This window comes from Clytia hemisphaerica, unplaced genomic scaffold (genome assembly GCF_902728285.1).
Source record: "Clytia hemisphaerica strain Z4C2 unplaced genomic scaffold, Clytia hemisphaerica genome assembly, whole genome shotgun sequence".
In the NCBI taxonomy this organism is placed as follows: Eukaryota; Metazoa; Cnidaria; class Hydrozoa; order Leptothecata; family Clytiidae; genus Clytia; species Clytia hemisphaerica.
Window position 1 is genome coordinate 1,451,228 of NW_027103359.1, and position 212,590 is coordinate 1,663,817.

The window sequence follows — 212,590 nt, forward strand, 5'->3', positions numbered from 1 at the left end:
GAGGCCATAGAATAACAATCGACATCCAATAACACTTTTCTTCTTCAAACGAACATCCAGTTGCCAACAACTCATTTTATGATTCGATTGCGAGTATTTCTTTTCAAAATTAGATTGAAATATTTCATTTCCACAATCGAAGAAGAATAATTGTAAAGAACGTAAGTCATGAAATGTCAATGGCAAACGACGATAACAAAATTTAAAGAAATTCAACTTAAAGATGTCATTCTAATTGCGAAGCTTCGGTGGGCTGGTCAATCGTGATTACCCTCTTTAATCAAACAATCTGATTGGCTATCGATGTATCGATCTCCAATATGATTGGTTGATGAAAAACATTAAGCCATCTGATTGGCTGAATGTTATGAATCATTAATTAGCAGATGGCGCAAACATATCATTAAACAAGATTGACCATACTTACTCCAGATCTTAATTAGCAAACATCTTAAAGAAAATCTGCAGAAAAAGTACATTTAAATGTTTTTTAATGATTGACGAGGAAAACGAAAAAACATCTGATTTGAATTGTAGTATCATGGAAGATCATATCAATCTACTTCTTAACAATTGTCTTCAAAAATACGTGATGATGTCCCCATAAAATTTATTCTTCGTTAAACAAAAGGAATTTATTGTTCATATCTATTTTGGGGCTTTTTTATGCGACAGCCTGTAGAGAAAACATAAAACCATTTGGCAGCCTATAACAAACAGGTTGTTTGACACGGAGACTATTACCAGGCGATACGCGACATTTTCTAACGCCCATCCCACGCCAGTAAAGTCTATCTAACGTTAGATAGACTAACGCCCATTTCCAGGATGACTCGATAGCAGTACTCTACATAAAAAAACTATTTTTACAAATCAAAAAGTTTGTTTTAAATTCGTCCTCTCCTCTTATCATACTTAAAATTCTAATAATAAGTTGGATATCTGAAATTGCCCATAATTACCCAAAACCAAAAGTGGATTGAAGAAAAAATCATTGGTCACATGAAAAAGGGTACTTGTACTTGTAGATGAAATTTTAGCAAGATGAAGTGGCTTTGTAAACTATGAAACTAAAATTTGTTTTAAGGCTCCAAAAAAGCCTTAATATGAGACTTATGAAACATAATTTTCTGTTCCCCGAAAAAATTACACAACGACAACTTTTCCTGAAAACGTTATTTTACTAAAATATCTTCACGTTATATAGATGATATCAGTTCTGCTCTCTCGCGTAAGAAAAAGTTTTTAAAGAATTACAAAGAGATAGATTACTCTAGAAGGGAAGGATATATCGAAAAATATTTTGATCATAAAATAATTTCAACACAGATATAAAATTTGATGAAATAGAAAATTAGAACATTTTGTTATCCTTTAAGAGTAATCGCTCCTAAGTAATAAAATAGAGAGAAGATTTCAAGGAGTCGATTTTATTGGTTAGAAAATCTTAAACACATGCAAAAGATTTTAATGGTTTTCTTTCTTATTTTTTCATAAAATTCCGCCCCCTCCTTGAACCTCTCATCTTATTCGTTGAGTAAACCCTTCATTTTCTCAAAGATCCTCAAATCAAGAACACGGATAAAAGTCAGATTTTTTTGGGTGTCGGCATATTCTGCTGTTCTTTGATCTGCGTACTTTAAAAAAACTACGTGTACCTTTTTCCTTGTAAAAATCAAATTTATCGTAACCATGGTTAAGCATTCTCTAAAGTTCTTCGCCACATGTTGTTTTCTTAAAGGCCAACAAATCAGTCCGGGTTCCAAGAAAACCTTGAACATTACTTCAATATAACTTATTTGTCACTGCATTTTTTGATTGCAATATAATTGGTACATAGCCCATCATATCAAACCTTTCATTGTGACTAACACACAAACCTCTTCGGCAAACCCTATTGACATCGTTTTCAACCTGTGCATCGTCATAAAGTAACCAGATCCAGTAAAAAATCTATTTCACTCACAGAATAAGATTGCATCTTTAAGGAGCCTTTAATTAAGTGTAATATGTCAACCGAGTCGAACTTTTAAAGCTTCTAATTGCAACTACAGAACTGCAGGTTATATAAGGAACACGAATTCACCAGTCTTCGATTAAGCCCGTCAGTTAGTTTGTTAGAATCAAGATTTTACGTGGGTAGCCCAGTTATTATATGATCATTTTACAGCTTCTTCCCTCTAGTTCCAGTTGCTGACGCCTTGAACACCCGGCACACATCCTTGCATCAGATTATTGTAACACAAATCGATTTCTACGTAAGTCTAATTTGAAATCTAGCTTCTTAAATCAGATCAGACAAAATGTTATCGAATTTGATGACGTCATTGACGTTGATCTGGGATTGAAGAGAAAAAAGAAATCAAATTTAAATTTTTAACTATGATTTTAATTTTGATTCGATTACCGATGACTGACTGACCATATGGTACATAATACGATTACTCCTTCCGCAAAAAAAAGTAGCAAAATAAACACACCTTTGTCAACTGCTTGGCTACTGAATGATTAATGAGGTGGCAACGGTGGTTATTACAATCGACATTTGAAATTATCGAGATAAGAAAAGTTGAACTCTTACATTTGAATCGAAGGACTTGGTGACTTTAGGAGGTTGAAAATTATGACGGAGACTTATTGCCTCAATGTAAAAACTTCCCCAAATATTTAGTACAATCGCCCTACATTGACAGCTTTATGCAACAAAACCAATATCCATCTCTAGTCCTATCATTCAAGCAAAGAAATATACAATAATGCGTGATAAAGTGATTCTACAATCATACTGCAGTAAAACAAAGCAAAAGTCTAATTTAAAAAGTCTATGGAGCATCTTACGTGAAGTAATAAACAAGACATTTCACAACCCGTCTGATATAACATCATCACTTTAAGCTCCTCATAATATAAAATCTATATCGTTCAGAAATTAACATTTGAGCAGAAAATCCTGTTTTAAGAGTCATCTTGTTCCGAAATATCTGTGCCCGAACCACCAAACGTTTTTTCGTACAAACACCTTATAAAGATTTACACTATAGTCACTACAGCCAACGACTTTTCACTAGAATGTAATTCACGCTTAATTTGATCAATTTTAAGTGAAACAAACTCACAAGATACAGTAAACTATGCAATAGTCTGAGACAAATAACTATCTAAGAAAATTCACAAACGAGCTTTTTGCCGAAAAGAGTTTACATCGGGTAGAGTTTGCCAGTCTTCTTCTAGTCTAGCAAGCTAGACGACTTATTTATACATAGTAGAAATAAAGCAAAAAGTAATGAATGAAACAATTTTAGTCGTCTAGAAACCTTTGTGCACTAACTCCGAACAAAAGAAAAGTGTCAATATTGCAATTATAATTTTTTCCTGATCAAAATAATTCTTGAGAAAAAAGAATATGTGTGGATTTGTGTATTGAAAGTTTTTCATTTGAGTTGATTTCGTTTTGAGAGTTTGTTGTTGCTTGATAAATTGTTTTCTCGCTACGCAAGTTTCTGCGTAGCTAGCCCCTGTATCTATAAGGCTGGAACACCGGATTCTTCCAGTCGTTTATACAAACTAAATCCCGTATTATTATTAGTATTGGTATTATTAGTATTACACGCATTATAAACGACTCCAGTCTAGTCTTCTTCAAAACTCTCCCACCGATTTTTTTCCGTATACCGCCATAACGCCATACCGCCATATCTTCCCGCCTTTACTATCACTGTAACAGACGATAACATCGTCTATAGATACAGCAACTCAAACCTCAAACACAGACGAAAATCGACTAACTTTGAAAGTGATACCAAAGTTCTTTGCTTTATCGGTGAAATAACTATTTTCAGCATTGGCAATCAAAATATCTCTTATTTATTTATAAACTCAAAATGCATACTGATTCGTTGAATTCTGCCTAGTCGAAACGATCGACATCAATTGATAAGAGTGTCTGCGCCTTTGAGAGAAATCAATTTTTTAGTTAGTCAAAAGATTCAGTCTGTCAACAGCCATAAATCAAGACAAGAGTCTAGAATCTGTTTTGGTTTAGCATAGATGAATTTTACCCTTAGAAATATTGGATTGACCTATATTGAACATCTAGTTGACCTTTATTGAAGTGTGGTCATAGTGGTTTCAGCTTGAAAAGATTTTTCAGTTAGGAGAATTAGTACCCAACTAATCATGGGAAAATGAATTAAAGTCTCGTCGAAGCAGATTATCTGGTAAGTGATCATTTTTATTGGAAAAGTCTGGATTGAAGATGTAAACAAAATTTTGACGCGATTTCAAAGATGATTAAGATCATTGACAAATTAGCGGTCGGAATGTTCACCTCAGCAGGGTTCAGCAGACGAAATAGATTTCAAAATAGAGATAGACAGACAGGCAGAATGATAGACGCTACCACAAGTAAAAAAATCTAAAAAAACCTAGTATAAATTACGACAATTGCTAGCCTGTTTTAAAAAGACTTAATAAAGATAGACTTAAACTAAATTCGCAACCAAAAAAACAAAATTCATAAATCATGACTTTCAACTTGTGGCCTCTACTCGCCTATCATACAATTTCCAATACAAGGCTACTGGGTCAAATAGTGAACTTTATAATTTTTCAAAACATAACATAGCTATAACGAACATGGTACTTTTATTAAGAAAAAACTTTATCATCAAAATTCTGATTATACTTTAACAAGCTTTCAAAGAATGGTGTGAAATTTCCACAACAAAACGAAAGTGCAAATATTGAAGCACGGAGACTTAAAATAACGAAAGTGAAAGAAACAAGAAAATGGCTCTAACTTTTAAAACCGTTAAAATGAATCTAGCATCTTGAAAATTATGTAAAAAATTATGGACTATAAACAATCTGGATAAAGCCGGCAAAACCCGATGATCGACGATTGTTAGGTGAAAGTACCGATCCCAATTCTAAAAACTGTAGCAACTGAGAAACAAACTGGCACAGGATTAGCTCTCCAATGGTACTAAAATGCGTAGTGAGTCCTTTTAGGTTAGTTCGAAGTTTGAAATTTACGTGAAACAATTGTTAAGAAATCAACTTTGAAAGTCAAAGTGTGATACGATTTCAATCTAACTACGTTTTACGGAGCTACAATAAAAGTACAATGGCACACAAATCCGTACATTCAACATTATAACTTCAGAACTTAAACAAATTTGAAGTACCCATCAAGTCCATGAATTGACATTATCAGCAATGGAAGTCAAGTGGAGAGATAAAAGTTTCAGGATGTGATATACCAACATAAAGAGAAAGCGTCGAAAACTTTTTGAAAGAAAAGGAGCGAGAAATCACTTCCGTATGCTGTCAGTACTTAAAACACTTCAAACCGTTACTATTATGCAGACGTAAACATATATTGCTTAACAAGTGACAAATTCTATGGTGCTAAGCCAGTGTAGCAACTCACTCTCCCAACTTTCTGCCGGTACACGTTTCTTTATAAGAATGTTCTTATAAGAATGTTTTTATAAGGATGTTCTTAACTTTTTAAGTTTTAAGCCATCGAAGCCTTATGATGTTCTTATATAGTTTGTTTTTATACTAAAAAAACGTGTAATTGCAATTGCAATCTCACATATTTTAGTGACGCTGAATCTAGCGAAGAAACACTTAATAGCGTCATCAAAAAAATCTGAAGTAGCATCATCGCTAACTGAGTACACGAGTATATCAACCTCGTTCCCTGCGTATTATCAGCTTTTTGATGTTTACTGAAAGTGGAAGATGATATTCCCTGGCGTCTACCAGTAACGTAAATAAAGCCTGGAATACACGGGGACAAGGGTGCGAGTATACTTTTCTTCTTGGAGAAAGGGCGGTCAAGCCCGGCGCGAAACTTCAAAACGGTGTCCATCTAATGTTCGTGGCCTCCATTTAAAGAAAAATTTGTGAGCACGCTGTCTTAAACCAAGCCTTAGACATTGGTCTAACTAACTAATAACTATACCTTATTAACAACCTTTCTTAGCTCAAAAATAATAGAAAATCCTAAACTTCAAGATTAATAAGCAGAAGCAGAGCGTGGCATAAAACGCTGAAAATTTCAATACCACTGCCAGCATGGAAATGAGACAAGCAATATTTTTGATAAAGTATAATTGAAATAATAACATCAGGGGATTGATGTTGTAATTTTCTACATTCATTTCCAGTTGACATAAAAAAGGATTTGACAAATAACATATAATCAAAAATTTCATCAGATCTTTTTTCATTTATTCGTCTTGGTAACTTATTGGCAGTTTGGAAAAAAAATTTAATTTGGAGTCCAACAAAAAGGTTAACATCGGCTATTCACATCATATTGATAATTGAAAAACCACCCCCACCAAAGATCAATTAAACTCACTATAATACACGTTTTTGATAAGAACAAACTATATAAGAACATAAGCTTCGATAGTCGAAAAGTTAAGAACAATTTAAGAACATTTTAAGGCTTTGCCGAATCTAAAACAGCCGCATTCTTAGATAAATGGGCAAAAAAGCTAAAAAAATGGTGAAAATAAGAACATGTTTAGAACATTCAAATGGAGGCGGACGAGGGTCGCTAACACCAAAATATCGACACTTTTTTCTTCCAAACACCGCAAAACCGATTTAGAAAGGGCTAATACCGACAAATTATAATAACCCTTACGCTCCCATTCAAAACTGATACTCCTAGCCAAGTATATAATGGAAGCATTTCTAAGGGGGCGCGAAGTCATAAGTTATAAACCAACCTGATCATACGCAACTCTACTCTGTACCAGAATTTATGTCAAGTACACTGTAGCGTACACGTTTTTTATAAGAACAAACTATATAAGAACATAAGGATTCGATGGCCAACATGTTAAGAACAAGTCAAGAACATTTTAAGGCTTTCTGGACTCAAAAATATCATATATCTTAGGAAAATGGTCAAAATAAAAAGGCGTATGCAACTCTACTTTGTACCAGAATTTATGTCGAGAACAACAGAGCGTAGTACCTCAAAAGAAGCGAATTTCAAAATTTTAAAATTAACATAGATATCGGATCTGTTTACTGACAAAAACAACTCCATGCTTAACACAGACCTCTAAACTTTAAATGTTGGCATGATCACAAACAGTTTATTCAAACTTATTTAACGTAATTTTCTCGTCCATCGCAGCGAAGTAAAATGCTTAGACATAAGGACATCCTGTCAGTTGTAATCAATCAAGTTAAAATCCGGAACCAATAACACTTAATTTCATAGTTACTCAAAAATCCCTCCCGAGTAACATTATTAGCGAAAATAAAGCGAAACCCGCAAAAATTGCTAAAATCTATTAACCGTAAATGCTCCCAAACGTATGTTCGAAAGTTGCTGCAATATGGAAAAAGCTTTGAGTTTATTTAAATAGAAGTTGCTGTGTGCAGAAAAAAATTTACTTTACGAAAGTATAAAAAAAGTAAGAAAATCTCAAGTATTTCATGTCAATAGGAAACACTGTCAGCGCTACTGTTTCCTTTAGTTTAGGTCGAATGTCGTATCAGAAAAGATCAATTAAAACTTTATTCATGCCAACCCAGTGCAAACCCTGGACTAGCTGTGCAAAGTATGCGTACTTTAGTCACAGCTGAACGTAAAGAAGACTTTAGACCGATCATTTTTTTGACCAATTTTACTTAAATGATCAGTAAGAAAAAAGTAATCTTAGGTTCCAAATAAACGGGGGGGGGGGGTTCGAATAAACGGAGGGGGTCGGAAAATTTTCAAGATTTTAATAAACGGGGGGGGGGGGTGGCCTATTGCCAGGGGTTGGAAATTGTACTTCTGAAAACCCAAAAATAAAGGGCCTTCTCTTTGACAACTGAAAATATTCTTAAAAATTAATAAACGAGGGGGGGGTCCTAATAAGGTCCGGGGGTTGGAAATTTTTCAGAAAATTAACAGGAGGGAGGGCCTTCTCTTTGACAACTGAAAATATTCTTAAAAATTGATAAACGAGGGGGGTCCTAATAAGGTCCGGGGGTTGGAAATTTTTCAGAAAATTAACAAGAGGGGGACCGTTTATTTGGAACCTAAGAGTAGTGAGTTGACACCTTAATGAGTCCACAAACTTTAATCAGATCGCCAAATCAAGAGATTAAAGTGAAGTGATCAAAGCCGATGGAAAAAGAATACCTGAAAATTGAAAAATTGTTTATATATGGAAATAAATATGTTATCATCTGATTCTAGCGAAATTTTAACTTAACAAACTACGGAAGGAAACTCTTGCGAAGGAAAAAGATCTGCCCATAAGATCACTGTTGAAAAATTTTCTTCTTCTTCATTTTCCCCATGGTTTTGATATCATTTTATCATCAAATCATTCCCTAATCAACCCTTAGTACTATAGAATTGTTGTACAGTATATAATTATATATCTTTCTTACTCAAGAGGTCAGTGGGATGCGAGTTAAAAAACAAATTCAGAGAGAATTCTAAAATAGACTCTCCCCAAGTTCTACTGGGTGTATCTTAATAGAAAAGTTAGCCCTATAAAAATGTATAAAACACAAACTCTGCAGGTTGGTTAAGTAAATTTATAAAGCCTTTCATGGCAAACTGTTTGACCTTACTTTAAAGTATTGTTGAAGAATTATTAAAAAACTGTTTCGGCTTATTGTAAAGGGATCATACAATAATTTTTAAACATTTTTAAAACAAATATTATTTAACTCGCATCGTGGGTACCTCTAAATGGGATACACAGTAGAGAGCTTACTAAATTTTCAATGACATTAAATTTTTCGGTATATAATTACTCAGTATGTGTCGTGTAAAACCCGCTTTTAATTTCAGGTACAACTAAACTTCTATGAAAATTTCGAGATTTTATTCGATATAATAGTATATTATTTATAAGTTTAAGCAAGAAAAATGAAAAATCAAACATCAATTTCCAAGTTTAAAATGTATGGAATTATTTTACAAAACCCCTGTGTCTTTTCGTGTACCACTCTGTAGCTATCCACAATTAGTTAAGTGATAAGTAACAAGAGCTCCAAAGATGTGGATAACCATTTCTTATGTTGGAAGTGACCAATGAAATATAATGTACGGTTGACGCTCTCTAATTCGACCTTCTATTCGATACACTTCCATTATTCGATAATATTGAAAGTCGCCATCAATTTATTAGAAACTCTCATAAATAACGCTCTACTATTTGATACGCTCCCTTATTCGATGAAAAATCAATTCCCCTTAAAAATCGAATTAGAAAGCGTCAACTGTATCACCCTCAAAAATTCCTTGTACAAAAAAGTTGAGAAAAAAATATTGAATGAACGAAAAAATTTTATAATTTCATTTTCATTGAAAAAATACTGAGGACAGTAAAAATAATCAAAATTTGATAAATCTTGATTTGGGATGATGTCAAAATGTTTACAAAATGATTTCGTTAAAAGCATCAATCATTAATTTTTTGAAAACAATTCAATGATCGCCAAATAGAGTAGGATATCTCAATAACAATGTATTATTCACGAAATCGCACCTCCTGCTAAGCATGACTATTAAAAATGAAGCGCCAATTTTGTACAAATTGTAAACATGAAATCACAAAAATAAAATGAGTAACGAATTAAAAATACTTTCAATCTGGCACCCGTATGTATATGAGGATTGTATCAAGGAATCAGATGGCTTAATTTTTATATAACGATGAAAATCACAGGTGCCATTTCAAAATAGATGCAATTCCCGCTGTGACAAAATGAGGAAGAAGCATCACCTATTTCTTATTGCAAAATCAACGAAAACATTTGTCTAGCAGGAATTCAGATACATTTATTACAACCACAGCCTGTGGTTAAAATTGTCCATACCGTTTAGCTAAGAAAACCTTAAATCGTTTTTCCATAGCTAATAAGATTCCATCATATAAAGCCAATTGCTAAGCAGTGGCAATACCACACCTCAATTAGAAAGAGAGAGCATTCGTCAAACGCAAATTCATAAAAAATAATCCATATTAAGAAAGAAACTATTATAATTGACCCAATGATTAATTGGCCTGTGAAAACTCACAATTAAATTAGTCGTGGTACAAACGAAAATGATCAATCATAATTAAATGCTACCGCACAACGAAGAAAAAGGATCATTGATACTCATCTAACCTAATTATAGTTGCATATATAATTTACTGATGTAGTACCGGTGATAGAAATCATATACCTTATCGGCAAAAACTTCGTCGGCCTTAATTCTAGTCGGCCTTGATTATTAGTCGGCCCTAATTTTAGTCACCTCGTCAAAATTTAGTCACTAAGGGCTGACTAATAATTAAGACCGACTAAAAATTTGGGCTATTACTAAATTTACAAGCAGATGGAAAATAGGAGAAAGCTTAAATACTGGAAAATAAGGAAAGCTTAATTATAAACTTTTAATTTGGCCCAAATTTTTAGTCGGCCCAAATTTTAGTCGGCCCAAATTTTAGTCGGCCCAAATTTTTAGTCGGCCCTAAAAATTTTAGTCACCAAACCAAAATTTATTCACTAAGGGTATGTCTTTTAAAGCACCTGCACGTAGAAATCAGACATTTGTAAAATGCTAGCCAGATGCTACGTGCAACATGTTTATATATGAACTAGTTTTCAGTTGTTCCGGTCAAGGAAGAAATAATTTCCATAATTCAAAATCTCTCACTATAATTCATTGTCGGCCTCGAGGTCCACAAGTATTTATTCTATATCGGTAGTGTGTACACGTTTTTTTTTATAAGAACAAACTATATAAGAATTTAAGGCTTCGATGGCCAAAATGTTAAGAACAAAGTAAGAACATTTTAAGGCTTCACCCAATTTCTTAGTAAAATGGTCAAAAACATTCACAAAATGGTCAAAATAACCCTTTAACTGCCGTGCGTATTTTTTAAGGTTCGACCTATTTGCCACGGGAAAAAAAGAAGGTTCGACCTATTTGCCAGATGTCGGCATATGCCGACATGGGCAAAAGGTAGCGATTTTGACTTCATTTTCTGAATAATATATGAAGTATCAGCCAAGGACTATAATTTTGAGTTGAACATTGTTGAATAGTTATTTTTGAACATAGAAAAGCTTCAAAAATTTTGGATGTTCTTATAAAAGAACGTGCATTAGCGAAAGTCGACTGTATCACTAAAGGAGGTGTCACCAATAGATATACTATAACTGTTTCAAGAATCAATCGTTATTACCATACCAACGCCCTGTAGCGGTCAAGTACACAAAAAAAATCTCTAGACATGCTACGAACAATTTAGCGAGTATAACAACCACAACAGACAAAGTAAAAATTTGAAAATCTTGGTAAATCGAGTAAGATCAGGAACATGAAATCATTATACCAATTATTTAGAATGATATCCTGAATTATCAAGATTTACGATCCAGAAGCGGAGACAAGAGGGGCGCAAAATTTGTGTAGGAGAGCAGATTTTTATGACAATGTTATTATCTATTCATGGTATTCATGGTTACTGTGTCATTAGAATCTACTCTCCAACACAAATTTTGCGCCCCCTTGTCTACGTTACTGGATGACCCTATTGTATCTACTCCATGTACAAGCAATGAACACACTCATTTTGAAATGTCCAGATATGGAAGGTAAGAGGTCATAATCTGCATCAATCTTTCTACCAATCAAAGCAAGCAAAGGTCTTGTTACGACTACATCAGTAGACAAATATATAATAAATATATAATAACAGTTAATAACCGTACATCCTGTGCCCAAGTTCAGGAGTTGCCATAAAGCCATTATGGTAATAACCGGGAGGGCACATTGCTATACATTGTAATAACAGTTATACAAAGTTTGATTGGTGACTTATCAAAAAAGTAGATTATAAATCAAGCATGAAGAGACTTGAACGATTAATGCCTTATAAACCAAGGGAAAGATTAAATACAAAATAAAAGATAACACAAATAAATAAACATGTAAAAAATAGAACTATACACGTTTTTCTTTTATAAGAAAAAACTTTATAAGAACATAAGGCTTCGATTGCCGAAATGTTAAGAACATGTTAAGAACATTTTAAGGCTTTTGGGGACTGAAAAACACCCGATTTCTTAGAAAAAATGGACAAAAATACTCACAAAATGGGGAAAATAAGAACATGTTAAGAACATTTTTAAGCTTAAAACCCAAAAAATAAGGACATCCGAAGGCTTCGAAAATTTTGGATGTTCTTATAAAAAACAACGTGTATTCGAAAGAGGGGCAACCATGGTATCTTTTGAATCAGCAGATCAATAATAACAAAAAGGATTAGCTGGGATTTAACATGTCAGGATTAACATTTGAAGAAACAAACAAGCGAGGCAAACGACCAAACCCTGATGTTCGCATAGTTACATTTGACTTGATAGTGGTAACGAAGCTTTATTACAAGTCAACAGTGAGAAAAGAGGCTACTTGACAGTTAAGAAATATGACATGACCTGCCGGAGGTCTTTTATTGTCTCGAGTATCGTCTGAGAGAAAACGTTAGCTTATCGATTTGAGAAACTTGAGAAATGAACGCGCACATAAAGTGGATACTTATACCTTTGTAGCAACTATCAGACAATTACCACGCAAAAAAGGATAAACACGTTTTTCTCTTTTTCTACTTATCCACAAACAAAATTGAACAACACCCCTGTCACAATTGAACAACAAACCCTGTCTCAGTGCCCAGGTGGGACTCTTTCACTTAACGAGGATGAAAAATCCCATCAACTGTCAAGAGCAACCATGATTTGCCTGATGTACCATTCTGAGTTTAACAAACAGATATTCAGAACAGTTGTTTTTTATGGATAGCCAAAAATAGATGAACTGATATCCACAAAACTCATCATTATCTAAGCAATCAATAAACTACTGATAAGTAGTTTACCTTATTTCAACATTTCATTAATTATTGCACTGCATGCGACCTAGTAGTCAAAGTCACCGTATTTTATTGATAAAAATCTCAAGCATCCCTTTTTGATGAACTTTCCGGCTAATTGATTTCACATGATCACATAAACACAACGGCATCTCTGTTTCGCAACTCTACTTGAGATAGAACCCAACAAGGGAAAAAATTCCTCGTTTTTCATCAAATATATCATAACTTAAACGAGGGTAAAAATGTTAGCTAGTAACATCTTTCACTAGTGCTAAACCTTCAATCAATTGTTGAGTTGATGCAGAAGTAGCGTTGAAGTTTTCAGTTGCCAGAAAAGGATCAACTTGAATTAATTCTTTTCACCAGGCTAAAGTAGGACCTACCCATCAGGTTGATTCCGACAAGTGTACTTGCTTTCTCCAACGAAAACCGTGATGAAATTTTACAAGAATTTTTATCATTTTATTGATCTTTTTGACAAAACTATTATTTGATTAAAATTAACTATCCAAAGTTATGAGAACCGTAGATGAATAAAAATAGATTGAGAAATGCAAAATAACGAACTATGGAGGGGCTCAGTGTAGTAAATTGATGCAAAACCTCCTTCGAGCTCAAGTTTGGAATCTTCTATTTTCATAGTTAAAGGTGGCGAGTGAAAAAATCTTAGATATCAATACCTTAAATAGCCTTCTGTTCAACAGTGAAAGAACGAAACGGTAAAAGTGATGACCCAAGTGGGCTTCAACTTTCGATCAAACCGATACTCAATGAAAAACATTTGAGCCTGATTCAATATCGTACCTTACCGCTTGATAATAGGGAGTTTATGTAGGTGTGTTTTTCTGTGACAGAGACGATAAGGTTCTAATTCGTCTACATGCTGACTGACTCAGGATGACGAAAAATCAGCACGTTTACGATTTTGCAGGTCAAAACTGCGGTTCAGTAACTTTACCGTCCTCAAAAGTGCAAATACATAAACTCGCTAATATAGGAAATATAGAATGGTTGTTTTATTTTGACTTGCGAGCCAAATTCCTAGTCATCCGTGTCTGGTTGAACTCTCTGTGATACCAAAACAAAAGACATTCCGAAAGCCCCATGCCGTGCACACTATTCTGTATAACACAAAGGCTTATTTGTGAAACTGCTGTTTCTTTCATGGTTTTTAAATGTCCATTTCAACGTCCAATATGTCCAATATAAATGCTCTTAAGATCTGATGCAGTGGCAAAAGTCATGTAAATATTTCTTGTGGGCATGAAAAAATATATAAAAATTAATCCAACAATTTGATGCCAGATCGATATGTACTAATCAACCATAGAGTCTGTCTCAAAAAAAATGCGCGCTTTCCTTTTTTTTAACAATTTATCAATACCTATTCAAGCTAAATTAAAATTTTGTACACGCCGTTGGAAAGATATTTTGAGAAGAATTAATTAAAGGGAGAAAAAGATAGTAGTTTGAGACGTACATTACTAGTATTTCTTCAACCTTTTTTCAACCAAAATATCACAATATCACTGACACTAAACATACAACCATTCAAACGAACGCATCAACATATAAAGCTATGAATGACATATCTAAAAAACAGATCCTCATTGTTCATCTCAGAAAATGCAAACAAAAGTTAAACAGAATCCAGGAAATAGTCATTAAATCAAAAGAATAAAACAGTTATCCATGTGGATCTCTAAAAACACTTTCTTCTAAACTGTCATTTCTAACTTTGGTTGCGAAGTGCAACGGATCTTCTTAATTAAATCTGAAAACCCCGGCAACGGCAATTTTCAAAAAAGATCTCTACGACTTATAAAGCACGTTACTCTAAATAATATTCAGCTTATTCTTAAAAAGTCTCCGCCGAGAAGAAGTACCTCTCTGCCATCTGAACTGAATCCATCAGAGGCTCATGTCCTGGTCGTTGGGGTAAAAAAATGGAATGATATAAGTGATATCACTTTTGACGTGAACGTTGCTTGTTTGAATGTGCGGAAAAAGACTCAGTACAAAGGTTAAAATTATTCTTGACATATTAAAATTTTCTTCAATTAGTAGTTCCTTATCAATCTAATCAATATCCAGTTAATACCATACTATAGCCACTAAAGTCAGTCAGTTCACTTATTCCAACCAACAAACTAACAACTCCCCCTTTTAAATTCTCAACTCAAACAAAATACACACACAAACGCAGGCACAGAAAAGAAAATCCAACCACTGCTAATCTACCTCGTTGAAACAAAAAAATAATCAAGGTTAACATCCAATTAACGTCCATACGAGATCCATAAGACATCCATATTGTTAATCGTGATAATCGTACCTTTTGATAGTAATACTGTCAAATAAAAATTTTAAGTCGATTATAATCAGTATCTTTATAATGTGCTTTTTTTTGACGAAATAGAAATTGTCAGAAATGTATAAAAAAGGAAAAAAAGATGCACGCAGTATGCGCCACCATTTTGAACTGTGACTTTTCAGTGACTAAAATACCAGACACGGAAGGACACAGTATTTAAAAAATCTACAAAAGAGAGCATCTTTTCTCCACTTGATTCCGTATTAGGAAGGACAACGTTTCCTCCAAAAGTATTGAGAATGCTCCAAGTCCGCATTTGTAATACACATTGATGGGGTATACGCAAAAATCTAAAATGTTGTTGTTTGAATCATTGAAAGTGAAAAGAAATATCATTCATGTGGTGTGCATGATTCAAAGCTTATAGGACATCATGTCGGGTTGTACACCAAAAAGTGATTGGATTTAGATCCCCAAAAACAATGATCTGGATTATGACATCATTGTCATTATCATTACGTCATCTAAACAAACCACAAAAGTGATGTAATTTTGCCGCGTTGAAATATGATGTCACTCTTTTTAACACTATGACACTAATCACTGCTCGTCATAAAGCTTTGCTAAGGGAGTGTATTATAATGTCTATTAAAGTATAATTTTAATATAAAATTTAGTTACCGGGATACCGATGATATATATTGAAAAAAGAGAAATAAATATTGTGGTTGATCTAGGCAATCCCAATACACTATTTAAGGAATTAATTTTATGATGACTTTTCCAATTTTTTTAAATTTCAATCTCGACCTAATCACCCTATCCCAATCTTTCATTTATTTATTTGTGACCTGAAGATGGCTCTTAGAAAGGTTCCACTCAAACCCATATCCCCATTGGATTTTTTATCTTAACCTTTGAACAATAGAATTTCTATCCCTACTGGGATTTCAATGGGAATTTTTATCCCCATTTGGAAAAAAATGTTCAACTGGGGCTGTGAGACAGGTTTCATATCAGACACATATTTCATATCAGGACAGTTTCTGCCTATTGTTATATTGTGCTGACATAAGCAAAAAAGGTTTAATTCCTTTCCTTTTTCTGACCAATCTTGCTCCACATCCGTGTCAATCCAATGTGAAAAAGCTTATGAATTAAAATTGATGAGTAAGCAAACAATATCACTCTTATTTAAAAAAAAAAACCTTTAACTCTTCTCCAATTATTGCTTGAAAGACAGACCAATATTTGATACTTTCCAAGCTTGAAATGCCATAGCATAGGTTATCATGAAGTTCAAAAAACTAAACTTCAACAAATGGAAACCTAACCACGAATGACAACTATCTGATACCCCTTCCCCCGAATTCGTTACGTCATTGGTTATATTTTCCATATTATTCACACGTGTTTTGAGTGAAGCCTTCCCCTTTTGATGAAATCGTCTTTCCTTCGATTTCTAGAAGAAAAATACTAACGGAAAAATAAGTACATCGTCGTCAGCCTTCAAATATATCAAAATGAAAAAAGAGAAAACATGAAAAATTCAGCATGCTAGCTATTTTAATCAGATGCAATAATATAATCTTGACAAGACATCGAATATTAAAATTAATCAAAAAGAACGGATTCCCAAATATATAAATTTGGGATTTTTTCAGGAAAACAAGATTCATTCGAAACCACACGTCTGTTTCATGTAACACTATGTATTCAAACTTACTATGAAATTATTCATTCATATGGAACGTACAAATACCGACTTTTAAAATTTTCTATAAGAAAATTCTAAAGCTTGAAGAAGAACTGAATTTGGAAATCTAAGTTGTTCTAATATGAAAAGAACAATCGAAGACTTTTTCAGGTAGCTTTTCCTTACAATAAAGAACTCTACGATACAGGATGGGAACGGTAAATATTGAAGATACGAAGACCTGAGGCGATAATCTTCTCCTTAAAGGGTTGAAGTAAGCCCTTCCAGTCACCTACGAAAATAATTGCATCCCTATCTCATATTTTTCTCGGACAAAAATCGCAAGTTTTCAAGAAAGACGGAAATCGGTTTAACAGAAAATTAAAAGTGCGGAAGGCCACGGTAGCATTGGAGTAGTCAAATCTCCCAAAAAATCTTCTTTTAAAAAATTTGATAGTGTCTGTAAATTTTGTGACCTTTTTTCCAAGGCTACCTTTAACCTTTCTCTAACACTTCGATTATCTAGCTGTTCGAGTTGTCAGAATCCTTCTATTCTCACTCTTTACCAAAGATTCGTAGTAACGCTTTTGTGACTCCTCGAATGATTCCACAGACGGCATAGACATTGATATCCAAAACCAAATTCTTATAAAAAAATCCAAAAATAAGGATACATTTTGAATTTATTATTTAAATATGGTCAAAACATTTGTTTATATGTAGATGTTGAAATATTATGTAAAAATAGTAAATGAGCATTCGAATAATTGATGAAAAGGATAACAAAGCCAAAGATTTTCAAATTTTAATGTCCACTAACATGAATCATTCAAACTCATACCTATATCTAGGTGTCTAACGTATCGAGGGTGAATTTAGCAAAAAATCTAAGGGAAAACTATCAAAAATTCATTAATGCTGGGAATTCTTAAATCCCCTCCTTTTCCAAAAATTTTACAATATACTTTTTTTTAAAACTATTTAAATTATCGTTCAAACATTTCTTTTTATCCCATACTATACTGAAATCACCCAATACAACAATAGTTTAGAACTTGATCCCCTTGAATGACTTTATTCCCTAAAGAGCTAGTCAGAAATCATGTTGCCAAAGGCCATATTCAAACAGAGATTGAAGGATCTACCCAAAGTTGCACCACCAAACTCTAAATTAGATGGAATGGACATTTTATAGCAATTTTTCTTTCGAAATTGAGGGTAGCCTGTTACTCAAAGTTTTGAATAGATCAAAATCGTGGCTGTGGAGACATTGCTGACTTTAGAAAGTAATGATATTGAAGATACCAGAGCCATTCCAGTTTTGAACTTATGAGTTCAGTGGGCATATCACGTGGTTTCAATCGAACCAGATTCTATTCAATATAACAACTCTGTACCAAAATGAACATTGCGCTTTTATAACACTAAAGCATACCAAACAAAAAAAAACATTTGTTGAAAAAATGTACTATGTACAATCCTGTCATTTATTCATTATCAATATCATTATCACTTATCCGAAAAAAAAGGACAAAGAATGGAAAATGTCCCTTATTTCAGATTTTAGACAAATGAAATGAAAAAAAAGTAAAGAGTGATGAAAATAAGAGTCATGAACAAATTCATGAAAAGGAAAAATATAATATTTTAATAATTGATCAACAATAAAATAGTAACATTTTGTTTCTACTCAACCCGACATCAACCAACCGAAATTGTTTCTTTTTTTCCACAAGGGGAAAAAAGTGAGAAAAAACAAAACCCCTAGTTGAATTTATTCTAAAAAATGGTGCTGAAATCAAATTAAGAGTTTATATATTCCATTAAAACCAGGACTTAAAAACGTTATGATCCGAATTGATTCACCACACCAAACAAGAATCCAAAAATTTGCCAAAACTCGGCTGAAGTCAGACAAAAGACAAATGATTGGTTCATTTTATAAAATTAATTATGCATGACGTCACCAATATTAACATAAATAATTCAGGCAGGATCGAATCAAATGTCAGTCAACTTGTCGTTTATTATTTAAGAATAAAAAAGTTCAAAATCGATACCGTAATTTTTCTAAATTTAAAATCTTTGAAAAAAGAAGCTGTATTTTTAGAAAAATGAGATATTGTCGTTTTTTTAAGAATCTAATAATTAACGAGGAGATGATGGCAAGTACACGTTTTTTATAAGAACATCCAAAAAATTTGAAGCCTTCAGATGTTCTTAACTTTTCGGATTTCAAACCTAAAAATGTTCTCAACATGTTCTTATTTTCAACAATTTTTGAGTATTTTCCAAAGAAATCAGGTGTTTTAGAGTCCACAAAGCCCTGAAAAAATGTTCCTAACTTGTTCTTAAGATTTTCGCCACCACAAAAGCCTTATAGTGCTCTTATATAGTTTGTTCTTATAAAAAACGTGTATCTTATCAAATGGGACTTTTCCATTTCTCTCCTTGTATAATTTCCACACCAGGAAAAGTAGACTTACCATATTCCTGATCGATTGGAAAACGGATTCTTTCCATTGATGTCGAAAATGTTCAATGTTCTCATTCATCCAATAAGTCATCGCTTTGCTTTCCTGTTAGAAAAAAAAGTTGTAATGAAATTATTGGACAAGAAAAAACGGGATAAGACAACAAAGATGGGCTTCCTAATTACTTTATTGTAATTTACTTTACTTATGCCTTATGTCACAAAACTGTAATGGCGTGCCACTTTGACAAAATCCGTTTAAAATCGCGAAAAATCCCAAGAAAGGAATATGCAAATTACAGGTTTTGTAAATGTTAGCGGAGACGATGTTATCGTCCGTTACAGCGATAGTAAAGGCGGGAGAATATTATACGCGCGGAGTTTACAGCTGTTATGGCGGTATACGGAATAAATCGACGGGAGAGTTTCGAAGAAGACTGGCAAACTCTACCGCCTGTAAGCTCTTTTCGGCAAAAAAAACCTGTTCGCGGATTTTCTTCGGCTTTTAGCTTATTTCTTAGAAAGTGTCTAAGATGTAGCATAGTCTAATGTCAGCAAACCTGTAATCGACCTACAACTTTGCTGAAATCCATTCAATATAGAAGAATATAGCAAAGGATTTGCTAGACTATGCTATAGTCTAAGACGAGTTTCATCTAAGAGGAACAAACGTGAAGACGGGAATTTTTTTCGGGGTAGCCGTTGTCTTAAACACAGACTCTACCCGCCGGGAAACATATTACGTTTTATAATATACAAACTATGTTATATCATAATAATATATTATACGGACGATAGCATCGTCTAAGGATTTGCTAAAGGCCAAACGTTGAAGATTAAGCTCCAACGAGACAATTCAAGAAGGTCCCTGGATCAACACAGGTTAATTTCAGTATTGGCGACTTTAAACGTGAATGTTGCTGAATCTGTAATTTACCTACAGATTTGCCAGTAACGATCGAGTATTGACCAAAATGGGCAAAAATTTGAAGAATAAAGTCAAAGGAAACAATTCAAGAAAGTCCCAATATCATCAAAGGTGATTTATAAATTTTCCGACTTTCAGCGGAATTTTTTAATTGCCTAAAGTTGATTATTTCCCGCCGAAGAGGCAACACAAGTAGAACCTAACATCAGCACAGGTCAATTTCAGGTTTCGTGACTTTATGTGGAAATGTCACCAAATCTGTTAGTGCCCTTCAGCTTTGCTGGATTTGATTTAATTTTGAGCAAAATGCAAAATCATTTTTCAATGGCTTAAAAATAATGATTTCCCTCAAAAGGACAACAAAAGTAGGTCATAACATCAGCAGATGTCAAAAACAGGTTTTGTGACTTCATGGGAAAGGTTGCCGAATCTGTAATTGGCCTAAACATTTGCAAAAATCAATTGAATCTTCAACCTCGTTCCCTGAGCATTATCAGTTTTATGCTTTAACTATATTGCGTCCATCAGTAGTGTAAATAAAGCCTGGTTTACACGGGCACGAGGTTGTTGAATCTTGACCAAATAAAGCAAATGAATCGCGGTTCAACGTTGAAGATACAACTCCAACATGACAATTTAAGAAGATTAGCACAGGTCAAATCAAGGTTTGGTGACTTTATGAGGAAACGTCGCCAAGTCTGTGATTACTATAAAGCTTTGTCCAGAATCAATCGAATTTTGACCGAAAGAATTATTTCAAATTAGAAAGAGATAATTCAGGAAGGTCCGGATATCAAATTTGGCAACTTAAAAAGGAGATGTCACCGAATCTGTAATTGGCCTACAGCTTTGTTGGAATATTGAAGTATATAAGTTTGAATATTGACATATAAAGAAGTCACGGGAGGGAGGGGACTTAGGCAAAATTGAGTACGAGGACGTGTCGTTTGTCAGGGTCCCTTTTTTAGGCTCTGAAAATATCCAACAGGGTCCCAAATTTACTGACTTTCAAGATTTATATATAAAAGCTGGGTCGACTTTTGGGTTATCTCGGACAATTTTCAGGACGGAAATTAGAAAATGTTACAATTTTTCGTCTACTTTTAGTCGTATTTTCAAAATTTTTCAATTTCGTTCTGACGGGGTCCCAAATCATATCTCACCCTTCCCCGGACGAAAGTATTTGGTAAGGTCCAAAAAATAACTCCAAAGAGAATATTAAAGCGAGTACCAAGATTAGCAAAGGCCAAATAAAGGTTAGGCGTTTTATAGAGCAAATTACGAAACTTTTTTCAGAAATCCATTGAAAGTTCACCAAAAAATTACAGGTTTTGCGAGTTTTAAAGCAAATATCAGCGAGCCGCAAGGTAAAGAGAGAGAAACTTGAAAAGGTGGTAACTAAACTTGAAGATGACTTTCAGAAAAAGAACTCCCACAGTCTTCTCAAAAGATGATATTTCGAATGCTATCGGCCAGTTTCAATGATCTGTGCATTGATGTTCGCTATGATGACGGTATGGCATGAAAAAAGATGCTTGAAAATGTAAGGCTGTAACGCCAAGCCCCAATACCATTTCAATTGACAACAATAATGTCGATACTGTTCAAGATTTCATCTACCTCGGCTCAAATGTCCCCAAAACGTCACTGGATATCAAAAGAAGAATATCACTGACAAATATTGCCTTTGGAAGACTAAAACAGAATATCTGGTCGAGGAGAGATATTTTCAACATCGATTGTTCAAGTCATCAAGAAAAGACGCTTGTCTTGGTTTGGCCATCTTGCGAGGGGAGCCTTGTAAAAAAATGTATGAAAATCGAGTTCCAAGGCACAAGGACGAGAGCAAGAACGGCGAAAAGATGGCAAGATTTCACCAGAGAAGACAGTGGTCCGCCAATTGCAACGGCAGAACGGTAGGGACGTGAAAGAGTCAGATGGCGCGAGAAGGTCAACAAGTGGACGAAGCCTCAACCATGAGGTATGCAGATAAGTCAAGTAAGTCAAGTGTCACCTGAAATCCATTCAATATTGAACATAATATAGCAAAGTATTAGCTAAAGACCATAAATTGAAAATTAAGCTCCAACGAGACAATTCAAAAAGGTCGACGCAGGCCAAATACATGTCGGTCGCCTTTTTTCATAGTCCGTTTACAAAAATCTCGGTCTGGAAGCCTTTTGTTTCTTTCCATTGTTCCTTACTTGGTAGCGTGATCAAAAACTGAGTAAATCAATTTTTATCTTTTGATATTAAGAAAGGAAAAAGCGGGTATGAGTGTCGGGTATGTGTGAGCCATAAGGGCCCTTTTTGCACTCTTAAAATACTCTCACAGGGGTACAAAAACATTACAATACCAATTGAGTCTCTGACAAAGGTGGTCCCAAAATCGGGAAATATTCAAAAAGTGAATTTCCATCGCCCGGAAAGAAAAAAAACTTTTGATAATATTTTATTAAATTAGTCAAAAAACCCTGAAAATCTTGAAACTGGTGAAAAGAAATCCGTAAACACTCTGAGCAAATCGGTCTCGATGAAGAAGATATATTAGTGAAACTGTCCAACGTGCTAACCGCGCTGGCTCAATTTCAGTATATTTTAAATTACACGTAGACATAAAAAATAAACATTAAAAAAAAATAATAATAAAATTTTTGATAAAAGAGAAGTTTTAGCCTCGTTTTTGGCTAAACCTTATGACAACGCCCTTAAATGAAGATTTTGAAAAAGATAATAAGCAGATATTCGACAAGAAAAATCGGATATCGAAAATTATTCAGTCGAGCTTGATGATATTCGACGAAGCGAAGCTGAGTCGAATACCATTAAAGCGAGACTGAATAATTTCGATATCCGATTTTCACGTTGAATATATGGTTTATCGTTCACCAATTAGCAGGAAAGCATTTCAATTTTTGCCATTTGGAGAAGTGGGACGTGGGACGGTGGGACGCTCAGGTGGGACGCTCGAGTGGGACGCTCAGGTGGGACGCTAAGGTGGGACGGTAGTGGGACGTTAAGGTGGGACGGTAGTGGGACGCTAAGGTGGGACGGTAGTGGGACGCTAAGGTGGGACGGTAGTGGGACGCTAAGGTGGGACGGTAGTGGGACGCTCAGGTGGGACGGTAGTGGGACGGTAGTGGGACGCTCAGGTGGGACTGTAGTGGGACGCTCTCTCGTAAGGCTTTTGTATTTTTGCTTCTCTGATAATTATGTACGAGTAAAAAAGAACTCAATATGAGTAAATGAATACTTTCACAAAACACATATACATGATCTGTTCTTCAGTTTTCAACCTACACAGGATTTCGGCCAAAATATATATATTGATCTTTTTTATCATATAGTGGATGATAAACGAATAATAATAATATTCAAATTGGATGTTTGATCGAAAAGCTACCAAGCAATATGCGTGCGAGTCAGAAATAAACAACGGAAAATGTGTAATCAATTTCTGGCTCCTTATCTTCCGGCTCATATTGTCTAATTTATAGAACAATTTTATTATTTTCCAACACTTTCAATCCTTTGCAACTTTGTCTAGGCTAAATCTGGGAAAACCTAATGGCCAGTAAAACTTTTTTACCCCCTTTAATCATATATAACAGGTTTCAATAGGTTTTAGATTCTTCACACTAAGGTTTTTACAAAAGTGGTCCAGCAGCAGCAGCCTGACTATATTTCGAAGAGTTTATATTTATTGAGAATAACAAAGTAATCATTCGAATCAGAGGGGTTTTCCCAGAAACACGATTTTGAATTCGAATGAAAAGAAAACATTCTAATTGTAATAAAGGGCTTTCCCCTCAGCATGAGTGGGACGGTAGTGGGACGTTCAAGTGGGACGCTCTTTTATTAGAATATTGTCTTTTTGTCTTTATAATTATTTAATGAAAAATGTGAAATCAATTTCTGGCTCCTTTTCTTTTGGTTTGGCTAGTAATTTATAGAACACTACTGTAAGTCTGCGATAACGTATTTCGAAAAAAAATGACCTTCACTAGGACTTTGCTAATTTTAAAAGGTAAGGAAACCACATCTATCAGTATTCATTATTTATTGAACATCAAAGTAAAAGACAAATGACAAATTAGGCCTTTTATAATTCTATAACCCTTTTAACCCAATAATCTTATAACAACCAATGTGGGTACTTTTATTATTCATGCTGATGGTGTAACCCTTTGTTGTCGATTCGAATGTTTTCCTTTCATTCGAATTTTGAATTCGAAAAGTAAACATCTTGTCTCTGGGGAAATCCCTGTGATTGGAATGTTCATTTTTTATATGATACTCTTTAAAATCAGTTCTCGCAGATTTAGACATTTAGCCTCTAGGCTAAAAAGAGCGCTAGAAGTGTTGAAATTGCTCTGTAAATTACACAATTGAATTACACAAAAAGAGCCAAGAGGAGGAGCCAGAAATTGATTTATCTGACTGACTAGCTTCTTGTGTCTTTGTAGCTTCGATCAAATTGATTATGTTATTATTTTATAAACCATTCACTATGAAAAAAGTCAAAAACATTTCGATCGATCTGTGTATTGTTTATAAGTACTTGACCTGTCCCTCTTCACTGTATTATAAAAAGAAAAAGACAAAATACATATAAAAGAGCGTCCCACTACCGTCCCACTTGAGCGTCCCACCTTAGCGTCCCACTACCGTCCCACCTTAGCGTCCCACTACCGTCCCTAGCGTCCAACTACCGTCCCACCTTAGCGTCCCACTACCGTCCCACTTGAGCGTCCCACCTGAGCGTCCCACTACCGTCCCACCTGAGCGTCCCACCGTCCCACGTCCCACTTCTCCAGTATGCCTTCAATTTTCCCTATTGCGTATTGCATTCAGTCTTTTTTCTCTCTTTTTATGACATTTTCGAACGTTTTTACATCTTATTTAAGGATGTCAATTTCATTGTTTTTTTCTCTTTAATAATTACAAAACGTTCGAATTTCCTTTCTCTTTTGTTAAAAAGAACTTTCTTTTTATCTGTATTTATAATAATTATTTGATCAAAAAACTATTTTCTTTATGCTCGCTGCTACAGAAGAGATATTTTGCTATCGGATATCTAAAAATATTCGACAGTGCGTTTTGCTTAAAGGTGGACGATAACCCCAGATATTCACCCAAGGAACAAGTGTGCAAAGTTTCCAGCCTGCCAAAAAGCTTTAGCATCGTTTTTTGAAAAACTCGTGACCACACCCCTAAAAATCAAAATTTTCAAAAAATAGAAAAAAGTCCCCCAGATATTCAGCCAATATACAAGTATGCAAAATTTCAGCCAAATCGAACAATTTTTGAAGTCTCATATTCTAGCTCAACTGAAGTTGAGAAAGTACTATTAGAACCTGATTATAATCGTCGTAAAAATAACAAAATTGTTTTATTACAGAATGCCAAATACAATTGCAGAACGTTTACCAAAATAAAAATCCTCTGTAACATTACCAACGTCCCAACATTCATAATCTTCACCAGAATCTTTAGCAGATTTATCGAATTTTAATCGTTTTGCAAACTTATTTGGATGAAGAAGGAAGAAGGAAACTTTCTCCTTTTGCCATCTTTCTCTGCTCAAAAACCCTTCTAGCATGAAATCCGATATTTCTTCCTTTGCCTGGCTACCTTTTCTTTTCGAAAAAATACTCAAAGCCCAAAAGCAAGAGTGTCCAATGAATTCCTTTCTCACAAACAGATATTTGTTCGTCATATAAACTTTTTTATTTTCCATCATTCCAGAAATAGATTTGTACCATTCTTGATAAGAAGGATACAATGAAAAAGACTTATTTTCTTCGTGAAAATATTCTGCTCCCCAAACCAAACGATCAATTATTGTCAATGTTTTGGCAGGTGTTTTCGTAAATTGGTCAGGCTTCAAATTGTCAACACCAGCCGCACTTGTCGAAATTTTGGTAGGTATCCTATCAGCTGGATTTCTTGACTTTGTCTCCTTTAGTAACTTCATCTCATATGCTTTTTCCATCTGTAAAATTTTGATTTTGTGTTCATTTTCTAAGTCCTTCATTTTCAATTCCGATTCATATTCTTTTGCAGCAATTTCTTTTTCTTGTTCTTTCTTATATAAAGTTATTTCGTTCTCTTTGGCTGCTAATTGTTTCTCCATTTGAGCCAGTTTCTGATGAGATTCTTTTTGCTGCTTAAGCATTTCGTCTCTCAATGTCTGGTCCTTAGCTGCTAATTGGAGCTTGAACTCGACATCCTTTTCAACAAGCTTATTTTGTAAGTCGTCTTTCTCTTTCTGTAGCAGTCGATCAGCTTGAACTTGTTTGGTTTCAATTTCATGAGAGTTTTTCAGCTGCATAACCTCAAGTTCGTGAGTTAAATTGACAATTTTCATTTGTGACTCCATCAATTCAATCTTGGATTCATAAGCCAATTTTTGAATTTCTTTCCGATGTTCTTCTTTGAGTTTCGTGATTTCATGATTATTATCTGTATTTCTACCATGTGCGCTATGCGCTAAATTTCTCAAATCGTCTTGGTTGGAATCCATTTTTTCTTAACTTGAACACAAGAAAATCACACATACAGCAGTAAATAAAAATTGAACACTCCCTAAGATATAACATACTTGATGCTTTAAGATTGTATCATATTATTCCTTTTGAATGCGTTGTTGGAAAGACAAAAGAGAGTTGTTAATCTTACACGTTTTTTATAAGAACATCCAAAAAATTTGAAGCCTTCAGATGTTTTCGGATTTCAAACCTAAAAATGTTCTCAACATGTTCTTATTTTCAACAATTTTTGAGTATTTTCCAAAGAAATCAGGTGTTTTAGAGTCCACAAAGCCCTGAAAAAATGTTCCTAACTTGTTCTTAAGATTTTCGCCACCACAAAAGCCTTATAGTGCTCTTATATAGTTTGTTCTTATAAAAAACGTGTATCTTATCAAATGGGACTTTTCCATTTCTCTCCTTGTATAATTTCCACACCAGGAAAAGTAGACTTACCATATTCCAGATCGATTGGAAAACGGATTCTTTCCATTGATGTCGAAAATGTTCAATGTTCTCATTCATCCAATAAGTCATCGCTTTGCTTTCCTGTTAGAAAAAAAAGTTGTAATGAAATTATTGGACAAGAAAAAACGGGATAAGACAACAAAGATGGGCTTCCTAATTACTTTATTGTAATTTACTTTACTTATGCCTTATGTCACAAAACTGTAATGGCGTGCCACTTTGCCAAAATCCGTTTAAAATCGCGAAAAATCCCAAGAAAGGAATATGCAAATTACAGGTTTTGTAAATGCCAGCGAAGACGATGTTATCGTCCGTTACAGCGATAGAAAAGGCGGGAGAATATTATACGCGCGGAGTTTACAGCCGTTATGGCGGTATACGGAAATAAATCGACAGGAGAGTTTCGAAGAAGACTGGCAAACTCTACCACCTGTAAGCTCTTTTCGGCAAAAAAAAACTGTTCGCGGATTTTCTTCGACTTTTGGCTTATTTCTTAGAAAGTGTCTAAGATGTAGCATAGTTTAATGTCAGCGAGCCTGTATTCGACCTAAAGATTTGCTGAAATCCATTCAATATTGAACAAAGTATTTGCTAAAGACCTAACATTGAAGATTAACCTCCAACAAGATAATTCAAGAAGGTCCATGGATCAACACAGGTTAATTTCAGGTTTGGCGACTTTAAAAACATGAATGTTGCTGAATCTGTAATTCAACTACAGATTTGCAAGTAACGATCGAGTATTGACCAAAATGGGCAAAAATTTGAAGAATAAAGTCAAAGGAGACAATTCAAGAAAGTCCCAAAATCATCAAAGGTGAATTATAGGTATTGCAACTTTCAGCGGAATTTTTTAATTGCCTAAAGTTGAAGATTTCCCGCAGAAGAGACAACACAAGTAGAACCTAACATCAGCACAGGTCAATTTCAGGTTTCGTGACTTTATGTGGAAATGTCACCAAATCTGTTAGTGCCCTACAGCTTTGCTAGATTTGATTTAATTTTGAGCAAAATGCGAAATCATTTTTCAATGGCCTAAAAATAATGATTTCCCTCAAAAGGACAACAAAAGTAGGTCATAACATCAGCAGATGTCAATAACAGGTTTTGTGACTTCATGGGAAAGGTTGCCGAATCTGTAATTGGCCTAAACATTTGCAAAAATCAATTGAATTTCAACCTCGTTCCATGAGCATTATCAGTTTTATGCTTTAATTATGTGGCGTCCATCAGTAGTGTAAATAAAGCCTGGGATACATGGGCACGAGGTTGTTGACCAAAATAAAGCAAATGAATCGCGGTTCAACGTTGAAGATACAACTCCAACATGACAATTCAAGAAGATTAGCACAGGTCAAATCAAGGTTTGGCGACTTTATGAGGAAACGTCGCCAAGTCTGTGATTACTATACAGCTCTGCCCAGAATCGATCGAATTTTTTGGAATATTGAAATATATAAGTTTGAGTATTGACATAGAAAGAGGCCAAAGTCACGGGAGGGAGGGGTTCTTAGGCAAAATTGAGTGCGGGGACGGGAAGATATCCAACAGGGTCCCAAATTTACTGATTTTCAAGATTTATATATAAAAGCAGGGTCGACTTTTGGGTTATCTTGGACAATTTTCAGGGTAGAATTAGAAAATGTTACAATTTTTCGTCTACTTTTAGTCGTATTTTCAAAAATTTTTAATTTCGTTCTGACAGGGTCAAATTTACCAAACATTCACATCTCACCCTTCCCCGAATCAAAGTATTTGGTAAGGTCCAAAAAATAACTCCAAAGAGACAATTAAAGCGAGTACCAAGATTAGCACAAGCCCAATAAAGGTTAGGCGTTTTATAGAGCAAATGACGAAACTTTTTTCAGAAATCCATTGAAATTTCACCTAAAGTCTATTCACGATAAGTGTGCACTCTTTTTTCATTTACCTATAACTTTTGAAGGAATTCTTCAATCTTTATAAATTTGGTATCATTGGAAAGATATTAGTGAGTGGAACAATTTGGAATAAAAAAATCGATAAAAAAATTCTAAAAATGAAGATGAAAATGAAGAAGAAAAAAATAAAGATCTTGTAGAGAAGTGCTATAACTTTCATTTTCATTGGAGAGATTCTTTGATCCTAGGAGGTCATCACTGTGAAAAAATTTCACTAAAATATTTATTCAAGATAAAGTTATGATACAAATTTTATAAGTGATTGACCCCAAAAAACAGCAGAAAACAGGAGAAAACAGCGTTTTTAGACGTCAATCAGCTTATAACTTTGTTTGATATCTTTTGACTGAATGATTATTTTTGAGAAATTCTTTCACAGTGATGACGTTCGATAATCAAGGATTCGCTTCAGTGAAAATGATAGTTATAGCACTTTTCTACAAGATCTTCATTTTTTTCTTCTTCATTTTCATCTTTATTTTTAATTTCGCCTTAGCGAAAGACCAAAAGCAAGCCAGCACCACATTCGAACACCACATTCAACACCACTTTCGCAGCACCACATTCGGCACTTTCGTTTTCGCTCCAGCACCACATTCGCACTTTCGTTTTCGCTCCAGCACCACATTCGGCAATTCCAGCACCACATTCAACTTTCTGCCCAATTTTCATACTGAAGGAGAGTATTCCTATTCTGGAAATTATGATTCCTATTAAGCCTTATCTATTAGCTTCCATTTAAAGCAAAAATGAAGTCTCTAACATCATTTCCCTTTCCAGCCTCACGTTTTAAAGACACCTCGGTAGAGTACCGAAAATCTTAATTTTGTGTTTTGGACTAAAAATTGTACTGAAGGAGAGTATTCCTATTCTGGAAATTATGATTCCTATCAAGCCTTATCTATTAGCTTCCATTTCAAGCAAAAATGAAGTCTCTAACATCTTTTCCCTTCACAGCCTCACGTTTTAAAGACACCTCGGTAGAGTACCGAAAATCTTAATTTTGTGTTTTGGACTAAAAATTGTACTGAAGGAGAGTATTCCTATTCTGGAAATTATGATTCCTATCAAGCCTTATCTATTATTTTCCATTTCAAGCAAAAATGAAGTCTCTAACATCATTTCCCTTCACAGCCTCACGTTTTAAAGACACCTTGGTAGAGTACCGAAAATCTTAATTTTGTGTTTTGGACTAAAAATTGTACTGAAGGAGAGTATTCCTATTCTGGAAATTATGATTCCTATCAAGCCTTATCTATTAGCTTCCATTTCAAGCAAAAATGAAGTCTCTAACATCTTTTCCCTTCACAGCCTCACGTTTTAAAGACACCTTGATAGAGTACCGAAAATCTTAATTTTGTGTTTTGGACTAAAAATTGTACTGAAGGAGAGTATTCCTATTCTGGAAATTATGATTCCTATCAAGCCTTATCTAATAGCTTCCATTTCAAGCAAAAATGAAGTCTCTAACATCATTTCCCTTCACAGCCTCACGTTTTAAAGACACCTTGGTAGAGTACCGAAAATCTTAATTTTGTGTTTTGGACTAAAAATTGTACTGAAGGAGAGTATTCCTATTCTTGAAATTATGATTCCTATCAAGCCTCATCTATTACCTTCCATTTAAAGCAAAAATAAAGTCTCTAGAATTATTTTCCTTCTCAGCCTCACGTTTTAAAGTCACCTCTGTAGAGTACGGAAAATCTTAATTTTAGTGTTTTGGACTTAAAATCATGCTGAAGGCAAGTTCCAAACATATTTAGCGTGACGCGCACCGCTTCCCATTGTTCCTTAACTTTCGTATATAGCTCAAAAGAAGCGTATTAAGGAGAGGATTTCGGAAAGTGCTGGGCCAAAAATTTAAATTAAGCCAATTTCAAGATATCGGCCAAAAACTGATTTTTACGTTAGGAAATACGTCGAAAAAACACGTCAAAAAGACAAGTTAAATGACGTCATATTTAAAAACAGCGATAACTTCGATTACATTACTACAATTTACACCAAATTTTTGATGACGTCAGCATTATTTGACGTACTTTAATTTTTACCGACAGTAAATGACGTCATCTAAAATTTTTGAAAATTTCTCTACAAATACTTTAGAATCGTTAATCTGAGTCTCCAGTCAAAATTAGGTGTTATTTGTAGCAATGTAATCGAAGTTATCGCTGTTTTTAAATATGACGTCATTTAACTTGTCTTTTTGACGTGTTTTTTCGACGTATTTCCTAACGTAAAAATCAGTTTTTGGCCGATATCTTAAGATTGGCTTAATTTAAATTTTCGGCCCAGCACTTTCCGAAATCCTCTCCTTAATACGCTTCTTTTGAGCTATATACGAAAGTTAAGGAACAATGGGAAGCGGTGCGCGTCACGCAAAATATGTTTTTAACTCACCTGAGATCCTGGGTTTTATGATTCCTAGCAAGCCTTATATACTACCTTCTATTTAAAGCAAAAATGAAGTCTCTATTATCATTTCCCTTTCTAGCGTCACGTTTTAAAGGCACCTCGGCATCCCGATTTGTTCAATGTATTGTTGGTCCCATCGTTCCCACCTCCCACCGGGTCTGTGAGATAGGGATGTACTATATGGACATGGCCAGAGCTCTTTTAAAAAAAGTAAAGCAAAAAAAATAAGTTCAAATTTAGTATTCACATGCTTAAAACGCTCAAAAAGATATACAAACAAGCCCTGATTCTGATACAAATTATGGACGACTCAGTTTTCAGTTTACTCTAAAGAAAATACCTTTGCTCTCGCAGCAGTGGAGGGGGAGGGTTAAGAAAATGGGGGTACGAAATGCCGGTAATTTTTTCTTGAAATTCCTTAATCTTGGTCAAAAAATCCTCAAAAACAGGTTCTGGCAAAAAGTCAATTAAATCTGACAATACTGGCAATATCGAAACGAATCGCTGGAAACTTTTTTGTGCAAGCTAAATGGCCAGAGGTTGTAGAGTATGACTAGTGAGATTTTAATAAGTACCTGCCTAGAAATAACCGATGTTGTTTGATGACTCCAATTGATGCCCCTGTTTTGCTCCCAAAAATGGAATGACAAAAAACATAAGTGACTATGGACCATGATTGGCGCCGAAGAGAAAACTATCTAATTTTGACCCTCTTTTATTTCCTTCAATACGACCATAATTTGGAATGATTTTGCCAATAACAGAGGTTCTTGAAAGTCCGTTAGGGATTAAAAATTTCCTTTTGTTTTTATAAACGTGGGGAGACCAAGGTCCTCCGCCTGCAATGACTCTGGGCCCAGCATCACGCACTATGTATAACCAGGCTTTTATCATAAGGAACGCTTCGAGAGAGAGGGTTAAACTAGTGTGATTCAAAGATGTTTATCTCCTATTACTATTAGAAACATAGCTGATTGCTTCGTACACCTGCACTTCGCTCCCCCTTCAAATATGGGATTGGTGTGTACCTCAGTTGTAGAACTGAACTGAATAGGGGTGCCTATCTCAACAGCTCCAGAGGAACCTTTTCCTGCTTTTCTAACAGTGGGGATAAAAATTCCTATCGAAACCAGCGGGTAGGGGCCAGTAGGAGGTCCCAGCGGGTCTGTGACACAGGGGTGTCACACAGGGTGATTGCCTCTGTTGAACAAGGGATTATCTACACGTTCACTTGACTCTTAGCGATTGCTGCACCCGAGAATTCGAGCAATATGCCGTGTGCTGCGTGTTTAAACAGTCCTAATAATGTTAGGAGTTCAAATCTGTTTTTCTTAGAGACTCTTTATCAATGGGAAAAAATCGGGAAGATTGGACGGCGGTTAATAATTTCGGGTCAAAAGATAAAGAGGTTAGGAGGTTAGTTTGTACAATATGTCTCATAAAATAAAAAAATTTGAAATAACAAAGTAAAAACATTTTCTTTATGAAGTCATTGATGAAGGCATCAATTATAATGTATGTCATCTTTATGAGTTATCAGTGGCTGTTTTTAAGCCCCTTTTTTCGCAACAACAATACCGAATTACTGTACCGGTCTGTTTGAAAATATACCGGTAGATTACTGTGTAAAGATCAATACCGGAAGACGTCTCAAATAGCAGAATAACGGTAATTTTTCTTTCGAATACCAAAGATGAAAAAGGTCATATAACGGAATACTGGCCTCTTGGAAGCCCACCTATGTGCACCACACACCAACCATGCTATTGCTCTTATAATTGCTTTTTTTATTATTTCTTTAAAAGAAACGTCAACATACAGAAGCAGCCACCGACCTAAAATTTGCAAATATCTGTTCTGATTTGCCAGCTGGAAGGATTTCCACGAAATTAAAAACAGTTCCTCGTTTTGCAGGGGAGAAATTTTTGCTTCAGAACAGTTATATTTTTCCAGCTAGGAGGTAAAAAAAAACTTTCGGAACAGGTACGAAATTACCAGGCGATTGATTTTATGCGAGTTAGCTGTTATTATCTACCAGGGCTGACATAATCTTATAAGAACAGATCGCTAAATTCCAGCTCGACATTGAAGGACTTCTAAGAACACAAACTTAATTTCCAGCTAACAGTTCGAACAGATCGACAATTACCAAAAGTTTTGTAGAACATTCAGAAGGAAAAGAACACATCTCAAAGACTTTTTGACTTTTTTGAAATTCCCTCAGAACAGATAGGAAATTCTTAGACACCTTACTTTTTGGATATCAAACTATTTTATCATATTTTTCCAGCTGGTCCCAATCTTCAGTAGAACAGATCATATTTTTCCAGCTGGTCCCAATCCTCAGTAGAACAGACCATATTTTTCCAGCTGGTCCCAATCTTCAGTAGAACAGACCACTTTTTTGCAGCAGACTTTTTTCTTTAGTTTGCTAAGAACAGACCGCCATATCCAGCTGGAACGTGCATTCAGAACAGATATTTTCCCCTTTGGGGGATGCTTTCGAACATACTTTTTGACTTGATTTGCTAGCGATGCTACTTATTTAGTCATATAAAAGGTCACGTGACCTGTGAAATTAGTTTTGAATTAATTCATAAACCATAAAGTATATCATAAAACTAGCGGTCCCAAACGTTGTCACAGACGACTCACAATCCAAAATATGCGCATAACCATAAAGGAAGGCGGCTTTGAAATTTTAACACTACCACGTAACATTAAAATGAAGTTTTTAGACAAAAAATACGGCAAATTCTCAAACCATTTCTTATGAATATTATGAATATTCATTCGACTATGTATTTCATAATCTTGAAAGCAAAACATTTTCGGTACTCTACCGAGGTGTCTTTAAAACGCGAGGCTGTGAAGGGAAATGGTGATAGAGACTTCATTTTTGCTTTAAATGGAAGGTAATATATTAAGCTTGATAGGAATTAAAATTTCCAGGATAGGAATACTCTCCTTCAGTACAATTTTTAGTTCGGAACACCAAAATTAAGATATTCGGTACTCTACCGAGGTGTCTTTAAAACGTGAGGCTGAGTAGGGAAATGGTGATAGAGACTTCATTTTTGCTTTAAATGGAAACTAATAGATAAACCTTGATAGGAATCATAATTTTCAGGATAGGAATACTCTCCTTCAGTACAATTTCTAGTCCAAAACACTAAAATTAAGATTTTCGGTACTCTACCGAGGTGTCTTTATAACGCAAGGCTATGAAGAGAAATGGTGATAGAGACTTCATTTTTGCTTTAAATGGAAACTAATAGATAAAGCTTGATAGGAATCATAATTTTCAGGATAGGAATACTCTCCTTCAGTACAATTTTTAGTTCGGAACACCAAAATTAAGATATTCGGTACTCTACCGAGGTGTCTTTAAAACGTGAGGCTGAGTAGGGAAATGGTGATAGAGACTTCATTTTTGCTTTAAATGGAAACTAATAGATAAACCTTGATAGGAATCATAATTTTCAGGATAGGAATACTCTCCTTCAGTACAATTTCTAGTCCAAAACACTAAAATTAAGATTTTCGGTACTCTACCGAGGTGTCTTTATAACGCAAGGCTATGAAGAGAAATGGTGATAGAGACTTCATTTTTGCTTTAAATGGAAACTAATAGATAAAGCTTGATAGGAATCATAATTTCCAGGATAGGAATACTCTCCTTCAGTACAATTTTAGTTCAGAACACCAAAATTAAGATATTCGGTACTCTACCGAGGTGTCTTTAAAACGTGAGGCTGAGTAGGGAAATGGTGATAGAGACTTCATTTTTGCTTTAAATGGAAACTAATAGATAAAGCTTGATAGGAATCATAATTTTCAGGATAGGAATACTCTCCTTCAGTACAATTTCTAGTCCAAAACACCAAAATTAAGATTTTCGGTACTCTACCGAGGTGTCTTTATAACGCGAAGCTATGAAGAGAAATGGTGATAGAGACTTCATTTTGGCTTTAAATGGAAGCTAATAGATAAGGCTTGATAGGAATCATAATTTCCAGGATAGGAATACTCTCCTTCAGTATGAAAATTGGGCAGAAAGTTGAATGTGGTGCTGGAATTTCCGAATGTGGTGCTGGAGCGAAAACGAAAGTGCGAATGTGGTGCTGGAGCGAAAACGAAAGTGCCGAATGTGGTGCTGCGAAAGTGGTGTTGAATGTGGTGTTACAAATGTGGTGCTGGCTTGCTTTTGGTTAGCGAAAGTATTGTGATAGACTTTCTGTGGTGAAGTTGGAGAAAAATGTAGAAAACGAAAGTAGTCGGGTGGATAGACTCACTAAATTTAACTATCAGTTATGTATAACAAATTTTTACAAGCTAGTTTAACCACGGAATCTTTTCGCGCGTTTTCTAAAAATTACGTCATGAATACTTTACTGGCCTAGTACTGTGGAGAATGAATGCCAACGGCTGTGAACTGCCTAATTAGCTCCACAGTTTAGAGCGTACGGCTGTCCTCCAAAGTAATTCAAGCTTGAACATTGAAACATTTTTGGAAATTTTCTGGAACTCAAAATATTACAAATCAGGAAGAAATAGTAAGTATAAACTTTCAATTTGCTTTTCCAGTTCCATATAGAGTTATTTATCTGGTGGATCTGTTTCAAGCACCTTTTTTGCCCTTTCACATAGTGAGGCTGAGGCACTTTTTTTTGCCCTTCAGATTTATCTGCACCGCTTCCGGGCTGCTGAATTTGATTGAGGTATTTTTTTTTTGTCCTTCAGATTTAAGCATTGTATTGGCCACTGAATCTGACTGAGGCACCCCGTGGCCAGGGCAAGTTATATCTTGTGCCTGCGACCGAACAAGCTGTACGATATCAACAGCTCTAAATAAATATATAACAACAACAACTAACATAGTATAGATATACTTAAATTGTCGGTTCACTTTTCACAGTTCACAGCTGTTTTTTTATAAATCTTTATTATTATAGATTGAATTTTTTAAGAGATACTTTACACCATCAGACTTGTAAAAAATATTTTAGTCAGAGAAGAGACAAAGGTTTTATTTTTATTTTGCAGCGTTTCTGTGTGATATAAAAAATGATATCAATTGTATTGTACCGTGCACGTATAGGAAGCTTTGCTTTCACAGCTCAAAGAAACATGAAATGTATCACTAAATCTATTGTTCTTGGTTCTGAACTTTCCAATGATGCTCTCTCAAAACTATTGAGACCTGTTCGTTTCGTAGCACTTTTAACCCTCCTATGTTTTGCGATCCCAAAATCATTTGAACCAACAGAGGTTTTCACACCTTTAGATTTTAATTGGTTTTCAAGAAATGGAATTTTTGTTGAGTATCCCAATGCAAATCAGGAGATGAAAGCCTTATTTTTCTCAAAGTGAATAACACACTTCTACTATCAGGTGATGTAGAACTTAACCCTGGTCCTAGTGTTCAAGGTTCTTTTCATCAGGGTAACCGTAAATTCGGTGAGACAGCAGGTATTCAATGCTCGTCAAATTGTTTTTTTGCTATTTGCTATGCCCAATTTAGAAAATTATCATTGTGGAAGACTCATGATTTGGATTACGTTTTAGACCAAGGCGATCTGAATTTCAAAAAGCTGGGTATCGTTGGTAACTCCCCATATATTGAAGAGTTTTCAAGATCTATTGATATAGGAGGAAGTATGTGTGCACTAAATTTCAATATTTTAAGAGAGAAAGATGCATTTAAAAGATGTTATAAGGTCAAACTCGACTTTGAATATTTGTTTGCTGAATACAAGATCCTTGAGACTGCATACCATTGATATTCAGAAAGATAAGTTTTTGTACAAAAATGATCTGCTTTGTTTGACTGAAACACAAATGAGTTATGAGAATTCTGACGAAGATACCCAAAATATAAGAGAACAGCTCTCAAATTATATTCTTAGTCACAATATTGATCAGCATAAGTTCAACAGCATTACAGTTTGTCATCCTCCCCTTTTTCTTGACATAACTGAATATGATCATTCTTCATGTTTTTCTCTTGTAAAATTTAGAAAAAAGGAGTTTTCTGACAAGGAATTTTCTGTTTTAGTTCTTTACAATAGCTCAAAAATTCACCGGGAGGTTTTTGCTTATACTCTTGCTCAATTTATTGAAAGACACGTTATTGATATCATTTTAGGTGACTTCAACACGGATGGATTTGAATTGGACAAACGTGAACAATTACTGGTTGAAGTTTTGTCGAATTACACTTTGATGACACGCTTCCCGACACACGTGGATGGGAAAATGCTGGATCATGTATGGGTACAAAAGGAGTTGTCAATCCATTATGATATTCAAGTGATACGAAAATGTGTGAATTTGTCGGACCATGATGCTGTGAAGATATCTTTATCGAAAAAATAATTTGTAAGAATGCCAGGCGAGAACACTGCTGGTTAGAATACCCGCCAGAGAGAACACTGCTGGTAAGAATACCCGCCAGAGGCAAGGCCCGGCGGGGATTTGGGGGGTTTAGTGTAGGGGGATTTAGTGTAGGAGTGGGATGACCTTATTAACTACTCTGTGCTTAATTTTAGAGGAAGCTGATAAGCTAACATAGTTCGAACTCCCCCCTTATTTTTCTAAATGGGGGGGGGGTAGAGACCTTTCAAAATTTGCAAAAAGGGAGGGACAGTAAAAAAGGAAAAAGGGAGGGGTTGGATAGATGTTTTTAAATATTTTACCAACTAATTCAAAGGTTTTACAAGATTAGCAAGATATTCAAAAAGTATTTTTGAAAGTCCACCACTTAATATGAACTTTTTTCTACCACACACAGGTTAGGAACTTTAAATTTAATTATTCACTGTCCTGTACTGTCTATTAAAAACCCTTAGAAAAAAATTGCCCAAAGGCTGGTGGTAAGTAGGGGTATTTTTCAAAAAGGAAGATCTTCAATGAGGGAGGGGTACAGACCCATCTGCGAACTATGAGCTATTAAGTAGATGCTTATAATAGAGGTAAGCTCTCTAAATATCGCAAAAATATGCGTCGAAGATATTTCATAAAGAAAGGGAAAAATTTTCAGATAGATAGGAATACAAGAAGGAAATCTCATATATTTTGACAAATAATTAGATCCTTGCCAGTCTAACAAATTTCTTGGACCGATAATTTTCTGTTTCTAAGGTCAACAGGCAAAATTCTTAGATACTCACGACACCCTTTTGAAAATAGAAAGTGTATAATGTATTAAATTTAGGCTACTCATGGACGGTGATTTAAAAGTCATTTTATAAAGAAGTAAAGGGACAAAAGCAATGCAAATTAAAAAAAAATTGGACTTGTGGGAGGGTTGGTGGAGGCTGAAAGATGCCTTTAAAGGATGTAAAATTTGATAACTTCCAGACTAAAATTAAGCACACTCGAGTATTATGATAAATTTAGTCTATTTTTGATCATTTCAAACATGTTGTTTTACCTTAAATATTCTTTTTTGACAAAAATTCTATCTATCAGGACCACATTTCACCAATAGCTTGTATTAAAGACGTAAGAGCTTGTAAAGAGGAAAGAAAATGTGAAAATGTTTTCTCTAAGGAATTTGAATTTCTACTTAAAGGTCATCCCTTCCGATCACGTTTTCTATTTACTTTTTGCTGATATCTTTTGTTTGCAATTGTTAATTATTTTGTTCATGATTTTTCTAGTTTTTTTTTTTTAAGTCATATAGTTTGTTTATATTTATTTTCTTGTTATGTTATTTATTATCTTATGTCAATGTTCGATTCCGTACTATAAATACATCACCACCAAAATTAATTTAAACTCTCTAACATCAATATGAATTTATCTGGTACAGAACATTTGTGGGAATTGAAGCATTGTGCATCAAACTTCCAGTCGATTACAACGTTACAATTACAGATGTACTTTGATGTTATTTACGATTACTACCATACAGTTACATACCATACTGATTTATACCCGATTTTAAGCCACCAAAAGAAAGTGTCAGAAAATGGCTCTCTATTTGTATTCATCATTATCTCAACCTGCATTCATTCAAATATTTTTAACCAACAATGGAATCGTCATTGGTAATATTAATTAAAAAAACTCTTTCGTATAATCTGTATTCGTTGATTATCGACTCATGTCATTGATATTTATTTACTGTTTACTGCTTCATCTACTTGGTTATCCTTCGACCGTTTATTTGATCTCGCAATGCATCCTTCTCTCTTGAAATTTCAATATTTTAAGAGAGAAATATAACCCGTGTCACTTTTTCCATCGTTTAAGTGAAGTATTGAGTACTAGTACTGAGTAGAATATTTTGAAAATTTTAGGAAGACTCTCTACTGGTGCATATAATCATTAAACGTTTATCACTTTACGAATAAAATCATCACCTTTTATATTGTATAAAAAAACTGATGAACGTCTTGAAATATATTGAGTTTCCTTTTCAGATTTGTTTGTTTAAAGCGTTTAAAGGCCCCGATACACTTGTCAATAATAAATCAATATTCAAAATCTGTTACTAAATATAGCAACAAAAATATTATTGACTCAATATTGATCGAGTCCTGACACTTATCAATTTTAAAAATATATTAGTTAATAATATAGAATTATTTATTTTTACACTGGAGGGTACTAGGGTTGGGGATGCTGGGTATGTGCGAACCACGACCTACGAACCCTGACCCTAGAGAAACTGAATTTTGTTAAAAAGGTGACCCTTAGAGATTTCATCGATTTTCAAGAAAATATGTGCAATTTAAAAAAATTTTCTTAAAAATATTTGAAACATTTCTATGATTTTTAAAAATACTTTTGACTTTTCGCCATGTTTTGACTCGTATTGTGAAAAACCCGACCTTAGAGAGTAGAGAGACTATTTACACAAATGTTAAGTTTGTGACTTTTGCCTGGATGTTTCGTGAAATATTAGCAGTAGCAGCAGTACCTATAATATCATAATTTTCTCTCTTTTTTACGAATCGATTTTCTTATATTTCTCTGATAAGGAAGGTTATCAATTGGTCTTGTTTATCATTTCGTACAATTTCATTTTATGGCGAAATTTTTCGATCTTTGATCGTCTTGTTAGAATTTTTTTATCGATTTTTTATTCCTAATTGTTCCACTCACTAATATCTTTCCAATGATACCAAATTTATAAAGATTGAAGAATTCCTTCAAAAGTTATAGGTAAATGAAAAAAGAGTGCACACTTATCGTGAATAGACTTTAAAACCTACAGGTTTTTCGAGTTTTAAAGCAAATGTCAGCGAACCGCAGGGTAAAGAGAGAGAAACTCGAAAAGGTGTTACCACCTTAACTTGAAGATGACTTTCAGAAAAAGAACTCCCACAGTCTTCTCAAACGATTATATTTCGAATGCTTTCAGCTAGTTTCAATATTCCACTGTGCATGTGCATGTTCGCTATGATGACGGTATAGCATGAAGAAAAAAATGCTGGAAAATGTAAGACTGTAACGCCCAGCCTCAATCCCATTTCAATTGACTAATGTCGATACTGTTCAAGATTTCATCTACCTCGGCTCAAATGTCCCCAAAACGTCACTGGATATCAAAAGAAGAATATCACTGGCAAATATCGCCTTTGGGAGACTAAAACAGAATATCTGGTCGAGGAGAGATATTTTCAACATCGATTGCTCAAGTCATCAAGAAAAGACGCTTGTCTTCGTCCTCGATTTTCATACATTTTTTTACAAGGCTCCCCTTCTGGTAATCTCGCAACATGGTACGTACTAACCGGACTGGCTCAACTTCAGTATCTTTTAAATTACTCATAACATAAAAACATAAAAAATAAACATAAAAAATTAAAAAATAAAGTTTTTGATAAAAGAAAAGTTCCAGCCTCGTTTTTGGCTAAACCTTATGACCACGCCCTTAAGTTAAATGAATATTTTGAAAAAAAAACACCCCCAGTAATTCACCCAAGAAACGAGTGTGCAAAATTCCAGCCAAATCGGACCATTTTTAAAGTTTCCAGCCTGCTCAAACTGAAGTTGAGAAAAGTAGCTATTTACTATTAGAACCTGATTATAATTGTCGTAAAAATAACAAAATTGTTTTATTACAAAATGCCAAAAACAATTGCAGAACGTTTACCAAAATAAAAATCCTCTGTGACATTACCAACGTCCCAACATTCATAATCTTCACCAGAATCTTTAGCAGATTTATCGAATCTTAATCGTTTTGCAAACTTATTTGGATGAAGAAGGAAGAAGGAAACTTTCTCCTTTTGCCATCTTTCTCTGCTCAAAAACCCTTCTAGCATGAAATCCGATAGTTCTTCCTTTGCCTGGCTACTATTTCTTTTCGAAAAAATACTCAAAGCCCAAAAGCAAGAGTGCCCAATGAATTCCTTTCTCACAAACAGATATTTGTTCGTCATATAAACTTTTTTATTTTCCATCATTCCAGAAATAGATTTGTACCATTCTTGATAAGAAGAATACAATGCGAAAGACTTATTTTCTTCGTGAAAATATTCTGCCCCCAAACGATCAACTATTGTCAATGTTTTCGCAGGTATTTTCGTAAATTGGTCAGGCTTCAAATTGTCAACACCAGCCGCACTTGTCGAAATTTCAGTAGGTATTCTATCAGCTGGATTTCTTGACTTTGTCTCCTTTATTAACTTCATCTCATATGCTTTTTCCATCTGTAAAATTTCGATTCTGTGTTCATTTTCTAAGTCCTTCATTTTCAATTTCCATTCATATTCTTTTGCAGCAATTTCTTTTTCTTGTTCTTTCTTATAAAAAGTTATTTCGTTCTCTTTGGCTGCTAATTGTTTCTCCATTTGAGCCAGTTTCTCATGAGATTCTTTTTGCTGCTTAAGCATTTCGTCTCTCAATGTCTGGTCCTTAGCTGCTAATTGGAGCTTAAACTCGACATCCTTTTCAGCAAGCTTATTTTGTAAGTCATCTTTCTCTTTCTGTAGCAGTCGATCAGCTTGAACTTGTTTGGTTTCAATTTCATGAGAGTTTTTCAGCTTCATAACCTCAAGTTCGTGAGTTAAATTGACTATTTTCATTCGTGACTCCATCAATTCAATCTTGGATTCATAAGCCAATTTTTGAATTTCTTTCCGATGTTCTTCTTTGAGTTTCGTGATTTCATGATTATTATCTGTATTTCTACCATGTGCGCTATGCGCTAAATTTCTCAAATCGTCTTGGTTGGAATCCATTTTTTCTTAACTTGAACACAAGAAAATCACACATACGGCAGTAAATAAAAATTGAACACTCCCTGAGATATAACATACTTGATGCTTTAAGATTGTATCATATTATTCGTTTTGAATGCGTCGTTGGAAAGACAAAAGAGAGTTGTTTATCTTATCCTATTCTATTTGTTATGTCAACTGAGGGGGTAAGAAAAACCGATTTATTTATGTTTAGCTCAAATTACTTTCAAAAAAACACGACTTTACAAAATTGTACTTTCCAATACTTTCTAATAAGTAAGTAAGCCTCAATGTGCGCTCGCACTTACTAGGATATACTTTTTTAAATTTTATGTTAGATATATTAAGAAAGGCTGACCCATGACAATTACCGGAGTTTGTAGCCGTCATTACGGCTGTCTTATTCAACTTTAAAGTCTATTTCAAATTGACAGTGTTTTTTTCAAACCTCAATAACTTTTGATAAAATTTGAATTAAGTAGCGATTTTGTGCTCGTTGAAAAGACAAACAGGAGTGGGATATTGTCATAAAGACTTAAAAAACTCGGAAAATGAAGATTGAAAATGAAGAAAAAGAAAATCAACTTCTTCAATAATTGTGCTATAATTATCATTTTTACACGAATGATTCTTTGATTTTAGAACATCATTAATGTGAAAAGATTTTCCAAAAGAATTTGTTCCATCGAAAGATTTAGTCCAAAGTTTATGAATGATTGACTTCAAAAATCATCAAAAAACAACATGGTTTCTGCCCCCCCCCCTTAAAATAAGGGGGGAGCAAAAAAATTGCTTTTTAAAAAAGGGGGGATTTTTGTAATTTTTTTAAAATAAGGGGGATTCTTTATCAAGGGCTGCAAGAATCTATTAAAACAAGAAAAAAGGGGGGACTAAAATTTGAAAATTGTTGATTGAATTTCAGATTTTCTTTAAGCGTAGAAACTTTCGCGAGCAGAAACTTTCGCGATTTTCGCGAATTTTGGCCCTTTTCGCGAAAGTAAATGTCTTTAAAAATTCTAGGAAGGGCCATTCGCGAAAGTTTATGCTCGCGAAAAATTCTTGACAAAATAGAAAATCTGTAAAATTTCAAACTTTGAATAAAATGTAACTTTTATGGCACTTTTTAGCCTGCTAAAAGACTAATAAGTCAAAGGACAAATGTTTCAAGCCAACCCAAGAAGTATTTGTGGGGGGGGGGGGATTTCAGGGGGTACCCGATTCCGCAATTCCGCCAATTTTTTCTCCAATTTCCGTCAAACCGTCCAAATTTTCGCCAAGTTCCGCCACTCCGTCCGAAAAAAAGGCCGATTCCGCTCCTCCGCCAACCGTGAAACCCCCCCTTTGTGTCTCTAAGCTATTTTTTCATGTGGAAATTCTCAATTTTACGTCTTGATTCGCGAAAGTTTATGCTCGCGAAAAATATTTTTCCGTTAAATTCGCGAAAGTAAATGTTGTGAATTTCGCGATTTTTCGTTCTCGCGAAAGTTTCTGCTCGCGAAAGTTTGTACGCCTAAAGTATGTCTTTGGTTTTATTAATAATAATTTTCTTTATCTAATATTAATAATATCTTCTTTCCTGTTTTCGTGCTCACAATTTCATGCCCACTATTTTGCAGACCATGCTATATTGAAACTCATGTACATTAGAACAACTTTTAACAGGCATACCGGATAAGTGGGATGGGGGAACCTGGGAACCTAAAGTGGGAACCTAAATGAACACCTGAAAAGTGGGATGGGGGAACCTAAGTGGGAACCTAAATGAACACCTGAAAAGTGGGATGGGGGAACCTAAGTGGGAACCTAAATGAACACCGGAAAAGTGGGATGGGGGAACCTAAGTGGGAACCTAAGTTGTTTAATTATTAATAGAATTGAAATATTTTTCTTTAAAAACAAATACATAAAGATAAGAAGGCATACCGGATAAGTGGGATGGGGGAACCTGGGAACCTAAAGTGGGAACCTAAATGAACACCTGAAAAGTGGGATGGGGGAACCTAAGTGGGAACCTAAATGAACACCGGAAAAGTGGGATGGGGGAACCTAAGTGGGAACCTAAATGAACACCGGAAAAGTGGGATGGGGGAACCTAAGTGGGAACCTAAATGAACACCGGAAAAGTGGGATGGGGGAACCTAAGTGGGAACCTAAATGAACACTGGAAAAGTGGGATGGGGGAACCTAAGTGGGAACCTAAGTTGTTTAATTATTAATAGAATTGAAATATTTTTCTTTAAAAACAAATACATAAGCGAAAAATAAGACTTGCTCGATAGCAAGTCTTATCGTAGTTTAAGAAGAATTCCTTTATGTTTAAATAAATAGGTCTATTGAAAATGGCGATTTGTGTTTACTTTTCAAATTTTGAAAATTTTGAAAAGATGTGCACATATTTTTTACAACCCGGGAACCTAAAGTGGGAACCTAATTTGTTATTATTATTATTTTTCTTTAAAAACAAATACATAAAGATAAGAAAGATATTATATGCAAGGAAAGAAAAAACCTTTTATCATAATAAGAAGTAGTGCATCTTTTTGAAAGGTTCTTTTTAGTAAATTGACTTAATTGACTTTAAACTTTAAACTTTAAACCGTCATATCTTCAAATGCTTCAAATCTAGAAGGAATTAGAAGTTCGTTCATAGCTCGATGGATAACTTAGAGCCTCTTCTTTCTTTTGCACGGATCTAATTTGCTTGAATACAGAATCTAGTAAAACATTATTTACGATCTAGTTTTTGTTCACTCTTGATGCAATACACATTGTTTTTTATTAGCAGCTCCAATTTTCGGGTCAGGGCTGGGGTCGCTTAGCATTTAACGGATTCTAGCTCGTTTTTCTTTCTGTACCAACCAAACAGTACAGCGTGTGAATACACTTCATTAATTAAAAATGTTTGATAGTAAAATAGAACATATTGCACGGCTTGCCACGTTTCAATACACATAAGCATAGATCCACGGGGGGGGGGCACTCAAGGTAAACGACCTACCGTACGTGCGGCTCTTTTTTCCAAGCTTCCCAAAGTACACTGTAAGGGTGGAAATTAGCTAAAATGAGAATAAGTGCACTCTAAAGGGTTTAAAATTTGGTCAAAGCCAGTCCGGCTTTTAGAATTTCATCCGAACAAGTGTCATGTTTTAACACTAAATTTTGGAACATCAAATATGTCCATCCCTATCAGGATCTGTCCTAGAACATGTTGACCAAGAAAAAGATCTAGGAGTGATAATCGATAGTGACCTGACCTTTGAAGCCCATATATTCAGTAAAATCAAGAAAGCTAACTCTATCGTTGACTTGATTAGCAGGAGCTTCGAATTTCTCTCACCAGATATGTTTCGAACGCTTTTCATTGCATTTGTCAGACCCCATTTGGAATATGCACATGTAGTATGGTCTCCAAGGCTAATCAAACATATCAATGCAATCGAGGGCGTCCAACGAAGAGCTACAAGGCTAGTTAGTTGCTATAGAAACTACTCATACGAAGATCGGCTACGACTCATCAATCTACCTAGCCTAAAGACCAGGCGGCAAGTTGGTGATATGGTGGAAGTTTTCAAGAACCTCCACATTTATGACGAGTCTATAAGATCAGAGAAATTTACTCCTCGAACACGACCACGACGTCAGCATGATTACGAGCTTCAAAGGAACTTTGCTAATGACGGTATGAGAGGCTACCAAAGCAACTCTCTTTTTTACAGAAGTGTGAAACCTTGGAGTCTTGGAATGATCTAGAAGAAGATATTGTTGAAGCACCATCCTTACAAGTCTCCAAAGAGCGTTTGATAAAAGAAAGGGAGAAAAAACTTTATAAAATGTAAAATCAAAAGTTCTGTTTTATAGGAGGTCAATAGACGTGCGAAATATATTGCTATAAAAAAAAAAAATAAAAAAAAAAAATAAAAAAAATAAAAAATTAGGTTCCCACTTTAGGTTCCCCCATCCCACTTTTCCGGTGTACATTTAGGTTCCCACCTAGGCTCCCCCATCCCACTTTTCAGGTGTTCATTTAGGTTCCCACTTAGGTTCACCCATCCCACTTTTCAGGTGTTCATTTAGGTTCCCACTTAGGTTCCCCCATCCCACTTTTCAGGTGTTCATTTAGGTTCCCACTTTAGGTTCCCAGGTTCCCCCATCCCACTTATCCGGTATGCCAGATAAGAAAGATATTATATGCAAGGAAAGAAAAAACCTTTTATCATAATAAGAACACCAGTTATTTACTTTTTACATTATGTTCGCAAACAATAATGTTGAAAATAAAACAAAGGGAATTTATTTATTCAATTACCTCAAAAAAGCATGTTCATTTATCAGCAGTTTTATAGTGCATCTTTTTGAAAGGTTCTTTTTAGTAAATTGACTTAATTGACTTTAAACTTTAAACTTTAAACCGTCATATCTTCAAATCTAGAAGGAATTAGAAGTTCGTTCATAGCTCGATGGATAACTTAGAGCCTCTTCTTTCTTTTGCACGGATCTAATTTGCTTGAATACAGAATCTAGTAAAACATTATTTACGATCTAGTTTTTGTTCACTCTTGATGCAATACACATTGTTTTTTATTAGCAGCTCCAATTTTCGGGTCAGGGCTGGGGTCGCTTAGCATTTAACGGATTCTAGCTCGTTTTTCTTTCTGTACCAACCAAACAGTACAGCGTGTGAATACACTTCATTAATTAAAAATGTTTGATAGTAAAATAGAACATATTGCACGGCTTGCCACGTTTCAATACACATACACGTTTTTTTTTATAAGAATACACTTTATAAGAATGTCCATGATGAAAATGGCCAAAAAATTAAGAATATCCTAAGAATATCACCATCATGGAATTTTGCTATTCAAGCAAAGAATGTCATTTTTAGAGCATTCTAAATTATAAATTGCCAATGACCCCCAAGTAATAAGAATGCTGTAAGAATATTTTAGGATGATTTTCCCAAAAAAGTTAAGAATATCCATGATGAAATGGATTTACACCATCCTTATATAAAAAAAAAGCGCGTAAGCATAGATCCACGGGGGGGTGGGGGCACTCAAGGTAAACAACCTACCGTACGTGCGGCCCTTTTTCCAAGCTTCCCAAAGTACACTGTAAGGGTGGAAATGAGCAAAAATGAGAATAAGTGCACTCTAAGGGTTTAAAATTTGGTCAAAGGCTTTTAGAATTTCATCCGAACAAGTGTCATGTTTTAACACTGGGTAAATTTTGGAACATCAAATATGTCCATCCCTAGCAGGATCTGTTCTAGAACATGTTGACCAAGAAAAAGATCTAGGAGTGATAATCGATAGTGACCTGACCTTTGAAGCCCATATATTCAGTAAAAATCAAGAAAGCTAACTCTATCGTTGGCTTGATTAGCAGAAGCTTCGAATTTCTCTCACCAGATATGTTTCGAACGCTTTTCATTGCATTTGTCAGACCCCATTTGGAATATGCACATGTAGTATGGTCTCCAAGGCTAATCAAACATATCAATACAATCGAGGGCGTCCAACGAAGAGCTACAAGGCTAGTTAGTTGCTATAGAAACTACTCATTCGAAGATCGGCTACGACTCATCAATCTACCTAGCCTAAAGACCAGGCGGCAAGTTGGTGATATGGAAGTTTTCAAGAACCTCCACATTTATGACGAGTCTATAAGATCAGAGAAATTTACTCCTCGAACACGACCACGACGTCAGCAGGATTACGAGCTTCAAAGGAACTTTGCTAATGACGGTATGAGAGGCTACCAAAGCAACTCTCTTTTTTACAGAAGTGTGAAACCTTGGAATGATCTAGAAGAAGATATTGTTGAAGCACCATCCTTACAAGTCTTCAAAGAGCGTTTGATAAAAGAAAGGGAGAAAAAACTTTATAAAATGTAAAATCAAAAGTTCTGTTTCATAGGAGGTCAATAGACCGAAAGCATCCACCGAAGGAGGACTTCAAAATATCTGTTCTGAAGGCACGTTCCAACTGGATATGGCGGTCTGTTCTTACCGAACTAAAGAAAAAAGTCTGCTGGAAAAAAGTGGTCTGTTCTACTGAAGATTGGGACCAGCTGGAAAAATATGGTCTGTTCTACTGAAGATTGGGACCAGCTGGAAAAATATGGTCTGTTCTACTGAAGATTGGGACCAGCTGGAAAAATATGATCTGTTCTACTGAAGATTGGGACCAGCTGGAAAAATATGATCTTTTCTTATGAAAAAATAGTCTGATATCTTATATTTATAAATAACGTGTCTAAGAATTTCCTATCTGTTCTGAGGGAATTTAAAAAAAGTCTTGAATGTGGTTGCCTGGAGTGGCAGCTGAAAATTCTCCATCTGTTCTAAAAACATCTGAAAATTGTGGATCTGTTCGAACTGTTAGCTGGAAATTAAGTTTCTGTTCTTAAAAGTCCTTCAATGTCAAGCTGGAATTTAACGATCTGTTCTTATAAGATTTTGTCAGCCCTGGTAGATAAGAACAGTTAACTCGCGTAAAATCAATCGCCTGGTAATTTCGTATCTGTTCTGAAAGTTTTTTTACCTCCTAGCTGGAAAAATATAACTGTTCTGAAGTAAAAATTTCTCGCCTGGAAAACGAGGAACTGTTCTTAATTTCGTGGAAATCCTTCCAGCTGGCAAATCAGAACAGATATTTGCAAATTTTAGGTCGGTGGCTGCTTCTGATAGACGTGCGAAATATATTGCTATAAAAAAAAATAAATAAAAAAAAAAATAAAAAAAATAAAAAATTAGGTTCCCACTTAGGTTCCCCCATCCCACTTTTCCGGTGTTCATTTAGGTTCCCACTTAGGTTCCCACATCCCACTTTTCAGGTAGTCATTTAGGTTCCCACTTTAGGTTCCCGGGTTCCCCCATCCCACTTATCCGGTATGCCCTTTTAACAGACCAAATCAAACCATAACAAGCAACATGCTGAATGGACCTACCTGTTGATCAAAATCAGATAAAAGTAGGCGTTCTAAATTTTACTATTGGTATTGAGCAAACACAATAAGTTTTAGAACAATGCAAAAACGTCTGATTTATTTTCTTTTATCATTGTGTAACTTGGTCGTCTTTTTTGAAAATTTTATGACGAAAAAAATTTTCCGAGAAAAATTACTTCAGCCACATTTTAAGGTACCTTGCACTCTATCTTTCTGACAAAAATCAGGAAAAACTAATGAAGCAATTTTGCACCAAGTCCAAAAAAACTTATTTTTAGGTAGTTTTTGGCCCAAATTTACCCCAAATTTTTTTTCAAAATCGGGCTCCGTCACTTTTTAGGCATTACTATTTTGTATCATTGTGCAAAAAATGAAAAAAAATAATAAGCCGATCCCGAGAAAAGCTGCTAACAGGAAAATGGTAAAACAGAATTACCCCCAAAAAAGAAAATTCGTATTTTACGACGAAAAAAAATTTTCCGAGAAAAATTACTTCAGCCACATTTTAGGGTGCCTTGCACTCCATCTTTCTGCCAAAAATCAGGAAAAACTAATGAAGCAATTTTGCACCAAGTCCAAAAAACCTTATTTTTAGGTAGTTTTTTGGCCCAAATTTGCGAAAATCCGTATTTGACGACGAAAAAAAATTTTCCGAGAAAAATTACTTCAGCCACATTTTAGGGTACCTTACACTCTATCTTTCTGCCAAAAATCAGGAAAAACTAATGAGGAAATTTTGCACAAAGTCCAAAAAACCTTATTTTTAGGTAGTTTTTTGGCCTAAATTTGCGAAAATCCGTATTTGACGACGAAAAAAAATTTTCCGAGAAAAATTACTTCAGCCACATTTTAGGGTGCCTTGCACTCCATCTTTCTGCCAAAAATCAGGAAAAACTAATGAAGCAATTTTGCACCAAGTCCAAAAAACCTTATTTTTAGGTAGTTTTTTGGCCCAAATTTGCGAAAATCCGTATTTGACGACGAAAAAAAATTTTCCGAGAAAAATTACTTCAGCCACATTTTAGGGTACCTTGCACTCTATCTTTCTGCCAAAAATCAGGAAAAACTAATGAAGCAATTTTGCACAAAGTCCAAAAAACCTTTTTTTTAGGTAGTTTTTGGCCCAAATTTGCCCCCCAAATTTTTTTTTCAAAAATCGGGCTCCGTCACTTTTTAGGCATTGTTATTTTGTATCATTGTGCAAAAAATTAAAAAAAACTAATGAGCCAATCCCGAGAAAAGCTGCTAACAGGAAAATGGTAAAAGGGAATTTCCCCAAAAAAACGAAAATCCGTATTTTACGGCGAAAAAAAATTTTCCGAGAAAAATTACTTCAGCCACATTTTAGGGTACCTTGCACTCTATCTTTTTGCCAAAAATCAGGAAAAACTAATGAAGCAATTTTGCACCAAGTCCAAAAAACCTTATTTTTAGGTAGTTTTTGGCCCAAATTTGCGAAAATCCGTATTTGACGACAAAAAAAAATTTTCCGAGAAAAATTACTTCAGCCACATTTTAGGGTACCTTGCACTCTATCTTTCTGCCAAAAATCAGGAAAAACTAATGAAGCAATTTTGCACAAAGTCCAAAAAACCTTATTTTTAGGTAGTTTTTGGCCCAAATTTGCCCCCCCAAAATTTTTTTCAAAAATCGGGCTCCGTCACTTTTCAGGCATTGCCATTTTGTATCATTGTGCAAAAAATTTAAAAAAACTAATGAGCCAATCCCGAGAAAAGCTTGTAACAGACGAACGGACAACGGTCAAATTAAAGGACCTCCCGGTAGGTCCAAAAACTATTATTCCCCCTAATTAGATAACGTTTTCAGGTGTTTTGAGGGTGTAAAAAGTGAAAAATTTTCTTCGTCGCCCAACCATGGTGGGCAACATTTTTTCTAAAATCTTGCCCCCCCCACTCAAAATGGCTCGTAGGGGCCCATGAATCTGCATCCTTTCTTCTCTCTCTATCTATTATAAAGAATGTTTGCTGAAGGGTACAAAGATTTTCTTTAAAAATTAGTTGGTCGACATCAATGATCTTTGACATTTGCAGCAGAGACTTATTTTTACAAGTTCTGTCACATCCAAAATCAATGTCATAAGCATGAAATCTTATGTGTTTTACTGCCTAAATTTTCTACTTGGGAAGACCTCTTGCTTGACCTAACTTAAACTAGGACTACAATCAGAAGACATTCCCAATTCAAATTTAATAATAAAGATAATTTGCAAGGCCTAAGATATTAGCAAAACACAACTGTTATACCAGATACTGCATCTTTTGATTAGTTTTATTCATAAAAAGTTTTATTTGTATCATTTGATTATAGGATCCAGCTTATTTCCAATTTATGATTTATTTTTATTTATTGAGTTTTATTTAGTTGGATATCATTAGGTATAATGTTGATGGCATTGATATCAAACCAATTGTTGTACTTCGCTATTGTCAAACTCTAAAGAGAAAAATCTGAGGGGGGACTCCTTTTTTTTATTTTAAGGGGGGACATTCTAACAATGGGTACTGGTAATTTTTTTTTCGATTTAAGGGGGGAGTTTTCTTTAAGGGCAAAATTGCATTTTAAGGGGGGACTGAAAAAGTAGGCAGAAACCATGAACAACAAAGAGCCCTTTTCAACCAGGGCAAGTTTTAAGCTGAGATTTTTTGATTGAATGAATATTTTCAAAACCTTTCTTCGCATTTATGACGTTCTAAGATTGAAGAGTTTTTGATACAAAAATGAAGATCATAGCATTGTTCTACAAGAATAATGATTGATTTTCTTCTTCTTCATTTTTCATCTTCGTTTTTCCATTTTTTAATTTTTTTTTCCTTCCTTCTAATATTACACTCCGGATTATCTTTTTAAAACGAGCACAAAACCGCTACTTAATTCAAATTCTATCAAAAGTTATTGAGGTTTGAAAAAACACTGCCAGCTAATTTGAAATAGACTTTAAGTTTAAAAGTCCATCACATGACCGCTCTCCTTCGTATACAGGAAAAATTATTGATTCCCTAGCCTAGGGATTGTTCATTTTCAGATGTGGTTTTTTATTCGATCACATTAGTCTAGAATTTTAAGTTCAGGAAAGTAAAGAAACTAGGGAAATCTATTTTCCCATGCTGGAAATGTGTTAGTGAAAACGGATTTCCACACGTGGAAAACTACATTTTTAACTTTCTAGTTGCCCATTCAGAATTGCATCGGGACATAAAAATTCCCAAGTTTTTCTAAACTGATTATGGATGAATCGGGAAAAGAGAGATCACGAGTTTTTAAAATGATTACTCTCTACAAACTAGGGAAAAGAAATATCATGAACTGTGACCTCCTCCTACGTAGGAGCTTATTTGCTAATCAGCTGATTTTCAAAAAAGTCAGAGTACTACTTATTCTTACCAGAATCCAAAACCTTTAGTTTTCTGTACGGCTCCCACGAATTTGAGTCAAAATCAAAGCCGGGGCAAACCGATCCAACATTTCATCCGACATGACTTGGAAAAAAATGAAAATTCAAGAAATAAATAAAAAAGTACCACCAAACCAATCCAACACGAAAAATTACACAATTCAATGAAAGAACTTCTTTGATCTCGCCGCAAATGTTGGATGAATTGTTTGATGGCGATCAAACTTCATCCAACACCGTCCAACACGATTTTTTTCTTCTTTTTTTTTGAATTTTCATTTTTTTCCAAAATTTTAATTGACGCAAACCAGTCCAGCATTTCATCCAACATCAGAAAAAAGGCATGTTGGATGAAATGTTGGATCGGTTTGCCCTGGCCGACACCTCCATTTAGCGGACAAAATTTCTTGCACGGAATGGTCAAAAGCCTGTTTTTTCCCTCCAATTAGCGGACACCGAGGAAAACATAGTTTCAGACATTAAGATACAAGTAATAAATGATTTTAAACCATTTATTTCAAGGCATTTTTTTTCTTCCAAATTTTGTTTACATGTAACAAATATTTTGAGATTAAGAACATTGGCGTTTTTTCATTCCTTTTCTTAATATTGAAATTTTTAGAGGATTCTAGGAAATTTCTGGGGGCAACGTTCCAGCTGGCATTTTTCCTTTGTCACCGTTTTTGTAGCCCGGGGTCACTTATAGCTTTTTGATAGACTAGATGGCGCTGATAAGTGGTCCTGTGTAATTTGGCAGGCTCCACTTTTGGCTTATCTTGAGGTGGTAGCAAATCCGTACCACTAGATCCAGTCTCTTTTTGAAGAAAAACAAACAGAAAACCATAACCAGTAGACCAACTTTTTTTTAATTTTTGAGGTATTTTTTTGTTTTTATTATAGTTTCATAAACTTTGATGGAATTTTAGAAAACATTTTATTGTTTTGATGTTTTCTTATAATTTTTGAAAACGAAAGTGAAAAAATTCAAGATGTAGACTGGAGTCGTTTATAATGCATGTAATACTAATAATAAACACAAATAATGATACGGGATTTAGTTTGTATAAACGACTGGAAGAATCCGGTGTTCCAGCCTTATAGATACCGGGCCTAGCTACGCAGAAACTTGCGTAGCGAGAAAACAATTTATTAAGCAACAACAAACTCTCAAAATAAAATCAACTCAAATGAAACATTTTTAACACACAAATCCACACACATTTTATTTTCAAGAATTTTTTTTGAGCAGGAAAAAATTTTAATTGCGATATTGACACTTTTTTTTTGTTTGGAGTTAGTGCACAAAGGTTTCTAGACGACTAAAATTTACTTTTTTGCTTTATTTCTAATATGTCTGACTTAGTCGTCTAGCTTGCTAGACTATTCAAGATGGGGAAATCCTCTAATCTACTTCACTGGACTCGCGCCATCAAAATCATCAGAAAGCAAAGTTCAGTCAGAAGTAGTAGACTCTAGTCTACCGTTTTTGATGACCCACAAATAATAATCAAAACAAGATGGCGGACAGCCAGCGTTACAAAAACTGAAAACATTATCAGGGAATTGCAGAGAACCAGGTTCCATGCTCTGTATTCAACTATAACTTGCAAACCCTTTATCGTACATCGAGGCAGGACCCTAACAAACGATAGCATTCACAAAAAAAGTTGAAAATCTGAAAAAGCTAATTTTGAAGCTTCAGCAAAATTCGATGCAAACTAAATTAACTCAAGCAAGAGATATCTAACCAAGATCGGAGCAAACCCGAACCAGTGATCTAATCGCAACAGTTCGCAAGTTTCAAAACACCACCCGACCTTCATCTCCAGACTGCAATTTACTAGAACCAATTAACTATCTAACACCCAGGGACAAACGCACATGGAATTCAAAAACGTACTCCTAGTACCTCAGGACGCATATTCTTTAGGTGTAAACTTTTTCGTATATTTTAAAGTTAAAATTTGCTACAAAACGTTTTAAAAATTGGTTAACAGGTTACTCTCGGATATCTAATAGTCGCCCCCCCCCCCGCTAATTAATTTTTCAGAAATTTTCCACCCAGGACATTCTTATTCCAACCCCCCAGCTATAGGTACCCGAGAGTATATGCTTTTATAGTTAGTTGCTTTTAAAGCTTTACTCGAGCAACCCCCTTTAACCACTACACGCTTCTTTTTTAAAAGAATATCTTCTATAAGAATATCAGGGTGAAAATTGGCCAAATTATAAGAATACCCTACGAATACCCTCTAGGGTGAGTTTCACGGATTTTGTTAAGAATACAGTCATTTTGTATTTGGCTAACGGAAAAACTTATTTTTTGTTAGACTTGAATTGAAACTTTGAGGCAGAAATATAGTTTTAGCTCCTAATGTGCACTTGCCCGGGGGGTTGGTACTAGGGTTGCGAGCTGACGAGGGGGGGGGGATGCCGCCCGACTTTCGACCCTCGGACCCTTAACAGGACTAAAAAGGAGAAAACAAAGGAAAATTTTGTGAATTTTACGACCCTTACTAGGACAAATTTGACCAATTTTGACCAAATTTCGATCTTTGTGGGGATAAAAAGTTGAAATTTTCCTATTTCTCCTACACTTAGTGGGACTGAAATTTTATTTTCTGATTTTCCCGACCCTTAGCGGGACTTTGGAAATCCAAAAAAGTTACCCTTGGACATTATCTCCCACAGTTTGCTCTTGGAAATACAGTTAACTCTCTCTAATTCGAACTGGAAAGAGGAATCTCATCATTTCGAATTACAGAGAGATTCGAATTATAGAAAGTATTTGAAGAGGATATTTCCCTTGACAGGAACAGGGAATAAGTTCGAATTATAGAAAAATTCAAATAATAGATATGGCTCTCACTCCGCCCCGCCTGAACGTGTGGGGGGGGGCCTGCATTAGTTTATGTAACTCTGGGGGCTAAATAACACTTCCTAAGTATTTTTCTTTACTGCTGGTTTTTAATTTCTCTAAACCTTTATGTTTTCATGCAAAGTGTGATCTGATCCTTAAAATGCAAAAATGAAGACATTCTATGGCATTCTCTAAAAGTGCACACACATGTAAATAGAGCTTTGTGAATGCCATAAAATTTTCCCCTATACTGGGACCTAAAATTTTATCAGGCTGGGGGACCTTGTTCTCAGGGGGGACCTAAATTTGGCGGGGGGGCTAGAACCCCAGTCGGAGCAATGATAGAAGTTCGAATAAGCGAGAATCTACTGTATAAAGATTGAAATAGGGGAAGTTCAAATTGGTATGAGCATGGATTTATTATAGAGACTCTGGATGAAAATCGAATGAAACGGTGGAGAGCGAAGTATTGTCTTTGTCCGCAAAGGACAACCGTCATGGCGGCTCGAAAGACTCTGATTTTGAAAAATGATTAATAATCTTATTTCTAAAAAGCTCTCTAACTTTTTCTATTTGTACTTTTGCTTGCCAAAAGTTTGAAAATAAATGCTAGTATACCAAAGCGAATACATTTATAAAATCTGATATGAGAAAAACATCATCAGACGAGTAAAATCAAGCATAATGCTTATAATGACACGAAATTTTGAATTGGGAATATCTTTCCAATATTTCCCCGAGCAGAGCTAAGATTGACATATATTAAGCGTGAGTCTCATAGCTCCACTGTGATATGAAAATCTTTTAGTGGCACGTGGGGGTACGGTGAGTTTTTTGAGGTTGAAGTTCGAAAATTCCTGGTGTCAATATTCAATTTCTTATACATAGCATGTTTTTGCATCTTTCTCGCAATTTAAAACGTCATAACGATGTATAATTAGTAATTAACTAGATGAGCTGGAATCTCGGTGGAAATTGGATAAGTCTATTTTGATGAGAAATTCGATTAAAATGCTATGAAGAATCATTTTAATGGTGGAAGGAGGGTGAACAATAATGTCATTACTGCGGACAAGGCTTGTACATGAGAAATTGGCAAAAATCAGCCAGTTGTTATTCCAGTCTCTATAATAATTCCATGGTATTAGTGCACTGTATGATCCTGTTTTTTATGTACCTCCTTTTTCCTATTATTCCACAAGAAATACAAAAAATTGACTAAAATCCGTGAATAAATGTTAAATGTGAAAAGAAAGGTTTCACTAAAGACATTTGTTTTTTTTTTACATATTATTGACATCATTTTGTCATACAAATTTGTACCAGAATTTGTACTTGTATATAAATCCACATCCTTTGAAAGTTGACTCGTTACATGTGGAAAATTGGGGAGGGGTGTTAGACGCCACAGAATATCTTCGATTTATTTTTTGGATAAAAAAGTATAAGCCGAATATAATTTTTACAATCGGGATACTTCAAAGTATCTTTGTACCAAAAGAAGTTGTTCACTAGCCTAGAAATCTAAGCTAGTTTGATTCAGTCACTAGGATAAATATGATGGTAAGTTGTGACTGAATAAATAGTACAGTATTCCAAGGCAAACTTAAAATCCGTAAATATAAAAAATCTTTAAAGCGCCGAAAACGCTATATTGTCATTAGCCGTGTGTCCTAGCCTTGTGAATACGGGCTTAGTTGACTAGGCTAGATGTTAACAGTGAAGAATAAGAATTTTGTTGTTTTATTCTTTATTCTTTATTCCAGTTAAAATTGATTCTTCTCAAAATTTATAGTGCTCTATCTGAATAAAAGAACAATGTTAATCAATTTCATGACTGGATGCGAAAGTAAAACTTCCAATTCCGAATCGAATTGAACTGACTAGTGATTATTTCACATTGTGCAGCAAGTGTTTTGTTTTTTCTTATAAACAAAATAATTAATAAGATAAACCTTCACATCAATCGATCTGAGTTTCCAGGAATGGTCAGGTTTTTTATACACGCCGATCTGATACATCAGCTGTAGGTCTTCCACACATCTCAATTTGATTTTAGTTTTGATTGTTTTGATTTGTAGTTTTAACTTGTTCTTAATATTTTGTCCGTCGAGGCCTTATGTTCTTATATAGTTTGTTCTTATAAAAGGACGTGTAACTTAAAAGATTCACGTTTTTGTTAGGATTTAAAACAGCACGTCATGTGTTTATAATCAAAATAAAGCCGTTTTATAATTGATGAAAATTACCTGAGCGGTTTATTTATATTACACCAGATTACACGCTTTTTTATAAGAATGGTGTAAATCCATTTCATCATGGATATTCTTAACTTTTTTGGGAAAATCATCCTAAAATATGCTTACAGCATTCCTAGGTTAGGATTCAGACTAGATTTAACATTTAGTACATACGTCTCAAGCATAAAATGACATTTTTGTGAAAAGCGTGAGCCTTGGTGTAATTGACAATTTATGATTAAAAACTGGCAATTTACAGTTAAAATTGTTCTGTAAATGGCATTCTTAGCTTAAATAGCAAAATTCCACGATTCCATGATATTCTTAGCATTTTGGCCATTTTCATCATGGATATTTTTATAAAGTGTATTCTTATAAAAAAAGCGTGTACACCAATGAAAGGAAAGAGAAATCTATTATATCATGAAAACACCTTTCCCGAATTGTTATTTAGGCTTTTTGACTTTTTTGTTTTAATGTTTGAATGTTTCTATTTAGTTTCATAAAATTGTATGTCGCAAAACTAAACAAATAAAAAAAGAATTATGAAAAAAGCACTTCCGGTTCTTGAGTTATTTTGATTTGAAATTTCTTTATAAACAATAGAATTACATGGAAACGAGGCCGGGCTGTATGTTTTAGTTTTTATAAGGGATTTCACCTTGAACAAAAACAGTCATAAAAATTGATAGAAAAAAGCTTTTGAGCTCAAATTTTCAGCATGCACTTGTCTTTATAGGAGGAATACAAATATATAGTTTTCAATATGGTTTGAAGACCTTCGAAAAAAACCAAACAATTCGGGAAAGGTGTATTATATCATGAAAACGAGAGAAAGTTTAAATAAGAGATAATATGATGTTATGTAGAGGAACTTATATTATGGTTCGAATGAGTTGGTTTGATTTGAAATGATCAAAAGTTACAGAGAGCACACCAATCACACGACAAACTAAAGGGATTCAACAAACTGAAGAGGTTCAATTTCAAAAGACATTAATTTACTAGGAAACCTTGCAACCAACATGGCCTCTGGTAAAGTGAAGGTGTCCGTTTATCATGGTTTTCATTTTAATCAAGAGCCATTTTTTAACTCAAATAAATTTGAATTGAATGACAAAATATCATTTTTAATGAGAAAGATTGCAGATTTTCTTGTGCATGTACCAGTTGATCTGATGCTTATGTTTCACGGAAACAATACTGAAACACCGCTTCGTGGTCATACGAACATTTCAGAACTTACTTTTGGTTTAAATGAAATCAAACTTTATTTTGGATTGATAAGATGCAGACAATCTCTACAGCTTCTCGAACGGAAAAAGACAAAAGACTTGAAAATTTTACGGAGATTAACCGTTAGAGGATTTGGAATATCTAATCAAATAATTACAACAAAATATACTGATCGCAATATGGCTGAAATTTATGAACATATCGGGGCCATTACAGGATTGCCAGCTGATCATTTGATAATATTCTCTAAAGATAAAGAAGTTTTCCCATACACTAGAGAGTCCGTTTTCGATGGACAAGAAGACTTTCGTGAAAGTATGATCATGTTTGTTGTTGCTTATTTTCAAGAAAACGAAAAGATGGACGATATATGTATTGAGTATGGAATCAAACATCTGAAATCACTTAAGTTGAGATTCTTAACAAAAGAAGAAGAATTGAATCCAAGAGAAATGGAATCTATCCAAGACATTAAAAATTATGTTCATAAAACACATAATATACCTCTCCATCAACAAAGTATACTTTTCCAACATCAAGAGATAGAAGACGATTCGACCAAAATATTCGATCTTTTGCTACAAAATGGAGTTTTGGTATGGTTGTTCATTTGTAGCAAAAGTCAATATTTTTCATTTAGAAGTTTTTTTTCATATTTAGTGGAAACTTTTTCATATTTAGTGGAAACTTTTTCATATTTAGTGGAAACTTTTTCATATTTAGTGGAAACTTTTTTATATTTAGTGGAAACTTTTTCATATTTAGTGGAAACTTTTTTGTATTTAGTGAAATCTTTTTTTATTCAATGAACTTTTTTTGATTCAGTGAAATCTTTTTTTATTTAGTGAATTTATATTTTTTATTCAGTGAAATACTTTTTTTTGATTTAATAAATTTTTTAATGAGTTATTTATTTACTTACTTTAGTGAATTTTGCAGTTTTTGAATTTGGGGTCGGCTCATTCTGGTCTGCTGATTAAACCTTCTCATATCCCGTATGAGCAGCCCTGTATTTTCCGTGGTCGTTTTGACTAACTTTTACGGAACTCCTAGATAATCCAATTTGGTATATGAGGCCATGACTATTTATGCTGATGCCAGCAAAATAATAACATAAACAAATCAGATCAGGAAAGCAAGATGGCAGACCTGGATGAGGCTTATCAAGAGTTTTTTAGCAGCCTGGCAACATTGGTCGAGAGGGCAAGGACTTGTACCGAAGAAGGCCAGGCTGATATAATGTTTAATCTTTTGAAGGATTATCAAAATGCCTTGAGAAGTATTCACATGTTTTAACCCGCATTTTCGACCTGTATTTCTTGGCAGGAGGATAAAATACTGACCATACTTACCAATCTGCGCGTTCTGTCACGTGATCACTAAATATGAATTTTTTTTCACTGAACATATATTTTCTCCACTAAATAAAAATATTCTGCGGAAAACAGAACGTGATTTTTTTTCACTAAATACAAAAATTTTTCACTGAATGTAAAAATGTTTCCACTGAATGAAATTATTTTTCATTGAATGTAAAAACATTCCTACTAAACACAAAAATATTTCACTGAATGTAAAAATATTTCACTGAATGTAAAAATATTTCACTGAATGAAAAAGATTGACTTTTGCTACAAATGAACAACCATAATGTGTAACCCGACATTAAAACTTAAAGACATTCTTTTAAGCGATGATTTAACCAACGATGTAAAAATAATAGATAACCAACTTGCCTTGATTCTCAAAAAACATCCGTGTTACGGTTGTAAAAATATTAATGACATTTTGCATCGTAAAAAGTGCAATTAAATAAAAACTTGCTTCATTTGCAACCTTCTATTGGACAAAATCGATCACGTGATGTATATTTTTCCAAAATTTGGGTTAGAAAAAGTGTATTTTCCTATAGGCAGCCTCACAGAAGGAATTTTTTAATTAGATATTATTCTATAAACATTCATCTGTTTATTTTGTACCATGTAACCTTCATGCACTTTTCATACGTGAGATATCGCATTTCAAATCACACATATATTTTTCAGATAACAGCATTTTATGAGCGTTTATTTATCCAGATGAAGATTAAGTGGTATCAGGCCGATCCGTAGTCAATTTGTCTAAAGATTGGTACCTTTATCTTTTGAAAAAAATTCAAAAATTTGCAGTAAATAACAGTTCAAATTTTCTATCAATTCAGTGGATGTCAAAAAGTGTGTCAAAATCTAGCTAAAAGCATAACACGCACTGCACACAGAGCTTTCTTTAATAGAGTGCTCATTTCAATAGGAAAACAATGGTTGTTCTCTTGGGAGAAGTGCCTTCTAGAGGTAGTTGGTTATCTATTATTTTTACATCGTTGATTTAACGTATCTTCATGGCATATTTTGGCCAAATTTCCAAGCATGTGCTTATAAAAAAGCTGAAAAAAATCCATAACTAAATTTAGAATTTGGCCCAGTTCTTATAAAAAAACATTCTAGCAACTCAAAATTTCAAACCTAAACCCTGATCTTTCGTACAGGTAGAATTTCAATAGCAAAAAACATCCAGGCAGAAAATGAGTGATTTTATGTAAAAACATTGATCTACTGTATGCTTATAAAATAGTGATTCTTATAGCTAAAAAGTCATTTTCTGAGCCAAAAAGTCTTTTCCCTATGCTCTGTTTTTGTGCAAAAAATCAGAAACATTCATAGCCTAGAAATCTAAGCTAGTTTGATTCAGTCACTTGGATAAATCTGATGGTTAAGTTGTGACCGAATAACTAGCTTAGGGACAGTAAACTCGGTAGCTTATCAACTGACAACAACGACAATTCAAATTTCGCGGCGAGGGATAACATAAACTCGCATAATTTGCATAGTTATTCGTCGTTGACTAGTCTACACAATAGACAGATCCAGGCTTTTAGGCCTTACTCTTGGTCTATAGGCTATAGGCGGCCACTAGTGACCCCCACCGGGAATTGCTTATTAATAGGTTTAAACATAATAGACAACATTCACAAAAGATGTTTATCAATAGAGATTTTAAATAAAAGAATGTTTAAAACACAGCTGATTGGCTTAGGTCTCGAAACTCTCTATTGTTTCATTAAAACCTCAGTGCGCATGCGATTTATCCGGAGAATTTCAATATTCAAAACAAGAGCTGTGCTCATATCCCGAAGAGTAGGAGTTTTACGCTCGAAACGAAGGAAGATATGACGTAGCCTATCGTTGACTTAATTCGTTTATATCAAAAATATGAAATCACACCATACACAGAACATAATATCAAAACATTATTTAGAATTTTTTTTATTTTGTCTTTTTTTCTATCTTCTGATTGGCTCTTATTGTAAGATTAGATAAACAAACTCTCCGTCTTACAGTTTATGCGCTCCTTTTGTAAAATATAAAATGAAATTCTATTGTAAAGTGTGCTGATGGAGAGTGAAGGAAAAATTTGGTCATCTTTTTCAAAAAGTTATGTTCGTGTGTTTTATGGAAAAGTCAACAAGAGACAAATTCGTTTCTTGAGTGATAATTTTGTGATTTGACATAAAAGTATTTTGTATGATTTTTACAAAGCTCATCATAAAAATAACCTTCAACATAATGAATAAAGATTTCTTTAGACTAGCAGGCTAAAATACCGTATACAAAACAATGTAATCAATCCCCCCCCCAAAAAAAACATTTTCTTGAGTCTTGAATTCGTATTTCGTCACTGAAAATAAGCACCGATAATTTTATGTTCTTCGAAAACGAAAGATGTCATTGTCTGTAAAATCGAGCATAAAGTCTCAAATTCATAAAACAACAAGAAACCACAAACAGTCAAAAACCAAGAACTGTCTATCATCTATCCATTACAGTATAATACAATATCATGTCATGCAATCCAATCAGAATACAGAACTACAGCATAGGATCTGTACAAGTACTCTCTCTTATATGCCACATACGATAGTCAATGTTCAATCACAAATCTTTACTTTATTATTTGCCATTCTGGAAACAAGCAACTTTTGCTGTCTTTACGACGAATAGCATTCTTTTTTCTTCATCAGTTCAATAACTCCCAAAAACAAGAGAAGCACTATCAGGTCTTGAAAACTTTTTCTGATACAGTATTCCAAATATATCTCTCGGCTCTCATGGTAATTTTAGTCTCACATCATAATAAAGATAATATAATCGAAGAAAGATCTTGCATTCAATGAGTCCCATCCCCGGGGGGGGGGGGCACTCGATCTGAAAACGACCATACGTTCGGCCCAATTTTGGCTTCTAAAATCGGACCCTTACAGTGCAGTGAATTTCCATGAAAAATCATACCCTTACAGTGCACTTTTTCAAAATTTGTTGCCCGTAAGGGCGAAAATCTTTGCAATTTTCCAAGAAAATGTGGAATTTTTCCTCCAAAATTGACCAATTTTGTGCCAGTTCAGTGCAGTTTTGTAATTTCCTACCCTTACAGTGCACTAGCTGAACTATGAAAAACCTACCCTTAAGGGCCGAACGTCTGGTAGGTCATTTACCTTGAGTGCCCCCCCCCCGGGGTCCCATCCTCTTCTACTCGTTTTCTGATAAAATAATTATAAACTTCTATCGCTCACGAAAACTCCCGATTTTTTACCACGTGACCCACTCTGACCAATCAAAAGCTCACCGAATCCTGCATATTATGAACGCGCCCTTTCCCTAAGCCAGTATTCCAAGGCAAACTTAAAATCCGTAAATATAAAAAAATATATATATATAATATAAATATAAAAAATTATTGTCATAAGCCGTGTGTCCTAGCCTTGTGAATACGGGCTTAGTTAACTAGGCTAAAACATTCAATGACTCAAACTCGAGCAAATCTCCAAAAAGCCTCATTTCTAGGCATATTTTAGCTCAAATTGACCCAATTTTTTTTTCTCGAAAATCGGGCTCCGTCACCTTCGAGGGTTTACTATTTTGATTCTTTGTGCAAAATGTCAGAAAAGTTGAAAGACCCAATCTGGAGAAAAGTACAACCCCCCCCCCCGAATTGGATTGCAGCCTTTTTACAACAACCTTATTTTCGCTAACTTTGACCTTTCTAAGGCTTCTTTTAAGCTAGTTGAGCTTATTTAAAGCAAAATTTTACACCTGTGGCGCTTAAGTTACGAAAAAAGTCAAAATCTTTCCAATCTCACCCCCTCCCAAACTGAAAACTCGCGGCTGGTAGTGTCAAAATTCGTTAGCCCTCTACGGAATAAGTTTTAAAATTTCCACTGATTTTCATAGATATAAAGTCTCTTATAGTCTTATAGACAAATAAGATTTGATTGATTAAAAAGAGATTCAGAAAATTTGAATTAAATAATATTAACTAGCAATTCACAAATTTCACATAATCACACATTTTCGCTGTGGCCTTTTTATGACCATGTAATCAATAACGAAAACATTGGTTTCGATTCTTGTTCTCGAGAACTGATCTTTAGAAACACCCTCTTGGCCAGGTAAAAGACGCAACTCCTTACGATGTACTTTGTATTGCTTACGAAAAGCTTTCAACACTTCGTCAAGTTGGAGATGATAATAATCTTTGGTAATTGTATATTCCACAATGTTTTTCTCTGTAGAATCTAAACGAATTTGACGAATTCTAATCAAGACAAATTCTCTTAATTCGTATTTTACATTTGGCGATATTCCGCATTCTTCTACGGTTTTGAAATTTTCATAAATATTAGAATAAGTTCCAAATTGAAAAAAATCTGAAGGAGACTCCCAACCAGTTGATGAAACAGCAGAACTCTCATCGTCAAGTTGATTTTGGATATTTTCTAATTTCCAGCTGTAATGATTTTCAAGAATTTTCATTTTAACCTCTGCAATTGTGTCTGAATAAGAGACATGTACGACCGTCATCATCGAACTTCCAAATCCTAAATGGTAGACCGCAGTTTCGATTTCGAACGGCTTCTTATTAATGACAACGTTAAAACAAATCACTCCTCCTTCCAAACGTTCTTTTTGCATCAAAAGATCAAATATCTTGGTCGAATCGTTTTCAATCTCTTGATGTTGGAAAAGTATACTTTGTTGATGGAGAGGAATATCATGTGTTTTATAAACATAATTTTTAATGTCTTGGATAGATTCCATTTCTCTTGGATTCAACTCTTCTTCTTTTGTTAAGAATTTCAACTTGAGTGATTTCAGATGTTTGATTCCATATTGAATACATATATCGTCCATCTTTTCGTTTTCTTGAAAATAAGCAACAACAAACATGATCATACTTTCACGAAAATCTTTTTGTCCATCGAAAACGGACTCTCTAGTGTATGGGAAAACTTCTTTATCTTTAGAGAACATTATCAAATGATCAGCTGGCAATCCTGTAATGGCCCCGATATGTTCATAAATTTCAGCCATATTGCGATCAGTATATGTTGTTGTAATTATTTGATTAGATATTCCAAATCCTCTAACGGTTAATCTCCATAACATTTTCAAGTCTTTTGTCTGTTTCCGTTCGAGAAGCTGTAGAGATTGTCTGCATCTTTTCAATCCAAAATAAAGTTTGATTTCATTTAAACCAAAAGTAAGTTCTGAAATGTTCGTATCACCACGAAGCGGTGTTTCAGTATTGTTTCCTTGAAACATAAGCATCAGATCAACTGGTACATGTACAAGAAAATCTGCAATCTTTCTCATTACAAATGATATTTTGTCATTCAATTCAAATTTATTTGAGTTAAAAAATGGCTCTTGATTAAAATGAAAACCATGATAAACGGACACCTTCACTTTACCAAAGGCCATGTTGGTTGCGAGGTTTCCTAGTAAATTAATGTCTTTTGAAATTGAACCCCTTTAGTTTGTTGAATCCCCGATTGAACCCCTTTAGTTTGTTGAATCCCTTTAGTTTGTCGTATGATTGTTGTGCTCTCTGTAACTTTTGATAAGCAATCATTTCAAATCAAACCAACTCATTCGAACCATAATATAAGTTCTCTCTACATAACATCATATTATCTCTTATTTAAATTTTCTCTTCGTTTTCATGATATAATAGATTTCTCTTTCCTTTCATTGATGTACACGCTTTTTTTTTATAAGAATACACTTTATAAAAATGTCCATGATGAAAAAATTAAGAATAATGGTAAGAATATCACCATCATGGAATTTTTGCTACTCAAGCTAAGAATATGCCATTTACAGAACAATTTTAACTGTAAATTGCCAGTTTTTAATCATAAATTGTCAATTACACCAAGGCTCACGCCTTTCACAAAAATGTCATTTTATGCTTGAGACGTATGTACTAAATGTTAAATCTAGTCTGAATTAAGATCCTAACCTAGGAATGCTGTAAGAATATTTTAGGATGATTTTCCCAAAAAAGTTAAGAATATCCATGATGAAATGGATTTACACCATTCTTATAAAAAAGCGTGTAATCTGGTGTAATATAAATAAACCGCTCAGGTAATTTTCATCAATTATAAAACGGCTTTATTTTGATTATAAACACATGACGTGCTGTTTTAAATCCTAACAAAAACGTGAATCTTTTAAGTTACACGTCCTTTTATAAGAACAAACTATATAAGAACATAAGGCCTCGACGGACAAAATATTAAGAACAAGTTAAAACTATAAATCAAAACAATCAAAACTAAAATCAAATTGAGATGTGTAACCCGACATTAAAACTTAAAGACATTCTTTTAAGCGATGATTTAACCAACGATGTAAAAATAATAGATAACCAACTTGCCTTGATTCTCAAAAAACATCCGTGTTACGGTTGTAAAAATATTAATGACATTTTGCATCGTAAAAAGTGCAATTAAATAAAAACTTGCTTCATTTGCAACCTTCTATTGGACAAAATCGATCACGTGATGTATATTTTTCCAAAACTTGGGTTAGAAAAAGTGTATTTTCCTATAGGCAGCCTCACAGAAGGAATTTTTTAATTAGATATTATTGTTCTATAAACATTCATCTGTTTATTTTGTACCATGTAACCTTCATGCACTTTTCATACGTGAGATATCGCATTTCAAATCACACATATATTTTTCAGATAACAGCATTTTATGAGCGTTTATTTATCCAGATGAAGATTAAGTGGTATCAGGCCGATCCTTACTCAATTTGTCTAAAGATTGGTACCTTTATCTTTAGAAAAAAATTCTTCTGAAATGACTGGAAAAGACTGAAATGACGTCAATTGCTTTGACGAAGACTCTACAGTGCACAGTATATTTTTGTAAACTTGAAACGAATTTTTTGTATAGAATTTTTGACTGAAGATCGTGACGAAAAGTTGCGTGAAACTTTAAGTATCAAACAATTCTTATCTCAACTTCAATTTATTGTGTAGAAAAAAATTCAAAAATTTGCAGTACTGTAAATAACAATTCAAATTTTCTATCAATTCAGTGGATGTCAAAAAGTGTGTCAAAATCTAGCTAAAAGCATAACACGCACTGCACACAGAGCTTTCTTTAATAGAGTGCTCATTTCAATAGGAAAACAATGGTTGTTCTCTTGGGAGAAGTGCCTTCTAGAGGTAGTTGGTTATCTATTATTTTTACATCGTTGATTTAACGTATCTTCATGGCATATTTTGGCCAAATTTCCAAGCATGTGCTTATAAAAAAGCTGAAAAACAGAATTTCCAAACAATGAAAAGTAGACCTGTAGAAATTCATCCAAGCAAAAAGTACACTGTATTTTAGCGGAATATGACAATTTTTAAGCTCTTCTCAGGCCAATAAAATTTTTTTTATCAATATGCTTATAAATAAATTTAGAATTTGGCCCAGTTCTTATAAAAAACATTTTAGCAACTCAAAATTTCAAACCTAAACCCTGATCTTTCGTACAGGTAGAATTTCAATAGCAAAAAACATCCAGGCAGAAAATGAGTGATTTTATGTAAAAACATTGATCTATGCTTATAAAATAGTGATTCTTATAGCTAAAAAGTCATTTTCTGAGCAAAAAAGTCTCTTCCCTATGATGGTGCTCTGTTTTTATGCAAAAAATCAGAAACATTCAATGATTCAAACTTGAGCAAATCTCCAAAAACCTCATTTCTAGGCATATTTTAGCTCAAATTGACCCAAATTTTTGTTTTCGAAAATCGGGCTCCGTCACATTCGAGGGTTTACCATTTTGATTCTTTGTGCAAAATATCAGAAAAATTGAAAGGCCCAATCTGGAGAAAAGTTCGAACAAACAAACGAACTCTAGCACAACCCCCCCCTCCCCGAATTGGATTGCGGCCTTTTTACAACAACCTTATTCTCGCTAAATTTGACCTTTCTAAGGCTTCTTTTAAGCTAGTTGAGCTTATTTAAAGCAAAAATTTACGGATACGAAAAAAGTCAAAATCTTTCCAATCTCACCCCCTCCCAAACTGAAAACTCGTGGCTGTAGTGTCAAAATTCGTTAGCCCTCTACGGAATTAGTTTTAAAATTTCCATAGATATAAAGTCTCTTAAAGTCTTATAGACAAATAAGGTTTGATTCGCTACGATCGATTTTGCTAAAATTCGTTTTCTGCTAATATTTCACCACTAACGAACAAAAAAATAAAAAGAGCTTCAGAAAGTTTAAATTAAATAATATTAACTAGCAATTCACAAATTTCACGTAATCACACATTTTCGCTGTGACCTTTTTATGACCATGTAATCAATAACGAAAACATTGGTTTCGATTCTTGTTCTCGAGAACCGATCTTTAGAAACACCCTCTTGGCCAGGTGAAAGACGTAACTCCTTACAATGTACTTTGTACTGCTTACGAAAAGCTTTCAACACGTTGTCAAGTTGGAGATGATAATAATCTTTGGTAATTGTATATTCCACAATGTTTTTCTCTGTAGAATTTAAACGAATTTGACGAATTCTAATCAAGACAAATTCTCTTAATTCGTATTTTACATTTGGCGATATTCCGCATTCTTCTACGGTTTTGAAATTTTCATGAATATTAGAATAAGTTCCAAATCGAAAAATATCTGAAGGAGACTCTCAACCAGTTGATGAAACAGCAGAACTCTTATCGTCAAGCTGTTTCTGGATATTTTCTAATTTCCAGCCGTAATGATTTTCAAGAATTTTCATTTTAACCTCTGCAATTGTGTCTGAATAAGAGACATGTACGACCGTCATCATACAACTTCCAAATCCTAAATGGTAGACCGCAGTTTCGATTTCGAATGGTTTCTTATTAATGACAACGTTAAAACAAATCACTCCTCCTTCCAAACGTTCTTTTTGTGAGAAAAGATCGAATATTTTGGTCGAATCGTTTTCAATCTCTTGATGTTGGTAAAGTATACTTTGTTGATGGAGAGGAATATTATGTGTTTTATGAACATAATTTTTAATGTCTTTGATTGATCCCATTTCTCTTGGGTTCAACTCTTCTTCTTTTGTTAAGAATCTCAATTTGAGTGATTTCAGATGTTTGATTCCATATTGAAGACAAATATTTTCCAGTTTTTTGTTTTCTTGGAAGTAGGCGACAACATATATTAAGATACTTTCAGTTTCAGTGTCATTTTGTTTGAAAACTGACTGATTTGCATATTGAAAAATTTCTTTCTCATTCGAAATCAGCATCAGGTTTTTAGTAGGTAATCCTGTAATGGACTCGATATGGTCATAAATTTCGGCTATATTTTGATCAGTGTAAAATGAAGTAACCATTTTGTTAGTCCCAAAAGCGAGAACGATCAATCTCCATAAAACTCTGAGTTGGTTATTTGAGTTCATTCGTTCCACTAATTCTAGATTTTTCTTGCATCTACTCAAGCAAAAATAAAGTTTGATTTCATTCTTTTCATTGTTTGAAGAAAGTAATGTCGAATATCGAGTTGTGTCATCCAGTGGAAATTTTGGGCAAATCTCATCGAACAAAAGTATCAGCTCCTCAAATGTATTAATGGAGCTCCTCAAAGCGTATAAATATACTGCTCTACGTATACACGAAATGGTATCTCCTAACTTAAAATCAAAAAATGCTTGATAAAATGGAGGTCCATAAGTCTGAAAACAGTAATACAACGAAACTTTCACTTTGGTAGACATCTTTTTCTTCTTCTTGAAAAAAGTGCGTCCTTTTAGCCAGCAAATTGAACTAATAAATAATAATTGCTGCTTCAGTGTTGTTGGAAACCCAGCCGCTATAAGAAGAAGATTTCGTGTGTTAAATTAATGTTGATAGCTTTTCTCTGCTAGCTACTTCTCATACAACGAAACGACAATTTCCTTGAATTTCATGGAAAAAAGGGATTTATGAAACGATTATTAATTAATTGCCGAAACTCTGTAGTTCATCATTTATGTAATACGTCATACATGAATGTCGTTTGACGGTGCTAAGCATTAGAAAGATGATTTTCTAATCACTTTAAAGGTTTTATTTTTACATAAGTGTTTCCGTTTCATATCAAACACGTATTTCATATCAATATCAGGACAGTGTCTTGCTATTGTTATAGTATGCTGATATAAGCAAAAAAAATATTTTTCTTTTCCTCTTTCTGACCAATCTTGTTCCACATCCGTGTCAATCCAATGTGAAAAGCTTGTTAATTAAAATTGATGAGTAAGCAAATGATATCACTCTTATTTAAAAACAAAACTTTTAATTTAATATTTGATTTGATCTTTGAAGTGAAATTAAGACGGGACTGTTGCTGGTGATGTACAGGAAAATTTCCTTACTTAAACATTTCCATTACGTCCTAATAAAAGTCTCAAAATTATGTGGACACTATATCTTTTTAACACACACATTTATTTATGCTGTATCTATATAATAATAACCGTACGTGTCTGAAGCCTTTCGCTGCAGCGTTTTGATTTTCGCTAGCGGTTTTAGCTTGCCGTACATATTTTTCCGGGGACTATGTTTTACTTTTTCTAACTATTCTCATTAATTAAAATTGTTTTAATTTATACACCCTGATTAGTGTCCATGAATAACTTGGAAAAGAACAATACATAGTGAATCGATAGTATTCCACTCAGCCTAACTTTTGAGTGATATTTATATTTTAAGAAGTTCTAAGTTAATCATTTTACTGAATTATTTTGTGCTCACTTATTCCGCCAACATTGGCTTTGATGGCTCCTAAAGAATCATAGCGCATGAACATGATACGTCGAGGAATCATTTGATGCCGTCGTTCTGTATAAGATTCCCATTTCCGCACTAAGATTCTTGTCACTTTTCTAGAATCTTCCCCACTATTTTTCCTGGGATAACCAGCATGAGATTTGAAAGGGTTTGTTCCTAAAGGTACGGAAAATGTTGTGTTTACTCACGAAACTGCCTAATTTTCCGAAGCTTATTTTTCAACTATGCGAAGTCCTGTTCTTATTCCGCTAGAAAAGTGGCAAAGGAATCTTAGTACAGATATGAGAATCTCAAACAAAACGACGGTATTTGATCGCATCCAGTAGCGTGTTGGCAGGGCCCCCCCCAGCAGAGGTTTTTCAAACAGTCGAAATAAAAAAGGGTGCAAAAAGACGCCTCTAATTACTAATTCCGGCGCCCCTTTGCTCTTTTGCACCTTATATATGGCAGTTTTCGGACAAAAGGAGAGAAAATACCCAACATTTTCGTGTTCGCTTCGCTATTTACTTTGCCTCCCCAGTTTGCCTGAATTTTAGTCGACCCACCACACTACTGATCGCGTCATACAAGTAGCAAGGTCACTTTCGTTTACACCGTCCACTATCTTCCCTTGTGGAATGGACACACTGTTATCGTTATAGTCCGCCCTAGGAACACCTTGCTATTAGCATTGTATTACTGGCTGAATGAACACGCACACGATGATTAGGTCTTGAATCTGTACATAATTTCACTTTTACCTAGAAATTTACTTTTGGTTTTTGAGGAAATTCCCAAACTTAATGAAATTTGATACTTCTTTCGCACATTTTGTCACTCATCTTTTAAAAAAAGCTGAATATGCATTATAGCAATAAATCTTTTTTCGATTTTAATTATTCACCAAAAAAGTTCCTAAAAAAATCATATTTTTCTACTCTTCCTTTACGAGAAGAGATCGAAAGTATAAATTTTAACTTTACATTATATAACATGATCGCCTCTTTATAACAGCGTAATCTACAACAAACACGTCCAAGTCGATTGATTCAATCATCCAACAATGTTTAGGATTTTTAGTCACGCCCGTTTGATCTGGCAGGAGATGGAGCTCCCAACGATAAACTCCGTACTGTCTCTTAAAATCTTTTAAAGTTTGATAAAGCAAGAGATGATCTTTAGGTATCGTATAGTGCACAACACCTACATCTGATTGAGTAGAATCTAAACGAATTCTAATCAACAGGCTTTCTTTCATCTGATATTCATGATCTGGTAAGAATCTGCATTCTTCTACAGTCTGACAGTCCAAATAAGTGATGTTTTTCTTCTGAAATTGAAAAAACTCAGAAGGAAATTCTCTACCAGTTGATGAAACAGCGGAGTTTGTATCCTCAAGTTGTCTTTGGATGTTTTCAATCTTCCAAGGGTAATATTGCCGGAGTATTCTCATTTTAGCCTCTCCTATTGTGTCTGAATCACAAATCTCTACCAAATGGTCCGAAACACCTGTACGCCCTTGGTGATGAAACATGACTGTAATTTCAAATGGCTTTTTCCTAATGACGAGGTGAAAACACAAATCTCCATCCAAAACTCCATTTTGTAACAAAAGATCAAATATCTTGGTCGAATCGTTTTCAATCTCTTGATGTTGGAAAAGTATACTTTGTTGATGGAGAGGAATATCATGTGTTTTATGAACATAATTTTTAATGTCTTTGATTGATCCCATTTCTCTTGGGTTCAACTCTTCTTCTTTTGTTAAGAATCTCAACTTAAGTGATTTCAGATGTTTGATTCCATATTTGAGACAAATATTTTCCAGTTTTTCGTTTTCTTGGAAACAAGCGAAAACATCTAGGAACACATGTTCATGAAAAACTGACTCGTTTGTATATTGAAAAGGTGTTTTATCATCAAAAAGTAATATCAGGTTATCAGCCGGTAAGCCTGTAATGGACTCTAAATAGTCATAGATTTCAGCGATATTGCGATCATTAGTATATGTTGTCGTAATTATCTGGCCACTTCCAAAAGCTATAACAGTAAGTCTCCATAAGGATGTGATATGATCTGTCGAGAAAACTGTTTTTCTTATTTTCAAAATCAACATAGACTCTTTACATTTTCGTAAACCAAAATAAAGTTTTAATTTATTCGTCCTTGGAATTGAGTCAATTCCAGATTCTGATGTAACAAGAGTTGAAAGTCGAGTTTCTCCAAGAAGAGGTGTTGTAAAATTAACGTTATCAAATAAAAGTACCATGGCCATGGGGTAACCATATACCAGTCCTCTCCATGCAATCTTTTGATTTACATATGCAATAGTATCATTCAACTCAAAATCATTCGATTCAAAAAATGGACCTTGGTCAATATGTAGACAGTGGTATATTGAAACTTTCACTTTGATAGACATTGTTGTGTTTCTTCTTGATTAAAATTTCTTTGATGGTTCAGAGTTTTGTTGAATAGTTGGTTAACCAGTCGCTAATATTGTGCTATGTAATTCTCTCCAGTAATAGTATTGCCCCTATATATTTTAAAGATTCACATTTTCTTCGAAATTCTTACAATGGAAAGTGATGTAACAGCATTTTTAAAATAGCCTACTAATGATTAACGTTATATGGATCTAATTATATATTTATGTTTAATTAAAATGCTGCTCTAATCACTTTCGATAACCATGACAATGAAAAGAAGGTCATTATTTATGAACATTTCAAGTCAATAATGACATGTATAAATGAAGTCAAAATCATCATGGTGAAAACAAAAATGTTAAATAAAAAATTGCGTTTGTCGTTAGGTCTGGGAGAAAATTGACACAACAAGCTAGTCTACAAGAATCAAAAAACTTCTTTAATCTGTTAATTAAACAAGAAAAAATATGTCCTTGCCACAACGAGTCCAAATTCTAGTTTATCATGGTTTTCGTTCGGATAGACGTCCAGCTTTCCGTTCAAATGATGTTTTTGATGTCTTTGTATTGAGTGATACAATTTTAGATGTACGTGACAAAGTTGCAACATATCTTAATATACCAAAAGATTTAATACTTTTATTTGACACAGATGACATTGCAAAACCACTTAATTACGATACACTTCTTTCGACGTTTGCCACTTCGGATAACTCTGACACCAACTTGAATCTTGAGCCAAGTAAAATCAAACTTTATTTTGGATTGAGAAGATGCAAGAGATCTCTGGAGATTGTAGAACGAAGAAAAGCAGTGCACCCTACAGATCTTATAACTATTTTATGGAGATTAAACATTAAAGGGTTTGGAGCAGATAAGATGATAACTACAGTTTATACCAACTTTAATGCTGCAGAAATCTATGAATATGTTGAGGCTTTTACAGGACTCCCAAAAGATTACCAAATATTAATATCAAATGATAAAAAAATCATTCGATATACAAGTGAATCTGTTTTCAAAGGGAAGGGAATAATTCAGGATAGTATTTTGTTACATGTTGTTGCCTACTTCAAAGAAAACGAAAAAATTGATGAAATCTGTCTCGAATATGGAATCAAACATCTGAAATCACTCAAATTGAGATTCTTAACAAATGAAGAAGAGTTGAATGCAAGAGAAATAGAATCTATCCAAGACATTAAAAATTATGTTCATAAAACACATAACATCCCTCCCCGTCAACAAAGTATACTTTTCCAACATCAAGAGATTAAAAACGATTCGACCAAAATATTCGATCTTTTCTCACAAAATGAAAATTTCAAAGGAGAGATGCACTTAAATGCTGTGATTGAAAAAAAGACATTTAATATTGAAGTGGTTGTGCATTTTTGGGCTAACCATTCTGAAACGCACTTTATCGAGATCTGCGATTCCGACAATATTATTGGAGATGAAAATCCTAAGAAGATATTACTCGTGGGGATTGGAGGATATCACAAAACGACTCAATAGCACTAGCTTCAAACATTTAAGAATAGAAAGTAAAATAGTTACGGATATTTTCAATCTAAAAAAAGATAATACCATCTTTCAAGATAAGAAAACTGTAGAGGAGTGTAATATTTTACCGAATTCAACTGGAAATGTTATGTTAGAGACCATATTGGTCAGAATTTGTTTAGATTCTAAAGAAATGATAGTTGAGTATTCGATTCCCAAGCATCATTATTATAGACACCTCTATGAAACTTTGAAAAGCTTTATGGAGGAATATGGAGTGCATAACAAAGAGCTTCACCTCATCTCCGGTCAACTTGGTGTATTTAAAGATCCAGTGCATTGTTGGAAGATTCAAAAACTGGATGGTGATGTCTGCGTTATAGAATATGTTGTTGTGAAAAAAGCGAAAGAAACTTGTCATATTTTGTGATTACCTTTTTTTTGTAATTCAACGTCAAAAATACAGAGTGTCTCAAGAAAAAAAATGTGTTAAGGTTAAAATCTTCATGTTGAGTTTAAAATCTTCCTATTTTGCATGAAGTTGAAGTCGAAGATTTTCTCTGTACACGTGCTTTTGGGAAGAGTCTTTGGACAGTATTTCTTGTTTATTTCGTATGGCACTGTGAGGCACCATTTATTTTTCTATAGCCAAATTTTTTATGGTAATTTCTTTCAATTGCTTTCATTGTATTGCATACACGACGGAAGCTTTGTAAATCTGGTACGGCGAATGAGGAAATTTAAGCGATTTTACCAACGAAGAGGAAAATATTGGAATTTATTGTGAAAATCATGCACGGCGGCCACCGCTCCTGCCGTACCCGGTGCGTTGTGCTTGTTGCATTGTGACACCATTGTGTGTTTTATAGCCTGAAAATGCATTTCGTGTTTTAGCTTAAACAATAATTTATTAAACGATAATTAAACGATTCCTAACGTCCCAAAATTTTTTGCTTGAAACCATCCATAACATTTTATATTTGGAAGGAGAAAGTCCAACTTTAATTTTATAATGAGACATTTGGTTTGAAAATGATAATCAAATTCTCAAAAATCATGCGAAATCATGAAATTGGGCTTTATTGAGAATCACCACAATGCATTGTGCACCCTGACTACACGTTTTTTTTAATAAGAAAATGTAAAAATTTTTGAAGCCTTCGGATGTTCCTTAACTGTGTGAGTTTGAAGCCTAGATTTTCTTAACATTTTCTTATTGTTACCATTTTGTAAGCATTTTTCTAAGAAATAGGGTGTTTTAGAGTACGCAAAACCTGAAAATACTCTTAACTTACTTGTTCTTAATATTTTGGCCATCGAAGTCTTATCTTTTTATATAGTTTGTTCTCATAAAAAGAACATGTAGACAGAATCTCTCAAAATCTCAGTGACATCACTAATTCTGGTGCAAACTGCAATAAAAATTAGCAAAAGAGAAATTCCCGGGGCAATTCTATGAATCAGCACTCTAGAGTTGTGCTAAGAAGAAAACCAAGAGAAAGGAACGCCTGAATAAGATAAAAGCTTTGTGTGCCTAGTGTCATACACGTTTTTTTATAAGAACATCCAAAATTTTTGAAGCCTTCGGATGTTCTTAGCTTTTTGGGTTTTAAGCCTAAAAAAGTTCTTAACATGTTCTTATTTTCACCATTTTTTGAGCAATTTTGCCCATTTTTCTAAGAAACCGGCTGTTTTAGAGTCGGCGAAACCTTAAAATGTTCTTAACTTGTTCTTAACATTTCGGCCATCGAATCCTTATGTTCTTATATAGTTTGTTCTTATTAAAAAAAAACGTGTATAGTTTTGGTTTCATTTCCTTGTAAAAGGGACGCTTTTCTCATCACGAAAGTAATGTAAACTGATTAGAAATTCATTATAGCTAAGAAAAATGTCTTATTTGATCATATAATATCATGCAATAGCGAATGAAAAAATTTGATAAACTATTTGAATAAATTTTACAACTATTAAAAAAACATCGTCAGTACTTCATCTCTCATTTATAAATATTCTCTTTTTGACTAGATGAAAGACAGTATGTGAACACGATGTCTAGCATAGTGAAAGTTTCAATTTATCATTGTTTTCAGACCGATCAAGCTCCGTTTTTTGAATCGACTGATTTTAGGCTGAGCGATAGAATATCATTTGTATGTGTAACTCTATCATGTACAAGCACATTTCTGTCCATACCAACAGATTTAATACTTTTATTCAATGGTAAGGATTTTACAACTCCTCTTCTTGGAAGTACACTTCTCTCAACACTGGCGACTGGTGACGACGATTCAATATCCGAGCAAACCGAAATTAAACTTTATGTTGGGTTGAGAAGATGTAGACAATCACTGGAGATTGTCCAGGAAAGAAAACAAGTAGACTCTACGTACACAATCAAAACTTTATGGAGATTAACAGTTAAAGCTTTTGGAACAGGTCAAATAATTACAACAGGCTACACTGATCGCAATATGGCTGAAATTCACGACTATATCGAGTCATTTACAGGATTGCCTGCTAAAAGCCTGATATTATCAACAGAAAAAGGAATTTTACGAACTGATGAAAGTGAAATAATGCAAGTGTATGTTGTTGCCTACTTCAAAGAAAATGAAAAACTGGAAAATATTTGTCTCAAATATGGAATCAATCACTTGAAATCGCTCAAATTGAGATTCTTAACGAAAGAAGAAGAGTTGAATCCAAGAGAAATAGAATCTATCCAAGACATTAAAAATTATGTTCATAAAACACATAATATACTTTATCGTCAACAAAGTATACTTTTCCAACATCAAGAGATTGAAAACGATTCGACCAAAATATTCGATCTTTTCTCACAAAATACAAGCTTCGAAAGAGAGATGCATTTCCATGTTGTGATTGTCAAGCAAACATTCACGATCGAGGTTGATACAGATTTTCGGCGGAATCACTCTAGAAAGTATTTGATTGAAATATCTGGTTCAGATACCATAGCCGAGGTTAAGATGAAAATACTAGAGAAACATTATCCAGAGAGGTTAGCATATATTCAGAAACAACTGTGCGATCCGAACTCCATTCTTTCATCGACAAGTAGAAAGGTTCCAACAGATTGCTTTGTTCTTCGACGATTTAACGACGTTTTCGAAGACTCAAAAACAGTAGAGGAATGTAAAATTTCACTGAATATAAAAAATTACAAAATTGATGAAACGATCTTGGTTCGAATTCGTATGGACCTTCTTCAAAAAGGGGACGAAATAATAGAGTATCCAGTTTATAAATTTCTTTTTGATACTAACAGTAATGAGGCCTTGAAAACTTTTTTGTCCACGTTTTGTTCACTAGAAAGAATAAGCAGTCAGGAGCTTCATGTAATGCCAAACCAAAGAGGAGTAGTCAGAGATGCTCAACATCCATGGAGAATACAATATATCAACGACGAAGTATGTATTTTAGACTATTTCATTGTAAAAAGACAATTAACTTGCACTATTTTGTGAGAAAAAAATCCGTACAAATTAAGTCACTATGTTAATTCTTAGGAGCTTTTCATTGAATATGATACTATTTAGAAGATATTATACACGTTTTTAATAAGAAAAAACTATATAAGAACATAATGCTTCGATGGCAAAAATGTTAAGAACAAGTTAAGAACATTTTAAGGCTTTGCAGCCTCTAAAATACCCAATTTCTTATGAAAATGGGCAAAATAAGAACATTTTTAAGGCTTAAAACTCAAAACGTTAAGAACATCTGAAGGCTTCAAAAGTTTAGCAAGTTCTTATAAAAAAACGTGTACGTTTTAATTGACGTGTGCGTGATAAAATGCAAAGATTAATATATTCTAAATACTCCTCTCGGGACAAAATTTAACCATTTTTGACAAATATGTGCTCCATCTAAAAAATATATATGAAATCTCTTTGAAAAGTAAATGGTTTTAAAGCGCCTTCAGTGAGAGCAGTACTTTTAAGCTACAAATTACCCAACATACTACCCTTTGAAAAATTTTGTCCGAATACCTCCGGGACGAAAGGGACACTCACCATCAGTAATTTGAATCAGCACCACCCCCTCAGATCCGCCACTGCCATTAATAATTTATTTTTTAGGAAATCTTTATTATAAGAAAAATGACTTGCAACCAATATCACCCCCCGTAGCTACATCATCTATTGATATAACCATGGAGGTAATAAAAATTAGATGGAGTAACAACTTTTCTGTAATAGCCAAAGAAGTCATAAAACTCTTTAGAAATTTCTTTCAAATCGGCCTCCTTTGACTGCTAATCATTGATAGAAAAAATCAGTCAAGATATAGACTAGTAAACTAGTAGGTTATTACTTATAACCTTATAACAAAACTGTCAATGAAATAATGTAAACACTAATTAAATATTCAGCGCGCGTGAGAGAAAAGGAAAATAACCGACTAGAAGCTACTTCCAACGCCTTTTTTTCTTCACCTAAAATCGTAAGGAGAGACATACAGATTTCTGTATGTCTGACCCGTGCGTAATTCCATTTATTTTTCTTTCTGTTTATTGTGTTTTTGGAAATACTCATTTATTTATATGTTCCCATGTTTAATGTTACTATGAAATATCATTTAGTCAAAAAAGTTGGATGGATTCTCAAAAACCTAAAAAAAGTTGTAAAATTAAACAACGTTTTTTGAGGGAAGTAGCTTCTAGTCGTTGAAATTCAGAAAAGACACGCAACCTCACCTCTTCGATTCTTTTTTTTTTTGGAGCTTGATTTTTTTGTATATGGGTCTGTTTTCAACGACTAGTTTACTAGTCTAGTCAAGATATAGATTATAAGAATTAAAGTAAAGTTCTGTCCAACGAAACCTATATGAATTCATGTATAAAACATGAAATTTGGTCAATTTGTACCAAAATTACGATGTTTTTAAGTGTTGCCTGGAAAGGCTTATGATGACGTCATCAAAAAACTTTCAACCTCCATAACTTTTGATAGGAAGATTTTCAAGGCATGTTTTATACCTCAATTTTTATCAGCATTTCATGTTCTTTCCGTTGGAACCATCAGATTTTGAATATTTTCAAAAAAATAATTTTTTGCCCAGCCACCTGATGACGTCATCTGGCAGGTGGCCAGGTGGCAAAATTTGGTGTAACTGTTTAAAATTAAGTTTTAGACCCTCTAAGGATCATCTGTGCCAAATTTCATGCTTTAATCACCATCTGAAGTATTCTTACGTTTTTATGTGCTAACAGACCTCACTAGTAAGAATATGATTAGTTCTATTTATACTGAGACGATTAATTTGTCTGAAACGAGCAATTTAGAAAATGAGCATCATGGAGGAATGTACGTCCATTCATGTTTCAATAAATAAAATCTCCTCCACAGATCACATTTTATATACTACCCGCCTCAGACGATTTTTCCGTCTCAGTATAAATGGAACTATTGATAACAAACAAACCAAAACGAAATGTCATATAATAACCTATGAAAGTGAAAGGCATACATTATGTCAACAATTTCTAGCAGATTATTAAAGCTTGTCTCATTTTACATTTTAAAAGGGAAAGACAACAAAAAACCTCGTTAAAAAATCAATCACAACATAAGAAAGCGAGAATAATTTTGATATCTCTTTTTGATGATAAAACAAAGTGTACAGTACTGTAGTTAGAGGACTATGTAATTGAACAATTTTGTTACTGTAAAAAGACTTTAATCATATGAGTTTATACTTACCAAAATGTCTAGCAAAATAAGAGTCTTGATTTATCATGGTTTGCAATCTGAAGGAGCCCCATTTTTCAATATTGAGTTTCACATGAGTGATACTATAATGACTGTAACTGAAATGGTTGGGAGTCTTTTATTTATACCAATGGATCTTATACTTTTGTTTCAAAGAAACAACACTGAAACTGCGCTTCGTAGTTGTACAAGGATTTCAGAACTTACTTTTGATTCAAATGTAATCAAACTTTACTTTGGATTGAAAACATGTAGGCAATCTATGAAAATTGTCAACCAAAGAAAAGTAATAGAACCAACAGACCAAATTAAAATCTTGCATAGATTAACAGTTAAAGGATATGGGACAAACCGGATTATTGCTACAACTTATACTAATCGCACTGTCATTGAAGTTTATGACTATATAGTGGCTTTAACAGAAATACCGATAGATACCCTTATATTATTATCTGTAGATAAAGAGATACTACAATACAAGGAATACAAGGAAGATTCGAGAATTAAAATTGAAGATATAATTATGTATACTGTTGCCTATTTCCAAGAAAATGAAAAACTGGAAAATATTTGTCTTCAATATGGAATCAAACATCTGAAATCACTCAAATTGCGATTCTTAACAAAAGAAGAAGAGTTGAATCCAAGAGAAATGGAATCTATCCAAGACATTAAAAATTATGTTCATAAAACACATGATATTCCTATCCATCAACAAAGTATACTTTTCCAACATCAAGAGATTGAAAACGATTCGACCAAAATATTTGATCTTTTCTCACAAAATGAAAATTTCAAAGGAGAGATGCATTTTCATGTAGTAATTGGTAAAAAGACATTCAAGATAAGTGTTGAAGGTTGTCATTGGAAAAACGATCGTAAGAAACATTATATTGAGGTCAACGATTCAAATACCATAGCCGAGGTTAAGACGAAAATACTTGAGAAATATTATCCAGAGAGGTTAGAATATATTCAAAAACAACTGAGCGATCCGAGCTCCATTCTTTCATCGACAAGTAGAAAGGTTCCAACAGATTGCTTCGTTCTTCGACGATTTAACAACGTTTTCGAAGATTCAAAGACAGTAGAGGAATGTAAAATTTTACCAAATTTAAATGATTATGATGATTATGTATTTGAAGAAACAATCTTAGTTAGGATACGATTGGACTCACTTCAAAAAGGGAAAGATATTATAGAATATCCTGTCACTAAGTTTCTCTTCGACTTTCACTGTAATGAAACATTGAAGGAATTTCGGTTACAAAACGGAATAGATCGTAAAGAACTTCATGTAATGCCACATCAAATAGGTGTGACGAGACATCCAGAATGGCCTTGGAAAATACAAAATCTTGAAGGTGAAATTGTTTGCGTTTTGGATTATTTTGTTGTAAAACGTAATTCAAGCTGTTATATTATGTGAAAAGTAAAAAATAATACGTTCATTTTTTATGCAATACACCTTTCCCGAGATATTGCTCTTTTTTAAAGGTTTTGAAATCACATCAAAATTTTTATGTTAGAGACGAATCAATCCTGAACATTTGATACATGCAGCTCAGCCTCGTTCTCATTTGATTCTATTGTTTAAAATAAAAGTTTAATTCAAAATAACTCAAAAACCGGAAGAACTTTTTAGACAGTACTTTTTTTATTTGTTTTGTATTTTTTTCACAGATTTTTGTTTTACCAAAATGAAACACTTAAAGATTGTAACAAAAAAGTCGAAAACATTTCGGGAAAGGTGTATTTTAGACAATTTTAGATAATTTCATATTTAATACCTTTTTTAAAAGAACAATTCCAATGAGTCTTAAAAATTAATAAATAAGAACAGTTAAGGAACAATACTTGGCCTGGAACCATTAAATTTTAAGTAAATCAAGGGTCAATTCAGTAAAACTTAGAATACCTCTAGGGATGATTTAAAAATTTCGTCAAAAATTTTTAGCTGAATCTGACCACTTTCGGTGTCTATATAGTAGAGAGTCAAAAATTTGAGAGATAGAGACCAAAATTATGGGAGTAACCACAAGCCACAATTGAAAATAACTGAATGGTAATATCCAAAATTATGAAATGACAAAACAACCGTGCACAATGACACCCATCTTTGCTTGAGTTCGAAATTTGGTTAAAAGCAAGAACTGTCAAATAATTCAGATTGCGGAAATGGCTGTAAATCGGAATATTTTTTTTCGATTAATGGAGAATGGGACAAAGTCGTTGTCTTGAGAAAAAATTCCTGTATTATAGGTTGACTATTTAACCCTTTTATTGTTACTATCATTCTTTACTGCCTAAGTTACCCCCTTAGGCATTGGAATGGTACGGGTATATGGCACCCTTAAGGGTGCCTTTTGGAACCTATGGAAGTCCTTGTGAGGGCTGGAAAGATCAGAAAATAATGATTTCAATCGTTTGCCCCTTGAAGGATGGAAATTTGGTCAAATTAGTTCTAACAGGGGGCAAATTTTTACTTAATCGCCACCTTTTTAGTTCCGCTAACTTACTTACTTACTGCACGATTTCCCAGCAGCTGGGGTTGGACGCTAAGGGTCCAAAAAAACAACGAAACTTCGTTGGGCAATTTATTTACCCATAAACCTGCATAAACCACAAACTGCAAGCAATAATTAGAGATAAATAACGTGATGTAAGGAAACTGATTTAATCAGAATACAAACAGTTTCTCAGAATATTTTTTCTGCTGAATCGGAAAAAGGAAAAATTTATTTAATGAGGAAATTTAAGAAATACAATGAGGTCATTCAAGGATTGATGATGTTTCTCATTTAACCAGGTTTTAGCGAACTGTAGACCAAGTGGGAAAAAGTGGGAAAATGTGGAAAAAAGAAAAATGGCTAATGATAAAATCAGAGTTTCAATTGTTTTAATACTGAAAAAGCTTCACTTTTGGAATCGTACACTATTTCCAGTCGAGTGAAACAATTTTAGATGTACCCTTAAAGAATTTGGTCAAAATCCGCCAAATTAAGTTCCCGCCAAATTTAATGTTTTCCGCCATCCGCCAAAAAGCTTATTGTACACTGGCTTTCAGAGCATTTTTTATAATCAAGAAAATAAACGTATTTCTTACCCTATTCCCAAAGGTCTTAAAACATAGCTTGAAACTTCAATAGCTTTGGAAACCAGAAATATGTTTGCTGTAATCTGACCATGGTCGTTTATACACATCAATGTCCCTGAGAGTGTAGAAAAAAAGATTTTTAAGGTAGAATAAATCAATGAATGCACAATTAGGGTTTAGTTTTCAAAAAGGTTCAATATAAGTGCAGCATTGCAACAATAGTCAAGCTATGAAAACCACATCATTATCAGAAATTTGTAAAAGTTTTTCTGGGCTAACCATTTGAAATTTGAGGTAGTTTCTCCTTATAATTGATAATGACGAGCGAAACGTTGGGTTAAAGTCCGTCATTTGGAGAACCGTACCGAATTTTAAATAAAAAGGTTTTCTTTTCACTATCGAAAACAATGAACATTAAGTGCTTGTAATAAATACATTATCCATGTGACATTTGACGTACTATATTCATTTATACCTTGGAATACATCTGTCAAACATTATCTTGTATAATCTCTTCCATTTTTCTTTCCTTGAAGTATTTTTCATTATTATCTGTGTTAATGATTTAAAAATAGATTTATTCTTGAATGCACTTTAACCAACAAATAAGATCTCAATAAAAAAAAAATAAAAAATCTCAGCAAAGGAAATTTCTCAAAAAATTATTAACCTTAGTTAAGAATTAGACATTTTAAGAATTTATAAGATTGTGAGCTCTTAAATTTGGTCAATGCTAAACGCGTTTATTAGAGCCATAGCAAGAAAACACTATTTTGAGGACAACACAAATATCTTTTATTTCCACGTATCATTTTCATTTTGCAACCCAGTATTCGTTAAGCTTTGTAACCTTGGTCAAAAAGTGTTTAACCAATTTCTCACAACAGCAAGAAATTATGGTATTTGATAGTGAATAAAAACAAAAGTTTCATTACTTCCAGTCACTTCCCAAACTTAAACTCGCCAACTTACCCAAATCAAAATTACTGGATATGGGCTGTTCCATTGGAAAAAGAAGGAAGTTTTGGCTGGTTTTGTTTGATAGAAATAAAACATAAATTATTGTTAGAATATTTGAAACATAATAGTGTAGAGGAAATAAACTACTCAATGTATATATTGCAATATTTAAATGTCTGAGCTATTTTTTACAATAAATATTTACAGAAATAGTATACAGTGTCTTTAAAGCAAATAAACAAATCCAATAGAGTCCACTAGAATTACCTTGGAAAAAATAATACCAGAACTCAATATAAATACTTGGCTGAAATTTGGCAGGGAGGCTCGTAATGGGTCCTAGAACCGCCAAGAAAAACTGCAATCGAAAGGAAGAGTTTTGGACCCTTTTTAGGGGATTTTATTATGTCGATTTTCAGTAAAAAATTGTTTTACAAAGTTTTCGAAAATAAATAACAGAATATCTAAAAGATCATGAAAAGCACATGGCAAAAATTGGGTCTTTTATGAAATTTGGTCAATTACCTAGACCCCTAAAATGGTCCAGAATGACACAAAATCTGTCACATTCCTTGGTGATGTCATTGTGCACAGTAACGTTTACACTTTCAAACCAACATTTCAAAAAATGGGCCATGAAACGTACTCCCAGTAGGGGATACTGGGTTTACAGAATGATAGGGGTATCAGTGTGTGAATTTTTACGACCTTTATAGGGACTAATTTGACCAAATTTTGATGATTTTGGGGTCAAATAATTGAAATTTTCCTATTTTTCTGACCCTTAGTGCAAAAGTGGGACAGGGGTTGAATTTTCTAATTTTCCCAACAGGGACTGCCAGGTTCCAAAAAAGGGTCGGACATACCTGTACCTTCACTAGCCTAAGTACCCTCCCCGATGGGAAGGAACTAGTTGAAAATAGTTTCGATTAGCTAAGTCACAAGATAGTTTTGCTAACTCAGCCAAAATATTGTAAAATATGCTGACTCAACAAAAATCATTGATTTTACAACAAAACGGCCCTGGGCATGGTATATCGTGATCCTGGATGGTATTATCAATAATGCTTCACTAGGCTATAGAATCAGCTGCAAAATCCTTGTGTTTTGGCTCAGCATAGTAATAAATTGATAATAATCAATGTGTGAAGAACTTCTAAGTAAATCTTCAACAATGTCTGCAGGTGGTGTTAAAATCTCTTTCTTGTAAAATATCTGTTCTCTAACATTTCTTAAAAATGATTTGGATGGGACGTTACTTCTTGGTGAATTTTGATCCAGAGATGATTCATGGTGTATCAAATTCTTAAAAATATCTTCACAATGTTTTGAGAATTCCATATAGTAAAATATGAACTGCATGTTGTATGTAAAGTCTGAAAAAGAAATGACTAAATTGGTTTCTAGACAATTTTCATTCTGAGAAGCAATTTCCATTGCCTTTTGTACAATATCCTCTGAAAAATCTGGACATAATAAACATAGAAATGATTGAAAATCATTGCCAGAATACAATCCACCATTTGATGAAAGATGTTCAAAAGATTTCCAAAATTTTCTAATAAACGATAAACGATTCCAATTGGTAGATTGGATGTAATCATATTCACGCAACAAAACATGATTTCCGTTTTTGACGTTAACAAAATACTCGTGTAAAAAATTAGTAGATGTGATTTTAATGTTGGATGTTTTACAGCGCAACATCTGTTTGACCGCATCCCCTAAGTAGAAATGGATGTCATACTTCAGTAAATACTTTTCACCATCCATCATTCTGTTATCTACTCCTGTTGAATCTTTTTCATTTTTCCTAATCTTGTTGTCAGTATTTATTAAGCTCATTTTATTTTTATTATTTACCTGAAATCAGAATAAAGGAAGGTTAAGAAACAGTCTAAATCTAAGCCACAATAAAAAGCATTACACGCAAAGACTCAAAAATCAAAGTCAATAGAAGATTTTATTTTATTATTTTAATGTCCCTCATGAACAAAAGTTTTTGTGTTTTTAATGCACCCTTCAAAAACACCTTTCGAGAATAATAACATACATTATGGCATTTATTAGATTGGGAAATTACTTCTGAGTCAAAGATCTAACTTTTAATTTTCAATATTTCTCTTTCTTTTTGCTTATTATAATGTACAAAAAAATTAATTACAAATATATTTACTGAAAATAATTACTTCAAGCAACAAAATGAGGTTTGATTTAAGGATCCAGCCCTCATGGTTAAGGAAATCGATATCTTAAAGGAAGATTCATCAAAGCATTTTTTTTGAAACAAAAAATTTTGTAGAAAGTCTAGATATGCATTTACAAAGCCATCATCCAATCAAACACATATACATTGTGCTTGAAAAGTGTGAAAAATATGCAAAGAGAAACATTCCTTTCAAAAATCTGAGCATCTTCCTTTCCTTTCCCAGTCACCATACCGTGTTGGTTCAGGACCAAGAGGACCACCTATTTCGCCAGTTTCAGGGTTTGTTGCCTCTGGGAAGGGTGCATAAGGATCTGGTTCCTGCTCCTCACTCTCTGCGGAAGTCGTTGGTTTTTGTTCATTTGTTGCTTTTGCAGCTTCACTAAATTTACCCAATGGTGTTTTCTCTTCCAGGATTTTGTCAGATACCAACAGTCTTGTATTTGTATGCAATAATGCTGTTAAAATTTGCCTTGGTTGCTTTACAAGGTTACTCAAAATTGAATTATTCTTCAGTGATGATGTCATAGTTTTTGACTGTATTTTAATAATTCTAAATGATAGAAACAGTAAACAAAAGTTTCATACACCTAGTTGGCCTGACAAAGACATATTTATTTTTCACTTTTAAAAGAGATCTTCTTTTGTTTGTTTATCTTTGTCAACCAGCATCTTATGTGGCCATAGTGGGCAATTCCCTCCGACCCCTGTCTAAAGTTCAAGTCCTACCTTTTTTTAAATCCAAAAGTCCTTAAATGGAAATCAACGGAGAGAGATGGAGTAAATGCCAAACAAAAATGGTTGTGATCTCCTAAAGGACTATAGTCACTTTAACAGTGGTGCCATTTCTAGTGCATTTATTTAGCTAGCCTGGATACCACCTGCTGAGGCAAATACACATTGTTTTTTTTTAAGAAACATACTTTTAAGAAACATGAGGCTCAGAATGCCTAAAAAACTAAGAAACATCTACGAAACATGCTGGGGCTGAGAATGAGAAAATAACATTTTTTGATTCGTTTTTTTAAGAGCCTTCCAATCAAGGCAAAGGTCCAGAAAAATAAGTTGTTTGTTGATTGTTTCGAGTGTATTACAATAGAAATCTCTTAGGAATTCCTCGAGGGAATTCTATTGTAATACACTCGAAACAATCCCACAATGCATCACTTTTTTAGAAAAATCAAAAACTCCAATAAGGTCTATTGAACGCGTAATTACTAATAGCATTTAACATTACATAACGCGTTGATATCTCTTCACTCCCATGAAATGTGATTCAAAATTGATGAGCACAAAAACAAAATCAAGAATTGGAAACTCATGCTTATGAGACAGACGCTTGAGCTAACCACGCTTGGAGGGTGTGAGGGAAAGCGTGAACTTATGAGAAAGAAAAAGGAAAGAAAGAAACGAGAAGAAAATTAGTTCCCGCTTTGATGTTATTATTGAAACAAAAGGATCAGTCACGTCGACATTCCTTTCCACACGTCAGCAATCTAGTTTTTATAAATATAAAAACTACATTGTAAGGTTGATTCTAAAAAAGAATAGCCGTTTTTTTAGACGACTACATTTTAATTTCTGTCAAACAAAACCCCCTAAAATTTTAGTATGTTCAATCTATTCATGGTACCCTACCACCCTGAAAATCTCTTGCCAAAAGAAGATCGCTACAGTATCTGGCCCCCAAAACGTCGATCAAATTTGAAATCTTTCTCAAATCTAGAGGAAAAGAAAGAGGTTTTGCAAAAATATTTGCTGCATGAAGGGCTTTAACATCTCTACTTTATTTCCTGGAAGTTCTTTTTCAAAATTTTCAATTTCAACAATATTTTTCAATCGCTTAAAGATAGGTAGCTTTTTTCTAATCATTCTAATTTTCTGATTCTGAAACACAATTAGCATGCTATAAAACATACATACGCCCACTTGGTGAATATGCATCATCTGTATGGGACACTCCAGGAATTGACACATTGACATCTAAATTTGAGGCTGTACAAAGAAAGTCATTCCGTTGGATTTACAACAAATGGGACAGGAAATCATCCCCAACATCTCTTCTTAGAGATGCCCAATTGGACACATTTGAGAAACGCCGAAAAATGATTAGATTGAAATTCTTTCACGATGTTCTCCACAATCTAAAACATGTGGACAAATCAATTCTCCCTAATAGGCAGCGTTGTAAGAACATTTCAACAAATACTGGGTTCAATTCAATCGTATACAATGTCATTTTTCCCTCGGGTTGTCAAGCTATGGAACAATCTCCCTCTGAAGTCACATCTATTGAAGATCGTAATATATATTTTAGTAAAATTAACAACTTAGATTTCAAATAGACATAAGATTTACCCAAAATTGCATTGTGCTAGTCAAACTAATCTCTCTTATCTACTCTCAGCAATTTCAATACTAAATCTTAAGTCCCATAAATGCTGACATAAATCATAATCTCTACGATTCTTATTTTCTTCTCAACCACTTTTCATCCTTCTATTTCATTATTAGAAAATAAATTATTTTAAAAACATTAAAACATTAACATTTAAACCCATCATTCATTGTACTGTATATATTTTCATATTTCAATCCTAGATTTTATTTTTTTAAATTTCTTTATTTTTGTATCAAATTTCTTTTTTTTAATTTCTTTTTATTTATATTCAAGAGAATAGGTTTTGTAAAACCTTCTACGAATTATCAAATAGAAATATAAATAATGGCCCCCAAAACGGGGGTTTGCAATTTTAGCAATTTCTCGAGATATCTTTAAGATATGAATACAAAATTTTTACTATAGTTTTGAAATGTGATTTAGAGGGTTTTGGGCATAAATTTGTTTGATAAAATTTTTACAATATACCCCTGGTTGTCAAAACGGAGGTTTGGGGCCCCCAAAACGTAGGTGTAGTTAAAATCAAATTATTAAGCCCAGTGGTAATAGGGGTAGAAACTATGAACATATGTGTCGCTGCAAGCGATTTAGAGCACATTCAAGATCGGCCAGGATCGGCCAAGTAATTATACGGCCCAAATCGGCCTAGTTCGGCCAGGTCCGGTTCGGATCGGCCAAGTCCGGTCTGGATCGGCCAATAACGGCCAGGTCCGGTTTTGTTAAGTTACAAACCTGATAAAACAAAAACAGTGATGTTCGGCCAATGTAAGACCGGTCTAGGCCGATATGGTCCGGTCCAGGCCGATACGAACCGGTCCAGAACGTTTTACGGAAGCCGAAATACTGATTAGAAGCAAAATTGTTTTCAAACACTTTTTTCGTCGTAAATCACATACTCTCCTGTATTTTATAACCTTGACTCACTCTCTCTTTATGAATCCATTTAGAAAAGATTATTAGAAATCCTCCTTAGAATAGAATTGCACTGTGTCCCTTAGTTAGTTTATTTAGACATCCCTGTCTCATTTACATATATCTCCCTTGTTATAAATTGCATGTCAATATTTTTCTTCGTATTTCATACACAGCTAATAAAGTAACACCAAAACCAAAAGGAACAATTGGTTGTTTCGACCTTTTAACTAACGACAGCTTAATCTCTCAAAAAGAAACTGTTACTCGCCTTTTCTTTGCTGATATTCCAATAATACAGTTATCTTGATAATTTATAATCTTAATTTTTAGCTCATGAAAAATTATTCTCCAACGGTTTTCACTCTAGTTAAAATATAAAAATAAAAATACTTCCACCTTCTTCCTTCTGTTGTGGTACTTTTCCTTTTGCTTTTGTTTTGATTTTAGAGTCAGAGACTTTTCAAAACATTTGAACGTTCTCTGGAGTTCATTCGAACACTTAACAAAAAGATTCGAAAGTTTTTAGGCACTCGAAATTGTAAACAAAAAATAACGTCATACGAAAAAGATTTGCTTGTTTGTTTTCAGACCGGACTTGGCCGATTTGGACCGGTCTAGATCGGCTTTTGTTTAGAGAAAAGATTAGGAAACATGGTTCAGCTAAGATCGGCCTAGATTGGCCCAGATCGGTCAACATCGGCCAAATTTGGCCAGGAACAGTCCAGACCGGTCCATATCGGCCAAAAGTTCGGCTTTTTAAGGATCGGCCTATTTTCAATGTGCTCCAAATCGCGTGCAGGGACACAAATCACTGGTCTGTAAATTACATTTTCGTAAATTGGGCATAACTTAGGAACCGCTATTGCTAGAGAGATGAAATTTTTTGAGTGTGATCCACCAAAGATATGTGACCTTGTGTCAAAATTTCAGGAAGATTTGAAGACCCCCATGATCCCACTTTTTCTGATTCTTAGGTGCATCTGCTCTTAATACTTTCTTTTTGCACATGTTTTGCATATTTTCAAAGGGAATTTCACCATGGCAATTTGGCCACCATAATTTTGCATACATCTCAATATGGCAGATGAAAAGGCAAAAAGGTCTATTCCTTTAAGCACACGCCGCGAACGCCTTTTAATCTCTAACTAGAAGTTATCTTGTGATTGCAGCTTGTGCCTTTGCGGATCCGGGCTTTAGGCTATTTCTTTACATTTGTGGTTGAATTCCAGCCAGGATTGCACAGAATTTCAAAAATTGAGGTTTTTGGTGGGAAAATAAAAAAAAGGTTCCAATTTCAGCTACAGACTGACCAACTGACCGACCAACCGACCAGCCGACCGACCCAATTTTCAAAGCTTCTAGGACACCAACCAAACAATCACAGGGATCGAATTAGCATATCGCATTTCGCAATTCGCGATGCGTTTTTGGATTACTTACAAGCTAAAAATTGAAAATTGATCCATTTTAGGATGCAAAATCATGCTTATCAAAAAATTGTGATGCACTTTCTATCCCTTATTTCGATGCCTGAATCAATTGGGCCTTGCCTGGCCTTTGAGCCATTCCAGAATTTGTCTATAACAGGGGGGCGGACGACACCAGGATTTCCAAGGGCAAAAGTTTTCACCAAAATTCGAAATTTCCAAGGCGAGAGAAGAAAATGTATGAATTTCCAAGGCAATTGAATTAGGGGTCTTCGACAAAAAACTTTCGAATTTTTTATCGGCATTGGGCCAAATAAAAAAACAAGTATTGGGACAAATATTTTTTCAGCCAATTATTTTCTGATTTCGTCCACAAACTCCACTGAAAGCAAACAATTTCACTTGCTTTCACCTTCACGCACAAAATCCGCAACTTTAAAAGGGCAGTTTTGAATTAGCTTTGATAAAAAAAACCCTTTTTCATTGGCCTGTATGCTGCCTTTTCTTTTGAAATGTTGCAACTTCATCGCGTCTTTTTAACTTTTGTTTTGATTAACAATATCAATGCGGGTATGAACAAACTGAATGTTGGTGCAAATACATAGACGAAAATTCAACGGTGACGGGTGGAAAGGCAATATCAACGCGATATGGCAGACATGATTGGAAAAAATTGTGTTTTCGAAGAAGTAAAAGTCGGTTTCGAAAAATTTTTGCCGATAAGAGCAAGGGGGGAGGGGGTCTGAAGCTTATCGGCCCAATGCCGATAAAAAATTCGGAAGTTTTTTAGGAAGAAGACCCCTTAGAAAAGGCAAAAAGAGTGGAATTTCCGATGCATTTTGCAAAAGTACATGGATTTTTATCGGAATTTCCGACCACCACTGGAAAAGAAAAGTTATTTCCAAGGCTAGAAAAATTAAAAAAAAATGCACGTCGTCCAACGGTAACAAAAATTTTCTGGAATGGCCCTTTCCAGACGATCTCAATCGAACGGAATCGACGATTGAACCAGTCGAACCAAATCAAACACAATCGACCGATTGAAATTCGATTGCGTTCGATTGATGTTCAATTGCATTGGATCGTCGATTCATTGACCCCCTGATTGTTCATAATAAATAGCACAATTTCTACGGGAAATCGAAAGTAATTTCATTTGGCTTGTGATGTTTGAGAGCTTGGATGTTGGGAAGCTGCAAGAATAAAGCAAGACAATCTCAATTGAACGGAATCGACGATCGAACCAGTCAAACAACAATCGAACCAATCGAATATTACCCCAGCCTTTCTTCACATGTTTCTCCTTTTTTTTGGACTGATGAAATTTGTAAGTGAGACTTTCCATTTTTTAAAAACTTTTTTAATAGCATTGCAGTGACCCCCTCCCACCCCTTACGGCCAGAAGCCGTTAAGAAAAAGGAAAATTGTTTGTCGACGGCCCCCTGGCAGTATAGACTTAAACTCGTATATCAAGATTACGGGATTTCGAGTATACGGGCCGATTTTACTTTCGTTTTGAGTTGTTTCATTTTCGATTTCAAGCCAACATCTTAGCAACAGGGTGGTGCTCGCCCATAGTTACAGGGGTTTGTGCAAAAAACTAAACATAGAAAATTTTCCAAATCCCCCATTTCGATTAATGCAATGAAAAATGAAACTTTTCTATGTTTCACTTTTTTGCACCTATTCTTCAAAATGGAAATATTTAAGATTTTAAGTTCTTCTTTTATTCGATGATTTTTTATGGCATTTTGTTGACAGTCTAACTCTCGTATCAAATTCCCGCTTTCTTCAGTAAATTGAAGATGAGAAAAAACCTAAGCCACGGATCACAGATTGAAAAAAATATATGAAGGGTGGGATTTTGCAGCCGCCCGTCGTGCAAGGCACTGAAAGGCCACAGGTGCCAAAAAGGAGGGCCGTATGAAATGCGGCAACCTCCTTTGGTGGAAAATTGATAAACAGCTATGAAGGAGCGCTGGGAAGCAATCAGTAGAAGAGACCACTTTCGTTTTTGTTGCAGAATTTCTATAAAAACTTCTCTCAGGAATTACTTGTCATTGTACATGTACACATGTGTTGTGTCAACTTGTCAGCATTGTATTGTTGTAAAGGAAAAGATAAAGGATGTAAGAGTAGCTTAGTTTCTAATCCTAATATAGGAGTTTAAGTTTAGACTGCCTGGCCCTTTGCGTTGAAGATCAACTTCTCAATAAAAAGATCTACGGGGGTAGCGACTCCAGAAGTCACGCAACTTTCGTTGACGTCAAACCAAATGTTTCATTTTTCCGTGAACTTTGAACCCTTCAAACTTCTTTTCTATGTATGCTAAAGCGTTCCGGTTTTTACTAAATGAAAGCCCGTGATCTTAGCTTTCCAGCGGTATATAACACTGTGGACACGGGCTAGACGGCAAATTGGTAAAATACCGAACGTTTTGCAACATTTTGAAAATTGTTTGCCGACGGGAGAAAAACATTTTGCAACTTTCGATGAATAAATGTGTCTGGAAACGGAGGAAAATGTGTTTGAAGGCTGAAACTTTGTATGTTTATCAGAAAAAGGGTGAGGAATTCAAAAATCACAATCGCTAATTCTAATTCTTTCATTTTCATGTAGTTTTTTTAACTTTTTTGCTTCTTTTGCATGGGAATGTCCCAAAAAAAAGTTTTTATTTCTGCCGAAATGGATTTTCTTTTCATTTGGGGTTTCTCCTTTCAGAAAAACTTGTTCTTTATTCATAAGTTGTTGTTCCTCCATTTCCAGAGGCCCCTTGAAAATGGGTCCTACCACCTTTTTTGACTCATTTCAACCTTTTCCAAGCTAATTTTCTTCAAAAACAAAAATAAAACAATGCAATGTCCTCCTTTTTAAAAAAGATATATCTTTCATTATTTTGATAAATATACTAAATATTTTACAAATATTTTTATATAATAATATTCTAACACCATCAAAGAATTCTCCCTCCAAATTTCAGGTCTCTAGCTACACTAGAAAAAGAGATATGCAAAATTGAAGAAGCATGACTGGAAAATTTCTTTTTTTTCTTTTTTGACACATTTTTCGAATTTTTCCAAGCAATTTTCCTAACCTTTTTTTGACATTTTTAGTCAAATTTTTGACACTAAAATTTGAATATCTTTACAACCACTTATCCTCTAGAGGCCTATGACCCCTCATTTTCTTTCTTTTTCAAAGCTCTACAAGATAGGATAGGTTTTGAGAAAAAAATTAAAATTTGAAAAATCTTCTGGAGTTGCTAACGGGGGAGACGGAACCCACAGTACCCAAAGTATTAAAAACCCTTTAAAATTTTCCTAAATACATGCCAGATTCTGTTTAGATGCTATTAAAAAATTCCACCAGGACGGTGGTACCTGGGTGGTACGCACACACCAAATTTTCAAAACATGCAAATTTTGTACAGTAGGGGAAAAAATTGAATAGGAAAAACTGATTTCTCTGTTAGATAGTTTAGCTAAACCTAAGTATTTAAAAGCAGATAAAAAACATTTGGGCATTACACTGAAAAAAATTGTACAAAAATACTCTTACAACATCTGACAGGTGGTTACAAAAAATCTTCTTTTCAAGCATCCACAAAGTTTTTGATCTCGAAATAGTCGCGCGGCTGAGGTCGAAAAACGTTTCATTTCGTGATACATATTTTAGATTCCAAAAAAAACAACGGAAACTCGCGAATTAGTATGTGTAGATTACAAAATCAAAAAGTTTCCACGATATTATCGTGCAAGTAACGAGTAATTGGCGATTTTTTGCGTTTCCAGGCAAAATTGCAAGGCCTGGAAGGGGCCTGGAAATTCATGATTTTTGGGGGGTCTTCAAATTAAAAAAAACCCTATACCACATGATAGAGCTCTTCAAACTGAGCAAAAAAGTGTATTACACCAAAGTCCCAACTTCTCTAGATCAAAAGTTATGGGCCTATTTGTGGTAAAAAACTGATGGAAAACAGTGAATTTCCCTACAATCTGCATTAATTTATGCAAAATTAAACACCTTTTTGACCACAAATAGGCCCATAACTTTTGATCTAGAGAAGTTGGGACTTTGGTGTAATACACTTTTTTGCTCAGTTTGAAGAGCTCTATCATGTGATATAGGTCTTTTTTTAATTTGAAGACCCCCCAAAAATCATGAATTTCCAAGCCTTGCAATTTTGCCTGGAAACGCAAAAAATCGCCATTTACTCGTTACTTGCACGATAATATCGTGGAAACTTTTTGATTTTGGAATCTACATATACTAATTCGAGAGTTTCCATCGAAAAAAGTGGAATCTAAGAGGTGTATCACGAAAATCATTTTCTAGCCACTTTTTTCGACCTCAGCCGCGCGACTAAAAGATCGAAAGGAAACCAACTCCCGCAACAGCGCCCGGCTTTGTAATTGCGGACCTCTGTGGAGTAAGTTTAGAACAGTTTTAGGTCAGCAAATTACACGCCATGCCAATACAGCGAGCGGCAGCGAACATAAACACACATCACTTTCGTTTTCAGTTTCTTGCATAACGTGTCCCACGACCAGACGACTGATCCATTTCCCTGGAGTTTGACACTTGAGATAACGAGACAATCACAACCATTGCAGTTTCAGCAACATTACAGTAAAGGTATTTCTTTCTACAGCATGTTTCTGTCCATTTCAAGAGCAATACGGCCATTGTCAGGTGCATCTACTCGACTTCTGAGACAACAAATTTTACCATCTTCTTTCATTGCTGCCCAAAATGCTGGCTCTGTACGCTGTCTAACAGCTTCCTCTATCAGAAATGATGACAAAAAAGATGATGCAGGCAATCCATTTTCAGTTGATGACATGTTTTTAAGCTCATCAAAGAAAGATCTTGAGCATTTTGATGTGCCAGACCCTGTTGTTGTCCATGAAAATAAGACTCCCGAACATTTGAATGAGAATGAAATTATATTAAACAGTGCTTCTGAAAGTAACATAGAAGATTTCAATGTCCCTGACCCAATTTCTGAAGTCAAAGAGTCTTTAAATGAGGATGAAATGATTTTAAACAGCACTTCAAATGAAATTGAAGAGAATGAGGAATACATGAATGATGATGATATTTCTGCTGAAATCCTCAACGTTGCCCTTGAATTTGTTTCAACTCATGGCTGGACACAAAAGTCCATTGATGCAGCTGTGGAAGCATTAGAATTATCAATGAGCACAGCTGGTATGTTTAAACGGGGACCAGCAGAATTGGTTTTACATTTCATTGAAACCTCAAATGCTAAGCTATTTGAAATATTAGCAAAAGAATCGAAAAGATTTGATGAAAACAAAGGAGTATCAACAGCCAATTTCATTGAGAATGCTGTGAAAGAGCGCTTGAAAATGATCATTCCTTACATGGATTCTTGGCCACAAGCTCTTGCTTTAATGGCATCACCATCAATGGCTGCTGAAGTTTTAGAACAGGGAGCAAACATGGTTGATGAAATCTGGTACCATGCTGGTGATATGTCATCAGACATGAGCTGGTATAGCAAACGTGCAGCTGTAGCTGCTTTACACCTTTCAACAGAATTACACATGTTGCAGGACAAGTCAGCAAACTTTGAGGATACTTGGGATTTTCTTCATAGAAGAGTCAAGGATATTGAAACAGCTGCCACAGCCAAAGATTCTGTTGATCATGCTCTGCAAGATGCAATGAGTTTGGTTGGAGCTGGTATAACAACAATCCAAAACCTACTCGGTGTCAATAATCGTATTCGTTGAACATGGTATTCTAATTTAAACTGAAGTTGAACGTGGAGAAGAATGTACTCTTGCAAGTTCATTCAGATATGGATGAACTTGTATCTTTGTCTCTTTATGTGATTTAATTTTATGTATGTCACGTCGTGTATGTTTATTTTTCTTACTTTTTGTAATTATGATGTAGATAAGTATATCAGATTTCTAAAATAATTTGTGTTTTTCTTTTACTCTAGGTTCAATAAGGCATGCAATAAAGCTTAGTACTCACATGTTTAAAAAAGTGGCGTCTAATGTAAGTGGCATATGCAACCTTTATAGCAAAGATTGATAGGAAAAGAAGGAAATCTAATGTTTAAAAGACCTGCAGCTAGTGCTAAACGCCACTTTTTTAAATAAGTGAGTACCAAGCTTAAAGGGGAAAGGAAAAGATGCTTATTGATGAGAAAGCTTTGCAGACCTAGCCTATCTAGTGAAATTTACTCCAATTTTGTCACATTGTAGTTCCCACCAAAATGTTCTGTAAACTTCAATTTATGTTTGAAACTATCCCAGGTTGCAAAAAGCTGTTTACTTTTCCGTCTTATTGTGTATGCTATCCACTTTATGAATTTATTATGTTTGTATATTTCGTTCAAGGTATTTAAAAGTAAACAAGAAAAATTACAAAATCCCGAGAAGATTCAATATTATCAAAACAATGGAAGAAAATGAGCAAATATTGTATGATTTGATTGTTCACGAAGAATGGAAACAAGAACCACAGTTGTTGGTAAGTGCAGCTTACTTATTTTCAGTTAATTAGAAATAGGCACAAGTTTGTAGTGACTAAAATTTTTCTCTAATTTTATTTAATCCAGGACCAAGTTGAAAGTTATTTTTGGCAATATCGTGGTTCACTTCTAAAGAAGCTATGGAAAGTTTCACAAAGTAAGTGAAATTGGTAAAATACCGGGTGACCCACGAAAAAGTTCAGACGTTTCTCGACGTCTTGAGGCCGAACAAATGTCCCAAAGTGCTTGGAGTTTAGATATTTAGAAAGTAGATATCCTAACTTAAAATTTGAGCTATCACTTTTTAAATTTGACCAATTTGTTCTCTACTTATGAGCTTTTAAAGTCAAAATTCACTTTTCGGAAAGTGTAAAAAACACGTAAAAAAGGGGTATCAAATTTGGTATTTTTAGACGTTTTTGATATACAGTTTTTGAAAAAAATCTGAAAAATCTACAAAAGCGCCAATTTTTATAAAAACTAGTCTTGTTTTAAAGGAGATCTAACGGCAAAAATTTTGCTACATTTTTTTTGGAAATTATGGAAACTTTATATTGTGGGGATTAAAATGAGCTATATTATGTTGAAAATTTTAACTCAATAGGAAATTATATCCCTTTAAAGATCTAAGCGTGTGACGTCATTGCTGAACAACTTGTTTGTTAAACAAGATTTTCTCTCTTTTTCTCTAAACTTTTAGTGAGTTTTATAAAGAAAAATTTCTTGATAAAATCATTTAGCACATTCATTTAGACTTCTAAATTCAGAGCAAAATGTCGTCGAGTGAATCTTCAAGTGAAGAAAATGATTTCTCAGACATTTTTAACCATTCTACTACTTCTACATTCTACGTACATCAAAATTATATTTTGCTATAAAACATCTTCTTTCCATAATTTTTGTCTACAAACAGTTTCTCTATCGAAATGAAAGTTCAGCGCTGACGTCACGAAACCCTCTTACTTATCAAATAAAGAGATATTTTAAACAATGATAATTCAATCAATATGAAAGATTTTGCACTCGTTCTTTTTGCAATGTTTTTTATTTAATTAGGCCTGTACTCTGTCAAAAAATAAGGATAAAGAAATTTTTGCCGTTAGATCTCCTTTAAACAAAAATTACTTTTAAAGGTGTTTTATTAATTATTAATGTCATAAAACTCGTTAAATAAGTCAATTTGTAAGTGATTTTCTAATTGATTGCATAAATTTAATACCTCTTTTTTACGTGTTTTTCACTTTCTGAAAAGTGAATTTTGACTTTAAAAGCTCATAAGTAGATAACAATTCGGTCAAATTTAAAAAGTGATAGCTCAAATTTTAAGTTAGGATATCTACTTTCTAAATATCAAAACTCCAAGCACTTTGGGACATTTGTTCGGACTCAATGTCGGAAAACGTCTGAACTTTTTCGTGGGTCACCCGGTACGAAAGTCAAGAAATTGATTTATTCAATAACGCAAATCCGCAGTTCTTTAAAGAAGGGGTGAAATTATACATACTAAATGGATCCATAACTATTTTTTGTTTTATCAACATCAAATCTTTCATTCTAGGTTCTGCAATTTATATGTGGGACAACTTGAAGACACAATTCAGGTATTTAGTTTACATATTTTTCTTATTTTTTACTTATTATTTCTTTTAATGTCTTTTTAAAATCATTCCTTGATGTCAGTAAAATTAATTTTTAAAATATCAACTTCTAATAAAATGAACAATGTCCAGGATATTTTTTCTATCAATTCTTCTACTAGATATCAAGCTACCTTTGGTTGCCCACCATTGAATTTTATCAATCTGATGAACAATTGCTTGCCATGGCTTATGGCTTTGTCACCGTAAGATACTATAACAAAGATAGTTTTTCTTTGATTTCTTGAGCATTTTATTACATGATGCAAATCTTTATTTCTTTACCGTTTTGTTATTTAATTGAAAACTGAGTCAAAAACATTGAGACTAACTCCTTTGGAAAACGAAACTTTGACTTTCCGAATTATTTTACATATATTATATTACTACATTACTAGATTTTAAAGGCCGGGAAATGGTTAAAGATGGCTTTAGGAGATCTGTTTTAAGGCTCGTGTTTATAGTAAAGCATTAAAATCAGATTATATTTACTTTTCAGGGATGGAAATTTTATTGCCATCCTTCAAGATTCTGTTATTGAAATAAGGTTAGTCCCCCTTCTCTTTTTTGGACCTACCTCCGGGTACCCGATGGAGGTCCTTTAAATTAACCCATGTCCGTCCGTCCGTTCGTCTGTTGCCAGCTTTTCTCAGGATTGGCTCATTAGTTTTTTCTGATTTTTGGCATAAAGATGCAAAATCGCAATGCATAAAATGTGACGGGGCCCGATTTTCAGAAAAAAAATTTACCGGCCGAAAATACCGGAAATATGCCGGAAAAGCTGTTTTTTTGGCATTTTCTCGAGATTTTATCATTAGTTTTTTCTGATTTTTTGCTCAAAGATGCGTATTAACAATGCCCAAAACATGGCCGAGTCCAATTAAAAAAAAAAAATTGCCGGTCGAAAATGCCGGAAATTGCTGTTTTTCTGGATTTTCATTGGATTTTTTTCTTATAATTGGTTGTTTTTTCATTCAAAAACATTATCAATAGCAATGCCCACCATCAAGCATGTTTCAATTTTCAAAAATTTTGTTCATTTTCATTCTTTTCATCATTTGATTGAAAGCAATGTTTTTGACCAAGCTTCCTTGAAAATTAAGGAATCGTTTTTAATGCCATCGCTTTGTTAATATTTTAATATTTAACTGAAGGATACTTCTCAAGATAGAGATCCTTTCTTTTTTTAACCACCAAAACTAATACAAGATTTTTTAACTGTGTAGTTTCTAGAAGTTCTTCTGAAGAAAAAGGAAGTTCTTCTTTTAAAGGAAGTTAAATCTTGTAAAGGAAAATGATATATTTGGTTACTTGCTTCATTTTAGGACTGCTGGAAATTTTGAGCAAGTCATTACAAAATATAAGAGTAAGTTCAAGTCTTTTTTATATATTATTTCTTTCTGACAAAGATGTTGATTTTTTGAATTATAAACATCACAATTCATTAAACAGTCTTTTAATGTTTTTAAAAACAAGAAAAATTCGGATTACTTTTTTGGATGATTATCATGAATTTTGTCCTTTGCATATTTCAATCAAATTAATGCTTTGTACTCCTAAACCAAAAGCCTGTATAAAAATCAAACCCACAATCATGCCATGCGCAGAAATCTGCTGCACCATTGATCTCTGGGTCCATGTTAACTAGATGTTTTTTTCTACAGTTGAAAAAGATATGTTTCCAAGATGGCGTAAATTGATTTGGAATCATGACAACACCTTACTTTGTTATTCAAACAGGTTTTTAAATTTATCCTTTTCAACAATAATAACGAAAAAAATTTCATGTCAATATGACCTCTTGATAAAAAAGAATGGCTATGTCAGCCACAGCCATCCTTTTTTGGCTGATATTTTAAGAATCAGATGGAATTCTCCTGACTAATTATTGTTATATTTTTGTAGCAAGAATAGAAATAACTGTACTACATATTAGAGTTTCTTAACAGCCTTTCTAATTCAGATTTATTTTTGTCAGCAAAAAATTCTGGCATTTGTGTTGATTGCTGACACAAATTAGAATGGCTGCTCTTTCATTTTAGTTTTGGAGATTTGACCATTTTGGATATTACCGGCACTAAAAAACATTTTATTCCATCAGTGAGTTTATTGTTTATTTCTTTATCTTTTTATTTAATGTACATTGATTTGAAGATCTAATATTTTGATATTTTGATAAACCTGACTAATAAAGGTGACTTTTTATTTCAGTCAAATAATGTCAAGTTAAAAGTGCCTGGAACGCTGAGTTTGGCATTGTGTCATGTTGAATTTGTAGCCAAAGGAAATAGGTTTGTTTTTATCTTATTTTCAAGCTTATGTCAATTTCCTTCAATTTCACTTTAAAATTTAAGTACACGTTTCGTTTTGTTTCCTGTTTTTGTTTTACAAAATTGACAACAATATTTAGTAGAATTCATATCTGTGTTATCTTTTGATTTTCTTTGATTTTCTCAATTTTCCCAGATGTAATTTATTATATTTCACTTTTTAGCTTCTTGTTATATACCTGCACCTATCAAGGATTTTTTACAGTTTATGAAGTGAAGTATATCTTTTTTAACCTTATATTTAATTTCTAAGAACAGGTCATTGCTTTACTGTTTTGAATTCTACCAATTCTACCAACTATAATTTGTATTATGACTTATACTATGTGAATTCTTTTCATTGTCTCAACAATGTTTTCAATATGTTTTGAAAACAGTTCTGCAATTTTGTTGTTTTTAGGCTGAGGTAAGAAAGCCCTTCAATGAAAATTGTTCACTTAGATCTCTCAATTAAGAACTTGAATGAAATTTTAGAATTCAGACAAAGTTTAACTATGGAAGTTCCTTCCATAACCAAAGGTGGTTAAAAACTTTGCAATTATTTATTGTTATAGTGAATCCTCCTGCACAATAAAATGGGACTACTCTTTCATAACATTCCATCCATATGGATTAGCTGGTTTGGTTATTGATCATAAAAATGGGTTATTGGTTGCAGCTGGGAATTATGGGAAGGAACCATTTCCTAATGTCATGGGAGGTATCGTGTACTTTAGACTCACTCACCTTTTTTTTAGATTCATTTCTCCAAGAATTTCTTTTGAAACAAAGAAACCAAAATTTACAACTTATATTTGTAATCCGAAACATTTTTTTATGAAATTTCACATAAAAATGTCAAGTGTTATTATGAAATTCTTGTATGTACCAAAATTCTGTCTCATTTCAAATTTCATTTTTTGCATCATTATTAAGAGTGTTTGTGGTTTTATTTCTCACTCAATTCCAATTTAGTGTAATTAATTAACGTAATCATTGTACAATAATTTAAAGGTAGCCCCAAAAACTGCAAAATTTATTTATAATTATTACTCTAGATGCATGTTATGGATCATATTCTGGTATCAGTCTCTGGAGATTTTTGAATGACACACCTCATCTAACTCTGGTTGAAGACCAGGGAAAAGCTTTGAAGAAGGTAATTTCTGTTTTTGCATGTGAAAAAGGGCTTGTGTGTTGGACTGATACAGCTCCTTCTCACAGACCCGATAGGATTTTCTCAGACAGTGGGGATAAAAATAACGGCAGATACTCGATGGGGATTCGGGATTGATATTCCCATAATTCTTATGGCTGGGGATTTCATTTTTTTGTTTTCAATTCAAAAGATTCACTGGGAATGGGAAATAAAGCATTATATTTTGCAGTGAGGATTGGTTTATTTGATTATTTTCAGTGGGGACAAAAACTGGAGGACAATTTTCCACTGGGACAATATTTTGGACAATTTTTCCACTGGGAAGGGTTCCCAGTGGGTCTGTGAGAAGGGGGTGATAGTAGCATTATTTGATATTGCCAGGTTGAGAACGCTTTTGTTTTAAGTTCTTTCTTTTGAATGGACTGCAGCATAATAAGCTATATAATAAGCTGTATTTTATATCTTCTTTATGTAACTTTTGAAACAGATCTTCGCTTTATTGTAGCATTGTATTATGATGAGCCTCCTTTATGCTTATGACATGGCTTTGGTAGATTGTGTTTGCTTTCTGTCTGGACTTTGAAACATCCTACTCCTGATAGGACGTCTTCTTAAAGCAGTCGATCGGTTCATATCATAACATCTTTTTTTTAATGTTCCAGGTATCCAGAGGTGAATGGTTAAAGAGTGTTGTTTTAAGACGTGGCGATGAAAAAAACGAAATGTTGAAGGTACCCTTTGTTTTCTTAATGCCTCTACCTTAGCTTTTTTACTGTGAGTTGTTGAAAGATTTTAAGTGTGGATTCATACCCGAAAAAATAATTTTTTTTATATTTTATTATAACCAATTATAATCTCTCATCACCCATACTTAAATCTAGGTCTATGGAAGACCAAGGTTGGAAATCTCTACCAAGTGACTTTAGCATCTAAATGAAGCCTTTTATTAAATGCTAATTATAAGATTGTTATGGTAGTTCTTGTTTTTAAAAGGCCAAAAAGACCAAAAAGGCACTTTTTCTGTTGTTATTTTTAAGAGAGGCAGTTTTTACCTCAAATTTAGAGATTCCAAGAAAGTTAGGTATTTGATAATCAGATAATTGAAATGAAAGACACAAAAATTGAATACGTTTAGGTGTTTTTACCCAGTGATATTCAAGTTATAAGTTTAGCCACACGTAGATCTTGTGATCCAAGCCACAATAATCTTCCTTTATTAATATGCATTTAAGCTGGTATGTTGGTAATCCTTTGAATTTTTTATCTTCTTTATAGCATGGTATTTACAAGTTGAAATTGTCAGAAGATGGTACACAAATTGTCACACTGCATCTTGATGGTCGCATATCTTTTTGGAGTATCCCGTCAATGAGGCTAATCAAAACTTGGAGTAAATCTGAACAAGTATTAGAAACATTTCATTCATAACGTTAACAATTCAGAATAGGTATCCCTGCAATAAACTTTAAAGATTTTTCTACCCAATATTTCAATTTTCCATAATTTAATTGACGTTTCAGGTAGAAACCTTTCTTACCGCTTTTGGATAAGGCTAAAATAAAACATAAGATGGCTGGGTAAAATTTCTGTCTGTAAAAAACCTTTTACCAATAATTTCCTTCGGATTTATGTTTTTGGCTTATTTTAATTTTCAATTTATTTCTTTTAGCCTGATGCAAGTGGCGGCTCAAGTGAAGGGTTCTCCTTTGACTCGCAGAAAAAAGAAGGTCCAATTCTCTCTAGATTTATGTTTTAAGAGAATAACTGTTCAATTTACGTTGGATAATAATTTAATGTTTTAGAATTCCTTAATATTAATCTAATCTTTTGACTTAAAATCTTAAAATTGTATAATAATAATATTGGCAGAAATGTTGGTAGTCACAACTATAACTTTCGATACCAAGTAAAGCCAGTCATCACCAAAATCATCATGGTGTTTGTAGCAAACAAGTTAAAAATAGGTTTTTAAATTCATTTTAGATCTCACCAAAACAAGGAATTCAATAGATGTCAGCTGGTGGTCTGAAAAGGTACTGTACATGAAGACACATGATTATGCAACACGTGTCACCTCTGATATGTTTTGATATAGGTTTAGCTTATCGTCTATAAAATTCCCGTCCGAGAGATAACCCCGTTTTTGTTTTAGAAACTTGATAAGTGCGATTAGTAAGTTTTATATTAGAGATCTTTCAATTTCATTAAAATAAAAATTTGAATGGCTAGAGATGATAAATAAATAAATAAATGGATGGAATCGAATGACAATTGGATTTCTGTAGCTTTAAAAAAAAATTGAAACAGGTTAACTCTTGGACGGGAATTTTATACACGTAATGCATCCCCTATATCAAAATCAATTCTGTGGATGTGCGCAGCCTAACACATAATCTGCTTGTATTTGATCAAAGACAATTGGTTGTGGTATGCGCTCGACTATTCTGTCTGCTGCCAAAAAATGATTCCTAGAAAATCTAATCAAAAAATAATTGATTTGTAGCAAAAGTTTACTTTGAACCGAAGAATCGTCAGCAAAATAGTAATAGGTTTCTCTAAACTAAGTTTGGCCGGCCCTTTGTCTGGCCCAAATGTTTTTATCATTCATGACAAATAAAGAATTATTTGTTAATACATTTTATTGTAGGAGATTGCTTTGGCATCTGGGAGGGGTGATGTAACGATTGCTTCGACTGACAGGTATTTAGTATTGATGTTAGTGTGGTTAATATTTCAAAATCATGAATCGAATCCTTTGGTCTATTAATATTCCACCTTATAGTAAGAGTTACTTGTATGACCACAAAAGCAATCTTCAAATCAAAGTTGATTGAGCCACCGACTTTTCAGTGGCCTTAAAATTGCCGTAATAATCTATAATGATCTTTGCTTGATCAATGCGTTACAGTTAGTAAAATGATATTTCACAGTATCGTAACAGTATCGTAGGAAGCATTTTTTAATATTGAGCGGGGCTGAGGTTTAGTGCCATCGCAAGGGCCAATCAGCTCAAGGGGGGAAATTTGAAAAGTTCAAGATGGCCTTTATATGCAAGCACTCCACTCTGCGGTATTTACGGTACTGCTTTTTTATTTTTAGTTGAAGGAATAGTAATGTTGAATTGACTTTAAAACCAAATGTTTTTTCCCAATCTAAAATTTCATATCTCCATTCCAGCTTGAAGAATTTACTTGGAGAGTCGAGTGAGAAATTTGATCCATGGCCGTCACTCAGCCAAGTGGTGGATGGAAGCATTCTTGTGCTCGAGGTACACACTTTTGCATAAGAGCAATTTCATAAGAGGCGTAAGAATAGATTAAAATCAATCTGAATTGAAAGTCTCTTATTACGAGAGATTATGATAAGATAGTTTTTTTTAATGATCATTTAAGGCAATTGAAAGTTTAAGGCTATATTATATGCGCAAAGGTTTTAAAGACGCTAATGTTGAAACAGACTATACACTGTTTCTTGCAAACGAATTTTTTTCAGTAACGATACCGACCACGGATTTCTAAAGCCGGAAGGGCTAGATGTCGTGCTTTGGCTGAAAAGTGTGCCGTATCTCGGTAGAAAATCCTACTTAGGTCACGTGACATTACAATAGAATGTCTTCGAAAACAATAATAATATAGCAACTATATTTCTTGCAATATTCACTTTTTTTGACTGCGATTGCTTCACGCATGACATCTAGCCCTTCGGGCTTTACAGAAATCTGTGATATAGACCGCATGAAAACCTTTCAATATGGCTTTAAGATTTGATATACACCTTTTCGACCGTAGCCGCCAATTGCCTTGCGGGCATTTTTATCCCACTAAAACCGTCCCAGTCCTTTTTTCGCCCCTATAGACAATAGAAAAATGTGTCAAAAAAGGACTGGGACGGTTTTAGTGGGATAAAGCAGACAAAAAATGCCCGCTCGGCAATTGGTGGCTACGGTCTAAAAGGTGTATTGATCATAAAGTATTTACTTATTTCTTTAGTGTGAGAAACGAGTGAACGATCCAAACAACAAAACGAAGACATCTTGGAAATGGACTTCAGAAGAAGATGAAAGCCAAGATGAAGTGAACTCGATTCGTTATCGATTCAAAGAACTCACTAAACAGGTTTCAAAGCTTTATATAAATTAACCCATGTCCGTTCTTCCGTCTGTTTGTTCGTCCGTCCGTCCGTCCGTCCGTCCGTCCGTCCGTCCGTCCGTCCGTCTGTTACCAGCTTTTCTCAGGATTGGCTCATTAGTTTTTCTGATTTTTTGCACAATGATGCAAAATGGCAATGCCCAGAACGTGACGGAGCCCGATTTTTGAGAAAAAATTTATTTGGGCAAATTTGGGCCAAAAACTACCTAAAAATAGGGTTTTTTGGACTTTGTGCAAAATCTTGTCATTACTTTTTTCTGATTTTTTGTACAAAGATGGAGGGCAAGATTCTTCTCTAAAGAATGGCTGAAGTGGTTTTTCCCGGAAAATTCTTATTCGCCTTAAAAAACGGATTTTCGTATTTTTGGGGAAATTCCCTTTAACCAAATAAGAAAATATAGCTTTTCTCAATGTTGACTTGTTATTTTTTTCTGATTTTTTGCACAACGATGCAAAATGGCAATGCCTAAAATGTGTCGGAGCCCGATTTTCGAAATAAAATATATTTGGGCAAATTTGGGCCAAAAACTGCCTAAAAATAGGGTTTTTTGGACTTTGTGCAAAATCCTGTCATTACTTTTTTCTGATTTTTTGTACAAAGATGGAGGGCAAGATTCTCTAAAGAATGGCTGAAGTGGTTTTTCCCCGGAATATTCTTATTCGCCTTAAAAAACGGATTTTCGTATTTTGGGGAAATTCCCTTTAACCAAATAAGAAAATATAGCTTTTCTCAAAGTTGACTCATTATTTTTTTGTGATTTTTTGCACAATGATGTAAAATGGCAATGCCTAAAATGTGACGGAGCCCGATTTTCGAAAAAAAATTTATTTGGGCAAATTTGGGCCAAAAACTGCCTAAAAATAGGGTTTTTTGGACTTTGTGCAAAATCCTGTCATTACTTTTTTCTGATTTGTTGTACAAAGATGGAGGGCAAGATTCTCTAAAGAATGGCTGAAGTGGTTTTTCCTGGAAAATTCTTATTCGCCTTAAAAGATGGATCTTCGTATTTTGGGGAAATTCCCTTTAACCAAATAAGAAAATATAGCTTTTCTCAATGTTGACTCATAATTTTTTTCTGATTTTTTGCACAATGATGCAAAATGGCAATGCAAAGGAGCCAGATTTTTAAGGAAAATTTTTTTGGGCAAATTTGGGCCAAAAACAGATTGAAAGCTTTTCTGGGCCTGAATGGTTTAAGCGATTTTCGTATTTGGGGAAATTCCTTTTTACTATTTTACATTATTTAACACACAAGCTTTATTTTTCCATTCTGAATTTTTGTACAATTATTGTCACTTTTTTCTTATTTTCATCCGATGTTAATCATTAGGTAGGTCCATTCAGCATGTTGCTTGTTATCATCGCTCTGACTATCTTCTCATCACATAAGAATCAATCTTAAGGCGTGGGAAAGTTTTTTTTCGCGTCGGTGCAATGCAACATGCTCAATCATACCAACTTGAAACACTATCTCGTGTCTCCACCCCATTTTTCTTTTTACCAATAAAAGTTAAATCTCACTTTTTTCCCTGGGACAAAATCAGCGTCTTTTGGGTATTTCCTGCACTTTTTGTCCCATGAAACAAAAAAAGAAACCATGGGACGCACACTTTTTTTCTTGTGTTGGTGGGAAAGAGTATGTTGCATTGCACCAACGCGAAAAAAAAATTTCTCGTGTCCCCAAGCCTTTACTTAATTGTGCTACAAACTTTCCTAAGATAGTAGCGGGAAATATGTAAAATCGTGCGACTTTTTTAGTCAAATACATTTTGTAATTAAGATTAGAGATATATTGCAAGCATAAAATCCCTTAAAAGACAGAAACAGCTATTTTGTCCACTTTTTGCACTTTTTGACGATTACTAAGAGGTTGATAGCCAACCCTCCAAAATCGAATCCTACCCTTTGTCACCTACCCGCCCTTGAATAAGAATTTCTTCTAAACCTCAGCCCTTTCAAAGCAACCTAACCTATGAGCAGTAGAATAACTACGTTTCTCGAAAAAAAATTTTTCGACTTGTTTGGAAAGTCGTTAACTCCACCATCTGCCTAGAGTGAGCCGAAATTCTCTTTATTTAGAATAAACTCTTTTTAAATACACTTTACCACCAAACCCTTAAAGTGTGAATAGACTTGGGGCGAGTTTCCTCACAAAGATTGACGTCAAAACCCTTTGTTTATGAGAAACTCAATGCAAGACATTTCGGTGTGTTCTGACATCACTCATTCCTTGTAAACTCGAACCAAGTCTCCTCAAGGTCTAGGTTTTGATAGGTGAGTTGTTTTGGTCATTGACCTGTCTTCGTGGAAATTTCATTTAGATGTACTTCTTGCTAATTTCAGATGTTATATTTCATCACTGAGGCTGAAAGGTTTTTACCAGCTGTCAAGCCTCCAAGGTGAGTGTTTAGATTTCATAGAGATTTGAAAATTACTTTACACAAAGGTGAAAAAAGTCTGTATAATATTCACCTTATAATCCAGGGGTTGTGTAGGTTCAATCCCCGGTCACCGCCAACTCAGCGAATACTGAGTTTATGTATCGGAGGATTTCGAGGGCGACGGTATAAAGTGAGATCGATACAAAACAAAGTCGATAGTTGATGTACGGCTCTATGTCGCCTTTGCTCACCTAAACAGACGACGGTATTTTGGTGTTTTTACAGTCGTCGAGCAAAGTCGACTGTGATTTTGGAGACGTGTCAACTTTGCTTTTTACCGTCCCCCTCACTTTACTTCGAATACATAAACTCGCTAATGAGTAGCTCAGATTGGGTAATCTGATTTAAGAGCCATTTTTTTTAAAAATCTTCAGAATAAAGAAAGTCTGATACCTCACCCTCTTAGATTTTGATGAAATTTTGACCAAATGATCTATCACACAAGAAAATAAGACTCTGAAAATTTCACCTTGATATCTCAAGTAGTTTTGAAGATACAGCGTCTCAAAGATAGGCTACTAAGCGAAAATTGACCCCTAAAAATCATGAACTCTGGTGGGGAGCAGATTTTGAAAGCCAATGAATTTTTATTCAAGTACATTAGAAAGCTGATTTACAGTGGATTTCAAGAACTTTTTGTAGGGAATCAGAAAAAATCAAATTGAGTCTCCAAAATTTTCCCCGAAAATCTCTAGCACCTCCTGTAGAGGGCTTCAAACTTTGCGTAATCTGGGTTTGGAAGCACTTTTAGCTGGCTGCTGATGGTCCTTGGGACTTTTTTGAAGTAAACTTTTGACCTGGAGTGGTTTACTGGTGGGTTTTGGCCACAAAAATAACATTTTCAGGATTTCCATCTTTGCGTAACCGTCAAAAATGGCCGAAAAAATTGCTATTTTGGCAGACCTGGAGCAAAATTCAAGATGGCTTATCTTTTTAAGGCAACACCAAATTTTTTTGAAATTTTCAGCAAGGCTTCCTTAGTAGGTCTAGTTTATAGCCTCAAAAAAATCTCAATGGGCTTTTGAAGTCTCTTAAAGATAAGATCGATTGAAAATTTGCTTAACTTCGTTGTTTTCTCCCTCTTAAAATGCTAAATCAGGCCCACTTAAGGGCTCTAACTGGATAATTTTTGTCAAAATATTGGTTGATCTTCTCTAGCCAACTAATCATTGGCATTAGGGGAACAACTGAAAAAGATTTCAGGCCATTTCCATCAACAGATGACATTTTATGACAGTTTCTTTATTTTTAAGTACAGAATATGTAAAAAAATGAGACTGACATCTGGCGTTTCCTACCATTCCAGGGCCTATATTTCCAGAAAAAAACTCAATCTTTCACAGTTTGGTGAATATTAATCTTAAATATAAGCAGGTTACTTCAACTTAATGGGTTTAACAGTACTCAATTCCTATTCAAAAACTTTTTAGACTCATTCAGAAATCCTACTTTGACAATAATTTGCGCTTTACCGCAAAATTTCTAAGTCCAAGTGTTGTGATTAGCTTTTAGACTGTCCAATATTTCTTGTCCAGAAGATTTAAACAGCATTGTTTGCAGTATCTCATAAATTATCACCCTAGTAATGTTGCTTAGTTATTTAAGAATCAACAAGTAAGACTGTTAGTGTACACTATTATAGAGATATTGGACAGTCTAAAAGCTAATCACAACACTTGGACTTAGAAATTTTGCGGTAAAGCGCAAATTATTGTCAAAGTAGGATTTCTGAATGAGTCTAAAAAGTTTTTGAATAGGAATTAAGTACTGTTAAACCCATTTAGTTGAAGTAGCCTGCTTATATTTAAGATTATTATTCACCAAACTGTGAAAGGTTGAGGCGTTTCCTGGAAATATGGGCTCTGGAATGGTAGGAAAGGCCAGATGCCAGTCTCATTTTTTTACATATTCTGTACTTAAAAATAAAGAAACAGTCATAAAATGTCATCTGTTGATGGAAATGACCTGAAATCTTTTTCAGTTGTTCCCCTAATGCCAATGATTAGTTGGCTAGAGAAGATCAACCAATATTTTGACAAAAATTATCCAGTTAGAGCCCTTAAGTGGGCCTGATTTAGCATTTTAAGAGGGAGAAAACAACGAAGTTAAGCAAATTTTCAATCGATCATATCTTTAAGAGACTTCAAAAGCCCATTGAGATTTTTTTGAGGCTATAAACTAGACCTACTAAGGAAGCCTTGCTGAAAATTTCAAAAAAATTTGGTGTTGCCTTAAAAAGATACGCCATCTTGAATTTTGCTCCAGGTCTGCTAAAATAGCAATTTTTTCGGCCATTTTTGACGGTTACGCAAAAATGGAAATCCTGAAAATGTTATTTTTGTGGCCAAAACCCACCAGTAAACCACTCCAGGTCAAAAGTTTACTTCAAAAAAGTCCCAAGGACCATCAGCAGCCAGCTAAAAGTGCTTCCAAACCCAGATTACGCAAAGTTTGAAGCCCTCTACAGGAGGTGCTAGAGATTTTCGGGGAAAATTTTGGAGACTCAATTTGATTTTTTCTGATTCCCTACAAAAAGTTCTTGAAATCCACTGTAAATCAGCTTTCTAATGTACTTGAATAAAAATTCATTGGCTTTCAAAATCTGCTCCCCACCAGAGTTCATGATTTTTAGGGGTCAATTTTCGCTTAGTAGCCTATCTTTGAGACGCTGTATCTTCAAAACTACTTGAGATATCAAGGTGAAATTTTCAGGGTCTTATTTTCTTGTGTGATAGATCATTTGGTCTAAATTTCAGCAAAATCCAAGAGGGTGAGGTATCACACCCTGAAGACTCTTAAAAAAAATGGCTCTTAAGCGGTAAGGCACTAGGAGCTGATAGTAGTCGTGGTGCTTCACCTCAGCATTAAGCCTCCGTCTAGTGCAAATAGAAAAGCGGATATGCTCCCTCACTCCCGGATTCACAGACAACCACAAGATAAAACTTACTTACTTACTCTTTTCTTTAGAATTTTAACCAACGTTTATCGTTTACTATGCTTGAAATCTACAACACCCGAAGAATTATACACGCGGAAAATCAATCTTGAACATTACGGAGAGGCCTTGGACCTAGCTAAACGTTTTGGTTTGAATACTGATTTAGTTTATCAGCGACAGTGGAAAAAGAAAAGAGTTTCGAAGATTACCATTCATGATTATCTGGTACACTTTTTTTTAATTGGAATACATGTTTTTTATATAAGCAAGTGTATGCCCCTTGGTCAGGCTTGTGTATGCTTAAGTTCTCAAAGCATCCAGGCATAGCTCATGCTTATTATTGAATCATACTTATGATTCTTCCCGAGCCAAGTTTTTAATGAAATTTCAGAAATTTTGTAAAAATGTGTTCAGATTTTGGGAGCAGTGGAAAGTAACTAGCCGTGGAATGTGGAATTATTTTACTTGACCTCTACCAAACCTTTTTAAACAGATAAAAATGAAAACTTGAAAAAATTTCAGGCTGACATATACGTTTATGTTATGCTTAGGAATTATGCAAATCTGAGCCTTCATATGCTTATAAGCGTTATGCTTATAAAGAAAAACATGTATCCAAAACTTCTGAAGCCTTTTGATGTTCTTTAACTTTTTAAATTTAAGCCTAAGAATGTTCTTAGCATGTTCTTATTCTCTCATAGATTACTATATATGCATGATTATCTGTAATAGCGAATTCTTACTCTTCGATATCAATATAATAAGCATCCTAGAAAGTGTTATAGCCAATCTATACATATGTTAGGTCCCTATAGGTTAACAGTGTAGTTTGACCGTAACCGAGACTGTTTTCCTTTTTCAAAATTTCATGATTATATTTTTTTCCTTATTAAGCCTTTTTTGTATACCGTAGCTTACATTAAGCCCATCAACTTAGCTCCTTTTCTTTTTTATAGTCCAAGATTAAAGATCGATATTGGGTTTTGGACGAGTGCCTTTTACGAGTTGCCGATGACTTTGACTCGACAGAAGAGTTACTGAAATACGGTTTACTCGGTACAAGTTGGGAAATCTTGCAAAGGATTGATGAAGAGGGTAAAGGTGATGCAAAGGATGATGGGAAGTTATTACCTTTTAAATTTGACGCCGCCCCACATGACGAGGATGACGAAAACTCAAGTAGAGAATTCCAAGGGAGGTAATAAAAAAAAGATTAAAGGCCGGTCTCCACTTTCGCGCGAAATGAGCGAAGACTTTTTAAAGTTTTTGTAAGGTCATTGGTCGGTTGAAAAATGAAGTAATTCCATTAGTCAAAAAATTGACGTAACGGTTGAAAAAAGTTGATTTTCCTTCAACTTTTTTTTTTGTTCGCGCGAAACTTTTTTATAACGTCATCTTTTCTTTAGGCAAAAAAGGTTGAGAAAAAAACTGTCGCCCATTTCGCGCAAAAGTGGATGCCGGCCTTAACTTCTAGTGTTCAATACAGTAGATGCTCTCTAATTTGATTTTCAAGTGGAATCGAATATAGGAGCTTTTCGAATAGTAAAGAATTTTTATGAGAATTTCTTGTTGACGGTTGAAGAATCTTAGCAACAATAATTTGAAAACGAGGCCCACAGTGATTTTATCAATTTTGAGAAAAGTGTCTAAGGACTGAGTCTGAATTTACCCCAATCTTGTAAATGTTCTCTTAATGAGATATTCTTATGAATTGTTCCTTATCGCCTATTACTGAAAGTTTTAACTGGGATTTAGAGTTAATCGGATCCAACGAAACTCATTTTCTTGGTCTAGGTGCCAGAACTTTATTTCGATTATTCTCGATTGGTTCACAACACCAGTAGCGAGCACCTCACTAAAAACCGGGATTTTTCATCTCGTTTCTTAGTGAGTTCCACTTTGACGATTTTCGAAAAATAGAAGCCTTTCAAGCGGCTTTCAAGTGTATTGACGAAAATTCTATTTTTTCCCTACTGCGAAAGCTTCGAAGGTATAAAGTGGAATAGAGATTATTACGTAGAAAAAAAGCTACCTTAGGCTACTTTATCAACTGTTTTACTCAGTAGTGTGTTACGGAGAAGAAATTTGAAATCTCCGTAGAAATCGGGTATGTTTACAGCTATTTATGATCTGAATAGCAGAAGGAATGGGAATTTTTACTAGGAGCCTCTTGTTTGACGCAACAACACCTTTTAGATCACTCGCTCATAAACAGTATTGGGTGTATTGTGTCTTGAATTTACGAAGATTTATGAAATATCTTTGTAATTTTTCTTTTTGAAGGCTCTCTTATATTTGGACCAAATAGCTTTTCTTTCAGTTCTTCTGTCTTAGTCGGATTTCTGTGTCAGCAAGATACAAAAAGAGGCTTTTCTCTTTATAAATTCAACATGCTTTGACCACTGTTCGTTGTTTCTTTCACTTTATTTATAGTCTAACGAAGAAGCAATTGAAAATCTGCCAATATCGACGGCAATTATTACATTATCTTGATCGGCTTTCCACTTATGAGGTATCGTTCATTCTATTTATATGGGTGTTTACGTTTTGTATATACCTATCAACCACAGATTTCTGTAAAGCCCAAAGTGGTAGATGTCGTGCTTTAAGTTTTTCCAAGCAAAAAAAATGTATATTGCAAAGAATATTGCTGCTATTGTTTTCGAAAACCTGCGAAGCTTGTTATTGGTCAAGCACTGAAATTCTATTGCAATGTCACGTGACCTAGGTAGTATTTCCTACCTAACCTCGGCACACTTTTCAGCCAAAGCACGACATCTAGCCCTTCGGGCTTTATAAATCTATGCTATCAACCCTTAGCACCGCTGTCACCTTTGAGGAAACTGGTAACGAAAATACCAAAAAAAAACGGCGTTTACCATCTCATCTGTCGTTTATTTAATTACACATTTTAGCACTAGGATCTTCTGCCACAGTAGTCTTTATTGCATAAAATCTGCAATTCTAGTCAATTTTCACCCCAAAGACAATCCACCAGGTTTTTTTCTTTCGCAGCTCAACTACTCAATTGAACAGTCTTGGGGCTCTTCTTCCTAGTCAACCAAATACATATGCAAGTTTTTGCATATTCCACTTCCATAGCAAAGAAGGTTTAAAATTATAAGAACGACAACTTTGACATCCAAGCCTAAGATCTCACACAAATCACATTCAGTTTGTTTCGAGATAATTTCGGCCTTCTAACACTTTACAAATAATCCTATAATCTCTGTTATTACAACTCCTGATGTGCATGACCGGCCATCATCCAGATGACTTGTATCATTTTGGGATCCGTCCTACTATGATGCTTGTCTCATCTTGATGATATTATTAAACACTTGAACGGCACTTAGAGAGCGATCCTCACGCGAGGCTGTTCTATATGAGTGCAACGGCACGACACAATGCTAGTCTAATCTACAGACACTCTTGTATCAGAGTAATGGTACCCAATTCCCCTCACATGACATGGGTTAAACCGGGCGAAAGTATATTCGCTTGCCAAGTGAATCGTAGGGACACTTTGGGTATCGAACTCGGGCCTCCCAGGCGGAAGTCAAGAATGATAGTTTGACTATACTATTTCGTCTATTAATCAAAATCCCCCAAATTTTAGGTTGTTTTGGGAGGCTCATTCAAAGCACGAGATAAATTCTCAAAAGAGTATTTTACCAAATTTCGATCGTGCAATATGGTACACCAAGCGGTCGAGTGTGCCCGCGACGAGGACGCTTATACTCTGGAGCATTTGTTTTCGTACCATGGGAAGCAGTTACTACCTTATTGGCTGCCGATATTATCAAACTTCCCGGAAACAACCGATATCCGATATTTTGAGCCGGTCATCCCTGAGATTGGGTAAGTAAAATTTTATAGCAACACAGTGGTCAATTGTCGTTTTTTTGGGTGTTTCTGATATGAAAAATGACGCAATCTTGACTTATATACGCATATCAGGATACGATTCATCTCAGCAAGCACACAACGTTGTCTTAACGTTTATCTAACGTTCACAACGTCCATATAATGTGAGATGAACATTGAAACAACGTTGTCTGTCTGGTTGGATGATATTTGTGCTGTGACTCGAAAACGGTTATGTTATATTGTTTAAAGACAGTTTGCTTTAACAACTGTAAGGATTTTTGCAAGTTCTTTTGATAGCGATAAAGTCAATCTCGACTTTAAAGCGTAAAAAAGACTAGGTAAATGTTTTATTTTTACAACAGTATTCCCGTTCCATATCAGACACATGTTTCATGTCAGGGCAGTGTCTGCCTATTGTTACATTGTGCTGATATAAACAAAAATGTATTTCTTTTCCTCTTTCTGGCCAATCTTGCTCCACATCCGTGTCAATTCTATGTGAAGAAGCTTGTAAATTATTTTTGTAAATTAATTCCCTTCCTCGGAAGAAAGGCGCCGCGCGATCACATTTTGTGAGAAATTCTTTTCTTTATTTTGCTTTGTCAGAATAAAGGCGTGCCTCCTTTCTATGTCATGAGGAAGAATATATTTAAATTCACAATTTCAGAATTGAGAAAAAACATATAAAAAATATTATCATCGTTTTCTTTGTTCTGTTTCTCCAGAGAGCCACCAGAAGATCCAGAGATTTTACCTTGGTTAGAGAAACACCATCGTGAAGAGGATTGGGTCGAGCAATCGAATATTGTCCAACAAATCAAGTCTAATGAAGAAGGTATGTTATATACACTGGATATACACTGCACCACTGGATTCTTTTGAGAACTTTTAAAATATTCCACCCAATACGTCACTTAAACTATAGAAAAAGTGACGTATTCGGTGAAAAAAACACACAGAAAAGTTGCATAATCTCGTGAAGTCATTACAGTGGTGCAAATCATGAATACTGGAACGGAGCGTCACTACAATTCACCTTTATATACCCTTGACTAAGTTATATCCGCCATGGGTGTTTTAAAAAAAGTGGTAGCCCTACTCGGTGTGTGTCGATTTATAATTTAGTTAAATTTTTCGGTTAAAATTTTTTCACGAACATTGAGTAGAGCTTCTATTCGGATACCACTCATCATGAAAAAGTTGTGACCAGGGTATATAAAAGTCATTACGACCACAGTATGAGGCAGCGCGAAGACTCCTCTATCGATAGCTATTTATCCGAAGATAGGGGAGAGGGTCACTCTTTCTCCTGGATTGTTCCACTGACCCTTTTAATTATTCTCTTAATCTGTGAACATTAATTAAGCAAAGAGCCATCAAGTACCATTTTGTTATTAAGCTTGAGGTCTTTGGTATGACTCAGTCAGGGTTTGAACCCACGGCTGTGCGCACCGTAGCCTGATGCTCTACCCTCAAGCCACGGTTGCTTAAAGATAAAGTAACACTCGATAAGTCGAGCCTCATTCACTCGAATTTTCTCCTTAGTTCGAAATCCATATTAACACTCAAACTCTCAGGAAAATTCGAGTTGTAGGCAGATAGAACTGTACTTCCATTAACAGACCATTATAACGAATTTTAAATTTCTTTGTAGGTGACGCAAACGAAGATATAGGCTCATTCATTTTCGAATCCGATCCAGAGATACGAAAATTTTACAAATGTGAAACAAAAGCTCAACTGAGAGAATGGTTTTTACATCGTGTACACTTGATTGATGAATATTCCGGTCAGATTGATAAATGTTGCGAGCTGTTAGATGTGGGAATCAAAAGAGGCTTGGAAGGGCTCACTAAGGTAAAAACACTAGCAATGTGGAGATTGATTTCTCCCAATTCACTGTCTCTCTGTCCAGTCAGTAGACAAGAATTCACTTCTAGCTCTACCGAGGGGCAATTGACTCCTCGGGGTCCATATGGACCCGTAGCACAATGGTAGGGCAATTGCCCGCGAATGACATGGTTGTGAATTCGAGTCTCGCTGGATCCGTTGGTTTTCCAACGGTTCTGGTGGCTGGTCAGAAGTCAACATGAGAGCGACTGTATTCACTTCATTGACTCATTAAGGTAATATCACTGATCTTTATAAAACCTGGATCAAGCTATATCCACCATTCGGATACCACCTTCGAAAAATACTCGATCAAAGATTTTGCTTGGTCAGGATCGAGAAACTGTCCAGGGTGTAAAGGTTTTGTAGTTTTGACTTTTGTTTCAAACATTTAGTAAAAGATAGAACCTGCATTATCGAGAAATTCTTTGAAGATGAAATATTTGAATAAGCAAGTCTCCCTTTTTGTAGGCCTATTAGGTTCTTCTTATTCTCAAAAACGGTTGGATAAATCTAAGGAGGAAGTAACTTTTTCTTCCTTTCTTACCTACAAAATTTGCAATTATTTGGCAAAAAACATTTGGCATTGCAAAACATTTCCCCTGAAGTTGATAGCCGGGTTGATTATTTACAATCAGTTCCTTATAAAGGAAGTATTTCAATATAGCTCACGCGTAGAGAGAGAGAAAGTAAGCTTTAGAGAAGTTATTTCACTTCAATTCATCATTACATAAAACGTTAGGTAATTTTCTTTATGAATTTCATCCACAGGTTCACCAAGAAATGGAAGCATGGAGACTCTTAGTTTACGACGTTGGAATTGACAGTAAAATGACTGCAAAGAGTTTCGTGGAATTATCTGAATCATCGAAAATCAAATTGCTAATGTTCAAAACCTCAGATGTGACATTCGTTAACGATTTCAAGCTATATCTAATGCCGTATTTAAGAAATATTGGAAAGAAGGATTTTAAGAAACGCCAAGATTTACTTCATGAGTTTTTGGTGGAAATCGCTAAAACTGATTTGACATGCTGCTTGAAGTTATTGGAAAAGTGTTCGCCAGAGGTAAGATTATTCTATAATCGTTTTAGATGAATATAATTTTTGGACCTACTCTTAGGTGCCAAATAAACGGGGGGGGGGGGGTTCGAATAAACGGGGGGGGGTTGGAAAATTTTTGAAATTTCAATAAACGGGGGGGGGGGGGCCTAATTGCCGGGGGGGTTGGAAATTGTACTTATGAAAACCCCAAAATAAGGTAAATATAGGCTAAAATCAGGCTTTTTGGAGCAAAATAAGGGGACTTCTTTTAGCCAACTCAAAATATTCTTTAAAATTAATAAACGGGGGGGGGGGGGGGTCCTAATAAGGTCCGGGGGGGTTGGAAAATTTTCAAAAAATTAACAAGCGGGGGGACCGTTTATTTGGCACCTAAGAGTACCTCCGGGTACCCCGGTGGAGGTTCTATAAATTAACCCATGTCCGTTCGTCCGTCCGTTCGTCCGTTCGTCTGTCTGTTACCAGCTTTTCTCAGGATTGGCTCATTAGTTTTTTCTGATTTTTTGCACGATGATGCAAAATGGCAATGCCCAGAACGTGACGGAGCCCGATTTTTGAGAAAAAATTTATTTGGGCAAATTTGGGCCAAAAACTACCTAAAAATAGGGTTTTTTGCAAAATCCTGTCATTAATTTTTCTGATTTTTTGTACAAAGATGGAGGGCAAGATTCTCTAAAGAATGGCTGAAGTGGTTTTTCCCGGAAAACTCTTATTCGCCTTAAAAAACGGATTTTCGTATTTTGGGGAAATTCCCTTTAACCAAATAAGAAAATATAGCTTTTCTCAATGTTGACTCATTATTTTTTTCTGATTTTTTGCACAATGATGCAAAATGGCAATGCCTAAAATGTGACGGAGCCCGATTTTCGAAAAAAAATATATTTGGGCAAATTTGGGCCAAAAACTGCCTAAAAATAGGGTTTTTTGGACTTTGTGTAAAATCCTGTCATCACTTTTTTCTGATTTTTTGTACAAAGATGGAGGGCAAGATTCTATAAAGAATGGCTGAAGTGGTTTTTCCTGGAAAATTCTTATTCGCCTTAAAAGACGGATTTTTGTATTTTGGGGAAATTCCCTTTAACCAAATAAGAAAATATAGCTTTTCTCAATGTTACTCATAATTTTTTTCTGATTTTTTGCACAATGATGCAAAATGGCAATGCCCAAAATGTGACGGAGCCAGATTTTTCAGGAAAATTTTTTTGGGCAAATTTGGGCCAAAAACTGCCTAAAAGGTTTTTTGGGCCTGAATGGTTTAAGTGATTTTCGTATTTGGGGAAATTCCTTTTTACCATTTTACATTATTCAACACACAAGCTTTATTTTTCTATTCTGAATTTTTGTACAATTATTGTCACTTTTTTCTTATTTTCATCTGATGTTAATCATTAGGTAGGTCCATTCAGCATGTTGCTTGTTTTCCTGTGAGATCATCAATATCACGACAAGTGGCTGAAAATTTTCATTTTTGTAGCAAATTGGATCTTCTAACTACTGTCAACTCACTCTAATTTCCCACTACCTTATCGGGGAAAAATATGTCGGAGTTTTATTTAGTCGGGGTTTTTTTTCGTCGGGGAAAAATTTCGTCACCTAGAGGCATTTTCGTCACTTTTCCCCGACCAAAATTTCAAATTCGTCACTTTCACCCGACTAAATTGTCCAAAAGAAATGGTTTCCTTCACTAGCTCGAAAATGAATCTTGTAATTCGACGTTTAAAGCACTAATTTCGGTAAATAAAGGTGTAAAAAAGTTAGATTTGAATTTTGGTTGCGGTATAAAATTTCGGGTAAATGTTTTGGTCGGGGATAAAAAAATCGGGTACAAGTTTTGGTCAGGTGATAAAATGTCAGGGAAATACTTCGTCGGGGAAAAATTTCGTCACCCCCTCAACATTTTCGTCACTTATCCCCGACATTTTTTTCCCCGATAAGGTATTCGAATTTTCTGTAATTCGAAATAAAATGTCGGTCCCCTTAGCTGGAAAGTGGTTTAAATTACTCTCTGTAATTCGAATCTTCTAATTCGAAGAGTTCAACTTTTTCTAATTCTAACCTCTACTGATGTTAGAATCTTTCATTAATTCGAACTATATTGGTTCCCTCAGCTAGAAACTAGTATAAAATACTTTCTATAATTTGAATCTTTCTCGAATTTGAAGAAAATTGTTGGTCCCTTAAGGGAAGAAGATTGAACGTTACTATTTACTAGTAACCCCTAAATCTAAACTAACTTATAAAGAAAATGTTTTCGTAAAGCGGTGGAACCTAACGCGGCTATTTGGGAGTGCCTTAGGTACCCTGAGCATCTGTCTTGACTATTATAGAGATAATTATCCATTTTGCTCTTAGCTGCCAGAACCACTGCTTCCTGATATGGCGGAGATAATGAAGATTGGGATTGATTGCGTTTACGCGTGCAAGAGAACGGATCAATTGAATCATTGTTTCAGCATTGTCGAATGTTTGCCTTCAAGAGAAGAGGGGTAAGTCGTTTTTTTCATTTTAAAAACTCTGAAACGTCTCTTACCGACATGTTCAATATAATGAACGATCGTATTTTTTACGTAACGGTAAGTTCTAGAGCTATCCAGGGTTGTCCTGATTACGGAGTGAGTGATGTAAGAAATCTTAAATTAAATAAAAAATATTAGTTAAAGACGATGGAGCCGATATTTTGAGTAGATAATTCTTTCGATTGTTTCCACTGGGTCAACGGCCAGCTGACTCAGTTGTCAATGAACTGAACGGAACATAAGAAGGCGTGAAAATTTAAACTGCAGAGACTCGATACGTGGCCATGAGGCGTCACACCAATAGGCCGTCGCTCTAGATGTGTGGAAAAATGTGTGGAAATCGAAAAAAAATAAAATCAACACCCGTGTTGTTTGCGTAAAGGTTAAGGACTACTAATGCGTTCGCCGTCACGCGTCTTATCAATAGGCAATCCGTTTCTTAGAAAACCCACTGGTTCTGGGTTCATAGTAATTAAATTTCTTCTCTATATGTAGAGTCATTAGCCGTCCCGTGGAAGAGCTTCACATACAACTGGATCAATTGGAACATTTGCTGACAGGTAATCTGTTATAGAGTAACGGGTGACTCACGAAAATTTGCTTTGTATGCTGGTGTATGGTTTGCGACTGGAGAAACGTACCAAAGTTTTGTAGTTTTAATATTTAGAAAGCAGATATCCTAATTTACAATTTGAATTATTATTTTATACCTTCAATACGACTCTCTATCTAATCTATCGTTTTAGGGAAAATGAGCATTTTTTGTGATTGCCTTGGTACTTTATTCTAATTTTTTAGTTTGCATTTTCTGACTGTAGTTGAAATTTTTCTATTTTCTTATTCCATTAGCCTACAGGTAGTATGTAACTATCACTATTACAGGTAGTGGTACTAAGTACTATTTTCTCGATTTCAACCCAAATGATTGTGATGGGCTTTTCCAGAAATTTTTCGTAACCACCCCACCTGTTGAGAATATCCATTTTTCGTGTTCCTCAGCCCTCTGAATGTTTTGTTTGAAAATGAAGACCCCCTTGGATATCCAGATAGCATTGGACCCCTGGATCTCCGATATCCAAGAAAAGCCCAACGTACATTTTTTAATGAAAATCAGTTTGCTTGTTCTTAGCTTAGTTTTTATTGTTTTCACTTTCTAACAGGAGCGGAAATTTTACAGTATTACAACAACCCTCAGACCATCTCTTACATTTCTGAAATTAAAGATGACTCTACTATTTGTAAACAACTCATTCAGCAATTGGTGAAAAACGCTGTTTGTAAAGGACGTTGTGTTCCAAAGGAATTGAACAAATTACTCGGACATTTGATCAAGCTTTCCAAAGAAGTTTTCCGGTGCTGTGATATCAAGATCGTTCACCAGGTTTTTATTACTGATAAAATATTACAGTGGAGTCTCTATAACTCGAACTTCCTCGAAGTCGTCTTAACTCAAATATCTCCTAAATTCAATCAAGGTTTTTGTCCTCTTCGATAGCATACCGCAGTGATTCTAAAAATAGACATCAAAAGTACTGTTTGTCCGCGTTTTAATCCCATCATCCATTACATTAATTGCTTTTGAAAGTCAATTACACTTATTGACAATTCAAAAGTAATAACTTGCACGCACTACGAATCAAGATGAAAAGGATTGTGGGATTGAATTTCGGTCAAATGTTAAAAGTAATAATTATGACGTTTGCATAGCGGCGGTGTCTCTATTATAACTCGAAATTTCCATAACTCGAATAACAAAGTTCTGTTCTTCATGGTTGTTCGAGTTAAGGAGACTCCACTGTAAAAACATTACCATTAAATATTTAGTTTTCAACAAAAGTATTTCGTTCTATTTTAACATCTTCTGACAGCACAGATGAAAAACTAGGTTTATGTTCATACCCTGTTCTTACAAGAAAAGTTTTACAAAAAACAGGTTCGAGCCCTTTTTCTTTCAACATTTTGTTTCCTTTTATTCCCAAATGAATTGTTATATGTTTGTCTTAACTTCTTCGTAAGTATTCCCTGAATATATCTATTTATTTTCAGCCAAAATATTGTATATAACATCCATTTTTCTACGCTTTCATTCAACTTGATAAAGACAAACCGCCGAAACGCCGCATACACAACTTTAAAATAATTACGAAGAAGTTTAAGACCAACAATTAAACAAGAGGCCCAAGGGCATGAAGGCCCAGAGTCTAAAAACATATATAGTTTGTTTTTGCTTCCGAAGGCCGGGTCCTTACTCGCACAAATTTTGTACTCGCACAAATTTTGCACGGTGGGATCGCAAAATCATGCTTTGGAAAATTTAGAAGGGAACAGGTACAAGAAATGAGAGTTAAATAACAATATCAATGTATTTATTTCTTTTAAACAGAGCAAACTCAAGGAATTCGAATTGGTTGAGTAAGCTGTAAGATGGGTCGAATTCGCTATATAAATCTGAGCCGAGTAAACCGAGTAGATGCCGAGTATATCAATTTAAGCCGAGTAGATTCAAGTTTAGCCGAGTTTTCCGAATAAATCAGTGTAACAGAGTTAAACGGGTTTGCCGAGTAAATCCGAATAAGCTGAATTCCAGATTAGCTGAGTTTTCAAAGTAAATCCGTGAAAGCTGAATAGATGCAAGTTCGCTGATTTATAACTATTGTTGCACTCCACCTGATGATGATGATGATGATGATGATGATGATGCAATGATACCTAAAACAGAAAAAATTCAATATATTAAATGTATACATCTCAAGATCTTCAATTAAAAGGGGTGTTTTAAAATTAAACAACATTGATCTGTTGATGTGATTCTATGCAATTGAGCCCCCTACAAAGAAAAATTACTTAATTTTATCACTGCCATGGAGTTTCATTAATTATATAACATAAATATTTGTTGCATCTCTTTTCTATGGAGCTTTTTCTCCCAGACCCCCCTCTTTTGCACTTTAAAGTCTCTTTTGAAGGGGTTCGGACTATGACTGACTCATCTTGGGGAAATAGACCAGGCCATGACTCGCTGTCCCAACACCTTCCAATAGAAAAATTCTCTTAGTGTTTTTTATTCCCACTGATACGTAGAAATCCACAGGGTTGGCGGGCCAAACAAGCCCAGTTTGGGCCCTACGGGGGTCCCCGGGCTGAAATGGTCATCAAGGGTCCCCTTTACAAACGAAAATTTGAAGGTCTGAAATTCTCATATCTAATATGACCAACTGGTAGGGCTTGAAGAGTAGATGAAAAAAGTGGCCTCAGTACGCTCATAGTAAAGGTCAGGTATGTTTTTGGAAAAAGTGTGATTATTTAGAATCACTCAAGCATTTTCTTCCACTTCAATCTGTGAAAGTGACAGAGAACTCACCTAAAATTGGGTACCAGTATTGACCTTCTGTTGCCTATGCCTTGAAGGTTGATTGAGCTGACCAGGACACTGTAAAGAAAAAAAAAAGATTATTAGTATCTGTCTGAAAATAAACCCTCTCCAGGGTGGTAATTTTTTCACTGATTACACCCTACTCAGTTCTCGTCAAAGTAAAAAATCTTATACATCCCCTATTTTGTATGCACGCGATAGATAAGAAAATTTAAACCACTATTGGGGCTGTCCACATTATTTGTGCACTGAAAATATCGAAAAATTGGTACCCCTGCCCCTGTTCCAATGCGTATGCAAATGCCTGCCATTCCAATCTGTAAATGGGAGGGGTGGCAACAGGTGGCAACACAGAATTTAAGTCAAAATGATTTTTGAAAAACTTGGGATTTCTAAGACATTTTCTGAAAAATGAGAAAAACATGGAATTTCCAATACCTTCCTCTAAAAAAGTGTAACTTACAAAAGTATTTACATTTTAAGAAGGAACCAGACCTATGTGGTCAATCCTATCGACCATCGGGATGGCTTGATGACAGATCGATATGTGATTGATGGATTACTTATCGATCCGGATAGGGCGGCAAAAACAAATATCTTCGTTTCGTGTCGCCCGACCGACTCCTGAAAATTGAGTAAAATTGAGTCGGAGAGTCGGTAAATTTTTCGGACTTTTTGTTTTGATGACGTTTTATTTGCTCAAAAATTTTATTTTTGCCGATTTTTGTGAGCGATTTCTAGCGCATTCGCAGCATTTTAACTTTGTTTTTCATTACACGTGCCATTATGTGTCAAAGGTCACAGTGTTTAAATCTCATAATCTGAAACCACGCAAAACATACACGGGATTGGGCCTCCTGTCGCCTCAGTTAACGTCCTTTTACCTTTTACCGCCTCACAGACCAATTTTAAGAAAACCCGAAAATTTTTACTACCGACCGACCGACCGACTGACTTTTTAAATCCAACGAGGACGCGAAATGAAGATATTTGTGATTGCGCGCCTAGGAGATTGATAGAGAGATCAGCCATAAAAAAGTCCTTTGCTGATTATTTATCGAGCTAGAATTAGTTCAATCAAGTATATCGATTGTAAATCGATAGAGCTCTATCATTAGAAAGAATCGATAAAATCAATATGATCGATAAAAGATTACTGTAGATGATGAATCGAATGCATAATCGATAATAAATCATAAGCTTATAAAGTCTTGAGTATCAATCTTTGATCGATCTCCTATCCGAATCGATAAGTAATCCATCAATCACATCTCAATCTGTCATCAAGCTGTCCCGATGATAGATCCTATTGTATTCCAGACGTCCGCGCTCGATAGGATCGATCATTGGAATGTCTCGATGACGGATCGATATGTGATCGATGGATTATATAACTATCCGGATTGGAGATCGATAGAGGGTCGATACTCAAGATTTTTTTAAGCTTATGATTAGTTATCGATTATTTATCGATCTATCATCGATCTTTTATCGATCTTATCGACCCTATTGACTCATACTCGATTTACGATCGATAACAAATCGACTAACGATCGATGACGAATCGATTAACGATCGATGACGAATCGATTAACGATCGATGACGAATCGATTAACGATCGATGACGAATCGATTAACGATCGATGACGAATCAGTATACTCGATTGAAATACTAGCTCGATAATGGATCAACGAAGGAGATCGATACTCAAAAGTTGAACATGTGTCTGTAAAGTTGGATGCATGTAAACAAACTTTTTTAGTTCCTCACTTTTTTGAGTCTTTTTATGTTTGCCTGCGAGTGAGGTAAATCTATTTTGACGGCCAGAAAAAAAGCAACATACCTTTCAAAAATTAATCCTTATTGTTCATGGCACTTGGAAGCAAGAGAGATGTTGCCACAACACGGTTGAGTGACAAAAAGAAATTAAACAGAAATTGTATAAAAGCATCCTTCTTCTTTCTCGATAAGATTTTAAAAGAAAGTTTCGCAGAAATCCAACCAGTTTGTTGAGAGCTAGCCTGGGCATAGGCTGATTTGATTATAAATAACGAACATTGCGGTCTGAACGAAAATCTAAGTTCTAAACCAAACTGACAGTCTTTCCCGAACAAAAAATATAGCGCGAAGCTGTAGATCTCAATTATTGTTTTATTTATCTGTTCAAGCCTCTCCATTATAGCCAAACAGCCTGGATGGTTTTTTATTTTATGACAGAATGCGGCTAATAGCTTAGCGTTACACACGAACACGACTCTCTTTAAAGGCCCAGTACGCTAAAGCTCTGGGCCAAAAAAAACAAAAACAAAAAACAGTAAAATACAGTTAACCTTCTCTAATTCAAACCCCCATTAATTAATTATTTTGTAATTTGATTTCATTTAATAATGTCAGTAGCACTTAATTGTACTAGAGCCTTATTTGGGTGCTGGCCTAACAAGTGAACAAGACCCAGTGGATGAGTGAGACCGGACCACGAAAGGAACGGGCTTAGAAACCTAGGGGAGCAGAACCTAATCTTATTTAATGTTCACCTTACTGTTGTTCTAACGTTTAGATTTTCGTTGAAGAATTACTACGGTCCGGTTCACGTGAGAACATAACAGTAGCTGAAGAGTTGATCACGCCTTCCAAACTTGCCGGGAATTCACCTCAAAGTAAGAAACCAGAACAACATTTGACGTCTGCACTCTACCTCCTCAAATATGATGTTTCGGTTACCGTTGTGTTGGAAGCGAGTCGTGAATATTTCAATGCAGCAATGTCGGGTAATGACTCTTCAATGGAACTGGCTAGGTATGTTACGCAATGTTTTTTGTGAAGTTTTCGTTCGTTTGTCGATTCATTTTTTTTCTCAACAACTTTGAAAACTTGGAATTTAATCGTTTGATGATAAGGACCTACGAGGCCTATATTATCTTTTCATTTTTAAAATCTTTTCTAGATTGTGTCTAACATTGGTCAAAGATTGTCCAGAGAGTGTTCAAGATGAATTGGATTTGATCAACTCGTTGGGTTTATTGTATGAATTCAATGTATCCATGCTACCCTTACAAGGTATTGTTTCTTTGTTGTTATCAACGGGGGAAGACTAGAAATAAACCGGAAAATTTGCTAAACTTTAATTAAGAAAGTAAGTCTGCAAACGCAGTCGGAGGCAACCCGAAGGCTCCTTTTTCGATAGCTATCCACCCGAAGGTAGAGGAGGGCATTATTCTTTCTCCCTGGATATCTACACTTACCCTTGATCCTTGTCTTAATTGCTGAGCTTCAAGCATAGAGTCATCGAGTACCATTTTGAAATCTTAGGAATGACCCGGCTGTGAATTGAATCTGCAACCTTGCGCAACGTAGCCGGATGCTCTACCACTGCACCACGGTCGCTTTAATTAATAGGACATCAGGGTTGTTGGTCTTATATGACCTCAGGGTTGTGGGCCTTATAGGGCCTCAGGGTTGTGGGTCTTATAGGACCTCAGGGTTGTGGGCCTTATAGGACCTCAGGGTCGTGGTTCTTATAGGACCTCAGGGTTGTGGGCCTTATAGGACCTCAGGGTTAAGGGCCTTATAGGACCTCAGGGTTGTGGGTCTTATAGGACCTCAGGGCTGTGGGTCTTATAGGACCTCAGGGTTATGGGTCTTATAGGACCTCAGGGTTGTGGGCCTTATAGGACCTCAGAGTTGTGGGCCTTATAGGACCTCAGGGTTGTGGGCCTTATAGGACCTCAGGGTTGTGGGCCTTATAGGACCTCAGGGTTATGGGCCTTATAGGACCTCAGGGTTGTGGGCCTTATAGGACCTCAGGGTTGTGGGCCTTATAGGACCTCAGGGTTAAGGGCCTTATAGGACCTCAGGGTTATGGGTCTTATAGGACCTCAGGGTTGTGGGCCTTATAGGACCTCAGGGTTGTGGGCCTTATAGGACCTCAGGGTTAAGGGTCTTATAGGACCTCAGGGTTATGGGTCTTATAGGACCTCAGGGTTGTGGGTCTTATAGGACCTCAGGGTTATGGGTCTTATAGGACCTCAGGGTTGTGGGCCTTATAGGACCTCAGGGTTGTGGGCCTTATAGGACCTCAGGGTTGTGGGCCTTATAGGACCTCAGGGTTGTGGGTCTTATAGGACCTCAGGGTTGTGGGTCTTATAGGACCTCGGGAGGTTGGCCTTATAGAACCTCAGGGTTTTGGGTCTTATAGGACCTCGGAGTTTGGATTCTATCGCTTAGTAATTAGGCTTTTCCAGAAAAAAACCGTATACCCCCTGTTGAGGAGGTCCATTTCCGTTCCAAGGGGGTAAGGTTTGATATGTGGCAGAATTCCATAGGGAGATACAAAAATCTGTCAAAAATAACTGGAATTCCATGGTAGCTTTTAAATCCTACTAAAATTTAGAATTCCAGGGGGTTACAGCATTTCTAGCCAAAGAGGGATGGACCTCCTCAACGGGGGTATACGGTTTATTTATGGAAAAGCCCATTAGCGGAAAGGGAAGGGAAGGGAAGGGCGTCTATTCGAAATTTCAAGAAATGAAATGGGTCGCTTCAATTAAATTATGTTGGATTTCCAATAATGAAGTTTGCCAACTCAACAAAAAAAAACGCTACTAAAATATAGGTTTTGTCACTTCTTTAGAAATTTTATAGGGTTAATTGTAAAATGTTATGGGTGATCTCCCCCGCCCAAAGGAATGATGAGCGAAAGCTTGTACCCTGGCCAACATGAAATATATTCCTTAACAAAAAAGTACTTTTCTTTAAAAATTTTTCGTTTTCAGTTCGCCTTTGCGCTGATAAATTGGAAATTATCGATCTTTGTTTGAAGGAGAAGAAGAATGGGTACAAGAAAAAAGACAAGGTAAATAGAATGTTTTAGTGTACATATTGTACAATGAACGTTTTTTTTATAAACATAACGCTTATAACCATATCCAGTCCGTCTCAAATCTTTTTAGACATTGGCTTTAGTTAATTGGCATTGGCTTTGGTTAACGGAAAAACTTAAGCATTGGCTAAACATATGCTAAGATTTGGTTAACGAAATCTCAAATCTTAACTTTATTATAATTTCGAAATTTACCCTATTAATTTGAGGATCAGAAAAGAATTTAGCTAAGCGAGGCTTGCGAGAATTTATCCTGTGCTTATAGAAAACGTGTAGAGGGATTTCAAGGGGCCTCTGACTACTTTTTATGTATGTGACCAAAGAAAAAGAACTGCCATAAGACTTTTCAAAAATTTACTGGTTCTTAAAAAAAATGTATCGAAACCCAACGATCCCTAACTAAAGATATACCCTAACTATCCAGATTGCTAATTATGAACATACAGCCGGATGTGATTTGTTATTATTAAGACTCGTATAGATCGATAAAAAATTTTCTTTCTTCTTTTATTTATATTAGAACCCGCGAATTACAAATTACCTAATTTTTTCATTTTTATCAACAAATTTGAAAAATCCCTAGGAAAGTGAAAGAAATGTGTCCATAACTGAGCAAAACCGCAAAAGTTAATTTCCGCGAAATGCGATAGTTAAGATTTTTTTTTTTGGGACATACTTTAGACTAGGAGCACTTTCCGAGGTTGCAATTTTGAAACAAATACTGAAAATCCAAATAATGATGAAATAATTATTTAAAATTGAAAAAATATGCCAATTAAAAAAAACCACGCAAAAGCTAAACATTGAGACCGGGCCACTTATTAGCGCCACCCTGTCTATCAAAAAAGCCTTTTTGTGGTCCCTGGGCTCGGAAACTTTAATTGTACTGTAGTAAAAACTTTGCGCGTTATTCTATTCTATTTCACAGCTCATCCAATTGAGTAATCTTTTGCAAATCTGTGGCCATGACAACAAAGAACGGATTGGACAAGTCAATATTAAAATTGCTGAATCAGCATTTGAACATAAAGATTACACATACGCTGGTATCGTTTGTGTACAATTGGTGGATGATAATTATTCTAATGCTTGGTATATTTGCAGGTACACCTTTTTCTTATTGATGATATGCACCATTGCAATGTCTTTTGACATCACATCTTACATCTCGGACCCAACAGCTGATTGGTTTGTAAGTGACGTAATAAAATCAGTCAATACGTCACTTTCAACCAATCAGATGTTGGGTCTGTGGAAGACATTGCAGTGGTGCATATCATGAATATAGAACAAAAACTAACTATTCATGATATGCACCACTGCAATGACTTCACGAAATTATGCAACTTTTCTGATTTTGTTCCACCCAATACGTCACTTTTTCTATTGTTTAAGTGACGTATTGGGTGGAAAATTTTGAAAATTCTCAGAAGACTCTCCAGTGTTGCATAGCATGAATATAAGAACATAAAGTTTCGATGGCCAAAATATTTGAATAAGAAGTTAAGAACATTTTAAAGGCTCTGCGGATTCTAAAACACCAAATTTCAAAAACATTTTTAGGCATAAAACCCAAAAAGTTAAGAACATACGGAGGCTTAAAAATCTTTTGATGTTCTTATAAAAAAATGTTAGCCTATCAAGTTTTTAGTTTTTGAGGCCTTGTTTGAGGCCGGTTGCCGTATCAATTCAAAAAAGCTTAAATTCAATGAAGATCTTTCGGCGTGTTCAGTAACATTGGGTATCGATTTAACCTCCAACTCTCCACTATTACAGTTGTTTCAATTCAGAATTTTTTTTTCTATTTGAACAGGAAACTTGGTGAATGTGCTAAATATACCAACTTCACAATCAGGTATGTTTTATTGAGTAAACACAATTGGTTAAAGGGATTATTAAATGGTTTCAGATATTCCTTCGAATGTCCTGAGCAAATCCTCCAAATCTCTTTGCCTAACTACAATCATGGTCAAAATCTAATGAGAATTTAGCTGATTTTCTCGTTTTTCGAAATTTCGAGTTCGGTCGAGAAAGTCGATTTTGGGCCATCTCTTAAATTTAATCGGATTATTTCAATTTAGCACGGGTTTATAGACTTGCGCTTTATTGGGCTATTTTTGAACTTTTAGATCCTCAGATCCTAAAATCTTAAGTTTTAAGTCTTAGCGTTAAAACTCACAGTTAAAACTCTACCCTTCCAACCTAACTTAGAGCACTGCCAAATCGTTTGTGGTTTTAAAAATTTGTACGAATTTCCCTTTTTTCTAAAATATTACGACCATTTACATGATTGTATTTTGCAAAGTCGAGATGTTCAAATTACAAGTTTTTCATTTTTACAATAGAATTTTGACGTGAGAACCGTGTAAGAACCCATTTTTAGAAATTTCAAATTGTGACATCTCAACTTTGGAACATAGTTACGCAAAAATAACTTTTAATAGCACCAAACCACGCTTAACGTTTTTCCTTTTCCTAATTTTTCGTTCCCTTATTGAAAATAGAACTATGGAGAATATTTTTTTCTCTCAAATTTTCCAGGCAAAAGTTGTTGAGTTTTGCGTTAACTTATTGTCCAGTACATCACATTGAAGAAGTTTTACAAGAGAAAACTCAACTGGAAACCCAGGTCAGATATTATTTGAAATCTTGCTTATGAATTTTTAGGATCCAACCCAGCCTAATTCTACCATGTAATAGATACCTTGAGCAAAGATTCACAAAAGATCTTTGTGAAAGCTTTTAGCATTACTGGGGGATAATTGACAGTTATTCTTAGCATGTTCTTATATTTTATCTTAAATTCATCATGAATATTCTTGTAAAGTATATTCTTATTAAAAAAACGTGTAACTTATTTATTACTCCGCATAGGTTTTGTACGAGAGGTTGGGTGTATTTACGAAAGAAGGCAAGAAAGACAAAATTGTGACCTCATCTAAGAAAGAAACTGAGGAAGAAAACGACGAAGACAATGTTGATGGGGTATGTCGTTTCTTTTTTATTTAAGAACAAACTAGATAAGAACATAAGGCTTCGATGGCCAAAATGCTAAGAACAAGCTAAGAACATTTTCATCAGGCTTTTGGGACTCTAAAACACCCGGTTTCTTAGGAAAACAGAAAAAATACCAACAAAATGGTGAAAATAAGAACATGTTAGGAACATTTTTAGGCTTAAATCTCGAAAAGTTAAGAACATTCGAAAGCTTTAAAAATTGTGAATATTCTTATAAAAAAAACGTGTATGTCGTTTCTTTATTATAATTTTTTTATAAGAACTACTCTACGAGGCTCAAAAATGTTTCAGAGAATAAGAACAATTTACGAATAGTGCTGAACAAGGAATGACTGAATTTTGGCCTAGAAATAAGAATAGAATGAAAATAATTTTTGCTCAAATAACCAAAATAATAATGACAGCTCTTATAAACGATTAAATGATGATTACTAATTGCTTCCGAAAAGCGCTTTCTCAACCTCCTGTTAGTAAAAGAGTTGTGGTGCATTTACACTGAAAGTTTCAAGCTAATGGTCCTTTTAATCATAAAATTGTTTTGTTGATAGAGCGATGAAAGTCTAGAAAAGAAGACAATTTTTACTAGTTCTTGCTGATGTACGTGAAACGTTCGATGGAAAGTAATAATTGCCTTTGTTTCTTTGAGGTAGGCTCGAAAATACTTGAAATGTTGAAACAGTGAACTTTAATTGCCAAATGGTTCAAAAAACAAGGAATTGATATACACACAAGGATTGCCTTCTCAATGATAAAGGCATGGTCATGGTTTTGACTCGAAGTTTGCTTGAGATACGATCACGCGATCGTGCAAACTTAGATAATAAGAGACAAAGGAAAATATCGTGCAATTCTTTGTTCCATATTTTCAAGCAACTTTCAACAGTAACAGTGTGAATACACCCTTAGTACAGAGATGTGTGCTGCTGCACGTAAAATTCATATTTAATGATGATAAAAACGTCAGCAACGGAAACCAATACCAATTATGTTGTTATGACGTTTGTATGCATTGAGAGAATAAAAAAACATGTAATCAAGCATGTAGATACACAGTTCTTATTTCTTCTCCATTGGTTAAGCTAACAGAAAAATCAATGAAAGAATTCTTCGATAGCATATTCATCAAGTTATAAATCTTCTCACATTCTCTTTCTTTGACTGGCTGGCACTGATAAATAATCCAAATAATCGAAAAGTTCAAGAAAAGGATTCTACTGCAACAAACACCATGACTCTATCAACAAAGTACAACACAACTTTCTGTCACGACCTTCCGATCGCTGTTGGTAATAAAACATTTTGTGATTTAACAGAAAAGTGGACACCTCGATTCAATCATGGAACGTTATTGGCAATGACGTTGACTCCTGTTTTGATTTACTGGTTAGTTTTACTTCTGACGGTGAGAAAGCTTTTCAACAAGCTTCGTTTATTTAGACAATGGCGAAAGACAACTGTTAGATATACTCGAAAGAGAAAGGCGTTATTACGTGTGTATTACAAACAAGTTTATCCAAATAGTGATAACATTTCTTTTTTATGTGAATTCGTTCTTCCTAAAGGTGGTGGGTATGAAAATTTGGAAGGAGTTAAAGAACTGTTTGATGAGAACTCAAATCAAGACAGCACTTCATTTTTTGAAAAGTTGAGAAATATTCATATTGCTGGTTTGAAACAAAGTTATCGCACAGGGCTTTTATTCAACCTTAAAACTTATTTCTCTTTGATTGTATTGGTTTTTCTGAAATACTTATGGGATGCCATCGATTTAACCTTGGATGTTTACATCTTCTACCGATTGGAGCGAGGTGAGATTTTGGATGATGCAATTTACCGAAATACCAATGTCAATACTGCTATTTATGTATTCGCCATTCTTGGATGTATTGTTAAGATAGGAGCTTGGAAAGCTTATAGTAATACTGAAAGAGGACTTAACAAAACAGGCGAACGCGAATTTGAAGATACCTTCAATTTCTTGAAACATGCAATTTTTGCGGTTAGCTTTTTTTATGAAGACGGACCTGAATTGATTTTGGAATATTTCTACATTGAGAAATATATCACGTCCTACACACCGTTGATTATAGTCAAAGACACTGTTGTTGCTTGCCTCTTCATCCTCGCATTGATCATGATATTGAAGTCCAGTATAAAGGGAATCACTTCACACTACAAATATTTTAGCTTCATAGTAGCCGCTGTAACCAGTGCTTCTATATTACGAGTTGGTGGTGCTTTATATCAATGTATCACCAAGAAATTGAGGAGATCTTGCTTCTTGGTTGACAATGGAAGGATTTTACAAACACCTTTTAATATCGAATGTTTGAGAGGTGTGGATTATGCTATTCTTGTATTAGTTGGTGTACCCTTCTTATGCATACTGCTCTCGCCTATATATTATAATATTTTGGGACCTAACACGTCTTTTTGGAGGTCCAATGAAACCTCTGTCCTTTCGTTAGTTCGTTCGTTTGTTCGTTCGTTCGTTACCAACTTTTCTGAAGATTGAATCATAGGAATCTTTTGATTTTTGGTACAAAGGTGCAAAATGGTGGTGGCCAAAATGTGACGGAGCCCGATTAAAAAAAAAAAAAATTTGTGCAAATTTGGGCCAAAAAACGGCTAAAAAACGGGTTTTTTTGGACTTTGTGAAAAATTGGATCATTAATTTTTTCTGATTTTTTCCATTAAAGTAGGGTACCATTATAGGTAAATAAAGATTATTATTATTATTATTAGTTTTTTTAAGATGAAAATGTACGGTGGGGCAATGGTTTGAGTTTTCTAGAAACATTTATTATTTTTTGGCTGAAAAACGAATCTTTATCTATAAGAATTACTATTTATAAGCATAGATCAATGTTCTTAGCCAAATTATTATTTTATTATTTTTTCTAAACAAAGAAAATGTCACCTTAGAGCGCGATGGTTTGAGTTTTCTAGAAACACTTATTAATTTTTTGGCTGAATGACAAATCTTTATCTATAAGAATCACTATTTATAAGCATAGATGAATGTTCTTAGCCAAATTATTATTTGTATTATTATTTTTTCTAAAAGAAGAAAATGTCACGGTAGAGCGCGATGGTTTGAGTTTTCTGGAAACCTTATTTATTAAGGTGTGTATTTTTCTGATAGTGGATTGTTTTTATAAAGAAAAGCGTTTAATAGCTTTTTTATTTCTTTTTCAAAAGTCTTTTTCAATAGTGTTGATAGTTTCTTCCAATATAGAAATGGCGACCACGACCAGCGACCACGACCGGCGACCAGATAAATTTGGGTTATCGAGTTTATTTGCTCTCTCCGCCGTAGATAATGTTTAAATCAAGTCCTCAGAATACTAAAAAGTGACCTTTGAAGTAACCAGTCATTTTCTCGACAAAGTGACACTATTTGACAAAAATATTGACAGGGTCATTAACCCTTTAACTGCCCATGTCGGCATATGCCGACATGAGCATTTTCGATTTCTTTGCCCATGTCGGATGTCGGGATTTGCCGACATGAGCATTTTCGATTTCTTTGCCCATGTCGGGATTTGCCGACATCGGCGCTTTCCATTCCTTTGCCCAAAAATTTAACACTTCTACAAAGATTTTGTATTAGATGGTTTGAAATGAAAAAAGATAATAGTTAAAAGCTTTTTTATGTTGAAAAATAACTATTCAACAATGTTCAACTCAAAATTATAGTCCTTGGCTGATACTTCATATATTATTCAGAAAATGAAGTCAAAATCGCTACCTTTTGACCATGTCGGCAAATGCCGACATCGGGCAAATAGGTCGAACCTTCTTTTTTTCCCGTGGCAAATAGGTCGAACTTTTATTTTTCCCGCGGCAAATAGGTCGAACCTTAAAAAAAACGACGGGCAGTTAAAGGGTTAAGTATGATGTTTGTAAGATTTGTTAAACCAAATATTTTAATCATGCTGAATGAGATGCCTTTAGTATGAATAGATAGAACTTGTCAGTAGGAAAAAATTGGGAAGGCCTGTTTTAGAGATATGAATCTAATCAATTATTCTATTGTCTTTATGCTGACAAAATGACTAATTTCGACAGAAATAACGATCTGATGATGCAATACAAAGCTTTTCAAACCATTTTCAAAAGATTTTGTGCCACTAATTATTGTGATGCTGATAATGCAAAAGGATTCGTCCAAGCATCTGAAGAAAAGAGAAAACTGTGGAGTTATTTTTGAGATTTAATCGACTAATCTATACAGCACAGGAAATAACGATTTTGAGTAGGCTACAAGAAATGTCCGATAAGGGTTACTTTAGACTATGCTATAGTCTAAGACGAGTTTCATCTAAGAGGAACAAACGTGAAGACGGTAATTTTTTACGGGAGTAGCTGTTGTCTTAGACTATATCAATTCGGTAGAAAAGCGGAAATTTTGGATTTTGGTTAGTGGTGTGATCGGCCGGCCCGGTTCGAACAAATGTAAACAAACAGTCGGGTCTGGCTGGTAATTGCCGCCAGCAATTCTTGCTGCTAATAAAGATGGACCCGACTAGAAAATGATTCCAAAACATAGCGACAGAAAGTTAATCTGTAGGTGTGGAAATTATTTGTGCAATTCTTTAGCATTTTTTGAGTCTAGCCTCCTATTAGTTAGTACTTTATTTTGTAACTTCTTTGCAACAAGGTGTTTTATGTAAATGGTTTGTTTTGAATTTATTTTTAACAAGCAGAACTCAGATTCAAGCAAGTATATATCATATTTTTGCAAGAAAGCTAATAAAAGAGAGAAGAAGAGGTAAAGCATTTTTCTCTTTTATTTTAATTTTGAAAGACTCATCTTTTCGTAATGCAAACTTGCATCTACCAGGTTTTACAGTGTATGTGGTATATGTTTTGTCTAATTGCTCCAGGAAAATTTTATGAAGAGTGGTACTTTTCAAATCACAAACAGCTTTTTTTACAAATTAATGCATTATTTTTCTTTATGAATTTTTTCTTAATTTTCATAAAAGGCATAATTGTTGGTTTTGATTTTTTGTCTACAGATATAGTTTAGGCAAGCCAATATAATTTGTCCTTTTTTTACAGACCGCAAGCTTTAGGTAAATTTTAGGTTCTGTCGTGGTGTGCCTGTAAAACAACAAATCAAATTGGTCCCACCTTATAGTCTACCAAAACCAAGTCCAACACAGGAAAAATTCAATATAAATCATTCCATGACTTTTTAGTGAATTCGCGGTGAAAAGCCGCAATTAATAATTCAAGATGAAAAGGTGAAATTTCACTGTGAATTGTCAAATTGCAGCTTTTCACTGTGAATTCACTAAAAAGTCAAGGTGAATTTTATTAATTTTTTTCCTGTGCCAAGTTGTCATATAGATATAATTTCGATAGCTATTAAAAATATGAAAGTTTCAAAATAATCTTGGTAGTTTCAAAATAGTGAAAAATTATACAAGTAGGTGCTAAAACTTTTTATTTTTAGAAAGGTGTATATAAACCTTTCCAATGATGTTGACACCAACTTGAATTGTGGACGAAAAAGCAACCATTATCCTAGCAAGATGGCCATTAAGAAAGACTTTTGTTTATTTATATTCTTATGAACTGCTATATGTCTGTATGTTAATAGTTGCTATTTTGCCCTTCTGTATTCAATATGGGCATTTACTGTATATAAAAGGCATTATTTACAATTATCATATAATTGAATCATATTGAATATTTTAAATTTTGTTTTTTTTATAAAGAAAGTAAAAAAGAAAGTCTTAGACACAATCCATATACCATGCAAAAATTCTCACTCTTTAAAAAAAAAATTGAAAGGAATTTTTCAAGGGCAGATTTGTCATGCCAAAATCAATGTATGAAATTTCTTTAATATTTTTGGTTATCTTTTTTAAAATTTTGAATAAATCAATTCATTTTTATGTGGGATTTTATGGAATTGTCACTTGGATGATTTAAAAGGATATTTGAGTAAAGAAATTTAAAACGTGGTTTTATTTTGACTAGGTATTTTTTGCAAAACATCCGGTTCAGTCAAAAACGCCTTCTCGGCCTCAGGTCTAAAATTGAAAATTTGAACCACAGATTTTTTGGGGAATTTTTCCTTACAAATACATTTCAATCATCACAGTGACCCTATATTTCAAATCTAAAGTAGTTTTGATCATTGGTTCAGGAATTATGATAAATTTTTAGTTTTTTACAAAATTCAAACAAAATTTGTGTTTTCGCAGGATTATGGTTGTAAAATTTTAGATGAAATTTGTAAACTACCGTGAGATCGGGGTAACTTAATACATCAGTGGAGGCTAACATGCATAACCCTTAAATGAGTGACCTGGCTGGTCATTAAAATACAAAGTTAAATCAAAATAAAAATTTGTAGAGTAGAGGTGCGAGCGGAGCTGCGTAGTTCATTTGTTTTGAAATTTTGCTGCTTTGATTGGTCAGTCATTTGATGGCTATGCAAGTTACCAGACTTCACGGTATACAGTATCATAGGAAAAAATCCAAAAAAATTACCTTGACCTTTTAGATGAATTGGCGGTGAAAAACTGTTAATCTTTCAATAATGACATGGTGATTAGCTGAAATTTCACCGTAAATTTAATAAAAGATTGCCGGTTTTCACCTTGAATTATCCTACGGTCAGGAGAAATTTTTATATCTTGCATTCTGTGTATAGTCTGATTGGGTAGCCGATATAATTTTGCATTTCTCCAGAAGAATGTGGAAATTTGAAGTGAAAAAAGATTCTTTTCGATACGATTTTTTCTGATGATGTAATGTTAGAAATGTGTCCTAAAAAATTTTGGTTCAAATTTTACATAGACCTCTGAAGGCTTCGAAAAGCTGTTTTTGATCGAACCAGCTGCTTGCTAAAAATATATTCAAAAAGAAATTTTTTGTTCCGATATTTGAAGATGCTTGAGTACTGCTCTTGTATCATAGAAGGTGTCGTTGTTCAGACGTTGTGGAAAGTGTTGTTCAGATATCGTGGAGGGTTATTCCTTCAGTCACAATGGAAAGTGTTGATCAGCCACCGTGGAAAATGTTGTTTAGATATCGCAGAAAGTCTTGTTTAGACACGGTGGAAGGTGTCGGTCTGATATTGTGAAAGGTGTTGGTTGAATTTTGTAGAAATGCATTGGTTGAAATATGCTAGATAACCATGGTTTTTAAAATATTGCTGGTACCACTACTTTCACTCAAGTGCCAAGCTGAAAAAATGATTATCAAAAAATATAAAAAGATAGCTAAACATCAAACTCAATCAAGTCCAACAAAAAAATAAACAGGAAGTAAAATCTGTTAAAATTTAGACTATCTTAGAAAAAACTTTACAGAGATTGAAAATTTTTAGCGCGCACAAAATCATTTCATTACTTGACAGAACTGGAAAAAGTCAATATTTCAGTCTCAACTGACACTGATTCCTGCTACCATAAAAGAAACTGCGAAATCCAGTGAATATAAACCTTACCTTTAGATGTTACTTCAGGTGTCAGGCATCAAGTTGAATAAAATTTCCAAAAAATCAAAGTTAGAATTTGTTTGTGGGCCTTGATTGAGGAAAACAATCCCTTCTAACTAATATTGTCATAAAAGCTAAAGATGAATACGTTTATGTAAGGTCTTATCTTCAGCCTCCAAATTATCCTACAAGAACATTCTTCTTCACCAGACCCAGAACCACCATGCTCAAAGAAAACAACCATTTTTTGGATAAAGTTCACTTCCTACTTGCATCCTTCCCTTCGATTTTGTGTTGTTTTGATTTTCTCTACCAAGTTCGTCTATAAATCTGCAGGGATTTTCCGCAAAATTCACCGACCCTTCTCCAAGGTCGGTAAGGGCAAAGATAAAATCAAGAAAAGCGCCAAATTGATATCGTCCGTAAACACAGACTCTATCCGCCGCGAAACATATTACGTTTTATAATATACAAACTATGTTATATCTTATATCATAATAACATATTATACGGACGATAGCATCGTCTAGGGTTACTTTAGCTTGAAAATTATGACTTCAGACGGATCTCATTATATTCTTACCATAGTATAGTTTTTGTGTGAAAAATAAAACGTTTTAATGAAGATAATATACACCACTTGTATTCTTTTCCTGGTAATTTCAAAAGTTGAAATGGTCCGGTTGGGCCGGTTACGGAATTCGTCCTATTTTTGTCAATCCGATATTAAAATTCAACCCGACTTGGAGACTAATAACTGCACGAATATCAGACTCATATGATTAGGGTTTGGAGTAATTCAGTGTGTCTATGGGTCCCACAGACCTTTGAAACCTGAGTATATTTTTAAAAAATGTAACCCTCATGTCTCAGATTTCTTTGAAATTATTAATGAGAAATGAAAATCCTGAAAATTTCAGCCTTGTAGCTTTTTTAGTTCCCAAGATATCGCCATTTGAAATTTTGCCCCTTTTTGCTTTGCGGTCCCAAAATCCGCCATTTTGAATTTACGTTTTCTTTAATATTTCTTTTATGAAGAATGCTACAGGGCTGAAATTTGGATTCAGGGTAATTCTGAGGTGAGGAATTCAAATAAAGCATTTAAAACCATCAGAAATGAAGAAGTCTTGACATGCTATAGATCTGTTTTAATTTTTCACCCTTGATAGATCATGTGACCAAAAAAGGGGCGTGGCCGAACTTTTTTTGAGAATTTTTTTTTTCATCTGAATTTAGAGTACTTGAACTGCAATTTGACCAAAAAACTAAGAATGTTCTCCTTTAGATCAGTCATAATCAAAGATCAAAGACAGGGTATTTATCAAAGATTCAAATGGGGAAAGCTAGCAAATATGGTTTTAAATGCTTTTTTTAAATTCCTCACCTCAAAATTACCTTAAATCCAAAATTTCAGCCCTGTAGCATTGTTCATTCATGAAATATTAAAGAAAACTTAAATTCAAAATGGCGGATTTTAGGACCGCAAGGCAAAAAGGGGCAAAATTTCAAATGATAACTTTCCTAGGTTAAAATTTCATAGAAATCTGATATATAAGGGTTACATGCCCTGGATGATTTAAGATGGGATTACTCACCTTGGAAATTTACTATATTCTTGGATTATGTTTTTTCTGCAAAATCTTTCCAGTTCGCTTTGCTCATAATTATGTTATTACCTATTTTTAAAATTTAATATAATAAATTTTTAATATGGAATTGGATAAGATATTGGATTGAGATATTTCAAAAGCTATAACACATTTCCTAGGCTTCAAAAAAGCTGAATCGATTACTGTAGTCTGTAAAGTAAAACGTCAACAAACTGACGTCAACAATGTCTTTACGCCGCTAATGCTTGAACTCTCAAAGTAATTTTGTTTCTAGAATAACATATCAATCCTCAACAAGACCAAAACTACAACAAAGAAATTGATTTCAAGCGTCGCCAGCGTGGCTGATAACCGCTGGGTTGGATCCGCAATGAATTGGGTCAAACCGTCGTCGGAAGGGTCTGGTAACGAAGTTGATGTTGTTGAGCGGGAAATTGAAAGCGTTCGGCATAACCCATTTTATAGTTCGCTGGATTCGAAAAAGATTGACGAAGATGTTCAAAGATTTAATGTAAGTAATAGAACCGGGGGATTAGTAACTTTTAAGTTCTCTTTTATCTGAAGAAGCTAATCAAATTTCAGAAAACGCTAGAACTTTTCCCACATCAAATGACAATGAATTTTAACAAATTATTTTCGGAGCTGATTATTAACGAATTTTAACATATTATTTTCGGCTGAGAAATTAAAGTTGAGACAAGATTTCAAATGGGTAAAGATTTTGTCACTGATCAAAATTTCATGTTTCAATGAATATACATCACCTTTTTAGTAGTGCTACTATCAGGGTACCACTTTAAAAAAACTCCGATCAAAGATTTTGGCTGGCTGGGATTAAGAAACTGCCTCCTGGGTCAATATAAAAAACCAGTGAAGCTACGATGTAACGTTGCCTCAATGCTCATTTAATGATATATACACGGCGTTCTAAATCTAAGGTCTTACAAACGTCTTCGGAGAAGTCACCTGAATCGTTTAAAAATCACTGGGTCTGATGAGACTCACAGCCATTCCATTGGCGACCAGTCCCATCGGCTGATTCTCGTCCGGGTTTAAGGTTGTTTAATTTTGATTCATCAGTATAACAAATTCAGCAGCCATTTGAACAGCCTGTGCCACAGACCCGCTAGGCCCCAGCCCCACTGGAAAATTTGGCAAAGATCTTGTCTCCGGTGGGAAAATACCCTGGAATTTCAGCCCTACTGGGAAATGGACTTTGATTTTATCCCCACTCGAAATTCCATGTTTAAAAATTGCACTCAAAAACTATCCCCACTGGGTTTTTTAACCTTGGAACAATGGAATTTCTATCCCCATTAAGGTTGTCAATAGGAATTTCTATCCCTACTGAGGAAAAAAGCTCCACCGGGGCTGTGAGACAGGGGTGTATTTGATATGCGTCACAAACACTGATCTCTATCTGCTTGACCAAGCTATCTTTGATCGAAGTTTTTTTTTAATTGGTACCCGTAAAGAAGCCATTGCAGTGTTAAAAATCAACGTATAACGGCGCTACATCATCAAACGTTTTCGAGGTAAAGTAGATCTAGCGCTCTCAATGCATTTACACTGCTATTGTGTAGTGCCGCCATTAGGGTATTACTTTTCAAAAAAACTCTGATCAAAGATTTTGCTCGGCCGGGATTGAGAAACTTGGTTCAGGGTGTATAAAGGTCAGTGGTCACAACCACTGATCTCTCTATCTGCTTGACTGGATCGGGTATAAATTTCTACACTTTTAACTTAACAGTATAACGAGTTCAGCGACCATTTGAGGTGCGTCACAACCGAAGAAAAAGTATTCAATCAGCTGGTGTTAAGAAGTCAAAAATTGAACGAGCAAAGAACCCTGGGTAAAGAGCTCGAAAACACTGACCAAGGTAAGTTAGACCTACATGCTAGACGACCAATTCTGACATAGTAAGAAATAAAGGAAAAAGGAACAAATTGTAGTGGTTTATAGAAACTGATATTATCATGTTACGATTATTGTATTATTACATATAACAACGATATTACTGTATTACATGGATTATAAACGACTCCTGTCTAAGTAGGCAAGTAGCTTGTAATGAAAAAAGTCTAACTTCAACTAGGTTTTTCACCATATGGTTTTTGTCCAGTTGAAAAAAGTCATAAGGGCTTGGCTGAAAAGTCAAATAATTTTCAATATTTGATAATTTTGTCCTTATCTGAAAATGCATCATGTTTTTGTTAGCCCACCTCCCCTGAATATTGCTGGGGGCTGGACCCCTTGCATTCTATGACAAACCCTCCGAAACATTGCAGTAGTATAGCCAAGAGGGGCGCAAAATTTGTTTAGGAGAGCAGATTTTTATGCAATTATAATTATCTTTAATACCATGAATATATAATTACAGTGTCATGAAAATCTGCTCTCCTACACAAATTTTGCGCCCCTCTTGGCTACGCTACTGCATTGACATTTCTTGGCTCTTTTTTTCAGCAATGCTATCGTTGAGTGATATAGCTTATACTGAAGAAAGTTGTTTGTGTCTGGCTTACATGATGGCTATTTCTCAGGTAGGTTGGAGTTCATCTATTCATATATGATTTTGCCAACTGATCTTGTAAAATCAATTCACTTACTTAGTTGGACCATCAAAAATGCAAACCATTCGTCTCAATTCTTATTCAACATTTTTTTAGCGTGCTTTCATTAAAAGGTTCTAAATCAATGGTCTACGTTATGTAATTTTAGAAATAAGGTATGTCATTGTCAATAAAACAATCAATTGACAAAGGGCGTGCTGTTTTGTTTTGATTACCTTATCGGTAGAAATTTCGTCGGTAAAGAGTGACGAAAATATCGCTTAGTGACGAATTTTTTACCGACGAATATTTTTTGCGCGGACGAAATTTCTACCGATAACGTACACTCACAATTCCTATGATCAATTACTAAAAGAATACTAAACCAACGGTTATTTCAATTACAGAAAATCTGATTAGTATCGGCTTATTAGACTTATTACTTATCAGATATATTAGGCAAGAAAACTGGAACATTAATGAAACAACTGTTATATTTCTAGCCAAAAGAAATCCATTCCCTATCGACCAAGCATCGGAAAAACACTTTCACTTTCCTTTTCACTGCTTATTACTATGCATTACAAGAATATGTTAAAAACAACAAAATCGAATTCGATAAACAAGCACAGATTTACAGCGCGCCTCCGATTGATGTGATTACATGGATGCTAAAAGTGTTAGGTAAGATCGTAAAAATTTTGGTACTGTCCTTTTGAACAATAAAGTTCTATTTGTCTGAGATGAGTTATTTAGAAAATGAGCATTATGGAGCAGTATACTTTCCATTCATGTTTCAATAAATAGGATCTCCTCTACAGATCACATTTTACAAACTACTCATCTCAGACGTTTTTTCCGTCTCAATATAAATGGAACTAATGAAATTTAAATCTGATGCTATAAAAAAGCGAATTCTTAATGTGAGTAAAGTGAGCGGTATTTCATCCGGAAATTTCTATACACATTCCAACGACTGTAGCACAAAGGTAGAGCATTCAGCTACGGTGCACGAGATTGTTGGTTCAACCCAAAGGATGGTCCTACCGAAACTGGAAAGGTTCTTCTAATGCTAAGCAACTGAAGAGTAGACGTAGTCTTTTCCTACCTTGGGGTCATCAGCAATATGAAATCGACCTTTAGTGCATGGAAGCGAAACTTCATTCCTTAAAAGACGATTATTTTCTAGGTAAGAAGCAAGGAGAAAAGGAAGAAAAAGAAAAAGGAGAGACTTACTTTCTGTCTAACATGAACAAGTTGCAAGACTTGATGCAAGCAAAGATACTACAAGCTCTTGACAAAGGTTAGTTTCAACATTAAGAATTTTACTTTCAATCCGACGTTTATGTGAAAACGGTCCCAAGTCAAGGGTGGGAAACATAGATATCTTATATAAAACACAACATGGAGCTTTTCCTACAAAATAATGCGCCATCTTGGATGAAGTGCTGTCACAATTTTGTTTACGAGATCTTTGAAATGTTTAAGTCATTGCAATGTCAAAAAAGTTTCAACAGTGAAAACCAAGGTTTCTACTGTGACCTACTTTCAGCAAAGATGGTGATTATCCCGGGGGGGGGGGGGCACTGGGTTTGCGGACTGACGGTATGTGCGGGCCAAAAATTGGCTTTTAAAATTGCACCCTTACAGTGCAGCAGAAATCAGTGAAAATCATACCCTTAGAGTGCATTTTCCCCCAAATTTTCGATCCTTTTCGTGCAAAAAATGGTCAAAATTCTAGCATTTTTGGTCAAAATATCTAGATTTTTCAAGAATTTTCTGAAATTTCTACCCTTACAGTGCATCTCTAGTTTTTCCGACACTTACAGTGCATTTTTAACATATTGGAAAAGGTACCCTTAGGACCCGCACATACCCGTCGGTCCTTTTGCCCAGCTGCCCCCCCCCCCCCGGGTGGATTATTTTGCTTCAACTGCTGTTTCTTGAAAAAAATACAGATAAGCTCTATCTAGTGTTTTAAATACGAAATCTGTGGTGGGAAATGGGCTTTACTTCCCATCCATAAATGTTTCATCTCTGTCCTTCTGGGATTTAAACTCAGTGTTAATCACAACAACCAAAATATTTAAAGGTTTTGTTTTTAAATAAGAGTGATATCGTTTGCTTACTCAATTTTAATTCACAACCTTTTTCATATTCGATTGACACGGATGTGGAGCAAGATTAGTCAGAAAGAGGAAAAGAAAAACATTTTTTGCTTATATCAACATAATATAACAATGAGCAGACACTGTCCTGGTATGAAATATGTGTTTGATATGAAACGGGAACACTTATGTAAAAATAAAACCTTTAAAATATATTTTATGATTTTTAGGAGTGGACATCGAAAGATTTTCAGTTGATAATGAATATAAACGTGAAACTATACTCGGATTAGCTATGTAAGTTAAATTTTGATTTTAATTTTAAAGCGAGCGTAGAATGAAGGTCAAGCATCCAGCTACGATGCGCAAGATTGTCGGTTCGACCCCCTGTCGGGTCATATCAGAGATTTCCAAAAGGATACTCGATGCCTATTTGCTTGATGCTCGGCAACTAAAAAGACGGATCAAGGTTAAGTGGAGAAATTCAGGGAAAGGAGTAGCGCTCTCCCCTACGTTCAGGTAGACAACTAGAAAAAGAGTAGCCTTCCTGTTGCTCTCGACAACCTCAGATTTATTACCTGCTTGAATGCTTTTCAATTTTCCCAAATACTGTATCAAGAAACTTTCGTGGTTAGCCTAAAATTGATTAACATTGCCCAGGTTTCGTTTATTAGAACTATCTCAAGAATATTAGTTGAGGCCATAACAAGTTACAATAAGAATATCCAAACCTAATCATTTCAACGTCAATAAGAGAATAAAGCTAATATTATGAGGAACAATTTCAGAACATTGGAAATCACTGAAAAACAAGAACAACCTATTTCAATAATTTCGAGCCTCAGAACAAATTACAGTCAACTGTCTCTAATTTGAATCTCTATTATCCGAATAATTCTGTAATTTGAACTAAAATATTGGTCCCCTCAGCTGGAAATTACTCCTCTCTGTAATTCAAATATTTCTCTAATTCGAATAAAATTTTTGATCCTTTGAAGATCGAATTAGAGAGAGAGTCGACTGTACCTGTTTCTTTTAAAAACGAAAATATTTTTAGACTAGAGAATTCTTTTCCTATATTCAGGAGTGTCGAAGACGAGTTGATTAACACAAGTTTGCTGCTAGCAGAGAAATATGATATCCCCGCATGGGAAGTGTTGTTATCACACGTGGAATTTTTATTCACTGATAGTGGGTGAGTCGGTTATAACTTTTGTTTGGGCTATTCCAGGATGGGTGACGTCCAGGGTGGTCTGGAAGATAAGAATAAAGGGGGGGGGGGTCTGGTTTTTCAGGATGGTTGGTGAAAATAAATCGAAAATCCAGGGTGGTCCAAAAGTCCTGGGTGGTTCTGAAAAATTGAAAAAAAAGAAATCCAGGGGGTTGCCTTCCCCAAAAAGCACCTAAACATAAAGGGTGTACAAACTTTTTCTGGAACGGCCCTTTTGATTTCACTATTATTTTGTATGTGCTGTTGTCGTGGAGTAACGTTAACACATTTTAATTTTCCACCTTTTAAATAAAAAAAAGAAACTATCATTTTCATTGGCCAAATAATGTTAGATGAACGTTAGAAGAGCGTTTTACCAAATAGGATTTACCAAAAAAAACTAAAAGCTCTCAATGGATTGATCAATGGAATACTTTAACTCGAACTACAATCATGGTCGTAATATTTGAGAAAAAAGGAAAATTCCCGCGAAATCTTATAGCCAGCCACAATCGATTTGGAAGCGCTCTAACTTAGGTTGGAAGGGTAGAGTTTTAACTCTGACTTTTAACATGAGAGACTTGATCTGACGATCCAAAAGTTCAAAAATGGTCCAATAAGACTCATAATATAGCCTGGAAGTCTATAAACCCGAGGCACATTAAAATATCCGATTACATTTATAAGATGGCCCAAAATCGACTTTCTCGCCCGAACTCCAAATTTTGAAAAACGAGGAAATAAGCTTAATTCTCAATAGATTTCGACCATGATTGTAAGTTTAAAACATCTATTTTTCATCCTTTCTTCCAGTCTAAAAGCCAAAGCTATCCGCGAATCACTAAACAAATGGAAAGTTGATTCCCATTTGAAACCGAACGGTGATAAAGTCTTTGAGCGGATGAAGAAATATGTTTACCCAGAAATCAATGGTAAAGACCACAATGCATTGCTGTTGTTCTACGTTTTCCTAATGAATTGCAGCTCGCCCACTAAAATATTGGAGGTAACGAATTGAAAACTGTTTCTTTGATTTCGTTTGATTTTTGCGAATTAAGAGTTCCGTGCTCTTTCAAGTTATAGAAAGAATGCGAATTTCACTTTTTTAATTTTTTTGAAATTTAATTAAACACCTGGTCGGCATTTTGTGTTTTGTGATGTTACTTGAAATTTTGATATGGCATCACTTTTTTGGATCACGTCACATTTTCCTATGCATTTTCTTTAAGTTAAATTTCATGGAACCAAAACCATGTAGTCGATTTCGTTCTATTGTTTCTTTTTGCTTATTTAAGGGTACGCTTACATTAGATGCTCATTCCAAACTTTTGAAGAAAATCAAGGCTGCTGCATCATCCATCAATTACAAACTTCTCGTGCATGGAGATTCACCTTTGGAGGTGATTAGAGACTGTGTTGATGATAACAATGTACATTTGTTGGCTAAAATTGCATCCAAAATCCCCCAGGTAAGATTATTGGCCCAGCGCTAGCGATAGGGCCTTTCATTTGCAACTTTCCGTCCGTCCTTCCGCTGTCTGTCCGTCCGTTTTGGTAGAAACGGCGCTTAAAACCAGTACCGCACTTTTTAATTTTGCCGTTTGGAGAGGGAAAAGGTTGCTAAAGTCGGATACTGGCTACAAAAGATATATTTTCTGATTCCGCGCTCTTTCAAAAACAATTTTCAAAACAAAACAAAGATGGCGGTCGAAGCGAGGAGGTTGATTCATACTTTCTTGAACATTTTCTTTGCTTTAGTGGTCAAGAGACTTTCAAACCAAAGATATTTTGTAATGGTTTTCTTTTATAAACCTTTTTCAACATTCTGCCATATCTTATAGTCTTTGCTCAAGTTTTCATAACGTTTTATGAGTGAAAATTCTACCTTAAATCACTTATATTTTTAGTTTATTGTTTTTGAAAAGACTTTATTTTTAGGAAATAATGGCTTCTGATATAGAAATAAATAAACTGAAATGCAGCTCATTTATAAATTGATTGGAACTTTTTCCTTGATGCTACACAAGAAAACAGTCACTTCTGGATATGTCGCTAACAGCGGTCAGTGGTGGGACGTGGTATGATTTTCAAACTCGCCAACACATGATTATTAAAAGTAAACTGATTCTGGAATTTGGTAATGGACACTAAAATGGACCTCATGTGTAAATTGGAACAAGATTGGTACTTTTTCCACGAGGCTACGCGTGAAAATGGTTATTTTTGGATCTGTCTCGTTTGACGATTGGTGCAGTGGCTTGATTTTTCAAATTCGACACAGAATTATTTCAAGCTGATTATGGAATATGTTAGAGGAGACTAAAATGCAGCTCATGTGTAAATTTGAACAAGATTGGGACTTTTTTCATGATTCTACACATTGAATAAAATGATCAATTCTGGATCTGTCGCATTAAACGGACGGTGGCTTGATTTTTCAAACTCGACTCACATACCGTCAACCGTCTCTAACTTGGGACGATTTGTCGAAACATTGGACTGTTGCATACCTATCTGGTCTGTATTTTCACTTACTGTAAAATCGAAAGAGAAATCGTGTATTTTTAAATACGCCTTTCCTTAACTCAAATCAAATGATTTTGGAAGTTTGGTGAAATGGTGGCCGAATTGCCGTCCCATGTTTTTTCAGGTAGTCCCAAGTTGAAGCAGTTGATAGTAATTATTTAAAGTATATAAACTGATTCTGGAATCTGTTAATGGACACTAAAATGCAGCTCATGGGTAAATTCAAACTAGATTGAACATTTCTCATGGTTGCAAGGCATGAACAGTGAAAATGGTCATTTCTGGATCTTCGCATTAACTGTTAACTCACATTAACCACATGAATTTTATTAACTTGGATATGCTAACCTGAGATCAGATTGTGGTTGTTTTCTGCCCACCACGCTGAAGCTCTAAAGGGATGGGTGAAAACATACAATCTGACGAATATGCAATCTCGAAATCGTAAGGACCGCGTTTGTCTAAAAGGACTGGGGATGACAACAAAGTTGCGTGATTGTGTTTGTGAATAGGGCGCCGTATCAGTTTTTGACTTTCTGGCGCACGACAAGATTCTTGTTGTAGAATTTTCCGCGGGAGGACTATTTTCCTCAGATGTATAATTTTCAAGTGTCTTTAGAGGTTTACCGTGCACGTAAGAAAATTATGAACAGCTGTTATCAGGTTAGGATATGCAGACCATAAAAACTATTTCACCGTCTAGTTCTTTAAAGATCATTTTTCTGGTCTACGGTCTGGTCCAACTAACATGCCTGCAGGGATATTTCTCCCTGCATATGGGAGTGCACCTAATTCGTTAAAAAGTGCCCACTCACTAAGCAGAATATTCGGGGAATTTTTTTATTTTTTTCTATGGGCGCGCATAATTTATGGAAAAAGCTGACCTTGTGAAAAAAGATGAACAACTGAAAATGAAAACACAGGCTCATTTCTAAACAAAATGGCCGCTGGAAAGGAGCCTTTTTAAAATGTGGCTGATGTTTTGATGAAGTTTAGAGTAGTTTTGAAAGTTTTTGAGTTTGTAAAAGAGGTTATATGGTAAGTTAATTATGTGTGTCTGCCTGGGTTTTGATAGTCTGTCAACAAGGTTCACTCACAGGCAGTATCAAACAAACTGACCCGAAATTTTTAGTTACACCAGGTAAGATTTTTTTTTCTGAAATTTGGATACACAGGCTAGAATTTTATTGGAAATTTGAACCTGCGCCTGTGTAGGCCCGGTTGGTAGGAGACCATTCAATAAAATTTCAAGCGTCTAACCAATGAGAAGTACCGCGGTGATTTTGAAAATTTTTTCCTGTCTTCACTTTGATCCATGTCAACGGGGTCATACATTTGCTGTTTTGCACGCTTGTTTTCAACACGTTACTTTTCGCTGGGCCTTCACGCCCAACGGGCTTCTTGTGTTTTATACAAAAAGTAATTCTTCAGTCTTTTACAGTGCTCGATACATGAGTAGAGCGATGTCAGTCAGGAAGAAAAGACATTTTTGGACCTACCTCCGGGTACCCCGGTGGAGGTTCTATAAATTAACCCATGTCCGTTCGTTCGTCCGTCCGTCCGTCTGTTACCAGCTTTTCTCAGGATTGGCTCATTAGTTTTTTCTGATTTTTTGCACAATGATGCAAAATGGCAATGCCCAGAACGTGACGGAGCCCGATTTTTGAGAAGAAAACTATTTGGGCAAATTTGGGCCAAAAACTGTACCTAAAAATAGGGTTTTTTAGACTTTGTGCAAAATCCTGTCATTACTTTTTTCTGATTTTTTGTGCAAAGATGGAGGGCAAGATTCTCTAAAGAATGGCTGAAGTGGTTTTTCCCGGAAAATTCTTATTCGCCGTATTTTGGGAAATTCCCTTTAACCAAATAAGAAAATATAGCTTTTCTCAATGTTGACTCGTAATTTTTTTCTGATTTTTTGCACAATGATGCAAAGTGGCAATGCCCAAAATGTGACGGAGCCAGATTTTTAAGGAAAATTTTTTTGGGCTAATTTGGGCCAAAAACAGCTTAAAAGGTTTTTTTGGGCCTGAATGGTTTAAGTGATTTTCGTATTTGGGGAAATTCCTTTTTACATTATTCAACACACAAGCTTTATTTTTCCATTCTGAATTTTTGTACAATTATTGTCACTTTTTTCTTATTTTCATCTGATGTTAATCATTAGGTAGGTCCATTCAGCATGTTGCTTGTTCAGTTTTATCTAAATGTTACTTAACGCAAGAAGACATGCCATTCTGAAGAGAGCGAGTTTTTATACAACCGAATACTTACACCCTTTTTTCTAACTAATACTACTATATAAGAACATAAGGCTTCGATGGCCAAAATGTTAAGAACATAAGTTAAGAACATTCTAAGGCTTTAAGTACTCTAAAACACCATATTTCTTAAGAAAATGGAAAAAAATACTCACAAAATAGTGAAAATAAACCAGCTGCGCTGGAAGGTCAGCCTAAATTGCTTAATATGATTAGAAAGATATGTTGTTAAAAATTGATATGATTTACTAAAACGAGAGTGAAAAAATCATCAAATTTACGTTTGTATACAATATGGATTAAAGTGCCATGTTACAATCTGTATGGCAGAATAATTATTCGTCTCTTAATTAGGATAGATATTTAGATAATAAAAATTAGATATACAGATGAACAGCAACAAAAGGCTACATCAACAGCAGATTCATGAAAATAAAAATCCTTGCAAGGAAGTTAAAAGCAAGGCATACTGTACTTATCAAAAATCACAAAATTGTATACACTTTTTCATTTTTTCACTAAGCTTAGACTTATAATTATATTCTAGCTCAAGCTGGACAAAAGATCAAAAAAGTTTCAAAAACAAAGATGCTGTAAATCAGTAAAAGTTAATATGGTGTCATTCTTATTCATCTTAAAACTACAGAGAAATAGTTTAGCTTAAAACTACATGTTTTTTATAATAAGCAATGAAAAATTCAAAAAAAGTTTACACCGATCTAAAATTTATTCAAATTTAAAGTTTTATATAATAATATAATAATAAAGCTTTACAGGTTTGCAGGCCACCGTGAAGACACATGGGCCTCTATAAACCGCTCGTACTTTTTACAATGATCTTTTTGAAATAGAGTTTTTTTCGCGGGCTCCCCCGGACTTTCCATTTTTTGTTGCCTTCCTTGATTTTAGCATTCATTTTTTCGGCTTCCTTACACCATTCTTTAATTATCTGTCTTTCATTTTTGGTCAAATCCTCTGTCACTCGGTAAGGAAAGCGTTTTTCTTTTGTTATTGCTTGCAACACTGTGTTCTTGTCCTCTTCGTTCGTAAATGTGACTTTAATTGGTCGCTTTATCTTCTCTTACTTTCGTAAATTTCCCGATCCGCTTATGTTTAGCATACCCGGTTTCGTCCCAGAAAGACTGTAATTATTGTACTGTATTTTCCCTAATCTGAGCCTAAATATGCTTAAAAATGCAATATTTATCTATTAAAAAATATTTAATCCATTTATATACATTTATTATTTATCATTATTAGTCCAAAATGTATAAGTGTCCGCCATCAAATCACTGTGAAAAAATGCAAGTCTAGAAAAACATAATTTCTGTCAATAATTTGATGAAGAATACTTCAGCCTTTCTGAAATTTACATAGGCGCTGCACTTTAAATATATATAGTTGATTAATTTTCATTTACGCTTGATCATAATTATCTCCAAGTCAAAAAGAACAAATGCAAGTGTCTGCTTTCAAATTGCAGTAAAAACTTAAGTCTAGAAAAAATCATTTTTACGTCAATAATTTGATCAAGAACTTCGGTCTTTCTCAAATTCACATAGGAGCAGTACTTTAATATACTTGATCAATTTCCATTTACGCTTTATCATAATTATCTCCAAGTCAGTCCTAAAAAACAAATGTATATAACTGCCATGAGTGAAAAACGCAAGTCTAAAAAAAATCATTTTTGCGTCAATAATTTGATAAAGAACTTCGTTCTTTCTCAAATTTACATAGGAGCTGTACTTTAATATACTTGATCAATTTCCATTTACGCTTTATCGTAATTATCTCCAAGTCGGTCCAAAAAAACAAACGTAATTGCCAGTGAAAAACGCAAGTCTAGAAAAAAATCATTTTTGCGTCAATAATTTGATGAAGAACTTCGGTCTTTCTCAAATTCACATAGGAGCGGTACTTTAATATACTTGATCAATTTCCAGTTACACTTTATCAATATTATCTCCAAGTCCAGAAGAACAAGCATATAAAATGCCTATCAAATCAAAAGATAGAAAACACTCAAGTTCGAGAAAACATTATTTTTGTGAATAATCAGATAATTAAGCTGTGAACTGTAATATATATACACTCCATCAAATTCCAGTAATTGTTGGTGGTTATTCTATATTCAAGTCCAAAATGAAAAAATATGTTTTCATGCTACAAAATAAATAAATGAGGTCTATATCGCATGTAAAAAAATAACTCACAATTCAGGAAAAAACTTGAGCAAATAAGTTAAAATCTTCATACTTTAAAGAAAAGAACATCCTTATAATTTAACTCCAGTGTTGCATCTTCCTTAGTTATAAGTTTAAAAGCCATTTCAACAAGATGTAATGATTGTATAAATAAAAGCTGGCAAGAGATAAACACCTTATTGCTTGAGCCACCATCTTGAAACACCACATTATGATCTGTAAAAACAACGCACGCTAAAAGTACGCAAAAAGTTAACCCGATCGGAAGAAAGTTTAGAAATCAAAGTGATATCGGGAAATCGGAATAAAAAAACCAAACTCTTAAGTTGCGGCGGCGGCGGCTGGAAAAAAGGGATTTGAAGGGTCATCGGGGCTGACCAATAAGGATTTCTAGAATGGGTAATTCAAATTTTTGTAGTTTTAAGTAGATGCAAAATTGAGAACTACAAAAAGGTTTAAAGGAGATCTAACGTCAAAAAATTTGCTACATTTTTTTGGAAATTATGGAAACTTTATATTGTGGGGATTAAAATGGGCTATGTTATGTTGAAAAATCTTAACTCAATAGGAAGTTATATCCCTTTAAAGATTTAAGCGTGTGACGTCATTGCCGAACAACTTGTTTGTTAAACAAGATTTTCTCTCTTTTTCTCTAAACTTTTAGTGAGTTTTATAAAGAAAAATTTCTTGATGAAATCATTTAGCACATTCATTTAGACTTCTAAATTCAGAGCAAAATGTCGTCGAGTGAATCTTCAAGTGAAGAAAATGATTTCTCAGACATTTTTAACCATTCTACTGATGAAGAAAAGGAGTTAGACACATCAGAATCAGAGGCAGACGCGTCAGATGAAGAGGATGAAGCTATTGGAGGGTTTTATGGTTTTGAACCTGAGTATTCAAAAAAAGAGCTAGCGATCCTGTCAGCAAAGCACAAAGAAGATGAAAGCTCGTCTTCAAGTGATAGCGAACGGGAAAATGATGACCTGGAGTCAAGTAGACTTGAGAACTTGCATTGGTGCACTTGTAGAAACTGTGTAATTGGCACCGATTTCACTTTAGAAGAATGTCTCTGTTGCAAAGAATGTAGTATTCTCGAAGAGAAACTTGAAGGCATATCTTGTATTACAAAACACAAAGACTTCAAACCTTTCATTCTCACCCCATCAGCCCTTGAGTTCACCTTTATAACAAGAAGGAGAGACATAAGAAAATTTTCAAAAGAATCAAAAAAATAAAAAACAGGTAAATTTGATTGGGGTGTAATACATCATAGATCGTAAAATAGTTCGTAAATCTATCAAAATAGTTTGTAAATCTAGCAAAATGAAGATTCTAAATAAATTTATTGAATCAATTCTAGGCAAGAGTTCAAATAGAAAACCAGTCTTTGTTTTCTTTTATTTCTACAGGCAATATCGTTACACTGCGTATTACCAATACACATCGTGGACACATTATTTCGAAATACTTGGGCGTGACAAAAGAGTGGTGATCCCATCTTGTGTCGTGAAAGAAAGAAATAAAAAACACGTTCCCTGAGTCTATTGGTGGAAAATATACTGGTTTCAAGAGAGCTTCATTGAGCAACTAGACTTATAATCTTTTGTGAACATAGAGTATAGATAGATATATAATATAAAAGGAAATAAAAATTATTGCAAAATTCCTAAAACTACTTTTTGAACCTTTGTATTTTGAAATGTTTTTCCAAAACCAATTGTCTTTCTGGACGTTCTGTAAATGCAATGTTTTTTGGGCTTACGAGTCTATTCGCTAATTCAGAGGCTTTTTGGTTAATCTTTTCTCCTTTTTCTTTCCTTTTTATAACCTTCAGTTAAAAGTGTTTTCACGAAATCGTAAGACTTTGCTTCCTTCGTCTCTTTGGCCACCCAATTTTTTGACAACTTTGAAGAGACGATTTTCCACTGTTTTTCTCCCTTTTTCCCTGATCCTTTACGCTCGGAGGTAATGACTGCTTGCTGCCTGCCCACGTTGCTATTGTGATCAATTACGGCTACTTTCACCCGTGCATCCATCACGTTCAGCTCAAATTCCAATCTTTTTGGGGCGTAAGAATTAACGAGCGAATGGAATACTTCGATACTCCCGGTGTGCAATGGATTGACGAGATGATCCATGTCATTGAGGGTTTTGCTTTCTGTCACGACATTTTCTAATGCATCATACGCTACCGAATCTTTCACGATCCATTTTTTCTGTGCAGTCTCCTTCCTTTTCAATGATTTATGGCAGCACTTGGGGTATTTGGGGTAAACCCTCTTAAATCGATGACGATTTGTGACGTGGTGCAACAGAGATTTCCACATTTGCTTCAAGGTTTCAGCATCTCCCTTGCAATTTTCGGCACACACCAAAATAGGTGATTTCCGATCTGTCGAATCCACTCTTGGATTACTTTGCAACCTTTTCGTTTAGACACCTTCCTCAATTTTGAAGTGATATTCTTCGAAAAATGCCAGGTATCATAATTTCTGATTATACGGGCACGATTTTCTCTCAGCCATTTTGCCAATTGCATGTTCCTATCAGTAGCTATCTTCTTAACCTTGAAACCACTGCTCTCTAAATCGGTCAAACAATTTTTTAAAACCTTCAAGTTCAAGAGGCGCAGAGCCTTTGCCTTTTGAAGTTTGGACTGTTGAGGTGGCGATAATCTTTTTGGTCTCGGGTGATTGGCATGTGTACGTGCAGTACTTCGCTGATTTTCCTGGTGAATCGAATCGACCATCCCCTACAATTTCAAGATCTGCTTTGGTTTTTTATTTCTGCTCTTGCTTCCTCTATATTTTGTTTGAAAACTTGGTTGACACTAGGTATTACAAGTACACGTTGAATCTTGTAGAAGGTATTAGCACTTACAAAATTCAGTCCGGAAAAGCTCACAGGTTTTCTAATGCTCTCAAAATTTGAGCCAGAAAAAAATACAGAGGCGGAAATCAACAAATTAAAAGCAGGCATTTTCCCAATCAATGGTTGGCTCTTCCAATCAATTATGACATGTTCGTTGTCACAAAAGATTTTATAGTGAATACTAGTTCCTAGCTTAGTTTTCTTAATTTCGTCGACAGGTAGTGCACAAACCTTGCAACGTAAGCATGAAACAAGTTGATCCAGCATTCCTTCGTAAACGACAAATTTTTCATCGTTTAAAATGTCGATTTTGACCTCTTCTCGGTTAGAATTTTCGATGACAGAAGGCTCGTAATCAGGGTCATATTTATCGTGAACAAATGAGAGATCGGGTTGGGAGATGGAATCTTGACTTGCATTTTTGATAGGACTTGACGAAGTTGGCCATAGAATATCTTCCGTTTGTGTACCGACTTCATTGGTTTTTCTTACGTCACTGCTGGTTTCGACTATCTCCTTTTCAATTGGACTTTCGTTTTGATTCACTGTCTCCTCAGGTGCGTCGTTTGTATCGAATGGTTCGATATTTTCTTGATTTACGATCCTCTCATTATCAATGGATTGTTCATAGTCAACGAGGAGTTTCTTGACAACCTTAAACCAAAATGTGTAGAATCAAGTTTATAGTGTTGATCGATTGTTGCAATATACACCCCTGTCTTAGTATCTTTCTTACCATGCTCTTGGCCCTGACATGAGGCTTATATCTTGTTAAAGTTGAAAATTGTCAAAAGTCAAAAGGAAGACTTGTCAAAGGGCTTGGAAAATCATATTTTATAACTTTTCCAAAATTTCTGTTGTTTAAATGAAAACTGTCAACTTACATCTGCTCTCTCCATATCAGAGACTCTTTTTCTAGGTTGTCTTGAAGAGATTGTAGCTCCATCCATGTTAATTTGTTCGTATACCTGATGATCAAAAATTGTCGGTATAGCCCCATCAATGAGACGTTTTGCCCTTGCAGGTCCATCGTTAGTGATGTACAATGGACAAAGTTCAGCTTTCAAGTCTCGTTCAAAGCATTTCGAGTGGAAGTGGTCACTGCATAAGACTCGATGACGAGCAGCTTCGAAAGTGTTGATAGTCAATTTGGCATTTCCCATGTTGTGTAGCCATCGTGAACATCTATCACGTTCTTTCTTTGGGTCAGGAATTTTGAAAAAAACATTTCCCTTTTATAGCCTTTGACCCTGACGTTTTATTGGAACATCCGAAAGCTTGACACAATACCATATCTTTCAAGTTCGTTCTTCTAATTACATTTTTCTCAAAACATCTCTACGTCTACGTACATCAAAATTATATTTTGCTATAAAACATCTTCTTTCCATAATTTTTGTCTACAAACAGTTTCTCTATCGAAATGAAAGTTCGGCGCTGACGTCACGAAACCCTCTTACTTTCAAATAAAGAGATATTTTAAACAATGATAATTCAATCAATATGAAAGATTTTGCACTCGTTCTTTTTGCAATGTTTTTTATTTAATTAGGCCTGTACTCTGTCAAAAAATAAGGATAAAGAAATTTTTGACGTTAGATCTCCTTTAAACTTTTTACATGACTTCTTTTTACAGGCGGATGGTAGTTACCTGTCATCAAACAAGATCTTCTTAGCAAACGCCATTCGAATGTTTTGGAAGAAAAAAGAGAACAAGGTAACAATCTAGCATTTCTTCTTTTAGGTTTAAAAACTATGTCTTCTAGGTAGTCATTCTTTCTATCCAATTCTCAACTGTGACGAATCATCTCTTGTTAATAATAGCCGGTATGTCCAAGGCACATTGCACTACTTTACTTCAACTTTAAAGAAAAGAAACATAAACATAAACATAAACATCCCCCCTCTTATCTGGCATCTGGAAGGTTTAGATTACGGAATTTTGCAAGACCGCTTCAAGGTCAGCTCTCGTTTTCGGGGATATTGGTGGATCCAACCGAAATATTTTCAGGTTTACCTTCAAGGGTAGTTGAAGCTGACTGGGGATGCGGCACATCAAAGGCCGACTATCATTTCTCTCCGATCGGAAATTGGTCCACTCCTTTAGAGCTTTAGGGTGGGCGGACGCCAATCGGCCATCGGAATATCAGATAACTACCCCCCCCCGAGAGTGAGTGCACTTTGAAGTCAATGGTGGTGTAGAGTTAAAGTCTTAAAGGCCGGTCTTCACTTACGCGCGCTGCGATCGCACCTTTTGGCTTCAATCCTTTTTGCTTGGAAAAAAGATTACGTCATAAAAATGTAGCGCGTGCTCAAAAGGAAAGTTGAACCATTTCAACTTTTTCAACCGTTACGTCAGATCGCGCCAATGGAGCTGCTTCATTTTTCTTTTGACCAATAGCGTGGAAGCTTTGCTCGAAAAAGTGCGATTGAAGCGCGCGCAAGTGGAGACCGGCCTTAAAGGGTCTTTTCTTTTGTTTTCAGGATTGGTTGAACACATTCGAAAACTGTAAACAACACTTCGCCAAACTCCTGATAGAAGACGTTGTCACTTTTGCTGACCATGCAATTTTTGGCGAGGAAGCTTTAGACTCGCTGACCCAAGACACCAGACTGGAGATTGGTAAAAGAGTAATCAAATATTTGAGACAACAGCGTGGTCAAGACGAGACCAAACAAAGAGGAGCTGACGATTAGTAAGTTGAATGAGTCTTGTTTTGAACTTACTCTTGATTTTAACTTGGTTAGCAAGCTGAGCAAATTTACAACCCTATTGGAGATATCCACTGATCTCTAACTAATTTAGCTACCCATGTGTGCGGACGGGACCTCTGAATTAGAATACCGACCCTTTTTTAGTGAAATCTTTAGTGAAAAAGTTCCCCTTACAAAGAGTTAAAAAAAATTCGAAATAAAAATAAAAATCGTGAATTTTCCGATCCTTAGAGGAACTACTTTTTAAATTTCTTGATTTTTTTTACCTTTAGAGAGACTTTGTAGGGTGTAAAAACCGACTTTTATCGTCCGCACATACCCATTTTGCCCCCCCCCCCCCCGGATTTTAAATTATGACTCCTTAGACAATTCAGCAGCTTTATTGACTTCAGCTCAGTACATTAATTTGTTTTCGTATCCATTCAGTGATTCGCTTATGGAACGTTACGATTCATCTATCAATGATTTGGAACTTTCCATCGAACATCTCAAAACGCTGGCTGATCCAATTTTGACAGTAGTTTTTGGTGACGATAACGTAAGTAAAATATTATTATATGGCTGCGAAATATCTCTTTATTAGATGCTATCGCTTATTTGAAATGGATATGAGAATCATGGCTTGAATTATAGAAAGTATATTGTGCGGCCATCATTGTTATGTGATCAAGAATCAATCTTGACATGAGCGTAGAATGATACAATCTAAACTTTTCTTTTTTCACAAAGGTGGAGGTTCAAAATTTATGACAGAGAGTCTTTATCATAGATTTGTAAAGCCCGGCTAGATGTCGTGCTTTGGCTGAAAAGTGTTAGGTTAGGTAGGAAATCCTACCTAGGTCACGTGATATTACAATAGGAGTTTAGCGCTTGACCAATAAGAACAAGCTTTGCGGGTTTTCGAAAGCAATAGTAGTAATATTTTTTGCAATATTCATTTTTTTTTGCTTGGAATTGCTTAAAGCACGACATCTAGACCTTCGGGCTTTACAGAAATCTGTGGTCTTCGTTTTCTTATAAGGGGTTATAAGGAGCATGACTGCAAGAGACACTTTCCATCATAAATTTTGAACCTCCCTTAAATCCGACACTGTAACTGTAACTGATATTTAAAAAGCACAATGTATCATCGGGAAGTTCGTAAAAGTTTAATATTATTACAACGGATCTGTCCAGTAGGTTCCAAGCAATTCATGATATGACCATTGCAATGTCTTCCACGGACCCAACAACTGATTGGTTGAAAGCGATCTTTTGACTGATTTTGCGTCACTTACAACCAATCAGCTATTGGGTCCATGATGTAATATTAGAAGACATTGCAATGGTGCAGATCATGAATAAACCCAACAACAGACATATCCTCAATTTTGCTATTCTCAATTATGACTGTCATGCTACAGAAAGAAATATCACTGATTTTTTTTTTTCCTTCGAATTAGGAACTGAGCAAAACCTTTGGACGAGTTTACGACTTATCACGTGGTCGAAAACAACCACTCGAAAAATTATTCCGTGATTTGTTCACATCACTACAACCATTAGACAAAATTTCGAAACTGCGGAGTCTTTGTCGCAATGCATCTATTGACGTCCGCACGTGTTTCCAAGATGCTTTGCGCGGGATCCTGAGTGACATCCAAAGCGATAGGTAAAAGCTTTACTTTTTGGACCTACCTCGAAGGTGCTTGAATTTAAACCGTGTCCGTTCGTTGGTCTGTTACCAGCTTTTCTTGCGATTTGCTCATTAGTTTTTTCTCATTTTTTGCACAACGATGCAAAGTGGAAATACCCGAAATGTGATGGAGCCCGATTTTCGAGAAAAAAAATTTTTAGGCAAATTTGGGCCGAAAACTGCCTAAAAATAGGGTTTTTTAGACTTTGTGCAAAATTGCTTTTTTCTGATATTTGGCAAAAAGATAAAAGGTTATCTAAAAGGTGGCTGAAGCCGTTTTTTTCTGGAAAAGTTTTTTTGCCGTAAAAATCGAGGAGGTCCATTCAGCATGTAGCTCGTTTTTTCTTTAAAAATATTACTACTGTACTTTCGGAAAAAGGTGTTTTTTTTAGGGACTGAAATTATCACGGTAACGATAAAAAAATTCGTTCATTCCATAGAAGTCAAATTTTCAAAGACAATTTATTTTAATAAAACAACATTTTAAGATACAACATCAGTCAGGGGGGGGGGTCGGTACTAAAATCCAAGACACATATGAGTACTAAAACGTTTTTTGACGATTTTTGACATACCCCCACCTAATTTTTGAAAAAGGAATTTTAGTACACATGTACTAAATTTTTTTTGACATTTTAGCATAGTGACCACCTAAATTAGGCTAATTTTGGAATTCGGTTCAGAGAATGGCGGTCTTTAGACTTTCAACAAAATGCCAACCCTGGTTATTTAAGCTGTCAATGAACCTGATCTATCTCTCTCTATTCTAGATAAAGACTCAGAAACAGTCAAGACACTTTTGCTCTGCTCTACTTTAGTTATTGCAAAGATTGATTGGTTATTTTTCACCTCTAATATACAGCTTGCTATTTCTTTTCTATCCAGTTATCCATGGTTCTTTACAAAAACAAAGCATCCAACTTCGAAAACATTTTTTTTTCCTTATATAAAAGCAAAATATTAAATACACCCCTGTTTGACGGCCCCGGTGGAACCTTTTTCCTCAGTGGGGATAAAAATTCCTATTGAAATGCTAATGGGATAGAAATTCTATTGTATTGTTCCAAGGTTAAAAAACCCAGTGGGGGTGGTTTTGGAGTGCAATTTTTTTAAACATGGAATTTCGAGTGGGGATGAAATCAAAGTCAATTTCCCGGTGGGGCTGAAATTCAAGGGTACTTTCCCACCGGGGACGAAATTTTTGCTTAATTTGTGACACAGGGATGTTTGAATCTTATATAGAAAGTTTTTATTTTTTTTCATTTTGCCTAAAATGCTTGGTCAATAGTTTAATTTCCTAAAATTTGGTGATTTTTAGTACTCATGTACTAAAATTTTTCTTAAATTTCTTGAAGACCCCACCTAATTTGGGATTTTAGTACACATGGTACTAAAATGCTTTAAGGCCTTTTTTGTAATACCACCACGTCACTAAAAGTCATGATGTCTGAAATTTTAGTACCGACCCCCCCCCCCCCCTGCATCAGTTACGAGGATTTTTGTAAAAAAGATAGGTGTAACAGGTATAATGCCCTGTTCTGTTTTTTTCGGGCACAGCTTTTGGATACGTACCGCAAAAAATTTAAAATTTGATTATCTATGTTTTTGTTTTACTACAAGGAAAATAATTTTAGCAGGAACTTATTTTCGAGGTCGGAAAAAAATTCCCAAAAATTGTATCAATAATTATCAGGAATCATTTTCCGCGGTTTCGCCCTATTTTTGACAGATTTTTTTTTTCACTCTCTTAGCGATTTTTCAATTTTTTTGATTAAAATTTAATAACATTAGCCAAATTTGTAATTCGCGGGTTCCAATTTTCGAGGTTTTTTCTTAACTTTGATTCATTCTTGAAATTTCATTGGTCAAATTTATGATATCATCCAAAAACTTATGTTAAATTTTATATCCACTTGTTTCAGAGATTACACAAAACTACAGACTTTAACGGAAAACATCAAAGCACATCAAGAACATCAAACAGACCCTCTCGTTACCCATAGCGACGTCTTAGATGTGGTGCGGCCATTTTGTTCTGATGTTACAGCTAGCACGGATGTGAAAAGTCACGTGTTACACATATTGGAGAGTACAATTGATCTAACGGATGATGACGTCAGTTTATTATTATTCTACCAATCACAATCGATCATTGTTCCGGTCTGGAAAATAGAGGTTTGTAAGACCCACAAGCTTATTTAAGATAAAGAACAAATTCCACCAGGTCGCAAATAAAGACATCCTGCGGCCCGAGTAATTTTCATACAGACGCCGGATTGAAAGTGAAACCTTTTGCCAAAAATTAGAATTTCAGAGAGTAATTTAGACCAACTTTCTGTGAAAAAAAAATCTTGCAATTCTCTTCAAATGTTTTTTTTTATCATCGTTAGGTTGATGCGTCAGACGTAGAAACAAACGATAATCGTTCAAAGTTATTCGACAAACTTCTCACAAACACCACTAGTGATGAACACACTGAAGGCTTGGAAAAATTGCTTCGATCGTGGCCAGTTTTCAGGTATATACTGTTTTCTCTCTCTGATTCGATCTTCAAGCGACAAAAATTTTCATCGAATTAGAGAATTATTCGAATTACAGAGACTATTTTATACTACCTTCAAGCTAGAGTGAGAATTATCGAAAGGGCGTGAAAAATAAATATGACACGGAGGACGGGTGGCCTAGCTGTAAAAAAAAAGATTTTTTCACGCAGTAAAAAGGAGCTCGGTGCAGCCTAACAAATTTTTTTTATTCTTTAACAAAGAGTTTTTCCAATTACGACTAACCTATACTATAGCCATCACCCACGTTTTTCTACGAAATTAATGACTATTCGACTTTGCGACTTACCTGTTTTTTGCTGAAAACTGCTACATCTAGGGTTTAAAAAGCAACTAGGTGCCTAAAAAAAGAAATCACAGGTGTCTTTAAAAAAAGACAAGGGTGTCTTTCGGTGCCCCAAGGAAAACCATTCCATAAAAAAAAATATATATTTCCATCATATAGGAGGATATTTTCACAAATGGCCGAAATCCTGTGTAGGTCGAAAACTGAGGAACAGATAATGTGTTTTCTTGAAATATTTTTTGACTCTTATTGAGTTACTTCTTTCCATCTTAACTCATATTGAGTTACTTTCTTCCTTAAAGTCATTTTAGATCACTAGTTTTACATTGACGGATTTCTATGTCATCATATTTTCCTTTTCTACTCCAACCTGATTGATTTTCTGTGAATGTTCATTCTAGATTTTTGTTGTATTTGTATTGTCTTTTTGTTTTGTGGGTTTTTGTATTTATTGTTTCCATTTTGAGTAGTTGAAGGTTTTATACTTCTAGACTATATATATACGCACCCCTCCCACCTGTCACCACGGTATTGATTATTTTGAAGCTTCTCATTTAAGTCCAGTTTTAGGTTGAATTACGGATAAAAATTCACATAATTTGAATTAAAGTGTTGTTTCACAGATAACAGTTATGTACAAAGTGCCTAATTTATCATAAAACACTAGCCGGTACCCGGCGTCGCACGCCGGTTTAGCTGTTGCTGAACGCATTTTAAAGTCCTTTGGATGTTGGGAAGCTGGCTTAAAATACGATGAAGTCAAAATTAAAGGGAAAAATTATCTTAAAAGTTTGACTCTGTCCCTCCCAGGTCACGTATCTTTTAACCATATTTTGAAAAAGATTTTTAAATTGTTGCAAAATGATCAGAAAGGGCGTTATTCAAACTATACCATACCGGCGACCTGTGACGTCCGAAAAGGCTTTGCAATTAGATTTTTTTCTCGCTTCGCTCGCTTTACATTTGCCGTACTTGTTGATGATTAGGAAAACTTTGATGTCAAGATAAGAGGAGTGAAATTATAGACATGACACGATATTCGTCGAAAAAAGGCAGCCCGTGGGTACTTAGGCAAGAGAAGAATACGGGCATGAGCCGTTCTTAAGGATGCCTTTTTAAAAATGGCAGTCCCTGTAAGGGTTGGAAAAATCAGAAAATCAAACTTCAGTCCCACTAAGAGTCGGTAAAAAAAGGGAAAAAAATTCAACTTTTTTCCCCCAGAAAGATAGAAATTTAATCAAATTAGTCCCAATAAGGAAAGTAAACTCCCGGGGGGGGGGGGGGTACTACCCTTTTCGTCCGACGGGGGTGCTCCGCTGAGGTTCGAAAAATAGACCCTACGTGGGACTCGAAATTTGCGAAAAAAGTGACCCTGAATGGGACTGAAATGCCAAAATTGTCTCAAATTTTCTACTTTTTCCCCAAATTTTTCAAAAATAGGCACCCTACGAGGGACTGATTTTTCTATTTTGGTGTTTTTGCGACCCTACCTGGGACTCGTGGAGGTTAAAAAAGGTACCCTGACCAGCGGAGCATCCCCGTAACCCATTTTGCCCTAGTATACCCCCCCCCCCCCCCGGGAGTAAACTTCACAAAATTTAGCTTGTTTCTTCTTCTCTCTAGTCTCGCTAAGGGTCCAAGGGCCAAAAGTCAGGCAGCTAGGCACCTTCGTCATAACTTTTCGAATTCAACAATGAATGACTTAGATTTACAGCAATATAATTATCGACATAGATGTTTATAAGTCCCTTTTTACGAAGAAAGATCTCTTGTTTTTAGCGCCTTTCGAATGTATTGTTAATGTTGCTGTTTAGTTGTTCCAACAAACTTGTCTTGTGATTCTTATGTTTTAAACGCGGTTTTAAATTTGTTCCTTTTCTAAAACAGATTTTGTTTGAAAGATTTTCTTTTGTTTTGTTTTGAAACGAATTCGAATGTCTCAAATCAAATAAGGTCAGAAGATATTCAAAATGAACCAACAATGGTGACATTTTATTTTTGTGACTATATATATTTCGATCTTACAATCATCCGGTGGTCTAAAATCAATAAAAACAAGAATTAAAAATCCGTTAAAAAAAAATTTTTTTTATCATTATATCTACAAACACTCCTTCCTCATCTAAAACAAATTGCAAATGAATAATAAGGTCGTTAATTACATTCGAAAACATAAAACAAAAGAATAGAGAGAAAAAAAGAAAAAACATAAGAGGCGGGCTCGGGCACGTCTGGGCAGATATTATAATCTATCAATCAAAACAAACTTATCGAACAACTCAAAGTCTTTATAAAACGGCGCGAATATTGTTTAACACATTTGTGGAGCAAGAACTGGAAGTCATCTTTTGGAAGAACAAAAACATTGCGTTAGAAAACGAAAGTAGAAAACACAGACAAACACACATACAGACTACCACTATTAATATATAGATATAATATATTATAATATTTAAATACTCATGTTACTGTGCTAAGTTTGCATTTGCCTAAAGGTCCTGCTTTTATCGTTCGTAATAAGCGCACTCATTAGTGCTTGCCGTATACACGATAGTAATAAATCCAGTGCATACAAAACGGCTGATTCTAATTCGATGTTCTACTACTCGAAACGCTCCATTATTCGATAATTTTGAAAGTCACCATCAGCAAGAAACTCTCAAAAATTACAGTCTACTGTTCGATACGCTCCGATATTCAGTGACAATCCAATTCCCCTTAAAAATCGAATTAGAGAGCGTCAACTGTGTGTTGTGTGAATTAGGATGATTTTCGTCTGATTTTCATCTCTGTTGTTTTCAAAGCAGTGTATTGATCATAGAAAGTATCCCATGTTATTCCTTGACCCTGTACTTGCAGCACTGATGTTTGAGAGTATGGACCATTGAAATTGACACTCGCGCACGCGTTAAACCACCAACCAGCTCTGTAAAATACAACAACAAAAAAATTAATGATATCTTGTCACTGATCTGTAAATACTTTTAACTGGATTGGGTCTCCCATATAAAATGAAGCTTGTCCAGGTTTAAAACTGACTAGTCCGCCATCTTGTTTTCAATTCTGGTTGTCAACAACGGGATTCGAATGTTTTGAAATTCAAACTTTCGAAAATCTAATGTAAATTAGAAAGCAACATGGCGGACTAGTCGACTTCAAAACTGGACACACTTCCACAGGAAATCTGTGAGCAGTTAGCCTATCTAATGTGTAATATGATATCTGTGTATCATGTCTATTCAGTAAAGTAAAGAAGATTTAGCCCGAGTGTCGATGTCGATGTATAATTCAATTTAGAATTTAACTCCTTGACGTACTCAAAAAGCTAAAAAATCGCATTTTCAAGATTTTTCAATGCTTAAACTTTGAATCGAATTATCTTGGCTTTGGTCATAGCTAAACCCTTAAAGCCCGGTCTCCACTTTCGCGTGAAATGAGCGAAAACTTTTTGACGTTTTTGTAAGGTCATTGGTCAGTTGAAAAATGAAGCAATTCTATTGGTCGAAATTGACGTAACGGATGAAAAAAGTAGAACTTTCTTCAACTTTTTTATTGTTCGCGCGAAACTTTTATATGACGTAATCTTTTCTTCCGGCAAAAAAGGTTAAGAAAAAACTGTCGCCCATTTCGCGTGAAAGTGGAGACCGGTCTTAATGTTTGGTACCGTTGGAAAGCTCTTAAGCTCTATCTTCTCAGCGTGCCAGATTTTTGAATTAGGTCCTCAATCAAAACTACCGGCAGCCGAAAATATCGTTCCTGAGAGAACAAAATTTCGCTAGTGAGACGTCAAGGAGTTAAAGCTGCTTTTTTTATACATAAGTTGTGTGGACTCGCGTGGTGGGTCTAGTTTAAAATCTATATATACTACCAGATATTTAAGAGGGTAATCTGAGCCTCAGAAATGGCTGGTTTTGAAATTAAAATAAAACAGCCGTAATGATGACGGCTGCAAACTTCGGTAATTGTCATTTTTGAATAGTGAACCATTATGCAAACATCTTTATCGTGGTCAGCCTTTCTTAATATATCTAACATCAAATTTGAAAGAGTATATCCTAAAGTGCGAGCGCAACCGCAAACCTAATCAAGAAATCAAACCGGAAAGATCGGGAAATCGAACCCGAGTTATCGCGATTAGTCGGATTTACGCACAATTACAAATGAAAAACACTGATTTTAAGAAACTTCTTAACCGGAGTTTAAAAATGCAAATGCTGATGCTAATTGAGACAAATTGTGCTGCTTCTTTTAAAAGTACCCAGTTTATGTATGTGTTTACCTGTGACGGAGACGGTAAGGTTCTTATTTGATTTTATTAGACCCTGACCAACTGATGAGGACAACGATAAATCAGCACTTTTGCCGTCCTCGATTTTGTGGGTCAGAATTGCGGGTTATTCCAAATCGCTCCACTCTCTCTACCGTCTTCAAAAGTGCAAGTACATAAACTCGCTAGTGTTTATTTGGGATACAGTAATTGATGGCTGCATATACAGCAAGAAGAAGTTTAGCATTCTTACCTGTAATATTCTGCACAATTCATTCCACTCAAGTCATTATCTTGATCCTTTGTCGAGAAACTCTTTGCGCTCGTCTCACCCCACGACACACAAACCGACCTGCCTTGACAATTGAATCCTCCAAAATTATATTTTGCTGCCTCAGGTGCTAAAAAGAAAGGGCTATACTTAACCGATGCTTTCAGGCCATCAAATCCGGTTGCTTCGGCTATCATTTCCACTTCTTGACCAACTTTTAAGAATCTGTCGGTGTATCGGTGAACAAATTCATTACCAAGCCAATGTTCACCGTAAACATCTCCAAAACCTTTTTTATAAGACTCCCAATCACGGTTAAAATCAACAGAACCATCAAATCGTTTCTGCATGACAATCCAACCACCTCCCTCTGTCGTCATATCACAAAATACTTTCTGTCGGTAACCGTTAAAATTGATATAATAAACACCATCTTTAGTGTAACCAAGACGACGCCAATCCAAACAATCCATTTGAGGATTCCCTTTTGGAGCTGAGATTGAACTTCCAGATGAAGGTGTTAAATGCATATTAAGATCACCTGTGAAATCGAACAAAGCGCATGTCAGGGAATCTCCAAATTTTGTAAGCTCCACGTAACAGCATTTATCAGGAGATCGTTGACATAACATATAACATTTGATTGGGCTAGTCATGGTTTCTTTCAAATATGGTTCTAACCCGGTAATTGAAAATCCATCTTTAACAGATTCGAATCTCATTTGATGACAAAATACTAAATAGTCAACACCGTGTAAAAGTATCAGCGATAAACCAAAAAGAAATGTGTGTTTAGAATCTCTCATTTTGACTTTAATTTATTCTCAAATATTACTACTAACCAGTTGAAGGCGCAATTAGATAACTGGTAGGAAATTTAACTCCACTAGATAAAATGTTTTCGATTTTAATCTAACTTAAATCGGTACTTTCTCGGTAAACTTCAAAAGAAATGGCGAGTAGAGATATGTGGAGGAGAGTTAATTAGGGATGATCTAACCTTTCTATATAATAAATTGTTCTCCGCCGTGGATCATTTTTTGAGGGTTTGTTTTTTAAACTTGATTTCAAAGAGAATGATTAAAAAACCACATTAAATGGTCCGAAGCATTAGATGTTCACTTTTTCTGTAAAACGCATAAATTTTAGATTTATTGCGGTTATAAACTGCTACAAACTAATTTATATTTGTGGTTCATTCGGCCGTTTTTAACCGCTTGAATTATAAATTCTGTATGATTTCTGAAGTTTTTTTGCGTGTGAATATTTTATTTCGATTCAATGCAATTTCATTTGAATTATTGAACTTGTTTGTCGAAGTTATTTGTCAGAATATTTTATGAAGACTTTCCCCAACCCCAAAGATCACTACCCATATCTTTTGTTGTCAGAATAGCACAAATCGGAACACCAAACAATACGTACACCCGATCATTATCTGATATTCCAATGGCGGATTGGCGGCCGCCCATGCTAAAGCTCTAAAGTAACGGGCCAATTTTCCATCGGAGAGGAATGATAGTCGCCTATGATATGCCGCATCCCTAGTCGGGTTCAACTATCATTGCGCTTGGAGGTAAAAATCTTTCAGTTTGACCCGCCAATCCCGAGGGCTCGGTTACCAGGGCTCCCGCTGCAAAATCCTTAACGCGGTCTTGCAAAATTCCGTAATCTAAATCTTCCAGATGTTGAAAATTTTTCCGACCTTTAGAGCTTTAACGTGTCGGATGAGAATTTTTGCATTCGGCAAAAAGCCCGTTTCTTCGGCTTTGGGCCTATTTCTTTGATAGTGATTTGTCTTAGACTATAGCATAGTCTAGGACCCATCCCGATAGCTACTGGAGGGTTCATCGCTATACCTATCTTCTATCCATGTTTTTAGTGATACGCCTGACAAAGAACATCCCTGGATTCGCCTAATTCTTAAGAAAATTACACTCGAAGATGATAGCAATATTATCGACATTTTGAATCACGCTAAAGACACTATGCCGTTTAATGAACAGGTAATATTATTCAAAGGTTATATTTTTACATAAGTGTTACCGTTTCATATCAGACACATATTTCATATCAGGACAGTGTCTACCTATTGTTATATTATGCTGATATAAGCGAAAAAATGTTTTCTTTTCCTCTTTCTGACCAATCTTGCTCCACATCCGTATCGATCCAATGTGAAAAAGCTTGTGAATTAAAATTGATTATGAGTAAGCAAACGTTATCACTCTTATTTAAAAACAAAACCTTTAATTTGATTGCCGATTAAAACAAAATCGCTCTAATCATTTCGGATTTCAAAAAATCAGGCTGGCTGAGTTTTCTGTTTCATTAGTACGGAATCCTTCCAACGAAAACTGTTTCAAATTTATTAAAAAAGTGGATACTAAGTCAAAATTTTATTTCTTATGAGGCAGAATGCGAGCATTCCTTTTCCCCTCTAAAGCATTGTAGACATTCCCAGACTTTCTTAGGCTGTATCTGTCATTATTTTGATAAAGGGGATGCGTATCGTGTATGAAATTCCCGTCCGAGAGTTAAAATTTTCATTCATTGAACAAAGAAAAAAGAAGTTGTACTACTGTAACGCATAATCAAAAAAGAAAAAGAAAATACGGGCGTAATCTGGGATAGAAATATTGTAGACGATACGCATCCTCTATATCAAATCATATCAGAGGGGATGCGTGCAACCTAATACTTTCTCCCCATAGCTCAGGCCGCTATAACTGAAATAGATTAATGACATTTTCTCATCCATTTCAAAAACCGAAAACTCTACATCAACGACTCTTTATCACTTAGCATAAACCAAATAAAAAGCATTCCTTTTCAGCATTTCTGTTACTCTGAATCACAGACCTCTAAAAAACCTTTGATCGTATTTGGAGCGCGAATCTGTTAGTGGATGTTAGAAGCCTATATTTCTGTATATTTCTTTTTCTTTTTCTTTTTCAACACCCCTTTAGGCTTATAATGTGGTATACGACAATCTCATACGAAAACAACAAACAATACAATCCATGAAATGGATGTTATCAAGTCAAACTGAAAAACTTCACAGCCGTTTGTTCAAAGATTTAATCGAAATAAAGGTAAAACTATTTTTTAATTGTTTGCCACCTCTTACTGCGTTAAAAGCTTCTTCCGTGTTAGACGGGATTTCAGTCTCAAAGGTTTTTACATAATTCACCAATTTTTTAATTTGATAACTTATTGTGTAAAATGAATTCAGACAAAAACCTTTCTTCGACCACTGCCTACATTTTGGTTAAATACAGGGTATTATTCAATCTAACGTTATTTGGACGTTGTGAACGTTAGATAAACGTCGAAAAAACGTTATGTGCCAGCTGGGTATGTTACCCTTAAGTTGGGAATGGATTTCTAGCAAGTATTTTGATCAATTGAATCACGGCTCAGTACCTATAAATTTCAATTTCACAGTTTCAGTAAGTTATGAGCAAAGGGTCAATGTTTGTAGCTTTTAAGGTGCAATAGTGTAGGTTTTAAGGTGTATTTTAATTTTAACGAACAGTTTTGAAAATATTTCGGTACCAATGATCTAATTGTAGCATTAACCCCCCCCCCCCCCCCCCACATTAGTAACTTTGCAGTGGATCATTGTTCAAAATTTGAGACCAAAATTATTATTTCATAAAAAGTTATTCAAGAAAACCATTTTTGTAGGTTTTGGGTAAATAGCTAAAACTGCATTTTTTCACCAAGCAATGAATATTTTCTTAGCATTTTTTGCGAAAAACCATACACCCAGGGTAAAAATTCATAGCTAGCCTAGACTCACCAAAAAAAGTTTCAGCCCTTACTGTTTTCTCTATCAGGATATAGAGAATACCTCTTTTTTTGTAGATTTTAACGGGTATCCACTAGTATGATACTCTTAACCTTTTCTCAAATCCTATTTTGATTGATAAACAATTTCCGTTTTTATTATTCTTCTCTACTTAGCGTTGGAGTGTATTTTGACTTCAAAAGTGCTCAAAGTTTTTTTTTCCTTTTTGAACATGGCATACACGTTTTTTTTTTTATAAGAACAAACTATATAAGAACATAAGGCTTCGAGGCCCAAAAATTTAAGAACATTCTAAGAACATTTTAAGGCTTTGGAGACTTAAAAACATGCATTTTCTTAAGAAATTACATCAAAATGCTCAAAAAATGCTGAAAATAAGAACATTTTAAGAACATTTTTAGGCTTCAAATCCAAAAAACTAAGAACATCCGAAGGCTTCGAAAATTTTTGACGTTCTTATAAAAAAAAAAACGTGTAAATCATGCCCAAATTAAGTAAAATCTGAGAAAGATTTGGTGAATTTGTAATGGATTTTCCTTTTTCCTTGTTTGTTGAAGTCAGTGTTTGTATTTACCGACTTAAAAAGTTTGCTCTGCTTGACTTGCAATTGAAGCTGACCGACTTTACTGACCAATATTTCTTCCTTGTTCAAGGCAATTGTAGCTGACTGACTTTACTGACCAATATTTCTTCCTTGTTCAAGGCAATTGTAGCTGACCGACTTTGCTGCCAATATTTCTTCCTTGTTCAAGGCAGTTGTAGCTGACTAACTTTACTGGCCAATATTTCTTCCTTGTTCAAAGGAACTCTGAAAAAAAACGTTATAGGCAGATATTAGTGTGGATTAAGATTCAAGCAGAGTTCTTAAACAATTGATGTACTAGCGGATTCCAGGGCTCTCTGTTGTGGTTTTGAGTGTCCATTGTATTCTTTAACCAGTTGGTCCGTAAAGGTTTCACTTTTTGGCCTCAAGTTTTAAATGAGGAAAATATATAATTTCTTTCCCTTTTGATCAGCCTTTGTCAACACTGATGAACATGAAATTTTCCTTTTTTCTGACTTAAATAATGACTAGTGCGAATTGCCAGCCAACTAATTTTACTTGTCGTTTTATCCTTCTTGTTGACTAAACGTGACTCAAAAAGAAAAAAGATTTAAAATGCTCAAAGAATGTATTTTTGCAAATCACGGCCAGATGGCCAACAACATGACCAATATGTCCGACTACAGTACTCAAAGCGAGGAATCGTCAAGGTCTGCGACGTTTTATGTGAAATTCCTTGGAGGTGGTCTTATGTTTGTTTTTTCTGCTCTCACAAACACTGCTTTAATTAATGGATTGAAAAAAACTAACAAAAAAATGACAATGCCTCAGAAATTGTTCATATATTTGTCAATAATGGATGCTGGGACATTACTGTGCCTTCTTTATTTTGGTTGGTTCATCTATTCATCATCTACCAGTTGTCTTGCTTACGGTATCGGCCATGCAATATCAGTTTACACATTTGGAATGGACCTTGGCATCTTTTTATTGACCTCATACATAAGGAACCATGCCATGCGGAAACCTTTAGAACACAAAGCTATCATAACAAAAAAGAAAATTTACGCATTCATAATATTCTGGAATATATCGGTGCTTTTGTTATCAATACACGCTAACCTTTCATACACATTAGGTTCCATACCTCTTCACTATACACACTGGTTAACACTAGGCGTCGGTATAAGTTTTTCGGTTGTTTCGGCTTTAATTTTGAATATTCGGTCCAATAGGATTTTAACGGCACAATCACGAAAGAATGAAAGTGGGGATGATATACTAGAGGGTCAAAGAAATAAACAAAACATCAATCAAAAGACAGCCGTTGGCATTTTCAAAGCTCTTTCGGTGCTTTACTCCGTATGTATTTTACCGCTCAGTCTTTATTATGTCATTTCGGGTATTTCGATGATATTTTGTGATAGTTATGACCCGTATATGACCGTTTTGTTGGATTTATCACCTATTGTACATATACCGATTTTTACTTGTTCTGGTCTCAATGCATTAATTTACATTTGGAGAGATAAAGCTATAGTAAAATATTATAAAACAAAACTTTGTTCAAGAAAGCTTGTGTCACGCACGGACTCCGAGAGAGAGACCTCTGTAACTGAACTGTAAAGTCCCATATGTATTTAACCGTTTAGTTTTCGGTCAGTTATCGGTTTAATCCTTTATATTTAAAGTATTTAATTTTGACGAGTATTTAACTTTTTCACGAGTTGAAGAAGCTCAAGCTAATTTTAAATGTTGTAAAAGGTTTTTCATTGATTGATTTGAGGTAATGGTTTTCACCTTGTTGAAATTGTAAGTAATGGTTAATGCAGCTTAATTCTTGAAATAAATTTTCAACCCAGCCAAATTTTAGACTTCAATAATGGCTCAGTTATCAGTGTCCTAGGGTAGAAACCCCCGGGGTCTGGGGGGGGGTACTTATGCAAATGGAGAGTACGGTATGTGCCGCCCTTAAGGGTACCTATTTGAAGTTCCGCTAAGGGTCGGAAAAATCAGAAAATTAAATTTCAGTCTCATTAAGGGTCGAAGAAATAGGAAAATTTTAACTTTTTACCCCGGAAAGATCGAGACTTGGTTAAAGTTGGTCAAAAATTGCCCCAATAAGGGTCGTAAAATTCACAAAATTTTCTGCCAACTATTCCTTAATCTGAAAATTTAAAAATTGCAATAACAAAATTTGATGAAGAAGAAAAAGAAGACTTTTGCGAAGAAGAGTATTTCAACTTTGAGGACCTTATTTTCGGCGAAGAAAAAATATTTTGAAAACATTTTTACACTAGATGGTGTATCTATAAATAAATGATAATGATCATAATAATAATAATAATAATAATAATAATAATAATGCTATACAAGTTCGCAGGCCAGCGTGCGAGCACATGGGCCTCTATGAACCGCGCTCTTTGTTCGGTTTACAATTTTCTTAAGATAAAGTCTTTTCCTGGGGCTCCCCCTGACTTTGAATTTAAAGTTTCCATCCTTTAGTGAAGTATTCATTTCTTGGGCTTTCATACACCACTCTTTGATTGTCTTCCTTTCACTTTTCGCAAGATCTTCCGTCACCCGGAAGGGCAATCTTTCTCCTTTAGTGATTGCTCTTAACATAGCCTGGATATCCAGACTCAAAATTTCAGAAAAAAAAAGTCTTTCTTAAAATTTTAGAGTCTGGTGCAACTAAAACAGTTTGAATGACACAGTCTGCAAGTGAACCCTTGTTGACAGAATCTCAAAACTTTGGAAACCCAGGCAGACATAAAACCTCTTTTTCAAACTCATAAGCTTTTCAAAACTACTTTAAACTACATCCAAAAGTCAGCCACATTCATAAAGGCTCTTTTCCATCAGCCATTTTGTTTAGAAATGAACCTGTGTTTTCATTTTCATTTTGTTTATCTTTTTTCGCAATGTCAGCTTTTTTCATAAATTATGCGCGCGCATCGAAAAATATCGAAAACCCCGCAAAAATTCTGCTCAGTGACTGGGTGCGTACTGACCAGTCAGATGCAATGCAGGGACAAATATCCCTGCAGACGAGTTACTTGGACCAGACCGTAAACCAGAGACAAGATTACAAAAACTAGACGGTGAAATAGTTTACTGTCTAGATATCCAGGCTACTCTTAACACTCTATTTTTTGTCTTCTTTGTTTGCAAATTGGACTTTTTAAACTAAAAATAGATTTTCGGAAAATTTTTGTAAAAGCTTCATTGTCTCAAAATCTTTAAAATAGTGGCTTTTGACCAATTTTTTATCCCAATTTTTCGTAAAAAAGAGTGATAACTTTCTTTCCGAAAAATTTTAGATAGTTCATCAATCTTTTGTAGACAATTAAAAAAAATTGAAACAAAAAGGTAAATTACCCATTAAAACTAAGCACTTTTTGTAAAAGAGGGCAATATAACATTTTATTAACTTCTAATCACTCTTGATAGAATGAATTAACAAACAACTTAAAAAGACAGTTTTTTGTTAAAAGTGTAAATGAACTCAAAACACAAATTTTGTCTTCTAATCTAAACTATCTCACAACTAAACTTTTGACTATGATCAGAGCCCTATGGTTATCGTAACTAAAATTTTAAGTACAGGGTGTCCCGAAAAAAAAGTATCGAGTTGTACCACTTCTATAGAAATAAAGTTCTTGTGTGTGTTTCTCTAAATTTGCAATGTTTACCAAAGTTTCTCTCTGTGTCATATTGATATTGATTGTCATGACTGGTCATGAGACATCTTTTATGAATAACTTTTACAAAAAACAACTCTCAATAACTTTAACGTCATGAAAATTGTAAATAAAGTTAATCCTTTTTAATCATAATGACTGTTGTAAAAACGATTATTTCGTTGGTATATATTTTTCTTACATTTTGTTAAACACACGCAACAACCTTCTACTCAGAATCATGTTCGAACTCGATACTTTTTTCGGGACACCCTGTATATATGATCAACGTAAAAAATCCTATTTCGTTCATTTCTTTACTTTTTTCCTCTCGTTATTACTGCGCTAGCTACATTTTCGCTTATCTGATATTCCGATGGCGGATTGGCGGCCGCCCACGCTAAAGCTCTAAAGGGAGTGGGCCAATTTCCCATCGGAGAGAAATGATAGTCGGCCTTTGATGTGCCGCATGCTCAGTTGGGTTCAACAGCCCTTCCCCGTAAACCTAAAAATATTTGGTTTTGACCCGCCAATCCCCGAAAACGAGGGCTGGGTTACCAGACCTCCCGCTGCAAAATTCTTAACCCGGTTAGAAAATTCCGTAATTTAAACCTTTTAGATGTTGAAAATTTTCCCGACCTTCAGAGCTTTGGCGTGTCGGATTGAAATTTCGCCATCTGGGTGCCAGATAACATTTTCGCCTCATCCCCTAGAATTTATGGTTATGGATTATTTCCCGGAGAGGCAGTGGGTTTACTAACTGACGGCATGTGCGACGAAAAATTGGCTTTTAGAATTGCATCCTTACAGTGCAGCAAAAATTCGCTGAAATTCATAGCATTACATTGTATTTTGCTTCAATTTTCAACTATTTTAGAGCTAACGAATTCCTGATGAGATAGTCCTCATTTTATTTGACCGACAGTTTTTACTTACTTTTTTAGATACTTTTTCTATTCAATAATTTTGGTTAATTTCATGGTGGTGGGATTTACATTAAAAGGAAAAAATAATGAAAAAAATCCCTTTTTGTTCAGCTTTTGTCAACACTTATTTGGACTTTTTTCCTTTTCTATACTCTCAATAGAGATACTGATGAGACATACTCGGTTTCATGGTATCTATCGTATTGGTGGCAATCTCAAATCTCAAATTGCCACCGTTCTAAGATTAGACTACAGATTTCTTTCCTTTTCTATTCAGCCTTTGTCAACATTTATTCTATCGTAATTTTTTCCCTTTCTGAAATAAATAAATACAGCATTTGGACATGTCAGTTGGCACTATTTCCTTGTTGTTGAATTGATGTCGGGCAATTTATTTAAAACAATTTTAAAATGAAACCCGAGTGTATTTTTGTAAGTTATTTTGATGAACATTTGAACAATGCAACAAATACATCTCAATCTGATGGCCAAGTGAAATCTGGAAGTCCAACCATGTTCTATTTTGGTGTATTTGTGTGTACTTTTATTATTTATCTCTTTTCAACCGCCACAAACACTGCTTTAGTTGTTGGATTGAAAAAAACCAACAAGAAATTGACAATTCCTCACAAACTGTACATTTATTTGTCAATAATGGATGCCTTGACATGTTTATTTGTAATGCTTTATTTTGCTGTCATTGACCTTACATCAGAAACGAGCTGCTTAACTTATAGCATAGGACATGCAATATCAGTTTACACGTTGGGAGTAGGAATTGGCACCTTTTTATTGATCTCATATCTCAGAAACCTGGCAATTCGGAAACCCCATCATGCTGTTCCGGATAAATTGATTTATGTTATAACAATAAGTTGGAATGTCTTTATGGCTTTAATGTCTATATATGCATTTTTTACATACGACCCCGCATATTCCTCCCACATACTTCACTACACACACTGGTTATTCTCTGGCGTTGCAATAGGAGCTATGGTAATATCAGTTACTGGTTTGAACCATTCATCTAAAAAGATTTTAACAAAAAAATCGCGTACTTGTAAAAGTGAAATCGACACCGAAATTCGAATGAGAAAACATAACAAAACAGCTGTTGGAATTTTAAATGCTATTTCGTTGATCTACGCCATATGTATTTTACCGTTAAGCCTCTACTATATAGTACTTGGCGTTCTAATGATAGTTTATGAGGTAAATAATGGACTTCTTTCCTCTTTCCTGTCAATATTTTACATATCACCATTTATTAACTTACTACTTTTCGTTTGTTCTGGACTTAATGCCTTAGCTTACATTTTAAAAGTCCAGAAGGATTAAACAATTTTATAAACATCACTTATGCTACAAACTTCACTTTTGCTACAGAAGACAAACAGCGCCAATAAATAACGACAGTCAAGATCGACAAAGAACACTGGTTATACAGTCTTCGGAACTGTGAACTATTCAAAACTTGCATTTTATTATATTTTGCACATCATTGCTACATTAGTGACCGGTACAATTGCAATTAACTTAATTTCTCGTTACTTTTAGTAACATTCTTACCAGCCATAAATAGTCTTTTTGTAACTACTTGAGTAAAGAAAACGAGGTTTTGGTTAATTTTATACTCAAAGTTTAGCAACCTTCGGTAAAACAAACGTCATCTGTAAAGATCTATATTTCAGTGTCTTCAAAATTTTTCATATCTTTTCAAAATTCGAAATTATTCGAAAGTCTCGATGAGAAATTTCCGTCTGTAACGTCATTTTGGCAATGATTTCAGTTTGCTTATTAACAAGTTCCGACCTGGAAAGGTGGCAATCTCAAATCTTTTTTTCTAGACTTTTTTGTTACTTCAATAAAATAAAATTGAGGCGTTTGCTTTGTCGCTCAAAACATCTAAATTGCCACCGTTCTAAGATTAGACTACAGCACCTGACCCCGAGAATGTAGGTGAAATTTGAATCAGACCTGAGAGATGTAGATTTGCATTTAAAAAAATATTGAATGTTTTAAACCAAATTTTGAACTCCCAAAATCCTTTCCCAGGGGTTTGTTTCATTACTTTTGATAGATAGGCTAATTTTTTTGGTCCTTGAAGTTGACTCCCATTTTCGTTATAACCCCCAGAATGTAGGTTTGGTTTTATGGCTTTAAATCTAGTAATAGTAAAATTTTGATATTTTTTCGACTGAATTAATTATAACAGGAAATTTTAGAAATATCTTATGCCAAAACAATATTCTAAAGAGCTTTTGTTATTCTGAAAATTGGATTTTTTCGCTTTTTAACCCCCAGAATGTAGGTGAAAAGAATCGGTTGCTGAGAGCGAAATTTCAGTATTCATCGGAAATTTTTGTTCTCTAAGTGAAATTCATACTTTCGAAATATACTCTGACAAAAAATTTACAAAGATATTAATTTTATCGTGCTACAAATGATGAAAAGTAAAAGAAAGGACGAAAAGAAGAGACAAGAAAGTTGTTTTTATTTTGTAGGTTGAAGATTCTGTGTTAAAATATGTGAATAATGTAACAACACCCCTGCCTCACAGCCCCATTGGAACTTTTCCCACGTCGGGTCAAAAAATTTATACTAAATTCCCAATGGGGATAGAAATTCTATTGTTCAAAACTTTTCTGATTGGGCTGGGGTCCGAGCGGGTCTGGGACACGTCGTAAAAGCTTAAAATACCAACATTAATCATCTCTCAGGTAATACTTTCATGTTATGAAAGTAAAACAAAAAAGTTTTATATAATTTGACAGACTTTTTATGTCGGGTTATATGAAGGCTGTCCCAAATTGTAGGTCAACTAACCCCAAAAGGTAGGTCAAACATTTTCTTTAAAATATCTAACTTAGAACAATAAATATTGAAATGGACTATTTTTCACATTTCCTTAGTTCACTAGGAATAAGAAAATACCCTATCATCATAACTTAATTCCAATAGATTTCGATTTAGAGAGGATTTATTTAAAAAATGTCTCAATTCGAGTAGTATCCAATCAACTTCGATTCAGATTTTGGCCTGAAAAAATCAATTCAAGTTAAAATTTTATGTCTAGAAATAATCAGTAATATGTAACAGTATGCTCTGAAACAACTTTTTATGAAGTTGAACTATCGTTAGGGCTACAATGCTAAAAAATGAGAAACCTACATTCTCGGGGTTTACTACATTCTCGGGGTCAGGTGCTGTACAGAATTTTTTTCTTTTTTATTCAGCCTTTGTCAACATTTATTCTATCGTAATTTTTTCCCTTTCTGAAATGAATAAATACAGCCTTTGGACATGTCAGTTGGCACTTTTTCCTTGTTGTTGAATTGATGCCTGGTAGTTATCGGTAATATTATATTGGAAATTTATTTAAAACAATTATAAAATGAAACCCGAATGTATTTTTGAGGAGTATTTTGAGAAACATTTGAACAATGCAACTAATACATCTCAACTTGATGGCCAAATGGAATCCGGAAGTCCAACCATGTTCTACTTTCGTTTATTTTTGTGTACTTTTATTTATATTTTTTCAACCACCACAAACATTGCTTTAGTTGTTGGATTGAAAAAAACCAACAAAAAATTAACAATTCCTCACAAACTGTACATTTATTTGGCAATAACGGATGCCTTAACGTGTCTATTGTTGCTTTATTTCGCTATCATTGAGCTTGTATCAGTATCGACCTGTACTAATTTTAGTGTTGGTTTTGCGACATCGATCTACACGTTTGGAGTAGGACTTGGGACCTTTTTATTGATTTCATTGTTAAGAAATCTCGCAATAAGGAAACCTCTTTATGTCGTAACGAGCAAAGCAGTTTTCATCACAATGATAATATGGAATGTCTTTATGGTTTTAATGTCTATATATGCATTTTTTACATACGACCCCGCATATTCCTCCCACATACTTCACTACACACACTGGTTATTCTCTGGCGTTGCAATAGGAGCTATGGTAATATCAGTTACTGGTTTGAACCATTCATCTAAAAAGATTTTAACAAAACAATCGCGTACTTGTAAAAGTGAAATCGACACCGAAATTCGAATGCGAAAACATAACAAAACAGCTGTTGGAATTTTAAATGCTATTTCGTTGATCTACGCCATATGTATTTTACCGTTAAGCCTCTACTATATAGTACTTGGCGTTCTAATGATAGTTTATGAGGTAAATAATGGACTTCTTTCCTCTTTCCTGTCAATATTTTACATATCACCATTTATTCACTTACCACTTTTCGTTTGTTATGGACTTAATGCCTTAGCTTACATTTTGAAAGTCAGAAGGATTAAACAATTTTACAAACTTCACTTTTGCTACAGAAGACAGACAGCGCCAATAAATAACGACAGTCAAAATGGACAAAGAACAGTGGTTATAGAGTCTACGGAACTGTAAAAATATAATTTTCTTGTATATATAAACATTTGATTTTAAGTCCAAGTATGGCCTGCAGTAAAGTTATGAAAAGCATCGTAAGCTTTGATAAATTTTGATTACATCTAGTTCTGTGACATATTTTATTACAAATAGCTAAAGAAATATTTCAAAAAATTTAATAAGGTTGAAGAAAATCAATCACATTATTGAGAAACTTACTGTGGTGTTTAGGTGTTCTGGGGGTTATATGGTGCTTCTCCGGGGGTTGAATTTTTTTCCGGGATGTGCCAACATTATATGCTTGGAACTGGCTTATTCTAAAGTCCATTTCAAATTAGCTGGCAGTGTTTTTTCAAACCTCAATAACTTTCGATAGAATTTGAATTAAAGTCTATTCACGATAAGTGTGCACTCTTTTTTCTTTTACCTGTAACTTTTGAAGGAATTCATTGGAAAGATATTAGTGAGTGGAACAATTTGAAATAAAAAAAACTTTAAAAAGATTATAAAAATGAAGATGAAAATGAAAAAGAAAAAAATGAAGATCTTATAGAAAAGTGCTATAACTTTCATTTTCACTGGAGAGATTCTTTGATCTTAGGAGGTCATCACTGTGAAGAAATTTCATTAAAATATTTATTCAATATAAATTTATGATACAAAGTTAATAATTGACCCCAAAAACAGCAAAAAACTGCAGAAAACAGCGTTTTTAGACGTCAATCAGCTTATAACTTTGTTTGATATCTTTTGTCTGAATGATTATTTTTGAGAATTTTTTCACAGTGATGACGTTCGATGATTAAGGATTCACTTCAATGAAAATGATAGTTATAGCACCTTTCTACAAGATCTTCATTTTTTTCTTCTTCATTTTCATCTTCATTTTTATAATATATAAGTTTTTTTTATTTCAAATTGTTCCACTCACTAATATCTTTCCAATGATACCAAATTTATAAAGTTTGAAGAATTCCTTCAAAAATTCATAGGTAAATGAAAAAAGAGTGCACACTTATCGTGAATAGACTTTAGTTAGCGGTTTTGTGCTCATTAAAAAGACAATCCGGAGTGGAATATTATCAAAAAAGAAAAAAATGGCAAAAATGGCAAAACGAAGATGAAAAATGAAGAAGAAGAAAATCAACTTCTTTTAGAATAATGGGATGATCTTCATTTTTGTATCAGAAACCATTCAATCTTAGAACGTCATAAATGCGAAAAAAAGATTCAAAAAATATTCATTCAATCAAAAAATACAGCTTAAAACTTTGTCCTGGTTGACTTTAAAAAGGGCTCTTTTTTGTTGATTTTTGATGATTTTTGAAGTCAATCATTGATAAACTTACTCACAATAATGATGTTCTAAGATCAAAGAATCACTCGTGTGAAAATGATAATTATAGCACAATTATTGAAGAAATTGATTTTATTCTTCTTCACTTTCAATCGTCATTTTCCGATCTTTTTTTGTGATTTTTCATTATAACAATATTCCACTCATGTTCGTCTTTTTAACGAGCACAAAATCGCTACTTAATTCAAATTCTGTCAAAAGTTATCAAGGTTTGAAAAAACACTGCCAGCTAATTTGAAATAGACTTCAATAATGGCTTTTCCTTACGGAGGATGCCCGGTTCTGTATTGAGGGGTTTAGAAATCGTCCTATTAGAACCGTCTTATACTGTAGTTTACACTGCCTGCCAACTTGCGAGACACTGATACACAGTTTTTCGAATTGAGTGCTTTAATCCGCCGTGAACCACTTGGGAACAAGGCCAGCGCACTCTCATCTTATCCACCATGTATTGTGGAATCGATATCTTGCTCAGTCACAGGTTTATCATAATAATATATTTAATACCTTTTCCTAAAAGGTAAATTGTCATGCCAATGTATAGAGTACCTTGCTTTTACGAGGATTTGAACAAGTATTTTCCGGGGAGTTACTAGGTTTTTGAAATGACAAGGATTGCCGCCCAATTTTTTTAAATTGGAAATTTTAGGGTCTAAAATCCAGGAAAAACCCGAAATTTTGTGAATTTTGGGAGTTTTTTTCTAAAATTTATGCTTTTAAGGGATCAGAATAAAAATAACGCGCGTTTCATCACTTGATTGTTCTACTAAGGCCGGTCTCCACTTTCGCGCGAAATGGGCGACAGTTGTTTTCTTAATCTTTTTTGCCTGAAGAAAAGATTACATCATCAAAAAGTTTTACGCGAACAAAAAAAAATGTTGAAGGAAGTTCTACTTTTTTCATCCGTTACGTCAATTTCGACCAATGCAATTGCTTCATTTTTCAACCGACCAATGACCTTACAAAAACGTCAAAAAGTTTTCGCTCATGTCGCGCCAAAGTGAAGACCGGCCTTTAGACAAGAGAATTTCTTCTTTCTAAAATTACATAACACAGACCATTATATTAGAATGCTTTAATGTGAAGTGTCGAGTAAGAATAGAAAAGAATAGTCTACATTTCAGATGAAAAAAACGAAATATTTTGCATTGCTTTTGCAAGATCATCAGCAAGAACAGCTATTTTAAAGGTTTTATTTTCACATAAGTGTTCCCATTTCATATCAGGCACATATATTAGAACAGTGTCTGCATTTTGTTATATTATGCTGATATAAGCAAAAAAATGTTTTCTTTTCCTCTTTCTTTCCAATCTTGCTCCACATCCGGGTCAATCCAATGTGAAAAAACTTGTGAATTAAAATTGACGAGCAAGCAAACGGTATCACTCTTATTAAAAATCAAAACCTATGAGTTAATATCTCATGTCCTTCTTTTTTTCAGATCCCACAAGACGAAACATCGAAAGTCGATATGGAACTATTAGATCTGATCTGCAAAACCAAGACATTGCATCGCTTCGTTGAGACTGCTATTTACCCATCACTGATAAAACTTATCGTATCACATCAAGAATTTGTCAAGCCTGCGATCACTCATCTACGAAACAACGGCTATGAAGTAGAGGCTGGATATATATTGATGAAAACTCGAGAAATTAATTCTTCTTTTTTCACGTTGAATAATGCTTTAGATATTTTGAATTTTAGATTTCGATAAATTTTTATATAATGATCTATTTATTTACATTATAATATTTTTGGGCTAATTCTGTTTTGAGGATTTATAATTGATGAATGAAGAACTAATATCTCATATCTAGAACATTGAAGAGTTAGGTACACTAACACTGTGCAAAATAAGAGAATCCTGGAAATATCTTGAAATTATGATATTTCCATATACATAAATATGGAAATATGATTTTTCTATATTTCCAAAGATGAGGAAATATCATATTTTATATATTTCCAGGATTGAAACATCAATATTTCAATGAATTTCAGATTTGAAGATATCATGAAGTAATGATATTTCCTCAACTTTGGAAATATAGAAAAGTCATGTTTCGATATTTACTAATGTACATGGAAATATCGCATTTTCAAGGATTGGAAATCTCTTATTTCCCCCAATGTAGAAAGCAAACATCTCCTCTGATATGTTTTGATATAGGGGATACGTATCGTGTATAAAATTCTCGTCTGAAAGTTTCCCCCGTCCTTTTGTTTTTCAGGTTCAGGAATTTGATTAAATTTTAATAAATTTTATATGAGAGATATTTAATTTTCATTAAATAAAATTTTTTAAATTTAAAATTAAAAATTTGAATGGCTAGAGGTTAGGTTAATAAAAACATTAAAATTTTATACACAATCTGCATCCCCCCATATCCAAAACATGTCAGAGGGGGGTGCGTACTCTAACTTTATTGTGACAAATATATAAAGTCAGATCGGTGTCAAAATCAAAACGTCGGGCCGTAATGTCAAACTGTCAGATCGTCGGGTCAAACCGTCGGGTCGTAATGTCAAAAGGTCAGGTCGTCGGGTCAAACCGCCGGGTCGTAATATCAAAGGGTCGGGTCGTAATATCAAAGGGTCGGGTCGTAATGTCAAAAGGTCAGGTCGTAATATCAAAGGGTCGGGTCGTAATATCAAAGGGTCAGGTCGTGATGTCAAAAGGTCGGGTCGTAATATCGAACAGTCGGATCGAAGCGTCGAGCCAGACCGCCGGGATCCAATGCCGGTTTATCGGGATATTTAACATCGTTCTGTAAAATATCATTTTTTAAAGGGATAATCCAATACTACGCAAATCAAAATATTATGGTCACGTGTCTGGAACTTGATTGGTCGAGCGCGATAAAAGTTTACAATTTGATTGGTCGAACGGGATTTTCACTTTCGTTTTCGTAATCTAAACAAACCGAAAAATACTTTGCGACATAAAAAAGTTCGAAGTTGGGAGGAGGGAATGAAAAATCTTTCGTGTAATTTCTTCTGTCTTGTATCATACTTATATGAAGGAAATTTTCTGTTTTGCTATGCCAAAATTGATTCACAAATGTATATACTACACAAGAGTTTTTCTATACACAAAGAGATCTAAGATATAAACAGTTCTTTTTTGTTTTCCTGTGTATTCTTTGTGTTTCATCAAGAGCAGATGAACAAAATAACAAATAGTAAATAAAGCATAAAACATTTTTTGAAAAAAATAACATCACATTACAAAATTCCTGTATATACATTTGGATTTTGAAAACTATATAAAGTATTTACAAATACTTTATGGCTTCACTTTTAACAAGAGTGATGCAAAAGTATTTGAATAATAATATGACCTCCTCTTTGAAGTTGCCTTCCAAAATATTTCTTTCCATTCAAAAAAAAATTCTCAATTAAAGCATCCTCAGAATTTTTCACACAGTAGCCACTTCATAGGGAAAAAAGTTGCCTAGTAAATAAAATTTTATCAAATTTTATGTTGGTGAAAAAATACTTCCTTTTTTTAGCAGAAAATGTTTTTAATATCTTAAAATTTTATCATTGAGTATATGTATTTATCGTCACTTCATACAACATCAGTCACAATATTCCACATTCACTCAAGTTAACAACGTAAATAAAATGTAAACAGTTCTTCTTACAGCAGCATATCCATACCACTGTAAAAAATGCAGCTATGTCCATCCATCACGAAACAAACTGGTACATGAAAAATATGTTCAACTGTTCCCAAATCATAGCATGTACGAGGACTTTCAAAAAGGGTGCAGAGATATGTAGCTTCAGAGTCGAACCATGCCAGAAGCACAAGAAGACAAAGTCCCTTGATGATCGATGGTTTGATCTTAAAATTTTCAATGATAGTCACAGGATTTTAAATTTAATCAAATCAATGTGTCCTACTGCTACTTCCTCAACATTATTATTTCATAAAATTCCAAATCAGTACAATATGATGCTCAGAACCAGAGTTTTTTGTTCATCGTAGAGTTACTTTTCACTTCATTTTATTTGGTTCGTGCAAAATCTCATGATACAGTGCTTTTATCGAGAAAATAATATCCGCGTTCCATGATTCTATCGAAGTATTCTGAAGTTATGTAGAGTTCATTTTTCAAGTCATTGGATGAACAAAAATGTCCCATATTTTGAAGTACGAACCATGAAAATCTTCTTTGAAATTAAGGCTTTCTTGTCTTGATAAGTTTCATTCACTTCTCAGATCCATATATGCACACTTTCGAGAGATGAAGTCCTTCTTGTCTCTTGTTGATGAGTTTCATTTCACTTCTCAGATCCATATGCACACTTTCGAGAGAAAATAGAAATCTCTTTCTCCTCTTGAGTGTTCAAAATTGACTACATTGTTATTAAACTGAAAGAAGCAAGAGAAGAGATAATTCTGTATAAATTGGTTAGCAAAAGAATTCAGCCTTGTTGGAAATATCTTCTTGTATCTTCAGCATCATAGAAAAATAAACATTGAAACTTTGCACAAAGATAGTTGAATAAGTACTAGTTATCGCATGACTTCGAGTGCAATACGAGAAATATTTTACGAGTTCCGAGATTTTTCCGTAATATTTTTCCGAGCCTTTAGGCGAGGAAAAATATCGGTAAAATCTCGGAACGAGTAAAATATCGAGTATTGCACGAGAAGTCATGTGATAACTAATTTATTGTCGACTCAAAAAAATTGTCTTGATATAAATTTATTTTTGTTTTTGTTTTAAAACTTACTTCCGCCTTGCTTCTTTCTTCTGTGTAGTTTCGAATGTTTTTATTCGAAAATCTATTTCGAACGTTAGATTCGAACAATAAAACATTCGATATGTTCCCGCCGAAAATATTCACACAAAAACAAAACAGAGAAGCATTTTCGATCATTTTCGATCCAGAAGTTTTGTGTTGAAGAGAATTGCAGATTTTTCAGAGGTGTTTTTGAAAGTTTCTAGATTGATAATTCAAAATGCAGATGGTGTACAGTATTGTTTCGATAGAGAAGAAACCCTTCATCATTGGATTAATCAGATTGATAACATTCAGTCTTTTCCTATGTTTTTGTTTCGATGCATGGAAAAGAATAGCAGCAGAGGATGAAAGGAGTTCCATGATGGAAATGTAAACAACATTTTTTCAAGAGCAAAACAATTTGGATACTTTCTTGATTATCGTCAAGCTTTAAATGTTTCGAATTTTAGAAGGAAGATGTAATGATTGTTGAGTTGAAAATTCAAGGATGTACCTCGTCGAGAACGAGAATTAGGAGAGAACTTTTATAAAAATCACTCGTCACTTGGTTTAATACAAGACATTTCAGTTCCCTTGCTATGTTATGAGAAATCTTATTGGCAAATATTCAAGAATCTCAAGTTTTTTTGTATGCATTGATATAAAACTGTTTGGTTATCACACGGACGAATTTTATACCAAAAGCTGAAAATATTTGGGTGGTCTAAAGTAGTTTTATAATTTCTTAGTTCATCAGATTTGATTTTAGTGTCTTTTATGGAAGAACTCCAAAGTAAAAGTTAATCTGAAAATATTTTTGTTGCGTTTTCCCTTTGACTCCCAAGTCAGTTTCTCCGAAAGTCAGTTCTTTTCGGTGGTTTTGTTTTGATTTTTCTCCCGCCGCTTACCCAGTCCCCCAAAAGTCAACGCGGTCATATTTCCAGACTAGAGAAATATGAAATATCGCAAATATCTCGATGCTCTCGACCAATCAAAACGCTCATATTTTTTTGGGTCGGCAATAAGAAAGTATATTTAATCAGTGGTAAAAATATAAACATTTCACTGATCAAATTATTTCGCTTCCATTTTGCTTCCACTTTTGTTCTTAGTATTATAGTATTCTGCGGAACGAGATTTTAACTAATCTGATAAGCCCGATAAACCCGATAATCCGGCATTGTATCCCGGCAGTTTAACCCGGCAGTCTGGTTCGACGCTACGACCCGACCGTTCGACATCACGACCCGACCTTTTGATATTACGACCTGACCCTTTGATATTACGACCTGACCCTTTGACATTACGACCCGACGGTTCGACCCGACGACCTGACCTTTTGAGATTACGACCCGGCGGTTCGACCCGACGATCTGGCAGTTTGACATTACGACCCGATGGTTCGACCCAACGATCTGGCAGTTTGACATTACGACCCGACGGTTCGACCCGACGCTTTGACAGTTTGACATTACGGCCTGACGGTTCGGCCCGACGATCTGACGGTTTGATATTACGACCCGACGTTTTGATTTTGACACCGATCTGACTTTATACAAATAATTACATGAATTAGTTTACATACAAATTTTCATTTTTATTTTCAAATTTTCAGTGTTATAAGTTCCACAGTCACAGACGGATTTCCGTCTCTGTGAGGTAGTATATGAAAAGATTTTTCTTAAAATTCTTCAAATTTTACTAAGATTTCAATATTATAAGTGTTAAGTGTTAATTTTATGTTTAAAATTTTCCGTCTAAGACGAAGAACCTTGCTTTGACCACTGAATATTGGAGCAATACACCTTTCCCGTAATTCAAACTTCTCAGAAATGGCCCGGGAAAATGTGCACAACGGTGGAGTTGTGTATAAAATTGTTTGGTAGGTAAACGAACACGTTTTTGACTGCGAGAGGTTAGGGAAAGCGGGTTTTCAATTTCTAACTTTTAATAGCAATCTTTTTTTGGCAACAAATTTTCAGGGTAGTATGGTATCATGAATAGAAAGAACATACTAAAATTTGAGGGGATTTCGATCGACAGAGCTTACGAAAAGCACAAAAAACCAACTTTCCTGAAGGAAGCGCAGGCAAAAACGGGTTTGTTTACCTCTGTCCAAACGGTGGAGAGCATTAAAATAATGCGCGTGCATCTGTTTTGCGAATTACCGGAGGGTGTATTGTAATCTCATTTTTGAACCCGATATTCCTTGTTATCAAAAGTACTTGGGACAGCAAAGGAGTGGGTAAATTTAATTTATGATTATTAAGGATGATTTTTAAATAGGATTTATTCCATATTATATGTAATCTGAAGAATTTTCTTGCTTTTTTAAGCAGAAACAGATAAATATACTATTGTATTTGTATTTATATCAAACCTTTCTTTGTTAAGCTGGGAGCAAACCATCAAACATGTTTCTTCAAACATTTGAACTTTCTTGTTGAATGGTTTGTGCGACATTTTCCAACATTGTTTCAAACATTCATTTTGTTGCATTACAACGGCTTCTTTCTTTTGTTTACTTTTCAAATCACGCGTTCGAAGTCTTCCTCAATGTTCGATTAGCAATGCTATGACTTCCTTCTAGGGAAACCCCGAGTTGAATGTTTGAAAAAAATATGAACTTGTTCAAACATTCTTTCAAACATATTTTTAGATTTTTTGTTGAAAAGATACGATTTTTGACTCCGCAAACCGTCAAACATCAATTTCAAACATGAAACGTCACGATGTTTGAAGAACAATGTTTGACCCTTTGCTCCCAGCTTTAGTATCAATTTAGACCTTTTGATTTATTTTCATTGTCTAATGATGTCACACCAAAAGCCTGCCGTCCACTAGTGCTATTTTTGGTTATCGTGAAATGTAATCGCGAAATATTATCTTATGTCTGAAGTTATTTTTAGATTTTACACTATTAAGCCTGCCGTCCACTAGGCTATTTTTAGCTATCGCGAAATGATCATCTATAAATAACACTGTCTATCGCGGAATGAACCTGTCAATCGTGTTATTTTATTTCACGATAGGGAGTGGAAAAGTTTTCACTCAAAATTTTATCCAATCGCGAAAACTTTGTTTCGCGATAGTTTTTAACAATAGAGTCACTAGTAGAGGGCCAAACCTTAGGATCCGCGACAACTTTTTTAGGACGCAACCACATGAGTTCCATTCGAAAGTTGGATGTATTTGAAGACATTTTCGCGAGGGGGGTCCGCTGCTAAAGCCTGGTAAAATTTTTTAGGGCCCAAATTGGGAAATTGGCCCCGTAAAAAATGGACGTTAAGGGCGATGTTCGAAAAACACGGCTTATTATATATCGTTGGAACGGGAATCTTTCGCTGATCAAGAATCGATTCACAACTATGGTCTTCTGAACGTATCTCGAGCTATGACTCTATTTGTGAGGATAGGTAAATCATCTGCTTGAAAAGAATTGACGTCAAAACAGAGAAATTCTTAATTGTCTCTCGCCCAGATAGGTAGCTTTACTCAAAAGACAGAGCTTGCTATTGCTTTTGATTTCTAAAGAAAAGAAGCCCATGCATTGTATTGCAATGGCATTGCTTCTTTTAAACGTCTGCATCGATTCTCAAAGCTCAAGAAGTTTTCTGAAATTTACAAGTTCAATTTATAAATTGCTAACGAGTTTTGTTATTTTTTTCTTTGAAGTTGAAGAAAATATAATTGGTTGGTTTAAAGATGAGAAAAGTTCTTAGAGTATTTTTTGACGTCAATTCTTTTCAAGCAGATAATTTACCTATCCTCACAAATAGAGTCATAGCTCAAGATACGTTCATTTTCAGGCCATAGTTGTGAATTGATTCTTGATCAGCGAAAGATTCCCGTTCCAACGATATATAATAAGCCGTGTTTTTCGAACATCGCCCTTAACGTCCATTTTTTGGCCTAAAAAATTTTGCCAGGCTTTAGCAGCGGACCCCCCTCGCGAAAATGTCTTCAAATACATCCAACTTTCGAATGGAATTCATGTGGTTGCGTCCTAAAAAAGTTGTCGCGGATCCTAAGGTTTGGCCCTCTACTACACCTGTATTTCTTTTATTTCAATGTTTGCATAAGATTGAATTACATGTGATCGAAGAAAAAGTGAGAGAAAATCATTTGCGATAAAAACATCTTCATCACATAAGAGTATTTTTGAATTTTGGTGTGTGCTATAGTGTAGTGTGATTTTATTAGTGTATCCTATTTAATAGTGGACATGTAAAATCTAAAAATAACTTCAGACATAAGATAACATTTCGTGATTAAATTTCGCGATAACCATAAATAGTACAAAGTGGACGGCAGGTTTTAAATAGGATAGTGCCACATCGGGCTCAACAGTTCCTTGCCCGTAAACTAGAAATATTTCGGTTGGATCCGCCAATCCCCGAAAACGAGGGCTGGGTTACCTACTGGCTCCCGCTGCAAAATTCTTGACGTGGTCTCGCAAAATTCCGTAATCTAAAATACCTTCCAGATGATGAAAATTTTCCCGACCTTTAGCTTTACCTTTAGAGTTTTTAGCGTGTCGGAAGAAAATTTCACCATCTGGGTGCCAGATAACGACCATGATTGTCCGGGGGGGGTACTAGGGCAAGATGGGTTATACGGGGATGCTCCGCTGCTCAGGGTACCTTTTCTAACCTCCACGAGTCCCAAGTAGGGTCACAAAAACACCAAAATAGAAAAATCAGTCCCTCGTGTAGGGTGTCTATTTTTGGAAAATTTGGGGATAAAGTAGAAAATCTGAGAAAATTCTGAAATTTCAGTCCCATTCAGGGTAACTTTTTTCGCAAATTTCGAGTCCCACGTAGGGTCCATTTTTCGAACCTCGGCGGAGCACCCCCGTCGGTCGACAAGGGGGGTACAACAACGACAAAGGTACCCCCCCCCCGGCATGATTGTAGAGGTACATGTTTTTTTTTATAAGCATACAAAAATCCGAAAACAGGCTCAGAGATGCTTAGGTCGGAAGCTTAATAAGGCTGAAAAATGCTTGAGGGGATACTTAAATCTAAAGCATAAATTTAGGGAAATACTGAAAATCCGTAAAATTCCAGCCAAAAAGAGCCAAAATCAGGAAAAAAACATTTTTCGTAGGCTCAAGTAATGCTTGCCATATGCTTAATTTTTCCCCATATCTGAGCCTACATATGCTTATAAGTGCAATGCTTATAAAAAAAAACATGTAACTGAAGGTGCTCTCTTAAACTACCCGCAACTCGCCAAACAACTCGGAACTCGCCAGATATATATTCACAATAGACTTTCGTTACCGTTAGATTATGCAAAGATGAAGTAAAGATGGCTACCTCGCGCCTTGGCTGACCCGACAAAAATGGTCTTGCTTTTCAATTTTTTGGCTAGTCTTTTCAAGCAAGTTTTATGATGGTTATTGAATTTGTATACGTGTAGTATTGGTTTGAACTATGTTTTAATGTGTATCTTGCTTTGTGATTTTTCGAGGGAGCTCTGGTAGTCTACACTACATGTAATGTATTGTATTGGTACTTTAATCGTAGAAATTTTAGGGAGACTAATTTTAGCGTTTTAGCGAGTTTTCCCTATTTTCGCTAAAATAAATCTCGCTAAAACACGCCAAATCGACAGATCGCTAAAATTTATCGGCGCAAAATTTCTGGTTTTATTGGCTTTGATAGAGTTTTATCAATAATAGGAAGGGTTTCAGTCAGTGCAAAGAAATGCGCTATATGTATGAGCATTCACTAAAATTTATCTAAGCGAAAGTTTTTCAAATTGTGATTCGCTAAAATAAATGCAGAAAAAATCAAGATTTTCCTGACTTGCTAATAATCGCTAAAATTAGTCTTGCTAAAATTTCTACGATTTAAAGTATGTCCAAAATAATAAAAGTGAATCACCCAGACGATGTCAATCAAACAACTTTGAACAAAAATTCCAATTGAACCAATCAAACGTAATCGAAGGCGGTCAAATTTCAAACGAAATCGATTCTCAATCGAACGGCTGATTCCTAGGCCTGGGTAATATTCATACACCGTTTAGTATGTTGACTGCGCACGCGTCCAAACAATTTTCCATTCAGTTTTGATTTTAGTGATGATCGCGGGAAACTACGGGGGAGAGCGCAAAAAAAAACAGTAGATAAAAATTTGGTTTTCATAAGAAAACTCAGCAGCAAAATGGTAGGTAAAGAACTCATTTTAATCATAGCTTCATTTCCTCTTGATGAATTTTTGTGAAATTTTCAGGAGAGATCCATAAAATTATATCATTGATATCATGTTCAAATATATAAGTCATTCTTTTTAAAGGAAAGAAAAAAATTGACAATGTTTACATTCCTCTAACCTTCCACAGTACTAAAGTGCGCATTTTCACCTACCATTTTCACGGGGGAACATGGTGGAGGAGGCGAGACTCCTAAACGGTGTGTTGTGTTCGATTGTGTTCGATTCGTTTCGAGTAAGGTTAGATAGACCTTTTCGCCTTTCCATCCGCCATATTGAATTATATGCAAAAATTATGGTGGCCGAACTGCCGTGGTGAAATTCCCTTAGAAAGTATGCAAAACATATGCAAAAAGAAAGTATTAATATAAAACTTACATGCATTATTGGCATTATATTAAAGTGTAATCTTGTAGAAGAAAGATTAAATTTGCTTCTCTTGAAAACTAAAAACAATTATATTCACTCATCTCTTAGAACAAGCACTTCAAAACAGCCTAGACTAATGTTAATTTTTCTTTCAGAAAAGACTATAATTTGTTTACCTTTATTCCTGCAGCTTCCCAATATCCAAGCTCTCAAACATCACAAGCCGAATGAAATTACTTTCGATTTCCCGTAGAAATTATGCGATGAAAAATCCGGGGGTCGAAGAGTGAAGACTTTTTATTTCCGAACAAGTTATCTTTGCTTATAACGAAATATTACTTTTCAATATATTTGCTAAATATAATGTTTGATTACAAAAATACTTTACACTGGTATTTAAAGTTTGAAAAAGTCGATTCTACTATTCTACTTAGCTCTTTGTTTTCATGTCTAGAATCCCAGAATCCCGAGATTTTTGCAGTCGGGCGTTCAAAACAAAGGCGTTTTTATTTTTCCGCCCACGTACGAATTTTTCTTTATAATAGGCATTTAAAATGTCAAATTTAAAAATAATAGTATGAAATCTTATTTTCTACCGTATAGTATTTCTTCTAAAACGAAAAAACAAAATACACTAGAAAAATAAAGAATTTACGAGTGTTATATCAAGCCACCCAAAATGAACTTTCATTTGTCCGCGTCATCGAATTGTTGTATACGTCACGATCTATTGTCAACCATTGTCAATCCCTTAAGCGATTGAAGTGCCGTCAGTAATAATCTGAGAAGAGAACAATAACATTATGACATCACACAAATAAATTACGCTGGGAAAGTCTGCGAGGACAACATGTGGTCTTAACATTTTTCCCTCGCAAGTTTGGGGGGAAAACGAAAGTACTCTATATTTTACATATGGGGAAGTGTAAGAAAGATTTACAAAATAGAAAAGTTTCGTTTTGGGGTAAAGAATCAGTATTGTGAATTTAAGCGAGTTTCTATTTTGCAATTTTTCTACAGAGCCAAATAAAGATTTTTTCTATTGTTCTTGCTCGATTGCCTCTAACGATAAGTTCCGTAGTTATGAGGTTATCGAGACAAAACAAAATTTAACATTTTTAGTCTAGGCTGCAAAAGACCATAACATTAGACATAAACTCAAACTGAAAAATCGCCCGCGAAGGTAAAAAATAATCCTTATTCGGCTGACGGTAAATTACTCTCCTGGGAATAGAGCCGCCAAATGATCAAATCAAAACATTGATGATGTGTGACGTCATAATTACTGCTTTCGGTTTGCGTGTTTTGAAAGTTTGATGTGTGTACTCCGTCTCTGTGGAGTTTTTTAATGGCATGAAAACAAAATATGCTATCCCTTACCAAAATATTGACTAGAAAAGTATACTTTCAGTATATAGAAAGTATACTGCATTCATACTTTTGCTCAAATTTAAGGATTAAAGTATACTTTAAGTATACTTATCAAAATCAAAGCATCACTCAAATTAACAAAATTTGTACTGCATTTATACTGCAAGCAGAAAGTATAAGAAAAGTATACTTTTTTTATACTTTACTGTACTTGTTTTTGAAAAAAAAGATAAAAAGAAAAATAATTGGGTGCATAAATCAAAAAGTATACTTTAAGTATACTGCCCTTGGAGAGGGAAAGTTCTTATTTGTTTTGAAATCATTTTTCCTTTGTTAATTTTCATGCATGAAAGATTTTTCTAAAAAGAAGTGAATTTCATAAAAAACTTTGAAACACATGAAAAAATTCTCTCATAACATCAGAACATTAATGTGTGTGGTGTTGTGAGAAAATTTTGTTTTACCATTTTTTGAACAGTTGAAATTTTAAACATTTATAAATTTGAAGATGAAGTGTTTGCTAACAATTAGCAAAGGTTTAATGGATGATGTACGCGACCTTGCTTATGTAAGTATGTAAGTATATAGATTACCTGTATATTATTCAAAACTAATGGACCACTAATGGTGCACTATGTGAATGTAATGAATTTTGTTTGTGATTATACTATTAGTCTGTGACAGCATGATGAGTTAAGGTAGTTTAAGTTAAACCTGATGTGAGTGGATACAGATTTTCTTTATCTGCTTAAGAGCTTTTAAGATTATTTACTTTCAATGTTACTGACAGTTACTTTACTTTCAATGTTACCAGATTAATAGGAGTTTGGTTTTAAAATTTCTTCAATTTCATAAGCTTTATAGGCATGAACTTTTCAAATTTCATCATTGAAGAATATGTTTTAAGTGGCCATGTGGTTAATACTAGCAATTTGTATAAAAGTATACTTTATTTATACTTTTTTCCAGTATATTTGAAGTATATTTCCATGCAGTATACTTAAAGTATATGGAATATTGTTCCAAAAATTTAGTACTTTAAGTATACTTTCTACAACATCAAAATATATACTGAAAGTATACTTTTAGTACCTCTGAAAGTATACTTGCAGTACAATATAGAATATACTTAAAGTATACTGAGTTTTGGTAAGGGATGTCTTTAAGAACAAATTTCTAAAAGGCTTTTGTTATTCTCTAAATATTTCTTTTTGGATTAAAAAATTCCATCTTTTATTGCTCTAATGATTATAATAACGCTTTGTTGTCTTTTTAATCTTTGTGTAAACTTGCATATGTTTTGCATACTTTCCAACTAAATCCAACCACGGCATTTTCGTTCCTGTATTTTTGCATACAATTCAAGATGGCGAATGGAAAGGGCGAAAAGGTCTATTGGTTCGCTCGATTGATTGTCATACAGCTGGATAGCCCTGAATTTTTAGTATCCGAAAATGGTATGGTTTGTTAACTTTTGATGTTCTGATCTTGAGATATTTCATTTCTAAGGTGGGTAAATATGCTGAAAAACTGCTGACTCAGTAAAAAATATCAATAATTTTCAATAACTAAACCAAAATATCTCAAGATCTAAACCATACCATTTTTGGATACTCCTAAATTCAGGGCTATCCAACCATGAGAATGATTTTTTCTAAAAACCCCTCTAAATATAAAAAAAATTCGCCCTGATCTAAGGGGTGCCCTACGAAGTGGTACACAATTCACTACCTCAGCAGCTGGTTTAGATGAGTCTGATTGCGATTAAATTAAATTGTGGGTCACTCTGTTAGGGCTTTTTAGCGTGGGTGGCCAAGCAGTGTTGCTCGAATCCCTCAGATCCTTCAGGGGGGGCACGCAGTTACTACAAGACATGATGTATAGTAAGTGCTTTTTCAACACTTTTTTTCAGGACCACCACCCTTTGCAGTTACTACACCTTGGTAGTAACTGTTTTCAGAAAAGATTTCCAGTTACCACCCCTGTTTTTGAGTGATATCATCAAAAACATGCTTGAAATTACCCTAAATTGCGATTATTTTTCAACCTAAAGCCATTTTTTGTGCTAGATTTTCTTTTAATTTACTTGGTTAACATCTGATGAGAACATTTTATTGACAATTAGGGAAAGCATAATTTCAAAGTTGGGTCTGAGAAAAATTTCAAATTTTTTTTCGTCCATTTATAACAAAAATATTTTTTTTAACAAAGAATTTTTTCACAAAAAAATTTATTTTTTGTGAAAAATTTTGAAAGTTCTTTAAAAAGAATTAAAATATAAGCACTTACTACACCAAAAGTGTTAGTTTTAGTGTTTGGCTTTCATAACTTCTGAATACAGTACCAGCACGGTAGTAAGTGTCATACTGTCTTGTAGTAACTGCGTGCCCCCCCCCCCTGGATCCTTGGTTAGAAAAAGCTATACCTGTTTACTTTTTTCTTGCCAGATTCAACAAGCCATCAACCAACAAAATTAGTACTGACATCAAAAAATTCACATGACCTTTCCACTAGACACTTCTAAATTATCTGCCATTATGAAGATGTTCCGAAATTAACCAATCGGGTTTACAATCGGAATTCCTCTGGGAGTTAGCGAGTCGGGAAATGTAAAGTTACGTAATAGGTAATACTTGATTTTTCCGGGGGTTAAACGTATAAATAAAATTGAAATGGTTTGTTTTTTTCTTCATTATATATTTAAGTTTCCATTATCAAAATTCTAGAAATACTAGTTTGTAGAACATATTAGAAAATGGTTATATATTTCGCAAAATAAACACTTACAAAAGCTATTAAACTTACTATCTCTACCCCCGCTTTTTAATCAGCGTCTTCTGTGGGCGTGATATCAGGCGGAGACAAAATGCCCTCATCGTAAGATTCTCGGGTCGTCTTATTGTTTGTTCCTTTTGTCGAGTCTGTTGGTCGTATTGTTCATGCTAAATCCATACACGATGACGTCAATGTTTGGCAGCATATTATTTTTGCATGAATTACGCTACCTTATACGTCATTATAAAATTATACAAAACGAAAGCGAATCTAGGCCGCCCGCCTAGAGTGCGGGCCCTAATATTTTTTCTCTCGCGGTCTTCAGGGGAAAACGAAAGTGATCGATATTCTTCGAAGGAAGAATTTGCCAAAGAAACCCCTAGACAAAAAGATGTATTTTGAGGTTGGGAATGGATCCTGCGAAGATGAAAAAATTTTGACTAGGCAGCCAAAAACTCTAATTTTTTTAGGTTACGGGTTTTGGGCAATCGAGGCAAAAATTAGCAAAAAGCTGGTGTTTTCCTAAATCTGAGAATTGCGATAAGATCCTCACTGCCAAGCGCTTAAGTACCAAACCAAAGCAAATAAAATGTAATATAATTGAATCAATCGAATGTAATTGAATTCAATCGAACGTAATCGAAGCAATCGAACGGCAAATCCTGGGTAATATTCAATTGCGATTCGATTGCATGCACTCGACAATGGAATTGCAATTATTCCATTACGTTCAATTGATTTGGCGTTCGATTTGTTTGATTGACACCGTCTAGCTTTACAAAATTGAGTCTTTGCCACCGACTAACGGTGGTAAAAAAGTGCTTAGAGATTTCCCTGGTGCACGGTCGAGCGCTTGAGTACCATACGAAAGCGACTAAAATCTAATACAACTGAATCAATCGAACATAATCGAAGCAATCAAACTGCAAATCCTGGGTATTATTGCGTTCGACAATGGAATTGCAATTATTCAATAGACCTTTTCCCCTTTCCATCCGCTATAATAAATTGTATGCAAAAATTATGCTGGCTGATATTGCCGTTGTGGGATTATATTGAAAATATGCAAAACATATGCAAAAAGAAAGTATTAAAACATATAAAACTTACATGCATAATTGGCATATAAGTGTAATCTTGTAGAAGAAAGATTTTTAAATTTGCTTCTCTTGAAAAATAAAAATCTCTTAGAACAAGCACTTCAAAAAACCATTCAAAAACATTAGACATGAACTCAAGCTGAAAAATTACCAGCTAAGGTACAAAAATATTCCTTATTAGGCTGACGGTAAATTATTCTCCCAGGAATAAAACCGCCAAATGATCAAATCAAAACATTGATCTGAACCCCCTGATTTACAGCGGCTTTTACTATAATGTGTTCTGTTTGACCTTGTACATCCAAACGGGGGTTTTCTTACATGGGAATCAATGTTGACGTCATAATTACTGCTTTCAGTTTGTGTGTTTTGAAAGTTTGATGTCTGTATTGTACTCTGTCTTTGTGGAATTTTTTAATGTCATGAAAACAGAATATGCTCTTGTAGCAGGGCAGGACCGCTAGGGATATTTGTAACACGTGAATTTGTTGTGATATGGAATAGTGAAGTGTTCAAACTGAAATGAATACAAAGAAAATAATTGACAATTTGACTAAATAAATGAAAAATAGGAAAATGACTAATTAGTGAAAAATGACTAATTAGTGAAAAAATGGCTGGTGAAAAAATGATTGATAATCAACCAAAAAAGGCACGAAACGTGAACAAGGTGAAAACCAAAGCTGTGACCGCCAAGAAGCCTGGGCACGAACGTGCAAATGAAAATGAGGGCGAAACGAGTGCACAGCTGAGAAGACCATGAAACCTGGGCACGAACGTGCAAATGCAAATGAAAAAAGGCCAGAAAATGAACTGAACTGAGCCAAAATGAAAACAAGGCAAGGCCAATGAAAAAGAAAAGGACTAAACGAGCCAGAGAGCCTGAGCACGAATGTGTGTGAGTGCAATGCAATGAAAGTCCAATGAAATGAATTAAGTAAAATGAAAATCTAAGTTTTGAATAAATATTTTTGTAAATTTTCTGAATTTATAAATGTCAAATAACTAGAATAAATGCTTACCAGATTGCCCAAGTGTAGTCATTGTGTAAAAACTGCCTTGAAAAATGTACTTCGAATGTGAATTGAAATCAAAGTAAAACGATATCAAAATTTGAAACTTAAAATATGTTTCAACACCATACGTCTTATCTCTCTCATAGCACTCGTGTAACTGAAGTGAGAGTGACAAAACAGAAAATGTGACTATGTGCGAAAAGAATCTCAAGGGACGATGACGTAATGAAATATGTATTAAAATGTATATAATATTGCGTATGAAATAATGGATTTAATTAATGATATACTATTAATGGCTTTTGAAGTCATTTGAGAGTCCTTTAACAGCTCTGTCTTTAAGAACACGTTTCTAAAAGGCTTTTGCTGTATATTTTTTTTTGGATTAAGAAATTCCATCTTTTATTGTTCTAATGATTATAATATTTCTTTATAAGATGCTTTGGTTGTCTTTTTAGTCTTAGTGTAAACTTCCATATGTTTTGCATATTTTCCACTTAAATTCAACCATAGCTTTCTCTTTCCGGTATTTTTGCACACAATTGAAGATAGCAGATGGAAAGGCAGAAGGGTATATTGTGTTCAATTTGGTTCAATTGATTCGGCGTTTGATTCTTTCGATTAACACTGGCCGTCTGGGAATCAGTAAAAGAAAAATTCTTCAAATATAGATTGGGGTATCCAGTTGGCGTGATAACCCAGTTGGTGTAACTTTCAATCTCGCGTAGACCATCAACTGCTCTAACTTGGGACTATCTGACGAAACATGGGACGACAATTCGGCCACCATTTCACAGAACCTCCAAAGTCATTTGATTTGAGTTAATGAACGGCATATTAAAAAACACATGATTTCTCTTTTGCACCCATTTTATTAAAATTTCGAAAAATTTCCAAGAGTACCCAGTGGTTTCCATTATTGTCAAAACGATTCTCTGTCAAACTTTCTGATTCTACTCTTAATAATTATGTAAATAATAGCTTCTTTTTATTAATTTTAGTTGAAACAAAATTGAAATGATGTAGATTATAAAAAGAGACAGTTTCAATCCAGCTCCCAAAAATGGCATCTAAAGAGGATTTAGTGAAAAGCATCATAAAACAAAACAGTGGAGAGTCATCAAGCAAAAGTGAAACAAATGCAAAATCACAAACCGAGGAAACAACAACAGTGGAAGTCATCGTCAGCAAAACATCTTCCAGTGAAGGATCAAGTGAAACTGGACAAGAGTATGTGTATTGGGCACGTCGTGGTGAAAATGAATTAGAAACTGCTGGAGAAGTTGAAGTCAGCAGTAGCGGAGTTGAACAGGAAAATGGTATCATAAAAATTTTATTTTCTTCATTACACAATGTTGTGTTTAAAGAGACTTTTCCATCTCATGCTCATTTTGCTCTGTAAGATCCATTCAGTCTCAATCTATGTAAAGATCCATTTTCCGTCTCCAAAGAGAAACCTTGCTTTGACTACTGGTGATAATCATGATGTCAACGAAACTATTTTCAGTTCCCTGTTACTATACTACGTACTAGCTAATCTAAAATCAAATTGTCCAATTGTACTGGTTTTAGACCAATTAAAGTCTTGATCGAGCTTAACGGTACCCTCACTAGTAAGGTGGCTTATTAGCTATAATAGTCTATATTAGTCTATATACCCATCCCAAATGGAAATGTTCAATTACATTTAACAAATAGACCAAAAGTCACTTTCTCATCCAAACTTCAATTCTCTAAAAACGAGGAAACTTCTCAATTTATTTTGACGTAAATTGCAGGCCCAATTTCTGTTCTTGTTCAGTACAAATGGGCAAGAGTTTATCAATTTGATAATATTTTATACATAATATGAATGATATTCTTGTGCTTTAGTCAACCCAGAAGAATGTGGCGAATTATTACTGGTACGAGAAACTGAAGCTAATGGTGCTCAAATTTCTTCTGTTCGTGATCCAAACAGTTTAGTGTACGGTTTGCAAGTCGCTGCTGAACAAATCACCGCTGCTCATGAGATACAAACGGCTGGAGAGGCTGCTGAAGCCTTTGGTCAAATCACTGAAGAATTTATTGAACAGCAGCAGCGGTTAGAGGCTAAACGAGAGGCTGCTAAATTACAAGAAAAACTAATGAACGAGGAATACCAAAAAGCCATTGGTTATTTATTATGTTCGAGTAAATCAAAAAGTGGGAAACAAAAGAAGAAACAGACAATGACTGCTTATTTGTTTTTCTGCAGGAGATACCGTGCCAAGATAGTGGCTAGAAATCCAAAGTTGAGTTTCGCTCAAATCTCAAAGTTACTTTCTCACATGTGGCGAAACGCATCTGAGCAAGAGAAAAACACTTATCGACTAAAGTTAGAACAGCATCGCACTAAAGTGAATGCAATTGTTGAAAAGAACATGATTGAAAAAATGAAGATGGTCAAACAACAGAAATTGATGGAAGAAATTCAACGACGTAGCGATGAAGAGCATCCACTGATAGCGACATCATCTGCTGAGCTACACGATTACGAGGTTGTCCAACAACATCAACAAGAAGATTCGGAAGATGTCCATCAAGAAGAAATACATGTGGAGGAGGAAGAAGAGTCACAAGAAGAATCTCAACTCTCCATCATAGAGTCTCTTGAGAAAGAGAGTGTTGCAGCCGCAGCAGAAATTACACAAACAACAGACGATGGAGAACAAGAAGAAGAGACTGTAGAGCAAAATGAAGAACCGGAAATTTCACACGCTGTCATAGACCCTCAAACTAAAATGATGTTACTGGAGGGTGAAAGTTAACAATAATGTTCATCTATGAATATCCCTTCTCGTCGTCTTTTTTTCGTCAACTTTTCCTTTTTTTCATTTTTCATCCAACTGCCTTAGTAATTATGGTTATGATCTCATGCTAGAATCACTTGTTCAATCATTTCGAACTTTTCGTGTATTTTGTAAATATTTATTGAACGTTTCCTTGAATGAAATCATATATCAAAAGTTTAGTGCGTAGCGAACAAAAACTCGTGGAGACCCTGAAAATAGAGGCTTTTAGAACAATTTCAAATGAAAAGGTTATACCTAATTATTTTACTTCTTCTTATACGATCAAGTTACTAAAAGAAGAAGGATGTGGTAAAAATTAAGTTTTTCACATTTATTTGAATTGCACTTCCTTTGAGTTTTCTTTGGCTAAGGAATGCTTTTCATCCTTGAAATCAGTGAAGATTATGTGCATCTCCATTTTTAGAGTTTGAATAACATAATGAAACTGTCAATTTAAAATTTCATTCGTTCTATTCTCTTTTTTGTTCTTCTATTAATCGAGAACTTGTGTTTTTGTATAGATTTCTATATTTCATTTATATTATTGATCATCTTCCGGTGTCAAAATATTCAAATATATTATTTTAAAATTGTTCATTTCTCATCTGCATCACTGATCTGTAACTACTTGACTGGATCGGGCTTCCCATACAAAAGGAAGCTTTTCAAGTTTTAGAGCTGACTCGTCCGCCAAGTTGTTTTCAATTCTGCTTTTCAACAGTGCGATTCGAATGTTTTGAAACTCAAACGTTCGAAAATCTAAGGTAAATTAAAAAGCAACATGGCGTACTAATCAACTTCAAACTGCCAAGCCACTTCCAAGCCTGTGAGCAGTTAGGCTATCTAGTGTGTAAAAGAAATGTATATCTGTGATCTACATACCAAGAATCTTTCTTCCCGAACGGAACAAAAATTTCCCTTCGGAAAAATATTCCCGATTGAGCCAAAGTCCGTTCGCTTTAAGTGTGCACTAATGTTTATTTTCCTTGCGGATGTTTAAAGAATGCTTCAAATCTTCGATCTTCGGTTTTTGAATTATCTTTCCAACGGTATATTAAAGAGAGAAACTTTTTTATGGCGCACCCGATATATTATGTTAGGAATGAAGCATCCGTTGGAAAATAGCAATCATAATTTAAAGATTACTGCACACTTAAAGCACTTTAAATGGATTTAAGTTCGAATTTTCACCTTTTTTAAATAGTCATGCTTATATAATTTATCTCCTATTTTTCTCTAGATAAAAATTAGCATTTATACAAAATAAATACAAAATATCACATGGCATATCGTAACCGTGTTCGAAATCCTGTACTTCAAGCTAGAATATTCCTTCCAAAATGGTTTGTCAAAGTTGTCCGACCTGGTCGTGATTTGCCGGACGATACTGTACAATTACACGTACCCCTAGATATGTCAAAAATTGATATTAAAAACTATATGGAGAAAATCTACAATGTACCGGTAGCGAAAGTGAATACTAGGATCCAAGCGGGAAAAGTGAAAACTAAAGTTTACAGGAACGATGCTATACAATATAAACAGGAAGACATCAAAGTGGCTTATGTTATTTTGAAAGAAGGTCGTTTCAAATTTCCGGACGTTTTCCCACCGGACGCTAAAGCTGAAATTGTTGACGATGATTTAGATGACATTGATGATAATGAGGGCAATGTTCCTGAGAAACAATCTGATAGTGGACAGCAACAGCAAAGTTGGTTCAATTTATAGTACAATGCTACATAGATTATGTTTAAAGAGATGCATAAAAAATTTATAACGAGTGTATATTTAGGTTTGATTGGGTGAATACAGTTGACACTCTCTAATTCGATGTTCTGTTATTCGATATGTTGAAAGTCACCATCAACATGAAACTCATAAACGGCGCTCTACTATTCGATTCTCTCCCTTATTCGATGAAATGGAAATTGAATTAGAGAGCGTCAACACTGTATTTTGTGTTCAATGGTATGCAAAACTCTTTAGAATATTGTAATGGGTACTAGATTGTTTTAATTTTTGTGTCTTCGTTACCAGTCATTACGTATACACATCAGTTGTTCATGATTTTATTAGATCGAGATACCGTCAACTCTCTCTAATTCGAACCTCTACTGTTCGAATCTTTCTGTATTTCGAACTCAAATATTTGTCACCTCACCTAGAAATTATTACTAAATATTCTCTGTAATTCTTGAAAATACTACTTGCTCCCTGCCTATGATCATAGAGACATATCGACCCAATTGAATTTAAACGCTCAGAGACACTCTCATACATAAATAAAACAAGCATTCAATGAATCAAAAATTCGACAAACAGAGGAAACCTTCTGTGTATATGAAAAAAAAACTATAATTTTGAATGAAAAACTGTTATTTTATATCAAATACTTATCTTTTAGCAATAGTTAGGCTGTTATATTTTTTGATTTCTATCCTTTTTTTTAGTATTATGTACCTATAGTTCCAGTCAAGGATCAAACTAAATTTTGAAGTTTGCTCTCTTGGGACCTCTCTAATTCAAGTATTTTACAGTTTAGAAGACTTATTTCAAAATAGGTGCTGGTATGTATAGACGGTAAGGGTCAGCTCTTTGACCTTCTAAAGTCTATATAAGGGTCTAAAAAAACATTACGAAATCGCAAATTATAAAAGGTTGTCTCTTTAAGGTAGGTTTTTTGAGGTCCATTCCCCCACATACCCGACACTCTCCAGTACCCCCTGGAACTATTTTCAACATTTGATTCTCTCTAAGGATCACTTTTTCTCCGATTTTGTGTCTATTTTTCAATGATTTGTTTCTATAAGGGTCGGTTTTTTGAGGTCCAGCCCCCACATACCCGACACTCTCCAGTACCCCCTGGAAGTATTTTCAACATTTGATTCTCTCTAAGGATCACTTTTTCTCCGATTTTGTGTCTATTTTTCAATGATTTGTTTCTTTAAGGGTCGGTTTTTTGAGGTCCAGCCCCCACATACCCGACACTCTCCAGTACCCCTGGAAGTATTTTCAACATTTGATTCTCTCTAAGGATCACTTTTTCTCCGATTTTGTGACTATTTTTCAATGATTTGTTTCTTTAAGGGTCGGTTTTTTGAGGTCCAGCCCCCACATACCCGACACTCTCCAGTACCCCCTGGAAGTATTTTCAACATTTGATTCTCTCTAAGGATCACTTTTTCTCTGATTTTGTGTCTATTTTTCAATGATTTGTTTCTATAAGGGTCGGTTTTTTGAGGTCCAGCCCCCACATACCCGACACTCTCCAGTACCCCCTGGAAGTATTTTCAACATTTGATTCTCTCTAAGGATCACTTTTTCTCCGATTTTGTGTCTATTTTTCAATGATTTGTTTCTTTAAGGGTCGGTTTTTTGAGGTCCAGCCCACACATACCCGACACTCTCCAGTACCCCCTGGAACTATTTTCAACACTTGATTTTCTCTGTTTAACCTTAAGAATCAGAAAGAAGGGCATTTTTTATCATTAATCATGTTCATTTGTTTTTATATTTTTCAGTTAAACATAAAGATATAAAAAATGAATTTTATGAGAATCTATTCACGAAGTCAACTAGCAAGAAACATTTGGAAAGGCAGAGTAAAAACTCAAAATTTAGCAGCAGTTCAAAGATGTCAAGAAATTTCAAATGAGGTTTTATGAATTTTAATGTTTTGCATTAACGGCTGGCTGGCAAAAACTTCATAACATATAATAAACATGTGAAAATTTCTCAGTTTTATCTACGAAATCAAAACGCTGTGTGTTGTTTCAAACCTCTCGCACTGATGAATAATATTAATAATAGCAATGCAAAATTTAGTGTAAAAAAATTTAAAAAGTCCATGTTTATGATAATCTCTATCCAACTTTAGTATTCCCGCCTTTGTAAAAAACGCACGCGCATGTAGAATTTTGGTTTTAAATCGGAATACACTTTAAACAGAGGTAACCTAGCTGGCACACAACGTTCATCTAACGTTATATGGACGTTAAGAACATTAGACAAACGTTAAAACAACATTGTGCCAGCTTGGGAAGGCAGACAGTTGGCTAGCCATCTAAATTCTATCTCGTTATTTTTTACACCTTTTTTTATAAGAAAAAACTATATAAGAACGTAAGGTTTCGATGGCCAAAATGATAAGAACACGTTAAGAATATTTTAAGGCTTCGCGGACTCAAAAACAACCGATTTCTTAAGAAAATAGACAAAAATACTCAAAAAGTGGCGAAAATAAGAATATGTTAAGAACATTTATAGGCTTAAAACTCAAAAAGTTAAGAACACCCGAAGGTTGTTTCCAAAAATGTTGGATGTTCTTATAAAAAACGCGTGTTCTCTTTTCAGGCACCCAGTAGCACAACACCACCTACAACAGTAGCGACTGGCGAGAAACGAGACGATTCTGTTGGCTTCATGTTCGGTTCAATCGTTGGTAACATCAAAAAGAACATTGCTAGACAAATGGTTTGTTAAGATGTTAAATGAAGCTTAAAATTATCGATTTTAAAACATTAGTTTGTATATTACTTTTTTAGTCTGATTCGTGTTACAGACATCTCTTTTTTTTGGCTTTAAAGGCTCCTTAAAAATTATAGCGAAACTGAATTTTCTTTCTAAACTTTTGTTTTTTTTGCATAATATTTTGTGCAATGGATTTCCTGTATTTTATATTGAAAAGCGCACCGCGCTGAAGCTAAAAATAGATTTTATTTTTGACATTACTCTCGATGTGTTTGTACGAGTTCCAATCCCATCAACCTTTTCATTAATCTCTTTTGTATGTTAATTGCATCATTTGACAAAAGATATATAACAACTTGCACGTATCTTTAATTGAGCCGCGTTGAATTGTGGGATTGCAACTCGTACAAATGTCAAAACAAGTGAAAAGTAATAATTATGACGTATGTGTTGCGGAGCGCTATTAGAAAAAATCTATCTTTGATCTCGTTGCAGGCCAAGAGTTTGGCGTCGAAGAATTTATACGAAGCATGCGCAGATCAAGTAAATTATGAAGAGTTCTTTGTTGGTATGAATCTTAGAAATATCGGTTTTTTATGTTTTCAGAAGCAAACATTCGATTTGCGTTAGGGATCGCCTCTCTTTTTTTCACATGCACGTAAAATTTTACTTTAGACTTTACGGAAAATCGTTCGTAAGGCTGCCTTTTGAGAATTTCCCCGACATTATGTAGAGTTTTTGTTGATTAAGAAGGTCTTACGTGACTTTTCCTTCCGTTCAAAACTTTTTGAACGTAAGCAAACTCTACATAAGGCCTTAAAACACTACGTAAACTTTAGGGGAATTCCCACCCTTGAAGGTCTTAAGTAAAATTTTACGTACATGTGAAAAAAGCTTAAAAAGGTCTTACGTGACTTTTCCTTCCGTTTAAAACTTTTTGAACGTAAAGCTTTTTTCACATGCACGTAAAATTTTACTTTAGACTTTACGGAAAATCGTTCGTAAGGCTGTCTTTTGAGAATTTCCCCGACATTATGTAGAGTTTTTGTTGATTAAGATGGTCTTACGTGACTTTTCCTTCCGTTCAAAACTTTTTGAACGTAAGCAAACTCTACTTAAGGCCTTAAATCACTACGTAAGCTTAGGGGAATTCCCACCCTTGAAGGTCTTAAGTAAAATTTTACGTACATGTGAAAAAAGCTTAAAAAGGTCTTACGTGACTTTTCCTTCCGTTTAAAACTTTTTGAACGTAAAGCTTTTTTCACATGCACGTAAAATTTTACTGTAGACTTTACGGAAAATCGTTCGTAAGGCTGTTTTTGGGGAATTTCCCCGACATTATGTAGAGTTTTTGTTGATTAAGAAGGTCTTACGTGACTTTTCCTTCCGTTCAAAACTTTTTGAACGTAAGCAAACTCTACATAAGGCCTTAAAACACTACGTAAACTTAGGGAAATTCCCCACTTTTCAAGGTCTTAAGTAATATTTTACGTACATGTGAAAAAAACGTAAGCTTTGGGAAATTCCCCACCCTTCAAGGTCTTCAGTAAAATTGTACGTACAATTGAAAAAAGCTGAAGACAAAAGATGGAAAACTTCTATAATCTAACGTCAGAGGTTACAACCAGAAATATGTGACCTTATTCCGGCTTATTCCTTTGAAAACCTTCAAAATATAACAGAAGATGATTATTTTTACATCATTCTGGGTATTAAAGATACGGTACGATTGCCAAACAAGCCTGCGCCACAATTTAAAAAATATCCCTCGTTTCAATGTATAGTATATAGGTGCTACTAATTATTTTAAATGTTCTCTTTCCCCCTTTTTCAGCTTGTGAAATGCCTGACACGTTCCAGTCTTGGTTTTACATCATGCAGCTTCATGTGTGGTAGGCGCCCAACCCGAACGAATATTGAGTTGTTGTTCTAAAACACATTATTTTACTCTAAGGTCCCGAATAAACGTCCCTAACCTGTTATTAATTTTCGAAAAATTTTCAGACACCCCCCCCCCCCCGTTTTTTTAATTTTCATCTTTACCATTTTGTGAGTATTTTGTGCAATTGCTTAAGAACTTAGGTGTTTTAGAGGCCATGAAGCCCGTCCTCGTGTTTCTTAGTAATATTTCTAGAGTTTTTATTAATAGGTTTTAACGCTTAATAGAAGCAAATTTTTTTCATTCCCCGTTTATTCAGACATACAGAAAGAATTTCGGTCCCCTTACTATTCGGGACCTTAGCGTACGTTTCATTTTAGCTACAAAGCATCTTCAGATG

At 34.7% G+C, this 212,590-nt stretch overlaps 9 protein-coding genes, 1 long non-coding RNA gene and 1 pseudogene across 12 annotated transcripts in view; 6 read left to right on the forward strand and 5 right to left on the reverse strand.

The window, feature by feature from the left end:
• Nucleotides 1-25,714: 25,714 nt before the first annotated feature.
• On the reverse strand, nt 25,715-26,929 carry LOC136821712 (RB1-inducible coiled-coil protein 1-like). The gene has a single exon (XM_067077923.1). The coding sequence runs from the start codon at nt 26,843-26,845 to the stop codon at nt 25,715-25,717; it is 1,131 nt and encodes a 376-aa protein (XP_066934024.1). The 5' UTR covers nt 26,846-26,929.
• A 382-nt stretch (nt 26,930-27,311) lies between these two features.
• LOC136822511 (uncharacterized) lies at nt 27,312-84,568 on the reverse strand. 2 transcript variants are annotated; one of them, XR_010848906.1, is made up of 2 exons: nt 84,467-84,568; nt 27,312-27,398 (listed from the first exon to the last, which is right to left on the reverse strand). XR_010848906.1 is itself a non-coding variant. In XM_067078780.1 (2 exons), the coding sequence occupies exon 2, from the start codon at nt 70,656-70,658 to the stop codon at nt 69,597-69,599; it is 1,062 nt and encodes a 353-aa protein (XP_066934881.1). In that variant the 5' UTR covers nt 70,659-70,753; nt 84,467-84,568; the 3' UTR covers nt 69,173-69,596. The 2 variants fall into 2 exon arrangements, 1 of the variants encoding a protein (XP_066934881.1); XM_067078780.1 differs by lacking the exon at nt 27,312-27,398 and adding an exon at nt 69,173-70,753.
• Nucleotides 35,894-40,433, forward strand: LOC136822497 (uncharacterized). The gene is made up of 2 exons (XR_010848904.1): nt 35,894-36,228; nt 37,821-40,433. It is a non-coding gene; the product is annotated as an uncharacterized lncRNA (long non-coding RNA).
• Nucleotides 84,569-87,815: 3,247 nt separating the features above from the next.
• Nucleotides 87,816-88,151, reverse strand: LOC136821722 (succinate dehydrogenase assembly factor 4, mitochondrial-like). Its single transcript, XM_067077935.1, has one exon. It carries the CDS (start codon nt 88,149-88,151, stop codon nt 87,816-87,818), a length of 336 nt encoding a protein of 111 aa, XP_066934036.1.
• An 8,715-nt stretch (nt 88,152-96,866) lies between these two features.
• Nucleotides 96,867-98,317, forward strand: LOC136822550 (ubiquinone biosynthesis protein COQ9-B, mitochondrial-like). Its single transcript, XM_067078817.1, has one exon. The coding sequence runs from the start codon at nt 97,019-97,021 to the stop codon at nt 98,123-98,125; it is 1,107 nt and encodes a 368-aa protein (XP_066934918.1). The 5' UTR covers nt 96,867-97,018; the 3' UTR covers nt 98,126-98,317.
• Nucleotides 98,318-98,724: 407 nt separating this feature from the next.
• On the forward strand, nt 98,725-187,239 carry LOC136822539 (NBAS subunit of NRZ tethering complex-like). The gene is made up of 55 exons (XM_067078807.1): nt 98,725-98,876; nt 98,965-99,034; nt 100,436-100,478; nt 100,637-100,720; nt 101,014-101,061; nt 101,840-101,880; nt 102,179-102,254; nt 102,557-102,614; nt 102,726-102,805; nt 103,009-103,062; nt 103,399-103,544; nt 103,882-103,982; nt 104,645-104,713; nt 105,258-105,386; nt 105,652-105,709; nt 105,966-106,015; nt 106,630-106,682; nt 107,160-107,250; nt 107,972-108,097; nt 110,475-110,530; nt 113,540-113,735; nt 114,467-114,708; nt 115,944-116,022; nt 117,130-117,371; nt 118,106-118,215; nt 119,035-119,237; nt 120,042-120,338; nt 122,685-122,818; nt 123,344-123,408; nt 124,009-124,229; nt 128,781-129,019; nt 129,168-129,280; nt 130,996-131,075; nt 132,031-132,206; nt 132,916-132,957; nt 133,644-133,731; nt 133,977-134,087; nt 143,467-143,703; nt 144,943-145,072; nt 145,660-145,736; nt 146,249-146,429; nt 146,935-147,048; nt 148,084-148,150; nt 148,938-149,048; nt 149,877-150,069; nt 150,359-150,532; nt 160,568-160,648; nt 161,416-161,627; nt 162,073-162,184; nt 163,089-163,297; nt 165,244-165,496; nt 165,712-165,839; nt 172,589-172,712; nt 173,676-173,801; nt 186,875-187,239. The coding sequence occupies exons 1-55, from the start codon at nt 98,805-98,807 to the stop codon at nt 187,148-187,150; spliced, it is 6,948 nt and encodes a 2,315-aa protein (XP_066934908.1). The 5' UTR covers nt 98,725-98,804; the 3' UTR covers nt 187,151-187,239.
• On the reverse strand, nt 158,393-160,147 carry LOC136821552 (uncharacterized; annotated as a pseudogene).
• LOC136822525 (microfibril-associated glycoprotein 4-like) lies at nt 168,397-171,524 on the reverse strand. Of its 2 annotated transcripts, XR_010848907.1 has the most exons (3): nt 170,689-171,524; nt 168,487-169,094; nt 168,397-168,454 (listed from the first exon to the last, which is right to left on the reverse strand). XR_010848907.1 is itself a non-coding variant. In XM_067078795.1 (2 exons), exons 1-2 carry the CDS (start codon nt 171,510-171,512, stop codon nt 168,929-168,931), a joined length of 990 nt encoding a protein of 329 aa, XP_066934896.1. In that variant the 5' UTR covers nt 171,513-171,524; the 3' UTR covers nt 168,397-168,928. The 2 variants fall into 2 exon arrangements, 1 of the variants encoding a protein (XP_066934896.1); XM_067078795.1 differs by having other exon boundaries at nt 168,397-169,094.
• Nucleotides 187,240-204,012: 16,773 nt separating the features above from the next.
• Nucleotides 204,013-206,432, forward strand: LOC136822560 (eukaryotic translation initiation factor 5B-like). Its single transcript, XM_067078829.1, has 2 exons — nt 204,013-204,344; nt 204,898-206,432. The coding sequence occupies exons 1-2, from the start codon at nt 204,089-204,091 to the stop codon at nt 205,812-205,814; spliced, it is 1,173 nt and encodes a 390-aa protein (XP_066934930.1). The 5' UTR covers nt 204,013-204,088; the 3' UTR covers nt 205,815-206,432.
• Nucleotides 206,433-207,119: 687 nt separating this feature from the next.
• On the forward strand, nt 207,120-207,569 carry LOC136821730 (large ribosomal subunit protein uL23m-like). The gene has a single exon (XM_067077945.1). The coding sequence runs from the start codon at nt 207,120-207,122 to the stop codon at nt 207,567-207,569; it is 450 nt and encodes a 149-aa protein (XP_066934046.1).
• Nucleotides 207,570-209,366: 1,797 nt separating this feature from the next.
• The window catches only part of LOC136822571 (ubiquinol-cytochrome-c reductase complex assembly factor 1-like), a 7,286-nt gene continuing 4,062 nt past the window's right edge, over nt 209,367-212,590 (forward strand). The window contains exons 1-4 of the mRNA XM_067078838.1: nt 209,367-209,497; nt 210,195-210,314; nt 210,807-210,879; nt 212,146-212,203. Coding sequence (XP_066934939.1) covers nt 209,384-209,497; nt 210,195-210,314; nt 210,807-210,879; nt 212,146-212,203 — 365 coding nt within the window. The 5' untranslated portion in view covers nt 209,367-209,383. The remainder of the gene's footprint in view (nt 209,498-210,194; nt 210,315-210,806; nt 210,880-212,145; nt 212,204-212,590) is intronic.

What these genes read in the sequence shown, in the direction of transcription:
- LOC136821712 (XM_067077923.1), bottom strand. Translation starts at nt 26,845, where the DNA reads ATGGATTCCAACCAAGACGATTTGAGAAATTTAGCGCATAGCGCACAT.
- LOC136822511 (XM_067078780.1), bottom strand. Translation starts at nt 70,658, where the DNA reads ATGTCTACCAAAGTGAAAGTTTCGTTGTATTACTGTTTTCAGACTTAT.
- LOC136821722 (XM_067077935.1), bottom strand. Translation starts at nt 88,151, where the DNA reads ATGACATCATCACTGAAGAATAATTCAATTTTGAGTAACCTTGTAAAG.
- LOC136822550 (XM_067078817.1), top strand. Translation starts at nt 97,019, where the DNA reads ATGTTTCTGTCCATTTCAAGAGCAATACGGCCATTGTCAGGTGCATCT.
- LOC136822539 (XM_067078807.1), top strand. Translation starts at nt 98,805, where the DNA reads ATGGAAGAAAATGAGCAAATATTGTATGATTTGATTGTTCACGAAGAA. An exon ending in GAAGCATTCTTGTGCTCGAG is followed by an intron (nt 107,251 to 107,971) that starts GTACACACTTTT and finishes TTATTTCTTTAG; the next exon opens with TGTGAGAAACGAGTGAACGA. An exon ending in TTTTTATTCACTGATAGTGG is followed by an intron (nt 149,049 to 149,876) that starts GTGAGTCGGTTA and finishes CCTTTCTTCCAG; the next exon opens with TCTAAAAGCCAAAGCTATCC.
- LOC136822525 (XM_067078795.1), bottom strand. Translation starts at nt 171,512, where the DNA reads ATGAGAGATTCTAAACACACATTTCTTTTTGGTTTATCGCTGATACTT. An exon ending in AATTGTGCAGAATATTACAG is followed by an intron (nt 169,095 to 170,688) that starts GTAAGAATGCTA and finishes TGTATTTTACAG; the next exon opens with AGCTGGTTGGTGGTTTAACG.
- LOC136822560 (XM_067078829.1), top strand. Translation starts at nt 204,089, where the DNA reads ATGGCATCTAAAGAGGATTTAGTGAAAAGCATCATAAAACAAAACAGT. An exon ending in CGGAGTTGAACAGGAAAATG is followed by an intron (nt 204,345 to 204,897) that starts GTATCATAAAAA and finishes CTTGTGCTTTAG; the next exon opens with TCAACCCAGAAGAATGTGGC.
- LOC136821730 (XM_067077945.1), top strand. Translation starts at nt 207,120, where the DNA reads ATGGCATATCGTAACCGTGTTCGAAATCCTGTACTTCAAGCTAGAATA.